The sequence below is a fragment of the Mirounga angustirostris genome, unplaced genomic scaffold (genome assembly GCF_029215605.1).
Source record: "Mirounga angustirostris isolate CCGP_5_RB_7025 unplaced genomic scaffold, mMirAng1.0.hap1 SCAF_9, whole genome shotgun sequence".
Lineage (NCBI taxonomy): Eukaryota > Metazoa > Chordata > Mammalia > Carnivora > Phocidae > Mirounga > Mirounga angustirostris.
This window is the reverse complement of record NW_026991717.1, coordinates 140,615,007-140,865,602: the sequence shown is the minus strand read 5'-3', so window position 1 is coordinate 140,865,602 and position 250,596 is coordinate 140,615,007. Positions and strand designations below refer to the sequence as shown.

The window sequence follows — 250,596 nt, the reverse complement described above, 5'->3', positions numbered from 1 at the left end:
CGTGGGCGGTGTAGGGTGGTTGGGGACTACAGCTGTCTTGTTCGCTGCCGTGGCCGAACAGCACAGAGCCTGAGACACTCCATGAATATTGAATGAATGAATGGTGTTAGTGATGAGAGCTAACTTTTTTTTTTTTTTTGGGAGCAGTTAGCGTGTGACCGACATTGCTCTAAGCATTTAACCTGTATTATTGCGTTGAACGAATGAATGACTACAATGTGTTGAGTGCTAAAATATAGTCGTGGGGCGCCTGGGTGGCTCAGTCGGTTAAGCGACTGCCTTCAGCTCAGGTCATGATCCCGGGGTCCTGGGATCGAGCCCCGCATCGGGCTCCCTGCTCGGCCGGAAGCCTGCTTCTCCCTCTCCCACTCCCCCTGCTTGTGTTCCCTCTCTCGCTGTCTCTCTCTCTCTCTCTCAATTAAATAAATAAAATAAAATAAAATAACAGTCGTGACATATGTGTTATTTGATATACACGTGAAGAGTGAGAACGTTTTTCAGAGGGGCAGGACATGAGGGGCGTGCCACATTGCTAGTTTGGAAAGAGGGGAGGTTGGGAAGGGGACAATCCCAACAGAGGAACTAGCCTTTACAAAGACAGAGGGGCCTGAAGGTTACGGCTGGAGCTCTGACTGCAGAGGCCGTGTCAGGTAAAGCCAGGAGATGACACCCAACTGAACAGTGGGATAAAGCCAAGTTGTTGTGGGTGCAGGCTGCTAATGACGAAGTAATTCCCCCTGGGATGCTATGATGACCTAGTGGGAGACCTAGGTGAGAGCATCTATCTAGAACAGTGATGCTCTGCTAGTGGTGGGGGCTGGCACTGTCATTCCACGGGCCTCAGCATCTGGGGCTGCACAAGGCAGGTGCTGAGATGCCTGCCGACTAAAGCTCCTCGCAGCTCCCATCCACCTGGATCTCTTCCCTTACCCTGAGATGACATAAAGGTGGGAGTCCAGGCTGTCCACATTCTTGGTTTAGAGGTGACAGTTTCTTTTAAGGAGCATTAATTGGCCTTTGAAAATTCAAACTCATAACTTGCTTCTTAAATTGGGTGGAGGAATGGAAGCCAAAGGCGTTATTTTTATATCAAAGTGCACAGTCACAGAGCTGAGTCCTGATTGGTAGGATGGTGATGGGATGATTTGATTCTCCCAAATCATCTTTGGAAAACTGGGAAACATACAATATGCTTATCCTTGCTCGATTACCCAGTGCCAAGACCCAGGGGCTGCTGGAACACGGAAACTAATCAGATGATTCTTGTTTTTAAGGAGCTCATGGAAGAGGGGACAGATTAATACCCCATCCTCCTGCCCTCCATCAGTTCACCCTTGTGTGATATGCCCAAACAGATCTAAATAACCTTCCAGGAAAAAAAAAAAAAAGCAACTGCAATGAGTTTGTGTTGTGATCACAATGGTAATGAATAATAACACCACCAGTAGCTAACACTGAATGCTCACTCAGAGCTAAGCACTCTGCTGAGCACCCCCCACCTCCATCATGTCCTTTGGTGTAGGAACAGGAATGAAGAGGGAAATCTTTTAGGTGCGGGTTAGTGAACTCTGAATTGACCACATACCATCTGAGGCCCAGAAACCCAGCAGTGACCTGGCAGATGGAGAGGCTGCTTGCAGTCTGCACCATGAGTCAGCACCATTCAGGAGACCCCAGGAGGTGCAGCCACTTGGGCATCCAAGAGACTCTGCAACCTGGCCCTGAGCCACGGCAGCAGAGTGGCAGGCTTTGGTTTTGCAGCTCTGTATGATAGGCTCAAAATTAGAAGTGTTATTTCTAAGAGGATGGAAATCAGAAAAATCTGAACGATCTACAAGGATTCATACATTGACTCAAAGTGCTTGCATTTCTGTCTTATAAAGATGTTTGCTTGTTCAACACGTAAGAATGGTCAATGTTGATTGCTCACTGTACCCAGGTGCTAAGCACTCTAAATTTCTTATTCCCTGGCTGGCCAGACTTCCCCGGGGGCTGCAAGGGGAGATCTCTTGTGAGATGCCCCTCTGGCCTCCTGGCGCAGGACTCTGCCCGCCCCCGCCATTGTCCTCCAAGCTGCCCCTGGGGGGTACAGGGTGGGGGGGTGGGGGGGGTCTTCCCCCAAACCAGGCCTCTCCCACCGCTTGCTCCGTTAGGCATCTCAGCTTTCCCCTGTCCACAGTAGAAGGGGCTTCAACTGGCAGGGGGCAGCACGGGATGGCGGGGGGAGGTGCGTGTTGGAAAGAGAACTCGTTCCAAGTTGATGGGGATGATAGTAGCTGCTAGGCGGCTTGTATTTTTATCAGATATCGGTGAACTGTCTACAGAGGAGATCACGTCCATGCCCCACCCCTCTCTCTCTCTCTCTTTTTAAAAGATTTTATTTATTTATTTTTTAGAGAGCGAGCGAGAGAGAAACAGCATGAGAGGGGAGAGGGTCAGAGGGAGAAGCAGACCCCCGGCTGAGCAGGGAGCCCGATGCAGGACTCGATCCTGGGACTCCAGGATCATGACCTGAGCCGAAGGCAGTCGCTTAACCGACTGAGCCACCCAGGCGCCCCCCGCCCCTCTCTTTAAGGTACTGCACTGGGTGGCTCTTCAAGTCCGTGCTGGGCGCTCAGTACCATCCCCACCCTGCCTCTCAGTCTCCCGACCCTGGGGTGGCACCGAGCCCCTGGACAGAAGCCTGGCTGGCCCTGCACCTTCAGGCTTTGCGCCTGGGATCGCCCCTCCTCTCCCTCCATATACCATACTGGACTCGCTCGCTCATTCATTCATTCATTCATTCATTCATTCATTCATTTCATTCATTCATTCATTCATTCATTCATTCATTCATTCATTCATTCAAAGGGCTCCTTCCTTGAGGAGCGCAGCGCGGCCCGGCACAACGCTGGTGCTTGGTTAACTTAGGCTGTGCGACGAACGTCAGGGAACCGTGTGCTGGCGGTCGCAGCCGCCGCCGCCGGTCCACAGGGCACGTTCTGGATTTTGACCTTCCAGAGGCTTCAAGCCCGGCGGGCCCCGCCGTTCGGCTGCCAGCGCGGACTGCACCTGCCCTTCGCTCACGGGGGAGGGGGTGCTTTCCGACGAGCTCGTCTCGGGACCCACCCCCTCTCCGTCCCGGCTCGGTCCAGGGGGCCTCAGGGTGAGGCTGGAGCCTGGTCGGGTTCCCGGAGGCTGCGAGTCGCGCTGGGCGTGGGCGGGGGGGCGCGTAGGGGCAGCGCCCCGACTGAGCAGAACGGTCTCTTGGCGCCCCCTAGTGACACGGAGGAGGACACGCGCGGGCCCCGGGCCCTCGCGCGCCGGGAGGCCCCTCCCCAGCCCGTGGCGCGCCCGGCCCGGGGGCGCCACCAAGCTCACGTTCCCAAGGTCACCCAGATCCCTTGCCCACGGCCCCAGAGCGAGTAATGGGAGTGACCAGAGGGGAATGCCAGCCTGTGGCCCGGCCCGCATCCCCGCACCCACTGGGGAGGTTAGAGAAATTTGTGTCTGAGGACAGACAATTACGGGTCACTCCTGCCCCGGGCCCTCGGAGACCCCTGACGCTGCCCTGGGTGCTCCTCTCTGGAGGTACCCGCCCCTTCTCTCACCGAAGAACAACCTGTGTCCCCCACCAAGGCCACGGCTCCCTGCGTGCACCGGGCCCCATCCTTTCTCATGGACATCACCTCTGAATTCTCCCCTGGCTGCCAAATGTTTTCCTCTCCCTCCTGGATCCTTCCCTGCGGTGCCCAACCTGCTCGAATGCATCCCTTCTTTAAAAGGAAAGAAAACCCTGCCATATTGCCTGCCTGCTCCTCTCCATCTCTTTGCAGCCTTTTTCAGCAAAATGTCTTGAAAATGAGTGTGGGTCGGGACAGCCACTCACCCTATCTTGAACATAATGATCAGGCACTCCCCCACATCCCTGGGCAAGTGCTCATGTCCAGGTCACCGTGGCCTCCACATGGCCAAATCCAGTGATCAGTCCTCAGTTCTCATCTTGCTGGATTGCTGGGTGGCTTGACAGGGCAGGGCCCTATCCCCTTTCAATGTTTCCCTCACCTGGCCCTCCTCAAGCCGCCCCCCGCTCCACCTCCTTTGCTGGACCCCCCTCCTCTTTCCTACCCCTAAAGTTTGGCCCAATGCACAGTCTTCAGACCGCTTTTGTGTTCTAACCACACTGCCCAGGTGACCTCCCCTGGCCCCATGATATTCAACACACATCTATATACACTGTTATCTCCCAACCTTAGGGGCTACATTCTGCTGCTGTTGGGTGGAGTGTTTCAGGAAATGCCAATTAGGCCAAGTTGGTTAAAAGTGTTGTTCAGGTCTTCTATATCCTTACTGATTTTCTATCGACTTGTTCTACGCATTCTTTTTTTTTTTTTTTAAGATTTTATTTATTCATTTGACAGAGAGAGAAAGAGTACAAGCAGGAGGAATGGCAGGCAGAGGGAAAGGGAAGCAGAGGGAGAGGGGGAGGGAGAGGGAGAAGCAGGCTCCCTGCTGAGCCAGGACCCTGAGATCATGACTTGAGCTGAAGGCAGACACTTAACCTTAACCGACTGAGCCACCCAGGCACCCCTGTTCTATGCATTCTTGACAGAGGTGTTGAAATGTTGGATTACAATTGTGCATTTGTCTTGCTCCTTATGCTTCTGTCCATTTTTGCTTCATGAATTTGAAGCTCTGTGATGACATGCATAAACATACGGCATTATTGTGTCCTTTTCATGAATTGACCCCTTTATCATGTTGAAATGTCCCTCTATTCCTAGTGGTGTTATTTGCCCTATAATTTACTTTGATTTTGGCATAGCCACTCTGGCGTTCCTTGGATCAGTGTTGGACCAGTCTATCATTTCCCACCCTTTATTTTTAACTTATTGGGGCCTTTGTATTTAAAGTGGATTTCTTATAGGCAGCACATAGTTGGTTTTTGCTTTTTAAAAATCCTATCTGACAATCTACTGGCTCTCACCTGGGCTGCCTGAGAGCTGTCTGCCAGCCCAAGGGGAACAGTCTCTATAAACATAGGACAGAGTGATCAGTTCTCTGTGGCTTCACATCCCTCTTAGATGGAGAATGGTCCTTGGCTTGCCCACTTGGACCCTGAGTGATCTGGTCCTTGGCTTGCCTCCAAACCCATTACCTACCTCTGTCCACCTTGGCATGCTGACCTATTGTCCCTAGTGACAGCAAGATGCCTCAGCCTGAGGGTCTTTCCCTTGTTCTAGAATGCTCTCCCTCCAGAGTCCTCAAGGGTTCACTCCTTCTCTTCATCAGCCCTCTGCTCAAGTGTGACCCTCTAGAGGGGACCTCGACCACCTTCCCCACCATTCTCCCCTTTATCACTTTATTGTCTTCAGAGCATGTTTCTCTGCACAATACACAATCTGTGCTTCTCACTCGTGGTCTGTGCCCCCAACTAGAATGTGACCCCATGAGATCAAGGACTTTCTCTTGGTAATGGCAAATCTTAGTGTGTCTGTGCTTGGAACTGCATCTTGCTTGGTATGGGTGTGGAATAAATCTTTGGGGTGTGAGTAAATAAACAGAGCCCTTTTGTTTTCTCCAGGTGAATTACAAGGTGATTCTAAAAGAATAGAACTAAAAAAAAAAAAAAAAAAAGTTATTACTCAGCAAGTAAGTTACAAACGCATCAAAGCCTAATTGTAAAGAAACAGTCACAGCTTATTTCTGTAATATTATAAACATGCACTAACTGCCCAGTGTGTCACACCCACATGTCAATCCCTGGTTTAATTCAGGCCTTTGCAGTTTATCTCCGTTCATGATCAAAATGGCAGCCATAATGCATTCCTTCATTTCCTCAAGACTTTGAGAAGAGGGGACACAAATACAAAGTTTTCAGTGAATCCTCATGAAGAGTCCTTGCTGGGATATCTGGGGATTTGGGAGGTCTGTCCTCCAAAAGGCATGTTCAAGACCTACCCCCTGGTACCTGTGAATGGGACCTTCCTTGGACATTGGGTCTTTGGAGATGTCATCAAGTTGAGATTAGGTCATTCATTCTGGATGAGAGTGGACCCTAAATCCAATGACTGGTGTCTTCACAAAAGACGGAAATGTGGACTCAGACACATAGACCCACACAGGGAGAGCGCCAGGTGAGGATGGAGGCGGAGACTGGGTGCACCTTTTAGCAAGGATGCAAAAGGTTGCCAGCAGCCACCAGGAGCTGGGAGAGAGGCACGGGACAGTAAAAATAATTCTGCAAGTTGAAATTATGCAAAACAATATATTTTTTAAAGATCATATTTATTTATTATTTTAGATAGAATGCGCTTGAGTTGGGAGGGGCAGAGGGGAAAGGGTAAAGGGGGAGGAGAGGGAGAAAGAATCTGAAGCAGGGGACCAACACGGGACTCAATCCCACAACTTCAAGATCATGACCTGAGCTGAAACCAAGAGTGGGGCGCTCAACCAACTGAGCCACCCAGGCGCCCCCATGCAAAGCAATCTTGATAGTTGCAGGACATTGTGAATACACTAGAAACCACGGAATCATACATTTTAAAATGGTTAAAGTGGTGAATTTTATGTTATGTGAATTTTATCTCAATAAAAATAGTTTTTAAATGGACACGTGGAGAGAAAAAAAAACCCGTCAGACAACTGTGATTGTCCTATGATCTCCCAAATGTTAAAAACTTTCTTATTGGTTATAAATACATAGGCAAATAAAAATAGTAAAACTAGGGCACCTGGGTGGCTCAGTTGGTTAAGCGGCTGCCTTCAGCTCAGGTCATGATCCCAGGGTCCTGGGATTGAGGCCCGCGTTGGGCTCCCCGCTCAGTGGGGAGTCTGCTTCTCCCTCTCCCTCTGCCCCTTCCCTGGCTCATGCTCTCTCTCAAATAAATAAATAAAATCTTTTTAAAAAATAGTAAAATGAATATTTATGTAGAACACTCTATCTTAAAATATCAGAAACATTGAGAGTGATAGTGCTTATTTCTTTGTTCGAAAGCAGCACAGATGCTAAAATTGGAACGACCCAGAGGAGATGAGCGTGAGTCTGCACAACGTGGATGCACAAGTTTGTGGAGCAGTCCCTGTTTGTTCGACAGTGTGAATGTACACGATGCCACAGAACCAGCCACTTGGAAGTGGTTAAGGTGGTAGATTTCAGCCTCGGGACATGGTCCTTCCAGATTCGGCCTCGCCAGGCTCCTCCAGCTGCTGGCGTCCCTGCCCCTCTGCAGCGCTTTCCTCTGGGACCCCACTGCTGGTGCATCCATGCGTGACCTCCAGGGTTAACACTTCCTGCTCCTCGCCGCTCTCATCTTTGCTGGCCAAGTCCCGGCTTCACAGATGCACTTTTGCAAAATGGCAAGTGTATTCATCACGGAAGGCGGCGCAGCTACCGACTGCCGGCTGCGCGGGAACTGAGTAACGTGCGCGGTGACTGGTGACCCACGGACTTTGAAAGAAGCGCCAGATGGTCACTGATGATGACACACGACTGTGATGTAGGTAGTGATTTGCAGGCTGGAGAGCTCACCACAGTCTGTACCTGGTGCAATTACTCAGTTAATACACAGGGTGACAGGTACTGGAACTGTGCGGCTGGGGGACTGCTGTTATTTTACTATACCGTGGTAACAAAAATATGTGCATATTGAAACCGTGCAGAGCAGGGACTGCCTATATTGAAATCTGCTTCCCCACCCCATCTTGCCTTTCCTTCTCTGCATTCAAGGAGCAGCTGGTCGCGGGGCCCGTTTCTCCAGGACTGAAGCGGAAGTTGCCTATGGGTCTTTTGGACTTTGTTTTTTCCCAAAAGCCCAAGCCCTTAGGAGAACAAAGGGGAAGGGAGGAGGGATGGCTGAAGTAATGGCTCCCTTGTGGGCAAGGTGTCCTGGAGAAGCAGGGTCGACAAAGCATCTTGGACCGCAGGGAGACTCCCCTGGTCTGGGGCGAGGAGAGGCAGGTGAGGGGGTTCTGGGCCTGCTGCCTCCAGTCCCCAGAGAGCAAAGCAAGAGAGGTATGGCACCCAGGTGACAGGACCCCAGGCAGGCTGGGCAAAGGGGCCCACAGGGGGGCTGGAGGGCTGGGACCAGGGGGGCTGCCATGATCAGTGTGGACAGATAACCCAGGGCAGCAGGCTCCCCCACAGGGCCCTATCCCTGCAGTAGTCCTGACTTAGGAAGGGGGCAGAACTCCAAAACTGGTGCCCATGGAATCGGGGAATGAGGTCTTGGGTCAGAAATGAGGCTGTTACAGAAAATGGAGTCAGTGGGCTTGCCCGCACCCCCGAGTCCGTGGCCGGAGACTCAGGCCTGGGAAGACTGGGCGGTGGCACCACTGTGAGGAGTGGCCTGTCCGAACGGCTACGTTCACAGCACTAGTGAGGCAGGTTATTACCACTGCAGTTTGAGGATGTGGAGGTAGCAAGTTCAGAGCAGAAGTAATTGCTTCAGGTCTCATTGGTAACAAGAGGCGGAACGGGGATTCAAACTCAGATACTGCCCGTGCCTAGAGACTTTTACCCACCAGGAGGGCGTGGGCTGGGTCCTGTTCTATCATTTTTTCAGTCCCCTGTGCACCATGGTGCAAACCGTGATCTCAGAGGGTGCTCAGAGATCCCTGAGAAACAGGGGATGCTGTCAGGCTGCTGGGACGGAGTACAAGCCAGAGGCGGTCTGACCCCTAGTGGCTAGTCGGTGTAATTGCAGGTCCCAGCCCGTGATGCTCCCCAAAGGCGAGGGTTCCAGGTCCTGGTCCTCTCCAACCCCACACCCCCACCTGCCCAGGGTTCTGCATCTACCTGCTGCCCTAGCCAACTTTCCCTCCCTGCCAGGCAGGGCAGTGCTGGGCCAGAAACTGAATAGGCTCTGGTAGATATTTATTCAATTTCATTTAATTCCATAAGATCTGGGGCATCTGGGTAGCTCAGTAGATTGAGTGTCTGCCTTCGGCTTCGGTCATGATCCCACAGTCCTGGGATTGAGCCCTGCATTAGGCTCTCTGCTCTCTCTCCCTCTCTCTCTCTCAAATAAATAAAATCTTTTTAAAAAGTTCCATAAGATCTTTCATTCCAGGACTGCGGGATGGGCAGAGGCTGAATTTCCTTCCTTCTTGCTGAGGGAAGCCTATTGCTGGCCTAAAGCAACCACGCGTCCATCCAAAAACCTGCTCAGGTTACGCATACAAGTGTTTACTTGGAAGAAAAAGAACCCTATAATGTAAACATTTTACAGAGACAACCCAAAATTTCCAGCAGAATGCCCTGGGTTGGGTGAGGTGCAAAGCACAGGACACAGCATCCTGTTAGGTTAAGACTTTGTTTGCCTTCAGTGCAATGGTCACTTTCACCATGGGGGTAGGGGAACACGTCTACATTTTTATTGACAAGACAAAGCCCTTCTTCAGCCTCAAAGGGATAGGACATAAAATAAAATGGTTTATCAGAAAATGTTATAATTTTCTTTATCACGATCTCCTGGCACTGCCAGCCACTTTAAAGTTTTGTTTTTGTTTTTTTTAAAGATTTTATTTATTTGACACACAGAGAGAGAGACAGCTCACAAGCAGGGGGAGCAAGAGAGGGAGAAGCAGGCTCCCCGCTGAGCAGGGAGCCCGACGTGGGGCTCGATCCCAGGACCCCGGTATCATGACCCAAGCTGAAGGCAGATGCTTAACCGAGTTACCCACCCTTTTTAAGTTTGATATCAGTTGGTGTTTCTCTATATTGAACACTCTAGTGTTTATTTTTTAAGATTTAATTTTTAAGTAAACTCTACACTCAATGTGAGGCTTGGACTCATGAAACTGAGATCAAGAGTCGCATGCTTTACTGACTGAGCCAGTCAGGCGCCCCTCGTATTTATTTTCTAAGTTGAGCGAGTAGAGGACCCCGCAGGTAACATCGAACCTCCCGCACTTCCATTCCTCACCTACAGTGAAGACAAGAAAAAGCCAGACCCCGTGCTTAGAAGCATGCTGTCCAGCCTGGTACAGATAGCTGTGCACAGCCTGGGGCTGTCAGTGGTTTTTTGTTTTGTTTTTGTTTGCTTTTTAAAGTAGGCCCCATGCCCAACGTGGGGCTTGAACTCACGACCGTAGGATCAAGAGTCACATGCTCTAGCGACTGAGCCACCAGGTGTCCCTGTCAATGGGTCTTGTATTAAAAATGGGCGGCTGGGGTCAAATAAGTTCAGGAATCACTGGGTCAGACAAAGCTTAACCAGTTTCTTCATGACAGGACTTTTCAGAGCCTCTATAAAGTCCTTCGAATCTTTGGAGGAAGGGGAAGGTGCAACATTTCCCAAGTTACTTGGCTTTGGGGCTCTTTTAGGGGGGAACATCAAAGCTCAGCTCCTGGGGGGCTAGAGATCTATGGTGATACTTGGAGAACACTATCCTAGAACACAGAGCCACGTGTTTAATAAACATGGCCATTACTGCATGGGGGTTTGTTGTTTTTGTTTTTTTCTTAAGAAGGCAACTAGCCCCTCCTCTTGTTCATCCTCATTTTGACCAGAAGGAGTTTTCTGCATCCATACGGCAGCCTCAGCTCCTGGCTTGTCAAAAGACACATCTCTGTGATGAAGACGGTTTTGGAGGAGCTCGGGCTGCTTTGCTGGCCCTGCACTGAGGGGTGAGCAAGGCCTGGCTCTGATAGGATCCTGGCACTGTCACCACCGGCTGTGTGACCTTGGGTGAGTCCCTTAACCTCTCTGTGCTAAGTTCCCCTTCTTTAAAGGAGGCTAATGAGCATACCTGCCCCTGGGGCTGTGTGAGGAGTAAATGAGATCAAGTGGTAAAGCTACCAGCACAGTGAGTGATCAATCACAGGCAGCCCTACTAATGGTATTAGTAGTAGTAATAGTAATGGTGACGGTGCTGATCCCAGGTCTGTGGAGGAAACTTACTAGGAGAACGTAAGAGCTCCAAGGGGCAGTTCCATTTTGTTTTGAAATAGACGGGTTTCCTTTGTTGAAGAGCAAAGAGCAGAAGTCTTGTTTAGTATACGTGCTGCCAAAGGGAGCACCAGAAATCTTGTTTAAATTGCATCTTAAGGGGCGCCTGGGTGGCTCAGTTGGTTAAGCATCTGCCTTTGGCTCCAGTCATGGTCCCAGGCTCTTGGGATCGAGTCCCGCATCGGGCCCTCTGCTCAGCGGGGAGCCTGCTTCTTCCTCTCCCTCTGCCTGCAGCTCTGCCTACTTGTGCTCTGTCAAATAAATAAATAAAAAATCTTTAAAAAATTGCATCTTAATTTCTTTGCTTTAAAAAAAAAACGCGTGGTGAAAAATACATAAAACTCACCATTTTAGCCATGTTGAAGTGTGCAATTAGGGGCATTAAGGACATTTGTAAATCTGCAGCCACCATCACCACCCATGTCAGGATGTCTTCATCATCCCAAAGAGAAATTCGCTACCCATTAAACCGTAACTCCCCGCCACCCCCAACCCGAGGGGCGGTTCTGACAAGGGACACTCTGGAGGGTGAGGCTCCCCCCTCAGTGTCCTGCCTCATGCAAGGACCCTGCGCCCCACTCAGCTGTCACCTGTCAAGCAGAACGCCAAAATGCAGCCCCAAGCAGCAGCCCCATCCCCAGCGTTTACTCAGACTTAAAGCCAAGGAAAAGGTAAGCAGTTATGTGCTGCCTTAACCTCCTCTCTCAATATGGTGCCTTCCGAAAAAAGTGAGGTGGACAACTACACGTGATGGGATCCTGGCCCAGGAAAAACAAGGAAAAAGTAAGAAAATCTGAACTATGGACTCTAGTCAATAATAATGCATCAAGGGGCGTCTGGGTGGCTCAGTCAGTTGATTCTGACTCTTGATTTCAGCTCAGGTCGTGTTCTCAGGGTTGTGAGATCGAGCCCTGTGTCGGGCTCTGTGCTCAGTGGGGAGTCTGCTTGGGGTTCTCTAAATAAATAAATCTTTAAAAAAATGTATCGGGGCACCTGGGTGGCTCAGTTGTTGAGCCTCTGCCTTCAGCTCAGGTCATGTTCCCAGGGTCCTGGGATCGAGCCCCACATCAGGCTCCCTGTTCATCGAGAGGCCTGCTTCTCCCTCTCCCACTTCCCCTGCTTGTGTTCCTGCTCTCGCTATCTCTGTCAAATAAATAAATAAAATCCTAAAAAAAAATGTATCAAGGGGCACCTGGGTGGTCAGTTGGTTAAGTGCTGCCTTCAGCTCAGGTTGTGATCCCAGGGTCCTGGGATTGAGCCCCACGTTGGGCTCTTTGCTTGGCAGGGAGCCTGCTTCTCCCTCTCTCACTGTCCCTGCCCTGCTTGTGCTCTCTCTCCCTCTAATGAATAAATAAAAAAATCTTTAAAAAAATTTAAAACTTAAAAAAATAAAATAAAGAATGTATCAATATTGTTTCCCCAGTTGTAGCAAATGTACCAGACTAATGTGTTACTAGTAAGGCAAACTGTGTGTGTGTGTGTGTGTGTGTGTATCTGTGTGAGAGGGGGCCTATGAGCACTCCATACTCTCAATTTTTCTGTAAATCTAACATTGTTTCAAAAAAAAAAAAAAAAAAAAGTCTATTAAAACAGAAAGTGACGGAGTGCCTGGATGGCTCAGTCGTTAAGCGTCTGCCTTCGGCTCAGGTCATGATCTGAAGCCTGCTTCTCCCTCTCCCACTCCCCCTGCTTGTGTTCCCTCTCTCTGTCTCTCTGTCAAATAAATAAAATCTTAAAAAACAAAAACAAAGATAGTGAGGCAAGGGATGTTGTGATGACCGCCCTGCCAGTGAGCCCCGCTTCTTGAGGACCAGATGTCCTGATGGGGCTGGCGGGCGACTTTGGGACTGGGGGAAAGGCGGTGAGGTGGCCGTGCTCAGTCAGTCCAGCTGCAAGCCCCTCCCTGTGCTGTGAAAATCGCCATCTCCAGGCCTGTGGCTCCAGCACCCTAATCATGCTCCCAGACCACAAGCCTTTTGAGACCTGGAGTGCCAGATTTTCCAGATACCGGGGTTGATGATGGAAATACAGTCCCATTTCAGGGCTGGGGACATGAGTGACAGGTGGGGCCCCCAGGACAAGGCCCGAGTCCCTTCTGGAGGTGCAGCATAGGCCTCCTGCAACCTCTGGCCTGAACCGTCACCAGGGAGCCTCTGAGAGCACAGGTCTGGGCACTGTTAGGGCACACCACAGATTTCACCCCCACTGGCCACCCTACGTGGCAGCCTCAGAGCTCAGAGACCTGGGCCATAAACCATACAGAGGAAGATGGGACCACTCGGCCAGGCTTTTCCCATGAAGACTCCACAGCCTAGAGTGGGGATCAGGCATGGGAGAATCAAGGGGAAGAGGGCTGCTGCCCTGTCCTGGGCAGACAGAGATGCCCGTGTGGTTGGGAACCGAGCGCATACTGCCTTCTGACCTCTGGGTGGGGTGCGGCGGGCGCGCTAGTATCCAGCTTGGTAAGAACAGCCAAGCAGCTCCTGTGGCGGGTGGGGGCTGTCTTAAAACCCCACAATAGCCTTATCTCACTAGGTTACAATTCCAAGTCCTTTTTGTTTTTAAAAAAAAAATTTTTTTTTAAAGATTTTTTTTTTTTTTATTCATGAGAGACAGAGCGAGGGAGAAAGGCAGAGGGAGAAACAGGCTCCCAAGGAGCAGGGAGCCCGATGCGGGACTCGATCCCAGGACCCTGAGATCACGACCTGAGCCGAAGGCAGACGCTTAACCATCTGAGCCACCCAGGCGCCCTCCAAGTCCTTTTTGTGGCCATCTGTTATCTCTTTGACTATCACCTATCCTCAAACCCACACTCACTCACTCCACTGAGGATCCCACCCACCTCAGGTCCCTTGCACGTGCTGTGCCCTCTGCCAGGATGCTCTTCCCTGACTTTTTTCAAAGTTCCCTTCTCAGTAGGGCCTTCCCTGCCCCTTATATAAATCTGTTCTCACCTCCTAGACGCTTCCTCGGTTTTGTTTTTTTCCCCAGTAGATCTCATCACTTCTAATACAGTATGAATGTTATCTTGTTTATTGGTCTCTTTCCGGCACTAAAAGGTAAGTTCTGGAAGGGCAAGGATTTCTACCCCCCCCCCCTTTTTAAAAGATTTTATTTATTTATTTGACAGAGACAGACACAGTGAGAGAGGGAACACAAGCAGGGGGTGTGGGGGAGGGAGAAGCAGGCTTCCCGCGGAGCAGGGAGCCCGATGCGGGGCTCGATCACAGAACCCTGGGATCATGACCTGAACCGAAGGCAGACGCTTAATGGCTCAGCCACCCAGGGCCCTCTACCTCTTTTGCTTCATGCTAGATCCCTAGCACCTAGAGAAGTGCCTGGGAGCAGCAGGTGTTTTGATAGGTACTTGCTGAATTGCATGAATTAAGCTGCAGGTGATTCTCCTGGGGTCTTGCATATTTCCCCCCCTCCTTCGAGTTCGGGCTTCTAGGCTCCTCACTCCCACTGCTTCTCCTCTTTTCCCGGCTCTGCCAGAGACCCTCCTGTCCCTCGTATAATGGGCTCAAGACACCAGACAGTTCTGCCCCAATCAGGAAGGGAGACTGGGAAGCAGCGGGCTCCATCCTCCGGGGTCACCAGTACCTTGAGCAAAAAGCAGTGGGGAAAGGGAGTGTCACAGGGTTTGGGTGACTCCGAATGGCACGGAGGGGGGTGCTCCTCTTGGCTCACCCACCCGCGCTTCTCAGGGTGCAAAAGCTACCTGGTTGACGGTCTACAGGCTGGTTAGGCCGATGCCTGGGTTCAACCCTGGCTCCTCCACTTCCAGGCTGCGACGCCTCAGTAAAGTCTCTCCCCGTCTATGGGCCTCAAGAGCACTGCTGACCACTCACTGCTGCTGTAAAGACGTAGTAACGTTAAGGGGCGCCTGGGTGGCTCAGTCGGTTAAGCGTCTGCCTTCGGCTCAGGTCATGGTCCCAGGGTCCTGGGATCGAGCCTCGCATCAGGATCCCTGCTCCGCGGGAAGCCTGCTTCTCTCTCTCCCACTTCCGCTGCTTGTGTTCTCTCTCTTGCTGTCTCTCTGTCAAATAAATAAATAAAATCTTAAAAAAAAAACACAAAAAAATTAAATAAGATTAGAGAAGACCTAAAAATGTAATTATTGAGCTAGCTTTAGTTACTTTATATCAGACTCTCTACCCTAAAAACAGACTACTCCTTTGTAACTGGGCTTCTGAATATTCACAAAGATCGACTATATGTTAAATCTTTTTTTTTAAAAACCAATATATTCCAGGGCGCCTGGGTGGCTAAGTCCGTTAAGCGACTGCCTTCGGCTCAGGTCATGATCCCAGGGTCCTGGGATCGAGCCCCGCATCGGGCTCCCTGCTCCGCGGGAAGCCTGCTTCTCCCCCTCCCTCTCCCCCTGCTTGTGATCCTGCTCTCACTGTGTCTCTGTCTGTCAAATAAATACACAAAATCTTAAAAAAAAGTAAAATTAAGGGCGCCTGGGTGGCTCAGTCGGTTAAGCGTCCGCCTTCGGCTCGGGTCATGATCCCAGCGTCCCGGGATCGAGCCCGCCTCGGGCTCCAGGAATGTGACCTGGTTTAACCAGTCTGGAACTACCTGGCCGGCGTGAGCGAAGTAATCTGCCGCACAGGTCCCGGTCTTTCCCCGGAGGAAGGTGCCCTTGCCTGAAACAGTCCACTCCTCGCTAGAACTGCCTTCTTTGGCCCGCTTCAGTCGACAGAAGCCTTCCATTTCCTACCGCCCCCTCAGCGCTCCTCCTACTCGCTGGCTGGGATGCTGCCCGGGTCAGAATTGTTGAATAGAGCCCGTCCCATCTCCAGACTCACCCGGATGTGTCTTCACGGTACGGGAAGCAAAGCCAAGCGGTCCGCCACACAGCCCTAGGCTGAAGCGGGCCACAGACAGCGGCTCTGCTCCGCTGCACACCCTGGCGCGCGGGCAGCCCTCCGGGACCGGCGGCTCCAGGTTCGGGCCACCGCCCTGGCTCACTTGGCGGCGCACGTCCACGCTGCCCCACGCAGGCCCAGTAGGCGGGCTCTTCAGTTAGCGAGTGACCGACCGGCCGATCTAGGCCCGGTGCAGCGGCCGGCTCCGGCGCGAAGCCCCCTAGCTCCGCCGTCCCCGATTCCGGCGCCAGCTCGACGTCCCCGGCCCGCTCCCGCCACAGACAAACCAAGAACGCCCCCCACGCCGTCATGTGTCCGAGAGGCGGGGCGATCACGTGCCCCACCGGCCTGTCACGTGACCTTAGGGACCAACCCCTGCGGCCGGAACGGGGAGGCCCCGGGATAGGCCCATCCCAGCCAGGGGGCGGGACTTCGCGCGGAGGCGGGGAAGCCTTGCCCGCCGCTCCCCGCCCACAGGTCCCCCGCGTGAATCTCGCTCGCCCGCCCGCGAGACCTGGCGTCCGGCGGCGGCCTGCGACGCCCACGGTTCCGCGGGCCGGAGCGGGGCTGTAGCGTTTCCGGGTGGCCCACGCGTGCCGCTTGCGGCCCTTTTCCGAGCAGGCCTTGACATTAGACCACTTACCGCCCTGGACCCTTGCTCGCCTCCGCGCTTTGTCCCGCGTCTGGAGAATGGGACGGATGTCTTAACGTGGAGCCGGGGGCCAGGGGCCGCGCACCGTCCTCCCGTCCCTGCCTCCGACTCCTCGTCTCGGCGGCCCCCTGTGACGCCCTGCTCCTCCCCACGTTCGTCGTGGCCTGGCTTGTGCTCCGAGCGCTCGTGGCTTTTATCGTTCCAGCTGGACTAGGGACGCTTAAGCCAGGGTCCTTGGCCGGGGCTCCTGGGCGCCGTGACCCGCTTCCCGGTTACACGCGGGGTAGGCTGTGTTGGTGCCCCTTTGATTGGGGGTGGGGTGCCTTTCATCAGACCCCGATGCTGAGAACCCTCGGAGGAAGGCTCCCCGCAGCACCAGCTGCGTCTGCCACCGACGCTGGAAGGTGCTTATGAGATGGGGGAGCATAGCCCACCCTTAGTTCTCCCAATAAGCCTCTGCAAGCGCCCCAGGCTGGTCCCACCGGAATGCTTGCTATCACCCGCACACAATTTTGACGGCCCTCCTCGCCGCTCGGGTCGCGTTCTTTCCTCTGCCGGAACGTCTGTCCTCTCATTTTTCGCCGAGCCGGTGAACCGGCTGGGGCAGGCGTGGGGCACAGCACCAGCCGCGGGAGCCACGGTGGGGAATGAGGCGGGCCCACGGTTACTGTGGAGCTCACGGTCTGTTCGGGGAGGCGGTGAAGCTGGAGATGAGGGAGATGCTGTGAGTGCCTGACTGGGCACCAGAAAGATCTGAGACCGAGGGATAAATAGCTGATAATCGAGTCAGGGCGAGAGCAGGGACTAGGGTCAGAAGGCTCATCGTGGGTAAGACTCGGCTTGTCGTTGGAGGAGAGTTGAGAGGGTAGCGAAACCAGCGTCCTGATCCTTGGAGCCTTGTTAGGCAGAGTGCAGACTGATCAGGTTGATGGGGTTTTAGAATACAGGTGCGGTTCGGTGGGGTTGGAGTCCGGAGCCAACGACCAAGAAAGAATTCCTTTTTTTTTTTTTTTTAAAGATTTTTATTTATTTATTCATGAGAGACAGAGAGAGGCAGAGGGAGAAGCAGGCTCCCAAGGAGCAGAGAGCCCGATGCGGGACTCGATCCCAGGACCCTGGGATCATGACCCGAGCCGAAGGCAGATGCTTAACCATCTGAGCCACCCAGGCGCCCAAGAAAGAATTCTTGAGATGACTTTGGTGCAAAATGGTGGTTTATTAAAGCACGGGGGCAGGGCCCGTGGGCAGAAAGCTGCTGCCGTGGGGTCTTGAGGAGTGGCTGATTATATACTTGGGGGTTGGGGGAGGCATGGAACACGGAGGCTTCAAAAGGATTTTTGTAAAAGAAGACTCACAGGCTACCGGAGGCCTTGCCATTGTCAAGTTAAGGTTGCCTTTCCTTCTAGGAAGGTATTAACAGTAAGATAGTTGGAGCTTCCTGGAGGAACATTACACTCTGCTTGCTTCAAGTATCTGTCAATGGGCTGTAGATTATAAGGACATTTAATTGTATCTACATTCCCTTCTGGAAGCTAGACAATTGAAAAAAATGCTTTGTTCTTGTAAATTGCTAAGGCTTTTGTAAACTGAGGGAGACTCCTGTCTTGCAGGATTGTGATCTCTGTAAATTAACTATTTGTTTTTTTTTTTTTTTTCCTTTAGGGCAGCCAGGAGAGCCTGAGCAATGTCACAATGTCACAGAGATGGGGGTGGGTTGTGGGGTATCAGCTTCTGCCTGTACTCAGCTAGCCTTCTGCCCCCCTCATCAAGGTGAGTGTTTTTGGAAGATCCCTCCGACTGCAGCCAGAGCCGGATGGCTGTTCCTGTGAGGCATGTGGGGGCAGGAGGGAGTTGGGCAGGCAGGAAAGGAAACAGCAAAAGCTGGAGTAGAAATCTGAACCCTTTGGGGAAACTTTCTGGGCCTCAGTTTGTCCATTTGTAAGGTGTGGGAGTTGTACTCCATCTTTAAGTTGTACTCCACCTCTGACTCAAAGTCACCACTCCAGGTAGGTGAGAATTTATACGTGATTGTAGCGGGGAGAGAGAAAGATAACGTGAAGGAAGGGAGACGGGAGAGAGTGAGGCAGAGAGAGCAAAGGGGACATGGAAGAGCAGGGTTTCAAGGGCAGAGCAGGACCCAGAGGCCTGCCCAGGTCAGAGAGCCATCCCTAGATTCAGACCCTCAATTGTACTGCTGTGTGACCTTGGGCAGTTCACCCAGCTCCCTAGGCCTCAGGTTCTGCCTAATTCAGGGATACCAGTACTATTAATGCTAGGTGACACTGTCTTTGGGTCTTAGGGGATCCCACAGGATGCTGTAACTCTGAAAAAAATATGCATTGACTTCTATACATATAAAATAATTTCTGGAAAGATACACAAGTTGGTGACATGGTTTGTTTCATGGGAGTTGAACTGGGTGGCTGGCTGGTGTTGTGGGGCGAGGGCGCAGAGCTTTGGAAGCGAACTTTCTTTAACTGTTGTTCTTTTTTGAACAATATGGCAAGTCAGAGAGAGATGTCAGACCTTCATGTCTCTGCACTGGTCATGACTGGGTACACACCAGACTTGAAGGCAGAGGGAGCATTAGGAAGGGCATGCTCTGCATTCCAGGACACCTAAGTTCTCACTGCCACCAACACACACTGGGTTTTAGTTGCTTCATCCGTAAATCTGGGGACCAGTGAGGGCTTTATAGAGGGCAAAGCAAGATCTTAGGATCCCACTGGCCTGCATTTGGATCCTGACTCTACCTTTGACTAGTGAGTTTGGGTGAATCACGTCATCTCTCAGAACCTAATGTTCTCATCTGAAAAATGGGGATTGATTAACAACACCAGCCTGTGTGCAGAGGGACAGCCCAGCATGTTTGTCAGTGCTCCCGAAGTGCTGTTTCCATGTTTCCCCTCTCCCAGCTTTGAAGAGCCCATGACTGGCAGGCTGGAGGAATGTAACCAACTAGTTAGTGTTTGTTGTTCTCATCCCACAGAGTTTAATTTCATTAAAAGTTCTTTAGAATATGTGATGCTGGGAGTGCATGTCAAGGAGCACAGAGCTTCAGTTTACAGAACAATCAGACAGGGGATTATGTAAAAATAGCTGAGCAGGTGGAGGCTCAAAGCAGGCATTCCATATGCTGGGGGGTGGGGTGGCGGTGAGATCGCTGGTGGCCGGCCTCCTGTCCCCCGGTGGTGAGAAGGGTGATTACAAGTCAGCATCACAGCCTAATGGTAATCTGGACCTGGCTGTTTGTGGATGCTGCACTGAGGCATTAGACACGATTTTTTAAAAAAGTAATGTATGTTTGTAAAATCAGTGCAAATATTCCAGAAGACTCCAGAAAGACAGAAGTCCTTGGAATACTCATCTGGTTTCTTTACATACTAACATTATATAGTCTACGATATTTGGTATATATTACATTTTAAGATATTATATATGTGTATATATGTGTATGCACATAATCTGATTCTGTGCACAATGTTTTGGAACTTCCTTGTTTCATCCAAACATATAGCTTGGATAATTGTTATGTGAGAACATTTCATGTTCAAATTATTCTCGATTTGAACACCGAGAGCCCCTACAAATTGTCTCCTGTGCACATTTAACATTCTTCTTTAACAAATTCCTTCTTTGAGCACATCCTAGTTCTAGCAGGGCGTTTGCAGGATAGTTGAATCATGTGTGGAATTACGATCTTGTTTTTGTTCTTGTTTGGAGATTAAGTATGGATTAAGCAGAAGCATGTGGGTGCCGTGTGGACATGGAGTAGACTTGTGATGGTTAATTTTCTATGTTAACTTGGCTGGGCCATGGTGCCCAGATATATGGTCAAAACTTATTCTGGATGTTTCAGTAAGGGTATTTTTAGACGAGATTAACATTTAAATTGGTGGACTTTGAGTAAAGCAGATTGTCCTCCACGATGTGGGTGGGCCTCATCCAATCAGTTGAAGGCCTAAACAGACCAAAAGTCTGACCTCCCCCAGAAAAGAGGGAATTCTGCCAGGAGATGGCCTTCAGACTTAAATTGCAGCACTGGCTCTTGCCTGGATCTCTAGCATGCCAACTTACCCTGCAGATTTTGGATTTGCCAGCCTCCATAATCACATGAGCCAATTCCTTAAAATCTGTCCGTCCATCCATCCATCCATCCCTCCCTCCCTCCATCCATCCATCCATCCTGTTGGCTCTGTATCTCTGGAAAACCTTGATTAATACAGCACAGTTCTTTTATTAAGGGGAGGTTGTTCAAAAACTTTTTTTCAGTAACTGCTGGTTTAGACTTTCTATCTTGTCTGGGATCAGTTTGGGTTATATTTTCCTCAAAAATTATCCATTTCGAATGGGTTTCAAATTTATTTACAACTATTGTGCAAAGTAGTCTCATGATTTTTAAAATTGTCCTCTGTATTAATGTTTTTTTTTGGTCATTATTTATTTTGTATATTTAGGGGTTGACCCATGCCATTAAAAATAAACTGGCTAGTGATTCGTTTATTTGTTGATTTCTTTTTTTAAAAGTAATTTATCAGTTTTACTTTTTTCTGGTTTCAAACTTATTTCACTAAATTTCTACCTTTTTTTTCTTTAATTCCTACTTTTTGTTTTTTAAAAATTCTTTCAAAATTAATTTCTTTTTTTAACAGATTTTATTTATTTGAGATAGAGAGAGGGAACACAAGAAGGGGGAGGGGCAGAGGGAAAAGCAGACTCCCCGCTGAGCAGGGAGCCTGATGTGGGGCTTGATCCCAGGACACCGGGATCATGACCTGAGCTGAAGGCAGATGCTTAACTGACTGAGCCACCCAGGGCCCTTCAAAATTAATTTCTTTTTCTGAATGAATTATTGCTTTTGGAATGATCAGAATATTTTGGTTGTTGTACACTCTACTTTCTTTTCAGACCAACCTTTGGTGTGCCATTAGGTCACTGGACACAATGTTAGTTTTTATTATTTTAATTTTTTTTTACTTATTCAACAGAGAGAGACACAGCGAGAGAAGGAACACAAGCAGGGGGAGTGGAGAGGGAGAAGCAGGCTTAAGGCAGGTTCATTGGGACATAGTTTAAATATGGCAAGATCTGCACCTTTACAGTATACTGTTCTGTGAGTTGTGACAAACATAGACAGCTGCGTAGTCACCACTACAATTCAGATATTGAGCTTCCCCATCACCCCAAAAAAGCTGCCTTGTGCCCTCCTGTGGCGGCTCCTACTCCGCCCCAGCTCCTAGCAGCCACTCAACAGATTTCTAGAGCTCCCCTGGCCCTAAAGATCATACGAAAAGGAATCAAGGGGCGCCTGGGTGGCTCAGTCGGTTAAGCGTCTGCCTTCGGCTCAGGTCATGATCTCAGGGTCCTGGGATCGAGCCCTGCATCGGGCTCCCTGCTCTGCGGGAAGCCTGCTTCTCTCTCTCCCACTCCCCCTGCTTATGTTCCCTCTATCGCTGTGTCTCTCTCTGTCAAATAAATAAAATCTTTTAAAAAAAGAAAAAGAAAAGGAATCAAACATCATGTAGCCTTTTGTATCTAAATTTTTTCACTTAGAATAAAGTTTTTGAGAATCATCCACACTGAATGTATCAGTGGTTCATTCAATTTTTTTAATTGCTGAGGAGTATTCCATTGTATGGATATAACCAACTTATTTATCCATTCACAGTTGACGGGTACTTTGTGTTTCAGTTTTGGCAATTAAAACTAAATGTGCGGGGCGCCTGGGTGGCTCAGTTGGTTGAGCGTCCGACTCTTGGTCTCAGCTCAGGTCTTGATCTCAGGGTTGTGAGTTCAAGCCCCACTTTGGGCTCCATGCTGGGCATGGAGCCTACTTAAAAGAAAAAAAGCAAAGCTGCTAATAAACATTCTAAGACTTAAAGAAATACGTTTTCAACTCTATTGGTAAACGCTTTTTTGGTGGCATTTAGGAAGGCTTAGAAGTGGAATAACTGGGTCATATGGTGAGTGGAAGGTGTATTTTTTTTTAAGATTTTATTTATCTGAGAGAGAGAATGAGAGACAGAGAGCATGAGAGGGAGGAGGGTCAGAGGGAGAAGCAGACTCCCCGCTGAGCAGGGAGCCCGACGCGGGACTCGATGCCGGGACTCCAGGATCATGACCTGAGCCGAAGGCAGTCGCTTAACCAACTGAGCCACCCAGGCGCCCCGGAAGGTGTCTGTTTAATTCTGAAAGAACTAGCAGATTGATTTTCAAAGTGGCCACACCATTCTGCATTCCCACCAGCAATGAAGGAGAGCTCCTGTTGCGCCACCCTCTTAACATTTGATGTTGTCAGGTTTTTAATTATAGTCATTCACGTTGCTGTGTAGCAGTAGGTTATAATGATTTTAATTTACATTTCCCTAATAACTAATGATGTTGGACACCCTTTTAGTTTCTGCTTTTAAAAATATTACCTTGTTGGGGCGCCTGGGTGGCTCAGTTGGTTAAGCGACTGCCTTCGGCTCAGGTCATGATCCTGGAGTCCCGGGATCGAGTCCTGTATCGGGCTCCCTGCTCAGCGGGGAGTCTGCTTCTCCCTCTGACCCTCCTCCCTCTCATGCTCTCTGTCTCTCATTCTCTTGCTCTCAAATAAATAAATAAAATATTAAAAAAAAATATTACCTTGTTCTTTTGCAGGTTTAAAAAAATTTTTTTTAAAGATTTTATTTGAGAGAGACAGTGAGGAGAGCACAAGCAGGGGTAGCGGCAGAGGGAGAGGGAGAAGCAGGCTCCCTGTTGAGTAGGGAGCCCAATGCAAGGCTCGATCCCAGTACCCTGGGATCATGACCTGAGCTGAAGGCAGACGCTTTAACCAACTGAACCACCCAGGTGCCCCGCTTTAAATTTTTAAAAAAGATTTATTTATCTTAGGGGCACCTGGGTGGTTCAGTCATTAAGTGTCTGCCTTTGGCTCAGGTTGTGATCCCAGGGTCCTAGGATCAAGCCCCACATTGGGCTCCCTGCTCAGCGGGAAGCCTGCTTCTCCCTCTCCCACTCCCCCTGCTTGTGTTCCCTCTCTCGCTGTCTCTGTCTCTGTCAAATAAATAAATAAAATCTTTTAAAAAAAGATTTATTTATTTTAGAGAGAGAGAGAGAGAGAGCACAGGGGGAGGGGCAGAGGGAGAGGGAGAGAAGCAGACTTCCCGATGAATGCAGAGCCCGCCATCGGGCTTGATCTCATGACCCTGAGGTCATGATCTGAGCTGATATCAAGAGTCAAACCCTTGACCGACTGAGCCACCCAGGTTCCCCTTTTTGCAGCTTTTTATGTTGGACATTTAAGTTATTTAAAAATTTTTATATGGTTTTGAATGCTATGAATATACTCCTGAGTACAATGTTGGCTGCATCCCATAGATTCTGATATGCCATGGCTTTGTTACTATTATTTTTAGAAATGCTGCATCTTGGGGTGCCTGGGTGGCTCAGTCATTGGGCATCTGCCTTCGGCTCAGGTCATGATTCTGGGGTCCTGGGATCAAGCCCCATGTCGGGCTCTCTGCTCGGCGGGAAGCCTGCTTCTCCCTCTCCCACTCCCCCTGCTTGTGTTCCCTCTCTCGCTGTGTCTCTCTCTGTCAAATAAATAAATAAAATCTTAAAAAAAAAAAAGAAATGCTGCATCAAATTTTTATTTCCCTCTTGATCTTAGAGTTATTTAGTCACTTAAAAATTTCTGGGTCTAAAGACTTTTGAGGAAATTTTGTTCTTAATTTCCAGTTTTGTCACATGGTAATCAGAGTGTTGTATTATTCTGTTTGGAATTTCAGATTTTTGTGGCTTGGTATGTGATCAGTTTTCATAAATGTTGCAGGTGAACTTGAGAAGGAGTGTTCTCTGGTTTAAGGACTAAAGTTTAGGGGCACCTAAACTTTAAAAAAAAATATCTGATAGAGAGAGCGCACAAGCAGGGAGAGGGGCAGAGGGAGAGGGAGAAGCAGGCTCCCTGCCGAGCAGGGAGCCTGACGTGGGGCTCAATCCCAGCACCCTGGGATCGTGATCTGAGCTGGAGGCAGATGCCCCTCAATAAATAAAATCTTTTTAAAAAGTTAATAAAGACTAGAGTTTAATGTCCATCTGCACTATCCACCTTGTTATTTTATTTAGATCTACTTTGCTTCTTTTTTTGCCTCACTTGGTCTTGGGAATGCTCAGTGCATGTCCAGACACCCCAGTCCAAGCAGCAGTGGGGACTTTACACCCATAGGGGGTTCTGTGCCTCTGAGCGACTCCTCGTTCTCCTGCCTGAGACCCCCACCCCCAGCCCACATTCCACTTGAGGGACTTAAGTGTCACGTGCCACCTCTAATCTTATTGACCCCCCCTGCGCAGAATTCTTTCATACCTTCTCACTGCCTATAGGCTGAAGTCCAAATTCCTTAAAAGAAATGGTGAGCTTCAGTGACCCAGCCCTGCAGAAAGCTACAGCCTTATTTCATGGCCACTCTCCCTGGCCATTCTGGTGACAGCCTAGCTCTAGCAAAGCTTCATGCCTCCCCCATCCACGGATCTTTGTATGCGTCCCTTTGCTTGAACATCCCTCACTTTCACGGGGGGGAACCTATGGGAAGGCCCTGTAGCCCTGTCCACTCCCTGTCGTGATACTCACGGCTGAGTCTGATTTGTTGGGCTGCCCTGGTTACGCAGAAGCAAGGATGTCTGTGTTGCTCATCGGCACCATCATGTTGAGCATTCAAATGTTGCAAGGAGCAAGTATCCTTTCCCCCACGGCTCTTCCTGCTGCAGGCACACGGTCAGTCCCTGGTGTGTGTCCCAGCCCCGTGCCCCCTCACCCACTTAACCCAGTGAGTAAAGGACCTTGTTATGTGGGGATGGAGCTGAGCACTGGGGACACAATGAAAAAGCCCCCGAGGTCCCGGTCTATTGGCAGAGGCACTTAACTAAGGAACAAATAGAATTACAGATTGTATCAGGGCTCTGAAGGAAATGGGGGAGTTCCCAATTTTGACAGGGTGGTCAGAGAGGGCGTCTCTCAAGAGAAAACACTGATGTTTACACATGCAGGATGGAAAGAAGTCAGCCATGATTCTCTGGGGGTGGAGTGGGCAATGATGGCCTGTGCAAAGGCCCTGAGGTGGGAAAGAGGTGGGAAAGGCCAGTGATGGAACACGTGAGACGTGGGCCAGAGGCGGCTCAGATCAGAGAGATCCTGGAGCCCGTGGGAAGGAGTTCAGGCTTCATTTGAGTGCCATGTGAAGCCACGCAAGGGTTTTAAACAAGAGGGTGACATGATTGCTGTTTTGAGGTGCTCCAGAAAGAGGGCTCTCACGCCGGCAAGGGAAGGGTGGGAGCCAAGCTGGGGCGGGGCAGGTAGAGAGATGTGTCCTGGCGGAGGGAAGACTCCAGGCTGGGTTTCTGGCGTGGCCGCAGGTGTGGGGCTGTGCCACCACCAGATGAAGACAGCTGCAGGGCGGGGCTGGCGGGGGGGCCGGTCCTGCCGGCTCTGACTCTGGGTGCCATGGCACCCTGACGCCCCAGTGTCCACAGGCCCAGACATCTGTTAACTGGAATTCTTCCGTCCTCATTTAGGTCCAATCTTCACGCTGGGAGGCTGGATTTGATTTTGATTTTTTTTGTACTCAAGTTTTATAAGGTCAACTGGTGGAAGATATGGGCACTTTTTTTTTTTTAAAGATAGGAAATGTGTGGCTATAGATGACAGAGCATTTCTGGTCCATCCTGCACAACAGACTGAAGATGATTCCAAAGGCTTTTTCCAAGTGTTCTGAGAAATGCAGGTTTTGATAATGGGAAAATTTTTCTATTCAGGAAGTATCTGAATTTTTACTTAGTAAAATAAAAATGTTCCCGTAAGAGGCTCGCTATCTACCTCAAATAAGTCTCTTGAATATGCAATTCCTGGAGACATTAAAAAAAATCCACAACCTAGAAAGAATGCAGTGGCAGGCAGCATAAAGGACTGCCCATAAATACACAGCTCCGAGGTCCTATTAAACACGTCCAACCCGGGGCGCCTGGGCGGCTCAGTCAGTTGAGCATCCAACTCTTGATTTCGGCTCAGGTCATGATCTCAGGGTCGTGAGATCGAGCCCCCCATCCAGCTCCGTGCTCAGCAGGGAGTCTGCTTGAGATTCTCTCTCCCTCTGCCTCTGCCCCTCCCCCTGTTCGTGCTCTCACTCTCTCAAATAAATAAAATCTTAAAAAAACCCCTCAAAGCCCCCATGTCCAACCTGCTGGGTTGTAGCACTCACTAGTTAGGGGCTTTCTTTCTCTGAGGCTACTTCATTTTCTGTAAAACAAGGCCTTCGAAGTAGACCAGGGTTTCTAGAAGTCTGGATTTCATAGGTCAGGAGGCAGATCACTACTGTCATATTCTTAACACTTTCTCGGGGGAGGGGGACACAGTATTGCCAACTGTTTTCAAGCACGGAATTACAAAAAAACCTCCTATATACGTTCACCACTTCATGAGGATATAGTTTAGTGCCCAAAGGAAAGGAAAAGCACGTCCGATGAAGGATAATACTCGATGCCACCCATTTTCTGAAGGGCCGGCCTCCGTTGGCCGTTTCTGAGACCTCGGTGAGAACGTGGAAGCTCTTTGTCGTGCTCAGCACCGACGTGCACACTGGTGCTGGGGACCCGAGCCTGGTCCACAGAGATCTGAAACCGGTCCCAGGGTCACTTAGCTGGAGACCGGGTCTCACCTCGGTGCCATGTCGGCCCCAGGAGCTGCGAGATGCGGATTCTGTCCAGGCTCTGCTCTAGGCTGCCTGAGCCTCTCCTGGGGCCCCTCACCGGTGACGTGCTTGCTGGGACCTGAAGTCGTGCTGATCTCCAGGCTGGAGAAGACGCTAGGAGAGAGGATGTGACTGTTAACTGAGTGCATTTTAGTCCGGGCAGGGGGCCCATGGTGTTCATTATGGTGTGAATGAATGAATGAATGAATGAATGCAGACCTTGCCTGGGCGCTGACATTGCTAGGTACTCGGTGCCAGAGGAGCAACAAACGTGCCTGAAACCGAGGTATGTTTCCCGTATTTATTTAACTTTGATGTTGGATACGAGTCACCTCTGAGCCACTTCAAGGTGCGGAGTGGTTTTCCCCCAGAGCTGCTGAGAGCGGCCCTTATAATGTCAGGGTCTGTTCTTTTTCTACCGGGGGGTGGGTAGCCCTGTCTCCCCACGGGTTAACTGGCCCGTCCTCTGGCTGTCCGCCCGTGGCTGCGCCATGGGGAGAGCGGAGTCCGAGGCCCGGGGGGGACCGCCGGCTCCTGGCTGTGCCCTGTCCCCACTTCTAGCTGCCTGCGTGCGAGGACCACCGTGCGGCGAAGGGCTCCTGGTAGGCCGCCCCGAAGCCCTGGGAAGGTCCTGCCGGACGAGGATCTTTGTCTCCCTGGGGCCCTGTCGGGATCTGGGGTGTGGTTGTGGGCTGCAAGGTGGCAGCCGAGCGTTCGGAGCCCCATGCAAGTGTGACTGGCCCCCCCGAAGCCCCGGACAGCCGGGCCCAGGCACGCGAGCTGCTAGCAGGAGTGGCCTCGGGGAGAGGACGCGCGGCCTCCGAGCCTAGCCTCTCCTGCCGGCCCTGCCCGACGCGGCTTTTCCTCTTGCTGACTTGAACCTGCGTCCTTGGCAGTCATAAGGGGTGACCAAGAGTACAGCAGTTTTGCTTCCTTCTGGGTCCTTCCAGAGAGTTACTGCACCCGTGGTGGTCGTGGGGATGATGCCCCGTGGGAAAGCAGCCCTTCGGCCGTCACTCTCTGCGCCACCAGGCCCCCCGCAGCCTCTGCCTTTCGTGCTGGTTGACCCGGGCCCTGCTCACTCACGTGTCACTCCAGGTGACAGGCTTTTTATTCTGGTCTTTTTGAAACTCGGGAGGACACAGTTCTGGAGGAAGCAACCTCTGGCTCTCCTAGCAAAACCTTTCACCACAGACTCATCTGGATTTTGACAACATCGAACAAAAGAAAACAATTCATCGAACGGTAGGACTTTAATTAGAGACATTATTTACTCTTCAGCTCAAGCGCAGCTGGTCAGTGTGGCCTTGGGGGTCAGCCTGGATTTTGTGGGCTCAGCGGCGCCTAACATCCTGGCTTGCGAGAGGCCCCAGCCTCAGGATCCGTTCTCGCTCAGGAGGTGACCGTGCCCTGGTCTCCAAGCCCCGGGCAGCACGCTCACTCTGGGCTAACTTCGTGATCCAGGAGCCCGCTTCCAATAAGGTCTAAACACGCTCTCCTTAAGCGTGTGGGAAACAGGCTCCTCGATGCTCCGCTCCCCTGCCTTGTGTTTAGCGGCACGTGGGGCTCGGAGGAAAGGGACAGTCCCTGGCCACGAGGTGCCCTGAAATCTACACGATGCAGTTTGGAGACGGTAACGAAGGCGCTGCTGGGCTGACCGCACCGGAGTGAGGCGGACAGGGAACCTTAGGCCGGGCCCTCCGTGTTACGCTGTAGGGCGGTCCACCCAGCGCCCCCGGGAACCCGAACCCCGACTCTGCACGGTGCCGGCGTGAGCAGGCCGGGGGGGGGGGTGTGCGCGTGCGGCAGAGAGACCGGCAGAGACCGAGCGCCTCTATTAGACGCTGCACAGAAGCGGTTTCCTGAACGTGCCCGATGCCGGGGGTTGCTTGAAGCTCCGTGGGCTTCCCGCGGCTGAGAGGCCCACTCCCCCACCGCTCGCTGCTCCTCCCCCAGCACATCGGAGTGGTCACCCAAGTGTCTCCCACCGGCTGTTCTTACTGCAGGAACCTCGGAGGCTTTCTTTGGGGTCACTAAGCGAGGAGGTGGAGGTTAACTAAACTTACGGTGCTCATGTCACAAGACCGTGCGTGAGTCATTACGCGGTGCCCCTGGACCTGACACAGAGCTGCGTGCCAGCCGCATCTCAATAAAACTGGAAAAAAAAAAAAGATGGGTCAGAAAACTCCTGCGATTGACTAGTCATCAGTTATGCATCATCCTATAAAATGAACCACAGAGCTGAGTTCAGGTCCAGCTTAAATTTACTGAGCTGTTTCTAAATGCCCCACAGGAGTAAACCAGGCCACATTTCCCCTGAACCGGGTATGATCAGAAGAAAGATGAATTGGGGGGGGGGCCCGGGTGTCTCAGGTGGTTAAGTGTCTGCCTTTGGCTCAGGTCATGACCTTGGGGTCCTGAGATCGAGCCCCAGGTCAGGTCCCCTGCTCAGCCGGGAGTCTGCTTGTCTTTCTTTTTCCCTCTGCCCCTCCCCCCTGCTCGTGAGCTCGCTCTCAAATAAAAATCTTAAAAAAAAAAAAACAAAGATGAATTTGGAGATTCCTCCACTACCGCAGAGTGGTGTGGAATTTACGTAATGCTTTTGTGAAGAGCAGAGACACGAGCTTGCAGGCCAGAGTGGGGAAAGGCTCAGCCCTGGGCCGTCTGGGGGCACCGTTCTGCCTCTACTCCTCCCATTTCCTTCCCTAAAAAAGTTAATCTTAGTGGATTTCAAATTTTTGGATCGTGGAATCTACTTCCCTCACACCCCCGAAATGAAATCTTACGTAAAACCCCGTATATTAAACAAAGAGGAGCTGAGGTTCTGATACATTTACGGGTTCACACAGTAACAGGATGAAGTTACGGGGGGCAGAAGCTAAGGAGCTGGTGGTCTCCAGGGGGCTGGAAGTTGGCAGAATGTGCCTGAGTTTGAGTAAACTCTTACAAACCTTATGGAAGAACGGTGGCTTCTGAAGCGCGTGTGAAGGCTGCGGGACTGGATGGTGGCCGGGTTCCTCCAGCTCTAGAAGTGAGGTGCACGGTCAGAAGCGCTCCCGTGTGTGCAGCCAGCCCCCACCCCTGCGCCCCCGGCCCCACAGGACCCAGGTGTTCCTCCGGTGCGACGTCGTGGTGAGGGGAGGGACTCCGGGGCCACACTGCGTGGGCTGAAAGCTGGCTCCACTCAGTACTTACGTGACCTTGGGCAAGTGACTCGACCTCTGCGTGCCCCCGTCCTCCCCCGTCAATGGGGGTAACAGCGGCAGACGCTTCGGCGGGTCGGGAGCCCCCCGCAGCCCCCGGCCTGAGGCGCTGGTTCTCACGGAAGGAGACACACGGCGGGCTCCACCTGCCAGGCTGACTAGGAGCAGCGCGAGGCTGGGCCCTGGGCTCGTGGCGAGCGTCCATCCCGAGTTCTCTCGGGGGTTCCCGAGCCACGGATGCGAGCGGACACGGTGGCTTCCCCGATTCCAAGACGGGAGGCAAGGGACGGCTGGCCCGAGGACCCGGCCAGTTCCTAGCTGCCCCACATTTAGGGTGTCCTCTGACCAGCGCACCTGCCCCTGCGTGAAGCTCTCCAAACTTCCCCACGGAGTCCCCACGGGCGCGGCCCCCCCCCCAAGCCCCAGCTCCGGAGCGACGTCTCCTGCACTCTTGTCCAGGAGGGCGTCACGAGACCACCGGACAGAGGGGAACGGAGGTGCACAGGTGACCCCCGCCTGCTGGAATGTCGATCCAGCGCGGCCAAGGAGATGGGTGGTTTGTGGCAATGACTGGAGGAGGACATACCTTGATTCTCGGCCTACTCTGTTGACTTTTCGCTCACGGCATCAGTGAGGCTGAGGTTCCCCATGAAGAAGGGGGGAGGGGTCAGCTGAGACCCCGGATTCAGATGCCCACTGATTCTACTCTGTTGGCAAGACATTCATTTCTTTTCAAGAATCATTTCAAGCATCACGATTCGGGCTCAAATAATTCCATTTCTATAATTGTGCTCTGACTCACATTTACCTCCTCAAAGACGAGAGGGGGTGGAGAAAGGCACCTCTACTTTTCTCCCTGAGGGAGGTGAACCACGAGCTCACGGAACGAGCTGGGGAAGCTGGGCGGGGGCCTCCGCTCCCCATCTCCCGGCCGCATCCCTGGCGTGGCTGCCCTCGCCCGAAGGGAAGCCTGCTAACCACCAGGCCCGGCTGGCCCGACACCATGGCTAAATTTAGTTTCATGATGAGCAGTAAAATTCACATGTTCTTTATTTAGTCCATATAATACACCGTTTTTAGAGTTTTTCTTTTAAAATTGGATAAAAGAGCATATTAAATGGCACGTGTATGAAGTTTTCTCTTCATAAACAATGTCAGAACAAAAAGTTTTGAGAATTACAAAATGTTAAAAAATATGTAGGTACTTAACATTTCACTAAAGCGTAAAGTTACAGATATCTTCTAAAGAAAAATAATTGTGCCACTTACCTATTTTTGCTGTTTCTATGAACTTTTTTTATTCTGTACATAGGACATTTTGTACAAAATATGAAGTCTACATTTTTATTACTTATTACCATAAAACAAAGATACAATGTATGTACAATATTAAAAGGAAGCCATACTAAAGCCACACTAAAAAGACACTCGGAATAGTGACATTTCAGATGTACAGATACATTTCAGAAAGAGTGAAGATGGGAACGCAGAACTTTATGAAGAAAAACAGTCACCGGTTTATTTTCAATGTAGTACTTTTGAAATCAGTTTGGTACAGAATAAACAGTGTATCTATATAATAATATATAAGTTGAACAATTAGCACAGGGAATCTGAGTACTAACTAGGAAAACTTTAATAGGCCAAAATATTAAATAATAGTCTTGTCAAAGAAAATTAGTCTCTCTCAAAACTTTTTTTCCACCCCCCTTTTTGGTGAATGTTTGTCTTCAATAAAGAGCGGAAATAAAACTTAGACAAGAAGGTGTTCTTACAGGTTGAGCTTTATACAATCACCCAAATCATGGATATTTTGCTTTTTACCTAGGGCAGAAGAGAGTCTTCCCAGAACCCTCTCTCACACACATACTGAACATCCAAAATCAAGGATATTTGAGAATCTATCAGCTAAAGACGGAAGTTCAAACAATGGTATATCAAAATACATAAGACGCTGCTTTATACAATAAAAAGCACCCTTTTTCCCTCAAAAGGAGAAGGCATCTAAACTTTTTTTTTAAATTATAAATTTCATAATGGTAAAATGGATAGATAACTTGTCAAGTTTCTCAGGAAGTGTTTCTTCTCGCAAAGTGGCCTTTCCCACTTTCAGCTGGGGCAAGCTTTTCAGTTAGTACTTGGCTCCTAACCCAGAACCCCCCCTCCCCCCATGATCTTCCTCCAGGGACACAAGGAAATCAACATCGTGGGTGGGCTAAGTGACACCGGGGGCAGCAGGTACCACAGCCACGCGGGGAACCGGGTCTGCTTCCCACAGTGTTTCCGTGGACACCCAAGACCTCGATTAAAATACAGATCCTGAAAGAAGCCACCTTTTATCTTTTTAGGCATCAAGACGTTTAACAAGAACTTAATATAATCTTATGCCAGAGACAAAAGAAACTGGAGTCACTTGTTTAGAAGAGCAGGACGCATCTCAGACGGCTCTCAAGCGGGGTAAAGAAGTCAAAACACGGGCCACCCTGAGAGAAATACGGAGCAGACCAAGCACTGAGTGTAAAGGTTTTTCTCCTCGTGCTATTCCATTCCTAACAAAAAGCTCGACACATGCAAGGAAGTCCGTGAAATCTAATAGCAGCATTTGAAGACCGAGGGGAACTTAGACGCTGTATTTTCCTCATGAGGTGTTTGTAATGTGTGCTCTGTTCACCTGGACACGGTTCACGGTAAGCCCTCGCGCCGCCGCCGCCCGCTGAGGTCTGGGGACCGCGTCCCGGCAGCGAGGGGACGTCAGGGTGGCGCCCCGCACGCACCGTGGCATTTTTGTTACTTTATGCCCAGAGGCAGCTGCAGCTCGCGTCCGGCCAACATGTGGCCTGACTCAAGATGATCTCGTTCTAACCTTCTATAAAATGTAGAAAATGGATTCTCAGAGATGATAACTTTATCACTTCAAGAGCCTTGTGAAAGGGCAACAATGTTTAGAGAAAATAAAAGTCTGCAAACAAACAGAAAATGGGACACATCATTTGAAAATTCCAATTGCGGTCAAGGTAGACAGAGAAAGCTCTCTTTAAAATAAGTTTCTCCTACGAGCCTAACTCCCGGGGTCCCTGGTGCTGGACCCCAGGCTCGGAAATATGGCTTTAGCTATACACAAAAGAAGTGACAGCATCGATGTCACTAATCAAAGGAAAGAGACACCATCAGAAAACACAGCGGCTGAGGATTGTCATGTCACTTTTCCCAGTAAGTTACGTTAGAACGAGGACAGCAAAGAACCATCTCAATGAGATAAAAAGAAAGGAAAGAGAGAAAGAGAGGAGGAGAGAAAGAGAGAGAGAGAGAGAGAGAGAGAGGGAAGCTACTGGCGTAACAATCACGGAGAAACAATGGAAAAGGTTTGTAAAGTCTTCAAAAATATGTAATAAACTTTTTTTAAAAGTGTTCCTTTGATTTGAAGAACATTGATATTATCATAGAACCACTTATTTTTAAATGATCACGAATTCCGGTTGGGTAGAACATGAAGGTGATGACCAGGGTGCTCTCCTTAGCTCTGATTTTGGGAAGTAGTCTCACGGGGGCTGTGCCGGGGCTGAGCCCACTGGCTGGGGACGCGGCCAGTGGCCCTCGGCGCTGCCCACCCATCTGAGAGGCCACCATTGTTTGAACTCCTAATCTCGCACTGAGGCAGACGTGCATTATTGCCTACGGGACGGGGTCGAAGAAAGCTCTGACTCTGAGTGTAACTGATTTGTATGGCACAAAAAGGATGTATTTTCTACAGAATCCAGGAAAGAACAGCATCCCCAGCCCGACGCGGTCCTCCGGGGGGTGGGGGGGGCGGCTAGCGCCCATCCTGGGAGACCAGCTCATCAGCTCGGCAGTGAGCCTCCAAGGCGTTCTTGGTGTGGAGGTCCTGAGGCAGCTCGGACTTGCGGCGCACGACAGGCCGGTCCTTCTTCAGATCTTTCTGTGCCTGGAATTAAAAAGGCAGCGGCGTTGGCTACAAACGAAGCCACCGGAGGAGTGAGCTCACGTCTGCATGCTAAGTCCAAGGGCAGCCGTGAGCGGGGTGCCCAGCATCCACATTCTAAGGCTGCCCGAGGAAGTCGGCGGCGCGCGCACAGGCAAGTGCCCCCAAACGGTCTCGGCCGTTGGCAATGATCTAACAGCTAGTGTGAAGGGCTATGTGCGCCACACTGCAGTCTGGGCTCCTGGAGAGGGTAGTTCTGTACCGAGTACTCGGTACCCCTATTTTTGCGACGTCGCCCGTTTTAGGAAATGTCATCAAGAGCAGAACCCCATTGTGTAAGATGTTACCAAAGGCATCTTTATGGCTATGGCCATTGCAGAAGCCTTTCAGAAAGTGGAAATTTCCTCTGGAGGGATATAAAAAGAATGAATGAAAACCACATTAAAACTGGATTTCAAGTCAAAGAAAGGTCTAAAACTTCTACTGAATTTGAAAAAAAGGTCTTTAAGGTAAGAGACATTAAATGGGTCACTTTGGGGGAACAAACCCGCTAGAACTTAGAAAATCTGTACTTAATTATTTACGTAAAATTTCCTAATATTAAGAATAAGAAACAAAAGGGGCGCCTGGGTGGCTCAGTTGGTTAAGCGACTGCCTTCGGCTCAGGTCATGATCCTGGAGTCCCGGGATCGAGTCCCGCATCGGGCTCCCTGCTCGGCAGGGAGTCTGCTTCTCCCTCTGACCCTCCCCCCTCTCATGCTCTCTCTCTCTGTCTCATTCTCTCTCTCAAATAAATAAATAAAATCTTTAAAAAAAAAAAAAAGAATAAGAAACAAAAAACTCCCTTTTCCACACCATTCTCTTCCTGAAGTTTAGGACCAGTGTGGTTTTACTTAAAAATTTTTCAAAAAATGAACCTTAGTTTTGCATGACGATTTAGAGAATTGTGTCTGAAAGAAAGCGGGGTGCGGGGGTGCTCATATGGGGAGTTTACACCAAAGGCACCCATTTCCATAAATAACAGTTAAATGAGTCACTCAGTTTTGAGGTAGGGTCACTGCATTAATGCCAGGATTTCTGAAACAGAACGAGCCACCGAGATCATCTAAACACAACATATACACCAGGAGACTGCCAACTCGTTCTAAACTTCAGCCAGAACCAAACCTTTCTGCTTGGCGTCTCCATTAAAAAGAGGACAGACTTTAAAGAGAACATAATGACTTTCGTGGTGGTGAACAAATGTCTTGTCAGAGAAAATTCGTTTTAAGTCAATCATCTGACAACAAAAAGGACAAAACCCCAGCCACCTCTCATAGTTTCTGGATATCTAACCTCAGCATAAAGTATACATTTCCTGGCTTTTAAAAATGATTCCAGAACCCGCAGAAGTCAGACATGAAAAGTTCACATTTTTGCAGAGCTAATATTTCTTAGGGTTCTTGGCAAATTTATCTGTGGAAACGGCAGTAACATCAAGGTCTAGAAAGAAAGAGCCTTGTGTGACATTTTAGGAATATTTCTAGAAATGTGATGTGAATCTTAAACATTCATTTATGGGAAAGGCGGGAGTTTGGCTTTTCCCCCCTGAAAATTAGTGTAAGGCGGCTTTGGGAGAACCACCCCCGTCAGGGGGTCTGTGAAGGGCACGGTGCCGAGGCGTGTTTGCTTTCGGCCCACAAGGAACTCAAGGGGGAAAATTCTACCCTGAAAACAAAGCAAAGCGAAGCCAAACAAAACCAAGACTTTCACAGACTCGGAATATTTCATCCTTGCTGAAACAGGCATTCCAAAGAGAAGAAGCATTTTAGCAGAAAAAGGCCACAGTTGAAACCGTGGACCTGGAACCAGGGAGAGAACACACTTGACCCCGGGAGCATCTGGAAGGACAGAGAGTGTGCTGGACACGTCTGGACCCTCCTGTGTAGGCATCTTAGATTGGTGTGTAAAGCAGGGCTTAAGTTTCACGAACCACAAGAGGAGAAAGATCAGAAACAGAGCAGGTGGGGAAAGATGGGAGGGCGTGCAGACAGTCACCCCGAACGGAAAGCCTGGGTGGAGGGGGCGTGCGGGCAACGGTGGACGCGCGAGCAGGGGGAGCATGAGGCACGGCCTCTGTCTGCCGCGTGTCGGCAGATCTAAGAGGCTTAAGTTTACACAGTAAGTGGGAGCAGAACACGAGGGCTTGGGCGAACATAATCGTGCACGTTTTCACCAAGCAGTTGAGGACACAGCTAACCAAAGTGTCTAGAGGGACCAGATTTGTCTTCACCATCACCAGCTGGAATGGCAGGGAGGAAAGGGAAAATACTTCATGCACACGGCATTAATTTGTCAAGTCTTGTCCTAAGCATATGAGCCTTAAACACACTCTACGTATGGAGTAAGGAGTACCTTCACTTCACACCTCTCCGTCTCTCTACACCTTCCTTATCTGCATGGCTGACACTGCTTTTCTCCCGACCGACTGTTAAAAATGAGAATTGTAAACATTTTAAACGTCTCTGGTATAAATGTCTTTCACATGAAATTTACTTTTCTTTGGATGTTCTATGTAGGGTTAGACACGTTTCTCCCCCCCTCAAAAAATATGCAAATTATGGTTCTGACAGGTCAATACATAATTTCTCCACAGAATTCCAACTGCATCCCACTTCCTTCCCTCCTCCGGTGCACAACGTTGCCATTTACCGCTCACATGCGTCCCGTCCTGGCCAACGTTCAAGTCATTTTAAAGAAATGTGGAATTATTTCAGAAAAATAAAATTAGCCAAAGATAAAATTAAAAGGGCACCGAAAACATTCAGACTTTAATTTTTAGCTGTAACTTCTTATGTAATTTGGTCTCCAAATTGTGCACATGAAGTTCTCCTGCATCTAGGTATTTTTCTCTTTGCTTTAACAACAGTGTTTTTGAGAATTTCAGGAATATAGGACTCCAACATTTTTCAAATTCAGGAGAGTCTATTATATCAAATATTATACCAAAACGACTGCACTATAAATATCTTCACCTAGTTGGGTTGAAATGGGGGGGGGTGGTGTACAAGTGATCCACAGAAATCTGTAACAAGTCCTAAAATTGGGTAGTATTAGTCTTCTAGTTTTATTCTTTTTCGAAGTTGTTTGGCTATTCTGGGTCCTTTGTACTGCCATGTGAATTTTAGAATCCATATGTCATTAAAAAAAAAAGTATGCTGGGATTCTGAGATTGCATTAACTTGGGGAGAATTGGTATTTTAACGCCAAGTCTTCAACCCAGGAGCGTGATCATAGAGATCTAAGAGGTAAGAGCGGGGGAATAATTATGCAGAAAACTTAAGCTACTCTTTTTGCAAGAGTCATGCAAACAAACAGGCTACAGGAGTTCTGCAGGAAATGCCCCGTCTGCCTCCTGTTACTCAGAACCAAGTGAGTGGATGAGTAGAGACTGACTGCTTCACGTTATAGTGAAGGACATATGCCCCGCGCTAAGGCAGGGGATAGATAAACCAAGGGGGCGTTTTCTAGGGACCGGCTATCACATAAATACTCGGGCCGACTTTCAGAGGCAATTTTCCACTCAAGATGAGAATGCTATTTTGGTTTGCCTTCTTGATCAGATACTTGAGTCCTCGTAGAGTCACCCTAAGTCATAAATAGGACCATAATTTATGTGTTCATTACATTTTGGACATAGGTTATTCTTTTCCTAGCATTCATTATGACCTGCACTGGACCCAAGGATGGACCCAAACCCCCCCAAAACCTCCAAACCCCAAATATTTAACCCGTACGAACTGGCTTGTAAACCATCAGTTTCCTATCCATCGCTGAAGGGTCTACGTGACTTAAAAACTGATGTGGTCACAGGTTCCTGGGCAGGCTTTCTGGTATGAGGGGAGCTGATTTGATATCCTGTGTCTGCAAGGCCTGGGCGAGCTCTCATGTCTTTAGTGCGCTTGAGGCCGTAAAGTCAAAATGGCAGTTTAAAAAAAACCCTCAAATTCCTGTCTCAGTTAAAAAAAATGAAGTAGGGAAATTAACACCCCCCCCCCAACCAGGACAGGGAAAAATAGAAGGATTTTTGGGTGTTTTATTAAATCTGTCCACTGCTAACAATTATGGAATCCAAGTGAACTAAGTAAAAATAAGTTACTGACATTCACTAGGAGCGTATGGAGTCTCTTCACTGTATTTTTGGTATTTTCAAATTTTGATCTGACGCTAAGGCTGGGAGCTGGCCGGGCAAGAAGGGGCACGAACGTGGCCAATGCAGCCGCCCTCTTCGGGCAGCTCTGTGAAAAAGGAGTCTGGACCAGTGCCGTCCAATTGAAAAATAACGTGTTCCAAGCATGGGACTCCAAATGCCCTAGTAGCCACATTAAGAGTAGAAAGCACTGGGCGCCTGGGTGGCTCAGTTGGTTGAGCGACTGCCTTCGGCTCAGGTCATGATCCTGGAGTCCCGGGATCGAGTCCCGCATCGGGCTCCCTGCTCGGCGGGGAGTCTGCTTCTCCCTCTGACCCTCCCCCCTCTCATGTGCGTGCTCTCTCTCTCATTCTGTCTGTCTCAAATAAATAAATAAAATCTTAAAAAAAAAAAAAAAGGAGTAGAAAGCACTAAGTGAAATTAATTTTAACAGCATTTTTAAATTTAACCCAATATATCCAAAATGCTATCATTTCAGCATACAATCAATAGTAAAAAGTTACGAATGAGATGGTTTTGCATTCGCTTCTTCCTGCCGAGCCTGGGGATTCCCGTGCTTTAGACAAGGTCAGCACAGCAGAGCTCAGCGAAGGTGGCCGCACTGAGTGCTCAGCAGCCCCGTGGGGCTTGTGGCCGCAAGTCGGGCCAGTGCAGTCTGGGTGGTGGAGGCCCCGAGCCTGTCTGATCAGGTGGGGAATGAAATTCACTTGAATTAAAACCTCTGCTTAAGCGAGTTCCAAATGACATGAGCATCGGTAAACCGCCTGCACCCAGCGCACAGCAGGGTCTAGCCCCTGACCTTTCGCACTTCAGCATCTCAGCGCTGGGTGTCGTTAGGAGTTCTCAAGCAGGCCGCAGGGGCTTAAGGTGTCAAGTCAGAAAGGCCCCTGCCCGCCCCCCCCCCCCCCCCAATCCGGTCAAGACTGCGCCAGTTTCCGTGGACCGGAGAGAGGCAGGCACGCTCGGAGAAACACGGCCCGCGAAAGGCTCCTCAACGCACAGGCAGGACATCTCCCTCTTTAAAGCCTAATTGTATATATTCCCAATTTAGTAATGACAGTCTGTCTCTGAATCAGCGGGGATCTGAATATGTATCTCCACCACCGTGGGCACAAACACCTGAGCACAGGTGTTAACCTGACAAAGGCCCCAGCCTTCGGGGGTCCCCAGCTCCGGACCCTTCCTGCAAGCCAGTGTGGTTCTGCTCTCGGGGAGGAAGACTGGGCCCCAGGGACTGCCATGGGCGGCGGACAGGGGACTCTCCGCGCCAGAGCACGAGTGGGAGACGCCACTTTCCACTCTGTGAAGCATTTGGGTTTTTTGTTCAGGTTAATAACATTCAGGGGACAGTCAGGAGCTAAGATTGTTACTGTTAATATAAATGAAGAAAACACTTAAATCTCAGATTTAAAATGATTTCTAGTAGTTTGCTCACTGAGATGCATGGACAAAGTACCTCCCACGAGCTTAGCCAAACTTAGTTTTTAGCTTGAGCTTGCACAGAAGGCACTGATGGAGATCACATCTAAAATTCTATGCATTTCTTAGGCAAATCTACCAGGGGCGCGGCCCGGCTTAGCTCTGTGCACTTTTACCTGGCGAGCCTCTTCGTTCACAGCCTTTCTCAGCATCTGCACATCTTCGAGTAAAGGCCCATCTGTGTCCATTGCAACTGGAATGGTCATGGTGCTCGCTTGCCTATACACTGCATACTGCAATGCAAAGTGCGGAATCACTCTCTGCTGGCGCTCAGGTTCTGGGCTGCCAGGGGCACATCTTCCCACCGGCGCCCTCCCCAGGGCCCTCTCCTGAATGAAGCCCGTTGGGTGGCAATTAAACCAGCCTATACCTGCAGCGCCTCAGAAACCAGAATACTTCCACTCTTCTAGGCCCTTCTAGGCCCAGTGGCACCAGGTGGGAGTGTGACGTAGGCTCCAGCATCCCCTCCAAGGCCTCCCTGGTCCCTGGGGCCCGAGGGACGGTGGGCGGCACCCCGCCTGGCAGCCTTGGCACCTGAGTCCACGTGCTCACCTGGACTGCTTCACGCTCACAGCCTCCCCTCGCCTCCCAGGCTGCGCACACCTGCCGACCTCACTCCTTCGCCCCTCGCTCTAATTCGCTGAAACACCGTTATCAATCCCACCCCTTTGTCCACACCCTCGGCGTCTCGGCCCTCTAGCAAACTCTGCGACCTGGTTCAGTCCAACAGCTCGGCTGCAAGCTGCAAGCCCGTGGCCGTGGAGCCTCGGCCCGGCCCGCTCCCTCCTTCACGCCGCTGGGCGCCCAGGTGCCCCAGGGCCCTCTGCCCGCCACACACTCTGAGAGCCCCTTCCAGGACACCAGACGAATCGCTGCCGGAAAGAACTTTCCGGAATGCAAGTCTGACTGGGCCACTTTGCCCTTTAGGACACTAACACCTGCACCCATTCTGGGGGATGAAAATCCACACTCGTTGCTCTCCAGCTGCGTCCCAAGTGCGGACCACACCCAGCCCCTCCTCCATGGCTAACAGTCCACCTGTGCTCAACAACTCGGTTTCCTTCCTCTGCTCTCTCTGCCTCGAGGACCTTCCCCGGGTTCAGACCGGGTAGCTGAGACTTCCCCTCCAAGGGGCTCAGCCCTCTTGCGGGGGACACCTCGACTGCGGCCATCCCGCAGTGTGGCTTTCTGAATCCCGGGTGTGCTACAATCTCACCATCTGAAACGAATTCTCTTTGCCTCCGTCTGGCTCCGCTCATGGATCCCTAAGCTCCTCGGAGCTGTATCCTGTTCTCATCTTTGTATCTCGGGAAAGTTCCACGATTCGGGACACTGGTGCCCATCTGCCAAGTGAAGTGGCTGCCTGCTCCGCCCCGCGCCCCCAGGGCTCTCAGAAGCACAAGTAACCACACGACTCATCAGGCCTGTGCCGAGCGTAGCGTGGGGCTCACAGTGCTCACTGGGGCTCAGGGCAAAGGGAAGAATGGACAAGGATGCTACACAACGGTCCAGCGAAGTGCGTACCACACAGCAGGCGCCGGCAGGAGCAGCTTCTCACTAGGAATAAAAGCCTCTGTCGAGGCTGGAGTCCACAGCAGGGTAAAGGAGCACACATGTCGCCCAGAGAAGCCCACCTCCAAAGGAAAGCGGCCAGCTGGGCCCCGTGCCTCCCCTGAGCCCAGGGTTCAGAGAGGGGCCTGTCTCCATTTCACACAATTCCGACCAAGGTCAGGGAGAAGTAAGCAGCAAAATGTCCCCTGGCCTCTTTGGTGGACTAGGAAAACACATTTATGTTAGAAATCCTCACTATTCCACGACTTAAACAAATTAAACCCTGCGTGACCTTCAAAACTCCAACGGAGCCACCACAACTGTTAGGACAAACACGACTGAAAATTCTGGAGGCGCCGCCGACTCCCCAAGCCCAGCGCAATGGACGGCGCACGTCTGGGCTGAGCAGGGGCCTCGGGGAGACTTCCAGATACAGGCCAGGGGGCAGGTCTGAGACGGAGAGCCACGCTCCAAAGACCCCACTGTTTTCATGACAGAGACAGAAACAGGCTGTACTGTCCACACAGTTATTTACTTTCTGGCGTCGTCGTTATAAATGGCAAGCAGTGACTGGAACTTAGAAAAGATGCCCTCTCTCTCAGGTGAAAACCAAGTCCCGAGGCCTTGCTTTTCAGCCCTGAGACATTATTAGCCCATGAAGTATTTTCCTTTGGGAGACACTGCGCCGGGGACTGCGCATGCAGACGGGACTCAGGGGGGTTGACTCACACACGGTTTGCAGGGAGACGGTCAGCCCAGCGCCCAGTGAGCGCAGGCAGAGCCCGGGTGCGTTTGCTGTCGCCCGCCTGGGGCACCGCAGAGAGCAGCCCAGAGGAGTAAAAACGTCGTGTAGGAAAACTCAGGAGCAGCTCAGAAAAAGGGAAATGAGAACAGTGTCTATTTCGGAAGGGACACCTGTTACTGCAAAGCAGGGAAACCAGGCCACGCTTGTTACACAACCAACCAGCTCCTTCCCGTTTGTGACAGGAAAGCTTTGTGCGGGTTTTCACGAGACTGTTTCTATATTCTTGGCAAAACGGATACAAGCAGGCTCTCTGAGTTGTGTGTATTTCCCGTGACTTTGCGTGCGCGTGGGGCAGGGTCTTTGCCGGCCCTTTGCCCTCGGCCGTCAGGCGGGGCCCCTCTGCCCCCACCTGCCCCAGATTTCTGCTGTTCCTGTGTCTTAAAAACAAATGGCAGTATTTCCACCTCACATTCTGTTCCTTACAGCAGGTCCCGGGAGCTGTCTACCTCACGGGGTCACGGTCACCTTATAACGGCGTTTCTGTGAAGAGCACAGAACAGACGCTGTAAGGAGGACGCTGCCGGGTCGTTCCACGCAGGGACCGAGACCTCACTTAAGAGAGTCATTCCATTTACTGAAGGTTTACGTTTCCTGAATGTGGTTTTATCCAGGGGAATACAATCAATATGTTACACAGATCAAACATATACGTCTAAACCTTGTGTTTAGCGTCACTTTTTAGGAAATGTCAGACTGAAAAACCGGCACAATGAACTTAGTGAACGATTTATGCACACCTCTCACCCAAGAAAACAGACTGCTTGTAATCCAGTTCACCTGAACGAACCCCCTTTAGGATTTTAAGGGTAGCTGTGTGGTTCTCATAAAGTACCGTGTTGTCTTTCCTGGGAGGCTGAGGACAGCTGGGACGGTGCCTGTGGTGAAGATGCGCCCCACGGATTCTCAGGCCCCGAACCAGGAGGAGCACCTGCCAGGACAGCACTCCAGTCCGTCGGGACCAGCGGACAGAACACCAAAGACCACCCAGCTCAGAACCCCCGGATGCCGGTCGCCCCGGGAGCCGGCCCCACGGTGGGCGCTGTGCAGGACGCCGCTTCACCTGCAGGTGGCTCCGGGAGACACGGCACGTGCGCCCGCGTGCCAGAGCGCACTGGAGCCTTCTAGCTAGGACGGGAGGAAGGGTCAGTGGCCCACATGACAGAAGTCAGGCAATTTTTAACAATTAAAGGCTCAGCCTACAGGACCCTGGCTTTAGGAAAAAGGATACCCAACTTCGTACTTGATCTATTTCAAATCTCACTGTTTTTCTTTTCGAATGATTTTGATAATTAAAAAGAAAGGGACGTATCGTTTGAGCGACAGCATCTGTGACATTTGCGGGGAGAAAGCAAACTGCAATCTTGGCCCCCAAATAGAGGCTGTGCCCTGGTTTTCTTTTTACCACAGTCTATTGGTAAGATTTAGATCTTATTGAAAAAGTGGAGGGAAAAAAAAAAGGTCAATTCTGTGGTAAAAACTTTGTGGGGCAAAAATCAGTTGTACAAAAGTCGAGATGTACTTTTATTGCAGACATTTCCATATACAAGGTTAGTGAGAGTGCCCCCCGCCCATCCCGTGAGGAAGCCACATTTCTAGCTCATAAAAACATTCAAGTAACACCCTAGACGTTTTCATGTTACTCTTTTTAGTACCTGGGGGTTTGCTTTGGCTAGATTTTCTATTTTAACCCACGCTTCTTCTCGTTCTTTCATTTTTAGCTTCTCTCTGAAAAATAGTAAAATGTCATTGGTATTAGAGACATGGATCACACGCAAGGGAAGGCGAGAGGTAAAACTGACATGACCAGCAACAGTCACCTACTCTCCTCTGTCACTTCTGGTCTTACTCTGCAAGCTTCAGAGTGGTGAGCACAACGGGATGTGACACGGAAAACGAAATAAGAAAAACAAGCCAGACTTAAAGGAAAAGATTTAACAAATATGCTACAATAAGAACATGCTGAAGACTGTAGGTTCCTAGGAGCACTTATACGAATATCTCAGGTCTGCATCCTTCCTGCTTTAGCTGCTTCTTCGCAGAACCTGGATAGCTCTGAAGACAAGCTTATGGAGCCGTGAAAAGTGAGACCATCCCATGGCATGCGGGAACTGAAGTTAAGGGCCGACATCCCAACAAGGATGGCTTTAAAAAGGAAGTCTTCAGACCTGGTTCTCATCAGATCCCACTGCCAGTGAGTCAGGCGACCTTCTGTAAATCCCTTCACCGGGACCCAACTTTTTTTTTAAATCCGGAGAATGTGTTGCATGATCCTTAAGATCCTTTTCAGAAAGCTAAGATATTCGCCATGTGAAAAGCGGAAGGCACGGGTGAACCCTGTGCTCAGCTCTGAGGGAGCCCGGGCCAGAGACTGGGAGCCCGGGAGGCTCCACGCGCACGTGACCCTGGGCCCCTTCCCCGCCCTGCGGACCACACCTCGTACACAGTGTGTCTCCCTCACATGGATGTCCCTGTCTTTCCTTTCCACACCACCCGTGAGGGCAGGGATTTTTGTTATATTCACTGCTGTGCTGTCAGAACCTGCAACAAGGCCTGACGTATGGGTCAATGCGTACATGCTGTTTAAAGTATGCGCAGGACGGCTGGTTACGTATATCCCACGATTCAAGTTACACTCAAAGTTTCTCTCTCTCAGCCAGCTTCAAGTGACAAGCAAACAAGAAAATCTGCCCAGAGCCCGGACTTGACGCCGACATCCTCCTCCGAGCCTGAGAGCAGGGCCCTGATTTTGTGAAGGACACTGGCTAAGCTCCTGGGAAGGCCCGCATTAAATGGGCTAAAGCTATGTTGAGATGAAGATGCTTGCCCCTTCAAGCAAACCTCATGGGACAGAATTCAAATTCCTGCCTTATAAACCTGAGAAGTTCCTATACCTTCAACCTCTCGCTGTTCCTTGGGAAGTTAAATTCTTGACTGCACGCCGTTTTGCAGAAGTGATTAAACTAGCAGCATAATGGAAAGAACAGCGATGTTCTCTGAAAACAAGTTAATGTCACAAACATTGTCATTTGTTTTCCGAGTACGACAGAACTGATTTTGCTTTAAAGTGAAGAATGTTTTAGGACACACCCACGCAAGAGGTTTATTCAGGACTGAGGATGACAAAATCCTTGGAAGAGTAGCTTTTGAGAAGGGCAACTTACTTCAGTTTCTCTGCTTTAAACTGCTGGGTGCAGTCATCAAACAGTTTCTGGTTCATCTCCATGAAGAGCTTCAGCGCGTTGTAGATCAAGCCGTGTATTGTCCTGTAAGTAGACCTTGGTGTTCAAGTTCTGAACCCTCCATCTTTCTGTCCACCCCCCTGCCCTCCTCAGCCACAGCCCCTGCCCCCTAGCCCTCCAGTTACTTGGCGGCCCTACGTCTCACGCCCCTGGGCTTTCCAACCAAAGCCCGGTACTCTGGATGCATCTGCGTCCACACAGCCTGCGGAGTGCACCCGACTGGCCCTCGCTGAGCACCCCGGCCCTGAGGCCCCTTGCTTTCTGTCCCGGCTGACAGCAGCCAAAAGCCACCTTCCGTGGAAATGGAATAAAAAGCATCGACCCTTGAAGAAATAGAATTCAGACAAACAGCAATGTGTAGGGGACAATAATGGAAACAATTTTACTTCCTATAAACGTCAGTTTCCTTTTCATCTTCTTATTTAAGGGCAGGAAAGTTTTTAATAATGCCAAAACGGAGCCTTGGAAGGCAGAAAATAAAATCACCACGGAATGGCTTAATGAAACTCCGCTTCCCGGCTCTGACATCCACGAGAGGGGGGAGGCACAGCTGCTCCATGGCCCAGTGGAGCCTGAAGAGGACGTCAGTCCCACCTGCCTTCAGGCGACAGCCCACACGGGACCCCCGGCGAGACGGGTGGCAGGATCGCGCCGCGGAGCCCGGGCAGCCGCAGAAAAACTCCGCTCTCGCCCCAAAACTGCTCTCATGGCTGCCAGGACTACTGCTGTTTTTGCTGATGTAGATTCACAGCGACTTCTTAACTCACTTCATGACAGAACCCAACTCGTATTGGGAAACACTGGAGTAACACCTCTCTCTGCAACGGGGATCGGTCACGGCTGTTCTTGCCTCGTACTAAATGACACACGGGACGGTGGCTGAGCTCCGAGGCCTTTGTTACCACCTGCTACGCATAATAAAAAATGAATGTGGCCAAGAAAAGGCTGTTGACAGCCGATACACTGATGAGGTCCACTGGGCGGTGCCAGGAGCGCCCCAGTGACCCCCCCCCAGCCGCGCGCCGATGGCGAACGCTCGCCAGATGCCTGTCAGGGGCCAGGGACTTCCTGTACCTTGACTGCACCTGCATTCACCTTCTCAACAAGGTGAAGGTCGCTGCAAAGTGCTTGTGTATGTTAATGTTAACTGTCTTGGTCGAGGGTGCAGGGCCCCCGAGAACGGGGTGGGCACCATGCTCCTGCAGGGACTGAGCTCCGCGAGCTTTGCAGCGACCTTCAGCCCGTCTGGAGGGGATCTGAGATGAGGCCTGGAAGACGCTGCTGCTGATGCGGCCAGGCACAGTGGGCGCCAACCAAGGCGCCTCCACACTGGCCTGAAACGGGGGTGAGGGGCAGATGAAAGGCCACAGACACAACCCACACTTCATCCTAATTGTAAGCCCACAAAGAAATCAACGTTCCTTTTTAAACTGATATTTTGGACTTGGATTTCAATCCTAACTGAAGTTTCACTGAGATACAGGAAATTTCAAATGCCCCAGTGGACAGCCAGATCTTTCTTTCCTTTTTTTTTTAAATTTTTAAAAAATTTTATTTATTTGACAGAGAGAGCACAAGCAGGGGGAGCAGCAGAGGGAGAGGGAGAAGCGGGCTTTCTGCTGAGCAGGGAGCCCCATGCGGGGCTCGATCCCAGGACCCCGGGACCATGACCTGAGCCGAAGGCAGACACTTAACCTACTGAGCCCCCCGGGCACCCCCTTTCTTACTTGTTCCAGTGGGTCTTGGAGTTGCGGTACAAGGAAGGAAACATGATGGGTAGGATCTTTGCTGCATTGTCACTGATCAGGCTCATGATGTACTCATTGTTCCAGTAATACAGCGCTCGCTCCGCCACCTGGAAGAGAGAGGGCACAGTGTTGTGACCGAGACAACAAATACTCACGCAGCAGGACCCTCCCCACGACTGCCTGTGGAGGTGAATTATACTGGGTCAGCCAATCATCTCCACAGATCCAGCACACTCGAAACCGTCATCCTGAAGAACCCTCGACAAAAGGGCAGATGGTTTCTTGCCCATCAAGAATACACTCATTTCTCCACTCATTCAAGAAATATTTAGGCTGCGCCCTGGGCTCCATGCAGAGGACACAGGCCAAACGTGCTCCTTCCGCCCACCCCCTCTGTCGTGGGTCCAGGAGGTGCCGAGGTGTCAGAGTGGACGAGGCGAGGCAGAACTCCTGCCCTCGTGGAGCTTACGTTCTAGCGGGGGAGACCAATGATAGGAGAATTAATTCCCCAGAAGTGAAAGGCCACGTGGCAGACAGCAGCACAGAAGGGGGCCAGGAGAGGGGTCACCTTGCTCGGGGTGAGCTCACGGTACACGCCAGCACGTCCAAGGGAGGCAGATGGGCTGAACCAGGGTCCTGGGGACGACCCCCAAACGAGGCTGAATGAGAAGCCCAGGAGAGGAGAGCGGCATGTGACTGAGGCCCCCCTCACACAGGATTTGGGTGGGGGGGACAAAAGTCGGAATGTGTATGTATCAGAAACAAGTGCTTGTGGACGGGGAGTTTCAGGGCTGAACAGTTTGTCTACAAGTGTCCGTCCCTCAGTTGCGGAAAGCGAGGTTTTATGCATCTGGGGCACACCGAACAAAAAGACAAAGAAGGCTTTACAGGGGAGCCGTTTTAATCACTCTTAGTGAGAAACAGGTGTTCAGTGATGCGCTCGAGATACTCAACTGTTTTATAGAATTAGCGTCTTAGCATCTTATTCTGAAGTACGACTAAACTGCCCATCTCCCTTCAAACCACACGACAAGCAGAGCGTGACAGTGACACACTGAAGCCGGTCACCTCCGACGTGGATGCCAAACGGGGCCATTCTCTCTCCGCCCTCGTACCTGGAAGTGTGGGCTGGACACACATTTGGCCAGCTGCCGGAAGAGCGGCTCCATGATCTTCACAAATTCCGATGGTTCAATCACATCTAAGATCTCTTCTAATTCATTTAAGAACATGACTTCTTTTGGACTGTGAGTCTTTGGCCAGTATTTGAGAAGCGCCATCACCACCTGCCAGAGAAAAAACACAAAGCGTGATGCCCGTCTGTGGTTCGTTGACGTGTCCCCCAAGCAAAGCAACGGAATCAGGGGGTGCTTCCTTCCTTGTAGAAGGAAGAGCCACACCGTATATCAGCACTGGGGCTTTTTAGAATCACAGAAACTGATCTAATTTTATATACTTAAGAATCACCACTTTAACGTGACCCACTCCCTCTGATTAACCACCACTGCAGTCAGTCCCTTTAGAAAAAAAAGAATATAAAAAATAAGCAGTTAGGAGGGTTGAGAGAGAAAAAGAACAATGGAGAAACATGGGGCGTATGAATTCGCATGTTCGTTTCCGTGCAGGAGTGGTCCGCTCTGAGGCTGCCAGTCACACATGTGCACAATCCGTTTCTATCTCAAACTAACCGTTCATATATATTTCTACACAAACGTGCATACTGTGTGCGTACACATGGTGTTTTCGATTGTGCTAAAATAAATCAGAAGAGGGAGACGTGAAATAAGCTGATATGGTTGTTAGCTCACGCCGAGCGGGGCTGCAGAGGGACCTGGGGTCGGGCCCTGCTGCCCTCTGTGCACATGACCTGTGACCCTGGGCTGGTAACTGCCTCGGAGGCTGTGAGGACCTTGCCTCTGAGGGGTGCTGGCCCGTGGGACCCTGCCAGAGAGCATCTGGGCTGCCCGCCCCCGCAAGGCATGTTCGGCCAGTCGGCAGCGCCTTCCTCATTCCTGGGGACTGGACGTTACCTTCCTTGCCCAAGTCAGACAGGTGGAAAGAGTTTCTGTGGGACAACCTTTCTTTATCTCACCCCTATAGTTTCCAAATTTCCTACCACAACCACACCAGTAAAGATAGTCCCCGCAGAGTATCAGATTCAGCTCGGTGAGGGTTAGTAACATTTCTAGAGTTTAGCTGTCTTCATTCTAAAAGAGTACCAGGGCCCACAACATCTGCACGCAAGCCCACGTGCACGCTTGCACACGCAGGGCCGAGGCCCATCACGGCCATTTCGGGAACCACTGTCCCAGCCCCTAGCCATCACGGCAAATGCCAGCTCTTCTGGGCTGGCGGGGGGCCTCCACCGGCCAGCCCTCCACAGCCCTGCAGACGGCGCCCGACTGCCCGGCAGCCCAGGTGACACCCTGACCGTGGTTAAAAACACCGTGGGCCTTTGAACAACATCCATTCCGAACAAACAACTCTGCTCAATGCTTTCAGCCTTCAGGCTCCGGGATGATCTTTCATGATATTATGCTTTATAAAACTCCAACATTTATAAAAAAGACCGTGCTCCTAGCTTTGGAGTCTGACGTAAAACTTTACAACACGATTGTCTCTAAAAGGATTTCCTTAAAAAAATCTAGCATTTAATGATTTTTGTCCTACTTTTCGATCAAAACCACTGAACAGACATTTAGTGAGCACCTACTACTCCCCAGGGTGGGGACCACTGTTAAGAATACAGCAGATGCCAATCACTTCACAAACCCACTCTTCCTTGCCATTTTGTCAGCGGTACTTTATTAGGAAAAATACATCAGCATGTGAGATACAAAACACACCTGGTTTAGCTATTCAATGTCTCTGCAAGAGGTTTTTTTTCTGGAATCGGAGCCCCAGGCTGGACCAAGTTATCACACTATCTGGAGCGAGCTATGGTCAATACCGTGGGTTCAGAGTGCGGCAGCTTTTTGCAAATGAGGGGGCTGCCCGGTAAAGCTGATCTAGGCAGAAGTGTCTGTGCTGCTGGCATGGGTCACATGCTGAGCTCCCCTTCGGAGACTCGATGGGCTGTCGCTCTCTGGACAGGGCTGGGGGGCACAGGCAAGCCCCTCCCCACACACCAGGGAAAAAGAGGGTTCCCTCCGGGCCCAGTAGTAAAAGTCGATTATCCTAAAGAAACAGGTGGGCGACAACACCATTTTACTTCCCATCCGCAATCTGGTGAGCTCCTATTCTTCGTACAATAGTGTACGTGTTCAAGAAAGTTTCTGAGCACTGTACACGGTTTACAAGTAAAAATATTAATTGCAGACCTTGAACAGGAGTGACGCCGGTCTTTTAAACGGATCGTACTGTAAACACTCCCGACCTTGGCCACGCTGACTTCAGGAGAGCCTTGGGCCCAGGACCCTGAGACCCTTGCGGCTGCCGTGTCCTCCTTAGTACTGCCGAGTGGACGCACACCTTCCCAAGCCTTTACCCCATTCACCTTGTTGTCGACAGCTTTCAATGCTGAAATAGTATGGGAATTTCTTTTTTTTTTTTAAAGATTTTATTTATTTATTTGAGAGAGAGAGAGAATGAGAGACAGAGAGCACGAGAGGGAAGAGGGCAGAGAGGGAAGCAGACCCCCAGCCGAGCAGGGAGCCCGATGTGGGACTCGATCCCGGGACTCCAGGATCATGACCTGAGCCGAAGGCGGTCGCTTAACCAACTGAGCCACCCAGGCGCCCTAGTATGGGAATTTCAAAGAAAGGAGTTCACCGAGGTGAGGGTCTGCACGTTTTTGAAGTGCAGAAAACAAAATCTGCTCTCTGTGGTCCAGAGAGCACTAGTATGTTGTCTGTGCTGCGGGAGATTAGGGAACGAAGCGGATCTGGGTGGCAATCCTGGGGCCTGGGTGTGTGGGGGCCTGAAGCTTCTCTGTGCCAACTCTGAGCTTCTGATCTACGATGGAGGGACCCAGCGGAAGCCAGTGGCCGCCCCTCCCCTTCCGTCATACGACCGCAGCCAAGGGCTCCCGCAAACCACTGTCAGCTTTCACGCCAGTCTCAGGGGAAGGAGAGAACAGAGGTGCGCTGGGGCAGGATTAGGACTCGGGCTGTGACAGACCTGGCCGGGGACCGGGGCACTACGGCGGGGGCCTGGCCCACGGTGAACGCAGGGCAATGATTCGTGGATTCTTTAGCCCCTGGAGAGTGTGAGAAATACAGAGAAAAGTCATAAAAGAAAAGTGCATGCTTTTTCTCTCCTTCCATGTTTCTCTTTCCCTTCTTATTTTTGAGGTAGAAAAAGCAAGGTGGGTGTCAGAACTTGTTCCCATACTATGTCTTTAGTAACGGTCGCCACCCGTTAGTGGGGAGCCGCCCCTCAACAGAGATGGAGGGACTGAGGACGTGGCATCACTGGAGAAAAGGCTTGACCACTGGGGCCGCCTCACGTGTCCTTCCTCCCAGAGACACGTCTTCGGTTTAGTCAGGGGGATAAAAAGAACCCTACCCTGATCGGAGTCAACACTCAGGGTTTGATACTGAAGTCTGGTAAGTTTGGTGCCTTTCCTTGGGGGCTTCCAGAATCTCAGACGGAGCTGAGGCAGAGGCATGCAGGGGCCGTGGGGACGCGGTCAAGGGCTTTTCCTGAGTTGGTGGGTGACTCTGGGTGTCCACGCATGGGCCAGAAGCTCTGAAGAAGACAGAGATCAGGAGCCGGTGTAGCCAAGAAACAGAACACTAAGGATTTCCCACGTATTTCCACTGTAACACTCATGACCTCACGGGACCGCTGTGGAGGAGGCCACGGGGACAGAGAAGATGCTGGAACGACGACACTTGCCTTTTCTATTCCAACAGTAACTGCGAAAAGTATACTCAAACACTGCAACTGGCACTCAGTACTTCTTACTTTGTTACCGAACAGTAAAAAACAACCCACTTGATGAAAAATGGGCAGTGGATCTGAAGATGTTTGTCCACAGACAGGTGCCCAACAGGTATATGAAGAGATGCCCAACATCTTCAGCCGTGAGGGAAATGCAAACCAAAAAGCCACCGAGAGACGCCACCGCACACTCACTAGATGGCCAGGATAAAAAAAGGGACAACACCAAGTGTCGGCGAGGATGCAGAGAGAGCGGAGGAGAGTGGGGAAGTTCCTCACAAAGCTAAACACAGGATCACCAGTTGACCCAGCATTTTCACCCCAAGCTGAACAACCAATGGGACCGAGAGCGGGGACTTGCGCAGAGCCCTGCACACCCACGTTCACAGCGACCCCAGCATCCACTGACAGAGGAGCGGACGAACAAAACACAAGGGGGTCTATCCAGCCACACCCAGGGATGGAGTTCTGACACGGCCACGGCATGTCGGAACCCTGACGACAACCGGCATGATTCCACCCACGTGAGGTGCTCGGATGAGGCCAACTCGTGGAGACAGAAAGCAGGTGATGGGTCACTGGGAACCGGTGGGGGGGCGGGAGGGGAAGCGGGAGCCGGTGTTTCGGGGGGCAGAGCTTCTGCCTGGGGCGGTAACAAAGTTCTGGGAACAGTGGCAACCAGCTGCACTGGGATGTAATTAACGCCACTCGCTTGTACAGTGAAAACGGCAAATTCTATGCTGCATGTACTTTAGCACAATTAAAAAAAATCACTGACGTAATACACCAAAAAGCCACTGAATTGTACATTTTAAATGGGTGAAGTGTATGGTACGTGAATTATATCTCAATAAAGCTATTAAAAAAAGTGCATTCAAATGCTTAAACCGCCCCTGACAGGCTCAACTTGGGTAATCCAGGCTATGACAGCCCTTCATTTTTAGTCAAGATAACTGGCCAAGAAATCTGGAAATCTACACGCTCAAGGGCAGCCACGTGGCGCTGGGGATGCGCTGATCACGGAGCAGCTACCCTCGAACCTGGAAGGAACGTCGCAGCTCACAGAACCTCTCCGGCGCAAGCATTTCGAGAGCTCACTACAACCGGTAGGATGGAAGGCAGCTGCGCGTCCTTAAACCAAGATGGGGAAGTGCCCAACGGCGCGCAATCCAGCGGCCTCGCCCACGCCAGCGCCTCATGTTCAGAGGACTGAGGTCCAGCTCAGACTAGAGACGGCAATCTGAGCGCATGGAATCATCCTCACCGCAGTAAAGGAACTCATAATAAAGTCACCACGCTCTGAAAACACACAACACGGCAGGGAAATCAGCGTGTTCAGCAGTGGACCGAGCAGCTACCTGGCCAGCAGAGCCATGGCGACACTGACATTTGGGGACGCCCCCACACCACATCATGGGCGTGCCGGCACCCGGACCAAGGCCCCGGCCAGAGAGCATACTTACTGGCTCGGTGAGGGTGCTGTCCTTTTCTAAAAACTGGACCACACAGTACGCCAGCTGCAAAGTACAGGAGGGGGGTATTAGTGTCTCGCTTCAACGCAGCAACGCTGCCCCCACCCCCTCGGTGTGGACCCCCGGGGCGGGCAGGGGCTCCCCTGCAGGGGCCCGCCAGCTCTGGGGGTGGGGTGGGGCGGGGACTCTCAGGGACAGGGTGCGGCAGAAAGCCAAAAAAAAATTACGAAACAGTCTTTTGGACTAACATCGACAAGTCAGCCCGGGTTTGACGGGGTTTTTCTCACGCTGTTTTCGGAGACTGTAATCCACAAGGAATCTAACAGCTCGAAAAAACCAAATTAAAATCTGGTTCCATCTTAAAACACTGAACTATTAATCTCTCCTGTAGAACGATTCACAGGATAACAATCTGGCTGGAGGTAAAGCAACAGCAGGAGGAAGAAAAAAGAAAAAAACCACCTCGAAGTAAAATACTTCCCAGGAAGCCAAAGTGCTTAGAATCACGTAAATACACTTCCTGGAATTGATCCCGCACCACCACTCCTGATAGGAGGACCTGCAGGACGGTGCCTTCCCCTGAGAGTTGCCCTTGACGCCTGCCATCCACCCCCTTCTCTGTGCTTAGAATGAATTCTGAAATTCTCCATTCCTGAGATGTTCCTGATTTTCTTAAAAGGGAATCTCTTGACCCGTGTGTCCTCTCAGTTATCACCAGAACCAACAATGGCAATGCGGCGTAACAAGAGCGCACTCCCAGGTAACGGGCTGGGCTTGTGTGTCTTGGGCTCAGCGACGTTCACGCGGAGACCCCATGTCAGTGTGCATTCCCACCCACGCGTCACTGCTGGGCACCCCTTACCTGTGGATGGTAGACGCTCAGAGATTTCACTTTGTGCAAAGGTAGCAACACCTTCAATAAGAAAATCTTGTGCTCTTCTTTCAGTGGTAAGGCAAATCCATTAATTATACTGTGAAAACAGAATTTATTCAAAGTTCGAGTATTTACAACTTCCAGATTAAAAAAAATACCTTGCCGGTTTTTTCTCATTTTCAGCATAAAAAAAACTGGTAAGCAAAATGTATGTTGCACAAAAGAGGGTATTAGCAGAAATTAAAAAACTAAATACCTTCCAAGAAGCATAGTCATTTTTATCTTTGTTACATATGAGAGAGTTCTAAAATGCTGGGTTTGCAGGGCAATACCCAGAACAACACAAGTCCCTGGGGCAAAGCCTCCTTCTTTAGACAGGCCGCAGAGGTCGGGCAGCTCCGGTGGGGCCCCCAGTCTAGGTTTGCCCACCCCGGGTCTGCCCACCCCTGGCACCTTCCATTGCCCTTCACCCATTTTTAGGAATTCGCACTTCTCTGGAGCAAGCTGGGTTCGTTATTCTAATGCTGGTGGGAGGGAGTCCAGGTGTGCAGAACGGGAGCTGGCTGACAATCAGCCAGGAGGCAGCTCCCTTCTACTCCTGCCTCCAAACTGAAGCTCTGTGTCTAACATCAAGTAGTTCATCCACTGGTTTTCAGTTGGGTGAGGGGGCTTCCTTATTCACTATTTGTTTGGTTTTATTTTTGGAAGCACAGACACGTGTTGGAAGTACGGGGCAGTGATAGTGATTTCCAGACTGTTCTGCACCATCCAGGGGTCCTGGGCACGTGTGTGCCGCAGGCAGGGCCCGTCTGAAGTGGGCATTAGGGACGGCCTGCTCATTCGCATCGGGGCAGACCTTCAAGGTCAAACACCTCTTCTGGAAGGGTAACATTATCGATCCCAGCAGTGGGGAGCACAGAGTCCTCTCTGTGACATGCCGGGCTGTGTGGACACTTCACGCGGTCCTCACAACACGTAGGAGGCGAGTGGAGTTCCCACACCTTACTAAGAAAACAGTGGTCAGGACTAGTTAAGGAAGGTCATACAACTAGTAAGGGCCCCTCGACTGCTCACCACACTCTACTGAGCGAGAGAAATCGGCTGACTGCGCCGAAACAGGTCAAAGTAGACTTTTCCACAAGGACTAGTGGTTTTTTCAGATTGTATCTAAAACAGCAAGGACGATTTTCTCATCGACCCGATGACACCAGTGTTCCCGGAGAGCGGCTTCCTGTGTTCCCAAAGCTTTGGGGGTGGACAGAGCTTCCCTCCCTGCAGGGCCCCTTGGAACCTTTAGCTGCCAATGCAGCTGAATCCCCAAGGAAGGTGCTGGGGGAGAGCACTTCCAAGCTTATTCAGCTGGGGAACCCCGAGGAACTCCGTTTGGGAAACGGTGGGTTGGAGGTCTGATATAAAATCTACAGGTCACTGATTTAAAAAAAAAAAAATGATAGCAGGCAAGAACTCCACTTGGCTTAAGATGGTAAACTTTTTGAAATGTTAATTACTTTCAAGGACACATATGAAAAATTTATAAAATCAAAGCAATCTGAAATACTAGCATTTACTCAATACCCCCAGTGTACCATAAATGATTCATTCTTCCAGGTGTCACACATAAACCTTCTTAAGGTAACGGTCTTCGATTAGCTGGGGGAAACGGCATCTGTGCGCCGAGCCAGGCACGCAGGCGGGTTTCTCATCAGTGGCTTCTAGCCCCAGACCTCACCCACCCCTTCCATCAAGGGAGAGCTCAGTTCCTTTGGGAATGGTTTCATCGCCTCGCTCTGGGGAGGGCTGCTGGACTCAGTGAGCTGGATCATTCTGGAATCAATTCCACTGGCTGCCAGGAACAGAGACGACTCACCTCCCCAGGATTTCCAATAATTCTGCTATGCCGTTGTGATGCTCTGTTTCATAAATAAACCTAGAAGAAGCAACGTACCATTTAGACACTGAAGTTAACAGCTGAAAGGACTAAAATCCTCTGAATAAGGAAACAGATGCGCTTTGGGGGGGGTGGGGGTGGCGTGCAAAGACCCGGAGGGCAGAGCGCACGGGCCTGCTCAAATATCCCAACATTTTATCTTGGATGTTTTCAAACACAGAGAAAGGCTGTAGGGTCTGCACTGTGAGCCCCCCTACTTCAACCGCCCAGATGCAACGATGAGTAATCTGCCGTCTGTCTTACCACACATACATCCCGCGACCCATCCCTCAGGCCTCATTTTTTGCTCCACGTCAACCTAACTCGATGCCCTACTCAGTTTTAAAGCCTCCGACGTTGGCTGGGTCTGTGCCAGGGCAGAAGTCCTTTCCTGCCCACTCGGGCCGTCTTGCCTGCTTCCTCACAGACACCCTCCACGGCCCCCACGCGGAATTCAAGCACCACCTCCCGGAACCCCAACGTGAGCAGCTGATTTGTGTCCTCTGAGAAGCCTTTGCGCTGTGCCCGCCTGGTGGGCTCTTGGGGGGGCCCCTGCAGCATCCGGCCACACCTGAGGTCGGCCTGAGGTCAGGGCAAGGACTTTCTGTCACTGTGTCCCCAGTGCTAGGACTGGGCCTGGCATCTGTCCCATGCTTGGAACACGTGTTGACAGGCTGGGGACGCTGAGAGAGAACAGGGACACCAAGCAGGGTAACGTCTCCCCACCCCCCGAGGACTTCCTCAGAAGCCAGGAGCCCACTCCTGCCCACACCTCGCTTGCCTGGAGTCTGCCTCAGCCAAGGCACGGGCGCCTGCCTGACGTGAGTGGGGTCTGAAAAAGGTTTCTGCCTCTCCATCAACAAGGAACAGTTCAGAGACAGCTCTAAGCCAAAAACAAGAGTTTGTGATGATTAAAAAAAATCTGACTCTGAAATTCCGTTGTCCTTGTTTGCAACAAACGGACATGGGACCTCAAGGTAAAGAACAGGTCAAATACCCACAGGACGTGAAATACTCCTGAAGGGTGGGCCTTAAGGTTGCTACACTGTCGAATGGGCAGAATTCTCGGATGGTCTGGTGCTTGAACCAGGCCGTGAAGGAGGGTCTGACAGACGTTTGGGGCATGGAGCGAGAAGGCAGGGCTAGAGCGAAGGTCTGTGAAATGGAGCGGGGAGTGGGCCGCGGGCAGGAGGTGGGCAAGGCAGACACGCAGGGGAACCCCGAGCGCCCCACACGGGTCGGCTGCAGCCACTGAGCAGAGAACCACAGTGCCACGGAAATGAGTGTGGCCACAGCACGAAGGGGAGGTGGGGAGGTACCCAGACGGCATGGGGCACCTGGGTGGTGAGAAGTGGGCGGTATGGTCACCCTGCAGGGGACGTAGCCCTCGACTCCCTGCCGCCCTCTGCACTGCACCCGCCCGGAGACTGGGAGCCGGCCCCCAGGAGTCCTGTCCTCCGTGGCGCGTCTGCACTCAGAAGCGCTTGAATTTACGGAACTCAACCTGAGGGCTCTCTCGTGCATCCCTTGTTTTCTCAGTTTCAATGTACAAAGTTAGAGCTTTGTATAAAGTGCAGCCACACCCCCTGAGTCACCGCTCCCCTTGACTACCTGGAGAGCTGGGGAGGCAGGAGGGCTGCACGAGGTGCCCGGAGACCTCAGGGCTCGGCTCTGCCCTCCGCCTCGCTCGGGACCCAGACGCTCCAGCCGTCGCATTTGAACAAGGACAGCCTTCAGCTGTAAGCCATTTTGTTTTCCTAAATCAGCATCACTATATTCTTCTTGAAAAATTCTTCATTTCCTTTTTTCTTTTTGTCAGGGCTAGTTTTTTTTTTTTTTTTAATTTAAATTCAAGTTAGTTAACATACAGTGTCGCATCGGTGTCAGGGGTAGAATCCAGTGATTCATCAGCTGCATGTAACACCCAGCGCTCATTACATCACGTGCCCTCCTTAATGCCCATCCCCCAGTTACTCCATCCCCCATCCCACCTCCCCTCCAGCAATCCTCGGTAAGAGTCTCTTATGGTTTGTCTCTCTCTCTTTTCACCTTATTTTATTTTTCCTTTGTTCATCCGTTTTGTTTCTTAAATTCCACTCAATTCCATGAGTGAAATCATATGGTATTTGTCTTTCTCGGACTTATTTTGCTTAGCATAATACCCTCCAGTTCCATCTATGTCATTGAAAACAGCAAGATTTCATTTTTTGATGGCTGAGTAGTATTCCATTGTAAACACACACACACACACACACACACACACACACCCCACATCTTCTTTATCCATTCATCTGCTGATGGACATCTGGGCTCTTTCCATAGTTTGGTTATTGTGGACATTGTTGCTATATAAACACTGGGGTGGGGCGCCTGGGTGGCTCAGATGGTTAAGCGTCTGCCTTCGGCTCAGGTCATGATCTCAGGGTCCTGGGATCGAGTCCCGCATCGGGCTTCCTGCTCCTTGGGAGCCTGCTTCTCCCTCTGCCTCTCTCTCTCTGTCTCTCATGAATAAATAAATAAAATCTTAAAAAAAAAAAAAATAAAATAAACACTGGGGTGCACGTGCCTCTTTGGAACAGCATGATAAATGCTTTGTTTCCAATTATTTTGACCTGATCTGAAGTAGATATAAAAAAGAGAAAGCAGGTATAGTTCTCCTTCTTACTTTCCCCGAGACAGGCAGGAGAGGAAGGTGCAGAAAGGGAAGGAAACCATAAAGACGCATGTGGAGTAGGCTAGTGTTTCTCACTCTTCCAGCAAAAAAGGAATCAGGACTCTCTAAAAACGGAGCCAGAACCTGCTTATTGGAGGCAGTCTCCAAAACGGAAACCATCAATACCTCTCCTCCCTGTAGGCTGTGCCCTGAGCCTCACAGATGAGGCGGAGTCTGTCTCCCTCCCCGTGGATCTGTCGTCCTGTGAGTCACTTTTCTCAGCACAGAAGGTAGAGGAGAGTCTGCTCCAGTTACGGGCCAGGCTCGCCGAGGCCCGGCGGCTCCCACTTCTTTCCTCCTGGAGATTGGCTGAGGTCCTGCCCTGAGCCCCCTGCACAGGCTGGCACCTGCAGATCGCGGGCAGCGGCAGAACTGCCCGCGGAGTCCAGTTCCGATTACAGATGTGTGAGAAATAATCGACTGGGGGTGAGTCCAGCCGCTAGGCTGTGGGGCCGTCTGTTACGCAGACAGAACCGGAGCCCTGGGCTGCCCCGCCCACGTCCAGGTTCCAGGTCGCTGTGGCTGGGCCGTCCACAGCGCAGATCCCTGTGTCGCTCACATCTCGAACACGCTCATTAGAAGGAGAAACTACACGAACAGGGACTTGATGTTAACATTTTCAGTGAGACGAACCAAACAGGTTGCAGAGATCTTTTCTTACAAGATGGGGTCGTGCCGCGAACTTCTCTCAAGGTCTTTCTCCTTACTTCCTTTCTGCATGAAATCAGTGGTGTGGAAGGCGGAGACCAAACCAACGACGGACTCCACGTAACATGCTTGCTTTTGATCGCATCAATCAAAAATGACAGTTACAGAAAAGATCGCTAAAACGCAACAGGGACACACTCCAGCACTGAGCACTCACTGAGAACAAACTAAATCATGTGCAGTAACTTTCTAAAAATTTAAATATTTTAGTTATTATACTGAGGTTCTGCATGATTTGTGATTCTGCTATCTGACCAAAACCTACATTTTAACGAGAAAAAAAAAACACCACCTCATTTTAGGTAGAGCTTTAATTTTAGGCCTAAAAAATCAGAATTTAAATCGTACCTGTTCTTTGCTGTTTAAATAACGTATAAAATGTTTTGACAGAAAAGTGCCTCAGCCACATAATGATCCTGTTCAGAAGGAAGCATGAGGCCAAGAAGCATGAACTAGGAACATGACATCTAGGAAACCTGACATCCTTCTCTGATCACAGTCAGCAGGACGGGTTCCAGAAGCCCCAGAGGCTGCTGGTCTCCATGGTGGGATCTCCATCTGTCTCTGCCCCCTCTCCCTTGCTGGGTCTGTTAAGAAGGGACCCACCTAGCCTCTGTGGTGCTCCTGGCGACGGCCTGCATGTCACCCTCACTCTGGGACTACAGCTGGACGGTGTGAAACCCGCCTTTATCTCACAGGGGGACCTGCGCACGCGGCTGTCACCACTAGGATCTGTCACCACCTTGAGCCGGCCTGAAGTCAGGGGCCTTCCAGGCAAGCTGACTGGGAAGCCCAAATTCTTAGAATAAACTGCTCACAGGAAGCTTTCCAGGGACGACTAAGACGCATTAACTCTTTCATGCATCAACGTTCATTCGGTGCCACCGCAGGGCAGGCGCGAAGCTGATGCTGGACGTGTGTGATAAAGCCCCCAGCACAAGGCCGGCCCCGCAGGTAGACCTGTCTGCCAAGCCAGGGGGGCTTTCTGGCGGGGGGATGCGTCTGGAAGCCTGCGAGGTTGCGGAGAAGGGCAGGTGGAAAGAATGTTCCAGGAGGCGCTAGTGCAGAAGGAGCCTGGAGGTAAGCAGAGACACGAATGACGAAGGCCGGCCTAGACGGGCACACGGCCACACCCAGGACTTAGGCTCATCCACCCAAGCATGGCCAGTCACCTGTGTGACTCAGGCGGCGGCAGAACCGTGGGGATGGCAGCGGGCGGGTCGCGAGGTGTTCAGACTCTAAGAGTCAATGAGAGGCGGTGGCCAGGACCGGGAGGGAGTGGAGGAGGGCGGGGTTAAGGTGAATACTGCACTTGGAATGTCATAGAACATTCTTTCATGAGCCATGGGGCTGTGCCCTCCTCCATGTAAACCCAGACAGAGCAACTTCTGCACCCAGCTCCTCAGACCGACCAGTCTCCGTGGTCCCGCAGGCCTAGGGATGGCCATGCCCACCTGCACCTGCTGCTTCCGGCAGGCCGTCCTCTGCCCCGGGGTGGACAGGGGTTCCAGAGCTCCAGTATAGTTCTCTAGCTTGTGAGAGCTGCTAAGGATCCCTGCTTTACTCCTCACTCCTGCCTGCTCTCTGAGATGCATCGGGGAGAATGAAGGAACGCGCAGGTGGTAGGACTGACAGCTGGCTTTGGATAGGTTCTGGGCGGAGCGACACCCAGGGTACCGGACAGTTGGGTGAAAATGCAAACCGAGGAAGGCCGTGTGGTGAGATGCTGGGGGTGGGTGAGGGAGGGGAGCAGGAAGAGAGGGAGGGACGGGGGAAGGAAGAAGGCGGCCACTGCGGCCCAGCAGGCCCACTCCCCAGTCACCTGCCAAAGGGAACGATGGCGGGGGGGCGGGGGAGCACTGAGTGTGAACACGAACATCATCATGCAAAAAGAGACACATCACCCACACACTGACTTACCTATAAAATATATTATTTATCTGTTTTCTGATGTAAGCTCTTAAGCCTAAGAATTTTCCATAGATTCTGTGAAGGGTAGTTTTAAGAAAATCTCTCTCTCGAGGATCTTCACTGTCAAAGAGCTCTAAAAGCTTCAGGAAGAAAAAGACACTTAGTGAACCAGTATTCCCGCTCTGTAGATTACGGCTTTTGTAGCTTCAGCTAATTTGTACCTTACCTGCAATACAAACTTCTGATCAATATATTTCTTCGCTATATTAGGTTGGAAATCTGGAGACTCTAAAAATCTTAAGAAAAATTCATAAACAAGCTAGGAGGAAAAAAACAACAACGAGTCAAATAACATGGTATTTTATTAGATGGCGATTAAAGATACACAAGTTGAATCTCTGTCCAAAAATATTAAGCCTTTAAAAAAAAAAAAAGCCACGTATCTACGAATTAATGCCAAATACCATGGCTTCATTTAATTATAACTGATGCTGGCAATTGTTTTATTTGGCTCAGAACCACAGACAATACCCTTAAATGGCATTTAAACAAAACGATACCCATGGTGGGTGTCAGTACGCTTAGCTGACGCTGCTGGGAGACCCCAGCAGGGCGGGACCTGCAGCCTGCCATGAGCACGTGTCCTGGCAGAGCCGGGGGACAGGAAGCTGAGACGGCTCGGTGAGCGGGTCACGGATGCAGTCACCCGGGGCTGGGACGCTCCTCCCTTTCACGAGTGGGTTGCAGGCTGTCATGGTTACACAGCAATCCCACATGCCTTGGGGTGATGTCCTGCCCCCGAGACAGCCCCCTTTTGTGATCTGTTCCCCATATCGCTCGTTCCCAGCTTCCACCTCTCCATATCCCCTCCTGCAGACAACCCAGGCCCCGGTGAGGTGCGTGGCTTGCTCACACTCTGCTCACACAGGGCTCAGTGTCTTCTCAGGCGTCCAGCTTGATCTATGATCAACTTTTTGCCTTACAAATGTGTGAGTCAGGAGGTGAGCTTTGGGGTGTGTTAAATCTACGTCCTGGAAACAGGGGGAGCATCTATCTGCAAAGGGCCTCGATCTAAGGGCTATCACCGAAGAGGTTACTTCCATTACAAACATACTGGCAATTCTGTATCTTTTGTAGTTTGTGTCAAGGGTCCAAACAGACAAAAAAAACCCCATTCAATGTTCTCACTTCTGCTAAAACACCTTCCTTGTATTCACAGGTTTGCAAGGTCAGAGGTCCATTTGCAATCAGCCGGAGTGAGGCCCTATGGGCCAACACACTTGCTTTAGAGACAAACCCCGTGAACACACACACTTAACTTGCGCCCGTTTCTGGGGCACTCCCAGAGTTCAGTACCTGTAGATGAGGCCAGGCTGCTTCTAACGTGGGCTCGTCTTCCTCGGGGTCAAATTCTGCTCCCGTAGGATTGGAGGAAGGTGGTAATGTTCGAAACATGTTAACTGCAAACTAAAATCCACATATTCTCGAGTTATAACCAGGACATTCAAGGTATTTACAGAAAACATTTAAAAAAGCATTTACAGAAAACATTAAAAAGATAGTTACAGAAAACATTTTAATTCTAATGATAGCTGCTTCCAGTGGTTATGGGGCTCGTCCTTATTCTTTTTCAGAAGCAGTGCGGATCCCCAATGAGATCTTGGGTCAGAAGTGCAGAAGGAAACCTGGCCCGTGGACAGACGGCCACCGAGACTCCTGCTCGATTCTGAGCTGCCAGACTCACGGACAACCAGCATTAACCAGTGCTGGTGGGCAACAGTGAGCCCACGGTCTCCACCATGCACAGTAAGTACCAAGCAAGGAGGCGGGTGTAGTGCTGGGAAGAAAAGGATGAGATTATGCAGGCAACAGCAGAGACCGAAGACCTGACCTCCTGCCCCAGAGGAGCCTGCGATCGGCACCGAGAGAACCATCAGAGGGCAGCTGGCTGTGTGCCCGGGGCTGGACGAGTCTTGGTCTGTCTGGACTCAGGAAGAAATGACTTAGGAAGAGATTTCTCTGGAGTGTGAATGACAAATTTGCTACCTGTTTTTCTTTATATTGTCCTTCACCATGGACTTCCACCCCAGGCTCTGTTTATTTCCAACTTCATAAAAGTCAAGTGTTTTATAGATGTTTCTACATAAAATCTAGAGTTCTCTGGAGCACAAGTATACTTTAATGCCCATATGGTGCAAGCACAACATACACTGATAAATTTGTGATATAAATGTTGTTTTCTATATCAACTTACAACTTACTCTTCTTTTATAAATATGATTAGTTACCTTACAGAAGCTGTGAGCCTGCCACATGTGGGTTACAGGACTGGGCTCCGGTGACGGGCGCTCACATGGCCAGAGCAAGGCCTCTGCCCCTCCACCCCCCACAGCACACAATCCAAACACCTGCCGCACAAGGTAAGACTCAGCTCCATGACAACGGGCAGGAGGTATCTGTGGGCAGTCAAGGGCAAACCTGATGCTCAGGTGTCCAGTCTCATAGAGACAGAGCTAAAAGTCAAGGTCATCTACTGTGTTTCTTCTCGTCTTTACTGTTACTGACACTGAACTCTGAGCCCTACCATTGTGTTCCGTGAAGGAACATGCCCCCACTTCAAGCCGTCAGCTATAAAAGCCCTGAGCCTCAAACATTTGTTGTCTGAGAGGAGGAGCGGGTGCAAGGAATCACAGCAATGGCGCTGAGATAATACAGGAATGGAAGGAACAAAAAAATGGTTGGGAATCCAGAAACAAAAAAATCCTTTAGTAAAAATAAGATAATACTCCTAAAACCTAAGTCTATAGTAAAAAAGGTTTGGAACCTGTGAACAGGGTCCTGGAGGAGGCCTCCCAAGTAACAGGTGACTAAGGGACAGAGGCTGTGACAGGTGCTGCCAGGTGCACGGGGCACGTCCTGTCACCGGCCCCCAGGGGAGGGACTCTCCTGGCGCCCCGATCCCCAAGCCCACAGAAGAGAGCAAGCAGACAGCAAGATCTCTCACACCAAGAAAAGGCCACACTCAGGTGCCCTCCCCCCTCCCCGGGGCTTGCCGGCGGGCAACAGACCGGCCCTGTCACTGCGAACCTTCACCCCTTCCTTCCCAGGCTGGGAAAGTGCGGAGAGCGGGGTCAGATGGAGTCTGAGGCTGAGCCCCAAACCGCTGGGGGCTCTGAGACAGTCACCCAGGGACTGCAGGTGCCCTGAAGAGAGTGAGGCAGAGGAGAGCTGCAGGCCCAGCGTGGGAGGGCAGAGCCCACATGGCGTCCTTCGGTGGCAGAGGCTTCTGTGGACACATGCTGGGCCTGCCTCTTGGAGACTCGTGTGAGCAGCCCGTGACATCTGGGTCCCACGCAGGAAGGGAGCAAGCACGGGGGTGGCGGCTGCCCCCCCTGCTCTGCTCAGGGCCAGGACCCCCCCCCCCCCCGGTCCCTCACTGGCCAGGCGTTACACCGGTGGGGCAGCTGTCCCCGGAGAGACTAACCAGGGGCAGGAAAGCAAGACTGGGCCGATCGTGGCTCGTCTGAGAGCACTCCGGTTTCAGACACTGATGGGAGCCGCACTCTTAGAGGCATCTGTAGGCGGTTGACATTGGCCGTCAGCTGACTCTACGCACAGGAGACGACCCCTGAGGACGCGGGTGGGTCTCAGCCACTCAGTGGCAAAGTCGGAAGAGCAGAACTGGTTTTTCCTGAGGAAGAAAAAAATCCCCCTGTGGGGGCGGCCTTAGCTCCTGCCCCACGGAGTTCCTGAAAATCGATCTCGGGCTCTGTCTCTGTTTCTCTCTCTCTCTTACTGGTTGTTTCTCTGGTAGAACTCTGACACACCTGCTTAGTTACGATTCTTAGTAAACTGGTTAGAGTCTACCAGTAGTGAAGCTGAAGTTTCAAGTTGAAGCCCAGTGTGGGGTGTCTGGTCACCCACGGCCCGAATCCCAGATGCGGAGCTGGGAGTCTGCAGGGGTGGTAGACCACCTTGCTTTTACGGCTTCGGCATCCTTGAAGGACGACCAGCCCAGATCCAGGAAGTTTTACTATTGGCCAACTCTAATCGATAGGAAGTTCTTTCTTTCACAAAAAAAAAAAACCAAAACTCACACTGTAACTTCTACCCACCTTTCCTACCACATCACGTTGCATTCATTCGATGCTCAGCTCTAGAAAAGGCTAAGTGTATAAAACTAACATTTGGAAGAAAAGAGCAGAACGCAAACGGTTTGCCACCTCGAATTATTCTTGGGTTTCAATAATCCTGAGCACAAAAGCTTCACGGTCAAGCGAGCTGAGCACTGTGGTGCCGACATCCGGGTGTTAGGAGGGAGGACTGAGCTGTCTAGACACGTGGAGTTTAGTCTGAGCACCACAGAAGGCTGGTCTTCGTCATCCTCATGACACAGAAATGGAAGGGAATCTCGTTTGTACTGTAGGTCGGATGTGGACCAGATGGATTCATTTTAACCTCTCAGCTCAACTGAGTGAGAGTGCACCCAGAGGTGTGGACCCAGCCAGGATCAGGCCACACAGAGAGGGTGGCAGGGCCTGGTGGGGACAGCCTCCCGGCCCTCTTCCACCCAGAAGCAGGAACTGTGCCCTGAAAAATGTGCCCACGCTTTGGTTTTCTCACGTGTAGGAAGAGGGTGAATCTTCTCTCTGCACTGGGCCCGCGTGAAGTGGGACGGGGCGTACATGTGTGGTTCCCGCGCACGCGGGTGTGCACGTAGGTCATGCGCACGGCGGCTGGGTGGGGTGTGGACGGACTCTGTAATATTAGGAAGCACCTGCTTTCACAGCTTTCTCGACACTCCTACTTTCAGTACTTAAAATCAGCCCTGCAGATGCTCTTCTCCAGAGTGCTAAATTTACTGAATTAGATGCAAACCACGCTGGCTTGAGAGGCAACCTTGTGGGAAATTCCTGCGATTCAGCAACATCATGAAGCCTTTCTGTATCTGTGATATTCACGACCAGCGGGTGAAGTAATAAAACATTCGTGCCAAGTCATAACTGCAGTATGGCAGAACATACAGAGGTTTAAGATAATGAAGACATGCTCCAAAGAACACCGATAATCTAATTTCAGAGACAACGGGTCAAGGAAGGTTGATTATTCAGTTCTTCCTTCTAAACACAAAGGTTATTCCACTACTTTATGTATTCTGTTTTATGCACGCAAACAGGTTTTATAGAGGTGGGTCTGCTAAAGGCCAGATCTCAGTTCCTCCAGATGCTCATCCTCCCACAAACAGAAACACTAGGTTCTGAGAGTCATGAAATACGTTCTGGGGGCGGGTGGGCTGGGGGGAAGTGGGGAGGGAGCCCATCAACACCATTGCTATTTTTTAATAGAAAATTGTGTTTGTAAATGTTACAGCATATCTGGAAAAAACAACAGAGGCAGCAGAACAGACCATCGCAGCTGGGCTAGGATACAAAACCCAAAAATACAAAACTAACAACAGCAGCACCCTCTCCATCAACAGCACCGTAATTAGGGAACAGAATTAGTGTGAGGAGCCCAAGAACACAGTTCCAGAAGGGACCGAGGGCCTGGGAACTCGATGCCCAGTTACAAGGCCCCAGTGGAGAGAGCACAAAAACCCTAATAAAGGGCATGTTATAGAGTATCTGAATGAACAGAGGAAACTTCGGGCCCCAGGGTGGGGTGACAGCTTATTACAAAGGTAACTTTGCCACAAAGCAATCTGCACACTGAATGCAATCTTAAACATAATTCTAACCGGATTTTTGATGAACTCAATGAATGTAATATAAAATTTAGGGGAATAATAAAAATCCTAGTGGCAATCTTAGGAGAAAATCTGGGCCTTTCCTCATTTATGACGTTGGTTCAAGCCTGCTTTCATGGTAGAGTCCAGGGGTCGTCCTGGGGAATGCACGCACACAGAAGGACAGCCAGCTTAAACGAAACAACACCAATACTCACATTGAAAGTAAGTGGTTTGCAAACCCTCATCAATCAAAAAGCAGAGACCTTCTGAAGGGATAGAAAAGTAACACTCCATGCTGTCTGCAACAAGCCCCCATTAAATATAAGGATACAGATTGGTCAAAAGTAAAAGGAAGGAAAAAGACATACCAGGCTCACACTAGTCAAGAGAGAGCTGGAAGTGTCCATATGAACATCAGACAAAGTAGTTTTTGGAGCAAAGACTACCAGGGATAAAGAGGGCCACTCTATAATGATAAAGGAGTCAACTAATAAACGCTACTATTTATGCACTGAATAACATGACGTAAAACTTGACAGAACCACAAGAAAAATGAGACAATAAGCAATTAGAAAAGAGAAAATGAACAGCCCTAACTACAACAGCACCAAAAGCTGATTTATGAGCCTGAAAAAATACATGTAGGATCCGAATGCTGAAAGCCACAATACATACCTGTTAATGTATGTTCAAGACATACTACGTTCATGGACTAAAAGGTTCAACACAGTTAAGGTATCAGCTCTCCCCAAGTCTACACAGTAATGCAATTCCAATCCGAAGGATATTTTGTAGATAACAGACCGATTCTAAAATTTACATGGAAAGGTACAGTAACTGGAGAGTCAAACAACTTTGAGAAAGAAAAACAAGATCAAAGCATTCACACTACTTGACCTCAGAATTTGCTATCAAGTGATGGGAACGAAGACCATATGGTATTGGTGAGCAGATCCCTAACTGATGGAACAGAATGGAGTCTAGAAACAGACTCACAAATATGGTCAAATAACTTTTGACAAAGGTGCAAAAGCACTTCAAAGAATGATCAGTCTTTTCAACAAATGGAATACTTGGACATCCATGTGCCAGAAAATGAACTTCAGCCAAAATGAATCACAAACCTAAATGTGAAATGTAAAACTATAAAACCATAAAACTCTTAGGAGAAAAATCTTTGTGAGCTCGGGTTAGGCAAAGACTTCTCAATATGACACCAAAAAAAGCATGGTCCATAAAAACAAATCATTAAGTTAGACTTCACCTGCACTAAAACTCTGTAAAAGACACTCTCAAAATAAAAAGACAAGCCGCAGACTGAGAGAAAACATTTGCAAATCACATAACCGGCTTTACATGTTCAATATCTAGAACATGTAAAGAAGTCTCAAGCTCAATAATAAGAAAACAAAACACCCAATGAAAACATGGGCAAATGATTTTGAATAGACACGTCACCACGTAAGACCTACAAACGACAAGCAAAGGAAAAAGTGCTCAGCATCATTAGTCATTAGGGAAATGCAAATTAAAGCCAAAATGAGAGAGGCACCTGGCTGGCTCAGTCAGTGGAGCATGAGACTCTTGATCCCAGGGTTGTGGTTTTGAGCCCCATGCTGGGTATAGAGAGTAGTTAAAAATAAAATCTTTTTTTTTTTTTTTTTAAGATTTATTTATTTGAGAGAGAGAGAGAGAGAGAGAGAGAGAGAGAGAGAAGGGGGAGGGGCAGAGGGAGAGGGAAAGAGAGTCTTAACCAGACTCAGTGCTGAGCACAGAGTCTAAAGCCAGGCTTGATCTCAGGACCTGAACCGAAACCAAGAGTTGGGCGCTCAACCAACTGCGCCACCCAGGCGCCCCCAAAATAAAATCTTTGAAAGAAAAAAGGCCAAACCGAGATAAAAGGGCTGACAACCGGGCGCCTGGGTGGCTCAGTCGTTAAGCGTCTGCCTTCGGCTCAGGTCATGATCCCGGGGTCCTGGGATCGAGTCCCGCATCGGGCTCCCTGCTCAGCAGGGAGTCTGCTTCTCCCTCTGACCCTCCCCCCGTCTCATGTGCTCTCTCTCTCTCTCAAATAAATAAATAAAATCTTTAAAAAAAAAAAGAAAAAAGAAAAAAAGCCAAACCGAAATAAAAGGGCTGACAACCGGGTGCCTGGGGGGCTCAGTCGTTAAGTGTCTGCCTTCGGCTCAGGTCATGATCCCAGCGTCCTGGGATCGAGTCCCGCATCGGGCTCCCTGCTCTGCGGGGAGCCTGCTTCTCCCTTTGCCTCTCTCTGTCTGTCTCTAATGAATAAATAAATAAAATCTTTAAAAGAAAAAAAGCCAAACCGAGATAAAAGGGCTGGCAACCCCAAATGCTGGCAAGGGGGCATCCTACCTTACTGGTGGGGGGTGCAAAAATGGCACAGTTGCTTCGGAAAGTGGTTTAGAAAGTTAAACATATGACGTGACCCAGGAGTCCTGCCTGTTCTCCCAAGGTAAATGAAAACCTATGTCCAAAACCTGCACATGAAGATTTACAGCAGTTTTACTGGCCCAGATGGGAACCCACCCAAATACCCCTCCAGTGGGGAACGGGGGCGCTGGGATAGGTCATGTCGTCAGGCACTAGTGGGTGGTTCATAGGGACAGACTGCTGGGGCGGATCTCAAACCCACCATGAAGAACAAAGGAAGCTGGACTCCAAGGGCTACAAACCGTGGGAGCCCATCGACATGACTCTCTGGAAAAGACCACACGGCAGAGCTGTGGACAGGTCAGTGGTGGCCGGGGACAACGGGGTAGGAGAAGAAGCCTTGACTAAGGGGGTAGCAAAAGTAGTTTTTTTGGAGCATAATTTTGATTGTGGTGGTGATTCCATGATTCTATGTATTTATCAAACCTCAGAGAAATGTCCACTAAAAAGAGTGAACTCTGCTGTATGTAAATTAAGATTTAATTTTAAAACATGCTATGAAAGGATACTTCTTGGCCATAAGTTCCCAAACCTCGGTTCACAATGCCCTTAGCGTCTCGGTGATTTCTCCACTGTGCCCCTAGATCAAAAGACAACCTTCCACTTCGGAGCTTAAAAAACCCTGGCTTTGCTGAGGTGTAACTGACACGCCATTACTGTGTTCAGTGTCGGTGTTTAAAGTGTACAATCTGATATGTGTATGATACGCATACATCTGTGAAATCATCACACAAAGCAAGATAATGAACATATTCGTCACCCCCCCCAAAGCTCTTAGAAGCCTTTTGAAAAAATAATACATATAAATCATTTGGCTGCAAGTGGGGATGGGCATAGGCAGAATTGGGGAGGGGTGGAGGAAGGAGAAAAATTAACTTTTACTTCCTATGCTTTTATATTTATTTCACTTATTAGAAAACGACATGCCTTTCTTCTATAATTTAAAAGCATCAAACAAAACAAAGGGAAATTCTCCCAAGATAATAAGAACAAAACTCCAAGAAATGGCTTACTGATGATATTTAAAGTAAAAAAATCATTCTCTGGGTTTCAAAAAGCACCGTATGTTTTCATCTTCCTCCAGCTCTTTGCTGATGTGCATCTCTAACCCATGTGTCGGTGACTTTGGCTAAACAAACACAACGAAGCCCAAGAAGGGAATGCATGATTTAAATCCTCACTTGAGAGAAATCTGTACACTATTTGAAGCTTTACTGGTTAATATACTATCTCCTTTATTCACTACATGCTTTCCTCTCCCATTTCCAAAATATCTTCACCCTTACAGCAAGCAGTGCTTTCCAGAACACACTGTAAATACCAGATGTAAAAATAGACGAAGGAGAGCATCCAACGTCAACCCTGAAGTGAGCACAAGACAATTACCCTGGGGCTGTGGGCAGGACACCTCTCCCAAGGACCCAAGAGACACTGCTTTGCCCTTAATAGAAAATGCTGACTTGAACCCTAAGCATAAAAGTACAAACTTCTAAGGCACTATCTGGTCATTTACAAGCAGTACAGATGAAAATGATGGGATGCACTCGTGTTCCCTGGAAACCCAGCATGCGTCCTGATAAGAACAGCATTACTGTTCACTACATATACAAGGCTTGGTAGTGGTGGTGTTTGAAGAAAACATATTTATTGATTTTTGATGATGACAACGTGGTATGTCATCACTAAAAGTTGTAAAAATTACAAAAATATGGTAAAATGGAAAAATCTGCGTCACCACAGCATCCAAAAGCGGCTGCTATTAACAGCTTGCACTCTACTCCTCTGGAATATACGTAGTCTCCTGGGTGAGTAAGGGTGATGGTGTCAGGGAAGATAGTGTGTCTCATTCACGGTCCTCACCCGGAACCGCAGATGTGGGCCATTCTAGAGCAGTCCATTTGATGCAAAGTGCCTGGAGCCTCCCAGCTCATCCTGCCTCCAATCTAACCTTCTCTGATCTGCAGGTGGCATTACCACTAAGCCTAATTTTAATGTTTTCATCTTTGCAGAAAGCTCCACGCTGAATGAGCATCTACTGAGCTTACAAAAAGCACCAGCCAAACTCAGAAGAAGAAATGGGAAAGCAACACCAGTCTTTCTCTTCTGGGATTTACAGCCTAGGGGAGGTCAGAGTTGTCACTGGGGCTCAGTGAGCAGTGCAGGAAGGCTATTCGGAAGTTATTCTGAAACTTCTGGTATGCTGAAGAATGACCTGGGGAACGCGTGGGAACAGGGCTGAGAAGTGGCATTTCAGGCACCCAGTGGTGCTCATGTTGCAGCCCCTGAGCAGTGCCCTTCTGGAAGAGTGGTTCTCAAACTCTTTGGTCTCGGGACCCCTTTAAACTCCTAAAAATTACTGAGGACCCCAAAGAGCTTTCGTTTAGGAGTCATTTCTGTTGATGTCGACTGTATTAGAAACTAAACCAGAACCACCCCCCAGGAATCTATTAAAAAATAACAAGCCCACTGTCTCAATACAAATACACATTTATATTGACATAAATATATACTATATATTACATATAAATATAAAATGGTTTTTCATAACACTTAATGTTAGTTATTTCATAAAATCTCCTATCTCATAGAATACAGGTAACTCTCCTGAACAACACATGGGTTAGAGGTCTCAACCCACTGCACGTAACTTTTTTTTTTTTTAAAGATTTTATTTATTTATTTGACAGAGAGAGACACAGCGAGAGAGGGGACACAGCAGGGGAGAGCGAGGGAACACAAGCAGGGGGAGCGGGAGAGGGAGAAGCAAGCTTCCCCGCGGAGCAGGGAGCCGGATGTGGAACTCGATCCCAGGATCCTGGGATCATGACCTGAGCCAAAGGCAGATGCTTAACGACTAAGCCACCCAGGCACCCCTAATTTTTAAAATTTTTTAAAAAGACTATTTGAGAGAGAGAGCACACAAGTAGAGGGAGGAGCAGAGGGAGGGGGAGAAGCAGGCTCCCCGCTGAGCAGGGAGGCCGACGCGGGGCTCGGTCCCAGGAATCAAGACCTGAACCCAAGGCAGCCGCTCAACCGACTGAGCCACACAGGTGCCCCAGATTTTATATATGTATATGCATGTGCCAGGCTCTGTTTTGGGTACTGGAAACACAGCAGTGCATAAAACAAAATCCCTGTCCCCATGAGCTATGTGTCCAAGTGGTTTTACTATTTACAGAATGAAAATACAGTCATTAATATATTCCTATAATTATATATATATATATATATACTACTATAACATAACCACTGGGTGGTTCATTCTGTTGAGCATCTGCCTTCGGCTCAGGTCATGATCCCGGGGTCCTGGGCTTGAGCCCCGCGTCGGGCTCCCTGCTCAGTGGGGAGCCTGCTTCTCCCCCTCCCTCTGCCTGCCGCTCTGCCTACTTGTGCTCCCTATCTCTCTGTCAAATAAATAAATAATCTTAAAAAAAAAAAAAATCCATGTATAGCTGGACCTTCCCAGTTCAAACCTGTGTCGTTCAGAGGTCAACTGCATTTCCCAAAACGAACAACAATTTAGGGAGAAGAGTGGCGTTTTTTCCATTTTTGCTAATCTCTTTACTGTCTGGCTTAATAGAAAATAACTGGATTCTCATGTCTGCTTCTACATTCTGAATGTTGGTTTGGCTGAAGTACAGGAAGAACATGTCTCTTACAGTTTGCAGTTGGGAGAAGGGAGGAGTAATCAACGGCCCTTTCGGATAACCGTGGGCTTTTGTGGTACTGCAAACGGTGGTCCTCCTTATCAAGGAGGGGTCTCTGCATCAAGATCCAATGCTGTGTCTTGCACTTTGAATGGGTCTCTGGCCCACGAATGATTATGGAACATCATTTATTGCACATGTGGAAAACACTGGTTCCCTGGATTAGGCAGACCTTCCAGTGGGGACTCATTTCGCCTGCTGGTTCCTATCACCACTGACCTCAGCAGGAGAGCCCGCGGCCCTGGAAGCTCATGGGCATGAACTTTCCAAAATTCAAATTTCTGCCCCAAAACTCAAACTTTGTCACTGACAACAAACACCGTCAGCTGTTTCCCTTTAAGTGGGCTTCTCATTTTATTTTTCGAGAAGATGCTCACTAACGTTCGTTTGAATAACCAGGCTGGCTGAGGGTGACGACACGGCAACATGGTGTCTGTGGAAACAGTGGTTTTGCTATCGGTGTGTTGACTCCAAGAAAAATGCCAAGGCCTGAAAAGCAGATTAACTAGAGAATCTAATTGAAACAAACAAACAGATGGCTGATTATATTTAAAATATGACTGAAATGAAGAGATAATGGAGTTGATGTGATTCAGGCCTGCGACTCTCCATGCCTGGGGCTCCCCCGTGGCTAGCAATCCTTTTCGTCCTCGTCTCTTAGAAGTTGTTTTTTAATCTGAAAATAAATGGGCTGGCTGCTCTGTAACGTTCTCTTACACTCTAGGACTAAAGGCTATGCACACGTGAACAAGATGCTCACCATCATCGGTCCCCGGGGAAATGCAAACCAAAGGTAGAGCGAGATCCCGCTTCACCCCCCGCCCCCCAGGGTGGCTGCATCCAGAAGACAGACAACAGCAAGTGTTGCCAAGGTGGACAAACTGGACCCTCACGCCCTGCTGGTGGGGACGCCTAAGGGTGTAGCCTCTATGGAAAACAGTCTGGCCGTTCTTCAAAACATTAGACACACACGGTTAATATGGGACGTGGCAGCCCCACTCCGAGGTAAATACTCAAGAGAAAGGACTACATACGTGCCCATGGCAGCTTGGACACGAATGCTCACAGCGGCATTACTCCTAACTGCCACGTAGCTGAAGTGACCCAGATGCCCATCGACGATGAATGGATAAATAAACACGTGGTTCGTATCCATATAAGGAAATATTATGTAGCAATAAAATGAACCAGTAACACAGGCTACGATATGGATGAACCTTGAAAGCATTATGCTAAGTGAAAGAAGATCACACGTCCTATCATTCCAGTTATGCGACATGTCCGGGTTAGGAACATCTATGGAGACCGGAAGGCAGTGAGTGAGTGATTGCCAGGAGCTGGGGTGACAGGTTAGAGAGCAATGGCAGTGACCATTAACGGGTATGGGGCTTCTTTTTAGGGGGATGAAAGTGTTCTAAAAAAAAAAAAATAAGATGTGATGACAACTGCACAATACTGTGAATATACTAAATACCATGGAATTATATATTTTAAAGGGTGAACTGCATGGTATATGAATTATCTCTTTAAACATTTGTTAAGAAAAACCATACAGCAGTCCAGTCTAACACGCAACATATTTAAAAGAAGTAGCATAACAACATATAGGGGGCTTCAGATTCTTCAAAGTAAGTGGAAATGAATGTCTTTAAAAATTGGGGCACCTGGGTGGCTCAGTCGTTAAGCGTCTGCCTTCGGCTCAGGTCATGATCCCAGGGTCCTGGGATCGAGCCCCGCGTCGGGCTCCCTGCTTGGCGGGAAGCCTGCTTCTCCCTCTCCCGCTCCCCCTGCCTGTGTTCCCTCTCTGGCTGTCCTTCTCTCTGTCAAATAAATAAAACCTTAAAAAACAAAACAAAACCCTGACACCACACACACACACACACACACACACACACGCCAGGCAATGCTCACGGAAGCTAGCTAAGTGCTGCCTCAGAAGTCAGCAAAGCACGGGGCATCTGGATGGAACCACAAAGGGGTCCCCATTTCTTCCACCTGCCACACTGGGTCCAGGCACTGCTTGGGGTGGAGGCCTTCTCTGGGCCGCTCAAGTTCTGCACCCACTCTCTACCTCTAACAGGGCCAGAAACCACTGCCAACTATCATCCCCACCATACTTTCTTCTTTATGCCTGTCCCCATGAAAAGGAAAGCTTTGGGAGGGCAGGAATACTGTCCACTACTCTATTTCCTCCCCTAAAAAAGTTCCTGGCCTGCAGTGGATGCTCAGTAAGGGTCTGTAAGTGTTTTAGAGGGCCCACTGTCTAATACTCCAGAGACCAACTTGAATTTTTGGGGATGGAGACAAAGCGAAGATAGCAGGAAGAGAACTCAGTAAGGACACGACTGTAACAGGGAGAAAAGTTAATGACTATTTAATCTAAAAAAAAGTTCCAGGGCTTTAAGTATCCTGGGTAGTTCTGGTAACATGCACCTGCTATGTGAATTCAAGCGACTGTGATCTGAGCAGGAGGGTGGGGCCCCAGTTCAGGGATGGCATCTGACCCAAACCAGGCCAACCTTAGCCTCATGCTCTGCAGACTCTTCCCTCTTCCCTCCTTAAAAATGGAAAAACCTTCCAATCATGTGATTTAATATATAACAAATTGATGTGCTTATAAATTAAAATATATTAATAAATTGATTTAAAGATAAAATAAATTTAATATGCAATAAAGAAGCATTTAAAATGAGTGGGGAAGGGGCTTCTGGGTGGCTCAGTCAGTTAAGTGGCTGCCTTTGGCTCAGGCCATGATCCCAGGGTCCTGGGATCGAGCCCCGTGTCAGGCTCCCTGCTCGGCAGGGGAGCCTGCTTCTCCCTCACCTCTCTCTCCCTCTGCCCCCCACTCCTCGTGCTCTCTCTCTCTCTCAAATAAGTAAATAAAATCTTTTAAAAAAATTAACGGGGATAAGGGAATACATGATGTAGAGACAAGTGATTTTTTAATCACCTTACAAGAAAATAAAGTTATATCCCTCCTCTGTACCATAAAAAAAACAAAGTTCCAGGAGGATTATAAAATGTATTGTGAACAACAAAATTATGAAGGTGTTAGGAGAAATATTAGATTGTTCTTTGAGAGTCTGGCATTTGGGAAACCTTCCAAAGTAAATGAGATTTGAAATTGAGTGAAAAAAAGAGACTTTCTCATTTTTCTTAGTCTGAACAGGAGAAGAGGACACTCATCACGCGGAGTCTGGGGAGGGGACCCACGTGGCCCTTGCAGCCTCGGGCTGGCCACACGCTGGTAAATTCTCAACTCTGAGTTAACAAGTTAAAATAATCAAGTTGATCTCAACTTCTGACAGAACAGATTGTGAAAACTACAAAAAGGATCATTACTTTCAAATTCTTTTCCCAAAGCAACATATGAAAGTGAGAAATAAACATATTTTAGGTCATGAGATTAGTCAATTCTGAAATATATAGCTTTGGGGGAAAAATCAGTAACTTAAGAAGTTCAACGAAAATCAGGATATAAAATTTTACTTTAAGCAACAAGGACTCCCTTATAACCAGGGAGTACTAATTTCAAAGGTGGATAAAACACCAAAAATTCCAAAAAAACTCAAGAGAAAACGAGTTCAGGGTGAAACAAGTATGAGTTCGAAATGGGATCCTGCAGAGGGCCTGGAAACAGGCTGCAAAGTAGGAGACGGCAGAGGACTGAGATTTGGGGGCTGAACGAAACCAACAATGAACTGACCGCAGGATGATAGAGGCCATCAGCCAATCAGGGCGGCCCGTCCCGACACCAGCTTGGTCCCACCACTATTTTAACTCTGCCCCATCATTAGAATTTTCCTGCAATGTATGGACATGTTTACTTTTAAATTATAATCGGCACTATTATAAATATAAATACAAGTGAGAACTCTAACATATCTGGCCATAGGGTACTCGTGGGAGTTAAATGAGTTCACACACACAGAACACTGTGACTGGACCCAGAAGGTACCAATTTCCCTCACTGTTACTGCTCTAACACTGGACACATTACAAAGATTTTCATTCTTCAAGCACACACTTTGCAACAGGAGGGTTTTCTGAGGGAAGCGTTGGGTTAGGCTCCATCGGCTCAGCTTACGCTAAGGATATCAGAGCCCTGTTTATAAGTCAGGGCTGGGACACACCGGTCAAACCGTAATCACTTACCATATGGACTACTTCTGGGTAAATAGGCTCTGTGATCACATTCCGATTATGGGTGATATATTCTACCATTTCACTTAAAGCAGCTCGTTTTACTTCCTTCCACTTTAGGTCACTTAGTGGATCGGAAACAAAGTCAAAGAGGACACAACACTGACGTAACTTCTGGATGAAAAGCTTCTCTTGATCAGCAGGAGGAACATCTGAAAAGCAGAAAGCAAAGGATATTGATCGCAAAGATGCTTAACCCAAAATGACTGTGAAGCACTTTTAAGCCTTCTACTATTTTTATTTTGAATTAATAGAGATTCAAGATGAGAGACAGGGTAGGGATGAAGAGAGGTCAAACATTCCCCAAACAGAAAAACAACTAGCAGCTAGTCACTGCTCAGCTCATATGCTTCTTAGGATAAAATTTCTATACTATTTGCTCTCTGAAACCACATCGAGAGTCCGGTTCAAAATAAACCCTCTAGATGCGTTCGTTCACTCAACAAATATCATCCGAGTGCCAGTTATCACACGCTAGCGCTGTGCTGGGCTGAGCGCTCATGGAATGAGCCAAACTGCAGGCCCCAGTCTGGGGCGCGGGGCAGACCCTCCCACCAGCGACACCTGCGGACGTAGGTATGGGCAAGGTGAGGAGAGTGACAGGGAAGGGCACATGGGTGTCCCCTGGCTGGCTGGCAAACACACAGGGTCACCACCCTGGCGCTCCACAAAACACGCTTCATTCCTCATTCTGGGCCACGGTCAACACATACCACATAGGACACCTGGTGATCTTCATGAGGACAGCAGTATAAAAACAGTGCAAACAGTAAGTACCAACACTCACTTTTCTTAGTGAGTGCTTGTTTGGGCCAGGGACCATACTAAAAGCTTTATCCATATTTACACGTTTTTGGTTTTTTTTTGTTTTTTTCCCCACATAATCTTTACCATGATACAAGAGAGATAAGAAACAAGTCTGGAGGGTCATCTTGGGGCTGGACAGTGAAGGAGCTCTGCACAATCTTCCAGTACTCTGGGAAGTCTGGAAAACTACCTGCCAGCGTGACTCTGACAGCTTCCCTGGGGTGAAAAGGAGCTCGGTGGTGACACAAAGGAGTGGGATTTATCGATATACATATATATAATGAAATGTGTCCAACATTTGCAAAATGCCTCAGAAGATCTGCACAACTCAGTGAACCAGTATTTTCAAAGTGATCAATAAATCGTGTTACAGTATCATTCAAGGGCAAGCGAACCACTCAGAGTGAAAGTCAGTCTACTGGATTTTTAACGGAATAAAATGTATGGATAGCTCATTACATGATTTGAGACTCTACACTGCAGATTACTTCAAGAAGCTGCCCGTTTAAGTTTTGGTGTAATATCGAGAAAATGTCCATAGCCATCTGAAAAGGCTATTAAGATACTCCTCCTTTCCCCAAACATGTGTCTTTGTACCCTTCAACCGAAACATATGGCAAGAGAGTGAATGCAGAAGCAGACAGGAGAATCCAGACCTGAGAGAGATTTGCACAAGTATAAAACAATGCCGCTCTCTCACTCAATTTGTCTTTGTTTCATAAAATATGGCTCTTTTCATAAAAACCGTTCTCTCTCTTAACATGTAATTGGCTTATTAATTTTAGCATATGTGCTGCCAAAGCGAGCACATAGGTTTATTAGTTTTAAATGGATGAATAAATATACACTTTATTTTTCTGCTTTAATTTGGAATACGGTCAATATTGGTAGCTAAGCCCACATACACAAAAGCTCCTCAGGATCCTACATAATTTTTAGGAGTGTGAAGCGGTCCTGAGCCCAAAGCTGAGACCCACTGCCCCCCACCCACCCGCACCCCAGTGCGTGCCCCTGGGCCTTGGGCTTTCCTGCCTTCAGCCGCTCATGTTGTCACCCCCTACACACCAAGGGTCCCCTCCCTGCTCCGCCTTCCCTTTCCTGCCCCTAACTGCCCACTTCCTGTTCAGAGTCCTTCTACAAGGCCTTTCCTTACTTCCTGGCTGGCTGAAGTGCCGTGCGTGCTCTGAGCCAGCCGCTGAGCACCTGCTATCGTTTTCAACAGTCAGCTATCCTGCTTCCCCACACATGCTCCTTGAAGGCGCAGGCCAGGTGACTATGTTCCCTAGTTCTCCGTACCCCCTAATGCAAACAGCAGGCACACAGGCATTGCCATCTGAACAGACGCATTTGGTGGGAAACTGCGGTTCCCACAGAAGCAGCAGAGGGCAGGACAAGGGGATTAGGATATACTGCCTAAGGGATTCTCAGGAGACTACGGGAACCCAAACCTGACTCATAACCATTCTGAGTGCTCAATGACTGCTGAATCATTTTAAACGAGTGACCATCACGACAGTGTTTGGGTCCAACCTTTTCCAATGAAAAGGTTTCCTTTTCCGAATTACCTCTTCGCTTGACTTCCATCCTCTCCATGCTACCCTTTGTTCACCCTCCCGTTTGCTAGAATCATCTTAATGCGTTCAGTTTGTCGCCATGGCTTGTATGTTGGGACCCTATCTGGCATTCTCGTGTTCTTGACACTAGAAAGCGAAGAAGCCTGTGTTTACCCCAAGAGACACCTGATGAGGACCCAGACAGATGCCCAGAGCTCCAACGGCGTGCCCAAGGCCACCACGCCATTAAGTGGCAGAGCACAGATATGACGCTGTGATATACTCTAAAGCAAGGGCATGCTAGGGTCACTTGGGGTGCTGCCAAGTCTTGCATACATCAAAAGCATCCGAAAGCATCATTCACTCCTTTAACACGGTATAAAGACTGACAGAATAAAGACAGACTTGTCACCAAAAACACTAAAATCTATTCCGACTAAGAAGAGCAGAGGGCGCCTCGGTGGCTCAGTCAGTGAAGTGTCTGCCTTCAGCTCAGGTCATGAGCTCAAGTCCTGGGATCGAGCCCCGCATCGGGCTCCCTGCTCAGCGGGGACCCTGCTTCTCCCTCTCCCTCTGCCTTTCCCCCTTCTTGTGCTCTCTTTCTCTCTCTCTCAAATAAATAAATAAAATCTTTAAAAAAGAAGAGCAGACTAAACTAGTTTTAAAGCTTTCTATCTAAAATTCTTCTAAAAGGCAATAAAATTTCAACTTTCTGGAAATCATGTCAATCCTCCAGGCTACCAAGCAGCTAAGGTGTCACCATACTATTTTCATTTATAGTTTACAAAGAAGCCTGTGATTATAATCTCATGAACTCTACTTTTTAGAACCTCATCTGGCTATTTTTACAACTTCACGGTTTAAGTTTAAAAACCTTTTAACTTAGCACTGCTAATTTCCAAAGAAGAAAGAGGTATGAGTGGCATGAGCTGGACCTGTACTTGATGCTACTCCTCTGACTATCCCTGTAACGTGAACCGGATGTTACAAAACCAACCAGGCCTGGCAGTGCTGTACATTACGCCTGGGTATTCAAGACCGCCCGACTCTTAAGTAATGAGCCACCACCCTGCATTTGACCCAAACCTTACAATTACTTTCATGAAGCAGAACAAAAACCAAAAATGGGCTCTGCATTTTGCCCACGAGTGACAGTGGCTTCCTGTCCTTTCAAATTGCAGACAGACCGATAACACGGACAGACTTGCTTCAGAACGTGTTGATGAAGTCCTGATCCCAACAGGGACTAACAGCTAAGAAGCACCAAGAGGCAAAACTCAGTCTCAGCCTGTGGGTGTTGCCAGGAACCCCAGTGACAGGCTCTTTAACTGGGGGGGGGGTGGTGGTGGTGGTAAGAAGTACACCTGCCCGAGACAAGCCCAACACCGTGTTGAACCTGCTAAGATCAAAAGGGAAATAAAAGATGATCACAGTTTTGGCTAGAGAACACTCTTCATTATTATTTCTTAAGTTAAGAGCTATTACATTCTGCACATATAATATCACAAACACCTTGGGTCTGTATAAATCTTTCAGGTCCCCCCCCTTCCCTGTCCTCATGACTCTGTTATTGTGAACTTGGGACACTTCCCAATTGTTTCAAGGTAAAGCCTGAAGGATACCCATGAGCAAAATGTAGGGACACACTCATGCCAAACCGGGAGGGAGAGAGGAGCGGGGAGGACGCTAGCCCACGGAAAACAGCACAAACAAGGCGGAGAGAAGATTGTGTCATTCTTTTAAAAACGTACTCGCTAAGAGGAAGCCAGTCATTTGTAACTGACAGCCGCTCCATGAAGGTTACCATCAGCGCAGGGTGAGAGCACCCTCATGCTCTTAGCCTCATGCATGCTCCTGGTACCCACCATGAGGGAGGGCAGCATGTCTACATCCATGGCACCAGAGTAGCTACGGGGAATGGGCTCATCACGGCAGAACTTCTAGGTACCTAAACTTCCTTCTTCGTAATCTACAGGGGGACACACACTGGTGGTGCGTGCTTGAGCCTTCTCTGCCGCCAGCACGTGGGGTCGAGCCTGGAGACCACGGCAGGCTTTCCCAAGGGAGCCCTAAGTGGCTAAACACATCACAGCTAGCTTCATCAGTGTGTGCCTCAGTCACAGGAGGGGCAGGGTCCCGGCACGACATACTTTAACCACCGAATCGTAGGCTATGATCTGGTAAGGCTGAATTACTAAATTGTAGCTACACGGGAGGAGGAATCATGTGAACTGTTTGTGGGTAGAAAAAGGATTCAAATAAAAAAGCCAACCGAGCCCACTTCCACCTGACAAATCTTGGTGGTGAAAAGAAACACTGCAAGATACACTAGAGAACCAGCTTTCAGCACGAGAGCCGCACAAAGACAGCAGAGCCGGCACTGGTGGGACCCAGGTGATGGCTTTTCCCAAATAACCCTGACCCCAGTGAAACAGAGGACGGAACCGCCCAAGCCGTCAGCCTAGAGGATGCCACCTCAAAAGATGCTCCCCCCACAGGCACACACTCATGCGTTGCGAGCCACTTCGTGGTCACTCACAGAACATTGGCTAAGCAGCCGATGCGGCTTGATTTCCAAGGACAGCGACCACCGTGTAACCACAGGACCTCTGTGAGCTCTCGTGCCGTGCTCTCAAAGGCCTGGCGTACGGGTCCCATGGGGGTCTGTGAACATCCGCACGTCGTGAGCCCACAGACAGGAGACAGCTCATATAAAACGGAGACAAACAAGCATCTCTCCAAAAGGAAAGCACCAAACCACCAGCTATGGCGTCATCTTGTCTTTCCAATACATCTATTCTTAGTCCCAGGTGTGTGGGAATAAAGTTGGATTCAACGACTAACAAGATGGAGTAAATCTGGGATTCTTTATTAATATGTGCTGAGTTCCACTTAGCTCTAGTTCTTACATGAGGAAGCAAGGCAGACGGCAAGTTTCTCCCGCTAGAAAACAAAAGTCTAGCAATACTATTTTGTTTTTGAAGGAGGAAATTTATGTGCCATTTCTGAAATGACCCTTCTTACCCACTGCTGCCTGCGTCCCCCTGTCCTAGATCAAGTGTCTGCAGGCACGGACTGTTCCACTGTTGTGCGGACGCCCCTCCCCAGCACCAACACCAGCCTCAGCTCCTAGAGCCTCAAGACTCCGTATCTGTTAGACTAAGTTCTTTCACCTTGTTCTGTTCATGCCCTGACTACTCATGGCCCTTTAAATTCCGTTTATCAGTTTGGGAAGAATGGAAGTCTCTGCAATATTGAGTCTTCCAATCCATGGACACCGAATGTTTCTCCTTAAACTCAAGTTTTCCTTAAATGTCTTCTTTTTTTTTTTTTTAAGATTTTATTTATTTGAGAGAGAGAGAGAGAGGGAGGGAGAAAAGGGAGGAGCAGAGGGAGAAGCAGGCTCCCCGCTGACCAGGGAGCCCGATGTGGGGCTCGATCCCAGGACCCCTGGGATCACGACCTGAGCTGAAACCAAGAGTCAGACGCTTTACCAACTGAGCCGCCCAGGCACCACCTTAAATGTCTTTCAATAAAGTTTTATAATTTTCTCTTAAAATGTGTTACATGTTTTTTAGTGGTATTTGTTATGTTCTGATGCCACTGTAAACGGTATCTTTAAAAAGGTTTAATTTTCTAACTGCTGCTGTGATGCACACAAACTGATTCTGGGGATTACTTCTGCATCTAGCTACCCTGCTCAACTCCCATGAATTCTAACACGGCTATCTGTAAATCTTTTCTGTGAATACCCAACCTTTCATCTGCTGAGACTGACGGCGTTCTTTTTCTTGCCTGAGCAATGTGCCAGGATGTGGTGGGAGCAGCCCCCTTTGCCTCTCCCAGCTCACAGGGAAGCTCCCGCCAGCTCCCACTGGGCCTGACGGATGCGCTAGGACCCTGGATAACATTCACCCGATGCAGAGACGGACCTATAGATCCAGTGCTGCCCCATCCATATTCCATCAGAGACTTTTACGGAACCGGGTATGTGGATTCTAAAATGCACAGGAAATGTAAGGGTTCAACACTAACCAAGACCTTCTTGGAGAAGAACAATGGGGTGGGTGGGTGGGGGGCAACTTGCTGTTCCAGAAATAATTAAGTAGACTTACTTAAAACTTTATTAACGAAAACAGCCAAGCCACAGAGAACAGAGGCCAGAAACCGGCATGTGCATATATGGATTCTCGATTTATGAAAAAACTGTATTCCAGAATAGCGAAGAAAAGTGTGTTTTAAAATATAAGACACTGGGACAACTAGGTACCCAGGGGTGGAAAGGAAGGGAGGGAGGGAGGAAGAAAGAAGAAATTGGATCCCATTACATATAAAAATAAAAAATAAGCTCCTGGTGGGTTATGACTTAAATTTGAAAGACAAAACTCTAATCCTTTAAGAAAATAATACAGAAGAGTATCTTTTGTCAAGAAAGAAGTGGAGAAGGACTTTTTTGAGTATAGTTGACACACAATGTGACATTAGTTTCAGGCGTACAACAATGATTCAACAACTCGATAGTCTACATTATGCTGTACTCAACACAAGTGTGGCCGCCATCTGTCTACCATACGACACTGTTCAATGCTATTCACCATATTCCCTATGCTCAATCTTTGATTCCCATGGCATATTCATTCCATAGCTGGGAGCCTTTTTTAAAAAAGATTTTATTTATTTTATTTTAGAGAGAGAGAGAGAGCGTGCACGTGCGCAAGGGTGAGCAGGCAGAGGGGCAGAGGGAGAGGGTGAGAGAATCCCAAGCAGACTCTGTGCTGAGCGAGGAGCCCGACGTGGGGCTCAATCCCACGACCCTGAGATCATGACCTGAGCTGAAACCTAAGTGACTGTGCCGCCCAGGTGCCCTCATCCCCTTCACCCATTTTGTCCATCTTCCCACCCTTCTCCCCTCTGGAAACCATCAGTTTGCTCTATTTACAAGTCCCAGTCTGCTTTTTGTTATGTTTTTGAGATTCCACATATGAGTGAAATCATATGGTATTTGTCTTTCTCTGACTGACTCATTTCACTTAGCATTATACTCTCTAGTGCCATCTATGTTGTTGCAGATGGCAAGATCACATCCTTTTTTATGTCTGAGTAACATTCTACTGCATTTGTATGTACCACCTCTTCTTTATCCATTCATCTATCAATGGATACTTAGGTTGCTTCCACGTCTTGGTTATTGTAAATAATGCTGCAATAAACACAGGAATGCATATATCTTTTTGAATTACTATTTTCATTTTTTGGGGGCAAATACTCACTGGTGGGATACTGGATCTGACAGTATTTCTATTTTTTTTTTTTTTAGGAACCTCCATACTGTTTTTCACAGTGGCTATACCAATTTACATTCCCACCAACAGCGCACAAGGGTTCCTTTTTCTCCACATTTGCCAACACTTGTTATTTCTTGTCTTTTTGATTTTAGCCATTCTGACAGGTGTAAGGTGATATTTCATTGTGGTTTTGATTTGCATTTCCCTGATGATGACTGATGTTGAGCATCTTTTCCTGTGTCTGCTGGCCATCTGTATGTCTTTGAAAAAATGTCTATTCAGGTCTTCTGCCCATTTTGTAATCCAATTATTTGTGGCTTTTTTGATGTTGAGTTGTATAAGCTCTTTATATATTTTGCATATGAACCCCTTATAGAACATATAATTTGCAAATACCTTCTTCCATTCAGTAGGTTGTTTTGTTTTGTTGATTGTCTCCTTTGCTGTGCAAAAATTTTTTATTTTGATGAAGTCCCAATAGTTTATTTTTGCTTTTGTTTCCCTTGCTTTAGGAGACATATCTAGAAAAAAGCTGCTATGGCCCATAACAAAGTTACTGCCTGTTCTCTTCTAGCAGTTTCATGGTTTCAGGTCTCACATTTAGGTCTTTAATCCATCTGAGTTTTATTTTTGTGTTTTTGCACGTAGCTGTCCAACTTTTCCAGCACCATTTATTGAAGAGACTGTCTTTTCCCCACTGTATATTCCTGCCTCATCATAGATTGACCATATACGCATGGGTTTATTTATGGGCTCTCCATTCTGCTCTACTGATCTACGTGTCTGTATTGTCTATACTGTTTTGATTACTACACCTCTGGACTGTAACTTGAAATCTGGAATTGTGATACCTCCAGCTTTGTTCTTCTTTCTCAAGACTGCTTTACCTATTCAGGGTCTTTGTGGTGCCAAATTTTAGTATTATTTGTACTAGTTCTGTGAAAAATGCTGTTGGTATTTTGATAGATACTGCACTGAATCTGTAGACTGTTTTGGGTAGTATGGACATTTTAACAATATTAATACTTCCAATCCATGAGCATGGTATATCTTTCCATTTATTGGTCATTTTCCATTTCTTTCACCCACGTTTTAGAGTTTTCAGAATACAGGTCTTCCTTGGTTAAGTTTACTCCTAGGTATTTTATTTTATTTTTTAAGATTTTATTTATTTATTTGACAGAGACACAGCAAGAGAGGGAACACAAGCAGGGGGAGTGGGAGAGGGAGAAGCAGACTCCCCCCGAGCAGGGAGCCCGATGCGGGGCTCGATCCCAGGACCCTGGGATCACGACCTGAGCCGAAGGCAGACGCTTAATGACTGAGCCACCCAGGCACCCCTAGGTATTTTATTCTTTTTGGTGCATTGTTGAATGAAATTTTTCTTAATTTCTGTTACTTAACTATTGGTGTATAGAAATGCAACCAATTTCTGGGTGTTAGTTCTGTATCCTGAATTCACTGATCACCTCTGATAGTTTTTTTGGTGAAGTCTTCATTATGTATAGTATTGTGTCATCTGCAAATGACATCTCATTTATTCTAGAGGCATCTTGTCTGACTGCTGTAGCTAGGACTTCCAGTACTATGTCAAATAGAAGTGGCAAGAGCGGATAGCCATGTCTTCTAGAGGAAAAGCTCTCAGTTTTTCACCATTGAGTATGATGTTACCTGTGGGTTTTTTACATATGGCTTTTATTATGTTGAGGTATGTTCCCTCTAAATCCACTTTGTTGAGAGTTCTTATCATGAACAGATGCTGAATTTTGTCAAAGGCCTTTTCTGCATCTACTGAGATAATCATATGATTTTTATCCTTCTTTTTTTTAATGTGGTTTATCACACTGATTTGGAAATGTTGAGCCATGACCGCATCCCTGGAATAAATCCCACTTGATCACGGTAATGATCATTTTAGTGTGTTCTTGTATGCGCTTTGCTAATATTTTGCTAAATATTTTTGCATCTATGTTCATCAGGAACATTGGCCTGTAGTTTTCTTATTTTGTGGTGTCCTTGTCTGGTTTTGGTATCAGGGTACTGCTGGCCTGGTAGAATGTATTTGGAAGCTTTCCTTCCTCTTCAGTGTTTTGGAATAATTTGAGGAGAACAGACATTAACCCTTTAAACATTTGGAAGAATTCACTTGTGAACTCATGTGGTCCTGGACTTTTATTTTTTGGTAGGGTTTTTTTTTGTTTTGTTTTTTTGGGTTTTTTTGATTAGTGATTCACTTTCATTACTAGTAATTGGTCTGTTCAGATTTTCTATTTCTTCTATATTCAGCTTTGGAAGATTGCATGTTTTTAGGAATTTATTTCTTCCAGGCTGGCTAATTTGTTGGCATACAATTTTTTGTAGTAGTCTCTTATCTTTTGTTATTCTGTGGTGTCAGTTGTTACTTCTTTTTCATTTCTGATTTTATTTATTTGGTTCTGAGAAGAACTTCTTAACACATAAAAATAATAATCATTAAAAGATTGATAAATTTGTAAGTATTCATCCTTTCTGAATTTAAATTAAAGAAAAGATTGATAAATTGAATATATAAGATCAAATATTTTTCTTCATCATGACGCCACCAAGAATGAAAAGGCAGGCCACAGAGGAGGGAGCTATTTGAATACATAAAGCCAACAGACTCCTGCGCTGTGAGCCAGGAACTGCATTCCTGGGCATAATCTATGAATCTCACGCACGTGCAGCACAATATAGGTAAGAGAATGCTCACATCAGCACTAACAGCCTAAACTGGAAACAACCTGAATGTGCATCAGCAGTGGATATTCTAGAACATCCCGAAACTATAGAGATGAATGAGCCCTACACAATATGAATGAATCTTACAAAAACACTGTTGAGTGAAGAAGCTGAGATAAAAAGGATTTATTCAGTATGATTTTGTGTTTATAAAGTACAGAAATAGGCATCCCTCAACCTATTCAGGACCCACAGGGGGCTATGGGGCGCCTGGCCTGGGTGGTGGTTATGTGAGTATTTGCTTTATAATTATTCATTACACTTTGTTTCATGTGCTCTGTATATGAGCTGTAGTTCAAACTAAAAAGGCTGCAGAGTAAGTGCAGATAGCAAAGCCACAAAAACACAACACCCCTCAAAGGCACATAAGAACACGGAGAAATGAGTCCCTTTCCTCCATACCCAACCTGCCTCCATCTCCCCTCCCAAAGGCAGCCACTGTCCCCAGGGTGGGAGTCCCACAGAGCCATCCCACATGAGTCCTCCTGGTGTGCACATACACCTAAGTCTCTTCCACAATGGCTTTAGATGAACCAACACTATGATGAACCAACAACCTCTAAATTAACCTTGATCTACTTGGGCTAGAATACATAACATAGACGCACACAAAATCCCAACATATTCTCTATTGTACATAGTATTTATGGTCGAGAATTTCAGCTTGGATATCTTTTTTTTTTAAATTGAAAAACTTTTCTAATCAAAATGCAGTTCTAAGTGACCTCTATTTTTTCCTATTTATATAAAGTTCCTTCCTTTCCTTCTCTCTTGAAGATCAGCAATTATGATCCCAAATGTGTAACAGAAAAATGGTAGTATGACTTGTTTATCAGATCTAAAACATCTGAGATGAAGCCACCAGGAGGTAGAAAGTAAGGTCTCAGAGGAGGCCCCAACCTTCACTATGTAGCCTGGACCATAAGGAATTAATTTTAAAGATTCATCCAACACATACCTGCCAGGCACCGTACCAGGCTTTGACAGCACAAAAGTAAATTAAAACATGATACTGATCTACAAGAAAAACGACTATAACATGTAAGAAGCCCCATGACGGAGATGTGTGAGGTGCTGGGGGACCTGGGGCAATGGATGACAGGGAACCAGGTTCAGGAAAGGTCCTCCTAGGGACTACCTGAGTTTGGTCTTAGGAGCAGAGCAGGAGCCAAGTCAGTTCTGCTGTGGAAGGACTGAGGCCACACTCAGTGGAGAAGAGTGTATCTCTGGGTGCCCACTTCTCACATCAGAGGGACTTGAAGTTATAGGACAAATTAAACAGGAAAATCAATCTTCCTCAAAAAGACAGAATCTTGAATGAGCACAACACTGCTTACATTTTACAAACCCCGAATTAATCACACTGGGTCCTTAATCCTAAGTTTTCACAGAGGAGGGACTCTGTCTTGTTCACCTCGTTCTCCTCAGGATCTACAACTGGACCAGCACATACGTCACGTCAAATATTTGTGGAATGAACAAAGCAGGGAAACACACTCAGGTAATGTAACTGAGAGGTACCATAATTCACGACCTATTTATGTATCAGAATAGAAGGCAAAGTCTCCATAAACTCTTCAGATAACAACCAGGTCTTCAAAGACCCTGCCTGTGCAGGCATCTGAGCCCTCTGGACGTGCAGAGGTACTCTGCTGCAAGCACACAGATTGAATCACAGAGGGCTGTCACAGAGGAGCAACGCCGCCTGATCTGGGAATGAGAACACTCTCTTCAGAAGTGACAGCGGGACTGGAATGAAGGTGCCAGAAGCAGGAAGCCCTACGTCATGAGAGAAGGGCTGAGTACAGTCTAGACCCCATCTGTCTCTCAGGAGGCAACCATTCCTCAGGGTGCTGGCTTGGCAGGGACCATTTCTGGTAGCGGTTTATCTCTTACTCCAGAAAATCCAAACTTTCACAACTTGAAAGCATGACAAACACAACTGGATGAGATGTCCACTTCCATGGAGACTTGACTTCAAACGCTGACCCTTTGTACCTGCCTAATTTCAAGACTGAGTCAATCCTCTCAATCTGTACCTAACTTGATTATTTTCAAAAGTATAATAAATCTTTCCCCATGTCAAAATGGGTCTGTCTATCCATTCTTTTTTTTTTTTTTTTAAAGATTTTATTTATTTGATAGAGAGAGAGAGAGAGAGAGCACAAGCAGGGGGAGTGGGAGAGGGACAAGCAGGCTTCCCGCGGAGCAGGGAGCCCGACGCGGGGCTTGATCCCAGGACCCCAAGATCACGACCCGAGCCGAAGGCAGACGCTTAACGACGGAGCCACTCGGGCGCCCCACCGTCTATCCATTCTAATGTATACATTTTTCATATCAATGTCCCTGGATCACGTCGTGTCTCTCAGTTGATGGTCTCCCTTTCTTTCTTGGTAATCCTTAAAACATGCTGGACCTACAGTCAATCAGTCGTGTCTTAGATTGAATGAGATATGGCGGCTTGGCTTCACCACACGCACTGTGCCCGTGGCCAGGCTTCTCAGTGGGTGCCACTTCATTCAAATACAGCCCAGGTGCACCTGCCCAGGTTCTGTCACACCACCTACCATGGGAAGTAGACAGGACTTTGAAGAGCCAGGTCTCTACGCTGAGAGCACTCATGTGCTTGAGAATGCAGGGTGCTCTCTGCCTGCACCTGTCCTGTGTTTGGTGGGGTTCCAAGAGAATCCCCTGAGAGGCACTGAGCATTCTTTCCCGTTGTGAGTATACCGAGACCATCCTTTCCCAGTCCCTCCGGGTGAAATTCCAGGGCTCAGACAGAATGAAAGCACTGCCTGCCAAGCTAATTTGGATATAGATTTGGTAATGGAAGACTGGCCAGCAGCTTCTACAGTTACACTTTTGCTTTAAACATGTTTTATTAGAGACAATCTGTGGCTCAAAATCCATCATGAATGTTCCCTTTCAAATCCCAGTTCTGCAGCTCTTTCAGCTTTGTTACACACAGTCACCAAGTTTATATTCCTCCTTCCCAGAGGAATAGACCTGCGGACCCCAGAGCCACGTCTGGGCTGGACGTCTGCTCAGGATGGCAGATCTTGGCTCAATCCCACAGCCCAGCGTCTCCCCACAAACCTGACGTGCTCCTCCTCAGACATTTGAGATCCTCTCTCTCCCTTTTGGTTTTTCTACATTTGCCGACAGAGAAAAGGGTTCCCCCCCCACTGGCCCCCAGCCTGTCATCCCTTCTCATGAAATTACAGCACAACTTAATGAGGGAGATATTTTCATTTCAAAAAGCAGTGGCTGGAGCCAGGCTGTAATCCATTCATGCTTTCAGCCTCCCCGGGAACTGGCAGCCTCCACCAAGTGAGTGGGTGGGGAAGGCACTGGGGCGAGGACAGCCCAAAGCAGTGGGTCGGGCTGAGATAAGACAGAGGCCAGGGGAGACTGGTTTCCTCAGGAAAGCTCCTCATTAAGGCAAGTGAATTTTTCAGTGAAGGAAGTCACACGAGAGAAATAAACTGAATTCTTGTCTAGACTTCACCATAATAAGAACGTGGTGAAGTCATGACATTATTCTCAGCCTCGGGTTCCTGAAGCTATAAAACCCCGTCGACACGCACGTGTCATCAGGAACGGGTCCCCACCTCCTGGTAATACATACGGGGAATTCAAGAGATATCAGCTGAATCTGAAGCCTTATTTTTGGTTTTGTTTTTATAGGGAAGGATGAAGACAATGTCAAACTCCTAGGGATAAAGGTATAAATCCAAAACTGTGATTTGTGGACAGAAGGCCGTATCTACTGCTTAAGAGTTCAGTTCTAAAGTACCTTGTGGGGAATGAAGTTAGACAGTTACCATTAATACAAACGAGTAAAGGTTCAACACCTCTGGTTATATCATTTCATCTTCCACTAAGACCAGCATTTCTGATGAAATCTTGAATAACATTATTGCATCTGGCGACCAATAGCTCAAGCAACACAGTAGCTCATTTATCGAAAGCGTGAGGGCGGGCGGCCTTTCAGGAAAAGTCACTGCTTGCATGACATTGACACAGAAGATCCCAGAACTTGTCATACGCTTGCTGGCAGAACAGGGGTGAGCTGTGGGAAGGATATACTGAGGACATGTACATATTTTTTTCAGCTTTGATTTTATATCCTCTACTTCTTTTCTCTGTATCTCAAATAGACGAGAGAGGCTCTTTCTGGACACGAGCACTCTTACGATGATTCCTGGGCTCTTTGTACATGATGTCTGGCCCAGAGCTGCAGCGGGAACAGTCAACGAAGGACACACTCAGTGAGTCTGGTGGGTGCGTGTGCTGGGACCCACCGAGAACGAGCCCTGGGGATCACAGAGCCCTGGGAAACCGGGAAGCCGTGACCCTGTGTGTGTGTGCGTGTGTGTGCACGCCTGCCCTCCGGGGAGGTGACCCAGATAAAAAGAGGTGCCGACCCCTCCAGTGCCCCTCCCTGGAGCTGCCGACCTCTCTTGGCAACGCCCAGCGCCCCACCCCTCCAGGATGAGTACATACTTAATTAGTGTTAGTATTTTCCTGCTCTGGGTTCCGGTCTTCATCTCACCGGGCCATCAACTAACACCTGCCAAGAGGCCAACAGTGTCAGGGCCACCAGCCAGCAAAGGCGGATGACAGCTCTTCTGTTCCCAAGGGCCAGCGGCACCCTGACGGCAGGGCAGTGGCTGACGCCCTCCTGGGGACCAGACAGGCCTTCCCTGGGGGCTTTCTGACTGGCTCCGGCAGAGACCTCGGCCTCATCGCTGTAATCAGGCGGCTGTTCGGGGAGGAACACAGAAGCAAAGAGAGGGCGCAGCCTCCCCCACCTCTGCCGTACCCCCAGGAACGGGCGCCCCATGAATGGGCTACATAAGCTAACAACGCTGATGGGATCAAACCCCAGGTGTTCTTAACGCAGGATTTGCACACTTCTGTGCAGGGGGAGCCAGGGGCCGGGCTGGATGGGATATCCGGTGTGGGGGGCCAGAGAGCACTCTGAGGCGTAAACAGAAACCTTCTACACTGCTTACACCTGTCACGTTACTGTCTCAAGTAATACACAAATTCTAAAGAGATGGATTTTCATTCAGAGCTTGGAGACAAGACAGAAAAACTGGAAGGCTGCTGGGGTGGGAAGGCAGGTCTGTGCACCTGGGCCCGCCAGGCGTGACGGGCCCCAGATCCGTGACCCTGGAGGGTGACCTGGAGGACGCGCAGCGCCACATGCCCGCCCACGCCCGCACGTTCTCAGATGTGGGCCCCCTGATGGCGAGGTGGCAGCGGTAATTAGCGGTGACCCACGGCTCCACAACACAGCCCTCCCCCTCTTGCCCGGCACAAGGGATGCCGCGGCTGGGCCAGAGAGTCTAGGTGGGTCCTTGGACGAAGCACACACAGCTGAGGCCAAAAGCCAGGCTCGCAGCTCTCCCATTTCTCCAGGAGATGCTCCTGCAGGGGCCCCCCAACCACACAGGCCCACCGTGAAGCAAGGCAACCCACCTGGAGTGCTTCACGCCCTCGCTGTTCTCCTCCTTTTGTTTCTTTTTTTAGTCATCTCTACACCCGACGTGGGGCTTGAGCTCACGGCCCTGAGATCAAGAGTTGCACGTTTTCCTGAGCCGGCCAGGTGCCCCCACTCTCCCTTTTCAGGGGAGACCCGTGTGCGCTGAGACCCTGGCTGTGGGCTGCACGCACAGCCTGCTGCTTTATCAAAGGGCCCGACTACATCACGTTCCCCAAGTCACACACAGTCTAAATACACTGAATGCATTATCCAAAGAGTCAACCAAAAGGCTCATTTCTCCCTTGGAGAAGAACATGCCACCTAAATATTTGATGTGTTTATTACTAGTTCAAACAGGAAACACTCCAGTGTTCGGTATGTGTTGAAGGCATTCAGTGGATCCTTTTCTACATATTTGATCCCACGCTGCATGGGAAGCTGAGATGATGCTTCAGATCATGTGTACATGCTTCCATCCACGGGGGGAAACCTGCTGGGGAAAATCTGCTTGGCTGTTCCCAGGCCTGGGAAGAAGAACCTCTGCAGCCAACCAGCGGTCCCTGAAGGATGCCGGGGTGATGCCCCGAGTTGGCCCCAGAGGGTCCCTGATTGGCAGGCACTTCCCGCCCGTCTCCCAGGGACCTTGACTCTCAACCACTCTGTTTGCAGCTCCAAGATTTCATTCCAAAGGGACCACCACGTGGGGGTCGCCACCCTTGGAAATGCTTGTCTGGACACCCAGAGTATGGGTGGGACCTGGATGGGATGCGACCCCCAGGCGAGCTGGGGCCTCGGACAGACTTGGTGATCTGGGCAGGAGCCATCTGGGGAAATGTCCTCACCTAGTCGACGTTTCCGTACAAAGTCCTGCCGAAGACGTGTTCTTTATGGTGCTGTTTTACGGTTAGATCAGAACAACTTCTGCTCCTGGCACTCTGAGGTCGTCACCAGGTACAGCTGCCCCTTGCTTCTCACTTTGAGTCCTTCGCTTGGCAGAAAGCAAGCGGGAATGCCCGGGTTGGAGTTCCAGCTCCACCTGTTACCACCTCAGTGACTTTAGGGCAGAATGCACCACCTCTTCGGGCCTCAGTTTCCTCAACTGTACCCAAATGCTGTGGACGAACCCATGTCATGTGCTCAGAGCAATGCCTGAACAGCATGGCCCCAATCAGCGTTACTGGTTTTTGTTTTTGCTAATCAGATGCAGTTAGCTACTATCACTCAACCTACTTTATGCTCTTCTCCTTAAAAAATGTCTGTTACGGAAGCATCGTTTCTCATCCTCTGCAGGCACTTCCAAGCAGGCCACTAACGCACTGCACTCAGCAGCTACATCTGCACCCAAAAAAAGGCGGAATCTGACGGTGCCTGGCTGCGCGTAATTCAATTACGCGGGTGTCCTGGCAAAAACCGAGCCCAGCGACAGTGCTCTGCTGTCCTGGTTCTTAGAACAGTGCAGCTCGAGAGCAGCCACTTAAATGTTGTCTGCAAGAGGCTGAGCGAACCTCAAATCCAATTACTACCCTTGTGCCCGCCAGGTCATGGAGGAGCGAAGCTCGGGCGAGCGTGGGGAACATCTTCGTACTATCAGTTGGTGGCGTAATTAGATTTGAATGGAAAAAATATCCTTGGAGTTGGACAGATTTATGAAGGATTATGGTGGAACTAGATTTCTGGGCGGTGGGTGCTGAAAGCTCACATGGGTAAGAAGATAAAAAAGTGGAAGGTAGCAACAAGATGAGGTGGGTGGGAGGCACGGCTGTGAGACAACTGTAACACCTGCTTGATATTTCTGGGCCTCAGTCTCCACATCTGAACAAGAAGGTCCTTTCTGGTTCCCCGAGACTCTCAAAGCCCAGAGTGCCAGCAGCAGTTCCTAGAGACGGGAAGAGGGGAAATACGACAGGGTCTCTAGACACAAACGGGGTCTACACAGAACAGCCTGATTTTTTTAATCCCAGAAGAGTAACTTATAAGTGAGTACCATGGGGAGGAACATATAAAAAGCCAAGGGCTTGACCCTACGCGTGACATTGCTTTCTCTGCACACAGTTGACCGCTGGTCTTTAAATGAAATCTGGACTTAGTATTCAGTTGCTAACATCTGATGTAATACATATTTTTAAAAGATTTTGTTTTCAGAAAAATGATGCTCACCATAAAATTAAAAAAACAAAACAAAACAAACCAAACAACCCTCCAAACATAAGAAAGGAAAATTCAGAGCTCAGCACTGTTGGCATCTTGATGCACGTCTCCCTAGGGGGTCTCCCCGTGTGCGCAGATGGGCTGCATCGTATGCACGTGCTATCGAGAACCACGCTTCATACACTCTTCGGTTTTTTACTGCGCTCAACCCTATGTCAAGAACGTCCTGTAGATCAACAAATAGACCAAGAACATTTTTTAATTGTTTGGAATTTCACTCATAGGTGCTATAATCTCATAAAGGGAGCCAGTCTTCTCATGGTTTTCTTTTAAAAAAAAATTACAAATAATGCTTTGATTTATGATTACTGATGGAAGACGAACACCCTGATCTAGTTTTGCTCCCTTCTAAGACCTCACTAAAAAGATGGTGAATTTTGTGACGGACTTACACCCTCAAGGCAACGGGGCTGCTGGGCTGGAGGAGGGGAGCTGGCCGGACACCCGGGAGGAGAGGGACGGCAGGACAGCGGTGTGGCCGTGCGATGGCGGAGAAGCAAGCTGACACACTCTGGCAAAGCCCCAGGGGCCTCGGTAAGGACGGCCACAAGCACCATGAAGCAGGGGTGCAAATGGGTCCCGAACAGGAGTGCCGTGGAAAGGTACCTCGCTGTCCTCCACAGACCCCTTTGCCCACGGCCAGGTCCCACCTCTGGACAGTCAAATGCTGGCTCCTGTCCCCTCAGGGACTTTGCTTCTGGGAACGGCAGAGTAGGTAAGAGCCGACCTCCCGCTGGAGCAGCGAGAAAAGCTTGAGGAAAAAAAATACACAAAGAATCCGTTTAAAGGGCGACCGTGAGCAGGAAAAATAGAAGGACTAAGAAGAAAAGATGACAGAAACCCAAAGGGATGGCCCTGCATCTGGTGTCTGTCTGCCCTCCGTGAAGGCGGGACCAGCCTCTGGGGGGAAAGGGGCAGAAAGGAGCCCCGGGCCCTGAACATAAATACACGTGTGTGAGACCTGACAGAGCAGAACTGGGGAAAGCAGGCAACGCCGTGAAACCTGATAAAGGAAATTAATTAATTAATTCAAGTAGGCTCCGCACCCAGCACGGAGCCCAACGCGGGGCTTGAACTCACAACCCTGAGATCAAGATCTGAGCTGAGATCAAGGGTCAGACAGACGCTCAGCCGACGGAGCCACCCAGGAGCCCTAATAAAGGAAATTCTTTACACCGTCCTTCAACTTGCTAGACATTTGGGTTTATTTCAAAAAGTTTCAATGACAAGCCACTGAGAATGGAAGTTGAGTCTCACTGGATGCTGCCCTCGAGTGCACAGCGACGGGCCTGCGTCCTCCCTGGGAGCCGGTCCTGCTGCGGACTCTGGTGTCTCTCCTTCAGCAGGCTAGCCCCAGCTCTCCCGTGCCCTCCCTCCCTGAATGCCGCTCCTGGTGGCCTCCTGCTCTCCAGTGTCTTGGATTGCTCACTTCTGCTCTCGTCTTTAGGGAAGACAGCTCTTCTTTCATTCATTTTGGTCCTTTCCCTGCTCTCCAGTGTTTCCACAATCTCCCCTCATCCCAGGGAATGAGCACGTTTGCACGCGGACTCGGCACCCACCGGAGGGAGGCGAGGGGCTGCCACACACGAGCACTCAGACCCACACACTCAAGCCTGGCTCGCCTTCTGCCAGTTCTGGACACGTTTGCTCGCCCGACGGCACATCAGGGACCACAACAGTTCCCTCTTGAGGGTGAGCACTACGGCTGAGCTAACAGAGGTAAGGTGCCGAGAACAGTCCTTGCAGCATGGTCACCGTGATCACTGGGCCTTTTTTAAAAAAATTTTTATTGTTATGTTAATCACCATACATTACATCATTAGTTTTTGATGTAGTGTTCCATGATTCATTGTTTGTGCATAACACCCAGTGCTCCATGCAGAACGTGCCCTCCTCAATACCCACCACCAGGCTAACCCATCCTCCCACCCCCCTCCCCTCCAGAACCCTCAGTTTGTTTTTCAGAGTCCTTCGTCTCTCATGGTTCATCTTCCCCTCTGATTTCCTCCCCTTCATTCTTCCCTTCCTGCTATCTTCTTCTTCTTTTTTTTTTTTTTAACATATATTGTATTATTTGTTTCAGAGGTACAGATCTGTGATTCAACAGTTTTGCACAATTCACAGCACTCACCATAGCACATACCCTCCCCAATGTCCATCACCAGCCACCCCATCCCTCCCACCCCCCACCACTCCAGCAACCCTCAGTTTGTTTCCTGAGATTAAGAATTTCTCCTATCAGTGAGGTCATATGATACATGTCTTTCGCTGATTGACTTATTTCGCTCAGCATAACACCCTCCAGTTCCATCCATGTCGCTGCAAATGGCAAGATTTCATTCCTTTTGATGGCTGCATAATGTTCGGTTGTATATACATACCACTTCTTCTTTATCCATTCATCTGTCGATGGACATCTTGGCTCTTTCCACAGTTTGGCTATTGTGGACATTGCTGCTATAAACACTGGGGTGCATGCACCCCTTCGGATCACTACATTTGTATCTTTGGGGTAAATACCCAGTAGTGCAATTGCTGGATCGTATGGTAGCTCTATTTTCACCTTTTTGAGGAACCTCCGTACTGTTTTCCAGAGTGGCTGCATCAGCTTGCATTCCCACCAACAGTGTAGGAGGCTTCCTCTTTCTCCCCATCCCTGCCAACATCTGTCATTTCCTGACTTGTTAATTTTAGCCATTCTGACTGGTGTGAGGTGGTATCTCATTGAGGTTTTGATTTGGATTTCCCTGATGCTGAGTGATGTTGAGCACTTTTTCATGTGTCTGTTGGCCATTTGGATGTCTTTTTTGGAAAAATGTCTGTTCATGTCTTCTGCCCATTTCTTGATTGGATCATTTGTTCTTTGGGTGTTGAGTTTAATAAGTTCTTTAGAGATTTTGGATACCAGCCCTTTATCTGATATGTCATTTGCAAATATCTTCTCCCATTCTGCCGGTTGTCTTTTGGTTTTGTTGACTGTTTCTTTTGCTGTGCAAAAGCTTTTTATCTTGATGAAGTCCCAATAGTTCATTTTTGCCCTTGCTTCCCTTGCCTTTGGCGATGTTTCTAGGAAGAAGTTGCTGCGGCTGAGGTTGAAGAGGTTGCTGCCTGTGTTCTCCTTTAGGATTTTGATGGACTCCTGTCTCACATTGAGGTCTTTCAACCATTTGGAGTCTATTTCTGTGTGTGGTGTAAGGAAATGGTCCAGTTTCATTCTTCTGCATGTGGCTGTCCAATTTTCCCAACACCATTTGTTGAAGAGACTGTCTTTTTTTCCATTGGACATTCTTTCCTGCTTTGTTGAAGATTAGTTGACCATAGAGTTGAGGGTCCATTTCTGGGCTCTCTATTCTGTTCCATTGATCTATGTGTCTGTTTTTGTGCCAGTACCATATTGTCTTGATGATGACAGCTTTGTAATAGAGTTGGAAGTCCGGAATTATGATGCTGCCAGCTTGGCTTTTCTTTTTCAACATTCCTCTGGCTATTCGTGGTCTTTTCTGGTTCCATACAAATTTTAGGATTATTTGTTCCATTTCTTTGAAAAAAGTTGATGGTATTTTGATAGCGATTGCATTAAATGTGCAGATCACTCTAGGTAGCATTGACATCTTCACAGTATTTGTTCTTCCAATCCATGAGCATGGAACGTTTTTCCATTTCTTTGTGTCTTCCTCAATTTCTTTCATGAGTATTTTATAGTTTTCTGAGTACAGATCCTTTGCCTCTTTGGTTAGATTTATTCCTAGGTATCTTAGGGTTTTGGGTGCAATTGTAAATGGGATCGACTCCTTAATTTCTCTTTCTTCTGTCTTGTTGGTGTATAGGAATGCCACTGATTTCTGTGCATTGATTTTATATCCTGCCACTTTACTGAATTCCTGTATGAGTTCTAGCAGCTTTGGGGTGGAGGCTTTTGGGTTTTCCACATAAAGTATCATATCATCTGCAAACAGTGAGAGTTTGACTTCTTCTTTGCTGATTTGGATGCCTTTTATTTCTTTTTGTTGTCTGATTGCTATGGCTAGGACTTCTAATACTATGTTGAATAGCAGGATCACTGGGCCTTTTGTTCATTGGACGACACCATTCAAAGTCTGAGTGCGGGCTGCGCTCCAGACACGGAGCATAAGGCTTTCAATGAGACAGGTAAGCTCCTTGCCCTCACGGAGCTGCCCCTTGAGCGGGGGAGACAGCAAGGAAATCCCCAACTCCAAAAGCCAACAAACAAGACAATCTTAGGAAAGAAGAGCCCCCAGGCATGGGTTTGATGGGGCCGGGGAGGCCTGTCGCTGGAGGGAACTGCGGGCTGAGACGTGAATGCTAAGGAGGAACCAGCTGTGCCGAGACCCACGGGGCGGCGCCAGCTGGGACCCCGCCAGGAGCAACGCCCCCTCTGCCCTGAGGGCCTCCCTGGGATGACTGGTTTCTACCTCTGTATTTATTCCTCTTTTTATTGCATTATGATGACAGTCAATGGTTTCTACTGATTTCAACTTTTTGGAAACCGCAGAGCTTTTCTCTGTGAACTACGATATGTTAAACTCACAACTTTGTGTCCACCGTCTCCTGAAGCCTCTCCTGGCCCCTCGCTGCTGCATGTAGTCACCGCCTGACCCTTAACGGGCCGCGGGGTCTGGGCGTGTCTCCCACCACCCCTCGCCTTGTCCATTCTGCCTTCTAGTCCCTGCAGCTCTTGTGGTTACGCCATCGAGGCCACATATGTCTATGGTGACTCTGCCATCCGTGGGCCCTGTATTCCTGCGTGGTGTGGTGAAGCGATTCTGTCTCAGTGATGCTTTTTCGCCTTGAATTGAGATTTACCCGCTATTAACGACATGCTCTCTGCTTTTCTTTTGTGTCTGCCTAACATATCCCTTACCCTCTGCTTCTTTTTAATACCCAATTTTATTTTATTCATCTCATTTCAGGATTTAAAGCCAAAGTTAGAAGAGCCACATTTGTTTAATTTGTTATATACAGTAACATATATATATATATAATGCATATAGAGAATACATAACCGTATAATATACGTGGTATATATAATAACACATATATAATATAATATATAAAGGTAAATATAACTTTTAAAATTATGGCAATACAAAAAAATTATGGAAATAATCTCTAAATTTTGCTAACCTAGAAAAATGTATGCCATACCTCAGCCAGATGTTTAGCACTGAGATATATTTAAATAAATTTATTCAGTTTAAATAGCATTTTGGGGAAAAAAAACTGTCTTCAGGTACTTGAGACGTAAATTTCCAAAATAACAAAATGACTCATTTGCAGTAACGGAACACTGTCACAAACACTAGCTACGAGGGTGTGTGTGATCCGAGGTCTAGAGGGGAGAAGGGAGGCGGGGGCAGGGAAGTCCTTGCCTGCAGGCCTGGGCTCTCTGCGGCGGCCTTACAGCAGGGGACCCCCTGCCCTCAGCTCTCCGTCCCGTTCAGCTGACCCCCGTCCAGCTTGGTGGTCTCACAGGCACAGAGCATTTTAGTTGCTTTTTACTGGAAGTCTCAGCTTCTTATTTTTGCTCCGGGATTGAAGAATTTCCTTCAAACAATTCTGAAAATCTGATTTCCCCACAGTATTTTATCTTACTTTCCACCCTGTTTTCACTTCTGGTCGTTTTGAGGAACTCTGCTCGCTCGCCGCTCCTGAGTACGGCCTTGTGCTGGGTTTCCTTCTGTGGCACCACGCAAACACCACGCAAACACCACGCAGGACGATCCGCACAGGGTTAGAGGCACGGGGCTGGCGTCTGAGCCAAGGGCTGTGCTTTCAGAGCCTCTTGACGGCGTCCGGGAAACCACCAGCACCCGAGTGCGGGGGCCGCTCTGGCCTCCACATCGGCATTGGTCAGCTGGCTGGCAGCCCCCCCAAACCTCCCGGGGTGGTCGCCCGCATGCTGCTTACTCCGTACCCGGGCAAGCGTGGTCTCATGGCCCCTGTTCCAGATAAGGATTGTGTCTGTGCCTCAGGAGACTTCAGAAACCTTCACAAAAACATCCTAAGGACTTACAGTTCCTTGATGAAAAAGAAAAAAAAAAAAGATCCATGAATTAAAATCACTGGGGCCGAGCATACATAACTTTGACGTGGGCCAAGTGCCCCATTAGACCGCAGCAGAGATGAGAAGGTTGGGCATACAAAGGAGCCCTTTACACAAACTTAAATGTCGGGGATTTTGCCTTCACGCCAAGTCTGACTTGGTAACATTACTGCCCACCAAAATCCGAATCATCAATTTTTCCTTCTCTCGAATACTCAGCAGACTGCAAGATGTGCCCCAAGCTGGGAGTCTGTGTGCAGTTCAGACGGTTCAGTTCCTTGGTGTAATTCACCTACAAGCGCTCGGCCCGTGCCCAGACCTCAGGCTCTGCCCCCGAGCCTCCTCGGCCACGGAACACCACGGAACACGGTCGTCTGCTGCATCCTCCACACAGTCCTCCTTGGAAGGCCTGGGCCCGGGGGCTGTGCTCTCTGCACTATAAGGTACGGTTTCTGAGGCCACCAGCCAGGCTGGAGTCAAAAGACAGGGGCTGCATTTTTCCTTACTGTGCATGTGCTTTGAATGCACGCCTAAAAGTAAAATGCTTCTCCAGGAACCTGGCAAGGAGGAAAAGCGCAACAGAAGATCCTGCCAGACCAACCCGTTCTCTGAGGCTTTCTCTGTCATGTGCTCGCAGGCGAGCTGAAGTGAAGAAAGTCAATCTCCAAGATTTCAGGACTTTTTCTCAGAGCTTTTTGGCAGCTGTCTTGGGAGAGGAAAGGCTACTCGTCGTCAATTAGGGCTAATTTCTGGTTTTCCCAGCGTGATACAGATTGACTCTTCTAACCCCATCCAGATGCCTGACAGGAACACAGGGGCATCTTAACGCATACATTCCTTGCACCAACGCCCCCAAGCACCCTGACAGCCCTCGAGCATTAAGCACACATTATGGGACCTCACGCTTTTACGAGACTCGCACACCAGGACTGGCGACGGGCCTCTGAGGTTTCACCTACAAGACACCAAGTCTGGGAAGAACGTTCTCTCCTGGAACAGCCGCCTGAGCCGGATAGGAAAACACGGGCTCAGACTCAGGGGTGGACTGTGGGGTGTCAGCGGCCATACTCCGAGGCCTAAGCCAGCGGCCACTTACTGTTGTGATCTTTCACCTCTTTTGGGGAAGACTGTTTCTCGTCTCGACTGTAAAGACCACTTCGTCCCGAAACGAGCCTCTGCATCGCTGTCACTGCTTCTGCCCTCACCAGGGCCTCGCGGCTGGAGCGCGCACACCAGGCCCGGGCCAGGCAGGAGCTTTCGCTCCCCAGACAGGCTCTGGGGCCAGGTGCCACGCAGCCCACTGCTCCGACTCTCATGGGGACCCTTTCCGGGCGCTATAACCGCCCTGACCGGACCACATTTGGGCAAGCAGAGGAAGAGGCCATGTTCAAACTTGGGATGCCACGAAGACGGGAAGTCAAAACCAAAGCCCTTCCAGCCATATTAGAGTGAAATTTAAAACAAAACCATGTTTACAGTACTTTGATGTTTTAGACAGCGTATTTACAAACATTACGCTGCCTGATTCTTAGAACAATCCCATGAGAAAATTCCGTCTTGGAACGATTAATGGACTTGACAATTAGTTGAGAGAGACGGAACTCAAACTCAGGTCCTTGTCCTTCCTCGCACTACTGTGTGCTCTCCAGAAGGAACCGAATGGAACACAAGGGAGGGCTCTTTGGGGCCAGATGATCGGAGTCAGGAATGGATGCAAAATTAAGAATGGTGGGCTACCTAGGACGTAGTTCCTGAAGAATGTTCAAACCATGTAATTAAATTAATCTCTTAGGTAACTTTGTCATCCTTACACAGTCTAGAAATCTCCCAGCTGACCTGCTGTGACCCCATCTTCTTCAAACACCCGCTCCCTTGTCGGAACAAGCTGGCTACGACTCTGTACCACCAGAGGGCTGAGAGCTGTTCTAGAGCAGGAGCTCACCTCCTTGCTCATGCTGAGGAACACCCCAACTCTGGCCAGTATTAGTGGGGCCTGCTAGCCCCCCATCAGCCACAGAGGCTACTCAGGCTGCAGGTTTTTCTGACACTAGGGCCTCACTCCCAGGCAGCTTGGGTCACGAATAAATATCCTGACCCCATGATGATGCTTTGGCCAAGTCAAAGCTCTTCTCCTGAACACTGAAGCGACCATCACTCAGTTTTCACCAACTGGAATCTGGGTTTGCAAACATGGGGAAGAGCGGGCAGATCTAATCACCATCCTCCGGACATGTCTCATGTCACTGCTCCAGACTCGGTGCCAAGTACTCTCACCCCTCCTGTCACTGAATGCCCACAAGGCTTCGTGAGAGAGATTTATTATTCCCATTCTGCAAGTGAAGAAATAGTTACTCAGCAGGTTACGTAACTTGCTGGAGCTGTACCACTGAGCAAAAGTTGAGACACGCAGAGCAATTACCCGTGAGTGAGGGCACCAGGGGCTGCGACAGCAGAGACTGGGAGGCAGGGGAAGACCAGAGGGAGACCCGAGTCAGGATGGAGGCCACCCTTCAGCTCCACGGTTCAGCTCCTCCGTGGTCACTTGCTTGGAACCAAACAGAAGAGACTGGGGGGCTCTGTGGAACAGTCTTGTTGGAACGAACTCGGAGGGGGCCCATCTCAGGGTTTCCCCAGCTCTGCGCACTCACGGACACCTTCCTGACTTCGCTACATCTGTGCAGAGTCGTGCTATTACTTGGTGCTTCTCTTTGAACAGACGTAATTTTGACTAAGCTCTGTCCTGAGCAATAATAACCCAAGAAATCACGGATTTGACATGCTAATTATATATCTTTATACCTGTTAACATATAATTATTAAAATGAGGTCCAACGCCACATCACTTGAAATCATCTCTTGTGCCACCAGCAGGAAGGACCTACCACCCTTGGAGGGATCGGGGCTGCCCCACAGCATAAAGGAAAGAACAAAACCAGAACTCCCCCATTTCGTCTTTATTTATGGATTTCCAAGTTCACTCTTACTGCTTGACAACGTGCAGGCTTTGAGGGCTCCTACCTACTATCCTGAGTGGGGGACAACAAGGTCATTCTACCTGTTGTTGCTGCACAGGGACCAGTCGGATGCCTCCCGGCCGCTGCGGACCCCCTGCCGGTCTCTGGTTCTATGACCAGAAACTACTTAGCACCCCCGTGTGAGGGCCTCTCCATCCACCCCAGCTACCAAGTAGTTCTTTTTTTTTTTAATTTTATTTTTAAAGATTTATTTAAAGACAGAGAGAGAAAGCATGTGCCCGGGTGTGCATGACTGCATGCGTGGGGGCGGAGGGAACGTGGGGAGAGGAAGAGGGAGAGGGAGAGAGAGAATCCCGAAGCAGACTCTGCGCTGAGTGTGGAGCCCAACCCAGGGTTCAAACCCACGACCCTGCGATCATGACCTGAGCCAAAATCAAGAGTCAGATGCTCAACCGACTGAGCCCCCAGGAGCCCCCCAAGTAGTTACTTCTTTTGAGGTTTGCCTTCAAAGTCCCATCATAATACTGCTGCGAAAATAAGACTGCCTTTGGACAGATTAAAGTCAACTTGAACCAGTGTAAACAGCTGATGTACTGCAATCTGGAGGCGCGTCCTGTCGTACAAGTGGACAGGAAGAGAAGCATCTTCTTGGGTCTGCCTGCAACGGTTTCAGCATCACAAACCAGGAGGAAGCTTAAAAAGAGGCTAAGCTAATGGGTCATATACAATTTTTCTGACACCGTGTTCAAGAACTCCACCCAGAAGGGGAACTGGCCCTCTGCAGTGGCTTCTAGTTCCTTTCTTTCCTTTAATAGATTGTTGCATATTTTCTAATATTTTAGGCCATATCATATTCTTTTTTGGAAGTAGCCAAAGTATAAATAACACCCTAAAAATATGCAAGCATATCTTATACATTAAGAGATCACAGATACCAACAAGAACAACCCTATTTCATTTGTGGTAAAATGAACAAACACCACACCTCTCTTGCCCAGAGCTGAGTTGAGGTGCGTGCACGGCACTGTTATTTGCACACGGACTGCTGGCCTTTACACACTTCACTGGTGTGCAGCAGGTGTGGACATGGAAGTGCTCAGAAGCGTGTGCAGGATGAACACATCAACAGCAAAATGGCCATGCACCCAACTGCCGCCCCCAAGACCAGCACCCCTGCCAGCTCTCACCCCCGTGCGGTCTGCTCTGCCAGGTCCCCCCCCGCCCCCCCCGCATCACAGTGGCTCTTGCCCTGCCCCTCGCCCCACGGCACCTGTGGCTTGAGCCACTTCCGTGTGACTTTCCATCCCAGAGATTTATGCTCTCTTCCCCACCTTCCTTCACCGCAAACTCCCTGAGGGCAGGCTTCTGTATCTTTGTGCCCCTGCTTTATGGACTTGAATTTTCCACCTACACCTGTAAACACAAGCATCTGATACGGTCACTAATACTCCGACCCAACTTGGTAGAAACCGTGTTTCTTTTCAATAGAATAACACGATGATGTCCTATTTCGGCTACATACCTTTGCTAGGTATTGGCTAGGACGCACACTCAGCGCACAGACAAAGCCCGCTGCCCGTGTCCCTCTCGGACGCATCCCCGCGGGAGCCCCAGCGTGGGCAGATTTTCTGCTGCTCTGGGTTAATGCTGATCTGGGCCAGCCCTCGGCTGTCGTTGGCCGCCACGCGGGACCAAATCAGGTCAGAACTTTCAAAGCCACAATTGAGGCTCTGTTTACAGTTCTGGGGTAGATCATCCCTTGTTAGTGTCATCCCTGGTCTCACATTGAGAGAGCAGTGCGGGGCTCGTCCCACGCGGTTCTGCCAGTGATAACGGGGGGTTTCGTGGAAATAAAATGGGATGGGGTGGCAAAATGTCAACGGATGGGTTTGGAAACCCCCTCTCCCATGGACTGGCGCGTACTGAGTCCTGAAGAAGGGGTTGGAGGACAACCGGACACGTTTAGGGATTACACCTTGGTTTTCCTCTGGGCCAGAAAGCCAGTAACAAGACCTTCTGCATCGACGGCAGGCGGAAGGCAGATGCTTTCCTGACACACACGGCACTCACGGCTTCTGACGCCCCGACAGAAGCACATGGGTCCCGGCAGGAGTGCCCAGCGAGCCGTTGCGCTGGCCAGGGGGCTAAACCCCAACAGCTGCCGAGAACTTTCCCCTTCTGTCACCATGGGCACGGAGCCAGCACTGGGTTTCTAGGAGCACCGTGTCAACACCGCAAACAAGGAAATGACAAGGACAACAAGCATCCCGTAGAGAAATGCAATTGGAAAGCACCTCCAAGGATGCCGGGGGGGGGGAGGTGGGGGGAGGTCGGGAGGTGGGGGGAGGTGGGGGGAGAGGGGGGAGGAACCGCCAGGCAGAGCTGTGGTCCCTTCCTCCCCCTGCAGGACCCAAGTGCCCTGCCCAGCCCTCGGCCACCAGGGGCGATGCGCAGAAACCCATCGAAACGTCGACGAAGCACAAACATTCACAAAGTTTAGTGGCAAAATCATCTTCCTTGAAAAGCTCCAACTTTATGGAATATTAAAAGAGATCATCTGTTCTGTTACAAGTAAAGCACAGTCTGTATTTTAACAGAGGTGAAAACTTTCTTTCAGGAAACTAAGAAACCTGGATAGCAGTGAGCAGGTTGCCCCAGATCCCCAAAGGCAGGCAGGGCTCTTGGCCCAGCATTTCCTGGCTGTGGGTTTCCTTCTGGAAGCGGCAAGAAGAGAAAGTCTTAAAAAGAAATACTGTACTCAGAATTCATAAGAATTCTTGCTCCCTTAAAAATAATGTAGGGCCTTTCCTTTTCTGGTCCTTTCTTTTTAGGGGTGGGAGGAGGGGAGGCCAGATCTCATGCTCCCCCTCACAGGGTTTATAGGACAGAGAACGGACTCCCTCCAGCGTGATGGCCGGCGTCGCAGTCAACACGAATAACACGGCCACTAAAAAGAGCAACACGAGGAAAAAAAAAAAAAAGAGCAACACGAGAAACTTTATTTGGATTTCTCCTGAAGGTGATTTCAAATTTTAACTTCCCGGTGTGAAAGGTTGTAAAAAGGTGGGGAAGACATATTGCTTCTGAGGTGAGAATAAAGGGCATCTCTGAGTCTCAGGGCAGTGTCAGAACACACCTTTCTGCTGTCGCGAAGCAGGAAGTCTGTCTCCCTTGTCAGCTTCTGATGACGACGCCTGGGAGCACAAGAACACGGCATATCACGTGTGTGCGGGCGTGTCCCACGCACACCTGGACTCTGTAACCTGATAAGACACACCCCCACCCACCCTCTGGCCTTCCACATAATGACACCATTGAGCGGAGTTTTTAAATGGAGGTGCAATCACATGACATCCAATTAGCCATTTTAACGTGTACAACTGCACTCCGAGGCATATGGGGCTCACACAGTGCAGCCCCCAACTAAGTGTGTGGTTTCCACACTCTCATCCCTTTCCCGTAATCACACCTCACTCCCCTCCCCCAGTCCCCGGCAACCTCCAACCGGCTTTCCGTGTCTACGGGTGTGTCTAGTCCGGACATTTCATATTAAAGAAATAAAACAATGAGCATTTAGTTACATAAACTGCCTAATATTAGGTGGTAATTCCAAACGTAAATAAGGTAAAAACCTGAGATTTGTGGCTTAAAATGATGTTCTGGAGTTAGGATGTCACAAACCAGTAAAATTTCACAAAGAATCTTGAAGATGGACATTGGCTTACCTCCCTGACAAATAAGAACATTAAAAAAAAATTCAACCAGAAAAGATCTTTTAATAGCACAAAGGACAATCTGAGAATGAAGGAGAGTCCGGCAAATTGAATAAATTTAGCTTTACAAAAACCCATGATTTTTGCCCTTGGCACAGACCTTTGGAAATGACTGATCCTAGACCACCATCCTTGGTCCATTTGAATGCAGGTAAACTAAGTATGCATGCTCCCTGGCCAAAGGGAGCTCCCCCACAAAGACAGCCTAGGGCACGAAGTGGATTTCCTCCTCTAGGAATGAAATCTTTTTGATGGTTAGGAATGACAAGATCTAAATCTAAGCTCAAGAATCAAAGAGGACCGCAGTATTGCAAGAGACACCAACATGCTGTAAGGCAGGGAATGCCACTTCACCCAGTGTGGATGGATGCCAGCCTGTGGTCTGGAGAGCTTACACAGCACGCAGCCGAAGCAACAACCCTGACAAATAAATAAGGGACCTCTGACAGGCAGGTTCTCCCCAGCTTGGCCTTTTAAACCGGGGTATGCATTCTGCGGGCGGGGTGCATAAAGCCACAGGATGAACATGACACTTCCTGGAGCATCGGTTTGACAACGCAGCTAAACCATGCTAAACGCTTTTACTCTAACTATAATAATTATGAAACAGGATACAAGATTCAAATAGCTTTTTAGGACAACACCTGAGACTTCAGAAACCTCAACACCTTGGGGGTTCTCGGTGGATCGAGTCATGAGTCAGGCCAAGGCCCCAAACTCGGACAATAGTGGGCTCGCCTCACTCAGAGTCAGAGGGGCTGCCGGGGAGAGTCTGAACGGTACTATCCTGATCTAACCGACTCTAGCCCACATAGGGCTGCAGGGAGGCCAGAAGGGCGAAGAAACTGGTTCTAAAATTTACATGGAAACACAGAGGACCCTGACTACAAAACAATTCTGAAAAAGAACAAAACTGGAGGACTCCCATTTCCTGATTTTAAAAAGTTTTGACAAAGCTACAGCGGTCAAAGCTACAGACATATAGGCCAACGGAACAGAACAGAGTCCAGAAATAAACCCACACATTATGGTCCACTGACTTTTAACAAGCGTGCCAAGCCCATTCAGTGGGGGAAAGGACAGTCTTTTCAACAAACGGTGCTGGGAAAAATTGGATGTCCGCTTGCAAAAGGATGAGGTTGGACCCTTACCTAAGACCATATACAAAAAATAACTCACAATGGATCGAAGACCAACTAAGATCACAAAACTCTTAGAAGAAAACACAGGAGCAAATCTTTGGATTACGCAGTGGTTTCTTAGATCTTAGCACCAAAACCACAAGCAGCAAGAGACAAATCAGATAAACTGGACTTCACCCAAATTAGAAACTCCTGAGCGAGAAATGAGATCATCAAGAAAGTGAAAAGATGCCCTACAGATGGGGAGAAAATAGTTGCAAAGCGCATCTGTGATAAGGGACTGCTGTTCATCTGTGATAAGGGGCCATGAAGACTCTGCAGTGAGTTGTGACTGTCACCCTGGCCTGCGTCCTTCAGGCCCTTCCACACGCCACCGATGTCTGTCAGCTCTTCACTCCTCACTGGTTCCCCCTGGATTCTTGCAGAGGCACCCCCCCGCCCCCCGCCCCCACCGGGAAAACCAAAGCCACTGGGCCCTACCTTCCCCAACCTCCCCTCCCACCCTAGAAACTTCTGAAAGCCCTGTGTGCTGAAGAGGACACTGCACATCTGGTTCTCAGCAGATCTGGTTTTGACAGCTTTGCCATTTCACACATAAGAAGGGAACAGGGCTGACCGCATGCTGACAAGGTCTGAAATACAGCAAAACTGGTTCACTCACCTAATGAGACGTGATAATGAACGGTCAGTCCAACCAGTAAGACAGGATGTGAGTGAGGCCCTGGCGGGGAAGTCTAGGGGTGACTGACCTGCCCCATCCACCCGCACCCTCGTGCTCTGCCGTCCTCACCAATGAGGGGGTATGCTCAAACAGGCTGGGCCAGGGCGGAGAGTGTGCATGCAGGGAGAAGGACCAACAGAGTTCAATTCTGGTCAAGTCTCAACACAAATCCATGATCTTTTTTTTTTTTTTTTTTTTTAAAAGATTTTATTTATTTATTTGACAGAGAGAGACATAGCGAGAGAGGGAACACAAGCAGAGGGAATGGGTGATGTAGAAACAGGCTTCCCGCAGAGCAGGGAGCCCGAGGCGGGGCTGGACCCCAGGACCCTGGGATCATGACCTGAGCTGAAGGCAGACGCTTAACGACTGAGCCACCCAGGCGCCCCAACAAATCCATGATCTTGGCTTTCCGTAAAAGCACAGCAGTAATTTCCAAAGCACAGAAAAACAGCAGCCTCAGTTTCCAACTGTGAAGATCAGTAATCAGTGTCCGGCCCCCACTTTTAATGCTACGCCTTTTCTTAACTTTTTGAATAGGTAATAGGTAATACCTTTGCATGGTTCAAATACACACACACACACACACACACACACTCATGGTGAAAACCCTGATTTCCTCACCGAAGTATCGCTTTTAGTTTGCCTGCCCTTTGAGCTTCGCTGCGGAACCACAGGAACGTACCCAGAGCCCTCCCTCCGTCGTGGGCTGACAAGAGCGGTGGGCCACACCACTGCGCTCTGTCCTGCCTTTCCCCTCCGTCGCTCTGAAGCCCACCACTAACCAGTCCATAGAGAGATGGTACGTGAGAGAAGCCACTTTCTCAGATTTCTCTCACTACGTCGCCACACCCCATCCCAACACACTCTCTAGTGCGCGAACTAATCCCCCGGCCCCAGCAGCGTCCGGGGACCACCACGGGGCTTACTGAGTGTCGCTTCTCCGGGGAGGCCCTGCCCTGCCCACAGGGCCGGCTCACCCTCCTGGGTGCCGGGCTGAAGCAGGTGCAGACACGCACCTTCAGCACCCAGCACACCGCCAACCACCTGGGGAGAGATTTCTAAATATTTGCCAAAGGAGCAAAACAAGGCTTTAGGTGGCCATGAGGCAGAAGGTCAAAACGAAATTTTGTTCTTTCTGTGTTAGGTACAGTCCATCAAGGTTTCCTCCCTTTTGAAACGAACTCATTTAAACATTTTTCGTCTTACCTTTAACCTCGTTCGGCACAACTAAGGATGTTAGGGCTGCATGCTACCAATGCTTAAGTCAACAAGAGCACACACACAGACTACTTGAAAGCCAGGAATGAGGAAGGAAACATTTGCAGAGCTTTATGAAAATGAGGAACTCGAGTTCACAGACTGTTTTTCTACTACAATGTAAACATCCCCTCAATTGTATACATCATCAATAAATAGTTGTCTTTACTATGGTTTCCCCCTTGGACAAATGCCTATACTAAGTTTTCAGCTAAGCTGCAGACAAAAGATGCCTCTCCCCATCCAGACCTCCATGCTATATACTACTACCAGGAGAACGATGTAGCTAATTTCGTACTAAATTTTAAGAATTACTCATGAGGAATCTTCACGAGTAGTGAGTTTCTGTTCAGCACTGCAAGTACCCCTGTCAGCTTTGTTGAAAATGAAACAAAACACGTGAGTCTCTGAGGATGCACCAGGTCCTTAAGTCAAGTGGAAACCAGTCAGTCCGAGGTCCTCCAATAGGAGCTCCGGGCTCGGCTGAGGGGCGAGTGGGCGAGGGGACATGAGCACCACTGGAGTCTCCCCGGGGTAAATTTCATGCGTGCCCACAAACTCCCGAGGTACGGCCTTACTTTCAGGACCCAGAGTCTGCGTCTCTTTTCTAGATGACGCCAGAATATCAACCAAGCTGGTTTCCGCAGCCCTGCACGCTCCACCACGATACAAACCCGAGAGCAGAAAGTACCGTGTAGATGGTTCTCGGCGGCAGAGGAACCTGCAAGAGCAGCCCCGGTGCGCATTCGGAGGGGTGTGAGAGCCCAGAATGGTGAGTCAGAAGACCCGAGTGCTCATCTGGTCTGTCACCAGCTCCTTGTGGGGACCTCAGGCAAGTCGGGCAGCCTTTCTACTCGGGATTCCACAGCTCTAAAGGTGGGACTAATGATACCTCTCTGCCACCGCATAGGAAAGAGGAAGGTTAATGAACACATGCAGGGAGCTTTGAAGATTAAAGCTTCCTGGGCGCTAATGACCGACAATAACAGTCTGTGTGTCCTCTTCTGATATCCACTCCGCTGCAGCCCGCCGTCCGGACCTGCTCCTAGCAAACCCGTCTCCCCCAACCATTTGTTCTCACGGCTCCACCGTTTTGGAAGACCCTGGAACGACGGTAATGCTCGGTGCCCCGGATGACAGGCAAGAAAGCACGCACAGATGGCGGCTGCTGGACCTGCTCTGGGGCCGCCGTGCCTCGGCTCGGCATGCTCCTAACTGGCATGAATCGTAACACGGGCAGCATGTCTCGCTGTCTCTGGGTGCCAGGGTGAAGGCTGGCCACTGGCTGAGAAGTCCCCGTTTTCTGCCAAAGAACGTTTGCCTGAACATGCTTCTTAAACTTCCCTTTGTCGTTACTGTTTTTCATACTCAGAAGTGAAGTCTGGTGTGGAAAATTATCTGGGGGGCTCCAGGTCCCGCTTCTGTTTCACTCAAAAGGAGGCTCTCCTTTTGTTAAAATAGAGAAAAGGCTCACACAGGCAAACGATCAAGCCCACGTACTAAAGAACAAGACTGTCAACTGCACTGGTTTTTACAGGTTGATATTTGGCTTTAAATAAACACGAGTGCGTGCACACATGCATTCAAACACACGCACCCATCAAAAGGTATTTTTCCAACCTATGTAGGCAGGACAACCTACGTTCAGTTCACTGAATGCAGAGAATTACAACTCACATCAAAATTAAATGCAAAAAAATTTTCAAGACGAGTTATTTTGATAGATGTTTACATGTAACTGATGCACAACATTTAGAAGTAGAAAGTGCAGGGTCTGAACTACTGGAGCTACTGATACTGTATTGTTTGAATTAGAAAAGTCCACCCAAAGGAAGTGAGGCCTTAGGAGGTCAGTTTGCGAAGGCCTCATCTGGGAAACAAAGGACACACAGGAGAAAGGAGTGCTTTAGGGGAGGAAGCAGGGGGCTGGGACAAGGAGGTAGGAATTTCAGGGCACCCTAAATGTGACCTGGTTTCAAGTACAAATTTCGGTTAACCTTTAAGATTAATACCTTTTCAATGCAATGTCATTTGTGACTGACTCTACTGCAAAGAGGAAAAGTGTCTGGAATTATTAGAGTTTTAAAAAACCCTTAGTCGCTGGACAGCCACGTAAGTTTTCTAAGGCAAAGCATTTCTCCTAAGAATAAAGTAAAAGGAGGCACTTGCTCATTCTCATGACATGCTTTTGTCCTCAGGGATACGAGACCAACACGAATCTAAGCACCTTTCTTTCAATTCCTTTGAAAATAGGTAATTTAATCAAATGCATATCTTATCTATCTATCTATCATCTGTCTTTAAGCAATCTCTACATCCAACATGGGGCTCGAACTCAGGACCCCGAGATCAAGAGTCACACGCTCCCCCTGACAGCTGGCCAGGCGCCCCTCTACTGCATCTTTAAACTAAGGCATTTGCAGACTCAGGAGGGTATGGAGACTTGGTCAAGGACCCCAGCAAATGACCATCAGGCCCGGACCGTGGATCTGAGAGCTCTGGGTTCTGGTAGGAAGGGGCAGGTCACTAAACTAACAAGACCTCCATGTTTCCAACCTCTACTGAAAGATTTTTAGAGCGAGCACAGGAGGGTCAGCGATGCTTTCTGAAGTAAAATGTCTCCCTGGGACCAGGTCTCAAGCGTGGAGAAGCAAAAAGCCACATTTCTGGCAGCCTTGCATGGCAGGAGTGGCCTAAGTTCTAGGCGGACAGTTCGAGGTTCCTTCCGGCCTTGCACTCACTGGTCAGGTGTGCTCGGGGGATGGTTTCTGACGCCCGTAAACGAGCACAGAGCTTCTCTCCTGCCAGCCTGTGGGTGTTAAGGGCCTCTGACAGCCCCTGGGACAGTCCCAGGCATGTGGGAGGTGCTCCACAGGTGCTCCTCCCAGGGGCCCACCTGGTCCAAGAGTTTAAGCCCAATTAGCAGGAAGACGTGGAAGACCACACTTAGTTTATGTCACACCCATGTACACGGTTCGATACAGGACAGTATAACGTAACGATGTCACCTTGGGGCATCACAGCGCCGCAGACAGAGATCAGATACTCAAAACCTGTAAAAAGTGTACATTTCTAAAACCGCTCTCATGTCAATCTTTTTCTTAAGTAAACAAAAAATACTTTATACTTTCTGTGAATACGAACATATATTATGTATGTGAACAGGCACGCACATCTGGGATGATACACAGTGAACCCAAACAATTAACTTTGAGATCGTAGGAAAGCTAGGAGGCTGATCTGGGGGAGTCAGGCCAGAGAGAATTTTAGATTTGTAAGTAAAACAAATTTTCAAAGTGGCTGTATTCACATATGGATTTTTTTTTTTTTAAGATTTTAAAAAAGACACCAGGAAGCGGACTAAGGTAGAAAGGGAGGCTCTGTGTCCCGGGTGACTTTACCCCCCCATGGTGCAGGCTCGGGGCACAGGCAGCATCCTGTCACTGTGGCCTGAGAGACCTGCTCCCACTACCAGCTGACTGACTTTAATTTGGATTTTTTTTTTTTTTTTTTTGAGGTGACGGGAAAGAGAAAAAAATACAGAGGCTTGGTAAAAATAGGGCCAGGGTCACATCCAGCCCAAGGTAGAGAGATTTCCCAGGCCAGTGGCTTCTAATTTTTTTGGTGTCAGGACCTACGTACACTCTAAAAAATTCAAAAAAAATTTTCAAAAAATTGTGGATATCGTTCCTTGATTCTACGCTAACATTCAACAAGTGGTAGTTTCTCAAAAATCAGTTGCAACACAGAAGCTGAAACTATACTGATGGATAGTTTACGCCCAGACCCCATGGTGTGTCCTACACGCTGAACGTCTCTTCTGCCTACACGTGTTGGTAGCATCATTTCCTGCTCATTTGGAACGTGCTGGTGTGTGGGGTTATGCAGACCTTCCACAGAACACATCGGGAAGCCCCATTTGTTAACATTACCAGGATCGTCAGCGTGAGGAGCAGCCAAGCTCACGTTGGCAGATACAAGTCTTCCGAAATTCAAATTTTTTGCCTGCAAGCTTGAATTTTATCGTGGGCAACAAGGAGTGTCACTCCTGTTTCCTTTGAATTGGCTGACTCACGTCATTACTTTTCAAGACAGTGTGTCTGCCTTTTGTTCTTTCAAATAAGAATGTCGGTCCTGGAAAAAGGGGCTAGTTCAGCTTGTAACTCGCACAACCATTTCGGCTTTGGAGACAAGCCCCCACGCTCCAGCATGCCAGAGGGCTCCGCGTTCCGTCACAAAGAACATCGAAAGGTGGGTGGCCAGGGTTGAAATGGAATAAAACGAACCGCCTCCAGCTTCCCCAAGGACATTGCCGGGTCAGGCTGGTGGGCACGTGGTGGAACGCAGCATCACCTGCTCTGGGGAAGGAGGGTGTCACCCACCACTGCCTTTGCACCTTTGGGGCAGATGGCCCCACCGTGACAGAGGTACGAGGCCTTGGCACTCTTGTGAAGACAGTTTTGGCCTTGCACATCCCTTGAAAGCATCTCTGGGACCCCAGGGGCCCCAGGACCACACTTGTGAACTCTGTCCTGTGCAGAGACTGAGGACACCTTCACAGCCTCAGAGTTCTGAAACTACGGTCATCAAATGGGTCTACCACATGAAGGTGAAAAAAACCAATTCCTAGTTGTGTATGTACCCAAACTGTCTGCAAACGCAAACCCACATGCATGTGCACACCCTCCCCATCTCCTCCTCCTCGAGGCCTACCAAGAATAAGGGACCCGAGATGAGGGAGATTGGGCTTGTTCCCTCCAGTGAAACATTACTATTCTCATAACTTTGTAAGTCAGAAGACTGAAATCAGAACGCATCGCTCGTGAATGACACAACCAGCAGACAAAAATCCTAAAGGAGTACAGAAGTGCATGTGCATCAGTGACAAAGGACAGATCAGCCGGTGTTCAACGGGGCAAGTGCTATGGTCAACACCACAGCATGAACACTTAAAACAGTAAGCGTGAGTCCCACATCGGGCTCTGTGCTCAGCAGGGAGTCTGCTTCTCCCTCTCCCTCTGCTGCTCCCCTGCTTGCGCGCCTTCTCTCTCTCAGATAAATAAAATCTTTAGGAAAAAAAATAAACACAACTAAAGGGGAACGACAACGGAAGTCATCCTGTTTGGGACTAATCACAGATCATGTACCTCTGACTCTGAAAACAGCATTCTTCCTGAACGTTAGCGAAAGACCTTCTTCAAAAGCGTTAACAGAGGGAGGGGAGGAACGTAAGCAAACGCTCATCTCCTGTTTCACGGAGCCGACCGAGCAGACCAGACCCGAGAGCGCTGCAGGACTGAGCACAGGGACTAGCGAGGCCACCAAGGTGGTGCTTGCCATCGCCTTACTGGGTACTTTTATACACCGTCTCTAAGCAGGACACAGTCCACATGCCACGATTACCGATGACGCTCGTTTCTTCAGGCGGTGAAATGGCAAGCCAAGCGCGAGAGGAGAGGAGGCTTGGTGAGTGGGGGAGGGAGACAGAAACAGATATGCTTCAAGATGAACCAACCGGGGTAACACAGCGGAAGGGAAAAAAAAAGTGTGGTTAAGATGCTGGGCTCCGAAGTCCACGTAGCAAAGGGGTGACAAGTTGTGGGGAGCCTCGCAAGGCTTCAGGCACCATTTTAAGCCCTTCAGATGCACTCGTTCCTTTTACCCTCCTAAAACCGGTCAGCTTGCCCAGGATGGCTCCGCCGGCCAGTGCAGGGTTGGGGACGCAGAGCCCGGAGCACCTCTGCCTCTCCCGCTCAGAGGGAACCCTGGTTTAACCTGCGGGTGTGCCTGAAAGGCTGCTATGCTTTAGAAGACCAATAACAACGCCAACAAACGTCCAAAAAGGTGTACACCCCCAAAATACTGATGGTGACACGATGCTGCTGTCCGGGCGGCATGTGCTTAGCAGCTGTGCCCACTGGCCCCTCAACGCTGCCCGCCCAGGACGGCCGAACCCTCACCTCATTATTTCAGCAACAGCCACTGATTTGGCAAGTGGAATAAAGGCAGAAAGAGGAAAAGCCAAAACTTGAGCATAAAGACCACCGCTCACTGTTTAGGAAACAATTTCTGAATAATTAAATTTCCTCTGTACATTTTTTTCTAAAGCAGAACATTTTCAGGATACTTCTAACATTACGAAACAGTGGAAACCTATGTAGAAGCTGAATGAACACTTGGATACCCACTTCCCTAGATTCAACAGTTGTTCATATTTTAGTGTTTTGCTTTACGGTAATTTTTCTCTGTGTTATTTCAAGAAAGCTGAAGCGCTCTTCATACTGCACTGCTAAATCCTCCATCTCCAGTCCCTAAGAAGAAGGACCGTGTCTACGACACCCCCACCCCTTTGCTGCACCCAGAATACTAACAGTTGATTCCACAGCACCCCGTATCATTCTGCACTCAACTTTCTCCAATTGCCCCCAAAATGTCTTCTACATTGGGTTTTTGTTTTGTTTTTTAGAACAAAGGTCTGATATAGATTCACTTACTGTATTTGTTATGTCTCTTTATTTTTTAACAGACGGGCTTTTGACTTATGAACAATTCAAGGGCCAAATGCAAAACCAGAGTCACCTGCTCTAATTCTCTGTCCTCACGGACTCCAGTCAGTGTCCTTCCAAGATGAAAAGAAGACTTTCCTTTCAGTACGTTAGTGAGAGAAACTAATCACCCCCTGTTCTGGAGCTCTCCACATCTCCACATGCTTGGTGGTCCTATTTCCATCTGCTAGGGAAGAGGTTTAGTCTGAAGCCAGGCCCAGCACAGAGTGGTTACCCGTGTCCACCTTTTTAACCAGTTCCCTTGGACAGCTTCTCATGAGCCTGACAAGTACTGTCTGACTGATCAAGTAGTTAGCTAGAAAATACACCAAATCAACAGTATCTGAATGGTCCTTCAGAGAAACAGCCTTTTCTGTTCAATCCACCAACAGTGACTGAGTGCTTACACTCTAGGGATGATGCTAGAGGTCATGGGAAATATCCAGCTGACCATGACCTTCCTCAGGATGCTTACAATTCGTGGAGGAGGCCAGAAAAGAAAGCCCATAATCAACACCTGGCAGATGAGGTGGTGAAACAGGACAGTGGGGAAGGGGAAGGTCGTGCTGAGAACGGACGGGCGCAGTGCAGCAAGCTCTCCGGTTGTCAACCTTGTGTCTTTATTTTTCTCTCATTCTTCATATTTTAGTGAAAAAATTCTGGGAGTTTAGCTTTTGCTGCCAGGCAGGAGTCGTGATCGGAAAACCCTTGGAAGACATTATACCCAAGTTCAAGGGAAGACTGATGAACAAAAAGAGTGCGGACTTGACGCAAACACCCCCCACCTCAAGGGAGATCCGTTACTTTGGTTACCTTTCACACACCCTCAGGAATACAAAAGAAACGACGTTGCATACAGGATCACTCCAGGTAAGCTTTAAAGGTGTATTTCTAAAAAGTTGCTTCAGAGAGAAGGACAGGTGCACAACATCCAGATGTTTGTGAAGTAGAACTCCTGAGCTGATCTGAGGCACTAGGCAGAGAGACGTTCACGGGTCTGAGCTTTCGAGAGGTCTTTTATTTTTGGTCACCACTGAAACGCTGGGGGAATGTGGATACCACTGGGCACCGCCCTCACTGTGATCACATCGCGCAGGAGAGCGGGCCCTCTAGCCAGCCACCTGCATCGTGCACAGGGGTCAGGAGCTTTGCTGGCTGAGCCACTGGATCCGCTCTGACCTCCACACTGCCTCTGGCCCCTTTTACTCGTGAGAAAACAAACTTCTGCAGTTAGACCTCAACATCGCAGGAAAAATGGGTTCCCACCAAAGGAATAGTTTGCTCTTGAGCTCCCCAAGGGGCCACAGCTAGATCGCAGTCCTTCAAAGACAGACTCATCAACCGAGTGAGTTTATGAACAACTAGACCAAGATGCAGTTGACTCTCTGGAGGCCGGAATTACACAGCTGGAAAGGGGTCAAGAGCTCTCTCCTCTCTGGCCATTCACATCTTTTTGGCCTTAAACCTGATTCTGGAAGTGACACGTTGTACTACACCAACAGGCCATTCAAAAACTCACGGAATGGTCTAGAACGGGGGTTGGCAAACTGGGTCCCATGGGCCAGATCTGGCTTGTCACCTGCTTTTGTAAATAAAGCTTTACCGGAACACAGGCGTGCCTATTCATTTACTTACTGCCTATGTCTGCTTTCCTGGCCAAAACTATTTATTTACAGGCACACCTCATTTTACTGCGCCTCACAGACACTGTGTTTTTTTTACAAATTGAAGGTCTGCGGCAACCTTGCGTTAGGCAGGTCTGTGGGCGCCATTTTTCCCACAGCATTTTGCTCACTTTGCGTCTCTGTGTCCCAGTGTGATCATTCTCGCAGTGTACCAAACTTTCTCATTATTATTGTATCTGTTACGATGACCTGTGACCAGTGATGACAGCCTGCTGAGAGTTCAGGCAATGGTCAGCATTTTTCAGCAATGAAGTATTTTTAAATCAAGGTATGTGCACTGTTCCTGTCACTTAATGGACTAGAGCAGAGTGCAAACGTGACTTCTGCAGGCGCTGGGAAGCCAAAAACTTCATCAGACTTGATTTGCGGTGACATGAGGTTTCCTGCGGGATCTGGAACAGAACCTGCGACATCTCCGAGGTAGGCTGGCCCTTTTCTGAAAAAGCGTGGACCCCAGTCTAAACCTGCGCTGTCACAACAAAAGCCACAGACACAAGTGTCTACTTAAATTTGAGTAACTCTCATGAAATAAAATCCCAAATCCAGTTTCTGAGGGGCACTGGCCACATTTTACGTGCTCCCTGGTCAGAGGTGTCTGGGGCCACCGCCGTGGTCAGCACGGAGAACGTCGTCACCAACAGAGGCAGTTCTCTTGGACAGCGCTGGGAGACCAGGATTTAAGTCATCGAGCTAAATTTACAGCCGTCAAGTTCAGGTGACACGCTCTCCTTCTACAGACAGAAAAGTTTATGTAGATTTCAACAGTGTGTCCCTCTCACGCTTGAACTTTTATAGGATATGCCAATTCACCACATTAAATTGCAAACTCTAGATTATTTAATAGAAGAGAACTGTCCAACCCACTGGGACTACTAATCAGTTCAGTGATCGGATTGATTTATTTGTTTACTCATGCCACCCACCCCGCAGGGGGCTGTAAACTCCCAAAGCTGGGCCATGGGGCTCGCTTCCTGTGGTGAGTTAGGGACCTGCTTGGCACAGCATGGTAGGGGAACTGACAGACAGATGTAAAATAAAGAAAGAAATGGAACCCCGGGCTCAAACTGTCACACACAAGAGGCCAATAAAACAGATAAATGTTGATAAGGCACTGGGAAAAACCGCGAGTATAATCCTGTGGCAAAAGGTTCTACAAACTGCCCAAATTTCTATTTTAAGTTTTTTTTTTTAAAAAAAAAAAAAAAAAAAAAAAGATGCCAAACAAGACAACACAAATGCCTGGGTTTGGATTCTGGCCCAACCATGTGCAGGCTGTGTGTGTGACCTTGGAAGGTCATTTTCCCTTCTGTGTGGAAGACCCCCTCCTCCCTAAATGGGAACCGTGGTGCACCCTGAGAGGGAGGCAGCCCTCAGCGTCGCCCCCTCCTGGCTGCCGCCTCTCCCCAGCATCATCACATCAGTCCCTGCTCTCCCAGCACCTGCGTACCCCCTGCACAGGGGGCAGGGCCCCTGTGGGTCTCTCCACAAAACCACTGGCTCTGGGGTGGGGCTGCGCCTCTCAGTCACGGTCACTGACCCACAGCACCGGACATCACAGGAGAGCAGCTGACTGGGTGTTCAGCTGGTCGAGAATCTAAAAACCAATGTAAGTAAAACCAATCTTGCTGAACTGCACACTAACATGCTTGCTCCAAAACTGCTTATGAGTAAACACAGTGTTCTTCAAGTTTTGAAATTAGAAATTATTCCCATTTGAATTAAGAGTTAGTTTCAGGTCCCTTCAGGTCACCCCCTCTTAAAAACTCAAATCTCTTTCAGGTTAATACACCCCACTACTTTTTCCCTCCACAGTCAGACAGCAACCAACCAGTGACTCAACCAAAGGTAAAAAACCCAACCTGGCTATAATAAAGTCTTGGAGTGAAATTAAAAAAAAATCAGTGTGGTATCATAGGACACAAAACCAAGTAATTCCATTTCAGAATAAACCCTTAGCTCAAAAAATGACGGGGGCCTTAAGTGTTTACTAAAATCAGAAAAACTCACGAACCAAAATAACCTACGTTATTTGTAAGGTATCTTAAAACTATAAAAATATATTTTATATGTAATAAAATTATCTGATTGCTAACTAGTCAGTATTTAAGAACTAACTTAAACCTAAACACAGTTACATTTTGCTTTTACCCGTTTGGTTCCTGCCATTAAAATAACTACATGCTGTCAACACTGGCTCCTTTCTGGGCACACACCCTAAAACAATGAATGCGTAGCCCAACCTAAAGGTTGGTCACTGTGGGTATTAATTTTCACCAGCTTTATTAAAGAGGGTTTGGAGAGAAAAGCAACACCCATTTTATTCCAACAGATTGAGTATTCGTGTGGTTTATCTTCCCTGGATACACCCTAGGATCTGAAAAATCTTGTCCGGCATTTTAGTCATAAGGACTATTAGTCACCTAGGAATATTGCCCCCACCCTTCCTTAACACGGGTCCTCAGAGGAGATTCTGACAGTGACAACTGTTTTGTCAGGGCGTAGCTGTGACATTTTATACATTTTAAAGTGATCTGATAAAGCTTAACGTCCATTTTCTGTGTCTCTCAATTATGAACAAAAAAATTTTATATAACACGTGCTTGAAAATGCCAACTAAGAACAAGTATACTACTACCCGGATACTTATATTTTAATGTAATAATTATTAATTACTATGGTAATTGTGCTTTTCAGCTCAATTCTGAACCCAAATTTTGTATAAACTACCAAGAAGCAAGCGAGACCCACGTACATCACACTGGAAACTTGTTGCTGTTTTAAATTTTAAAGTCAAACGTCAATACGGAGCCTATTTAAATGCCAAATATTTCCTACTACTCCATGAACACACTAACATCTCAGACATTATGACCCACAATAGATTTCTGTATCTCAAAGCTTGAGCATATGTCTCTCTGAGGCTCCACGGCAGGAATGAAAACAACCCCTTTAAAGGAAGTTCTCTTCCGAGCATTTCTGCATTATTTCCTGACGGTTCATCTTCATGACGGAGATGTGCCCCCGATGAAACGTTTGCAGCGTCGAGCGACCCAGATGTAACAGAAACTCTGCGGACAGACAACTTGGCCCGGCGCTGCCGCCCGCCTCTCCTTCCCACCTCCACCCAATACCTTCCCCGGGCAGTGACTTCACATCCTTTGACATCAGCACGGCTCGGAAAGGGGGATGGGAGAGCGAGCAGAAAGCAGAAAAACCAGCTTTGAACTATGCGTGCAAGGCCTCTCTCAAGACTCCGATTCCGCGAGTCTTCGTAAAATGCCAGACCGGGGTGGCACAGCCCACCTCCGCGGGCTAAGTGGGCAGCGCGGCGCGACGGTCTGCCAGCAGGGACTTCCTGCTCCTCTTATCTGAAGCACAATAGCCATTTATTAACTAACCACCGAAGGTTCCGATTCGGCGACACACAATAACTCACCTCGAATATGGAGAAGGGCCACGGGCTGGAAAGGCCCGTTGGAGTTCGCCGCGTCCACCACCATCCTGCTGCCCGCTTTATTACATGTCCACATCTAGACTCCAGCGGGAAAGGCAATGTACTCCTTAAGGCAAGAAACCAGCCTCCATTTTAGTTTAAAAAAAAAGACAAACTGAAGCTCTCTGCAGCTGGAGGGAACTGGCTGCCCCGTGATGTCAGCAGGCATGGGGCTCGCTGATTGGCCCGAAGCTGCAACTTAAAATGACACTAAAAAAACTGCAAATGGAGAGAGCGCCCTGCTCGGCTGTCAGTGTGCACGGCCGGCCGGCTCCCGGCTCCCGGCTCCCGCAGGCTTCGCTCCCCGCTAGCTTCCAGCCCGAGAGCCCCTCTCCGAGGGTGCGGGGGCCGGGGCCGGCCCCCCACCCTCCGCCGGACTGGGAGCGGCCTCGAGTGCCAGCCACGGAAGGCAAGTGCGTGCGAGCCGCAGGAACTCCACTGCCGGCGCCCCGGGGCCGGGCCCCCAAAGTCAGAGGCGCCTCATTCCCGCCTGGCCGCCGGCAGCTCCGGGTTCCAGGCGCTCCGACATCCGAACCGGAGTTAGCACGTGGGCAACCCGGGTTTCGCGGTGTTTAGGCAAATGGCTATTCAAACATTATGCAATCCCAAGCCGCTAGTGTGGACTCGGGCTCAGCCCCTCCTATTGCCGAGTTATGAGCTGGATCCTCAAACGCTGGTTTGTTTTTTTTTTTCCCTCGGGATCTAGTGTTTTTATTGGGAAATTCAGTTAAAAAACTGCACGGGAAATGAAAGCTTCCTTAAACTGAATAGCTAGAAAGCGCTACAGATTAAAGGCAGTTAAAGCGATAAAATGAAATGCAGTGTTCGTTTTTTATCTTAGAGATGGCAACACGTTAGATACTTTGAAGTTTATAGAAATTTAAGTTTAAAATCTCTAAGCTACAAAAGGATATTTCCCTTGTTATGAGGCTAATTTTAAAAGCTCTTATTTAGATCTTTGTTTCTTATCTTAAAAAAGAGTTAATGTAAAAAGCTGTGCCAAGGAGACAGACCTTTCTGGAGTTTGAGGAGGGGATCAAAGAGATGATCCCCTAACAAAAAGAAGTATCACTGCTACCTCCAACTAAAAACAAACTGCAGGGAAAGTCACCGACGGGTACAACGGAAAACAGATGCCTCACTTCTTGACACACACACAACCAAGTTTGTTCAAACCACATCTCTTTTCATGCGTTCTCCTACAACTCCCCTGTGTGAACCGGAACGCCAAAGCCCTCTGCTCTCTAGACCTCTTCAATAGTAAGAAACAGCTGAGATGCAAGAGGGGTTAGCAGTTGCACCTGTGGGCTGGCACGCCCTGTAATTCGAGGAATGAGTGAGCCGCTACAATTGTCCAGGGGTGTTCAGCAAGGCCCCGTCACTAGCAAGAAGGCAGTTTTTACAATATGCATCAATATCGACCACAAAAATAAATTAAGTAAAGGCAAACCAAATCCCACCCGGGCCTCCCTCTTTCCCAGAGCTGAAGGATGCTGCTGGATTCCAGGGCTGGCCATGCAGTTATTTACAACAAGCGATGGGGACCCGTCCTTAGCCACCTGCGCATACTTGGCCTTGCACCTGCCTGGCTCCTCCTCTGGCTGAACAAAAACTGCCCGTGCTTCCAGTCAGGTAATGTGAATTTAAATTCTGGCTGCTGACCCGCTGGGTTGTCAGATCGCAGGAAGGACGGCTCTCCTAGGATCACCACCACCTTCTCACCCAGGGAGTGATGTCAGATGAACTCAGACGTGTGTGCAATGAGGAACGAGGTGCGCAGGGGCCTTAGTAGGGGGTCCGGAGCAGATGCTTCCCACAGATCCGTACTTTAAAGAGACAGAGACCTGGCCTCAAATGATTTGATGTTTCATAGGATATGAGAAGGGGAAACGTGCCTGTCCCAAGACTGTGCTGATGAGCGAAAATCAAGAGATGAGGGGGAAAGACTTCTAGGATCTTTACATAAAATATACAGATGAGAAGTCAACGAACAAGTGAAGAGGTTTCTTGATGTATTTTTCCTAATGATCTCAGATCAAAGGATCTCAACTTTATTAGTGATTTCCCCCCCATGCTCTTCTGAAGACTTGTACATATAAAGTAGTTCTTTAAAGAACCTAAGGACTATGATCTGGAAATCACTGATGAAACACACCCTAAACATAAATAAGCAAAGAAACAAATGAGTAATATGGAGAGAGGAAAAAAACACTTGAACAAATACACAGAAGGCGGGCTCCTGGACTGGAAGGGTAAATACTATAAATATACTGTTCTTTTCCCCCCCAAACTGATTTACAGGTGTAAAGCAATTCCAGTCAAAATTTGGTTGGGTCTCTTTATTTTCCTGACACATTTTTTTCCCCTTGACAAAACAGTTCTAAAGTTCCTCTGGAAAAATAAAAAGCAAGAGAATGAGATTACTTGTGAGGAAGGCTAGTCCTACCCACCGGAAAGCTTGTGAATTCATGCCGGTGTAATGAGAGCCTAAGAGGCAGGTCGGGTCCATGGGATGAAGCTACAGCCCCCAGAGCGGGAAGCACATGCATCCAAGTGTATTATTACGACAAAGAATGACTCTCGCATCAGTGGAAAGGGGAAGATTAGTTAGATAACTGGTTGGTGATGTGGGGATAAGCCAATTTAAGTCTTCACACCAAAACAAAACCTGAGATGAGTTAAGTAAAAAACCAAACCAAAATCACCCCCTTACCCCCCACGTCCCTACAGCTTTCAGAAGGGAAGTCGAGTATCAAGAGAATAGGGCATTTAAAAACAACGGACAAACCCTTATTGGATATTGCTCACATTAAAAAATTTACAAATTTCTGGATGTTCCCTCCAAAAAACCAGAGGAAACATAGAGGCTGTAAATACAAGGAGTTAAATATACACCAGAGTTGATTATAAAAAACGGGGCCTAGATGTTGAAATGATTCAGTTCACAAAAGACCTGCAAGTGATCAACACTTGCATAAAAAAGTATTTCTCTGCCCATCAAACCAGCAATCATTTCAACAAATGACAGTTACTCGGCACTGGTAAAGGCATGCCGTGACCCTGCCAACAAATCTGTAAGTTGTTTGGATCCTTCCGGAATTAAAATCATCTGGCAATATGGATCAGGATTCTCTAAGTAATTTTACGCCTGGGAATCTATTCTAGAAATGTTTCTATTCTAGAAACATAGTAGTAGAGTGAGCATCACATTTTAATATGTTAAAAATTGTGCTAAAATACACATTACATAAAATTCACTGTCTTAACCACTTTGAAGTACACAGCTCAGTGGTATTAAGTCCATTTACATTATTGTGCAGCTGCTGCCACCATCCAGCCACAGAACTCTCTTCACCCTGCAAAACCGACACTCTGTCCCCATTAAACAAGAACTCCCTCTCCCCCCGCCCCCCCATCCTCCGACACCCCCGACCCCCGTTCTGCTTCTGTCTCTGTGGACCTGACCACCCCACGGGCCCCATCCAAGTGGAATCAGGCAGGCTTTGTCCTGGGACTGGCTTACTTCCCTCGGTGTAACGTCCTCGAGGTCCGCCCCGTCAGAGCAGGTGGCAAGAGCTCCTTCCTTTGTAAGACTGAAGGATATTCCGTGGTGCGAACAGACCCCGTGCCGTCCCATTCATCCACAGATGGCCGTTCGGGCTGCCTCTGCCTCCGGGCTACTGTGAATAAAGCCGCGATAACATGGGTGTGCCGTGTCTATTTTAAGTCCCTCCTTCCAACTCCTTGGGATGTACCCCCAGAAGCGGAATCGCTGGGACATACGGCATTCCTATGTTTAACTCTCAGAGGAGCTGCCGTGCTTTTTCCCACAGCAGAAGCAGCATTTCATATTCCCACCAACAGCGCACAGGGCTCCAATTTCTCCACATCCTCGCCAACACTGGTTGTTGTTTTTGTTTTTTTAAAGATTTTATTTATTTGACAGAGAGAGACAGCGAGAAAGGGAACACAAGCAGGCGGAGTGGGAGAGGGAGAAGCAGGCTTCCCGCAGAGCAGGGAACCCGATGCGGGGCTCGATCCCAGGACCCCGGGATCATGACCTGAGCCGAAGGCAGACTCTTTTTTTTTTTTTTTAAAGATTTTATTTATTTATTTGACAGAGAGAGAGACAGCGAGAGAGGGAACACAAGCAGGCGGAGTGGGAGAGGGAGAAGCAGACTTCCCACTGAGCAGGGAGCCCGATGCGGGGCTCCATCTCACGACCCTGAGAGCATGACCTGAGCCGAAACCAAGAGCCCCATGCTCAACCAACTGAGCCACCCAGGCGCCCTGAGTTACTCTCTGGGTGTGGTGTGACGTAGGGGTCCAACTTCACTCTTCTGCGTGTGGACATCCAATTCTTCTAGGGCCATTTGTTCAACAGGCTGTCCTTCCCCCATCGAGTGGGTGGCACCCTTGCTGAAAACCATGTGATGGGTTTATTTCCGGGCTCTCCAGTCTACTCTGTACTGGTGTATATGTCCATCTTTATGCTGGCACCACACAGGTTTGATTACTGCGGCTTTGCAGGAAGTTTTAAAATCAGGAAACTTAAGCCCTCCGAGTGTGGTGTCCTTTTCCAAGACTGCTTTGGCCATCTGGGGTCCCTGAAGATTCCATGTGAATCTTAGGAAGGATTTTTTCGTTTCTGGAAAAAAACTGTCAGGATTTTGATAAGGACTGCCCTGAATGTGCGGATCTCTTTGGGCAGCACTGACATTCTGGAGGTCCTGTCTTCCCGTCCGTGAACACAGATGTCGGTCCCGTGACTGCCGCTGTCTTCAGTGTCTTGGAGCAGGGTTTCGGATTTCAGTGTGTAAGTCTTCTACCTCCTTGGTTAATTCCTAGTAAGTTCTTTTCTAGTGCATCACATTTTTATTTATGATGCTAAAATACTAGAAACCACCTAAACGTCAAAGGGATTATCCCACACAATGAAATATTACACACCCATCGAAAATCTTTACAAGTATATAAGATGAAAATAACTGGAAAGGGCAGTGTCTAAGTTTTCAGAAATAGTATGATCATAAAAAGAAATACTCCCCAAATATCAACTGTTGAGCGTTATGGCAACGGGTGGTTTTTCTTCCTGAAACGTCTGTATGTTTTTCAGTACTGCTAAAATAAGCATGTAACACTTTGATAAAAATGACACGTAACAGTTTTTAAAAAGACACAGATGAAGTTAACGGGCAGGAACCCTCAACGAAGGCAGCCTCTTGGTGCAAGTGATGAGCCGAGAATCGGCTGTGATGGGAAGTATGACCCCCAAGGTTTGTTCGTTGTGATGCGTCCATGAGCTCATGTAGGTAAAAACACAGCAACAAAAACTGGCCTAAATGAGGCAAGACAAACTGCACCAAGAAACTAGAGGATGTGGACTCCCTGCCTCAAAGAATCAGCCATGGACTAGCTAGTTTTTACCACCGTATCTGCCACCTTTGCTGTGAATCTGACCCTCACTTAAGCTACGAGGGTTCCACTGGTCCCCGGAACATCGTCTTCACCGACGGAACAAACCCTCAGTGGTGCTCCCGGAAGAGGCTCCTACCGCAGCCACACCCTGTCGCTGGGCTGCCCGTTCCTGCCGCCTCGAATTACCCTGGGGCTGGTTCTTCTCACCTGGAGGAGGGGTGTATGTGATCTTCCACCTCCTCGGTTGTGAGGAGGAGCAACGTCATGGATGGAGGCTACTACCCTGCTGGGCTGAAGTGGGGGCTTGGGAGGGAGTGGCTCGAGCCGTTCCAGGTGTCATGCTGAGAACTGTGGACGCCACCGCACTCCAAGAACATGGCCTCTAGCAATAGTGCTTCAAAAAGACCCCCAGGCTGCAGTGGGAGCCCTGCTTAGATGGCCCACCCCCACTCCAGAAGCCTCCCTACTCCCTCTTTGGGCCACAGGCTCTCTCCCCAGGCCAGCGCCCCAGACGGTGCCTGGCACATGGCAGGTGCACCATCCAGTATACTGAATGATGGACGGATCAAGCAGTAACACCTATCCTGGTTCTCCAAAACCCCCTTAATACTCTTTAAACCTCTTCTTCCCTGTGGCGCATAACTAAGAGGGACAGGCCACCTAGTTGCCTGGACAGTAACACGCCCCATCCCCTGGCACACAACCCCTGTCTGGCGTCCCGCGGCGCCCTCCATTACCACCTGGGACGGGCCGACCTGCCTTCCAGGACGGCCTCATAATTGGGCTCCTGCTCTCCCGGGACAACCCCGCCCCTTTCCCTCCCTTCATGCCACTGCGGCCGCACCAGTCCAGCTCACAAAGGGCCTGAGCTGATGCCGAGGGAGGAAGGGCACCCTTCTGGGCTCAGGGGGTCTGCCTCCAGAACAGAAGGCGGGCGAACAGGCGCCTCCCCCCCATTCTCAGTGCGCTCTCCCATCAAAGATGCAAATGCAAGCATGTCCGTGCTGTACCAAAGCGAAGGCTTAAAAAGGAATTACTCTTTATTCTCTGGTCCCTCTGCCACTTTGTTTTGGTTTTTATTTAAAAGCAAACTGCCTGTAAATACATCCCACTGATTTTATTTCTGATTTAGCATTTCTGAATAAAACTTTCCAGTTTTCGTTTCTAAATTTAGCTCAAGGTTTTATTTTCCTTCTCCCAGGCAATTTTGTCTGCAAATTAAATATGCTCATATTTTAGTGAAGAAGTTTTATAGTTCCCTTCATGAAAAGAAAGTTGTTTTGTGAACCTAGAGAACCATGGTATTGTCACAGCAAAGCACGGCCGTTGTGCTGGCCGGCACTATTTTTTTTTTTTGAACTGGAAACTATAGGAGCATGGATGATCTACGTTTTGTTGGGTAAAAGAGCTAACCTAAAACGTTTGGCTTCCCTTAAGAGTTTAAAATAGACTTTTTCCTGGGGCAGATCAAAGATACCTAGCATTCAGCTGTGTTCAAAGGTTGCCAGGGAACGTCTGCTTGCCAAAAGCAAGGACAAAGGGACGGGCGCTTGTTGCCCGTCGATCTGAGCGGGTCCGGCGAGTAGAAAGCGTGGTTGGGCTGGTCCCCAGGGAAGGCCAGCGGGGGTAAGTGGAGTAGACCAGGAAAACTTAGCCCAAGGGCTTGCTGTCGTTCTCCCCACAGCTGGGCTGGAAAGCAGAGCAAGTGCTCACAGCACCCCCTGGTTGCGGGGAGGCAGGGCGCCCACACAAGGTGTATCTCGTACACGTGACATATCCAGGTGCTCTCACGTCAGCTACTGAGAACAAACCTCCTGCTAACACAGAAGAACCTGAGGTGGACGGAGCGGTGAGCCTGGACTGGCTCCTCACGAGAGGGGACGCCAGGGCAGTTCTCTGGAAACTGAAGGAGTGTGGAAGGAGCAGGCAGAGGGCCCGAAGTGTGTCTCCTGCATCCTTGGCAGATGCTGGACTGGGCACCAAAACAGACAAGCAAACAGCTCTGCCCTCGGTGACGCTTCCCGCAAGAGTAACGCATGCGGTGCATTGGGCACCCCGAGTGTCCATCAACGGATGAATGGACACACACACTGTGGTCTAGCCACACACTGGAATATTATTCAGCCTTAAAAAGGAAGAAATCCTGTCACCGGCTACAACACAGATGATCCTTGAGGACACGATGCTAAGAGAGAGAAGCCAGAGCCAGCAGGACACATTCCGGATGATTCCGCTTCCTGGAGGAGGTGAAATCCCAGAGACAGAAAGGTGAATGGCAGTTGCAGGGCAGGGGGAGGGCGAGGGAAGGCACTGTGCACCAGGGGCAGGGTTTAGTTGGGGACGATGAACAGACAGTGGTGATGGGCACACAGTGCTGTGAACGTACTTAATGGACACTGATACGGAGTGTGAATGATAAATACTTTGCAATGTATATTCTACCACAATTAGAAAAAAAGATGAGGCAGCGCTCAGAGGAAAGCTGGGCATCTAGGGCCGCGAGGGGCTGGACAGAGGATGGGACCGCTGGGTGTGCGCGGGCACGAGCGGGACGTGAGGTGCGGTGAGAAATCAAGGGGAGGTGTTGGGAGGGCCGGAGCCAAACATTAAATGTGAGGCTACAGCTAGCTGGTAGCCGACTCCCAGGTTCCGCCCCGAGGCGGCTGGCAGAGGCCTGAGACCGACTGTCCCTTGTAGTAAAAGCCACGTCTGTGGCCCCAGGAGAGCAGACAGGACAGTGTCCCAGAAGGGCCGGGCTGACACGGCACTGGCTCTCGGTCATGCACCCCGGGGGCCCTGGTGGCACCTCTGTTGCCCAGCTGCTGACAGAACGGAGCCAAGAGGAGCCTGAGTTGGAAAAGCGTGGTGGATCGGGGTCTGCTAGCTCCTGGAGCGCAGGGGCCACCTCTGGTCATTGTCCCTGTCCTGGCCACCTCCCCATGCTCCGGACAACCCAGACGGTCAGTAAGTACTTGCTGTGAACTGGCACCGGCCTCACCAAGCCTGGGGCCATTTCCTCTGTTACCCTGGGCAGCCAGGAGCAGATGCAGAAATCCAAGCCCGAGGCAGAAGACAGGACTGAGGAGAGCAGTTTCTTGGCCCGCCAGAATTAGGGCAGGCGTTCTGGCAACTTCTCATGCTGCACTCTTCTAATCCTGCAACTAATGGCCAAGAGGCAGAGCTCCTCTAAATACATGCACAGTTCATTTTTAGGCAGTAAAAATGACCCACTTGTATGGCCAAACTTTCAATGGTATCAGAAAATGAATTGCTTTGAAAAAGGCTGAAGTATTTTATTTTTACAAAACCAGGGCCACATAAATTCTCCCAACAATAATGTAACAACTTCTTTCATAAAAGCCCAAGTGCTTAGCAACTTCAACTTTCTGTCCCAAGGTCTCCAGCTAATTGCTGTTAAGTCCTAGTTGCTCCTTTATGACCTGACTTCTCCCAGGCTCTTCTTTCCCACAGGAACAACCCCAAGAGACAAACTGCATGCTGCACGTCACCCAAAACATCTCCCTTCACTTAGCATTGAACACTTCTACCTTCCAGACCAAAAATGGTAAATGAAGGGACTAATTCAGGGAAATCTTTGAGTGAAAAGGGCCCGAAGACTACATTCAGCCTCACTGTTAAATGAATAAAAATAGGAAATGCTACTTTCCACTTAACAGATGACTCAGATTTTAAATGGCCCCAGTATGGAAAAGGTGCAATGGGCCAGGCTTCTCATCCGCTCGGGGCAGAGCGTGTCTACTGCCACCTCCCCGGACAGCGTCTGGGTGGTCTCTATAAAGGGATTTTGAAAACACGCAGGCTTTAGTCCAGTACTTCCTTTCTCTGAGACCAGCTTAAGAAAAGGTTCAAAGATGTGAACAACGACAAAAGATTCACATTACAGCATGATCTATAATGGCTGAAAACCGAGGATCACCACAGAATGGAATAATACGGTTGTTTAAAAAATCCAGGTCAGGAACAAGATACACATGCCCACCTGCACCACCACCTGTGACATCTTACTGGAATTTTCAGTCAATTCAGGGGGAAGACCTAGTAGGATTTTCAGAACAAAGACGTGAGGTTATCTTTATGTGCAGATCTAATTAGATACCTGGGACATCCAAAAGAATCAACTGAAAACTACTGGGAACAATAAGATAATTCAGTAAGAAAGCAGGATGTGAAGGCAAGACACAGAAATCAATAGCCTTCATATAAATAATTAACTAGAAGACACAATAGCAACAATAATAGAGTAGCTAGGCATAAAACTTAAGAATTGTGCAAAACCCACATCATGGATACTTTAAAAACACCCCAAAGGAAATGAAAGTGGCCTTCGCATAGCATACTCTTACGCCAGAGGATGCAAATATTCTAAAGATGCCAATTCTTCCTGGACATTTAAAAAATGTGATGGGATCCTGATAAAAACACAACCACTTTTTCTGCAATGAAACGAGCCAATTCAAAGTTCCTACTGTTTGTAATAATATCAGTATTATTGTTGTGAATTATTTTAATAGGATGTAGCAATAATGATGTCAATGATGTTTGAAACCAAGATTTTCAGTATAAAAGAGATATAAAACTGAAGATTCAAGAAACACGTGAAAACACCATGTTAAGGTTGAACTGAAAACGTCAATATGAATGCATAACTAATACGAATATATACTCATGTTCCACCTTCCTCCATTGACAGCACCTAAAAGCAACATCAGTCCAATAGCAACAAGTACCCCTAGTGACCAGATTTTGGTCTCTAAAATCAACCCCCACTAAAAGGAATCAGGGTGTTTTGAAAGTGGCCAGTCCAAGTCTGGGGTGAAGAAGGTACAAAATGAGGCTGGGGGAGCATCTTGCTGTGTCAGAAATCAAGGACTCAAAAACAAATGTGTCCATGTCAAAAAATACACAGGAGTTGGCCCAAAGAATATCCAGTGGTTAAAATTATGTATCTGTACATCAGAAAGAATAAAGATTTTAGTAGGCTGAAGCACACTGAAATCAAATCAGAATACCTAAGTCCATAATGATATTCAAAAAAAAAGAAAACCAGAAAAAAAAAATCTTTAGTTTTCACCATTTGAGGGAAAGTGTAACTAAAAGGCAGAGCATTAAGCCTATCCTGACTTCCAGTAGGAGCTACAGGTCAAGACAACCAAACATCTCCAGTTGGTAAGAAACAGCTCTGCTGTCGGAAGAACGCCAGACTAAATGTTAACTCTCTAGTGAGGCTGCTGACTCAAGCAAGGGTTGTCGCGTGGTGTGCACGAGACAGCACAGCGCTGGGGGGAACAGACCAGCAGGATGCCACAACGTACCTTGCAGATCGCCACCGGTACTTTTGGACAGCACGCCTGCAGAGGAAGTGTCGCGGTCCGATGGAGAGGTCAACCCATCATCACCCTAACACACTGCAGAGTCTGGCATTGCTTATGACAGTACCCAGACCGAATGAATGTCCTGCACTAACTAATATCTCCTGGGTCATACAGCATCACGTCTGATGTATCCCATCCAAAAAATAGTTTCTATTTACCGGAACTACAGGGAATAAGCGGGATATTTTATAGGACAACCGGCCTAATTTAACAAGTCATAATAAACTTGTGCTGTGATTTACAACACCCCCAGACTGCTAGTGACCCAGGTATCTGGCAGAAGCAGCAAAAATCAATCCCCATAGGAGAAGATACTTCTGTTTTAGGTTTTAACTTCTTTTAGTATATGTGCTGCTGAAGCGAGCACAGTTTTAACTTCTTTTAAATAGTTGAGTACAATGACCAGCATACACTAGAAAATAGTCAGGTACTCAAGGAAAGAAGACTTCACGAACAGACTCTGACAAGGATGATAACATCGTCTGACACAGACTGCAAAGCAGCTGTGTTTACTGCACCCACAGAGATGGCAGATGTGATCTGTCAGAGGACAGGAAAATATGAAAAAGTCACCTTGCAGATTAAAAATGTAACTTCTGTAAATGAAAAAGGATCCCTGAGATTAAAAGCTCAACAAAGGGAGTTCAGCACATACGAGACAGACCTGAAGATTCTCAGCAAGATAACAGAAGTCAAGCATGGTGTTTAGAGATTCTGATAGCAATTCAGCAAGGTAATTTTATGTCTATTAGCTATAATAACACAAAAAGGCTGCATTTCATATTTCATTTGTACAGTTATTTATTTTCACTATGTTTTATGAAGGTATTCCTTCCATGAACGGTTGAAAATTAAGGAAATAAAACTGGTCCTCTATTAGACATAATGTGAGACCCTTTCATCAAGAAAATTGCATGGGAAGTCACAAAAAGTTTGAAAAATACAGGTGAGGCTTAAGACAGTAAATGAAAAAGTCCAATACATGTTTGTTCAAAGCCAAAGAAAAAAGAGAGACGAATGTAGAAGACATAATGGCTGGGAACCTTCCAGTCCTGAGGAAGTATAATAATCTAAGGATGCACAACGAATCCCAAAAAAGCCCAATAATAAAGAAACCCATGTTTGGACACCCAGCAGTGGAACAGCTGAAAATCAATGTTACAGACAAAAATCAGAAAAGTGGCCAGAATCACAATCCCTTCAGAGATTGACTTTGGTTTCTCAATCCTAATGGAAGTCAAAGGCGATGAAATGCTTATCTCCACCGTTCAGAAGGAAGATAATTCCACCTGCAATTCAATCCTCAGGGAACATCTTTCAAGAATGAGGGCGGAATGAAGATATTTTCTAGATAAATAAACAAAGAATTTGCCACCACCAGACTCTCATTAAAGAAAATTCTACATGACGTATTCAAACAGAAGGAAAGTGATCCCAAGAGGAAAGTCGGGAGATGCAGGCAGGGATGAAGAATAAAGTGATAAATAAGTGGATAAACCCAAATCACCGACAGAATACAACAATAATACTGGTGTGGAGGAGTTTTAAGGGCTGGAAGAAAAATTCAAAGATCCAACAGTGGAGGGTCTCAGAAGATAGCAATAGTAGCCCCGCTTTTTTTTTTTTTTTTTTTTATTACTGGACTTTAAGGCTTACAGAAAAATTGAATGTGAAGTACAGAGTTTCCATGTTACCGGCCACCTGTTTCCCATTATTAACATTTTGCATTCATGTGGGTGCATTTGTTACAACCGACAGCCAATCCTGACACATCATTATTAACTAAATATCATAGTTTCCAAGAGGGTTTGTTCTTCCTGTTGTATACGCTACAGGTTTTGACAAATGCAAAATTCCATGTATTCACTATCCTGGTATTGTAGAGAATAGGCTCACTGTCTTGAAAATCTCCTGTGCTCCCTCTATTCATCCCTCCCCAAGATGAGTTAGCATGTGTATTATCTACGAGGCTGAAGCCAAACCAAAGATAAGCCAGATTTACGCTCTGTGAGCTGCGGGGACAGCCTGGGTTCCGAGGAAGTGAGGGGCAGGAAGTGTACCTGTGAATCCCTAAATTGCTCCTTCTCTCCAACCCTCCCCTTCCTCTGTCCTTCCCTTCATCCCTCCCCCTGCCTGGAAGGTCTGCACTGAGCCCTTGCTATCTGCCCTGCAGCGTGGAAGGCACTGGAACACACCTGTAAAGATGATGCACCTCCTGCTCCGGGTTCATACATCTTGCAGAAGACCCACTGTTACAGACTGGAGATACGAAGGACGTCTGATGTTTCATTTATTACGCCAGTCTTACATTTTAGTAATATACAGGTTTTCAGAGGCTCATGTTTGACTTTGGGGTCCTTACCCTACATTCCTTGATTTTATGTACCTCAACCTCAACATCTCCTAGGGGAGTACTTTTAGGGATTGAATACCCTCAGATGGAAAGAGGCGACCATGCCATTTTGGGGGAAATTCAAAGTGAAGGGCACCCTTCCCTGACTAATCTCAAATAGGAAACCCCTGGGCAGTGTAAGCACCAAATGAGTCATAAGGAGAAAGTCCACAAAGGACTATGGTTATAGTTCTCACTTATCCAATACCAGGAAAGCGAAGAGGCTCTACTGTAGTTTGAAAACCTGGCTCCTTTCTGAATCTCTAGAGCTCAGGTGACAAAGGCAAGAGGAGAATTACTTGAAGGAAACAACCAGCTAGCCTGGATAGGATGCACACGAAGAGACTGAAAGTCTCTCTTCTGGCTTTTCTACTGTGTTATACCTACAACACATTTGCGATTACGTTTTTATCTCAAACAGCTCTGGAATTCGAAATATCAGTTGAGTAAATCAGTTAGTGGCATTTAACAACAACAACAAAAAAAACCAAAAAAAAAAAAAAGCAAAAACAAACCCAGAACGAAACAAACCTCAATAAAGAGACCCGAACAGAAACATAAACACAGCAGAGGCAGAACAAGCCGGCAAACTAGCCAACGTGACTCCTTCTCCCTAAACGGGCACACTCTTTTAAAAGACAAGTAATGGAAATTACCTTTTAAAGACGGTAGTTTTTGAAGTTCTCTGTTATTGCTGGCGTTAAACCTGGAAGAATTTTGCCGCTTCTCTTTCTTCACTATGGGCTGAGGGATTGGCACTTTTATTTTGCTAGACACTGTTGACGGGGTGGCAGCTAGGCTGTTTTTCCTGCTGGAAATCTGTTTCCAAAATAAAAACAGAAAGAAACACATGCGCACCTCAGACGGTTGTATTCTGCAGCACAGTTAGCATCTGGAAACTATATACGAGTCTTGCGCAGGGACAGTCCCCTCCACTCCGCTGTAAACACCATCCCTTAAAGTGGCTGGAGTCTGAGCGACATCCCACCTCCAGTAATGCTGGATTTCCAGGGATTCACAGATATACCTCATTTCTCACATCTTCCTTCCAACTTTTTACTTCTAAACATTTCTCACATAGGCTGATGTACATACAGGCTGATGACAATGACCCTTCAAAGACATTCATGTCCGAATCCCTGGAACCTGTGAATATGCTTCCTTACTTGGCCAAAGGGACTTTGGAATGGTGACGACTGTCAGGGTGGGCCCCGTGTAATCACACAGGTCTCGACAAGAAAAGACGAGGCAACACAGAAGAAGATGACAAAGCGGAGGTGAGGTCCTCAGAGAGACTGCAAGAAGCCAGGCTGCTGGCTCGGAAGACAGAGGAAGGGGCCACGAGCCAAGAAGCACAGGAGGCCTCTAGAAGCTGGAAGAGGCCCGGAAACGAATTCTCCTCCAGGGCTTCCAGAAAGAACTAGCCATGCGGACATCCTGATTTCGGCCCCATTTCAGACTTCTGACCTCGGGGACTGTAAGATAGTAAGTTTGTGGTCATTTGCACAACAGCTGCAGGGATCTCACGAGCAGACAGCTCATGGCTTCTTTGCCTACACACCACTCAGCCCTCGGTGATCAGCGGGAGTGACAGAAAAGTGCTCGCCCCTCGAGCCTCAGGAAATGCTCTTCTTTCTAGGCCACCCCCACGCCGCGTCCATCTCCAGGCTCCAGGTTTAGTGCTCAACTCCGCACTGCACTGCATCACCTGGGTTGTCCGAGGACACGTGGCTGACTCTTGAGGGGAGAAGGAGCTGTGCAAACACACAAGCAGAGGTGGGTGGGCATTGAGGGCACACGCAGCAGACACCTGGGCAGGCCCATAGGGGCGAGGGTGCCCAGGGAGCTCAGGTGGGCATGACCTCCAGCGAGTGTCAACCAAGCATCCGCGAGATTCTTTGTGCAAACGTTCACTCCTCCCACACCTCCAGTCCGCCCAAAGGAATGGAGTTCGTATGCGCACATGTGTGCTTTTGAAAAGCCTACCGAGCTCATCCTAGAAACACAAGCCCACCAAGCCTCTTCCAATCACACTGAGCTAGGAGAGAAGACACGCCAACATAAGCCCCCAACCATTTGCTCTCCTCCTCGAGTGGAATTTTTACTAAGAAATCAGAGCAGCTTTATTGTGAAATAAGGTGCTTAGGAATACTTAGGAAGAGTTTTCCAAGATGCAGGATGCCTGCATGCAGACGGGACCCTGAACCGGGAGCGAGGGCCTGGGCTCCCCTCTCTCCCCCAGTCAGCAGCTTCTTCCTCGAAAGGGCTTTTATGGATGTTGTCCTTCACACCTGTCATTCTTTCCACCTGATCGTGAAAGCTGGGTTTTCTTCCTTAAAAACGTTGCCCATACCTCTCCTGTTCCCCAGAACCCTAGTTTTCACTCCCCAGGCACAAACGTCGCCTCCTAGGCCAAGTACTTGTTTTAAAATGTTAATTTATATGCACGTATCTAGTAAAGTTGACGCGTCCTTTCCACCTTTCCACCAGCCCCACACACACTGACCCTGAGGACAACAGGGCACTGGCCGGCTCCTGCAACAAAGCTTGGAACACCAGCCCTGGGTGATGTGGCTAACTCAGAAAACAGAATTAACTCCATGCATATCCACAGCCCATGCAGCACACACGCTGAGATGAGGCTTCGAATGCCTGACAGAGCAAAAAGTTATCCCTAAGACCTGCTGATTTGGAGGCACCGGCCCTTCTGCGTGGGCCCTGCTGGCCTCCCTCCCCTGGAGCACTGTCCTCGGGGCAGGCAGAGTGAGCTTCTAGAAAGAAGACCTGGGCTCCCTGCTCGGCAGGGTCTGCTTCTCCCTCTGCCCTCTTCCCTCTCGTGCTCTCTGTCTCTCATTCTCTCTCTCTCAAATAAATAAATAAAATCTTAAAAAAAAAAAAAAAAAGAAAGAAGACCTGGTCCCATCATCCAGGCTAAGTCACTGTAGTCACTTCCCAGGGCTCTGAGCCCATTGGCTTAACAGTGGTCTACAGAGCACCATGCTCGGGTCACCAGCTCCTGATGTGGCCGGCCCCGTGCCTTGGCCCACTGCCCCGTTGCCAACCCCGAGTGCGGCTCCCCGAGGCCTCCGTACAGCACGCTCAGCTCCGTGGGCTGGTGCCCGCCCAGCCGGGCTCTGCTACGAGCTGGCCATCTTGTCTTTCCCCCGATGGGATGTCAGCTCCGGGAGGGCTTGGATGCCACTCTGGCCTGTTTTGCGAGAGCGGGGAACTGCCCCTCACCGGCCAGGTCAGGGAGGCCCCTCTGAGGGCATATGTGGGTGTGCTGGGGGGACAGCATTCAGGCAGGGCCACCGAGAGTGGTGGCTCAGTGCGACCAACCCTCGCCGCAGACAGGCGGGCAGGCACCGGGGAGCCTGGGGGCCGCAGGTGCCTGCAGAGCCCACCAGCCCAGGTCAGAGTCTGACCTTCACCTGACAGGCCCCTGGAAGCCATGCAGGGGGCTCTGAGCAGGGTGAGGGTGCGAATCCATCTTCCTGTTCGAAAGGCGCCTCGGGCTGCAGTGTGGACTGCGGACGGGAGGGGAGGCGGCAGACTCGGCTAGTGGTCCAGACCGCACACAGTGGTGGCTGCACCGGACCCAGTGGCCAGCAGGTGCACGGGTGACGTGGAGTGCCGGCCTGGGCACGGGGAACCTGCAGATGGGTAGCTGGTGGCACCAGTCACAGTGACGGGAAGGCAAAAGCGGCCGAGAAGCCAGGTCGTGAGCACCCTGGGTCCAAGCAAAAGACAGTGACGCCCCTCCTCGCTCCCTTCTGCGGACAAGGGCTGGAGTGCTGTCCTCGGTGTCCCGGCCACCGCCTGGCCGCCCTCAGCTGCCTTCTCCGCCCGCCCAGAGGCTGGCAGCGCGGCTGTGTGGCTGGCCCTCAGACACCTTGTGCAAGCCGGACGTGAACTTGGAAGTTACCCGTCTACATGGTCACTGAAGTCACCGAATGAGTGAGACCGCCCAGTGGAGGAGCGCAGAGTGCAAGGGGCGGAGGAGGCGGGGGGCTGAGAGAAGGACGAGGCTGAGGGAAGAAAGCCTTGCAAGAAGGAAGAGGTCAACCCCATCAAGTGGCACTCAAAGCTGAAGTCTGTGGACTTGGTCTTGGCATCTTGGGGCTGGTGGGGGCTGCTGAGGGCAGGGGGGCAGCGGGGAGAGGCCGCTGGGCTGAGGCCAAGGAGGGGAGGCTTTGGGAAGGTGGCCGGGAGGAAGAGCATCAGGGCAAGCGGCAGCCGCCACGGCAGGGACCTCGGACTGTCTGGAAGGCGAGGGGCTTGACTGCGCTGCGAGCTGATGGGGGAGGCCACCGAGGGGAGGCCCGGCTGAGGGACAACTGAGCGAGGAGCGGGATCTGGGTCCCCACGTGCAGTGACAATAGAACAGAGGATGGACAGGACAGGACGGCTGTCAGTCTGATGGCCTCCCCTGTGTGCGCAGACGAGGTCACCTGCAAGAAGCACTCTGAAGGGAGGCGAGGCCCGAGGAGGTGAGGATGGCGTGAAGAGCAGAGCAAGGCAGGGGCCTGAAGAAACAGAGACGCTCTGAACACATCTTTCTCCTCAGGGCCAAGGACGAGCAACCAACTGGACCTGTAGCGGTCAGCGCCCAGAGGGGACACTGCCCACACAGAACTCCCACTGCGTCCCCTGACAGTCCCTGGGACCGCCCAACCCACTCGCGCCAGCCACTGGCCTGAGCCCGAAGCAGGGCAGGCGCCTGGAGCAGCTCTTACACCGGGACGCCGCAAGGCCCTTCCCTGGAGTGCAGGGCGACCTCCTGGGATCGTGCAGGGAGCCGTGGAGCCAGACTTGGGACCTTGCTCGGTCCCCGGACTTCAGACACCACCTCCCTTGTGTCCCACATCCAAACAGTTCTACGACATCTTCTAAAATTCTCCCCTTCTGCAATTGTATGATGAACTACCCCCCCTATGTGCCAAAGACCACGAGACACAGAGCTTGAGGAGCCGTACCTGCACGCCTTGTAAGAGCTTTTAAAAGAACATTCACCTGGAAAGTACGGTACTGGCGTAAAGACAGCCACAGGGATCAATGGAACAGAATTACGAGCCAAGACCACTCAACGGGAGAAGACTCTCTTCAACAGGTGGTTCCAGGACAACCCTGCGGTTGGTGACAGTCAGCCTTGAGTGTTTATGAGGGCGAGAAAGGGGGTCTGCAAAGAAACCAAGCTGTCCAGGAAACACCAAGGCCGCCATGCCGGAGCTGGCCCCTCAGAGCAAAGCTGTCCGCACTCCGGCCTTTCAGGGCTGGAAGCCACCAGAGCTAGCTCTCAGCTCAGGCCCAGAAAGCGAGCAGCCAGCCGACGAGCCCACCCGCGTCCAGCGCCCATGGCCCGCTCTGCTGGGGCCTCAGCTCCGGGTATGCGGAACCTGGGGTCCCCTGGTTTCATTTCTTGCCCCTCTACTCCCTACACAGCAGCGGCCAAGATCTTTTTAAATACTTGTCAGATCATCCCCCCTCCCTGCTCAAACCACCTCAGTGGCTTCCCATCACCCTAAGAGTAAAAACCCCAAATCCTGCCAAGGGCTGCTGACAAGACCCTACTGGACCTTTCTTGCCTGTGCCCGTCTCTGACCCGGGCCACCCTTATTTGTCATCAGCCAGACTGGCTTTCCTTCCAGCGGACACACCAGCTCACGGCCACCTTCGGGCCTCTGCCCCGGCTACTTCCTCTGGCTGGAATGCCCTCCTCCCCCAGATCTTGGCACCACGGGCTCCTGCTTCACATCTGCATGTCACCTTTATGACCCTCTCCTTGGCGAGACGACCCGGACCACCGGAAGCAGCCTCTAGAAGCGTGTGGGCAGCTTTGACACCACAGTGACCGGAGGGCGCCCCTGATGCGGGCAGCCCCAGGGCTGCTGCTCTGCAGGGTGAGAAACCAGATGCCACCAGGGCCCCCTACACCCACCAGCGCCCCCGGCGCTTGCTGAAAGCAAACAGACCCTGCCGCGTGTCCCGCGCCGCCCCCCAGCACCCACGAGGGTCTCAGAGTGCGCCTGCGGGGTGACTGTGAATGAGTCACCTGGAGGGACGAGCATGGCCTACGGAGAGGAAAATGACTTGGGGAGAGAGGAAGGTCACCCCCGTGATGGACAGGGCCTGGCCTCGGCCATGCAATACTTCTTCCCGTAAGCTCTGGACCACGGAGCCAGCTCTGCTCCCAGAGTGTGTGTTAGGTGAAATGAGAGAGTAGCGATTTTTGTACTATTTTAGTTTTTAACCCTGTGTGTTTCGACTGCCAAAACAAATAAAGGTAAAACGTCGAAAAAGGAAGATGGGAGGGATGTTGTGTCCCTGGGTGTCCCCAGGCCCAGTCCCTCGGGAGACCGCGTGGCCTCATCCGCGTATCAGCTGCAGCTCTTTACGACTCGGGCAGTCCCGGGCCTGTGGTGAGCGGGGCCGTCTCCTCCTCGCCCCTCAATTCCCTTCTCTTCCACTGCCCCCTTCCCCTCATTGCATCCACTTCCTTCTAAAATTGGCATTTCGTATTAAGAGTGATAGCTGACAGACTTAAAATCAGTTACACTCGAATTGGAGTCATTTTGGAAGATCCTGCCAGGGTCTTAGGCCACTCTGTCCATCTGAGCTTCCTGTGAAGGACGTGTTCTCTAGCTGCTGTCCAGTGGCTACCAGCCACGTTCAGCTCCCACGCACTCGAAACGTGGCTCGTATGACTGAGGAGCTGAATTTCTAGATTTAATTTGATTTTCATCCATTTCACGAGCCACATGTGGCTAACGGCTAGCCTCCTCCAGGCATTCTGGTGTTCCCACTGGGCAAGAACAGCACGCGCTCAGAGCTACCACCCCTTTAGAGCCATGCTAAATTTCATCTTAATCAAATATTTAAAATGAAGGAAATCCAGGGTCCTCAAACTAATTACCGCCCCCCCCCCCCCATTGGATTCTGGCCTTGTCCTCTCACTCCCCCAGGTGGAGAAAACAAAGATGACAGCATGGCTTGGATTTGGATCTGGATCTGGACAGCAGGGCTTTCCTGCAGTCGTCCTTCCCAAACCTCACCAGAAGCAGGGCCCCGGGGAAGTCTTCGCTGAACATGACACACCGACGGGAAGGTGCAAGATCATTACCTACAACGTTGTGTCAAACCAGACACCGTCGAGCCCTGACCTTGGTGGGCACCCGATGTTTTAAGGAAACGCTGGGGACTTTTTATAGTTGAAATCTTTCACATGAATTTTCCCTGTGACTTGGGGAAATATCACTGTGATTCATGTTGGTGGCAGGCTGACTCACGCGGCAGATGCAGGTGGAAAGCTCCCCACCCTGACATGCAGGGCTAGAGGCCTGCACTCACTCCGCAACTGCTCTAACAGGGGAACTCTGTGCTTCTTCCATGAACGGGAACACTTGATAAATTATTTCATGTAATTCACTGAACTCTTTCTAGAATTATGTATCATGTAACGGAGCTTTTCCTGAAGAGGGACAGGAGTGGTGACTACTCCCATCTGCAACACACACCCTAGCTCCAACACGCTTTCTGGGGCTCTGTAATTTAATGGTGATCCTGTGTCTGCTTAGGTGCTTTAAAGCATCTATTTCCACTGGTTGGGGTCTCTACAAGAAACATGCTCCACCTTGTCCCATGTCTTCAGCAGCTGCAGGGTGTGATGGATGGCGGGCCAAGTTACTCCCAAGTCTACCGAATGCCCATGAGCAACAGGTGGGACACTTCATGAATAACAGAAATGGTCAACACTCGGGCGCCTGGGTGGCTCAGTTGGTTAAGCGACTGCCTTCGGCTCAGGTCATGATCCTGGAGTCCCAGGATCGAGTCCCGCGTCGGGCTCCCTGCTCGGCGGGGAGTCTGCTTCTCCCTCTGACCCTACCCCCTCTCATGTGCTCTCTCTCATTCTCTCTCAAATAAATAAATAAAAAATCATAAAAAAAAAAAAGAGTTATACAACAGATTTTTTGCTGTGGGGGAGGGATTGACACCCCTAATCCCCGTGCTGTCCAAGGGTCAACTGTATATGTATGTTCTACTGAGAAAAATTCCCAAAATAAACGCAAAACAAAAATTAAAAAGCACAGGGCGCCTGGGTGGCTCAGTTGGTTAAGCGACTGCCTTCGGCTCAGGTCATGATCCTGGAGTCCCGGGATCGAGTCCTGCATCGGGCTCCCTGCTCAGCAGGGAGTCTGCTTCTCCCTCTGACCTTCCTCCTTCTCATGCTCTCTGTCTCTCATTCTCTCTCTCTCAAATAAATAAATAAAATCTTTAAAAAAAAATTAAAAAGCACAAAATATCATATTGGAAACCTTATTTTTAAAGGGGAATCCTATTTTGAACTGCTTTAATTAAAATAAGATTCTATGGTGGTACATCTTACCACTGACCTCCGGTGCAAAGCAAAACCAAAACCAAAACCCCTCTTCTTAAAACTTTCACAGGACATTAGAAAAAGACCCAAGTACCATAATCTTCTGTTTTAGTCCACTGCTATTTATTTAGAACAGATTATACTGAAAGAAAACTCTGCATCAAAATTTCCTTAGAGGATCAAAAGATAAAGAAATAAGAGAGATTTTCCCCCCCTTCTAATTTACCGTATCAGAAAACCCAGCGAGCTAATTGATTTGACGCTGTCCTTCCTGAGCACTTTTAAAATCCACCAACAAACACTTCTGGCCTCCAGGTCCTCACGTACATGGCAAGGGCAAAGAAAAATCAAGTTAAATTGCTGTCCTCGAGTACTTAATCTAGTTAGGGAGGCGAATCGAGGTAAATAAAAGTCGTCCAAAGAGTATAAATGATAAGTAACTGCTGGAGCCAATAACTGCTATTCAAATTTAAAAGATGGAAAAAAATAGGGGCCAAGATAGTGAGAAAAGCTTCCCTTAAATTTCAGAATGAACCTGCATTGGAGCTAAGACGACGAAGGGACTAAGATGGGACAGTGAAGAGCATGGGGAGGGTATTCCTCAAAGCAAGGTCTGGGGACCCCTAGGGGGTCCTGTAGACACTTTCTGGGGTCCGTGCTTTTATGAGAACACAAAGCCACGATTTGCCTTTGTAACCATCATTAGGTCAATTTTTCACAGGCTACAAGGCATAGGATAGCAACAGACTGAATGCAGGAGCAGACTCCAGGAGCCAGCTAGCTTCTATTAAGCCAGACATTAAAGAAATTTGCAAAAACATGGTGCAATGCCATATTTCTCAGTGAATTTTTGTGACTAGTTATTTCTCATAAAAACATGCTACTTACGTTAACATGTATTGGGTAGTGGTACTATTAAATGAATTAATATTTTAAAAAATTTCAGTTTTAATTTCTAGTAAGAAAAGTTATCAGCTACAACTGACCTAAATAAAAGCTCTTTGGGATCCTAATTTTTAAGAGCATAAAGGGGTGCTGATGCTCCTTTGGTCTGAACACTGCTAAAGGAGAATGGGTGGTAGGCATGATTTGCAAGCAGACGTACATACTTTGTGGAGGAGTCTTTCTAGAGCAGTGGTCTCACCGGAGGCCATTTTGCCCTGCAGGAGACGTTTGGCAATGTCTGCAGACATTTTTGGTTGTCAGTACTGGAGGGGGTGTGGAGCCACTGGCATCTAGTGGGGAGGGCCAGGTGCACAGACCACAGGGCAGCACCGTGGGGAAGCATCTGGTCCACCCGTCAACAGCGTTGAAGGTGGGGTGCCGGCTCAGGGCAGCGGGTCTCGCTTGGGAGGCACTCAGGGTCTGCTAAGCGCCCAGCTAGTCACACGGTCACATGGAAGAGGAGCGAGCGCTGGGAAGGGACGGGAAGCTCACAGAACCTGCTCCTAACTCACATGCCCTCCAACTCACAGCTGATTATCCCCTCTGCAGAGCCTCCGTCCTTCCTGAACACCAGGGCGCTAAGCAAAGACGATGCAGAGTGGCTGGGAAAGTGGGGCCAAGACATGGTGATCAAAAGCAGGGAACTCACCCCTATGTAATAGTCACTTAGGGATTTCAAAAAAAAAATTTAAAGTACGGGTCCTCTGGGTCCTGAGTTTCACTGGAGTCCAGTTTAGGGTTGTGTGCAAAAAAAGTGGGAGTGGCAGGGGAGGCCCCCAGTGGTAGCTCGAGTTCAGAATTCAGCCTGCAAGACAGTGGCTTTGGTGTTTTGGGGGAGGGGAGTTGGGGACTCTCATCTCAGGAGGTGATAATCACAGCCGCCTCCCCAGGAAACACACCTACCAACAAACCACTTCCAGTGTCCTCCAACACTCAGGTTAAAATTCCTGCTACACAGCCGAGTGACAAGAATGTCAAATTTTCTCAAAATATACTTTTCACAAAAATGTTATTTCTGTTACCATGTAACGGGTTATTTTTAAATGAACTAATATTTTTGAAATTTCAGGTTTAATTTCTCAAACATGACTCCACCAGCTACACCTGTGGGACCTCAGCAAGCCTGGCTCCCTGTCTCTGCAACACCAAGGTGGGCTGGAGGGGATGTAAAGGGACAGATTATAGAGAGAAAAATGTTATGACTAAGGGCAGAAGGTGTCTAAAATAAGCTAACAAGTTGGAGAGAACCATTCAGCTTTCTTTTCAGCAACAGATATTATGTCAGAGTTGCCGTAGAGATTTCAAACAAAACTAAGCTGAAGCAGGATATGTAACATACGTGACCAGAGAACAGCGCTCAAAACAACCTTTAATGTGCTTAAAACAAATCACTTTACAGAGAGCATTAACACTTTTAAAAACATAACTTTGGACACAATATACAAATTAAAACAGCTACTATAAAAAAACACCATGGCATGGTCTCATCTTCCAAAACGGACTTTAGCAATCTCTGAGCGATTGATGAAGATTCTAAATATTATGGCCTAGTTATGTCTGCACAGCTTTGAAGGTGACACTGAGGACAGTTGCTCAGAGCAGAGTTCCCTCTGTCAGTCTCCCGAGTACCCAGGAGCCCACCTGCAGCCTCGCTCCTTAAAAGTGTGCCACGAAATAAACCCGTAAGTACTGGGCAGAAACTTTTGTTTCCAGGACACACGTGGATAAGTCAAATGTAAACATCCTATTTGAAAGAGAATAAAACAAACAAAAAAATACCAATACACATCATTCAAGGAGCAGAAATTTCTAGAAAAATGTGCACAGCAGCAGTTATGACCTTTAATGGTATTTGGTTACATTGGAAGATATATTCTGCCGTACATCTCGCAGGGAAAACTTCTTTCAAGAGAGGTCATGCCTAATCTATCACACAGCGTTCAAAATGGTCAAATCTGAAACTCCCCATGTTTTTAGAGGTGAGGAAACAGGGCCATGGAAGTTAGGTGACGTCACTTAGGGCACTCAGGAGTCAGCATTTTTACTATCTACTCCCCAGGTTAAAATACTTTCCTTTCTACTGCTCTATCCTTTACTGCAGGACTTCATCTTCTTTACCAAAAACCCCATGCCATCAAATATTCCTTTGTTTTAACCAAAAACTGTTCTGCAGTATAAGCCACTGTTCCTTTGTTTTCCATGAGGCTGGTTTATAGCCAGCCAGGATTTTAGTATAAGGACCTTTTCCAGTCTTGAAGTGGTGTGTAAAGTCAACCAACCATGGGCCAAGTTCTTTTTACGTGTTCTCTGTTGAGATGATTTCCCAAGCCTGGCCACTCTGCCCCGGATGGACACCTGTTCTGCATGCCCCTCAGGCTGGGAAGTCCCAGATGGGGGTAACTGCCCCAACACAGGCGAGTTCACAGGCTGACCCCAGCAAGAGCCGGCTGTGAAGGTGACAGGACATTGAACGGGTCTGAAAGGCAGCACGGGCATAGCAGTCCTATTTGAACGGTTCAGGTTACAAGTATTCAAGTTCAGAGGAACGTTGACAGGAGAGGAAAAGAGTGCACAATGAGGGTTTCATGCACCTGGGTGGGTCAACCGTATTTGGTTAACTGGGTGGAACCAGAGGTGAAGAAGCAAGATGAAGACTGAGGAGGGAACCGACAATGAACAAAGTGAGGCTCAACCCAAAGTTCAGATGAACTCAAGTGCCTCAGTCTGTACTCCTGCAAAATAATTTACACAGTGATCTGCCAACTGTCATGCTTAATATGCCATGTTGCCTCTGGTATCCTTATGAGGAAGTAGTGAAGGGCCCACCATTTCAGTATTTTTCGGTGGTAATTTCAAGCTCTGTAGCTCCAGCTCTTAGACAGTAGCACTAGAAAAAATACAAAAAGACAAGTGGGGCATCACACTCAGGCACTGCAGGCCACACCTCAAGAGTCTCAAGCAACTGACAGTCTAGGAACCCAAACCACCTTAAAAACACATACTTTACGTACTAGCGGTTTGTTATGTCTAAGTTAACTGATAGACATTGCAGGTTCAAACTTAACATTATCCATCCTCATAGTCAGGTTCTTTCTGCTAAAACGGGAATAAATGAACCATACACACGGATATTCTTTGTCACACTAATGGTAAGAGGAGACAGGTGTGTGAGCAAGAAAGGTTTGGGGGAGCACTGGAAGCCTTAGCAGTTTTAATGAAACATCAGTAAACAAAAGGAAAGAAAACGCATACACCCTTGCAGAGTGACTAAATTTCATTTAAATCAATTTAGTCAAGAAAGTGACACAGAAGGAAGCAAGTCAAAAGCAAGAATACCACAGTAAAACGTGATTATCCGCTATAAAGACAAGGCAGAGGAAGACTGGTACCAATAATCCCCAACTACTGATATTTAAGGAACCTTTTGGATATCTGCTTTTTGCTTTGGGGAGGGCAACATATCTGCTGGAACAAACCACCTGCTGAAGAGGAGGGAGGCTTAGAATGCACCAAATGATAAGGAAAAGATATCCCCCCCCAGGGCTTAAAAAAAAAAAAAAAAGGCTACTGCCTATAATCACCAGTTAACTGTGTTTCCCCAGACAACACTGAACTCATTCTAATTTGACTTACAGGAAGGGGTCTGACACTTGGAAATTAATGTCATCTGTGATAAGACTGGGGACCTGGATGATCCAGCTCTGGAGAACGTGACACTGCAATCAAGTTGCTTCTCGACGACCAATGATCCAAAAGGGCCTACTATTAGCTCAGCCTGGGTCCAGACAGCTCCTGAATCCCTAGCCTGCGGGGCTCTAGTTCAACTACTCACAAGGAAGAAAAGGCAAAGGCAAAGTGCTGGCAACTGCAAACATTCTCAAAGCACAACTGTGCCAAGGAACGCCATCAACCCCACCAGGTAGACCCCGTCCTCACGGAGCCTTCCGGCTGTTCTTCAAGAGCCCAAAGTTGAGAAGCAAAAGTCGTCAGAACTGGCCAACGCAGAGAAAAAAACAAGTGAACGATGATAGAAGATTGTATAAAAATACCCAAACTAGCTAAACTGAGAGGTACCAACACCCCTGGGGAAAGAGGCTGTGGGAATCAGACATCAGCAAAGGAGCTAGTGTGAGACCCAAGCAGCAAAGACAGCACCAGGCAAGCAGAGGTGATAGAAGGAGGAGCCACTGAGAGGGAGGGACCTGACCTGGCCGCTGGCTTGCCAAGGAAGGAAGGATCTGAAAGCTAGAAGGAGCATGAACAACTGTGGTGAAACCCGTCTCTGCAGGAGGGCGGCTAGATTTGAGATTTGGGGGGTGGGGGGGTTACAAACTTAAAATTACCAGCTGCACAGACACAACTTCCATAACCACATCTGTATTTTCCCAGACTGAAATAATAAAAACCTAAAGAACTAAAATTTCAGGTTGTGAAGGAGACTCGGAGAAAATATCATGCAGGGAAACATTCTAGAAGAGCCTGGTTTTCACCACGCTGTTTTTCTGCCCTTAGTTAAAAGGTGTTCATGAAAAAAAAAAAAACGGAAAGGGAATATATGAGAGCAGTTACCTCTGATTCTATTATGTCTTGTCCTTCTTTTGAACTTTTTCCACTTTTCCCTGCTTTTGGTGATTCCTGGGAAACATCAAGCAAATCAATTAGGCTTCTCAATTTTTAGACTGCTAAACATCAGATAAACCAAAATGCAGTTTTAAGACGGATTTACACAATTTAACCAGAACTTCTGATAATTTTAATCAGTATCACCAAGAAATTCTGCCTCACGTTATTTAGAGATACAACACTGCGAGGCGACACCCCTACCCCCCAATTCAGGTACTCCTTGTTTTCTTGATGTGTATTTGGCGTTGAAAACTTCAAGCAGAAACAGATAAACCCACATTCACGGTACTCTGGGCGTTTTGATGGATCCACATCGCATCCCTTTCTGGCCTCCCACCGTAAACCCCGCGAGCCGGGATTTCTGGGGTGATTCTGAGATGCTACGAGCTCCACCTGGAGCAGAAACGTACCGCTCCCCCCGCCCCCCCCAAATGCAACGCAGCACTCACAGCCATCACCGCCGCCACCCAGGATGATAACAGTATTTCGGAGCCCCAGAGCGTCCCCCAGGAGAGCTGACAATTCTTCACCAGCGTGAAGCGGGGTCCATTCGCTCCCCTTCCCCCGGCCGGGGTCCCTCCAGGCGCCTGCAGCCCCCCACCCCTCAAGCCCGTGCCCAGGCTTCTGCGAGGCTGGGTCAACTACCTCCGCGCCCGCACCTGCCCCCTCACGCCCACCGCGCGCGCGGCCCTGGGGCGGGCGCCCACGCCGCCCCCACCGCGGCCGCGCCCCCGCACGCCGGCCCCGGCCGTCCGGACCCCAGCCCGGCTGGGCCCCGGCGCCCCGCCCGGCGCTCCCGCGCCCTCGGGACCCCGGAGCCCGCCGCACCCCGCTCCCGAGCAGTTCCCCGCCCGCCCTCCGCGCGGCCCCTGCCCGTCGGCGGCCCGGGCCCGGACTCACTTTCTCCTTCTTGTTTTTATTCGGCATGGCTGGTGCGGACCGCCCCCGCCTGCCCCCCGCAGCAGCAGCAGCGCCCCCGCCCCGGCCGTCGCGACCCCGGCCGCCGCCGCCGCCGCCGCCGCCCGGGACTGAGTCGCTCGCTCGCTCGCACTTCCCCTTTTCCAGGCTCCCACAGGCTGCGGCGGCGGCGGCGGCGGCTGCGGCGGCGGCGGCGGCGTCTCTCCGCCCCTCCCCTCCCGCCCCTCCCCCAGGCCCCCGGCCCGCCCCGGCCCGCCCCCGCCCGGCCCCGCCCCGCTGGCGCCCAGGCGCCCTGCCATTGGCCGAAGCGCCCTCACGTGCCCTAACGCTCTCCGCCGCGGCCCCGCCCCTGCGCGCGGCCCCGGGCCCCCCTCCCGCCCACGGAGAGCTCTGGCTCCCCGGGCCTCCTCAGCGGTCCCGGGGAGCGGCGGCGAGGGGCCGGCCGGGAGAGCCGAGCCCAGTCTCGGAAGGCGGCGCGGGGTTGCAATGACGCTGTTGGCCGGCACCCGCGGCGGAGGTGCGGGACGGAGAGAGCAGGGGGCAAGTCAGGCGTGGAAAAGGCACGTCCGAAACGGACAGCAACAACTTGTGCAGCTGGCCGGACGTGGGCTCAGCGCGACCCGCAGCCTCCCGGCCTCGCCCCCTCGCCGGCGGCGGCGCTCGCCAGGGCCAAAGGCGCCCGCGCGCCGGCGCAGAGGACCGGCTGAGGAGGCCCGGGGCCGCGCGAGCGGCGGTTTCGCTGGGCCCCCCCTGGCCCCGCCCCCGGCCGGAGGCCCCGCCCCCCGAGGCCCCGCCCCGCGGGTCGCGCCGCAGCTGCGCCAATGGGGTTTTATTTCATTCTTCAATTTGGCTCGATCGTAAGCCACGTGGGGAAACCTCTGCATTGTGACCAGGGGGTCACGTGATTTCTTTCGCCTCCCTAACAGCTGGGGGGAAATGAGTTTTCCGAGGGAAGAAAGGTAACTTTTTGATCCGCTACTTCCGCAGTCTGTCTGCTGGCGGAAGCCATGGGAGACCATTAAGGACGGGCGTGCAGACTGCAGAAACGCGTTAGGTGGTAGCCTGGAGGAGTGGACGGGTTTCACGTGCGACAAGCGTGGGTGCCTCAGCCGCGATGACGGAGGGGCTGGGTCTTAAGCGGGCACTTGGAAATCCTTGCCCTCTCTTGGGCACCCGGTTTTCGCTCCTGAAAGTTGTGAGGCCAAGCATTTTCGGTTATTCTGTTCTGCTCTGCGACGGGGAAGCTGAAGGAAGAAGAACAAAAAGATCTAAAGTGAGGATTGTCGTGGGAGGTCCTGAAAGTTCTGCCTGCAGGTGTCTGAATGCACGCCTTCAGACGAGTGTCAGCAGGTAAACCGCACAGCCTCCAACAGCTGTTTGTGCAGAAGAAACGGTTTTAAGTGGGTTAATAGTTTATCCGAAACAAATAGTTAAGAGAAAGGGGGGGTAGAACAATGCCCTCCCCCCATTAATTACGTTTCTTTTTTTTTTTTAAAGATTTTTTTTTTTTTTTTATTCATGAGAGACAGAGCGAGAGAGAAAGGCAGAGGGAGAAGCAGGCTCCCAAGGAGCAGGGAGCCCGATGCGGGACTCGATCCCAAGACCCTGAGATCATGACCTGAGCCGAAGGCAGTCGCTTAACCGACTGAGCCACCCAGGCGCCCGGTTGTCAGCCCTTTTATCTCGGTTTGGCTTTTTTTCTTTTAAAGATTTTATCTATTTATTCATTAGAGACAGACAGAGAGAGGCAGAGGGAGAAGCAGGCTCCCAAGGAGCAGGGAGCCCGATGCGGGGCTCGATCCCAGGACCCTGGGATCATGACCTGAGCCGAAGGCAGTCGCTTAACCGACTGAGCCACCCAGGCGCCCGGTTGTCAGCCCTTTTATCTCGGTTTGGCTTTTTTTCTTTTAAAGATTTTATCTATTTATTCATTAGAGACAGACAGAGAGAGGCAGAGGGAGAAGCAGGCTCCCAAGGAGCAGGGAGCCCGATGCGGGGCTCGATCCCAGGACCCTGGGATCATGACCTGAGCCGAAGGCAGTCGCTTAACCGACTGAGCCACCCAGGCGCCCGGTTGTCAGCCCTTTTATCTCGGTTTGGCTTTTTTTCTTTTAAAGATTTTATCTATTTATTCATTAGAGACAGACAGAGAGAGGCAGAGGGAGAAGCAGGCTCCCAAGGAGCAGGGAGCCCGATGCGGGGCTCGATCCCAGGACCCTGGGATCATGACCTGAGCCGAAGGCAGTCGCTTAACCGACTGAGCCACCCAGGCGCCCGGTTGTCAGCCCTTTTATCTCGGTTTGGCTTTTTTTCTTTTAAAGATTTTATCTATTTATTCATTAGAGACAGACAGAGAGAGGCAGAGGGAGAAGCAGGCTCCCAAGGAGCAGGGAGCCCGATGCGGGGCTCGATCCCAGGACCCTGGGATCATGACCTGAGCCGAAGGCAGTCGCTTAACCGACTGAGCCACCCAGGCGCCCGGTTGTCAGCCCTTTTATCTCGGTTTGGCTTTTTTTCTTTTAAAGATTTTATCTATTTATTCATTAGAGACAGACAGAGAGAGGCAGAGGGAGAAGCAGGCTCCCAAGGAGCAGGGAGCCCGATGCGGGGCTCGATCCCAGGACCCTGGGATCATGACCTGAGCCGAAGGCAGTCGCTTAACCGACTGAGCCACCCAGGCGCCCGGTTGTCAGCCCTTTTATCTCGGTTTGGCTTTTTTTCTTTTAAAGATTTTATCTATTTATTCATTAGAGACAGACAGAGAGAGGCAGAGGGAGAAGCAGGCTCCCAAGGAGCAGGGAGCCCGATGCGGGGCTCGATCCCAGGACCCTGGGATCATGACCTGAGCCGAAGGCAGTCGCTTAACCGACTGAGCCACCCAGGCGCCCGGTTGTCAGCCCTTTTATCTCGGTTTGGCTTTTTTTCTTTTAAAGATTTTATCTATTTATTCATTAGAGACAGACAGAGAGAGGCAGAGGGAGAAGCAGGCTCCCAAGGAGCAGGGAGCCCGATGCGGGGCTCGATCCCAGGACCCTGGGATCATGACCTGAGCCGAAGGCAGTCGCTTAACCGACTGAGCCACCCAGGCGCCCGGTTGTCAGCCCTTTTATCTCGGTTTGGCTTTTTTTCTTTTAAAGATTTTATTTATTTATTCATTAGAGACAGACAGAGAGAGGCAGAGGGAGAAGCAGGCTTCCCGCAGAGCAGGGAGCCCGATGCGGGACTCAATCCCAGGACCCTGAGATCACGACCTGAGCCGAAGGCAGACGCTTAACCGACTGAGCCACCCAGGCGCCCGGTTGTCAGCCCTTTTATCTTGGTTTGGCTTTTTTTCTTTTAAAGATTTTATTTATTTATTCATTAGAGACAGACAGAGAGAGGCAGAGGGAGAAGCAGGCTCCCAAGGAGCAGGGAGCCCGATGCGGGACTCAATCCCAGGACCCTGAGATCATGACCTGAGCCGAAGGCAGACGCTTAACCATCTGAGCCACCCAGGCGCCCAATTACGTTCCATTTTTAAAATAAAATATATGCTATCAATTTAACAAACCCAGTGTGCATCCATATCAAAAAGGAGTCGTTCTGGAACTGTGTCTTTATGACCATGAAGCTCTAAAGGGATAGAGGGACTTTTCTAAGACAAGTCTATGCCGCTGATATCCCTGTTATCATAGCCCCTGATGCAGAGTTGTTGCAGATCATTCACTCAACGGACTTTTGTCTGATGCCCACTGTGTGCAAGGCACAGGGCAAGGGATTCCACTGTGGACAAGGCACTGCCTTTGTCCACTAACACTACACATCCTTGAGGTGGAAACAGAAGAAAGCCAGCAATCAGGAGGATATGACATTCAACAAGTCCATGGGGACTGGGGTGAGAGGGTCTGGCTCAGAAGCGCGCCAAGAGCCCTACACAGGAGTATTTTGTTATGGCTAGAGATGAGAGCGAAGGGTCAGAGGCTCCCGATTCAGACTCTGGCTGGCCTTGCCAAGGAATTAGACTTCTTTTTGAATGTGATTCGGGGTCCCTGAAGGATGTTAAACTGGGGAGTGACATACATGTGCACGTGGAAGACATCTGTGGCAGGAATGTTGGGGGTGGGGTAAAGGCAGGAGGTCAGGAGAGCAACAGGGATGGAGTTATGGCCCAGGTGTGTGCCGGGGAGGTGTCTCTATGGCAGCAACAGGAGGAAGGGTCACAAATACCCAGGAGGTAGACTTGCTCAGTCTAATTGCTTAGTCTAAAGGCTAATGCCAACGTGTGTAGCTCAGGGAACACAGTGACAGAAGAGGGACACAGCAGAGAGCAAATTTTCCAGGGAACACGATTTCAGTTTGGGGGCACCTTGAGTTTGAGCTTTGTCTGCAACATGCTGATAGTTGGCCAATGGAAATACAGATCTGACATTCAGGATAGAGTGTCAGTGTATTGTCAGGTTAGGTATTTATCAGGTCAATTTGAATTTGACAGAAAGTATAGGGGTGAGACACTAGGAAAACTGCCTAGTGACCTTGAAGTCATAGTAACCAGAGGCACTGGGGTCAGCACCATTGCCTGACACATGCTCCTCCCTGGCCGTTGAACTGGCTTTCGATTGCCCACGTTAGCGAGGGCCATCCCATAGCCAATACTGGCCAGCAGTGAGTTATGGAAGATTCACGGAGGACCCTAGGTATGGTGCAGTGTCCTGGCTGATAGAGGGAGCTCCTTCTTTTGAAAAAAGGGATTGAAAATAAGCTATCAGTGAGATATAGAGACAGAGATTGTGTTCATACTCGTGTGTGTGCATGTATGGGTGTGTGTGTGTGCGCGCGCCTGGGGTTATCTCTTCTGAGATAACCCTGTATTCTGTGTTCATAAAGTTACTGCCCGTATTGCAGAAAAACCTTTTTCCTTCAGATCCACCTTTCTGGGACACTCTTCTGAGATGGTGAAATGCTTCTCTGTATTGTGGATTGCTTCATTTATGCCCCTGGGGTCTCTCTGGAGGAGCAGAGAGGTCCCCAGAGGATCTAGGTTTCTGACTGCACTGCAGCCACCAGACACAGACCTGCAGAGACTTGCTACTTCATTCTGGGGAGCAGAAGAGGTGCATAAAAGCAGGGCAGAGAGAAGAAGACCCTTGGTCCAGAATCAGCCGAGCTGCCCCTTCCTGCATCTGCCATTAGAAGCTCTTTCCACTGGCTTATCTTCAAGGATGCCTATGACACAGTGGCCCTGCCCTCATGTTCTTCTCTGAGGCCCATTCCAACCTGGCCCTGTCTGCCAGGCTGCAGTTCTGGTCTCCTTGACCCAGAAAGCCCCTTCTCTTGGCTCGCTGGACACCAGCTCTTGCGGCTTATGTTTCTTCATGTCCTTCCTGCCCCGCCAGGCTGTCTGAGCATTAAAGTGAGCTCGCATACTTGGATTTTTGGCTGTTTCCTGGGGTACCGATCCCATCTTCGGCCTTCTGCGTTTCCCAGGGTCCACCGTTTGTTGGCAGCTTCTGCTGCTTCTGTGGTTTGGCCCAACTTCTCAGACTGTTGTTCTCTGTCCTCCTGCTGCCTCTCTTTGGCTGTTGTCTCCCCCCCAGAGCTTGGGGTGTGCTGGCAACCCCTCCCCCTACCATGTCCATGTCACCAGCCCCAGCAGGCCCCTGGCCCCGACTCCTTACTTGTGCTCGTGGGGGCTGCCCATAGTCAGGACTGGACAATAACTTCTTCAAGGCTACCGCTGACGCCTTCCCCACTGTAGAAGTTCAACTCACCTACCCTCCTCCTCTTTCCTCACCTCATTTCCACTGAAATGTTATTAACTAATTTCTTATCGAAGTTGGATCTATTTATTCCTGCACTACACGTTTGCCTGCAGATTTGGCGTGGAGGCGTAGAGAGTACATTTAAGTCAGCTTGCATTGAAATGAAATACCCGTGTAGAGTGCCGACCACAGCAGCAAGTTTACCTGCCACCAAGTGGACAATGGTTTGATGAGTGGTGCTATTCAGTTCCAAGGACCCAAGGACACTCTCAAAATCACCACCTGAAGGTCCACAGGCGCCCAGAGATCTCTGTTAAATGAAGAAAAACCTCTTGCTTGGCTCTTGAAGAGCTTTGACAAATGCCATGAGCCAGTCGATCCCACTAGCTAGGACTAAACCCCTCCCAGTCCTGCGGCACCATACCTGGAGTCCTCCTTCCCCTAAGAAACTAAAAGGTGAGCAATCTAGGAAGGTTCTGAAAACTTAAAGTTTCATAGGTTGTTCTAAAACAACCTATGAAAGTCCTAAAAAATGTTCTAAATAATATTTCAATATATTTCATATCCAAGTATTAAAGGAAAAGGGAAACAACCCAAAATATAATTTCATTTTCATGTAAATGGGGTGAAATACAGTCCCTTTCTTTTTCCCTCCCCAAGCCCCAAGTTCAATGGAAGCAAAAAGACAGGACGGAAATAACCCAAGATGGAGAGAGAAGAATACCCTAAGAGCATTAGAGACGCGGATTAGGAGGTTTTGGAGAGAGGAGGGCACATTCAGAGGCTGGCAGGCAGCGGGAAGCCTGCTGGAAGGCAAGTTGTTGCTAAGGCACAGTGTGCTCAAGTGTCCAGTTTGAGTTCTTGTCCTAAGTTTTGGGTTATTGGTTCGAACGGACAGGAAACAGATGGCTCAGTCAAGAAGGTCTAAGTGGAAATAAATTAATGAAAGGTCTCTGTAAAGAGGCATGCAGGGCTCAAGCAAATGGGAGACAGCAAAGCATGCTGGGGCTGACAGTCTGGGAGCTGTCCCCATTCCCACGCCTCACTCAAACCCTCTAAACCGATGGTTCTTAAACAGGGGTGATTTTGTTCCCCAGGGGACACCTGGCAATGTCTAGACATATTTTTGGTTGTCACAACTGGGTGGAGGGGTGCTACTAGCCTGTAGTGGTTAGAAGCCAGGGATGCTGCTAAACATCTTACAGCGCACAGGGAAGCCCTCACAACAAAGAATCCTCCCGCCCCAAATGTCAACAGTGCCAAGGTGGAGAAACTCTGGTCGAAACCCACGTAAAACGGATGTGATACAATCCACCCTTTCCCCTTTGTGGTTACTGTGAGTGCCTCAGAAGGTAATGGGTGTGAAAGCCAGAACTGTTTCATTTAAGAAGAAATTGTCCATCTGGATGGAACTCTACAGTTTGCTGAATGCAAAACACACACACACACACACACATACACACTGGATGGAACTCTACAGTTTGCTGAATGCAAAACACACACACACACACACACTGGATGGAACTCTACAGTTTGCTGAATGCAAAACACACACACACACACACACACTGGATGGAACTCTACAGTTTGCTGAATGCAAAACACACACACACACACACACACACTGGATGGAACTCTACAGTTTGCTGAATGCAAAACACACACACACACACACACACACACACCATCGTCCTGTCCGTCACAGAAAACCTGCAGAAAAAGAAAAGCTCAGCTGTGTCTTAGAAAGGTGAGAGGGGCACCTGGGTGGCTCAGTCAGTTAAGTGTCTGCCTTCGGCTCAGGTCATGATCCCAGGGTCCTGGGATAGAGACCCGCATCGGGCTCCCTGCTCAGCGGGGAGTCTGCTCCCTCTTCTTCTGCTCCTCCGCCTGCTTGTATGCATTCCCTCTCAAATAAATAAATAAAATTAAAAAAAAAAAAAGAAAGATGAGAGCAACGGTCTGCTGTCATGAGCAGAATTCCAGGTAATGACCCTATCCTGGGACAACAGCATGACCCGCCTTCGGTGTTAGAGCTGAACAGTGGTAAGACGACCTTTCTGAAAGTAATTCTGAAATGTGGTAAAGTACACATAATTTAAAATTTACCATGTTAACCATTAAAATGTACAGTTCAGGGCTGTTAAATATATTCACATAGTCACATCCAGTTTTTTTTTTTCATCTTGCAAAACTGAAACAATCCCTCATTCCCGGCTTTACCCAGCCCTGGAACCCACCCTTCTACTTTCCGACTCTATGGATGTGACAACTCTAAGTACCTCGTATAAGTGGAATCATACAGTATTTGTCCTTCTGCGTCTGGCTTATTTCACTTGGCATAATATCCTCAAGGTTCATCCACATTGTAGCATGTGATAGAATTTCTTCCTTTTTAAGGCTGAATAATATTCCATCGTGTGGATAGACCACATTTTTATTTATCCCTCATCCTTTGATGAACACTTGGGTTGCTTTCACATCTTCACTGTTGTAGATAATGTTGCTGTGAACATGGGTTTGCAAATATCTCTTTGAGATCCTGCTTTCAGTTCATTGGTATACAGCGAGAAGCAGAGTTGCTGGGTCATACGGTGATTCTATTTTTAATTTTTTACGTAACCATCATGCTGTTCACCATAGTGGCTGCACCATTTTACATTCTCATCAATAGCACACAAGGATTCCAATTTCTCTAAATCCTCATCAACACTTTTTTTTTTTGATAGTAGTCAACCTAAGTGGTAGGAGGTGATATCTCATTGTGGTTTTGATTTGCATTTCTCTAATTCTTAGTGATATGGAGCATCTTTTTATATGCTTCTTGGCTATTTTTATACCCTCCTTGGAGAAATATCTAGTCAAGTCCTTTGTCCATTTTTAAATTGGGTTGTTTGATTTTTTGTTGTTGAATTGTAGGAGTTCCTTACATATTCTGGATATGAACCCCAAAATGATTCACAAATATTTTCTCCCATTCTGTAGGTTGCCTTTCTACTCTGTTAATTGTGTTCTTTGATGCACGGAAGTTTTAAATTTTGCTGTCATCCATTTTTTTCTTTTGTTGCCTGTGTTTTTGGTGCTATGTCCAAGAAATCATTGACAATTCCAATGTCAGGAAGATTTTCTTCTATGTTTTTTTTTTTCCTGAGAGTTTTATAGCTTTAACTCATGTTTAGATCTTTGATACATTTTGAGTTAGTTCTCATATGTGGTGTAAGATAAGGGTCCAATTTCATTCTTTTGCATGTGGGTATCCAGTTTTCCCAAAACCATTTCTTGTAGAGACTGTCCTTTCCCCATGAATGGTCTTGGCACGCTTGTTGAAGACCGTTTGACTGTCTATGTGAGGGTTTATTTCAGGGCTTTTTATTCTATTCCACTGTCCTTTATGCCTGTCTTCATGCCAGCTTGCTGTTTTGATTCCTGCAGCTTTGCATAATGTTTTGGAACCAGAAGTGTGAGGTCTCCAACTTTGTTCTTCTTTTTTCAAGATCACTTCGGCTATTCAGGATCTCTTGAGTTTCCACATGAATTTTAAGATGAATTTTTCTATTTCTTCAAAAAATTCCATTGGGATTCTGGTAGGGATTGCATTAAATCTGTATATTGCTTTGGGTAGTTTTGATATCCTAAGAACATTAAGCTTCCCAATCTATGAACACAGGATGTCTTTCAATTTATTTGTGTTGCCTTTAATTTCTTTCAGCAATGTTTTGCAGTTTCTAGTGTATAAATCTTTTACCTCCTTGGTTAAGTTTACTCTGAAGTATTTTATTCTTCTTGATGCTATTGTAAATGGAATTGTTTTCTTAATTTCCTTTTATGGATTGTTTGATTTTAGTCCATGTAAACACAACTGATTTTTATATGTTGATTTTTGTATCCTGCAACTTTGCTGAATTCATTGATTAGTTTTTTTTTTTTAAGATTTTATTTATTTGACAGAGAGAGAGAGAGTGAGAGGGAATACAAGCAGGGAGAGGGAAAAGCAGGCTGCCCGCTGAGCAGGGAGCCCGATGTGGGGCTCGATCCCAGGACCCTGGGATCATGACCTGAGCCGAAGGCAGATGCTTAATGACTGAGCCACCCAGGTGCCCCTCACTGATTAGTTTTAATGGTTTAAAAAAATGGAATCGTTAGGGTTTTCTACATATAAGATTATGTTGTCTGCAGAGATAATTTTACTTTTTCCTTTCCAATTTGGATGCCCTTGTTTTCTTTTTCTTGCTTAGTTGTTCTGATTGGAACAAGTGCTTTGTTGAATAGAAGTGGCAAAAGCCATCATTCTTGTCTTCTTCCTGATCTTAGAGGGAAAACTTTCAGTTCACCATTGAGTATGAAGTGAAATATTGGCTTTTTATAAACAGCCAATAGTATAGTGAAGTAGTTTCCTTCTATTCTTAGTTTATTGAGTGTTTTTATCAAGGAGTATTAAATTTTGTCAAATGCTTTTTCTGTATCAATTGGATGATCATGTGCTTTTTATCTTCTATATTCTGTTAAGTGGTGTATTAAATCAATTGATTTTTATACATTGAACCAGCTTTGCATTCCAGAAATAAATTCCAATGGGTCATGGTGTATAGTCTCTTTAATGTACTGCTGAAATCTTTTTGCTAGTATTTTGTTGAAAATTGTTGCATTGATATTCATCAGGGATATTGGTCTATAATTTTATTTATTATAGTGAATTTGTCAGGCTTTTGTATCATGCTAGTTTCATAGGATGAGTTGGGAAGTGTTCTTTCCTCTTCAGTTTTTTGGAAGAGTTCGAGGACTGGTGTTAATTCTTTAAATGTTTGTAGGGTTTGCCAGTGAAGACATCTGGTCCTGGGGCTTTCCTTTGTTGAGAGGTTTTTGGTTATTGACTCAAGGAGACTGTCTTTTTAGAATGAATGTTTTAACTTTTGCAGCAAATTTCCCCTCCAGAGGACTAGTCCTTCACTCTCAAAGATTATGTACCTTTTATAACCATGCACTTTCTTCAGAAGATTGTTAGAACATGTTTTTGGAAGAGTAAACTCTGAAGTCATTACTTTATTGCTATATATGTTTTCCTCTTAAACAGGAAAAAACAAGCAAGCCTCAAAAATATTCTCAACTTAACTTGGCATACAATGACTTTTGGCTTTTCTAGATATCAGATTTACTCAGAAGATAAGGAAGAGTTGCCACCATTTCAGGTGTGTAATAAGATGTAGAATGTGCAGCAGGCTTATAGAACCATGAGTTCTGACTCACAGTAGACGGATCTAGGACTAACGACAGAGGGGTCTTTCATATGGTAAGTTCCTAGGTAGGAAGGTCTACAGGCTCTGGCAGCTGTGAATTCATGGGAATGAAAGAGAATTGGTACAGAGGATCCCGAGTCTTGCCACTTGCTGTTTGCACATCTTGTGCAAGTTTGCAGGGCTGAGTTTCTGGGGTCTCTTAGAGATGTGATAATCTGCGTACAAAGCCAGGTCAGAAAAAAACAGTCAGACCCAGGATTCCGCTAACTCTAGGAGCCCAAGAAGCTCCTAGAGTCCTCAAGGGGGTTCCTCAGTGAACCTGTGGTGTGCCAAAACAGCACTAGCTTTGAAATCAGAGCCATCTGCTTCATTCATTCATTCACTCATTCATTCATTCATTCATTCATTCATTCATTCATTCATTCTTTACTGAGCCCTACTAGCTATGTCTTGTTCACTTAACCACTGTGGGGCTCAGCTTCCTCATCAACTCAGTGGGGATTACAAATGCCTCCTTGAAGGGTTGGGGGGGCGGGGGAAACAGGTGATGGGGATTAAGGAGAGCACTTGTCGTGATGAGCACTGGGTTGTGTATGGAAGTGCTGAATCACTATATTGTACACCTGAAACTAATATAACACTATGTCAACTAACTGGAATTAAAATAAAATTTATTTATTTATTTTTTGAAGATTTTATTTATTTGTTAGAGAGAGAGCACATGAGAGGGGGGAGGGGCAGAGGGAGAAGCAGACCCCCCGCTGAACAGGCAGCCTGATGCGGGACTCGATGCTAGGACTCTAGGATCATGACCTGAGCTGAAGGCAGTCACTTAACCAACTGAGCCACCCAGGCACCCCTAAAATAAAAATTTTTTTAAATGCCCCCTTGAAGATCTTTGTAAAGAGATGAGAAAAAACTTATATAAAGTTCCCAGCACGAGGTCTGGTCAGAACTGGCTTCATGGGTCTGTGACCTGTGTGGTCACCCCGGGCCACGTGCAGAAGGCCCCATGTTTGTTTGATGCTCAGACATTATCATCTGGAAATTATTAATATTTTTGGACCCACAAATGGGCCCCACATGCCCATTTTGCCCTGGGCTGCCCGAGTCATGTCCTAGTCCTGTGCCGGGTATGAATTAGAAGCCAGGGTGGTGGCAGGGGCGCTGTTGTTCCTGTCCTCTCTGTACCACCTGGTACCTACACATCCTTTCCCTCTCTCCACTCTGGGCCTTCTAGGAGGCACAGGGGAGGGCATTTCCAGGCTGCCGTGGCCTACAGGGGCACTGTGAGTCACAGCGTGTGCGCACCCAGGCGTGGGATGCCAGTGGGGCCCCGAAGCCCCGCACCCTCCCCGACACGGTAAGGACCCTCTCTGGGCATTGATTGGCCTCCCACTCTCTGAGCAGGGCTGCCCCTCGGCCTGGAGCTCCTGGGGTCTCACGAAGGTTTTAGGAAAGAAGAGTTTCTGATTGTGAATTTCCTTTGGCCATGGGCATGAGTCTGTGGGAACACATCTGAACCATTCTAGGACAGGGGTTTACACCAAAGTGGGCCTCCTGCTCTCATGCAAGTGGAAATCACTGCAGCCACCCCTCCAGGCTGTTGTCAGGCTTCTGTGACATGTGAACATGTCTGACATGTGGTTGGTAGTTGCTTAAAGAACACTGATGATGTCAGTACGATCAGCTGCCAGTTAGCCAACTGTGTGTGCGCGTGTGTGGGTGCCCACCAGTGACTTGCACTGGAAACAAGACACAAATACTAAAAGCTAGCTGTATTTTATTCTGCCTATTCTATAACCATCTCATCAACTTTTTTTCTCTTAAATATATATTTGGAAATTCCTTCCAATTTACAAAAAGCTACAAAGATAAAATCAGTGTAGAGAACACTCATATACCCTTTACTCAGATTCACCTATTTTTAATGCTTTTCCCCATTTGCTTTGTCTGTCTGTCTACCATCGTCTTTTTTTCTGATCCATTTGAGAATAAACCACTTGTATTATGGCCCTTTCTCCCCAAATACTTGCCTTCGTATTTCCTAAGAATAGGGACATTCTCTTTCATAAGTGCAATGCATGAATTTATGTTGATATTTTAGTTTTGTCAGTTGACTGAGGTAGACTTCCCAGCACACTGTTTTCCTCTCGTGTAGAATCCAACCCAGGGTCAGGTGTTGCCTTGAATACCCAAGTCTCTTTAGCCTCCTTTAATCTGGAATTTTTTTACAGCCTTTCTTTGTCTTTATTGATATTGACATTTTTATTTATTTTTTATTTTCTAAAAACTTTAATTTTTTTTAAGCAGGCTCCATGCCCAGCGTGGAGCCCAACACGGGGCTTGAACTCACTACCCAGAGATTAAGACCTGAGCTGAGATCAAGAGTCAGACACTTAACTGACCGGACCACCCAGGTGCCCCTTGATATTGACATCTTTAAAAAGTACAGCTCCTCCTTCCATTTTAAAATTGAATATTCCTAATTTTTGTTGTCTGATGTTTCCTTTGATTTGTTTGAGGTTGTTGTGTCTTTCTCGAGGTAACACTTCTGGAGACAGTAATGCCCTCAGCTTTTGATGATGACTCCGGATGCTGGTCTGAGTCAACATTTTGAAGCAAGAGCAAGTTTTTTTTGGGTGACCCTAATGTCCCTTTGTGCCTTCCTTTCCTGCCTACATGGCCCTAATGCAAACCTGATCTCTGAGAAGAGTGTGCAACTCATTCACGCTGAGATAGAAATATGACCGTGTAGACAGTCTTTCCACGCATTAGCTCTCTCGATCTTAAATAAAAACTGGGGGCACTGGGATGGCTCAGTCAGTTATCGTCCCACTCCATCTCGGCTCAGGTCTTGATCTCAGGGTCGTGAGCAGCCCGGGCCGCTACAACAGTAACACAGGGAGATGGTGTTAATGGCTCCCGGTCTTCCCATCTCTCGGGGTCCACACATTTCACCATGTGCTTTTTCAGGGCGCTCCCACTGTGGGCAGAGCGTGCGTCCCTTTGGGTCCAGCACGGATTGGCATCGGCCGGTAGGATGGGGCAGAAGCGAAGGTGTTTCCGTTCCCAGGCCTCAGCTTCAACAGGCCTCGCATGCTTCTCTTTGCTCCAGGTGTGTCTGCCAGGGTCATGGGAAGAGTGTGCCCAGGCCAGCCGCTGATCCTTGGAGGAGGGTGCTTTTGGGAGCAGCGCCATCCCTGCCAATTCAGTGTACGTTAGCCAGCCCTAGGCAGCCATGGATGCGAGAGTGATCTCCACCAAACCCAGCCTGGATCAGCTGACCATTCCGTAACCCACAGATCTGTGAGAGGAAAGAGTGTTTAAGTCACTGCTTTTTTTGGTGTTTTTGTTATACAGCACTTTGGCAATAGTTATATGGTACAAGATGGAGCCAAACCATCAAAATAAAGGCAATAACTTAAAAGTCCGCCTTCTCTCTTATTATTTGCTCGTCATTTGCTGCGCTACCTTGCGTATCTGGGGTTGGATCATAGCGGTGAAGAAGACAGACAAGCCCTTTCCCTCACAGAACTTACGTTCTAATGGGGAAGACAGACAATGAATTTGTAAGCAAACACACGAGTGAGATCATTTCAGACTCGGACATGCTACCAGAAAAGCAGAAACAAAACAAGACGGGTAGTGGGTTAGTGCATGCTGCCCAATACAGCCGCCCCTCTCCATGTGGACAGTTAGGTTTAAATTCATCAAAATGAAACAAAATTTAGAAGTCATGAGAGCCATATTCCTAGTGGTCAGTAGCCAGTGTCTCTAGTTGGACAGTGTTAGATACGGAACATTCCCATCATCACAGAAAATTCTGTGGACAGTGTGAGGTTAGACTCGATAGGCTGTCTGCTGGGGGATGGTGGCTACTTTACCTACAATGATCAGGGGAGGCTTCTCTGAGAAGGTAGAGCTTGAACCGAGATCAGAGGAGGGAGTCAGCCATGTCAGATACCAGGAAAGAGCACTGCAGCCTAAGGACCAACCATTGCAAAGGCCCCGAGGCATAAACTGACATCGGCAATGCAGTCTGACTTAGACGATGAAAGGGGTCGCTCTGGCTGAAGAACAGGGCTGATGTGTACAGAGGTGGGTGGAAGAAGCTGGAATGCTAGTTGGTAGCTTTCACAGCGATCGTGGCTGGACATAAAGTTGACTTGGGCTATTTTTTTCCATCACAAATTGCTGCTGGTACTGACTGGCTAATTTCACGTCCTCATTATTTTCAGGCTCCTGCTCCTGGGGCGACACTGATCAGCACGGTAATACTGTAAGCATTTTACAGACTGCCTCTTGAATTGGCTTTGACGTGATGAGGAAGGCCTGGGTACAGCTGCGTGCCTCTTCTTTTTTCAAAATCTAACTCAGGCCAAAAGAAAAGTACTAACAGCACAGATTTTGGCAAGCACAGGTAAACGAGAGAAAGAAGAGTTCACAATTTTCATAGCCCCATCTTCTAAAGACCGCTGTCCATGTTTTGTGCGTACGTTTCCAGTTTTTTTCTGGTGCGTATATGTGTATTTTTTCCCCTGGCACAAACGCGATCACGCTAAACCTGCAGTTTCACAGCTGAACGTCCCTAACATTGTTCTGTGACGAGCCGTGGCACCTGTGACTCGCTCCTGTGGCTCTCTCCGTGGACCCTCCCCTCTCCTGCCCCACTACCATGATCAGAGCTACCTTCTTCATCCCTTCTTCATTCCCTTCCTCGTCCAAGTCCTTATTCTCTCTCTCTGTTGAACTCCGGAGAGGGCTGTTCCCTGAGACTGCATGTGCTGCTCACACCACCCACCACCATGTTGCCAAGGCAAAGACCCCCCAGTGCCATGTGGGGTCTTGCCCAGGGTCGTCCTGCAGCTCTGCCATCTTCTGACTCTGCCAGGGTCTCCTGTTTGCATCTTCGGACTGGTGGACCTGGATGCCCAGACTAGATGTTGGTGGCCACTGAGAGCCTTGTCTCTCCAGATCTTTCCACCACTGGCCGCCTTGGCTGGAACGTCTGCCCTTGTTCTGGCCCGTGGGGCCTGGCCCCAGTTTCCTCGGTCAGCGTCCTAGTTTGGTCATCTGCTCCCCGTAAGAGAGAGTTGGAGTATCAGGAGTCTTTGGCCCCTGGATGTCCATCGATTTCTCATCTGATCAATTCTGCCCGCCCTTGTCAGTGACCTGCCCCTGACACAGGCTGGATCGGGTCACATCCCTCTTCAGAGTCTCCGATGGCACCTGCAAGACAGATGTAACCCTGCGGCCTGCCAGCACGCCCTGTGAGCTCTGCCCCTGCCCGTGCTCCATCCACACACCCGCCCCCAGCTCCCCCAGCACGCCCCCACCCCTACCCCCGTGGTCTGCTCCGGCCTCCCCCTGCCCTGGGCTTCCCCGGCCTCCTGACCTGTTGAAATCCTCCTTGGTCTTCAAACTCAGCTCAAAGTCCACCCCATCCCCGCCGCCTCTCCCCTTCTCCCCTGGGAGTCACTCCCTGCTCTGCGGTTTCCACCCTCTCCGGCACTCTTGTGGGCCCCTTACCTGTCCGCCCCTCATCTCTTGCCTGGGATCTCTCGCCTCTCGTCTCGTCTGCTGGGGCCGCCACGTCAGCCCAGTGCGCGGAGCCAGGCTAGGTCCGCACGCCACCTCTCTTACTGCCTACCCCCACCCCACGGGCTGGACCTCTAGGTCACAGTGGCCACATCTGTAATATGGGTGTAATTACTTGTGCCTCCTTTAGACAGTGCTGCAGAAGGAAAAATAAGATGTGACTCTTTATGAATCTCTCTCCCTCATGAATCTGTAACTCTGTTAGGGGCAGGAATCACAGCACATTCGTCTTGGTCTCCCCACTGCCCGACCCTACCGTGCTTGGTATGCAGAAGTCATTCAATAAGTGATCGTGGAACTGGGCTGTCATGTGCTCCTTGCGTGAAGGGCCCTTCCCGTATTCCCATGGGGCCTGGCATATTTTAGCCACTCAGTAAATGTGTTTTGGATTGAGCATGGTGGCGCATTCCCCAGGAACTTGAAAACATGTCCTCACTTATTTCTCATGTGTCGGCGCGCTGTGGCCAGCTGCTGACTCACGCTGGTTTCCTTGCACCCTGGAGGAGCAAAGAAAAGTGGCATGAAGGGAAAGAGGGGCCATATGCCCAGCAGATCTTCCCTGAGACACTCGGCATCTAGAATTATTCACTGTTTGCAGGGGAAAGACGGCATTCTAATTTATGTGCTTGGCATTCTCGTTCTTGTCGTGCCCAAAACCCTTCTGCCCTGCATCACTCGATGTCCACATGCTGCAGGGGCTGCTTTTGCCCTGAATGTGTTGCCCTTTTTTTCCCTCCTTCCTTCCTTTCTTTGTCTTTCTTTCTTTCTTTCTTTCTTTCTCTTTCTTTCTTTCTTTCCTCTCTTCCCTCCTTCCTTCCTTTTCTCTTTCTTTCTTTCTTTCTTTCTTTCTTTCTTTCTTTCTTTCTTTCTTTCTCTCTCTCTCTCTCTCTCTCTCTTCCTTCCTTCCTTCCTTTCTTTCTTTTTCTTTCTTCCTTTCTTTCTTTCTTATTGAAGAATAAAGCAGAGCTCTCAAAAGGCCATTTTAAAATGACTTCCAGGGGTATTAGAATTATTGAGATTCTGCACGAAGCATCGCATGAAATGCCTTTTATCTACAGTCAGCTACACCAAGAAAACATAACCTCACTTCGAAACACTCTCCAAAGCCATGATCTGCACCCATGCAAGGTGGGGTGAGGCCATGAGAGCAAACGGAGATGCTGTCACTTGGGGCCCAATATCCTACGCCCCCCAAAACAAGGCTGGCCTGTCATAGCACAAAAATAAGCGAGGCTATTTTGGACCTAAACTATGATTCGTTTTTCTGGATGTTGCCGAAGACTATAAAATACTCAGCACACCCACATACAGACTTGTTTTTTTTTTTTTTTTTTTAAGATTTTATTTATTTATTCATGAGAGACAGAGAGAGAGAGGCAGAGGGAGAAGCAGGCTCCCAAGGAGCAGGGAGCCTGATGTGGGACTTGATCCCAGGACCCTGGGATCATGACCTGAGCCGAAGGCAGATGCTTAACCATCTGAGCCACCCAGGCGCCCGAGACTTTTATGCTGAATAACCTGCAGCTATTACAAATCCATACACTTTTATGGGCATTTATTCAGTACTTACTCTGTGCTTAATGATGAACTAGGAGCTGTGAGGACTGAGAGGGCTCCACCTCACAGGGGGTTGGGAGAGGGACTCACATCAAGGGAGCAAATAAAGGGCCTCAGGAAGTCGGTCCTGCAGACCCAGGCACCCAGGCTCAGGCCCTGGCACACAGTAGGCGGTCCATGTTTGCTCCTGGCATGAACGGATTGACAGCGCTCACTGCACAGCATCTCTGCATGGTTCTCTCCTTCTGGGACGTTAACAGGGCAGGTGCATTAGCGTGCTGGGGCTGCCGTAGCAAAGTACCGCAGAACGGGGTCCTTAAAAAACAGGGATGTGTTGGCTCACAGTTCTGGAGCCAAGGGGTCTGAAATCAAGGTGTTGGCAGGCTTGCCTCCTTCTGAGGGCCTCGACGGGAGGTTCTGTCCCAGTCCTCCTCCCTGGGATTGCAGATGGCCATCTTCTCTCTGTGTCTTCCCACTGTCCATGGGTGTCTGTGTCCCAGCCTCTCCTTAGGAGGACACCAGTCCTGTTGGATTAGGACCCACCCTAATCACCTCATTTTAACTTGATCGTCTCTGTAAAGACCCGATCTCCACATAAAGTCACATTCTGAGGTCCTCGGTGTCAGGACTCAAGCATGTCTTTTTTGGGGGGGCGGGAGGAGAGACACAATTTGATCCATAGCAGCAGGCGAGGTGGCCTGGTGGCCATGGGGTCAGAGAGAGTTAACAGCTTGTCCGGGTCACACGACTAGGATGAACCCCCACCAGGGACCCCACACTTTCCCACTGCCCATGAGGCCCCTCCCTGCCAATGAGGCCAAGGGACAGTCCATGCTGTGGAAATGCAGAGCAGAGAGAACACTGTGCCCCGACGGAGCATGAGCCCTGGTGGAGGGGAGGCCCCAGCAGTGGGGTGACAGGACATCCCCAGCATTGCTTGCGGGTGGGCTCATGTTGCAATTGAGATTGCAGGAAAGGTTTCTTTCAGGTACAAAATCCTTCGCAGTCAGGTTCTAAATTCTGAGTTGGGGGAGAAGACCCAGGCAGTTCACATAAGGTGGGGGAAAGGTGGGGAGGGATTGATGAGGAGTCCAAAGGTGAAAGGGAGGGGTATAGTTTATGAGAAGATAGGTCACGCCCTGAACCTCAAGCAGGGCGGGAGTTCAAAGTCCCAAATCGGTCTGAGAGAGGTTTTCTGGAGCTGATAAAGAGGAGGCAGAAGGACTTTCCCTGTGTGATGAGCCCTGGGAAGGGAGGAATCAGGAGCCTTCCCTCTAGGAAAGGCATTGTAAGCTAAGAGAGAGCTGTGCCCAGGGTTGTCCAGAGAAGCATCCAGAGCAGGAGACGCCTCTTGCCCTCCACTGCCCAGGAGCCCCGGGTGGGAACCCCAGGAGCCCCACCTCCCTGTCTCCACCCACCAGCAGGCAGGCACTGCAAACAGAAGATGACAGATTTCATGTTCTCTGCAAAGTGCTTGTGACCGATTAGGAAAGCCACCAGTGTGTAGAGGCAGGCAGGGTTCTGAGCACCATTTGGTGAAACCCTAGTGTGGCTGGCTCAGCTCCCGCTGCTCGCCCTCCCCAGGATCACAGCATCTGCCTCCCAGCTGGTGTCCCAGTGAGGCCACCGCAACGTTAGGGACCTAGGGTTTCAGGGGCCCCCGAGCCCTGAAAAGTCGGGGACCAGGAAATAACTATAGGCTATGTGGATATTATGTCAATTTCATGAATGGATTTTATTGAGTCTTAACATTAAGCTATGTTGAAAATGGTTGCTGGGTTAGATTGTCCTACTTTGTAAGGATTCCCCTGGATACATTACCACCCTGAAACCCGGGGGGCATTTGGGGGCCATGCTCAGGGCCCTGTGCTTTTGAGGGCTCCACGCTGGCCCGGCAGCTCTGGGAGGGCCAGGGGCACAAGGCCACCGGGAGCCCACACCCCATGCCCTTCTAGACCACACTTTGGATATCTGGATCCTGCAATTCCTTGTCCTCAAACCTTACGTCACTTTCCAGGGTCCTCCTAAAGGCCATCGCACTGCGAGGTACACAAGTCTAGGCCAGAGGGTCAGGGGAACGCTGTTTAAGGGGCAGCCAGAACCACCCATCAAAAACCCAAATCTTTTTTTTTTTTTTTTAAGATCTTATTTATTTGAGAGAAAGGGTGAGTGCGTGCAAGAGAGACAGAGAGCTAGAGAGAGCATGAGCAAGGCCAGAGGGAGAAGCAGGCTCTCCACTGAGCAGGGAACCCGACATGGGTCTCAGGGTCCCAGGACCCTAAGATCATGACCTGGGCCAAAGGCAGACGCTTAATGACTGACCCACCCAGGCCCAGCCCCCCCAAAACCCAAATCTGATCATGTCACTTCCCGACTGAAACCAGGTAGCTTCAGGATGAAGTCAGCCCCCGGGCTGGGCTTCCGAGGCCCTCGGCCACCTGGCTTCTGCCGGCTTTTTAGCCTCATCTCTTACCCCCACCCCACCCCGTGCCCCACTCCAGAATGAAACCAGGGACGGTTTTCCCTGGAGTTCTACAAGTTCCTGCCTTCCCAACCAGGAGCACCCCCAGCTGAGACCCCAGCCGACAGGCAGCACCAACAGGATCAGCTGCGTGAGTGAGGGAGGCTTCTGGCAGCTCTAACCCAGCCCCAGACCTCAACCGCCCCGAGAGGCCCCAAGGGAGCGAGAACCACCTAGCTGAGCCCAGTCGCCCCCACTGCACTGGGGAGCTGATAACACAATACTTATTGTAAGGTGCTTATTGTTGTCTTCAGTTGCTAAGTTTTGGGGTGATTCATTCGGCAGCAATAAGTAACTGGAATCGATGGAAATGGGGCTAATAGAATGCAAGCCAACCAAGTGAACGCAGCTGGTTCTGTCCTGTTGTTCATCACACATGTTGTTGCATGTTAGATGCATGAGTGCATCTGGCCCCCGTCACTATCAGCGGCGCTCTGTGATGGTGGGTGGGGTGCCATGGAGATAGAGCGCATTGCGGAGCCAAGGCCCCAGAGACAATGCGGATGTAGTGTTCATTGGTTATGCAGATATAATTAGGCATGTTTACCTGGGAGGAACAATCTGTGAAATAATAGATGTGCTGCCTTCTATTCCTCTCCCTCCGCAAACTGATCCCAGCACCCATCAGGAGACTGCAGTGTCTAAATATTGAAATGCTTTGCCTCCCAGAGCTGCTGAGACGAACTGGCGAAGGTAGCCCCGTGACATGATTTTCTCTCCAGAGCCCCAAGTTTTAGAGAGAAATGCAAATGGCATTGGTCGCTGTGGTCAAGGGGAATGCCACGCACACCGGTGATGACACTGGGCACCAGCACCCAGGCCCTCTGGTGAACCCCTGGGACCACCCTCCAAGGTGGTCATTACCATCCCCATGCTGTACACCTGGGCACCTCCTAGGGGTGGACCCAGATTTGTGGGTCCTAAAGCTTTTCAGTTAGGGAGGATCTTGGAAGGGAGAGAATGCCTATTACAAAGTGAGGTCCAGGGCCTTGGGAAGGTCGGCGTAGGGCAGAGACTCCACGGTAAGCTTATTTAGCTTCCCAGGAAAGGTACCTTTGAGCCTGTAAATGATAACGCTGGAATTTGAGCCCGAGACCGTCAGATGCAAAGTCCAAGGTCTTTCCGCGACACAAAGGTCTTCCTGTACAATGGGCAACAGCAGGCTTTTGGGTCCAAACGGTGGATGCATCACTTTCCGAGGAGGTGGGTCTGCGGGATGGGCAGTGGGACGTGTCCTGTGCTCTCCCTACTTCCGCTGCAGGGGGGCGGCTGCTGTCAGCACCGCAGCATCTCCGGGGCACCTGCCCCGTGGTGAGACCCCCATTGGCAGTCTGCGGCCACTAGGGAACGGCCCCATCCTCCTGCCTTCTTGTCTCTCCCAGGCTGCCCCTCCTCTGCTTTCACAGGTGGGCAAAGGGTATGTTCCAGCCTAGAGCTCCCTCCTGCCACCTCTCAAAAGCATTTAAACGAGGAAGGCGGGGAGAATGATGTTCTGCTAGCGATAGATAGCCGTCTCTTCCATCTGAAAGGTAAAAACAGGCTCCGTCGGGCCAGGCCGAGGCTGTCCGGTCCCTGCTGGGCACTGAGGGGCCCGGAGGCCCATCTGCCTCCCATGCCCTCCGCACCCCTGGCCCGTGACTCATGTCTTAAATGCTTCCACTGAAGCAATTCTTCCTTTTATTGTTGAACATTGACCTCCTCTGGCTCTTCCTCTGGGCCTCCATGTGTGGGAGAATTCAGGGAAAAGTAGCTTATTTCCACTTGTACTTAGGGGCACAGCTGTGATCGCTGTTTGGTCACCCAGGTCCCAAGTGAGGGATTTACAAACAATCTCTTGGTGGGGGGAGGAGTTTGTTCAAACACAAATTCCTGCGTCCACTGCAGAGCTTTTATTCAACAGCACCCGCCCCCCCACCCCACCTCCCCAGCTCTGATGCCAATGGGCACCCAAGTTTGACGAGCCCTGGTCCCAGTTGCTAAGAGCTTCAAAAACCAGGTGGCGGTTCTTTAGGAGTTATGCCAAAATCACTGTCTCTGGGAGGAGGGGCAAAGCCACTGAGAGTTCTAGAAGAAAAATGTATAAAGCGTAAGGAGAAAAGAGTTTGGCCCTAACCACGGGCAGCTTCAGGCTTAGGGCCTCTTAGAAACAAGTAACTCTGGCTTTTAATTTATTTTTATCTTATTTTTATTTTTTTACTCATTTATTTTGAGAGAGAGAGAGCAAGCGAGCACAAGCACAAGCGAGCAAGTGGGGCACGGAGAGCAGAGGCAGAGGGAGAAGCCGACTCCCCACTGAGCAGGGAGCCCGACATGGGGCTCAATCCCAGGACCCCAAGATCATGACCTGAGCTGGAGACTGACACTCAACTGACTTAGCCACCCAGGAACCCCTCTTTTTAAAAAAATTCTTCTCCTCCTCCTCTTTCTTCTTCTTCTTCTTCTTCTTCTTCTTCTTCTTCTTCTTCTTCTTCTTCTTCTTCTTCTTCTTCTCCTCCTCCTCCTCCTCCTCCTCCTCCCCCTCCTCCTCCCCCTCCTCCTCCCCCTCCTCCTCCCCCTCCTCCTCCCCCTCCTCCTCCCCCTCCTCCTCCCCCTCCTCCTCCTTCTTCTTCTTCTTCTTCTTCTTCTTCTTCTTCTTCTTCTTCTTCTTCTTCTTCTTCTTCTTCTTCTTCTTCTTCTTCTTCTTCTTCTTCTTCTTCTTCTTCTTCTTCAACTCTGGCTTTTTAAACCAAATTGCAGCTGGGCCCCAGGTGCCCCCTGGCCCATCCCAGCCTCTTGGAACTTGTGGAAGGCAGGCATCCCGGGGTGGGGGGCTGTTAGTATCAGCCTGCCCAGTGATTCAACATTCAAGAGCAGATAGCTGCGGAGGCAGGTTTTGGACAGGAGAAAGCGTTCTCATGTGGGACTCTTCATTTTATGTTTACAAATAGCTTTATTGAGTTTTAATCCACTGATGCACAAGAAACTGCACATATTTAAAGTGCACAATTTACTGAGTTGTTTTTTTTTTTAAGTAATTCCCACACCCAGGTGGGGCTGGAACTCATGACCCTGAGATCAAAAGTCTCAGCCTCTACAGACTGAGCCAGCCATGCACCCCGGGTTCACTAAGTTTTGACATCGACACATGCCTAGGAAGCCTTCACCATTATCAAGATAAACAAATGTGGCTCTGCAGAGTTTCCTCATGTTTGGGATCCTCCTTGTCCTTCTCCTGGTCCCTCTACCCCAGGCAACCATTGATCTGCTTTTGTTCTATATATTATGTAGAATTTCCTAGCATTTTACATACATGGAATGTGTACTCATTTTATGTCCTCTTCCTCTCCCTCAGCATCATGATTTTGAGACTCATTTCCGAGGTAGATGCATCAATAACGTAACCCTGTATCCTGGGATGAGCCCCACCTGGCCATGAGATGCTGTCTTCTTCCACAGGGGGCTGGACTCTATCTGCTACAATTGTGTTTGTGTTTCAGTGTCCATGTGTGGGAGGAATATTGGTCTCTCTTCTTTTTTTTCTTTCTTTTTTTGGGGGGGTAATACCTTTCGTTTTCGTATTGAGGTCATACTGGTTTCATATAATTTGGGAAATACTCACTCTTTTTCAGTTTTCTGGAGGAGTTTTTGTAGAATGAGTATCATCTCCTCCTGTGTAGAATTCACTGGTTTTCTCTGAGGGAAGGTCTTTCACTGTCGATGCTATTTCTTTAATTGATAAAGATGATGAATGGAGAATAGGTAGATAAACAGATGACAGAGGAAGCTATTCAGGCTATCAATTTCTTTTTTTAGAGAACTCGGATGGTTTGTGTCAATCAGGCATTTGTGCATTTCATCTGAATTGTCTAATTTGCAGGTATAAGGTCGTTCATAATATTGCCTTACTATCTTTTTAATATTGCAGAGTCTTTGGTGATATCACCTGTCTTGTTCCTGAGTTTGGTAATTTGTGTCTTTTTTTTTTTCTCCTGATCAGGTTTATTCATTTCCCTGATCTTCTCCAAAAATCCGCTTTTGGTTTTAATGATTTTAATCTATTGTTCTTTTCTGTTTTCTATTTCGATGATTTCCACTTTAATCATGATTATTTCCTTTCTTCTGGGTTAAACTTGCTCTTCTTTTTTTGGTTTCTTAAAGTGGATGCTTAGGTCATCAATTTGAGATTGTTCTTTTTTTTTTCTAGTATAGGCGTTTAATGTTATAAATTTCCCCCCAGGTACTGTTTTAATGGTGTATTTGTCAGCTCACTGTCATAACAAGATACCACAGACCAGGTGGCTTAAAAACAGAATTAATTTTCTCACAGTTCTGGAGGCTAGACAACTGAGATCAAGGTGGCTTTAGGGTTGGTTTCTGAGGAGAGCTCTGTTCCTGGTTTTCCGGCAACCTGTGACCTGCTGGGTCCTCACAAGGCCTTTCCTCCACATGTGTGGAGAGAGAGAGACCTGTGGTATTTCTCCCGCTTCTCAGAAGGACACCACCCTGTCAGGTTAGGGCTCCACACTTATGACCTTGTTTAACCTTGATCACCTCCATAAAGGCCCCATCTCCAAATACAGTCACTTTGGGGGTCAAGCCTTCAACATATGAGTTTTGGAGGAACACAGTTCAGTGCATAACAAATGGCAACCCCCACCCCCAAATTCCCATACAGAATGTATTCATTTTCCTTCAATTCAGAAAACTTTGTACTTTCCTCTTTGACTTCTTCTTTGATCCATAGTTATTTAGAAGGGTATTTAGTTTCCAAATAACAGGAGATTTTCCAGATTATCTTTCTGTTATTGACTTGTCATTTAATTCCACTGTAGCCAGAGAGCATGCTCTGAATCATATGAATCCTTTAAAACTTATTGATACTTGTTTTCTGGCCAAGAATATGATTTATCCTGATAAATGTTCCATGTGCACTTGCAAAGAATGTGTACTTTTCTGGTCGTAGGGTGAAATGTTCAATAAATGCCAGTTAGGCCAAGTTGGTTGATAATGTTGCTCAAGTCTTTTTTTTTTTTTTTTTCTTTGCAGACTCCCCGCTCAGCAGGGAGCCCTATGTGGGGCTCGATCCCAGAACCCTGGGATCATGACCTGAGTTGAAGGCAGATGCTTAATAGACTGAGCCACGAGGTGCCCCAATGTTGCTCAAGTCTGATGTATTCTTGTTGATTTTCTGTCCACTTATTCTATCAAATATTGAAAAAGAGTCATTGAAATCTCCAACCATAATTGTGGATTTGTCTATTTCTCCTTGCTATTCTAACAGTTTTTGCTTCTTGTATTTTCAAGCTCTGTTTTAAGTTCAAAAGTGCTTAGGATTCTTACGTTCTTTTAATGAACTAGCACCTTCATCATTACAAAATGATTTACTTCATCACTGGAGATAGTTTTTTCTCTGAAATTTACCTTGATGTTAATATAGCCACTTGAGCTTTCTTTTGACCAGTGTTGGCATAGAATGTGTATTTCCTTCCTTTTACCTTTAGCCTATGAATTTCTTTGTATTTAAACTGCATTTCTTGTAGGCAGCAAATAGTTGGGTGTTGCTTTTTAATCCAATCCGACCATCTCTGCCTTGTGTTTAGACTGTTTACGTATAGTGTGATTATCGATATGGTTAGGTTTAAGTCTATAATCTTGCTATGTTTTTCTTTTTTTTAATTTAAATTCAATTAGCCAACACATAGTACATCATTAGTCTCAGATGTAGTGTTCAACACTACCAGTTGGGTATAACACCCAGTGCTCTTGCTGTGTTTTTCTATTTGTCTACCTGTTCTTTGGGTATATTTCCTCCTCTTTTTCTGCCTTCTATTGTATTAACTGAGTAATTCTTATGTTTCTTATGTTTCCATTTTAACACCTTTGTTGAATTTTTATTTATTTATTTACTTATTTTTCAAGATTTTATTTCTCTGAGAGAGTATGAGTGGGGGGAAGGGCAGAGGGACAAGCAGACTCCTTGCTGAGTGCAAGATCATGACTTGTGCTGATGTCAGACACTTCACAAATTGAGCTCCTAGGCGCCCCCCCTTTGTTGAAGTTTTAGCCATAAGCCTTTGTTATTTTAGTGGTTGCTTTAGGTTTTACAGTATACATATATAACTTATCACAGTTTACCTCCATGTGATGTTATGTCATGTATATTCACATATGGAATAGGAGCCTTATAATAATAATAATAGCTCTCTTTGTGGCCTTTATGTTGCTGTCATACTTTTATTCATACATATGTTATAAATCCCACAACACATCATTTTTATTTTGTTTAGATAATAAATTACAATTTAAAGAATTGTAAATAATAAGAAAAAATCTTAGGTATTAATTCATGTAGTTAACCTTTCCAGTGCTCTTCATTCCTTTGTATAGATCCATAGTTTTACCTGAAATCATTTTCCTTCTATATAAATAGCATCCTTTAACATGTCCTATAGTGCAAATCTGTTAGTAAATTCTTTAAGCTTGTGTGTGTCTGAAATTATCTTTATTTTGCTTTCATTAAAAAATTATTTTTGCTCAGCATAGACTTCTAGGTTGGCAGATTTTTTCTTTCAGTCATTTAAAGATGTACTATTGCTTTCTTGCATGCATTTGTTCTGGTGAGAAATCTGCTGCCATTCTATCTTTGTTCCTCTGTACATGATGTGTTTATTTTCCTCTGGTTGCTTTTAAGATTTTCTCTTTATTACTGGTTTGGAGCAATTTGATTATGATGTGCCTTGATGGAGTTTTTATCCTGTTCTTGGACTTTGGATTTGTTGAGATTCCTGGATCTTTGGGTTTATAGTTATCATCAAATTGGCAGATTTGGGGCCATTATTTCTTTAAATTTTTCTGAAGCCTTCTCTCATTTGGGGATTCTAATTATATGTATGTTAAACCACTTGTTGCCCCACACCTTCTGATGTTCTTTTCATTAATTTTTTTTCTTTGTGTTTTATTTTGGATAGTTTCTATTGCTGTCTTTGAATTAATTAATCTTTTTTCTTTAATGTCAATTTGCCATTAATTTCATCCAGTGTTCTTTTCATTTCACACATTTTAGTTTTTATCTCTAAAAAGTTGATTTGAGTTTTTTTATGTCTGTGTCTCTATGTAACATTAGAACATATGGAATATGGTTTTAGCAACTATTTTAATATCTTTGTGTACTAATTCTCTCAACTATCTCAGTTCTGAGTTGATTTTGATTGAGTAGTCTTCTTCTTCCTCTCCTCCTCCTCCTTCTTCTTCAGAGGGAGAGAGGGGGGTGGTGTGCAGAGGGAAAGGGAGAGAGAGAATATCCAGGAGTTTCCATGCAGAGCCTGACATGGGACTCAATCTAACAACTCTGAGAACAGAGCCTGAGCTGAAATCAAGAGTTGGATGCTTGGGCGCCTGGGTGGCTCAGTTGGTTAAGCGACTGCCTTCGGCTCAGGTCATGATCCTGGAGTCCCGGGATCGAGTCCCGCATCGGGCTCCCTGCTTGGCAGGGAGTCTGCTTCTCCCTCTGACCCTCCTCCCTTTCATGCTCTCTGTCTCTCATTCTCTCTGTCTCAAATAAATAAATAAAATCTTTAAAAAAAAAAAAAGAGTTGGATGCTTAATTGATTGAGTCACCCAGGCACCCCAAATATTCTCCTTCTTATGTGTTCTAGCTTTTTTGCATGTTTGGAAATTTTTGATTGGATGCCAGATATTATCCTTTTTATTTGTTGAGTGTTAGATATTTTGTATTGTTATAAGTGTTCTTGAACTTTGTTTTGGAATCCAGTTAAGTTACTTAGACACAGTTTGATCTTCTCTGGGCTTGCTTTATGATATGTTAGGTGGGCACATAATAGCTTCTATTCCAGGACTAATTATTTCTCACTACCAAGGCAAGGCCTTCTTGAATATTTTCCCTGATGCCTTGTGAATTATGAGTTTTCCATTCTGGTTAGTTGGAACAGATACTATTGCCAGCCTTATGTGAATACCAGGCACTGTCACCCCTAATCCTTTCTAATGGTTCTCCCCCCGCCCCCCATTTTGGATTGTTTTCTCAGGGGCATGTGCTAATCAGTTCTCTGCTGAATGCTTGAGGGGGACTCTGCAGATCTCTGGGTTCTGTCTCTGTGCAGCTCTCTCTTTTCTGATATTTCACCCTAAGAGTTCTAGCTATCTTGTTCTCCCTAGACTCTCCACTCTGTCTCCTCAACTCAAGAAGTCTGCCAAATTCTAGCGGGTACCCCTTTCCTTGCTGTGGCTTGGAAGTCCTCTCAGGGAAGTAAGATTAGGTAATTGTGGGGTTCATGTCTTTTATTCCCACATCCTCAAAGATTATTGTGTTTTGTTTGTCTCAATGAGTTGAGAACTTTTATTTCACATGTTCGGTCCAGTTTATTTTGGTTGTTTCAGGACAGAGGGTAAATCTAGTCTCTATTACTTCATCTTGTTTGTGAGTTACAGTTTCTATCTTCTTTTAAAATTGAAAATACTCTTCTAATTATAAAATTAGTTCACACTCATTGTAAACAAGTCAGAAAATAACAAAAATATAAAGAAGAACATAAAATCCACTCATCCATAACCACTGTTAACATTTTGGTCTATATTTTGTCATCTCTTTTTTTCCTGTGCATATGTGTGCATGTAGCAGGGTCACAAAATCACTCAAATACATCAGATGTGCAAGGAAAACAGAGCTTCTTTATTTTCCTACTTAATACGATCTTTCTTGAGAGGTACCATCTGCTGGGTAATAAGGAGGGGAGAAAAAGAGAGTCCAGTGTAGTAACCTTAGTCTAATACAATAATCCAAACAGTTCTTTGAGAAATTCCTGGTTCTTAGACTGAAATGCATGGCCAATTAGATTTTTTACAGCCCCCTGTCCTCCATTCCTCTGCTGGAGATCGTGGGGGTGTGTGGGGTGGGATGTAGGATTTCTGAGTCCTCTTGGTAGCCGGAAAGAAGGGGTCCTCTGGTCCACACATGTTTTCCAGGTTCTTTCTGACATTGGCTGCAAAATAGTTGGCCTGGTTGCTCCATAGAATGGTGGCTGCTGAGGGGTGATGATAATGGGAGACCAGATCATGTAGGGATCATATAGAGCTTGTGGGCCATTGTAAGGACTTTAGCTTTTGTCCCAAGTGAACTAGAGGAGCCACTGAAGAGTTTCATTGCACTGGTAAGAGGCAGAAGCCTGACTGAAATGGGTTCAAGAGAAAATGGGAAGAGAGGAATTGGAGAGAGCAAGAATTGATGCTTTCAAGGACCCTTCCTGAAAAGAGGAAGGAAATGGAATGAGAAATCAAGAGGTTTTTTTTTTTTTTTAATGGGAAATAATGGGAATTACCCAATAGAGAGGGAAAATGAGGGGTGATGGAAAGTTGCTGAAGAGGGGGGAGCTAGTTCATAAATAGGGGTTCGTTGTTTAGGGCACAGCCAGGGTATGATGGGGCGTGGTGGCTGGGTAGATGTGGTGGGGAGCCTGTCATTGTTCTCCTTGGCTCACTTCCCTTTCTCAGTGAAATAGGAAATAAGTCATCAGTTGAGTGTGATGTCTTGAAACGGGGAAGGAAATGTTGGGATTTTGAGGAGAAAGGAGTGTAAATGTAGTAGGATGGCCAGTCTGCATTAAGGAAGTACTTGAGTTCAGGACAGCAGATTTAAAATGAAACCAGTCAACATGTTTGCAAGTTTTCTTGCAGCCTTGTTCAACCTAACAGGTGCTGGCATGGAGTTATAATTAACCAGGTTAGAGGTTTTCCCAGGTGCATGCAGTATAGTGAGAGAGAGATGAGGAAGCTAAAGATACGTAAGAGATAGGGCTATGATGACAGACCATGGAATTTCAGCTGGGAAGAAGGGGAGTGAAGACAGAAGGTAGAGTAACAGTGGCAGTAACAAGTGGAAGGCTAACTGATGACCTGTAGATCTCAGCCAACTCGGAAGTTGTTGGCATAAGGGCACTAGTGGCCTGAGTTGGAGAAATGAGAGGTGGCGGTCCAGAGGTGGCATGCTGGAAACTGAGGTTACGGAGGGAGAAACAGTTTGGGAAAATGACAAGGTCCAGGGCAGTGTGGTCTGACAGAGATACTACAGGAGGAGCAAAGGTGAGCCACACAGGCAGCTACGAGTTCTCTAGTAGCCACATTCAAAAAATAAAAAGAAATATTTAAATAATTTGAAAACACATTTTATTTGACTCCATACATCCCAGAAATAATCATTCCAACATGCAATTAAATTTTGAGAATTATTAGTGAAGAAGACATACGGGAAAAGCTTCTTGACATTAGTTTGGGCAATGGTTCTTTTAGCCCTAAAAGCACAAACAACAAAAGCAAAAATAGATAAATGGGATTGCATCAAACTAAAAAGCTTCTGCACAGCAAAGAAAGCCATCAACAGAGTGCAGAGACAACCTACAGCATGGGAGGAAATATTTGCAAGCCATACATCTGATAGGGGTTCATATCCAAAATGTATAAGGAATTTAAATAGCTCAGTATATAAACATATATATATAAACCCAACGAAAAATGGGCAAAGGACCTGAATAGATATTTCTCAAAAGAGAAAGACATGCAAATGGATAGCAGGCATATAAGAAAATGCTCAACATCACTCATCATCAGGGAAATGCAGATTAAAACCATAATGAGATCCCACCTCACCTAGTTAGAATTACCAAAAAGGCAAAAAGATCACCAGGTTTGGCAAGGATGTGGAGAAAAGGCAGCCCTTGTACCTTGCTGGCGAGGGTGTGAACTGGTGCAACCACTGTGGGAACAGTACAGAGGTTCCACAAAAAATTGAACATAGAACCACCATACGATCCAGCGATCCCACTTTGGGTATATATCTAAAGTTAATGAATCTCAAAGAGAGATCTGCACTTCCATGTTCACAATAGCCAACGTACTGAATCAACTAGTGTCCATCAAAGGATTAATGGATAAAGAAAATGGGATATATATACACAATGGAATATTATTCAGCCATGGAAAAGAAGGAGGTTCTCTAATTTGTGACAACATGAATGAACCTGGAGGACATTATGCTATGTGAAATAAGCCAGGCAAAAAACGAATACTGCATGCTCTCGCCTGTATGCTGAATCTGGAAAAGTTGAAGTCCTAGGAGCAGAGAGTAGAATGGTAGTTACCAGGGACTTGGGGGGTGGAGGAAATATGGATGTTTGTCAAAGGGTACAAAGTTTCGGTTATGCAGGAGGAATACGTCCTGGAGCTCTGATGTACAGCTTGACTATAGTTAAGAATCCTATATTGCGTACTTGAAATTTGTTAAGAGTCAATCTTTTTTTTTAGAGTGGGGAAGGGGCAGAGGGAGAGAGAGAATCTTAAGCAGGCTCCACTCTGTGCGTGGACAGATCTGGGGCTTGATCTCACGACCCTGAGATCATGACCACAATCAAGAGTCGGACGCTTAACTGACTGAGCCCCCCCAAGAGGCCCCTTAAAGAGTAGATCTTAAATGTTCTCATTCATCACACACACATACACACACGAAGCTATGTGAGGTGATGGATATGTTAATTAGCTTGATTGTAGTAATCCCTTCACAATGTACGCATGTATTAAAACATCACATTGTACACTGTGAATATATACAATTCTTCTCCATTATACCTCAATAAGGCTGGAAAAAAGTTTAAAAATCTTAAGAGTAACTGAGACTCAAAAAATGATTAATGAGATATTTAAAAAGTTTTTCTATGCTAAGTCTTTGAAATCTGTATTTTACACTGACAGCACATCTCATTTTGGACCAATTTCAAGTGGCTTCTGGCCACTGTACTAAACAGCGCACGGCTAGAGAATGATCATGGGGAGGGCGGCTGAGGAGGTGAGGAGGACAAGACCATTGGAGGAGTGGAGGTCAAAGAATGGAGAGGTCATCTCTCTGGATAGTCAAATCACCAAGATTTAGGACAGGAGTGGTTTAGGGTGAGTGACAATGAGCCAGGAGTGGAAATCTTTTAGGAACAAGCAAGAGGAACTAGGGATTAGCAGACAGTGGCAACCAGGAGCTGTACGGTTTGGGCAAGGTGGGAGGGATGGTAATCTGGAAGTAAAACTGAGGAGCAAGGCAGGGCGCCATAGAGGGCTAGGCTCCAGCCAGAGCAAGACTGTGGAGAGAACTTGCAGGAGAGAGATGCGCTTGCTCAGAGATGCGCTTGCTCGTGGTGCATCTTAAGTTCTAGAGGGCACAGTGAAGATCTTTGGGGAGTGGAGGAGGGATGGAGGATGGGGCTGGGCAGAGCCTTATGGGGGTTAGCGTCCCAAGGAATGGCCCAGCAGTCTGGGTGTCTTTGATTGATGAGAACAGGGCTATAGAGTTAACGACACTCTTTTGGCCTGACCTGTAGCATTTGCCCATTTCCATGGTATAAATACTCCCATGATGGCTCATTTTAAGCTACAGAGTGTTTAACAAACAGCTTGCAGAATGCCTGAAAATGGAACAATCGGCTCTTGGAACAGTACACGCTGTTCCCAGTGGCAAAGCACTGGGGACAGGGCATCACGGGAGAGGCCCTGGTGGTCTCCAGAGAAGACATGGTGGGAAATGGGAGCAGGGGGCAGAGGTGGGGGAGGGAGGCGTGGGGGTCATACAAGGATGAGAAGTCTGGCCCCCTTTTGACTCTGTCATGGAGTGCAGAGAAATGGGTTGCAAATTTAAAGGACTTGTAATGTGCATTTTTCTGTATTTTGTGATGAGTCACCCAGATTCCTCTTCCAGGAAAGAAAGACCTGTCACCCCAGCTGCTGGGAGTGCCTTCAGCTGTCAGCCCCTGCAAGGATTTGCTCAGCTGCAAAGAGCCACCTTGCCCAAAGTCATGACCGTTCCCGGGGCAGCCTCCTCTAGTGACATATCAATGTGGGGGTATAAAGATCAGCCAACTCCACCCAACTGAGGACAACGCTAACGGGATCATTCCAGCTTAGGCACTCCCTGTGGGGGTGATCACTGTGTCTGTGTCAAAGTTTGCCTTCTGCCACTGACCTGCCCTCCCCTCCCCTCCCTTCCACAGGTATTGATTCAAAGGCCGGTCTCTGGGGTTCCTGGGTGGCTCAGCCAGTTAAGCGGTTGCCTTCAACTCAGGTCATGATCCCAGGCTCCTGGGATCGAGTCCTGCATCAGGCTCCTTGCTCAGCAGGGAGCCTGCTTCTCCCTCTGCTGGCCTCTCTGCCTACTTGTGATCTCTCTCTGTGTCAAATAAATAAATAAAATCTTAAAAAACAAAACAAAACAAAGGCCAGTTCCTAATAAATACCCCATTGCTCACTAACTCCATTGCAGACTCTGCTTCTGGAAGAACCCAACTTGCAATGCTCTCTGCCAGGGAGACAAATTCTTTAGAATCTCAGCCGGTTTGATAGAGTAGAAAGTTGTGTTGTTTAAATTTGCCTCTCTTTATTAACTGGGGGGGGGGGGGGGGCTGACTTTTTCTTTTCTCTCTTTTTTTTTTTTTACAGGCATTGACTGAATTACTTCCTGTGTGGATTGTCTTCTTATGTTACTTCCTTTGCCTGTTTTTCTATTGAGGTGTTTGTCTTTTTCTTATTGGTAAGAGAGCATATATGTATTACCGTCATAAAGATATTAATCTTTGCTTTTTATATATGGTTCAAGAAATGTTCTCAAGTTTTCCAGTCTGTGGTATGTGTTTCTTTTGTGGTTGAGAGCGCACATGGGGTCACACTGCCCTATCACTTGCTGACTTTGGGCACATTCCTTCACCTGCAAGAGCCTTTGTTTTTCATCTGTAATTAGAGGAAGTGTTAACACTTTGTAGGCTTCTTATGGGGATTGGATGATTTAATAAAGTGCTTGGGGTACAGTGAATACAGGATAATTATCTGCCTTTTAAAAATTAGTGTCTGTATTATTTTTTTTTTTATTGGCCGTACAGAGATTACATTTTAGGTACTCAAAGCCAGCTTTCGTGGGTTTTGCCTTTGGAGTGGTGTTCAGGAGAAACTTCTTTATTTTAAGATTATGTAAATATTTACCACCATTTTCATTTAGTACTTTCATAAAATATATATATTTGAATCCTACATCTATCTAGAATCCAGAATTTATTTTGATGTGAGGTTTAGATGTTTCTTGAATGCCCAACATTACTTTAAGGAACTGTATCAGTCTGCGTTCTCCAGTGGAGTTGAATCAAAAGGATATTTATGTATATAAAGGGAGATTTATTATGAAGAATTGGTTCACACAAATTTGGAGGCTGAGAAATCCCACGTCTTCTGTCTGCAAGATGGAGACCCAGGGGAGCTGATGGTGCAGTTCTGAAGGCCTGAGAACCAGGGACCCAGTGATGTGAATCCCAGTCCAAGCGCAGGAGAAGATGAGGTGAGATGTCCCAGCTCAAAGAGGCAGGAGAAAAGGGAGAAATTCCTCTTTCTTCCACCTTTCATTCTATTCAGGCCCTCAGTGGATTGGATGGTGGGCAGCCACATAACGGAGAGAAATTTCCTATACTGAGTCCACCGATTCAAATACTAATCTCACCCAGAAACACTCTCTCAGACACACTCAGAGATAATGTTTAATCTGGGCACCCCATGGCCGTCAAGGTGACACATAAAATTAACCTTCACCAGTTTCTACCCTTTGTCAAATTGGCATCCATCGGAGTCTCCTAAACCATACTTATCTCCGAACAAACATGAACAAGGTGATAATTCTGTCGACACAATACAGCTAGCCTGTGTACAATAGAGAATATGCCAACTCCTTCCCCAGACGAGGAGGTAATGTCCTTGAGTGATGTTTGCTCTTCCCCTTGATTTTTTAACTAGTTAATTTATTTTTATTAACATATAATGTGTTATTTGTTTCAGGGTATAGGTCTGTGATTCATCAGTCTTACACAGTTCACAGCGCTCACCATAGTACCTACCCTCCCCAACGTCCTTCACCCAGTTACCCTCTCCCCCCCACCCCCCTCCACTCCAGCAACCTCAGTTTGTTTCCTGAGATTAAGAGTCTCTTATGGTTTGTCTCCCTCTCTGGTTTCATCTTGTTTCATTTTTTCCTCCCTTCCCCTATGAATTTCTGTAACATAAATACCATGATGTAAAATTAACAATACTTAAAAATATGATATAAAGTCAATACATCTTATGTTACATGATAAGGGAATAAGAGAGGAAAGAAAACACACACACACGCTCATAGCAAAATAAGGAGGAAATACTCATGACCATTACACTCCCTGTCTCTGTAACTGGTCATGTGGTCATGGCGGGTACTTACAGCACCTTACTTCTACTACCCGTTCTTACTCCCTTTGCCTTAGGCAAGCATCTTGGCTGGTCATGTTTCTTTATATGGTGGGGTGACCCAAACCTTCTATCCCTGAAGGGTCTGGGCCACTAGCAGTCTTGCCTGGACTGGGTTGTTGCAGTTTTCCTTGAACACGTGGTAAGACTGAGAGACGCCCTTAGGGATCTTCTGTATTCCAGACCTACTCTTCCCTACCTCCATTGCGGAGGTAGCCTAATTTCCCCTTGAGGTCAGGATCAATCACCCCAGCCAACACCGTAACTCCTTTCTTTGCCTGTTCTTTCAGAGGACCAAATAGCCCAAAGTGCCTGAGTAGCTGACCTAACTTCGGTTCAATGGAGTCATTGTGTGTCCTGGTGGAAATGTTCTTCCCTTCGGAAGTAAGACCTCTGGGCCAGCAGAACATAAAGTTGAGGCGACAGGAAGCAAACATTTTGCTCATGGGTCACTAGAGATAATAGTGAGTGGTGCCACTCCCATTTGCACACCTGGATTCCTGGACCTTTGAATCCTGGCAATCGGAGAAATAGCACCATATGTTGGGTGCTGTCCCGAGCACATTCAACCTTCTGGAGAACCTTGCTCCAGCCCTGCAAGGTACTGCCACCTAGCTGCACTGTAACTAAGGCTTCAAAGGGCTATTTGACCCCACCCTCAAGCCAACTGCCTCAGGACAGTGGGGAACATGGGAAGACCAGTGGATTCCATGAACACGGGCCCATTGCTGCACTTCTTTTGCTATGAAGCGGGTTCCTTGACCAGAGGCAATGATGCGTGGAGTACCAGGACAGTGGTACTGTCCACAGATGGTAGTTTTGGCAGAAAGAATGTGTGCGAAGAAGGAAAATCCATACCCAGGGTAAACATCTTTTCCAGTAAGAATAAAACTGCCTCTTCCACAGTGAAAATGGTCCAGTGTAATCAACCTGCCACCAGGTAGCAGCTGGCTGATCATCCCGGGAAATGGTGCCATATCAGGGGCTCAGCGTTGGTCTCTGTTGCGGGCAGGTTGGGCACTCTGCTAGACTGTGGCCCGATCAGCTTTGGTGTGGGAAAGTCCGTGCTGCTAAGCCCATGAATAACCTCCATCCCTGTCCCTGTGGCCACTTTGGTCACAAGTCCATTGGGTGACGACAGAGGTGGCCTGAGAAAGCAGTCACCACTTCATGATTAAAATCTGTCTATTGATTATTAAAATTCTCCTTTGCTGAGGCCATCCTTCAGTGAGCCTCCATAGGAAACTCGAATATCCAAGTCCCTGACCATCCAGCTAGACCATTGGCCACAGCCCATGAACTGGTATATAATCGTATGTCTGGACATTTCTATGTCCAAGCAAAGTGAACGATCAGGTGTACTTCTCCAAGTTCTGCCCCCTGGAGGATTTCCCTTCCCCCCGCTCCCTGAGGGATGTCCCAGAGGGAGGCTGTAGTTCTGCAGCTGATCACTTCCCGGTGGTGCCTGCATACCTTGCAGAAACACCTGTAAACCACCCCCGAGGCTTCTCTTCCCCTGAGAACTGATTGTCCAGAACTCCAAGTAAGGTCAGGGGTACAGGTTGGGAGACAGGAGGCAGTGTGGCAGGGTGGGGAACATGGGTAATTGGCCATTCCCTCATGTAACTTACTGTGGCTTCAGGCTCTGCTCTGACCCACTCACAGGCATATTATTTCCATCTGAGGATGGAGTGCTGCAGTGCGTGCCCAGCTTCGTGGCTCGATGGGTCAGATAACACCCAGCTCACGGAGGACGACTCAGGGCATGCGGTAACTTGGGGACCCATGGGCCAGCGTCTCAACTAAGATCCGATAGCAGGCCAAGAACTGTTGCTCCGAAGGAGAATCGTTATCTGTGGAGGATGGCAGAGCCTTGCTCCAGAATCCTAAGGGTCTGTGCTTCGATTTTTCTATAGGGGCCCGCCAAGGGCTCCGAAGAGCCTCCCTACCTGTCACTGATGCAGCAGGCACTGTTGGATTTGCTGGATCACGTGGCCTAAACGGGCCTCTTGCAGAGCCTTCTCTTGTTCTGGGTACCCCTCAAAACTAGCAGCTTTTTGGGGGACTCTGTGAATGGACCAGAGTAACACACCCCCATGAGGACTCTGTGGTCTCCAAAATTCAAAGCAGCCCACTGGGCATTGCACCGCTTTCTTGGTTGTAGGAGAGGTCAGATGCAACAACTTACCCTTCACTTAGAAAGGATATCACAACATGCTCTACACCCCTGGGCCCCTAGAAATTTCACCGGGGTAGAAGGCCCCTGAATTTTAGTTGGATTGCCCACTCTCTGACATGCAAATATCTTACCGATGACTCTAGAGCAGTTGCTGCTGTTTTGCTCAATAGGTCCATTCAGTAAATGTCATCAATATAATGGAATAGTGTGATATCCTGTGGAAGCGAAAAGTGTTCAGGATCCCTGTGAACTAATTTTATGACATAGGGCAAGGGAGTCGACATACCCCTGAGGGAGGGGCAGTCAAGGTGCATTGCTGGTTTTGCTAGCTGAGAGCAGCAGAATTCTGCTGGATCTTGTGCACAGGGATGGAGAAAAATGCATTTGCCAGACCACTAGCTGCATACCAGGTGCCCGTGGACGTGTTAATTTGCTCGAGCAATGAAACCACACCTGGTACAGTGGCCACAACGGGAGTCGTGAACTGGTTAAGTGAATGGTAATTCACAGTCATTCTCGAGATCCATCTGTCTTGGGGCGCCTGGGTGGCTCAGTCGGTTAAGCGTCCGACTCTTGATTTCGGCTCAGGTCGTGATCTCAGGGTCCTGGGATCAAGCCCCGCATTGGCTCCACACTTAGTGGGGAGTCTGCTTGAAATTCTCTCTCTCCCTCTTCTGCTGCCCGTTTCCCTCCTGCCCCAAATAAGTAAATAAGTCTTAAAAAAAAAAGATCCATCTGTCTTCACAACAGGCCAAATAGGTGAACTGAATGAGGATGTGGTGGGGGTCACCACCCTGCATCTTTCACGGCTTTGTTGGTGGTACTAGTCTCTGCATCCCTCCGGAGTGTGATATTGCTTTTGGTGTACTATTTTTCCAGGTAGCAGCAGTTCTGGTGGCTTCTACTCGGCCTCTCCCACCATGCTAGCCCTCATGGACAGATCAGGGGTCGATGTGGGGGTTCTGCCTGTTGCCGAGTGTTATCAGTTCCAATGGTGCCTTCTGGAAATGGGAAAAGAAACACGAGGTGGGCCTGGGGCCCCTCTGGACCCACTGTGGGACACATTTGAGAGAGATTTTCTGCTTATACAGACCAAGTAAGAATCTAGTAGGCTCCCTATGTCACTTCGAGGAACATCCTGATCTTGTAGCGAACAGCACAGGCCGGCGAGAGTCAGACTGTTCTCATTGCTTTGATGCTGTGTCCGTTCCGGTAAACACACCCACCTTGTCTCTGGCAGTGGACCGCTGCCACGTGGTCCCCACCAACCCGGGTTCCGATCACTCACTCCCACTGCAGTTACGTTTCCTTAGTCGGTGACCAAAGTTCCCACTGGGAGGTCTGGCCCACAGAGAAGGACAACCACAGAGCTCTCTAAGGATGCAGGGGCACCCCTAACAAATGGGTTCCTCCTAGTATTAGTGAAAAGGCACGACTTCTGGGCCCTCCCAGTGTGGGTGAGTAGGTCTTCAATGATAAATCCATTCCAACTGTCCAATCTCCCTAGGCCTTTGAACCCTTTCAGTTCATTAGAGCAAAGCACAGTCTAGTTAACCCACCCTGGGCCACCTTTGGCCCATGTGTCAGCCAACGAACCCACCAAACCCTGGGAGCCCTTTCCAACATCCCTGGCAGCAACATTAAATGTAGAAGCTCTGCTTAGTGAGCACATGTCAAAACATTTGGCTTGACCAACTTTTTGCTCCTTTCACCGTATTCCACACCCTTAGGGTCCACTCCCACACGTGTTCCCTGGATTTCCGTCTGTACAAATTAGAAAACTCAGGCAGTTCTCTTGGAATGTAATACACCTCCTTGTGAATCACACTTTAGATCTCACCTGAGAGAACTGCTGGGACCAGAGCTTAGTTGAAGGTCAAGAAGCCAAGACCGGGTGGGGGGTGGGTCCTGAGGAGAATCAGCATCGTCCTGCCTGACACCTGCCTCAGGGGGATGATTACAGTGTTCTCAGACAATGCAGGGTTAATCCCCTCAGATAGAGGTGGAAAGTCTGATATGTCGTTTGGTAGAGAGGCGATACCGCTGACAGGTGGGGAGATCTTTTCCACTGGTAAAGAAAAATCTGAATGTAGGGGCTCAACGTGCCCAGCTTCACCAGTGCCCATCCACCCCGGGGAGAGCAATCTGCTATACCGAGTCCACCGATTCAAGTGCTAATCTCATCCCCAAACACCCTCACGGACGCACCCAGAAATAATGTCTCATGTGGCCAGTCAGGTTGGCATGAAAGTAACCATCCCAGGACCTGGTTCCAATTTTATTTATTTTACATAAACCTTTTATTTGAGGACATGTTTACAGCTACAGAATTATTATGAAAATAGTACAGAGAGTTCCTATACACTACATGGCATCCCTGACTATTAATAATATGGTACAATTGTCACAATTACTGAACCTCTATTGCTACATTATTAACCAAATTCCATGCTTGATTCAGATTCCCTTAGTTGTTTCCTATTGTCCTTTTCCTGTTCCAAGAGTCACATTACATTTAGTCTTCATGTCTCCTCAGGCTCTTCTTGGCTGCAACAGTTTCTTAGACTGTCCTTGTTTTTATGACCTTGACATTTTGGAGAACGACTGGTTGAATGTTTTGTAAGATGTCCCTCAGCTGGGTTTTGTCTGATGTCTTTCTTGTGATTATGCTGGGGTTATGGGATTTGGAGAGGAGAGCACAGACATCAAGTTTTATTACCATCACATCATTTTGAGGGACGTCCTATCAACAGGATGCATGACTGTCGATGCTGACCTTGAGCACTTGGCCGAGATAATGCGTGTCAGATTTCTCCTGACAGAAGCTACATCACCTCCCCGCACCCACACTGTCATCTTTGGAAGGAAGTCACTTGCAGGCCACACTTGACTGGGGACTTGTGCTCCCTCTCCTGGAGCACAAGTCTGCATAAATTATGTGGAATTTTTCTGCATGGGAGATTTGTCTCTTTTCCCACATTTATTTACTCAATCATCTCTATCGATATGAACTCGTGGATCTTTATTTTTTTTTACTTTGGGTTATAAACCAATATGAGGTTAGCTATTTTGTTGCTCAGACTGACCCGCTTTTGGCGTTGGGAGCTCTTTCTGTCATTCCAGGGTCTCTTGGTCAATATTGTTGGAATCTTTTTTTGGGGGGGGCTCCGAATTTCACGGTCAGTCCCTGTGTTCTGGGGGGACCACCCTGCCCCTCCGCCGGGCTGTTGCCGTGGCCTCTAAGTCCCTCAGCACCTTGGGCCTGACCTTGGGCACTTCCCCTCCACAAAGCTGCTGATGAGGAGACTTACCCCAGGACAAAACCACCATGAGGAGAGAGGAGCCAAGAGGGGCAGATGCAGAAGAGAAAGAGACAGAAAGAGCCAGAAGAAACCCTGGGTCCCGTGGTACCCAGATCTCAGACTGCTCGGTCATTGACCTAAGACATGTTCTTTTTGTTTAAGGTGATTTAATCTGAGTTTCTGTTACTTGCAACAAATGATTTGCTAGACAAGGCTCTGTTACGGTTTACGTTTTAATCTGCTCAGGCTGCCCAAATACCACAGACTGGCTGACTTCAACGACAGAGTTTGATTTTCTCATCGTCTGGAGGCCGGACGTCTGAGACTAAGGTGCGGTCAGGGAGGGTTTCCGGAAAGAAGGCTCTTCCTGGCTTGTAGACACTGTCCTCTTGCTGTGTCTTCACCTTCCCCTTGGTGCGTATGTGGAGAAAGAGATCTCTGGTGTCTCTTCCTTTTTCTTTAAAAGGACACCAGCCCTCCCTGCTCCGCGGGAAGCCTGCTTCTCCCTCTCTCACTCCCCCTGCTTGTGTTCCCTCTTTCGCTCTCTGTCAAATAAATAAATAAAATCTTTAAAAAAAAAAAAAAAAGGACACCAGCCCTATAGGATTAGGGCCTCACCCTTCTGACCTCATTTATCCTTAATTACCTACCTAAAGGCCCTAACTCCAAATATAGTCACCTTGGGGGTTTGGGATTCAACATACCAATTTGGGGGGGACACCAGTTAATCCCTAACAGGCTGAGCTGTGTTTCCCCCAGATTCATGTGCTAAATCCTAACCCCTAGCATCTCAGGATGTGATCTTATTGGAAATAAGTTCTTTACAGATATAATTAAGTTAAGATGAGGTCATGAAGGTGGGCCCTACTCCAACAGGACTAGTGTCTTTATAAGAAGGGGGCATCTGAACACAGAACTCACTCAGGAAGAATGCCACCTGCGGATTGCAGGCAAGCTGCCATAAACCAAGCACCAGAATCTGGGAGAAGGTGCAGAGCGTGGCCCCGCTCACACCTGGATTTAGGAGCTCCCACCTCCAGACCTGCGAGGCAACACATCTTTATCTGAAGCCACTGTGCTAGGCTGCTGGTGCTGGCCTCACAAAATACTCTTGACCCAGTGGCTTAAACAGCATTTATTTTCCCGCAGTTGCGGAGGCTCATGGTCCGAGATCGAGGTGCCGGCTCAGTTGGTTCCCCCCAGGGACTCTCTCCTTGGCTTGCAGACTGGCTGTGTCTCTTCGTGCGTCCGATCTCCTCTTGCCGAAAGGACACCAGTCCCATTGGACTAGGGCCCAGCCACATGACCTCATTCAAACTTGCTCACCTCTTTATAGGCCCTATCTCCAAAAACAGTCACCATCTGAGGTCCTGGGGGCCCAGGGGGGCACCGTTCACCCATAATGGCTGTCCATTTGGGGTGTTTGTCATGGCAGTGCTGGGAAACTAATCTAGTCTCTCACTTACTTCTCTCTAAATGGCTGCTTGTCTCAGCTCCGCACAGCCCCAGCAACGTTGCCCTGGTCTTGCCTTCTACTCAGAGCCTGTCCCCCCGTTGCCACAGGTCCCTTCCTTCCATCCCAGCTTCTCTCTGCACCCCGGCACGCAGCAGCATCTCCCAGGCTCGCCCATCCAGGGGCGCCTGTGTGGTCCCACTCCTGCTGTGTCACCCCCTGGGCCCTGTACGCCTCTGTCGTGAAAGGGGTATCACTGAGTGCCTGCAGAGCCCGTGGTGAGCACAGGGACCCATCTCTGCCACGGCAAAGCCCATGGTCTGAAAGGGGAGTCAGACACGTGAAGGGCAGACGGCGAACAGTGTGGTGGGCTGTGTGCCAGTGGGCACCGCATGGGGCTGACCCCCAGCCACTCTCCCTCTGCATCCGAGACCTGCAGCCATCCAGGGGGCCTCTTCCTAATTGGCACAGTGACTCCTCGTAGGACAGCTGAGGAGGAGTCAGGGGCGGGCATTCTGGAAGCTAAGGGAGGCTCCCCAGGAATGGCCCCTGGGTGAAAGATGGGGAGGACCAAAATCTTACAGTAAATTTGCATGGAAAGGACAAATCATAGCCAGCGGAGGTGTGGGTCCCCGGTGGCAGGGTTGACCCTGGAAAGAACTTGATTGTCTTCCTGCCAGGGGAGGCCCTCTGCCCACACTCTCTCCCTGGACCCTGTCCCCAGCTAGTCTTGTTTTGCTGAGGTACCCCCAGGCACCCAGGTCCCCTGACCCCTGCACAAGGGGCAGCTGCATTTCCCAAAACCACTCTTGGCTTACTGCGACCTGGGGCCATGCATCTGTCAAGCTGAGTCACCAGCCTCCTTTGGGATGAATGAACCTTGGGGCTGAGAGGCCATGACCTCCAGCCCCTGTGAGGCTGGCACTGGCCAGGCTGTGGGTAGACAGGGCCCTGCTCCAGAACGTAAGGAAGGCAGTGACTTCCTCGGGAAAACCTCTCTGGAACGTTAAACCATTTGACTCTCCCGTGAGAAGAGTTGGGGGCTGTTGGCGACCACAAACTCCCCAGAACTGGATGCTTCTTTCTGCTCCAGCCTTTACTGGTATTCCCAGCCCTTCCCCTTGCTTTCCCAGAGAGCTCTGGAAGACCCCAAGAGAGAAGGAGGGGAGAGCCCCTATCCTGTCTAAGCAAGAGCCCCCTGAAGCTTCGTTTGCAGCCCTGCTGCCCCCAGGCTGCCTGGCCCTTCCCACCATAATCTCACACTGACTTAATTCCTCAGACAACCCCAAACAAGATCAAGATTCTCCTCGCTGCGTGTGTGTGTGTGTGTGTGTGTGTGTGTGTGTGTGTGGTCTATGGGAAAGTGTCACAGCTCATACAAAACTCACATCAAAAGGCCTTAGAACTATTCCAACAGGAATAGAATGAGACCTGTACCCCTGAAACGAATAATACATTATACGTTAATACAAAAATTAAAAAAAAAACATAGTTGATGTTCCATATGTAAGCTATAATGTTCAAATTTAAACAGCTCGGTGGTATAATGGGATTGTTGCCCATGTGAAAAATAGTGCCTCACTGTTCTATCAACAAGAAATAAAGTTTATGATAAATTTAAAAGAAGAAATAGAATGAGAGCCACATATGTAACTTAAAATGTTCTAGTGGCCACACTGAAAAAGTAAAAAGAAACAGGTGACATTAATTTTAATATATCTTTGACTTAACCCAATACCTCCCAAACATCATTTTAACATGCAAGGATATGAAATGTACTAAGAGATGTTTTGCATTCATTGTTTTCCCAAAGTCTTTACATTCCACGGTGCACGTTGCATTTATGATGCCGCTCGGCCCAGAGGGGCTCAGCAGCAGCGGGAGGACCCCGTAGCTCCGGGCCGCCCTGGAGGGGAAGGGGCTTACTCACCTCACCCAGGAGGCAGTGGGCGGCTAACCTGAAACCACAACCCACCTTCTCAGCCCCAAAAGTGGCGCCGGGGCATCCCCAGCCCCTTCTCACCGGCTTGTTCAGAGGCAGGAAGGAAATGTGGTGGCGTGTGAGACTCCCGGTGGGGCCACCTGGCTGAGCCGACCTGCGCCCTCGGCCCCTCCCCGCGGCCCGCACCTCTGGGGGCCAGGGCAGGAGGGGTCGTCCCGACACAAGGGAAGCTTCTGCTCCCCTGTGAGAGCCCCTGGCTGCCACAGCTCCCTGAACAGAGGAATGTCTCCCACCTGTGACCCCCGACACCTTGCTCGGATTGGCTTTCATTCTCCTGGGTTCCTTCATCCACCTGCACCTCCCCCCTCCCTTCCTCCTTTCCTTTCTCTCCTCTGGAAACATTAAGTGAGGGCCCGATGACAAGGGGATGCAGTAATGCACTCAAAAGGGCTCAGAAGAGCCCGGAATGGGAAGGAGGCAATGAGAAGAGAAATGTGGTTTCATGTTTCCGAGGACAGTAAGCGGCCGTGGGGTGAAGCCTGGCGGCGGTGGTGGTGCTGGGGGGTTCTCAAGGGCAAGGCCAGGGGAGCCTCATGGGTAGGAACCTTGCAGTCAAAGACTCTTCCCCTACTCCCACTCCTGCTGCATCCCAGGCAGGCTGTCCCCAGGTGACCAGACTGGGCTCTAAGGCAGGCAGGGACCAGGCCATTTCCTCTTCTGAGGGGTGGAGGGAGGGGACAGGGACGGACTGCAGCCCCAGGGAACATGGTTTTTGGGATTCCAGGCCCATCAGTCAGGAGAAGGGACGCTGGAGAGGTAAGAGCCTCTGGATCCCCCTTTGAGGCTGCTAATGAAGATGCCAACGAGAGCTAGTGGAGTATTTCCTAGGGGCCCGGAGTCTGCTTTTCCTCCCTTTGTCCACAGAAATCCAGAGCACTGGGCCGGCGGGCTTCCATCCAGCTTCCTCAGAGGTGTGAGAGCCTGGCTTCCTTTGAGTTGCTGGCATCTTTTTGGTTGGGTACATACACATTTTACCCGTTTTATTTTATACCCAATGTGGGGACTCAAGGACAGGTCCTGATGATAGAAATCCAATGACTGGATGAGCTTTTAAGAGGCAAGCAGAGCTGACCCACTGGGGTTCCTATCCCAGGCCCACCCCTGGTGCCCCAAAGGGGGCGATATCTGCAGGCAGGCAGGGGGAAGTGGCTCCAGGCTCTTGGTGCTAAAAATAATACAATACAGGGGCGCCTGGGTAGCTCAGTCATTAAGCATCTGCCTTCTGCTCAGGTCATGATCCCAGGGTCCTGGGATCAAGCCCCGCATCGGGCTCCCTGCTCTGCCGGAAGCCTGCTTCTCCCTCTCCCACTCCTCTGCTCATGTTCCTGCTCTCGCTCTCTCTCTCTCTCTGTTAAATAAATAAATAAAATCTTTAAAAAAAATAAAAATAAAAATAATACAATACAATAGAAACAACAGAAAATAAAATAAAACAACAAATAATTGGATGCAACCAAGCATGAGTTTCCCAGGCCGACAGCCTGGGCCTGGGGAGGAGCACTCGGGAAAACCACGTAAAGAACGAGCCTGACATTGGAGATGCCAAGTCTGCTACTCCAGGGCCCTGTGCCGCTGGGTTCATGCGTTGCCCTCTCTGAACCTTCGTCTCCTCCTCTGTGCAGTGATGGTACCTCCTCGCGGCGTGGGTTTAAGGACTGAGTGGGCTCCAGCGTTCTCGCAGGCAGAGCACCCTTGATATTCCCAGAGAGCGGGCTCAGGACCTGGGCGCTGCCCCCCCCCGCCCCCCACAGCCTTTCAGCCCCAGCAGCTCCGTGTGTGCGGGGACCCCCCTGCGCCGTTGGTCGGGGAAGAGGTCTTCTGGATGCCTGCCCATCCTGAGCCTACACCCCCCCGCCATGCCTCCGGTGGGGGGACCAGTGCTGGTTGGATTGGTGGCCGGGAGACTGAGGTGGTGCCACCCTCGGCGGCGGGAGTGGCCAGCGGTGGGGTCTCTGCAGGAAAGTCCACGTCTCCCCTCCCGGAGCCCGGTGCTGCTGCTGGGCGGGCGGGAAGGGCGACAGGTGCCGGGAGCTGGCCTGGCCCCTCGCACCTGGCCGCCCCGCCCGGGCTGCTGTCCCTCGCAGGGCTACAGGCAGGTCCCCGGGGGGCCGGGCCGTTCCACGCTCCGCACTGGGCAGGTCATCCTTTCCCTTCTGTCACCCCGCTGCGGCAGCCTCGCTGCTCACCAAGAGCAGCGGGGACAAGCGGGGACAGTGGGTCGTGGCGGCTGGTGTTGGCCAGTTGGCCCATGTCGGACTGTGGGGTCAGGGAGGCCTCATTTCAGTTAAGGCGGAGCTCAGGTGTGGGCTGCCCATTGGTGAGCGCGACTTTCTGTCCCAGAGGCTTGTCCTTCTATCCCCACACCCGAGTGTCACCGGGACTGCAGTCTATGGCACCCACGAACATAGAGGATGGGCCTCCTCCACGTAAGCCCCCCATTCTGTTCGGTGCACGTCTCCAGCCCCGGACGGAGCTGTTTTGAGGGGGTCCTCTGCTCCCACCAATGCCCCCCACACCTCTCAGCTCCTCATCCTTAGTCCTCGGTCCCTGACTTGATGCATACTCGCCCCTTGCAGGTCTCATCCATACGGCAAAGGGCACCCACGTTTACCTCTTCCCTCCGCCTCCAGCTGTTTATTCCTCGTGGCTGATGATGTCCCCAACTTCGCACCCAGACCCAGCCCTGTCTTCTGCCCCTGCGAGCCCCCCTTTTCTCCTGCAGCCTCGCCTCTCTGACAACGAAGGGCAATGGATAGCATCTCCACCCTTCCAGTGCTCAGCCCCAAACCCCAGCCCCTTCCTCTCCCCCCTCCCGCCCCTCGTGGAAGCCACCAGGAAATCCCCTGGATCCTCTTTCAAAATATACCCGAATCTGACCACTTCTCACCACCTTCTTGGCTGCCATGTGGTCCTGCCGCTGTGGTCTCTGGTCTGGATTCTGGCGGCATTGGCCCCTCTGTACTCATTTCTTGACGGTTGGAGACGTTCTGTTACATTGCAGGTCACATCATGTGCCTTTGTACTCAAAACCGTTCAAAGGCTCCCCTCTTCACTCAAAGTAAAAGCCAAAATCCTTTAAACCCCCTGAAAATCTGTCACCCTGGGCTCCCACCATGCTGGCTGTCAGCCCCTCGCCTCCCTCTGAGGGCTCCCCAGGCAGGGCTCCCATTGCTGTTCCTGCCAGTGCGGCTTCCTGCAGATCTGTGCTCCAATGTCAGCTTTCCCACCAGCTCTGCGTGCGGGGCCCTGTGAACCCTCCTGAGTCCTGTTTTTGTAGCACTAACCTAGCACATCGGATAGTGTCCAGGTTAATTACGGTGGCTGTCTATTGTCTGTGCTTCCATGCAGGTGGGGTTCCTAATCTACCTTGTCTGCAGAGGCAGCTCCAGCACCGAGAGCTGTGCCTGTCACATAGTAGGCCCTTAATAAATATGTGTTGACTGAACAGTCACTCATCCTGGGTAAATTTCAGGGATGCGGGCTGAGGGTGCAGCCCCAGTGGGGTGCTGAGTAACTCATGACCAGGTAAAGGGAAAAGACAGGACTGACCCTTCGTTCGCTTGTCGGGCTGAGGCAGAGGGACATGTCAGGGAACGCTAGCAAGCCCAAAACAGGAGAGGAGAATTTAAAAGGCCTAAAGCTGGAACCATCCGCTCCAGATCGGGAGTGCCAAGAGAGGCCAGGGGAAGGCCAAGCAAAAGTAGGGAGGGCTTCAGAAGGTGGTTCACACACAAAGTGTCATCCGGTCACAGGGGGAGGACACCAGCCTCTTAGGGGGCACCTGGTCTAAGTGAAAAGTGGGAATTGGCCCTACAGGCAAAACAGAGATGGGGAACAGAGGGGCACGACTGTTCCCTCCAACCTGTTTGTTCACGTGGCAGGCACAGGAGCAGAAGGAGATGTCCTGAGCAGTGGGAGAAGCAGTGGAAGAAGCCCAGGTCCGTAGGAAGAAGAGGGGGCAGAAGGAGGCTTCAGGGGCTCCTGGGAATTTCAAGGAAAATTCAGGAGCCAAGGATCAGCTGGGATGGGGGGAGTAGTCAACACATAGAGGGTCACTTTCCAATAAGGATGAGTTTGGGATGCTAGAGAACTCTGCCCTGGGGCAGCCTCATCTATGAAGGAATATTCTAGAAGAGGAGGGGGCAGCAACTCCAGGCCCAGGGAAGAACAGAGGCATAGCAGGCCATTGACTCAGGGACTGTGAGGTCTAAAACTTTCCTTATTGTGGGTATATATGTATGTGGCATGCTGTGTGGGGATGGGGGTATGTCAAAGGGCAAATAAAGTTTTTAAACACCCAGGACTCTAAGAGGAGAAAGGCTTCTTTAGTTGCACGAGCCATAGAAAATCTGGCTGAGCCTTGCTTAAGTGAAAAGTGAATCTATTCGTTCACAAAAGCTGGAAAAGTCTAGATCCAGCTTCAGGTGCAGCTTGATTGGAGCTCCAGGGAGGTCAGCAGGGATCTCAGCTGGGCTTCTTTAGGTCACTTGAGAGTGGCCCTGTAGTTTCAGACTCTTATAAACTGAAGCCCAGGGTCCTGTGCCCCTTCCTGACCAGATAGAATGTTCCAGATTGTCGTCCCTGGGTCATCACCTCCTTTTAGTCCAGTGGCTTCACCACAGGCATGGTCGAGAGAGAGCGGGGTTCCTTAAGGGAAAGTGGGGTCCAGTTGCTGTGAGGACAGACACTGGGGCATAAAAGCAGCAGACATCCCCACCTCAGAGGACTTGAGGTGAAATCGGGCATGAGGTACCAACTACCATGGCAAAATCCCCAAGTTTAAAAGAAGGAGGGATGTTTTGGATCCTGTTTTCTGAGAGAAGCAGCCATACGAAAGTAGTTCACAGCTTGCTTCCTGGTGGGAGATTTTTTCCTGAGTTTTAAGCTTACAAGGTGTGAACTAAGAACAACTGGTGACTTGGTGCGGATGAGCTCAGGGGTTCCCTTCTCCTGGCTTCCTGTTTCCACACAGGTGGCTTCCTGTTTCTGTCCAGGTGACTCCTGGTCCTTCCATTGCTCTGTGCAGGGAAGAGGGGAGACCCTGGCCTCCCTTGGACCAAATCTCGGGTGTGGGGGCCTGTCCTTATTGTCTTGGCCACTTTGGGGAACTGAGGTTGGATTAATTCCTCCTACGGAATTGCTCCTGAAACCACCTGGTTAGTGAAAGATGACTCAGCCCCAGCCCCTGCTGGGCTTCACCCCACATGCGGATGCTGACAGATGAATCTCTGCGCCAGATTGTGAGGAAGGCTTTCATTCCATTGGAACTTTAATTTTGGTGGAGCAATTTTTGAATTTTAACTTCTTTATGATAAAGACTAGTGGGGAGGGGCTTCCCAGGGGTTTGTATTGCATTGCTTTGGAATTGGGACAATTTGGGCTGGGCTGTCCCCTAACTCCCCCATGAGCTTGCCTGGCCCCAACATTGAGCTTCGTACAAATGGGAGCTAGAAAAACAGGAGGGAAGATTGCTTTTGCTGTTGTTGTTGTTGTTTTGTTTTTTTTTTGCTTTTGGTGTGGTTTGGAGTTAAGATAATGGATGTCCTATTTTGATCCATTTCAGAGGCTTTTTGGGAATATCAGAATCAGAATTCTCCTTGGTTCCAGACAAATACCAAGGAATGTGAGTAAATATGGGTTGGGGAATGTGGATAAGAAGGTGGGAATGGATTCTTTTAGGAGAGGATTGACCACACCTCTAGTTGACTCCATGCTTTTCACCTCTAGTTGACTCCATGCTTATTTGTGTTCCAGTAAACACAAAGAGCAGCCAGAATCCCTTAAAAGTGGGTAAATGGTTCTGGTTTCTGGTCCAGCAGATAAGTAACTTGATGTTGCCCCTTGTCCTAATAAATAAATAGTTGAACCAACTGCAAAAGCAGCAAAATTTAGATCTATAAGAGAAGGGAGGTCACAGGACAAACTGCTACCCCCAAAGCTGAAGAGACTGACAGGTTAATACAGAGAATCATACCTTACTGGACAGGATCCCACAAGCAGAAACCTCTGTGGGAGCCAGTGTTGAGGTAGGAATACCTGAACTTTGGAATTGCTGGAGGCTCAGTGTGGATGACCTGAGTCAAAACTCCAAGGGGACCTGTCACAGAGGGCCCCCCCACTTCTGAGAGTTTTCACTTCTAGGTTCTTACAGGGAATATCAGAGAAAAATCCCCTCATGTTTCTGGCAGGAGGGGAAAAAGAACCATCTTGAAGTATACCAGAGCACTCTGTTCTTCTTAACAAGGGCTGCCCTCAGGAGGAACCAGTTATCCCAGAGCCTAACTTGCTGGGGTTTTTATCAGAGCCTAACTGACCTGGGGGCAGGGAAATATCCAGCTCCAGCCCACTCTAGCCAGCCTGTCCCACCCCAAGGAGAAGTGCTGAGAAGTCCAGAGGCACAGGCTCACTAAAAAACCAGGACACTCACGGGACTACAGAAGTCTTCTCTTCCGCCCACACCTCACCACCACATCACCAGAACCTACATAGAGTGGTTCCATTTACCCAGTATATTATGTCCTGTTAGCAAGAAAAAATTGCAAGACATACTAAAAGGAAAAAAACAAAAAACACTGTTTGAAGAGATAGAGCAAATACCAGAACCAGAGTCAGGTATGGCAGGGATGTTGGAATTATCAGACAAGGAATTTAAAACAATGATGAATATACTAAGGGCTCTCATGGATAAAGTAGACAGTGTGCAAATACAGGTGTGCAATGGAAGCAGAGATGGACATCCAAAGGAAGAACCAAAAAGAAATGTGAGAGCTCAAACACACTGTGAGAAAACTTAAGAATGCCTTTGATGGGCTTATTAGTAGACTGGACATGGCTGAGGAAAGAATCTCTGAGCTTGAGGATATCTCAAAAGAGACCTACAAAACTGAAAAGCAAACAGAACAAGGATCAAAAAACACAGAACAGAATATCCAAGGACTGTGGGACAACTACAAAGGTATGACATAGTGTAATGGGAAGTCCAGAAGGAGAAGAAAGAAGAAAACAGAATAAACATTTGAAACAATAATGACTGAGGATTTCCCCCAAATTAACCCCAAACATCAAACCACAGATCCAGGAAGCTCAGAGAGTACTAAGCAGGATAAATGCCCAGAAAACTACACTCAGGCATTTCATTTCCAAAAATACAGAAAATCAAAGGTAAAGAAAAGAATCCTGAAAGAAGCCAAAGGATAAAACACCTTACCTACAGAGGAACAAAGATGAGGATTACATCCTTAAAATGAATAAGACATGGGATGTAACGTACAGGATAGGGGATATAATCAATAATTTTGTAACAGCTTTGTATGGTGATAGATGGTAACTAGACTTATTGTGGTGATCATTTTGTAATGTATATAAATATTGAATCACTATGTTGTACCTGAAACTAATATAATATTGTATGTCAATTATTCTTTAATTAAAAAAAAATTACATCCAACTTCTCTTCAGAAATCATGCAAGCAAGAACAGAGTGGAGTGACATATTTAAAGTTTGAGAGGGGTGCCTGGGTGGCTCAGTTGGTTAAAGTTTGAGTGAAAAAGACTACCAATAAAATTGACCAGCCTTTACCCAGGCTAACCAAGAAAAAAAAGAGAAGACAAATTACTAATCTCAGAAATGAAAAAGGGGACATCACTACAGATCCCATTGACATTAAAATGATAACAAAGGGGGGGGTACCTGGATGGCTTAGTCAGTTAAGTGTCTGACTCTTGATTTTGGTTTAAGTCATGATCTCAGGGTCATGTGATTGAGCTCCCCTTTGGGCTCCACGCTCAGTGGGGAGTCTGCTTAAGATTCTATCTCTCTCCCTCTCCCTCTGCCCCTCCTCCCAAGCTCTTGCTCTCTCTCTCTTAAAAAACAAAAGGAAAACAAAGGAATGCTATAAACTCTGTGCTCACAACTTTGATAAGCTTGATAAAATGGACCTATTTCTCAAAAGACACAATCTGCCAAAACTCACACGCAAAGAAATAGGCAATCTGAATAAGCCTGTATCTATTAGAGTGATTGAATCAATAATTAATAGCCTTCCAAAACAGCATGGAGTCCAGATAGGTTCACTGGCGAATCCTACCAAACACTTAAGGAAAAAATTGTAGCAATTCTCCACATTATCTTTCAGAATACAGAAACAGAAAGAATACTTCCTAACTCATTCTATGAGACCAGCATTACCCTAATACCAAAACCAAACAAAAACATTACAAGAAAAGAAAACTACAGACCAATATTTCACAATAACATAGAGGTAAAAATCTTCAAAAAATATTAGCAAATCAAATCCAACAATGTATAAAAAGAATTATAGACCCTGACCAAGTGGGATTTATCATAGGTATGCCAGGCTGTTTCAACACCTGAAAATCAATTAATGTAATCCATTACACCAACAGGCTAAAGAAGAAAAATCACATGATCATTTCAATGTTTGCAGAAAAATTATTGGATAAAATCTGACATCCATTCTTTATAAAAACTCTCAGTAAACTAGGAATAGAGAGAGAACTTCCTCAACTTGATAAAGAGTGTCTACAAAAAACCTAGAGCCAACATCATACTTAATGGTGAGAAGCTAAAGCTTTCCCACTAAGATCAGAAACAAGACAAGGATGCCCCTTCTCACCACTCCTTTTCAATATAGTACTGGAAGTCTTGGATAATTAGTAGGACAAGAAAAGGAAATAAAAGGTATACAGATTGGGAAGGAAGAAATAAAACTATCTTTGTTCACTGATGACATGGTTGTCTATGAGGGAATATATGAAAAAATTGACAAAAACTGGAACTAATAAACAATTATAACAAGGTTGTAGGATATAAGATTAATAAACAAAAGTCAATTGCTTTCCTATATGCGAGCAGTGAATGAGGAACTTGAGAGTAAAAGCATAATGCTATTTACATTAGCTCCTCCTCCAAAATGAAATACTTAGGTTTATAACTAACAAAATATATGTGAGATCTATATGAGGAAAACTACAAAACTCTGATGAAAGAAACAAAAAAATAACTAAATAGAGAGATATCCATGTTCATAAATAGGAAGATTGAATAGTGTTAAGATGTCAGTTCTTCTTAATTTTATCTATAGATTCAATGCAGTCCCAATAAAAATCCCAGCAAATTATTTTGTGGATATTGAAAAACTGATTCTGGAGTTTCTATGGAGAGGCAAAAGACTCCAGATAGTCAACACAATACTGGAAGAGAACAGAGTTGAGGACTGACACTATCTGACTTCAAGGCTTTCTATAAAGCTACATTGATCGAGACAATGTGGTATTGGCAAAAGAATGGACAAATAGATCAATAGAACAGAATAGAGAGCCCAGAAATAGACCCTCATGAATATAGTCAACTGATCTTTGACAAAAAAACAAAGGCAATACGATGGAGCAAAGATAGTTTCTTCAACAAATGGTGCTGGAACAATTTGACACCCACATGGGTAAAAATAAATCTAGATACAGACCTTATACCCTTCACAAAAATTAACTGAAAATGGATCACGAACTTAAATGTTAAATACAAAAAAACCTAGAAGATAGCATAGGAGAAAATCTAGATGACCTTGGGCTTTATCACACTTTGGATATAACATCAAAGGCTTGATCCATGAAAGAAACAATTATGAGCTGGACTTCATTTAATTAAAAACTTCTGCTCTGTGAAAGTGAAAGACACTGTCACGAGAATGAGAAGACAAGCCACAATCTGGGAGAAACTATTTGCAATCGGCACATCTGATAAAGGATTATCCAAAATATACAAAGAACTTTTAAAACTCAATGATAAGAAAACAAACAATCCAATTTTTAAAAATGGGCCACATTTCTTAACAGACACCTAATCAAAGAAGATATATGGATGGTAAATAAATTTATGAGAATTTGCTCCACATCCTATGTCATCAGAGAGACGCAAATTACAAAAACAGTGAGATACTACACACACCTATTAGAGTGGCTGCAATGGAACGTTGACAACCCTGGATGCCAGTGAGGATGTGGAGCAATAGGGACTCTCATTCATCGCCAGGGGGAATGGGAAATGGTGCAGCCACTGGGGAAGTCACTTGGGTGGTTTCTTATAGAACTAAACGTCCTCACACCTTGTGACCCAGCAATCGTGCGCCTTCGTATCTACCCAAAGGAGTTGAAAACTTATGTCCACACAAAATCTGCACACAGATATTTACAGTAGTTTTATTTGTAATTGATCCAACTTGGAAGCAACCAAGATGTCCTTCAGTAGGTGAATGGATAAACTGTGGTCCATCTAGACAAGGGAATGTTACTCAGCACTAACAAGAAAATGAACTATCAAACCATGGGAAGACATGGAGGAGACTTAAATGCATATTGCTAAGTGAAAAAAGTCTGGAAAGGTTACCTCCTGTATTTTTCCAACTGTGTGACTTTCTGGAAAAGGCAAAACCATGAAGACAGTAAAAAGATCAGTAGCTTCCATGGGATGGTGGGGGGAGGGAGGGATGGATTGGCAGAGCACAGAGGATTTTTAAGGCAGTGAAACTACTCTGTATGATACTCTAATGAGGGATGCATGTCATTGTATATTTGTCCAAGCCCATGCAATGTACACAAACAAGAGGGAGCCCTAATGTAAACCGAGGACTCTGGGTGATGATGTCAGTGTAGATCCATTAATTGTAACAAATGTCCCACTCTAGTGGTCATGTTGATAATGGGGCAGGCTGTGCATGTGTGGGGACAGGGACTATATAGGACATTTCTTATCTTCCGCTCAGTGTTGCTGTGAATCTAAAACTGCTGTAAAAAATGGTCCAAAAATAAATCTGACAATAAGTCAGGAAGGTGCTACTCCTTCCCACATCTCTGCTCTCTCTCTAAGCGGGGGGGGGGGGGGGGGGGGGGTCACATCTGGCCCTGCGTGGCCATCAACCTCTACAAGGCAGGTAGACAAGGGAACCCAATGAATGCCCCTGAGTGTCCTTGCCGTTCCTTCAGTTCCACACAGTAGCCACCCCCAGATTGTAGGCCAGCTCGTGCTTGGCCAAAGCAGTGCCCTCCAGCTCAGCGTCCCCCAAAGGCCCTGCCGGACACTGGCCACCAGGGACCAACAACTCTCTGTGTCCTGTTTGCTCCTGTTCCCAAGGACATCTTCCTGAGAAGGCCCAGGATGGTTGAGGGAGCAGGACCCAGGCACTGTGGGGTCCCCCAGACACATACCACCAAGTGCCACCCAGTATGTCTCAAAACTGATAACATGGGCAACAAAAAAAATTAGTAAATAAAAATCTAAAAACTACACTCTTCTCATTTTATAGGAGGAAGCAGGCTGAGCGAGGAGTTCCACCGTGGTCAAGAAGTGGACATGGAACTCGGAGCCCCATGGCACATGCTGGGTGTGGGGTACCCTACCTGCAGGCAGGGCACCTGACAGGTGTCCTGGGTGGTGGTGGGGGGAGGACAGAACCTGCGCTTCCCACTTTGAGCTGCCCACCAGCACATCCGCCTCCATCTGGGCAGCGAAAGGAAGTGTTCACTGGCCTCTCAGTGGCTTTTCCCCCAGACATGGGAGCTGACACCCCGAGGAGGGGGGCCATGGCCCAGGGTAGGCTGGATCCTGGCGGGCACGTGTCTGAAAGTGGAGCCAGCTGTCAGAATGTCTTGGTGGCCGAGAGAGGACCCGGTTGGAGGTGGCTTAGTCTCCCAGCTGCGTGTCAGAGCACGCCCCCCTCCCACTGGCTGAACCCATCTTGCGTCCCCCCACTCGGCTCCCTCACCTCAAAGTCTTCTCCTGACCCCTGTGTTCTCAAGACCTCGTTAAAGTGCAAATCTCACCATATCGTACCCTACACACAGGTGGTGCTGTGCTTATGGGTAAATGATTCAGTCTGGAAAAAAAGCCCCGATGTGCAGCATTTGCCAGTCTCCCTGGTGTAAATCTGCCCACGGGGCTGGTTTCAGAGGACAGACCCCGAGGTCCCTGACGGTGGGGTGGGGAGGGCACCCAGCCGGATGCTGTTACTTAGTATTTCCACTCTAAGAAAAGCAGCTGGAAATGACCTCAAGGGCAGAAACCACAGTGAAGTGTAGTGAAAACAATAAGGCGGTGATACATTTTGAGTATTTATTACCTCTCTTTTTATATAATTTAATCGTAAGTTTGCATAATTGAGTTTTTAACAATGGTTGTGCTGACCAACTGGTCTGTGAAATCCTGGAAATAATAGCTCTGTGAGCCAGGGCGGCACACCACTCATGCAGGGCACCCCAAACTCTTCCCCATGGCTTCCTGGGGGGCCTTTGCTGCTGCAGACTCACCCTCGGCTCCCTGGACCCGGGCACAGGTCCCCAAACGACCTAGCTGTCCTTGCTTCTGCTGCCCTGAGTCTGAGACTGCGTCTCCCGCGTCCCCCCTCCCCAGCTCCTCAGGCTCCCCCCGCCCCCCAGCACTGGCCGGAGGAGGAAGGTGAGCCTGCCTCTGGAGCACTGAGCTTGTCCCCTAGCATTTTAGGGCGAGAATTTGCTAGAACATGAACTTGAACGCTCGAGAAATCACAGAGAGCAAATGGGGAGCAGTGCAGGGGGTGCAGAGTGCAGACTCTGGAGACAAGGTCTGGGTTGGATCCTGCTCCTGAGTCACTGCTGTGTGACCTCAGGCAGGTGTCTGAGGCTCTCTCAGCCTTAGATTCTTCATCTGTCAAATGGCCACAGCTAACACCTCGTAGGGTGTTTGTGAGGCCTGAGTTAATAAAGAAACACACTCGCACTAGTGTGTGACACGTGCGGAACAATCAGAGCAGAAGTCCTTCTGTCCCCTCTTAGACGACAGCGTGAACACTGGTCGGCGAGCTAAAAGCAAAGATGATCGTTACTCGCCACCTGGTGGTGAAGACGTGGCATTACACCCAAGATTGCGCACAGGTGGTTAATTTTTCACCTGCAGCCTTGGCGCCGCCCTGGGCCCTCCTTCCCCCATTTCAGCCCCTTGGCCCCTGCCAGAGGAAGCCTCCTCAGGAAAGAGGAGGTTTGGCTGGGGAGGTTTCTTCTCTCCCACCCTGTCCTGGACTTTTCGTTACTAGCTCCTGCCCTGATGCCTTGGGATCTTCATAGGGCCAATGAACAAAGCTGGTCCTGGCAGCAGCTGGGCTGGGACAGCAGGTGGCTAAGGGGCCTGCTGTAAGGGTCCTGTCCCCCCCACCCCGTGTGTGTGTGGGGGGGGTCAGTGGAGGCAAGCACAGCCCTCATGTCTCTGGGTGAACAGCCAACTGTTACTGTATTCCTGTGGGTTCCCTACACCCTATCCCTGTCCTGGGCAGCGGTCCCACTGTGAGCCAGGCTCTGCTCTGGGTCCCGGGGAGACAGCAGGGGCTTAGGTCCTGGAGCAGGAGATGGACAGTGCTTTGGGCATGGGCCTGCCGGAGCCCTGATCCAGTGGCATCCCTGGGTCTCTGCTGGGTGCAGGGCCTTCTGCCGAAGCCTTTGTGGGGGCCTCAGGTGGTGGGGGTGGTGCAGAGGTCCGACTCCCTCCCGCCAGCGTTCCCGCGCCCACCAGGCTGGCGATGAGGCCAGTGCCATCTTTGTCATGGTCCCCATGGCCGTGTGTGTAGTGACAGCTGATATTTCCCTGCTCCTGCTCTATGTGGCAGGTGAGTTTCCTTACAGGGGCCCTGGGAGGCCCTCGTGACTTACCCCCCATTCTACAGAGGAGGAGTCAGCCAGGAGGAGTCAGCCAGAGAGGTCAAGTGCACGGGCCAGGGGTCAGGCTCTGACCGTGGGGCCGGCAGATCCTTGCCCAGGGCCGTGGCTGCCTCCGCGCTGTGAAGCTCTGAAGGTTGCATGACACTGATTCATGTTTCTGGGGGACGTGGCTTGGGTATGAAGGGCAGTTTGTATCGGGACCGAACGGAGACTCTGTAAAGTCAAAGGTAACTGAGCACAGACAAACCCTGCCTTTCCTTTTTTTTTTTAAAGATTTTATTTATTTATTTGCGAGAGAGAATGAGAGACAGAGAGCACGAGAGGGAGGAGGGTCAGAGGGAGAAGCAGACTCCCCGCTGAGCAGGGAGCCCGACGCGGGACTCGATCCCGGGACTCCAGGATCATGACCTGAGCTGAAGGCAGTCGCTTAACCGACTGAGCCACCCAGGCGCCCCCTGCCTTTCCTTTCTAACCTGACGCTTCTGTACCCCGTGGCGGCCGAAGCAGGAGTATTTTATCTCTGATGTTTACAGTGTAGAAGGACTTGTGGTCAGTTTTGTTACTGTTGCAAAGCTCTTCACAGACCACATGGCCCTTACTGCTTGCAGGGGGAGGGGGTGGATTGTTCTAGAAACTGCTGCTCTTTCAGGCCAGAGGCTCCCTCTCGCGCCGTCGCTCACCTCTATCCACACGCCACGTTGCCCTCCTTGGCAGATCAGGGCAGTGACGCTGTCCCCAAACTGCCATCAGAGGGCCTTGGAGAGCAACAGCGAGGAAGCCCTTCGCCTGGTGCTGGCGTACAACCTCAAGGACGTGGGTAACGCGGCCAACCTCGTCTGGCTGCGCTCTGCTCTCTCGTGCTTTGCAGATGCTGTCCAGCCACGTTTGCTCACTTCATGTCTCTGTGTCACATTTTGGTAATTCCCCCAATATTTCAAATTTTTCTTATTGTTTTATCCGTTACAGTGATCTGCGACCAGTGATCTCTGATGGTCCTGTTGTAACTGCTTCCGGCCGCCGCGAACCATGCCCACAGAAGACCGTGAACTTAATCAATGTCCTGTGTGTCCTGACTGCCCTCCACCACCCCCCCCCCCCCAGGCCTTCCCTCCTCTCCCCCCCTCCTCGAGCCTCCCTGGTCCCTGAGACACAGCAATATTGGAGTTAGGCCAGCTAATAACCCTACAGTGGTCTCTAAGGGCTCGAGTGAAAGGAAGAGCCGCCTGGCTCTCACCTTCAATCAAAGCTAGAGGTGAGTCAGCGGAGAGAGGAAGGCGCGTGGAAGGCGGGAGAGGCCGAAACCTTGGCCTCTTGCGCCAGCCAGGGAGCCAAGCTGTGGATGCAAAGGCCTCGTTCTTGAAGGAAATGGGAAGTGCCACTCCAGTGAGCGCACGAACGGTGAGACAGCGGAGCAGCCCTCGCGCGGACCCGGAGAAAGTCGGCGTGGTCGGGATGGAAGGTCCAACCGGCCACCACCGCGTTCCCTGCAGCCCAAGCCTGGTCCGGAGCCAGGCCCCGGCTCTGCAGTCCCGGGGAGGCCGAGAGGGCGGGAGCCCGCGCAAGGGAAGTCCGGAGCCGGCGGCGGAGGAAAGAAGCCGGCTGCATAGGTGCCGTGCGGGGTGAAGCAGCCGTGCCGCGGGAGAAGCTGAGCGGGGGAGAAGCTGAGCGGGGGAGAAGCTGAGCGGCGGAGCAGCTGAGCGGGGGAGAAGCTGAGCGGCGGAGCAGCTGAGCGGGGGAGCAGCTGAGCGGCGGAGCAGCTGAGCGGGGGAGCAGCTGAGCGGCGGAGCAGCTGAGCGGGGGAGAAGCTGAGCGGGGGAGAAGCTGAGCGGCGGAGAAGCTGAGCGGCGGAGAAGCTGAGCGGGGCAGAAGCTGAACGGGGGAGAAGCTGAGCGGCGGAGAAGCTGAGCGGGGGAGAAGCTGAGCGGGGGAGAAGCTGAGCGGCGGAGAAGCTGAGCGGCGGAGAAGCTGAGCGGGGCAGAAGCTGAACGGGGGAGAAGCTGAGCGGCGGAGAAGCTGAGCGGGGGAGAAGCTGAGCGGCGGAGAAGCTGAGCGGGGGAGAAGCTGAGCGGGGGAGAAGCTGAGCGGGGCAGAAGCTGAGCGGGGCAGAAGCTGAACGGGGGAGAAGCTGAGCGGGGGAGAAGCTGAGCACGTTCTCCGAGGCCGCGCGAGGCTCGCGGGGGTAGGCGGCTGCACTCAGCAGCTGGCCTGCAGCGCGGCCGCACCGGCCTCCCACCCGAAGGAGGTGCCGTCTAGGGCGCCCGCAGCTCGAGAGGCGAGCTCAGGGCGTCTGCAAAGCTCCGGAGGCCAGGCCGAGCCTCCCGGTAGCGGCGGGCAGCTGGCGACTAAGCGGGAGCCAACGCTCATTTACCGGCCCGAGAACGCGGGGCCCTCAAAATCCCGCTAAATCTGCTCTGCCCCTGCTGCATAAACGGAAGGACGAAGCCTCGACGACAGCACGTCTGATGACAACATGGTCTCCTGAGTATTTTCAGCCCAGGGTTGAGACCTGCTGCTCAGAAGAAAAGGTTTCCTTGCGAACCTTACTGCTCGGGGGCGCTGCACCTGGCGCCCAAGAGCTCTGACCCACACGTGCGACGAGATTAGTGCAGTGCGCACACCTGCTACCTCACCAGCCGCCCACAGCCCAGGGGCCCAGGGTCAGTTCGAGTTTTAAGTCTTACCCTCAAGAAACGCACGTCGTAAGGCTGTGACTACCACACAGAGTGACTCCTCCGATGGGCCTGGGCAAAGTAAACGGAAACGTCCTGAAAGGGATTCACCCTTCTAGACGCCGTTAAGAACATTCGCACTCATGGGAAGAGCTCAGACCGTCCGCAGGGGTCTGGAGGAAGTGGAGTCCAGCCCCCGGGGGTGACGCTGAGGGGCTCAAGTCTTGAGTGGGGGACTCACCGCCCATGTGCTGGGCACAGCGAGAGGCCCGGGATCAGAAGCGGGGCCAGAAGACGGGCCTGAACTGCTGCAATCTCAGGATAAGACCCGAAAGGAGGAGGAGAGGCCTCTTCTGGGCGAGCAGAGAACGTGCCTTCTCGAGATGGAAACTGCTCCTGCTGGAGACGCCGTGGAGATGGCTGCCGGGACAGCGAAGGACCGGACTCTCCCAAGAACTGCCTCCATCTCGCAGCAGCAGGTTTGAGGACCGACTCCCACTTGGGAAGAAGTTCTCCTGTGGGTACAATGCTGGCGCACAGCATCGCCTGCCGCAGAGAAACCGTTCGTGAAAGGAGGAGCCCATCGGTGCGGCAAACATCCTTGTCTTGTGTTAAGAAATTGCCGCGGGCACCCCAGCCTCCAGCCCCCACCCCCTGCCCAGTCAGCGGCCGGCACCGTGGGGGCCAGACCCTCCTCCTGCAGACAGGCCGTGCCTGGCCGAGAGCTCGGACCACCGTGAGCGCGGTTAGCAATGCGCCTTTTTTCATTAAGCTCTGAACACTGACTTTTTAGACACGATGCTGTTGCACATGTAAGAGACGACAGGGTGGTGTAAACATAACTTTGGAATGCTCTGGGAACCCCCAAAAGTTCATGCGACTTGCTCTGTTGTGATGCTCACTTTACTGCAGTGGTCTGGAAACGAACCCGCAGTGTCTCTGAGGTATGTTCGTAATGTGAGGATGGGACCATCTTCCTGGGGTCAACTCCTCCCCTCGCCCCAAGCCACCCTCTGGTCATAAGGGTCCAAATCCCAGTGCCTAGGAACTGACCAAGGGCCCCAAATCCCATTGGCCTTCTATTCCCCAGGGACCAGTGACCACCTGGAAATCCTCCCCAGAGATGCCAGACCTCCCTCAGGCCCCTTGGTGGGCATGTTCTGCTCTGTCTTCTCCCCACTCAGCTTTGCAAATGGTATCCCAAATGTGTGGCCACTCCCAAGGAGAGCTGCCCTTAAAAGGGGCTGACAATGTAAAACAAAGGAGGGACACTCTAGGGGGAGAAATTGCAGAAGGCCCCACAGTCTCTTCCCTGACACAGGGAAGGTGTGATCTCATCAGCGCCCCAAGGGGTCCACACTGCCACTTCCCAGAGAGACCAGACAGGAGGTGGGGATGGGCTGTGGCCGAGGGCAGGGCTCCGGGCTGCAGATCACAGACTGAGAAGCTGGTGCCCCTGTCTCGGGGACAGTGGGAGCCACTGAGAGTTTCAGAGCAGAGGAGAGGGGGTCAGGGGGACGTTTCCTTGGGCAGCCTGGAGCAGAACAGCCAGCAGTGGGAAGAGGGCAGAGGCCAGGGACTCACCAGGAGGCAGGACTTTTGGGGCCTGAACCGGGCAGGGGCAGCCAAGGGGAGAAGGGTACAGGCAGGGCCAGGCACAGCTCTTGACCAGAGCGGGCCCCCAGCCCCCGTGTCCCCTCTCTGGGAGGCAGATCAGGGACGGGCCTCTAGCTATGTCAGCCTGACATGTTGGGGCCCCCGCAGCTCAGAGGGCAGTAGGTCAGAGAAAGGAGCTTCCTGAGATCACCCCCAGACCAGCTCCTCACCCCTGCCATACACACCTGGGCCAAGGGCAGAGCCCCCGGGCCAGATGAGGGTGGTGCCCAGCACCCCAGCAGAGGCCGAGGAGCTGCGTGGGGCGGGAGGGGGGCTTGGCTGTTCCCCTAGCAGCCTGCTCAGGCGATTAACACTGTCCTCTGTACAACGGTGGCAGGGCTTCTCAAGCCAGGCACACAGATGTCCCCAGGCATTGTAATAAAATGCGGGTTCTGCTTTGAGCTCCCGCTGTGGCGAAGTGTCTGGAATCCCCTGTTACCAGGCAGGTATCTGGGAACCAGGAGGTGTTTCCAGGAGGCTGGAGATGGGGCCCGGCCTCTGGGTGTGTCAGAACTCTCTGGGCTCCGGAGGCCAGGAAGCAGACGAAGGGGCCCCTGGTGGCCCAGGGGGGCCATGCCTGACAGCACGAGCCTCAGGCTGCCTCCCACACCCCTGTCCCTCCGCTCGGGGCCTCTCTCAACGCCGCTGCCCTCCAGGCATCTCCCGCGTCACCAACTTTTATTTAGCACCTGCTGTGTTTTCGTGCTGGGATTACAGGGCAACCGAGACTGACAAAGTCCTGCCCTGGAGTTTGTGGTGTTTTCATGGGGGCGTACAACCATTTCTGTTGTGACAGAAAACCAACTCAAACTGACTTAAACAATGCCTCCACTGGCTCAGTCACTGACTTTAGGGGTGGCTTGATCCAGCATCCGTGCATCGGGATCCTGGTTTCTTTCTCTCCTGCTGGCTCTCTTGGCAGGTGGCTTCTAGCACTCCTTCATGATGCAGAAGGACTGCCGGCAGCTCTCCCCTCATCCATTACGGGCTCCACCCTCGGGAGGAGCTGAGACTTTATTTTCCAGGCCATAGGAAGACTAGGTAGCAAGAGAGCAAGATCCACAACATTTTCAAGCATGGAGTCAACTCTGGTGGCTGATGCAGATGTGGATGGTGGGTTAGAATGGGGGAGGAAGAGCTGAGGATGAGAGGCTGTTTCCAGGAGAGAAGGCTGGAGTTGTGTGGGGAAAGAGGCGTAGGTGGATGGGATGACACTAGGTAGGGCTCCTGGGCCCCCCATTTCCTTGGTCACAGCCCTCACCACCTCCATGTGTGGGCTCCATCCTTCCCACTTTCTTGGTCCATGGCTCACCAACAGCTGGGTGGGAGGAGTTCTTTTTTTAAAATTAAAAAAAAAAAAATACAGTGAGAACACTTAACATGAGATCTATCTACCCTTGCAACAATTTTTTTCATTTTTTATTTTATTTTTTAAAACTAATTTTTAAAAATTTAAATTCAATTAATTAACATAATGTATTATTGATTTCAGGGGTACAGGTCTGTGATTCATCAGTCTTATATAATACCCAGTGCTCATCACATCACGTGCCCTCCTTAAAGCCCATCACCCAGTTACCCCATCCCTCTACCCTCCTCCCCTCCAGCAACCCTCAGTTTGTTTCCTGAGATTAAGAGTCTCTTATGGTTTTTTTCCCCTTCTCTGGTTTTGTCTTGTTTTATTTTTTCCTTTCTTCTCCTATGATCCTCTGTTTTGTTTCCTAAATTCCATGTATCAGCGAGATCATATGATAATTGTCTTTCTCCGATTGACTTATTTCACTTAGCTTAACACTCTCTAGTTCCACCCACATCATTGCAAATGGCAAGATTTCATTTTTTTGATGGCTGAGTAGTATTCCATTGTACATATCTATATATCTATATATCTATATATATATCTCACATCTTCTTTATCCATTCATTTGTCAATGGACATCTGGGCTCTTCTCATAGTTTGGCTATTGTGGACATTGCTGTTTTAAACACTGGGGTTTGCAGCAAAATTTTAAATACACAGACAGTATTGTTAGCTACAGAAACCATGTGTCCAGCAGATCTCCTGGACTTCTCCATCTTGTGTAACTGAAACTATACCTGCTGAGCAGCCCCTCCCTAGTTCTGTCCCCCTCCCCTGTCTAGTCCCTGACAACCACCATTCTAAACTGTTTCTATGAGTTTGACTATTTTAGTAGTGGAATCATGGAGTATTTGTCCTTCTGTGTCTGACTTATTTCACTTAGCATACTGTCCTCCAGTTTCATCCATGTTGTCTCAAATGACAGGATTTTCTTCTTTTCGAAGGCTGAATAATATTCCAAAGTAGGTATATAACACATTTCCTTTATCCATTCATTTGTCCATGAACATTGAGGTTTTACCATTTCTTGGCTATTGTGGACAATATTACAACAAACATGGGAATGCAAATATCTCTTTGAGATCCTGATTTCAATTCTTTTAGTTAGATGTCCAGAAATGGGATTGCTGGATCATATGGTAGTTCAATTTTTAATTTTTTGAGGACCCCCTATACCGTTTTCCATAGCAGCTAGCCCATTTTACATTCTCAACAGTGTACAAGGGTTTCAATTTCTCCACATCCTTGCCAATACTAACCTATTTTTTTAAAAAATAATATCCACCCTAAAGGGTATGAAGTGATATCTCCTATAATTTTGAATTGCATTTCCCTGATTAGTGATATAGAGCATCTTCATGTACCTGTTGGCCATTTGTATATTTTCTTTGGAAAAATATCTATTCAAATCCTTTGTCCACTTTTAATCAGGTTTTTTGATTTTTTGCTATTGAGTTGTAAGAGAGCCTCATATATTTTGAATATTAGCCCCTTATCAGAGACATAGTTTGCTAATATCTTCTCCCATTCCATGGGTTGCCTTTTCATTCTGTTGATAGTTCCCTTTTATGGCCAGAAGCTTTTTGGTTTCAGGTAGTCCCACTTGTTGATGTTTGCTTTTGTTGCCTATGTTTTTGGTGTCCTATTCAAGAAATCATCGCCAAGACTGATGTCATGAAGCTTTTCCCCATATTTTCTTCTCAGAGTTTTATGGTTTCCTGTCTTACATTTAAACCTTTAATCTATTTTGAGTTGATTTTTGGGTACAGTGCCAGATAAGTGTCCAATTTCACTCTTTTGCATGTGGATATCTGTTTTCCCGGCACTATTTGTTAGAGTCTTTCTTTTCTCCATTGTGTATTGTTGAAGATCAGTGGACTGTACGTATATGGGTTTACTTCTGGTCTCTCTGTTCTGATCCATTGGTCTGCATGTCTGTTTTATTTTTTTTTAAGATTTATTTATTTATTTATTTTAGAGAGAGAGTGCATGCACATGGTGGGGGGAGGGGCAGAGAGACAGAGAGACAGAGAGAGAGAATCTCAAGCAACTCCCCACTGAGCAGGGAGCCTGACACAGGATTCGATCTTACAACCCTGAGATAGTGACCTGAGCCAAAACCAAGTTAGAGGCTTAACTGACTGAGCCACCCAGGTGCCCCAGCATGTCTGTTTTTATGCCGGTACCATGCTGTTTTAATGACTGTGTATTTGTAGTATCTTTTGAAATCAGGACGTGTGAGGCCTTCAGCTTTGTTCTTGAAGATTACTTTTCCTAAATTACTGAATTTTAGGATTGTTTTTTTCAACTTCAGGAAAAATTGCCTTTGGGATTTTGATAAAGATTGTATCGAATCTGCTTTGGGTAATGTGAACATTCTAGCAATGGGAAGTCTTCCCATCCATGAACATTGTTTCTGTTTTCTTTAATTTCTTTCATCAGTGTCTTAAGGTTTTCAGTATGTAAGTCTCTTGCCTCCTTGACTGTTTTTTCCCCCTAAATATTTTATTCCTTTTGGTGCTATTTTAAATGGGAATGTTTCCTTAATTTCCTTTTTGGATGGTTCACTGTTAGTCTATGGAAACACACCTGATTTGTGTGTGTTAATTTTTGTATTCTGCAACTTTACTGAATTTATAAATTCAGTTCTCCCAATAGTTTGTGTGTGTGTGTGGGGGGGTGTCTTTAGTGTTTTCTGCATATAAGATCATGTCAACTGCAAACAGATCATTTTACTTTTTCCTTTCTGATATGGATGCCTTTTATTTCTTTTCCTTGCCTGATTGCTCTGGCTAGGACTGCCAGAACCATGTTGAATAGGAGTGGTAAGATCTTAGCACCTCTTCTTTTTTTTCCCCTCCATTCTTTTCCTTCCTTATGCTTTATTCTGGATATTCTCATCCAGCTCATAAAATTTGCTAGTAAGCCCACCAAACAAGTTTGTAATCTGAATTATTTTACTATTTTTTTGGTTAATGAAATTTTTATTTATTTATTTGGGTCCTAGCCAGGGTTCCTTGATGATATGAGTTGAATTGTGTCCCCTCAAATACTAAGTTGAAGTCCTACCCCCCAGTACCTCAGAGTGTGACCCTATTTGGAAATAAGGTCTTTACAGAGGTAATCAAGTTAAAATGAGGCCGTTAGGGTGAACCTTAATCCAGTATGACTGGTGCCCTTATAAAAGGGAAATTTGGACCCAGAGATGACAGGCACAGGGGATACTGCCATGTGGAGAGGGATGCAAAGGTTGGAGGGTTGCTGCCCAAAACCTGGAATGCCTGGGGCCACCAGGAGCTGGTATGAGCAAGGAAAAATTCTCCCGTTGAGCCTCTGGAGAGAGCACAGCCTGGCTGACTCCTTGATTTTGGACTTCTGGCTCCAGAACTGTGAGACAGGACATTTCTGTGGTTTTAAGTCACCCAGTTTGTGCTACTTTCTTATGGTAGCCACAGGACATTCATACACCTAGGAAGGAGAATTTGAGGCAAAGGCTCAGTGCTCCTATTGTATTAGAGAAGGAAATCAGGCAGTCAGGAGAGACGAGGGCATGGTGGGGACAGACCTGGAAATTAGTCAGCTGGTTATTCCATTTCATAGCAGCATCTTCCAAGGGGCTGAGTATCAGCACGTTCCATTCAGGAGGAGGAATGGGGAATAGTTTACTCACAAGCCAGTGCGCAAATCCCACTCATCAGTGGTTCACCCCATGGAGTATTAACTCGCCCACATTTGCATCACACAAATGTGAGTGCTGAGTGAGTCCTGGGGCTTTCATGCTGCAGTGGAAACTGGGAAGACCTGGGGTTGAAACTAAGTGGTGCCCAGGCTGGGCTTGATGTGTAATGCTGCTGAGTTGCACCTGCATGGAGTCAGGTGGGCCCGCCCAGAACCGGTTACCCACTGTGACAGCTGAAGCAAGACAAATAGCCCAACGGTCTGGGACAGGGGCAGCCAAGAGAGCCTGCGCTCATCTTAAGAGGCATATGATACAATTCTATTTCTTTCTTTTTACGGCTTTCAGATCTCTTCCAAAATTCTCAATTTTGTCCTTTATCTACTTAAACAATGAATATATATTTATTTTGAGATGTGCATGAAAGTTTATGATAATTTCAATATCTGGATGCCCATGGGCTTGTTACTATTTTCACTTGTATTTCTACACATTCTGTCTGTCCCCTTGTAGGCTCATTGTGGGACAGACCTTGTATTTGCCACATTATAGAAATATTTCAGGATGCGGGGGGGGGGGGGGGGGGGGAGAGTCTTTCTCCGTGTGATTGAGGTCTTCTTCTGCCAGGCACCAGGGGGCACCAAAACTCTATGGTTGCCTTAATCCAGCTTTAGCGCATAAAGATGATTCACGGGTGAATTTTACTTCCCTTCCCCCACCCCCAAAGGCTGGAATGATTCTGGTTCCCCCGTACACCAAGCTAGTGGTCTCCACCCAAAGCAAAGGGGGTCCCAACTCTTTCTCTTAGGCTGACAGCTAGTTTTTAACATAAGTAAAGGAACTCGGGGCATCGGAATGGTATCTTTAAAGTGCTACAAGGCAGATAGCTGTTGAACTAGGATTTTGTATGCAGAGAAAATATCCTTCGAGACTGAAGGTAAAATAAAGACATTTTCAGACAGAAAAACAGAGAGAGTTTGGCATAAGAAGAACCACACTAAAGAAAATACTAAGAGATATTCTTCAGGAAAAAGGATGATCTCAGGAAGAATAGAGAGGCAGGAAGGTATAAAAAACAACAAAACAGTAAATACGTAAGTGAATCTTAGTGGATGTTGATAGAACGTAACAGCAATAACATCGTGAAGCGTGGGTGATAGGATGAAGATGCATGGTGACATTGGTCTGTAATTTGTGAGGGGGTAGGTAGAGTTACAATGTTCTGAGATTTCTGCATTCTTCCTAAAGGTATCATTTAATGTTAGACATTGAGAAGTTCAGGAAGCAAGTTATAATCTCTAGAGTAGCTTCTGAAAGAAAAGACTGCATAACTTCCAAGCTCGTACAGTGGAATAATGGAATAATAAAAAACAATTCATTCAAAAGTAGATTGTCAAAGAGAACAAAGGGAATATAAATCAAGTGGGAGAGTGTAAAGCACTTATTAAACCCAAACATGCTGGTAATTACTAATATATTTGAACCCCAATATATTAATAATTGTAAATGAGTGGCTAGAGAGTTCTGCTTGTAACCAACATGGAATAACAGAGATCAATTTTGTCCACTTGAGTCAGCCAAAGAATGGACAAAATATGTGAAGCAATGACTTCCAAGACACAGAGCACTAGGCAACAGAAAGTAGTGACCCCCCCCAGGTGATGAGAAATAAATGGGTATTGCCCCAGCATGCTGCCTTGACAGTTTCTGAGGTGGAGCTGGGTCAACCCCTGGGGTTGAGGGGAGGGAGCTGAGACGGGACACTGGGTGTTTGTAGTACGGAGGGCCTGACTGGAGAGAGTTGCACAGGGACCGAACCCCAGAGGTCTGCTTAGACACCCTCCTTTCCTCCCTACCCCATCGTATCCAGCCTAGTAGTGATCAGTGCAAACCTGGGAAGCAATGGCCTGAGCTGGGGAAAGGACCACCTAAAGGTCAGAGGTACTAGTCCTCAGTGGTCACACCGGACTGTGAAGAGAGCCTGTTCCAACTCCCCATACCCATACTGGAAAACCTCAGAGACGTGTGGCGCATTAGGTAGAATACACAGAAGGGTTTTCCCTCAGTAGTGGGAAATAATTAGTCCCAGAGCAAGCACTGCTCTGGTCAACCTAACAAACCTTAACAGGAAGACCCCAAAAGATCATACTATTTCTGAGGACCTTAACAGCACCCCAGAACAAAGCTCAAGAATATTTAGAGGAATACAAAACTAGCCAACATGCAACTAGGTAAAATTCACAACACCTTTCATCCAAACAAAAGTTACCAGGCAGGCAAAGAAGCAGAAGAATAAAGCCCATAACGAAGAGAGCAGTCAGTCAATTGAAATCAACCCAGAACTGACATGGATGTTAGAATTAGCAGGCAAAGATATTAAAGCAGTTGCTATCACTGTATTTCATATGCTCAAAAGTCAAGTAGACACATGGACAGTATCAATGGCCCAAGTCAGACTTCTGTAGATGAAACAACCATTTATGAGATGAACAGTGTTGGCAGACTCCTGGACATTGTGGAAGAAAAGATTAGGAGACATGGAGACATGGCAATAAAAACAATCTCAAATGAAACATAGAGAGAAAAGAGAATTAAAAAATGAAAAGAGAATCAGTGAGCTATAGGTAGGTAGTTAGAGTCCTGGAAGGAGAGGAGAAAGAGGGGGGAACATAAAGAATATTTGAAGAAATAAGAGCTAAAATTATTTCCAAAGTCGATGAAAACTATAAACTCACATCCTCCAGAGCCCAGTGAATTCCAAACATAAGAAACCCAAGTAAAACTACCTTAAACACATCATAATCAAATTGCTCTAAAGTAGTGATAAAGAGAAAAACTTAAAAGCAGCCAGAGAAAAAAGACTTGTTATGTACTAAGGAACAACGCTAAAGATGACAGCAGATTTCTCATCAAAAACCATCAAAGCAAGGAGCCAGTGAGGCAACATCTTCAAAATGCTAAAAGAAAAAGCCCTACAATCTTATATCTAGTAAAATATCTTTCGACAATGAGGGTGAGATAAAGACTTTCTCAGAAATACAGAAGCTGAGAAAGTTGGTGAGCAGCATAACTGTATTACACAAAATGGTACAGGGAGCATGATGCAGAGGAAAAATGGCGCCCTGCAGAAATGCAGATTGACCAAAGGAAGGAAGAGCACTTGAGATGGTAGCTAACAGCAGCACCTATGTAAGGTTGAAACAATTATTTAAATCTTCTGGGAAGTAGCATAATAACAGCATATTGTTGGTTTTATGCCTTTGTAAAGGACAAATATAGGACAATAGTAGCACAAAGGTCATGAGCAGATAAATGGAAGGATATCAGTATAAGTTTCTTATACCTGAAATGGGAGATCATTAAATGTAGATTGTGATAAGGTAAAGATGTTTACTACAATCTATAGAACACCCACAAAAATAACAGAGAGACCTAATAAGCCAAAAGAGATAAAATGGAATCATGAAAAATAAGTAATCCAAAAGAAGGCACTTAAAGGGGATAAAGAGTACAGACACTAGATGGAACAAATAGAAAACCAATAGCAAGATAAGCTTAAACCTGATCAAAACTACAATCAAATGTCAATGATTTAAACACCCAACTGAAAGTCAGAGGTTGTCAGACTGGATAAAAATATAAGAGCCGACTATCTTCTGTCCATAAGAAATTCACTTTACATATACCAATGGATTAATAGATTAAAAGTGAAAGGAAGGAGAGCAGAATAAAAAGGAAGCTGGAGTCAGCACATTAATGTAAAACAAAGTGGACTTAAGAGTGAAGAATATTACGGAGGATGAAGAAGCTCATTTTATAATGAGAAATATTTCATCAAGAAGACAGGACAGTCCCAGACCTGTACACAACTAATAACAGATCTGAAACACTCAGTGCAAAATATGACAGAACTACAAGGAGATAGAGATGCAACACACTCAAAGATTTCATACCTCTTCTCAACTACCTGTGGAGTGATTAGGCAGAAAATCAGCATGGACGTGGAAAACTTGAACAATACTACCAACTACGTTGACCTAATGGACATTTACAGGATACTCCACCCAACAACAGCAGAATACACGATTTTTTTTTCACATGCACGCAATATTTATCAAGACTGACTCTACTGTGAGCCATCTGACCAGGCTCGATACATTTAAAAGGATTCAAGTTGTATCAAATATGCTCTTTGACAACAATGGAATTAAATTAGAAATCAGCAACAGAAGAATCTCTAGAAAATCCCCATATAATTGGAAACTAAATAACACACTTGTAAAAATAATCCATGGATCAAAGAAGAAATCAAAACAGAAATTAGAACTGGATGCAAATGAAAACACAACACATTCAATTTATGGGACTCTGTCAAAGCCCTACTTAGGGGGAAATTGATAGCAGTAAAGGTATAAATTAGAAAAGAAGAAAGGTCTCAGATCAACAGTCTCAGCTTCTACCTTAAACTAGAAAAATACGAGCATATTAAACACATTTACCTATATTGATAAAAACGTATTTATAATAGCTCTAAACTGGCAACCAAGACAAACACTGGGCAGGAAGACAATCAAAGTCGACCAAGGTGCTGGAGTTAGCAGACATGGACTTTATTTATATATTTTTAATCAAGTTTTTAATTTTAATTCCAGTATAGTTAACATACAGTGTAGTATTAGTTTCAGGTGTACAATTTAGTGATTCAGCACTTCCATACAACACCCAGTGCTCATCGCAATGAGTGTACTCTCTTCATCTCCCTCACCTACTTCTAACCTCCTCTCTGGTAACCATCAGTTTGTTCTCTAGAGGTAAGAGTTTGAATCTTGGTTTCTCTCTCTCTCTCTCTTCTTCCTTTGCTCATTTGTTTAACTTCCACATATGAGTGAAATCATATAGTATTTTTCTTTCTCTGACTGACTTATTTCACTTAGCATTATACTCCCTAGTTCCATCTATGCTGTTGCAAATGGCAAGATTTCATTCTTTTTTATGGCTGAGTAATATTCCATCGTATATACATATCACCTCTTCTTTATCCATTTATCAGTTGATGGACACTTGGGCTGCTTCCCTATCTTGGCTATTGTAAATAATGCTGCCATAAACATAGGGGTACATGTATCCCTTTGATTTAGTGTTTTTGTATTTTTTGGATAAATACCCAGTAATGTGATTACTGGATCATGGGGTACCTCTATTTTTAACTTTTTGAGGAAACTCCACAGACTGTTTTCCACAGTGGCCGCACCAGTTTGCATTCCCACCAACAGTGCACGAGGGTTCCCCTTTCTCCACATCCTCGTCAACACCTGTTGTTTCCTGTGTTGTTGATTTTAGCCATTCTGACAGGTGTGAGGTGGTATCTCATTGTGGTTTTGATTTGCATTTCCCTGATGACGAGTGATGTTGAGCATCTTTCCACGTGTCTGTTGGCTGTCTGTATGTCTTTGGAGAAATATCTGTTCATGTCTTCTGCCCATTTTTAATTGGATCCTTGTGTTTTGGGTGTTGTGTTGTACAAGTTCTTTATATTTTTTGGATACTAACCCTTTACTGGATATGTCAAATCTTCTCCCATTCCATAGATTGCCTTTTAGTTCTGTTGACTGTTTCCTTCACTGTGCAGAAGCCTTTTATTTTGATGTAGTCCCAATGACTTAATTTTGCTTTTATTTCCCTTGCCTCAGGAGACATATTGAGAAAAATGTTGCTATGTCCAATGTCAGAGAAATTACTGATCATGCTATCTTCTAGGATTTTTATGGTTTCAGGCCTCACATTTAATGCATTTTGAATTTATTTTTGTGTATGGTATGAGAAAGTGGTCCAGTTTCATTCTTCTGCATGTTGCTGTCCAGTTTTCCCAACACCATTTGTTGAAGAGACTGTCTTTTTCCCATTGGATATTCTTTCCTGCTTTGTTGAAGATTAATTGACCATATAATTGTGGGTTTCTTTCTGGACTCTCTATTCTGTTCCATTGATTTATGTGTCTGTTTTTGTGCCAGTACCATGCTGTTTTTATTATTACAACTTTGTAGTATAACTTGAGGTCTAGAATTATGATACCTCCAGTTTTGTTTTTCTTTTTCAAGATTGTTTTGGCTATTTGAGGTCTTTTGTGGTTCCATACAGATTTTAGGATTGTTTATTCCAGTTCTGTGAAAAATACTGTTGGTCTTTTGATAGGGATTGCATTAAGTCTGTAGATTGCTTTGGGTCGTATAGACATTTTGACAATATTTGTTCTTCCAATCCACGAGCACAGAATGTCTTTCCATTTCTTTATGTCATCTTCAATTTCTTTCCTCAATGTTTTATAGTTTTCAGAGGACAGGTCTTTCACCTCTTTGGTTAAGTTTATTCCTAGGTACTTTATTATTTTTGGTGCAATTGTAAATGGGATTGTTTTCTTAATTTATCTTTAGCAGACATGGACTTTAAAGTAACCATCATCAATGTGCTTAAGACAACAGGAAAAAGATCAAGAAAACCCACGAAAAGGTGGAGAACTTCAAAAAAGAACTGGAATCCATTAAAAAATAATCAAACAGGAATTCTAGAGCCGAAAAAGACAGTATCTGAAATAAAAGAACTCACTAGAAGCATTCAACAAAAGATTAGACAAAGCAGAAGACAGAATTATTGGTTAATGATGGCATCTTCTTCCCGCCTTTTGCTTTCGACCTTTCTGTGTCCTTCAGCTATTCTTCTGTATAGAGTGTGCACCTGCTAAATGGCACACAATGGGTCTTGATTTTTATCCAGTCTGACATTTTTGTTTTTTAATTGGAGTATTTATTCCATTACATTTAATAAAATTAACTTGTAGTTAGCTTTATGTCTATCATCCTAACATGTTTTCTATATGTTCCATCTGTTTCTTCTTCCTTAATTGACCTTTCCTACTTTAAGAATAATCAAGTATTAGTACATTTAATCTATTAGATCTTCAGTTAGACATTTTTATATCATTTTAGTGGTTTTTATGAACAAAGGATTTGAATATACATTCTTTTTTTTTAAAGATTTTATTTATTTATTCATGAGAGACAGAGAGAGAGAGAGAGGCAGAGGGAGAAGCAGGCTCCCAAGGAGCAGGGAGACCGATGCGGGACTCGATCCCAGGACCCTGGGATCATGACCTGAGCCGAAGGCAGACGCTCAACCATCTGAGCCACCCAGGCGCCCTTGAATATACATTCTTGACTTACTATAGTCTCCCTTAAGTTAGCACTTTGATCACCCCACCCAGAAAGTGCAAGAACGTTAGAAAAGTTTAGCTACACTTTTCCCCTTCTGTCCTGTACACTAATGCTTTCACATATTTTTACTTCTCTTTTATAATCCCGTGGCACATTGCTACTTGTTTTAAACAGCTAACCTACATTAATAAAAATAATATAATTATATATTTAGCCACTTATTTGCTCCTTCCCATATTCTTCATTCTTTCTCATGATTCTGTGCCCCCCTCTGGGGCTATTTTCATTTGGTCTGAAAAAACTTGCTTATTATTTCTTGTATTGCTGGTACGCTGTTAACAAAATCACTTAGCTTTTGTTTGTCTGAAAATTTCTTTTATTTCACCTTCATCTTTTTCTTTTTTTTCTTTTAAAGATTTTATTTATTTATTTGACAGAGAGAGATATAGCGAGAGAGGGAACATAAGCAGAGGGAGTGGGAGAGGGAGAAGAAGGTTTCCCGCTGAGCACGGAGCCCGATGTGGGGCTCAATCCCAGGACCCTGGGATCATGACCTGAGCTGAAGACAGAGACTTAATGACTGAGCCACCCAGGGGCCCCATTCTTTCTTCTTCTTTTTTTTTAAAGAACTTTTTATATTGAAATAATTATAGATTTATTGGAGGTTGCAAAGCTAGCATACAGAGGTTTCATGTACACTGGTACAATGTGTATGTATAGTTCTATGCCATTTTATCACACATGTAGATTAATGTAATCATTACTAAAATCCACATACAGAACCATTCCATCACCACAAAGAAACGAAGGTGCCCATATTTTACCACCTTGAGTGAAATATAGAAAACTTCCTTCTTTTCACTCCCTTGTCTCCCCCATTTATAATAGAATTGTCTTAAATTTTTCCTCTACATACATCAAAATCTCTCTCAGGCAGTGTTATACTTTTTGGTTTGGCTATCAAACATAATTTAGAAAACTCAAGAGAGAAGACTCTATTATATATACTCATTATTTGCTCTTTATGTTGTTCCTTTTTCCTTCTTGATGTTTCAAGATTCCTTCCTTTTTCATTTTCCTTCTGTTTCAAGAACTTCCTTTGGCCAATATTTTAAGGTAGATTTGCTGGTATAAAATTCTCTTAGCTTTCCTTCATCTTAGAATGTTTTATTTCTCATTTGTTCCTGAAGGAATTTTGCTTGATATAGAATTTGGAGTTGACAGTTCTTTACTTTCAGCACTTGAAAAATGTGTTGCTTTCTTTTAGCCTCCATGGTTTCTGATGAGAAATCCACTGTCACTCAACTTAGTTTCCCCCTATAGGTTTCATGTCATTTCTCACTGCTTCAAGATTTTTCCTGGTCTTTAGTTTCCTGAAGTTTGATTATGATGTATTGTGTTCTTTGAGTTTATCATGATGAGAGTTTGTTCAGCTTCTTGGATGGATAGGTTTATGTCTTTTTGCCAAATTTGAGAAGACTTCTGCCATATTTCTTTGAATGGTTTTCCAGCTCTGTACTCTTTCTCCTTTCTTTCTGGGACTCCAATGACATGAATGTTAGATTGTTTGTTTGTTTGTTTTTTTTATCTCCCACAGGTCCCTGAGGGTCTGTTCATTCTTTTGCATTCTATTTTCTCTCTGCTGAGATTTGTTGTTTTCTCTTATTCTACCTTCAGGTTCACTGATTCTTTCCTCTGTCTTCTCCACTTTTCTGTTGATTCCATACAATGAGTTTTTAATTTTGTTATTATACCCTTTAGTTCCCAAATTTCCATTTGGATCTTCTCTATATTTTCTCTTTCTTTGCTGAGACTTTCTATGCTTTTATTTGTTTCAAGTATATTTGTAATTGCTCATTATGATGAACTGCTTTAAAACCCTTGCTGGATAATTCCAACATTGGTATCATCCCCCTCTTAGCATCTACTGATTGTCTTCTCCTCCACTTGAGGTGTTTCTGGTTTTAGTATAATGCTGGATTTTCTATTATATCCTGGATATCTTGGGTATTATGTATGAGAATGGATATTGTCTCATATGTCCCACTGTTATATTCTCATTTTTCTTCAATTCTTCAGGCTTCATTATGGCAAATTCCTATTGACTTGTCTTCAAGTTCATTAATCCTTTTTTTTTTTTTTACTTTGTCATGTAATGAAATTTTAAATTCTTAATTGTCCATCTCATTCTTTTCTAGAGATTCCATTATCTGTTGAAATTCCCCATCTTTTAATTTGTTGGCCATCTTGTCCTCTAATCTGATTTTTAAATATTTATAATAGTTATTTAAAAGTTTTTGACTGCTAAATCCAGCATCACAGTCATCTATTGGTCTGTTTCCTCTGACAGTTTTCTTTTTCCTGATTTAGGGGTCACATTTTCCTGCTTCCTTGCATATCTTGCAAATACTGACCTTATGCTGTACATTTTGTTTTAAACAAATTATAAAGGCTGAAATAAATATTAATTTTCCCCCAGAGAAAATGTGCTCTTTTCCCTTCTAGGCAGGCAGAGTTAGGAGCTTGGTTAGGTCTGGATTACTGGTCTAGTTAGTTTGAATTCACCTCTGCTTCTAAATATCTTGAGGGTGTGACCTATTCTGTTTTCATGAGAGACTTCTTTCTCCATCAGGACATTGGTATGTAAACATCACAAGATTTTTTTTAATCTCTGTGATTCACTTTGGATTTTCTCTTTTGCTCTTAATACCACCTATTGAATTTTTAATTTTAATATTTTTCATTTTTAGAACTTCCATTAGAATCTTTAAAAGTATAAATTTCAGGCCCTCAGTGAATTTTCCTATCTTTTCTTCTCTTTTCTTGTACATATGAATCAGAGTTATTTTAAAATTCCTTCATTGCTAACTCAAATGTCTGAATCATCTATGATTCAAAAATTCACAAAAATAATTTCTGATTCAAAACCTATTGTTTCTTTGTATTTCTTTTGCCATTTTGTCTCTTCACCAAAATGAAGCCTTTGGTTTTCAGTCATTTGGTCCCCCCCCTTTTTTTTAAACATGCTTCAAAATTTTTGTTTAGATGCCAGACATTATAAAGGTGAAGAGACTCTGCAAAATGTTATTTTTCTCTGAAGAGGCTTTTTCTTCTGGCATGAAAGATACCACATCTCCTTGACTTTGTTGAGCATTGGTCTTAAGCTCTGTTAGGGTTGGCCTATTCTAATTTCTCTTCACTCTTAGCATAATCTGTACTCCCTTGATTTGATCCTTAGTCCTGGAGCATTGCCCTTGCTTCTAGGATGTGGATCTTTCGTAGTCTCATCTGAAAGCCTAGAGGGTCTTCCAAAGACCCTCAGTCTTGCAGGGTGTGAACTCCAACATCTGCTTCTACAGTTTTTTATGGCTGGTGTGTCCCTTTTTAGCTCCGTAGTCTACCAAATGTTTTTTGCATGGTGTCAGGGTCTCACCCTATGCAATCACAACTTGAGACAGTGACTTGAGAGAAATTTTGTGCAGAGAATTTTATGCTGGGGATGGTCTTCTCCATCTCAAAATTTTACCCCTCAAGTCCCAGCTGATTTGGCAGCTCTAAATTCAACCTCTGTCTCCCCATCCCACTAGGTCTTCTGCTTTCTGGCTGGACTTGGTATCCCCTCATTAGGAAATGGAAAATGCCCCTATGGAAAAAGTGAGGATGTTTGTGGAATTCCTATCACATATTTCTTCCTCTCATGGGGCATGTCAACTAATGTCTGCCTTGGCTGTTCTCCAGTACCTTCCCATGGTTGTTCCATTTTTTTTTATCCACCTTTTCCAGTTGTTTTCAATAAGAGGATTAGCTCTACAAGGCATTCTATTATGGCTGGAGCTGGAATCCTCCTCCTTTTTAAAATTTGTTTTTTATAGTTTTGTAATTTATTTTTAAAATTCAATGCTTTAAAAAAAATTCAATGCTTTATGCTCACTGATGATAAAATTCCCCCCAATTTGTCTGATGGGAGCTTCCTCAGGCCAATTCTTATAAAATTTTGACATGTCTCCATGAGTTTTGAATGTTTCCTTACTGTCTGGCACAAATAATTTTGACTTTGCTTGCCCCAGGCCTGTTACCAACTTCTAGGTCAACTCAGTGTAGAGAGCTAACAAGTAAATATTTAAAAATTAGTTCATATTGATTGTTCTAATTTCATTCCAACATCTTGGGGTTCTTCCAACCCTCCCCACTGCATTTTTGCATCCCCTTCCTGTACAAAGAACCCTGGTTTTTAATAACATCCATGTTTACTTTTCACTCAACCCTACCATACACAGAAAATTGTTTAAGAATTGCAGCCTCAAATCCACTACCACCAACAAACTTCTCATTAAAGTTCAGAATTTCTTTTAGTTCTTCCTATCCTCATGCAAACAAATTCATGTGTTAACAAAGTACTTGGATTAATTCTTTTTTCTTCTTTGTGGTTATGTTATCAAACTGATATGCATTTATAGTCATTTGTTTCTGTTTGTATTCAATTTGTGGGGTCCTTCCCCAAATCTTGCTGATTTACTTTTATGAATATGTAATATAGTAACATGGTCTAGAAGTCAAAATCGCTTTAAAAGTATATTTGGAGAAGTCTCATTTTCCCTCACTTTCCTGTACTATCAGCAGATCTTGGCATTTAAAAATATATTTAAGGTTTCTACTCTTAGAGCCACCCAATTTCATTGGTTTTTGTTTTATTCTTCCTCTTTCTTTTTGCAGACCCTCATGATTTTCTCTATTTCTTTTGTGAAATTAGGCTCTTTAAACTTCTTGTCTTTGCCGAAATCAGTTTCAGTAAATTGTACTTTTTTTTCCCAAAGGAAAAAGGTTTAATATAAAGATTCAAGATTCACATCATGATAAATGATCTAAAATTGAATACCTTCTTGTGATAAAAGTTCAACTTTTGCATTTTTTTTCCCTAGTTAACTTATCCTGCCATCTTTTTTCCTGTGTTTTTCTATTACTTTCACCCCACCTCTCCCTGTCTATGGTTACATTGACAGATTCTCTCCCTCTCCGCAGTAGTTTAGAAAGCCTACTCCTGCACAAGCTACTTAGCAATTTAGAATGACTATAAATTGTACTTTCTTAGCAAACTGTTTCATCTAAGGTTTTCACATTTAGTTTCATAGAGCTGTGTAAAGTAGTCCACAGTTGACTCTTGAACAACATGGGGGTTAGGAGTGCCAACCCCCTGCACTGTCAAAAATCCACATATCACTTAACTACCAAGAGCCTACTGTTGACCAGAAGCCTTCCTGAGAACATGAACAGTTGATTCATGCATATTTTGTATGTTATATGCATTCTGTACTGTATTTTTATAATAAAGTAAGCTAGAGAAAAGAAAATGTTCGTAAGAAAATAGTAAGAAAAAATACATGTACAGTACAGTATTTATAAAAAAAAAAATCCATGTATAAAATGGACCCACACAGTTCAAACCTATGTTGTTCAAGGGTCAGCTGTATTATGATTTTTAAAACCCCTCTCTTGCAATGTGGATTAGCTTCTCACCATTTATTTTGTATCTATGTGCTTCATCCCTTTTTTCTTGATAATGAAGGGCTTCTTTATTTTGTTATCAAAAGTCAGAATTTTTTTTTTTAGGTCAGAATTCTGATTGATTAATTAGGTCTATGGCTTTTCTCTTCTACCTCACTAATTTATTTCTTCTTTTTCTTTTTAAAAATTGAGTTGGAATTCACATAACAAACAACCATTTTCAAGTGAACAATGTGGTGGTATTTTGTGTTCCTGATGTGGTGCAACCACCCCTTTCTCCCGAGTTTCAACATTTTTCATCATCCCATAAAAACACCCTGTACTCATTAAGTAATTATTTCCCATTCTCCTCTCCCACAAACCCCTGGCAATCTACTTTCTGTCTCTATGGATTTGCCTATTTCAGATCTATCACATAAAGGAAGTCATATAATCTGTGATCTTTTGTGTCTGCCTTGTTTCACACTGCAGAATGTTTTTGACGTTATCCAAGTTGTGGCATGCATGAGTACTCTGTTCCTTTTTATGGCTGAATGCTATTCCATCATGTGGGTAGACCACACTTGTTTCTCCAGTCACCAGTGCATAGACATTTGGGTTGTTTTCATTTTGGGGCTGTTATGAATGATGCTGCTATGGACATTTGTGTATAAGTTTCCATGTGGACATGTGTTTTCATTTCTCTTGGGTAGATAACTAGGGCTGGAATTGCTCAGTCATAACGGTAACTCTGTGTTTATCTTTTTGGCAAACCTCCCAACTTTTCCCAGAATGACTGCTCCTTTTCTAGTCCCACTACCTTGTTAATTTCTGCTACTCCTTTATCTCCTTATTGTGCATTCTTTTGGTTTCCTATGCTGTTCACCTTCTGGTTCTTTTGAGTTGGGAGTTTAGTTCACTTGTTTTCATTGTTTTGTTTTTACTGATAAAAGTATTTGAAGTCATGATTTTTTTCCTCTGATGACTGTCTTAAAAGTATCCCAAAGATGCTAATATGTAGTGTTGTCATTATTCTGAAAGAAACCCTGCAATTTCAGTTTGCATTTGCTTTTTGCCTGAGAGTTATTTAAGAGAGAATTTAAATTTCCAGGGAGAAAATTTTGTTGTTTTTTTAATTTGTTTTTAATTTCCACTTTTAATGCATTTTAATCAACAAAGTTCATATCATCTCCATTTTGTGAAAAGCATTGTGACATTGTGTGTGTGTGTGTGTGTGTGTAAATTTCCACCTTGGTAAATGTTCCATCTATGTTTGAGAAGAAGGGATATTCTTTTATTTTAAAGATTTTATTTATTTATTTATTTAGAGAGATCACAAGTGGGGGGAAGGGCAGAGGGAGAGGGAGAAAGAGAGAATCTCAAGCAGACTCTCTACTGAGCCTGGAGTCCAATGCGGGGCTTGACCTCACCACCTTGAGATCATGACCAGAACCAAAATCAAGAATCGGACACTTAACCAACTGAGCCACCCAGGAGACCTAGGGATAGTCTTTTTTATTATGATGTAAACTTCACACAGAACCATAAAATCTTCCTTACTGATTATATTGTTTAGTTTTTTAAATAACTTCTCTGTTTGTTGTTGTTGTTTCTGTTGTTTACCAAGAGAGGTGTGATAAGAGGGAGCAGAGTGCATTTCTGTTGGTTTCTTCCTACATCTCCTGCAGTGTTCGCTTTGCCAAGGTGGTTGTGAGCTCCTTGTTGCATAGGAATTCCTGTGAAATCTCCTTTGGCCCTAATGACACAACATCTTTGTCACATTTATTGCTTTTTGGCCCAAATTTTACCTTGTCTGACATCAGAGTCAGACCTCGGCTTTTTTGTGGTTTCCATGGGCCCAATATACCTTTGCCTGGCCCGTGAATTTCAGTCTTCCTAAATCACTCTGTCGAGGGGCATGCCTTGCTCTGCAAGCTGATTTGAACATCTTTTTCTCTTAAGAGATGATGAAACCTGTTCATGTTCCCTATGACTGATGGGCTGGTGTCCACTCTGCCCCGTTGTGTTATGTTTACTATGTATCTGGCACTTTATTCTATTCCTTTCTCTATGTATTGTTTCCTTTCTTTCTTTTTTTTTTTTTTAAAGCATATCTTCTTTTATCCTTACTGTTTTCTTCTTGTTTTTTTTTGGAGGGGGGAGGTTGGTAAACATCTTTATTGAGCTCTATTTCACATATCATACAACTCATCCCTGTAAGATGTGCAGTTCAATGGTTTTTGGTACATTACATCATCAATTTTTTTTAACTTGTGGTAAACCTATAAAATATAAAATTTATCATTTTAACCATTTTAAAGTGTACAACTCAGTGGCATGAAGTACATTTATGAGGTGTGCAACCATCACCACCAGCCATGTGCAGAGTCTTGAGGCTTTTCCTCACCCCAGACAGAAACCCCGTGCTCAGTAAGCAACACCCCTCCCCCCTCCCCCCGCTGCCCCTCCCCCCTGGCCCCTGGTGGTCTCTAGTCTACTTCCGGTCCACGAATCTGACTACTCTCGGTACCACTTATGAGTGGAACCCTGCACTGTTTGTCTTTCTGGCTCTATCTTACTTCCCTAACATGATGTTCTCAAGCTGTATCCATAGAGCAGCGTGGCTTTGTTTTTGCGACTTTGTTGCAAGTTAGGGAAGTCTGTGCTTTTGTTGGGTTGGCCGGCTTTATTCTAATGTCTTTTATAATGTTTCATTAGTTTGCAACGCATCGAACTGGCATTTTCATAGGTCAGAAATGGTCAGACACTGGCAATTGCAGAGGGTGCAGACTAACATCTGGTTTGTCAGCGTTGGTGACATCCTGTGCCTCGCACCTACCACTTCTGTGGCAGCCGGTGGATTTATCCTATTCCCCCCACTCTCCCTCCCCTGCCCCTTAGAAGTTGCATTCTTTTATTTTGTCAGAACATATAAGAGTTAGGTGTTATTCCTCCAGACCCACAATTAAACACATCGAGTGCTCGCCACCAGCCTTCCAGATGATTCCTCCCGAAGGGCTGGTGCAGACGCTATTGTCTGCACATTGGAGACTGCTTTTCACAGCCTTGGTGGTTGAAGGACAGCTCGGCCCGATAATCCTGGCAATTCCAGTTAAGTTCATCCAGGTGCCCCACGGGCCAGGTTAAGTACACAGATTGTCAGAGCCAAGGAGACTTGCTAAGTGAGTCATTGTCGCTTTTCCACATGCATTTCTTCTTGTAGTTCCTAAACTCTTGACATCCTTCCATTCTTTGCACAGCGATGCTGGTGTGGAACCACCGACCCCGTATTCAGATGCCACTCTCTTTTCCGCCAGGTAAAATGTCGAAACACACGGTACTGTCATAGCTTGGATTGTATTAGAAGCCCCCTTTTGATGTGTCATTGAACGGGAAAGTCAGATCTGCGTGCAAACTTTTTGCACCAGAGGCTGTGAAGAATGCCATGCATTACTTGAATCGCAGGGCTTTCTAGAACAAACTCCTGATGTGCCACTGTGATATCTTCCAACATTATAGCACATCTAGACATGACACGGCGGGGCCTCCGCGATGAGGTCTGCATCTCAAAGTATTAATTTACCAGTTTGAACGTTTCATTCCCAGTAATTTGTTTGGGGACCACTTTAAAGAGCAAACAGCGTCTCCCCAGTTTCTCTCCTTTCAGGGATTCTAATTGGCGCTCTTAACTGAGGCCAATTAGTGATGCATTAATATACAGATTCATCAATCTGCAATGAAAACTTTTTTGGACTTAATAAGCCCCTGAATCAGAGTTGTCTTTGTCATCTGATGTATTGTCAATTCGTTTACTAATAATATTATTCGAAAATGTCACCTTTTCCGTTCCCTTTGCTTCATTAAACTCAGACACGGTGTTGACAATTTCCAATCAGGCTGTTAAAATGAGCGACTCTGCAATTATGTGAGTCATTTCGGCTGTAGCTCTTAATTGCTCGACCTCGTAACCAGCTCTTTGGGTTCCATCGGATACTGGGGCAATCGATCTCAGCAAAGAACTTTGTTTTTTAATTCCTGCTTGTGGATGCCGATAAAAGGTCAAGGCTTTTTTCTGCACAACATGCACGGTGCACGACGAGGTGCTGGCGAGGTCTGCTTGGCTCCCTTCCTCGCTGGATAATTCTCCCAGCCAAATAAGACATTTAGGCCGAGGGGTGGTAATTGTCAGGGCACATGATCCCAACGTGTGACAATTCTCATTATGTTGCCTAATTAATGACTTAGATTTTGGGCAGAATTGCTGCTTGTCTTGTGACAATGATAACTTTCCAGCTTTAATTAAAAAGTTGTCCATTATGGAGGGAATATAAATATCTGTAAAAGTACATCCATTTAGATATGAAATACTTAAGGAGATCTGAGGCCTTTGCAGCTTCTGAAAATCAATTTTTCAAGGTTTTTTTTTTAAAAGTCTGCATTATTGTGTTAAAAATATGAATACAAATTAAAATAAACTTAAGCAGGAGTCAACAAAATAGGATGTATTAAATGTTGATTTGTATTTAATTCAGGAATTAAATTTCTGAAAAATTCACAAAATATGACTATTACCTACACATATGTATAATGAAATACATTTTGAAAAGATAGATTTTTCCTGGTGCCATAAATGCCTTCAGTCCCCTCTAATGAATTGACTTACTTAAAGCATGTTAAATTATTGTTTTTAAATGTGTAAGCATTGTTTCTTAATTGCTAAAACCAAATAGTTATTCATTATGAAATTTTATTAAGAATCAGACTTTGGCAAATTGTAAATATCAGCTTTTAAAAATAAATTAAAAATGAAGGAGCAGTCAGAAAAATTAACAAAATCAATTATGCTTGATCTGGAAACACCTAGTACCAAGATTCATCACCATCATCAAGATAAAGAAAAAAATCATTGACCATTGATGATAGAATGAAAAATTATAAAAATAAAAGCGAGTGAAAAAGTAAATATTTTCATATGTTTAGAAAACAGAACTTCACTGATAAACAGTGGGGGAGTAAATTCATAATCTGACTCGCTGACTAGTGTGAAGACCAGGGTCGTGCCATTGGGTGTGGCCTCTAGGGGCTGGAGGAGGGGGCCACACGTACAATCTCAGGTGGCCGAATGATGACTGGTATAGGGAGCTCATGGAAGGCTGTCTAGTCTGGGGTCCTCCCAAAGAAAAGGAGTTGCTGAGAGAGGTGGCCAGGCCACTTGTGAAGACTCAGATGGCAGCCACCATCTCGGTTCCAGTTGGAAGATGACACCAAGGCCCAAGTAGAAGGAGAGTTGGGAATGTGGAGTAGAAAGATGGAAAGAAACTGGGTCTCTGAGCACAATGAAGAGCTGCTGAATCTGCCCACCCTGAAACCTGCTTGACTTTGGGATCTCTGTTATATGAAAGAATACTCGTTCTCATCCTTTTAGCTTGAGTTGGGTGTTTTTTGTTCCTGTAGCCAGAGACTCCTAAACTGAGGTGGTCCTCAATGAATGTTCAAGAGATAGCTGGGAAGTTGGGTGAGAAGAAGGTGGTGAAGGGGTTAAAATAAAAGCTATGTGTGGAGTGCCGGAGTCCCCCCACCCATCCCCAAAAAGGTGGCTGGTGTGGGTCCTGCTGGGTGAAGGAGCCCTGCCAGGCTGGCCTTTGAAAGTGCCTCAGTTTTCCCAGTAAGTGCTGGGAGAGAACCAAACAGTTCTGCAAAGTTTTATTACGATTCAGAAAAGAATGACAGTGTTTTCGTGTGGGGGTGGGGAGGGGAATGAGTGATCAGTCTTCTTTCAGACAGGTTTCATCTTCCGAACATTCGATCAGCCCATGAGTGATCATGGGTATTAAATGCTCACCTTTAAAGGTCAGTACACAGACAGGCGGGCTGTGTGGCCCGGACGCGTGCCTTGGGTGACCATGGCAGAATTCATTAACTTGTCACGGCTGTCTCAGAGCCTGTCAATGTCCTTCCATGGGACATACGTTATCCTCAACAACTTCCAAACTGGCTGGGCCAAAATGTGAAGCCACGCAAGCCCCGAGAAGGGGGAGTTTGGGGGAAGCCAATGCAAGTCCACCCACTTTATCCTAAACCTCACCGAGAATAGCAACATTTGGTGCAGGAAATGCTCACTGCTCTCTCTGAGCTGGTGGGGAGGGGCAGGTGAGGAGGGGCAGATGGGGAGTCCCATTTAAAGAAAAGGAGGCCTGGAAGGTGGGGGTGGGGGGGAAGGCCTTGGATGTCCCAGTGGCAGACAGGATGGTCCTGGGTCCATGCCCTTAACTGCAACGCCCCACCTGGCTCCCCTCCCCCCAGGAGACATCATGCTGGGCCCTGGGCAATCGGGAGGAAAGGTGCTGCATCCTTCCTTGTCCTTCCTCTTGGGTCTCGTCCTTCCTTGTCCTTCCTCTTGGGTCTGTATATGTGACACACACAACAGCAACAAAACCACATAAACGAGTCACCAGGAAAGGGGGGAGGGGCCCACATTTCTGGGCACAGGCCAGCTCTGGGTGGCTTAGAAGCGCCCATGCCGCCCTCAACAGAACAAGGCTGTGGGGAGGGCCCCTCATTCCCCCCCCTGCCCCAGGAGGCTGAGGAGGACTCCTCCTAGGAAGGCAGACCCCTGTAGGCAGGAGAGGAGCAGGCCACCCCTGCCCCACTCCCATGAGCATCCCCCTCTCACCTCCCACAGTTACAGCGGGGCCCTGTTCCCTCCCCAGAGCATCCAGGTATTTGCTGCACATCCAAAAACAGTGATTGAACAACCATGTTTTCTGACTCGATCAGAAATGCCAGTTCACTGTGGAAAATTTGGAAAGTGCTGGTGTGTATAAGTTAGAACAGAAAATTACTCATAATACCCCTGAGAGAAGTGCTGAAAACAATGTGGGCTGCTTCTTTCCAGCTTCCCTCTCTCTGGAAATGTCTGTTTCCCTTACATATCTCCAGTCCTTTACTCCACAAATGTTTGCTGAGCACCTACCACGTCCCAGGCACTGTCCCTCCCCCCAGTACCACCCGGGACGGTTAGAGTCCCTGGCTTCCTGGGCTTCCTGCCCCAGAGGGAGGGCGGAAAGAGGACCACGGGAGGCCACTGCGCAGGGGACAGGTAGCCGGGAGACTGCTCCCATGATGATGGTCGGGCAAGGGCAGTGGGAGCAGGTGACATTTTGGCGGCATCAGAAGGAGGCAGCAAGGATCCATGGGGGGCTTTGGGGGAGAAGCTGCCAGAGACAGCCTCAGAGCCAGGTAGGATGAGGACCACATGCTCATCTTAGAAGGAGGCAGCCGGGCGTCCCAACCTGCAGGGACCCCCTTGGACTGAGCTGCCCTGTGTGTCTGCATGGCTCAGAGGCCTGGGGAGAGGCCCTTGGAGTCCAGCTCACCCGCACGCCTGGAGCCTGTCCCTGCCAAGCCCTGGGTTCCTCTCCGCGTCTGAAGGGTCCCATTGCCTTCTCTGGGCTCTGCTCTCTCCCTGATGGGCTCTGGTGATGTCCCAGCTTTGGATCTTGGGCCTCCTGGCTTTGGTGAGCCACCATCCCAGACCCGGGGTTTTTCCTTTGTGCAGTGGTGATCGTACATGGCCTCTTGTGGGGTCCTGACTTTAGAGCAACTGCAGAGGATCCTGCCTCTAGGACCTCTCCCCTTGCACACTCCACCTCAAACTCAGCATTTGCCGAGCCCAGCACTCTGCAGCCCCCAAAACTGCTCTTCCCCCAGTGTCCCCTGTATCTGGGGACCATCCATGCAGTTCATCAAGCTGGAAGCCTGGGGTCACCCAACACCCTACTCCCCAGCTCCCCAAAGACATCACTCAAGGCTTTTGGACCCTACCACCTCCAGGGCGCTGGACTCTGTCCACTTGGCTCCATCTGCCTTTGTGGAGTCCCAGAAGCTTCCTCTCCCTGGTACACACCCCAGAGCACCTTCTCAAAAGTTGCCTCCCCCGGGGCACAGTGAGTTTTTAAGCCATGCCTTTTTGATCTCATCACCTTGCCTGAAACCCTTCAACGTCAATGTCCCCACTGCTCTTAAGAAAATGGTCAAAATCCTCAATAAGTTTCCCTTATAAGTACTCTTGAAGTGCCTGCACAGCAGTGCTCCTAACTGTAATGAATTAATCATTGCTCCTAACTGCAGTGAATTAATTGTGCATGAGTGTTGGTTTAATGTCTGTCTCTATTGGAGTTTAGCTGTCACTGCCGGATTCTTAGCACTGAGCACAATGACATGTTTATATGTAGAAAAACAAGTGAATATTAAAAACAGCTAACATTTGGGTACTTATTATCTTCTAGGCAGTGAGCTAAGCATTTTGCATATATTAGCTTTAACTTCAGCAACCCCACGAGGAAGGTTCTGTCCTCATTTTATAGATAAGAAATCGAAGCACAGAGCAGTTAAGTAACTTGCCCAAGGGTACACAGGAAGGCAGTCTGTCTCCCAGGCCATGCTCCAAAATAAGAAGATGCACTCATTCATTGTGGGAAACAGCAGAACATGCAGAGGATTGGAGAAGAGAAGCCACCCAGAAAAGACTAGTGTTCCATTTTGGTGTGGACCTTTTCCTATGCCTACATATCAATCCGATAGAGATTTAGACATCTCTTCTATGCTATTGAACGTGATTGGTGGTATACTGTCCACAGTGCTTTGTAACCTGCTTTTCTCACTGGACGGTTTAGCGAGAGCACCTTTTCTTGGTATCAGCTACGACAATATTTTTATTCCTATTCCAGGGTTTGGCTGAACTACCATTTGCTCAGCTCAGGCTCTTGTCAACATAGAGAACCACTTCACCCCACTATAACATTGTAGCAATCCTCACAGGAGTAGCTAAATCATCCTGCTTGCCTTTATTTATTTCTGGTGATCAAGTCTTTGAAGTGGAATTGCTGGGTCCAAGGGCACCCTAGGTTTTAAGGCTTGGGATCAGAGGTGCCAGAGCTGGAGGGACCCACACATCTTGCTGCCCGCAGCACCTTCTTGGGTAGAGTCAGGTCCACACTGGGCAGCCCCAGGCCCAGGGTCGGGTCCTTGGCATGCAGTTATGTGGAACAGACTTGGCAAATCCTCAAAGAACCATCTCTTTCCCACCTTCCCTCAAGGAAGGTGCTGCCCCTGCTGTCCACCTGCTTTCCCTCCCTGGCCCCCACGCCGATCCCCTCTGGGGCTCACGTCCGCTGAATCACAGCCTTCCAGCACGGTCAGGCCCAGGAGGGTTGCCCTAGGAAATAGAAATCCAGGGTGGAGCTCTGGCCTAGAAGCCGAATCTTTCTCCCTGCCCTGCTTCCCCCTTGCTCTAAATCTAGAATCCAGCCAGGATTATGCATGTTCTCTCAGAAACCAGAGGTGATCCTTTTTTTTTTTTTCTTTCTCTTGTCTCTTTTCAAGTCTGGAAAATTCCTGCAGATGTTGCGTTGGGACTCTTTAAGAAAACACTGGGTTCTTATTAAAGATGGGACTTTGCTTTTTTAAAAGAAAAGGTTTTATATGTTTTCAAATAACCTAGAGCAGCTGAATAAACCTAGCATGAAAATGGGTACCCGGGGGAGGGGGGTCCCCCCACTGGCAGGTTTGAGGGGACAGGGGCTTGGAGTGGCAGCTGGTGGTCCTCGGATCTGGGACTGGAGGAGAAGGGGACAGGCTTGGGAATAAAAATGAACTTTCTCCCCCGGACCTTGTATGTCAAAACTAGAAAAGGCCTGGCTGGGGCATTTGTTGGCTATAAAAACCAAACAATGTCCCTGTCACTGGCAAGAGCTGACCCCCCCCCCCCCCAGCCCCAGGGAAAGCCCTTCATCTGGGCCCAAGAGACCTCCTACTGCTAGACCCTCTCTCCAGATCCCTGAGCGGCCTGCAGGCAAAGAGGAGGGAGATCATAGTTTGTAGTTCGCAGCTTGTTGGTGACTATGAGGCAACTTTTATTGCTGTTCCCATCTCAGAAGCAAAAAGCAACAAAAAACAAAGCCCTGGGGCAGGGGTGGGGGGTAGGGAGGACTGTCACGCGGTTAATCCTCCCTGGCAGCCTCAATGTGCGGATGGGGAAACGGAGGCCAGACAGGGGAAGGCACATGCCCTGGAACACGGAGGTAACTGAGGCCGGAATGGAAGCCTGCCAAAACCCATCTCCCCCTGGGGCCTCCCCACCCTGAGACTCCATGTGCCACATCTGTTCTGGCTGGTGCCTGGTTTCCAGAACTTTCTCCTCCTCCTCCTCTGCTGCCAAGGGAGCTTGTGGAGGTGCAGGCCTCCCGGGAAAGAAGCTTGTCCACCTGGGGGTGCCTCACTCCCAAATGACCTGGAGAACGGGACTGTTCCCCTGGGGATGCCTTTCTGGGGAGCTAATCCCCCCCCAACACACAGGTAGCTATAATTCCGATTTCCATCAGCAGGGTGCGTGCGTCCCCACATCCTCCCCTCACCAACCAACATGTCTTTACTTTGTTGCCAACCTGATGGATGAAACATGCACCCTGGCTTTAAAAAAAAAAGTATTATGTTCCCACTGAAAGGCAACACATCTTCCTTAAACACATCTGGGAAACTACAGGAAGCAGAAATAAGTACGGCGCTCCCAGCGCTCTGATCGGGGGCCGGCCCTAAGCAGGTGCTCTGGGAATATCTGCTGAATAAGGGAAGAAAGGGAAAAAATTAGCACGGGTCCACCAACAAGCAACAGCTCTGTCAACATTTTGGTGTGTGTATTTTCTCTGAGTAGTTTTCCCTGCATCGTTTAGGTTTGTTTACATTCATTATGATCTCCTGGCAGACACAGTTTTCTATCCTGTTTCTTTCATTTCACATCATCTGACACATATGCTTCCCTCTTCTATGTAGCATTTTAAACATCTCTATGATATCCTGCGAGTGTGTGAACCACAGCTTATTTGAGTCTTCTGTTGTTGAACTTTTAGGCTGTTCTCAATTTTTCTCTTTGTAAGTGATGTGGCTGATACCTGTATGCAGACAACTGTGCCCTTATTTCAGCTTACTTCCGAAGGAGAGAGGCTCAGAAGAAAGACGAACTTGGTCAAAGGTTTTTTAAAATCTGATTTCATATTTCTTAAGAGTGACATACCTTATGAAACAGCTTTATATCTGTTGAGAAAACTGGTTAAGTTCTTTTTTTAATATTGTTTTTAAAAATGACTTGTTCTGAACAATATCCTGTGCCTTTCAGAAAACAGCGGCGGATATGAAAGGAGATTTGTTCCCTCTGAGCTCTTAGGAGGCGATCTGGCTCAGGAAACAGGCGCATCAGATCCGTGCGTGTATCTGATGGTTGCCATGGGAACAAGTCATTTAACACAAAGCTAGGTTACAGCATTGATCAATAAGGGAGGGGGCAAGAGTGAAACAAATGAGTTGGCATCTGAACAGCCCCCAGGGATAACGTCAATAACCCAGACCGTTCTGTCTGTCCCCCTCCCCGGGTGGGGACCTGGGTGGGTGGAGGCAGGAGTGAAGTCCCCTCCATCCTGGGTTGGGATGCATGGGGCAGGGGGGCAGAGAACAGTCATATCAGGCTAAGAAACCTGTTCCTCCAAACCAGATATTGGGGCATCAGGAGCCTGAGACAAGATCGAGGACCTCGGATCCCAGGGCCAGGGGGACAGAAGGACACATGGGAAGAGGCTGGGATGGACCCCAGGGCCTGGGCATAGCCAGCTCCACCTTCTCCATGCTCGCGCAATGAGTTGTCACAGCCAGCTGGGACAGCTTGCTGCTTTCCTCATCGCTTGAGTGGGGAGTCCGAGTCCAGAGAGGAGCCGTGACTCCCTCCAGGCACTCGGCAGCTCGGTGTCCCAGCCCAGCTCGCTGCAGGGGTGATGTGGGTCCAACAGCGAGCCCAACCCCACATGCCAAGGGACTGCCAGCCTGGTGGGGGAGAATGCAGTCTGCATGTGTTCATTCACTTCTTCATCCACAAATACTTCCTGAGCATGTCTGAGGGGCTGTGCTTGGGCAGACGTGGAGACCCAGGTGGACTGGACATGGGCTCTGGGGTCAGATCTCGGCCCTGACATTTGGCAGGCCCCTACCTGTAACGTGTTATAATGATGGGAAAGCCTTAGACCCAGGCCTGGGAAATACTGAATGCTCAATGGCAATGACAATGACAATAATCTGAAGGGGAGGCAGAGCGTGCTGGGTGTGAGGAAGAGGGTGAGGGTACCCCCCCAAATCTACTGAATCCTGAAAGTTGACATGGGGGGAAGGTCAACATGGGGAAGCCGTGTTTAAGGGCCAAAGGGTGGCTGGGGTTACTCGGGGAGCAAGGGTGGGAGCAAAGTGAGGGTGTCTGGGACCACCCCCGAGGGAGTGGGGGTGAGGGGGCATGTTCAAGGGGCTCCTGCCTGTCTCCAAAGACCTGGGGCAAATAACCCAGAAGTTGAATCATAGACACCCCGGGTTTCCCCAGCATGCCAGCTTGGCTGCGGAAGGGAGCTATCTCCCAGAGGCTGCTCACCATGGTTGGGGGCCTGGGAGCCCCCCCCTCTTCAAAGGACCTTCCCAAATGAGTGTAAGTTGACATCCTCTTACTAGAAGGCAATTTAGCAACTTGCATCCCAAACCTGTAACTGTCCCAACCTTTGGTTTTAGTAGCTTGGCTTGTGGGGATCTTTCCCAGGGAAATAATCCTAAACCCCGAGATGGCCACTACAGTGCTGTTCACTGCGGGGGCTGGAAATGACATGGGTGCCCCAAATCAGACACTGGTTAGGTAAATACCAACTCATTTCCTTGCTTTAACTCAGGTGGTTACCAAGGGTGTAGTCATTGCCCCATGGCCTGTGTTTGGGGTAGGGATGGTGCATTCCCTCCTTTGGGGAACCAGAAGGAACTGGTCTGTTCCTGGAGCTGTCAAGGGTTCAGGCTCCTGACTTGGCAAGACCGGGTTCTACCTCCTCCCACACTTCCTCCCTGTTGAGCTGGGCAAGTCACTGAAGCCTGTCTGTGCCTCAGCCTTCTGATCTGTGAGATGGGCATAAGGACCTGTGCCTAGTCCATTGGAAGTAACCCTGTGCAGTATCTGGCTTGGTGCCTGGCACAGAGTCAGCCCTCAGGAAATAATAACCTTACTCTCTTTATACCGTGCTCATGTGCTTCTAACACGGACTGGAGGCCACACAGCAGGAGGACAAGAGGACGGCCTTTGGGGGCCCCATGCGCCTGGGCTGGAATTCCAGGCCCACCAGATCCTGGCTGTGTGACCTCAGCCAGTCACGTTGCATCTCGGAGCTTCTCTGCGCCGGTGGGTCAAGGGGGGGAAGCCAGCGCCGTTCCCGGGGGACGCTGCGGGGCATTCGCTCTGGGAGCCCAGCGAGGAGCCAGCGGGAGCTGTGTTTGTCCCCGGGGCAGGGGGGCTTGCGGACCACACTGCCCCCCGCGCGCGGGTTAGGGTCCCGCCCGTGTCGCGTGCCGCCGGGCACCTGCACGGGGACCGGCGGCCACAGCGGCTCGCCCCGCAGGCCCCCCGCGCGGCCGGCAGGAGGCAGGCTGTCCCCGCGAGCCGGCCGTGTCCTAGCGTCACCTCGCCGCCAGCCCCGCCTGCTTAAAGGGCCAGGCGCGCAGGTCTGCGCACAGGGCCCTCTCCACGAACGCCGCCCGGTGATTTACATTTAATTTGTGAGCGCTTTAATGTTTAATTTAAAGACCTGAATGATTCACTGCCCTATTAATAAACAATAACATTTATTTTTCTCCTAATGAGTGTCCACAATACAAAGGCAATTGCATGTCTTATATATTTCTCATAAATTGAGACAGCAGCGCGTTAATTACAGAGGCTCACGCACCTACCACGTTCTGATCGGCGGGTCCCGAGCTCGCCTTCATCTCTGTCCCTGAACCAGCTGCTCCCTCCGTTTCTAGAGCCCACCCCACCCTGCGTGTAGGGAGGCGGGTGGGTCAAGTGACTCTGCTCCAGTTTGATTCCACTCCATCCCCTCTCCTTTCTGTCCCCTCTCCCCCTCCTCCTCTCCCCATTCCCCACTTCTTCCCCCCTGCTGTCTTCCTCTTTCCCCCTTCCTATCCCTCTCTCCTCCCTGTCCCTCCTCCCCCTCCTCTTCCCCTCTTCCCACCCCCTTTCCTCCCTGTCTCCCCTCCCCCTCTCCTCCTCTTTTCCCTTCCCACCCCCCTCTCTTCCCTGTCCCCCCTCCTTCCCCTTTTCCCACTCTCCTCCCTTTCCCCCTCCTGTCCCCCCACCCATCCGGGTCCCCCCTCGATGCCCCTTCTCCCTCTCTCCTCCACCTCTCCCCTGGGCAAACTTTCTTTAGCAGGGTGGGTGGGCTGGGAAATGGGCCTATGCCCCCAGGCCTGGGAGAGTCAGGAATGCCCTCCTTCCCTCATTCTTTCCTTCCAAGAATATCCACTGCGTGTTTGAGTGTGAGTATCTTCACTGCATACATGGGGAAACTGAGTCTTGGTGGAAGGAGCTCCGTGACCCTCAGCTGGCAAGGGGCAGAGCCAGGCTCCACACTGTCTGTTGGCTCCCAGTGCTGGTTCTTGCTTCTGCCCCAGTGCAGGTTGGAGCAGGCCCCGGACAGGCAGGCATGAGGGGGGCGGGGGTCTGGATAAATCCAGAGCCAGCCAACGCCCCTGGCTGGCTTCACCATGGCTCTGCTTCTTTCCCGATCAGCAAAGTTGTTCTTGCTTATTGTAGAAAATGTGCAAGGTTAAAAACAAAATAGCAAAGCAGGCAAGTGAGCAAGATGTCATAATCTCATCCCCTGAGGCATGCGGCGGGGCCTGGAGGTTTACACACCCGAGGTTGGAGAGGGAGAGGTCTCTAGTTCAGGGGCAGAGAGGCCCGGTCATTCTCTGCCCTGCTACCTGACCTTAGACCCCTGCTTCTGGGAGGGCAGAGCGGGGGCTTTCCTGCTTGGCCCCTGGGGAAAAAGTCAGAGATTGAGGGCCACTCGTCTTGTCTGCACCCTATATGGATAAACTGCCAGGAAGAAAACCCACCCCCCCGGCCCCCCTACCTAGAGACAACCAGTCATTTGGGTATATATCCATCTAGGACTTTTTCCATGCAAATGCTCAAAAGGAGACTCTTTCCCCCCAGGAGGCATGAGACCTTACTCCACATGTGGTCTCCTATCTCGATTCTTTTCACAAGTGTCCGTTTCAAGCATTTCCACATGTCATCGAGCCATTCTTCAAACACCTGGCTTTGCACAGCTGCATACTATTCCCCGGCAGAGACGTGCCTGGTGCTACGGAGGCTGAGCCGGTGATTGCTTGAACCTGTCCCCTTCGTGGACAACACCACGGTGGCCATCCTGTGCTTAGGTCTCTGTGGGAATCCTTGATTACCTCCTTAGGTTCCATTCCTAGAAGTGGGATGACTGGGTCAGAGAGCATGAGTGCCTGTCAGCAGGGCATGCCCATGCACACTCCCCGAGCAGACCTGGCAGGCCCCGGCTCACTGACGTGCCCTTGGCACCCTTGCCAAAGCTGACATCGTCTGACAAGCTCTTTGCAGCACTTACTGTTCTCCAGGTGCTACTGTGCTTGTCCTTGCACCGGCTCATCTTGGGAATCTGGAAATATAGGCGGGCTGGTGTGCCTTCACCTGTAGAGAGACTGAGGCCCACTGAGGTCAGGTGCATTTGACCCATAAGATTTTAGAGTCTCTTTTAGATCTGAGGGAACATCCAAGCCTCTTTGTCTTTCAGGTATTGGGGAAACGCTCAGTGAGATGTCACTGGGAGAGCACTGTTACTGGAGTCCATCTGTCCATCTACACACCTATCCATCCACCCATCTACTCATTCATTCAGGAGCTCATCTACCCACCCATCTACCCATCTATCCATCTATCCATCCATGCATCCATTCATCCATCCATCCATCATCCCTCCATCCATCCCTCCATCCATCCATCCCTCCATCCATCCATTCCTCCATCTATCCATCCATCCATCTATCCATCCATCCATCCCTCCATCCATCCATCCCTCCATCTATCCATCCCTCCATCTATCCATCCATCCATCCATCTATCCATCCATCTGTGCATCCATCCATCCATCTATCCATCTATGCATCCATCCATCCATCCATCCATCTATGCATCCATCCATCTATCTATCCATCCATCCATCCATCCATCATCCATCCATCCATCTATTCATCCATCCATCCACCCACCCATCCATCTATCCATCCATCTGTGCATCCATCCATCCATCCATCTATCCATCTATGCATCCATCTATCCATCCATCCATCTATGCATCCATCCATCCATCTATCCATCCATCCCCATCCATCCATCCATCCATCCATCCATCCATCCATCCATCCATCCATCCATCTATCCATCCATCTCTCTGCCCATCTGCTCATCCATTCAATAAATATTTACTGAAAACCAGCTCTGGGCAGGCCCAAGTGCAGGGAATTTTGCATGAATAGCTCTGGCTCTTGCAGGGAAGTCACATGATAGACATGACCACAGGTGTGATGACTGATCTGGTAGGTGAGGGTTAGGCTGTTACATGAGCATACGACAGAGAAGCCAGAGCAGGTTGTGGCAGGGGTCAGGGGAGCCTTTCTGAGGAGGATGAATCCTGACCCCCAACGGCACTCTCTGTGTGACCTTGGGTGAGTCCCTGTGTCTTCCACCTTGCTTCCTACTCTGAACCACAGAGGAGACAAGCCATAATTTACCTGTGGGCTGGGAGGCCCAGTTGGTCAGGACAACGAGGAGGGAGGGGCATGTCAGGGAATGAATGGGAGCTCCAGCCCGTGTACTGACATCTGCGTGGTGGTTATTCCCTGGGGTCTTCAAGAGTTAATAACTAACCAGGAGTCGGTACCAGGCACCATCTTGCTCAGTCACACAAAACCATGTGCAGTCTCTCTCTTATTATTATTATTATTATTATTATTATTATTACTATTACTACTAACAACGTCTGAGTTTTTATCACAGGCCAGGCATTATGCTAAGCACTTTCATGTATCAATTTATTCAATCCTGCATCAGCCCTGTCAGGTAGGTAGAAATCACTATGAGGCACAGATGAGATCACTGAGGCACAGAGTGGTTCTGTAGATTGCCCAGGTCATGTAGCCAGTAGGTGGGGGATCTGGGCAGCCTGACACCAGAAACCATGCCCTTGAACCTGCAGTGATGCCTGCTCTTCTTAATCACGTTGTTCTTATGCAGGAACTTACATTTTACAGATGAGGAAATGGGAACCCAGGGAACCCGACTTGCCCAGGGACCAATAATTCAGGCCTGTGGGACCTCCAGCCTGGCTCTTGTCCACGGCCCACCTGCCCAGTGTCACTGGAGGAGCACCTTGCCTCCTCCAGCATGAGATGATTTTTCTCCTTACTCCACAGGCCACTGGGGTCACCAAACACATCCGGAACCTCACAAGGGGAGGGGGGGTGCCCAAACAGATTCAGGGGCAGGGTTTGAGCTGGGTGGCTTTGCACAAGTCTCTCACCCTCTCTGAGCCTCTCATTCCTGATGACGATCCAGGAAAACCATGGATGTGAAAGAATGCTATGGATGGGAAAGTGCCAGGAATATCAACTGCAATCGTCATTCATTCATTCATTCATTCATTCATTCATTCATTCATTCATTCATTCAATGACTTTAAGTTCTGCCTTACTGTGTGCCAGACCCCTTCTAGGCACTGGGGTTCCAGCAATAAATAGGATCAGGACTCTGACAATCTAGAGAGAAAGGCAGGCAGGGAAGAAATAAGCAAATAACTACCTAATACAATGTGAAGACTAAGAGCTATGAAGAAACTCCAGGTGAGGGGTTGGTGAATAAGAAGGGAGGTCCCAGAAGAGCCGAAGAGGTGACATTTAAACAGAATAAATAGAGTGGACAAGACACATGTCTGTCTCAGGAGAGAACATTTTAGGCAAGGAACAGCAAGTGCAAAGGTCCTGAGGCAGACCTTGCCCAGTGAGTTTGAGGCAAACCAAGGTGATTGATGGAGGGGAAAGAAAGTGGTAGATTGTGAGGTCAAGGAGGCAGGGTGGTGTTGGGGGCAGCCCTACTGTGGCCATAAGGTGAGGACTGTGCACAGTGATGTGATTTAACTTAGGATTCGAGGATCCTCCCAGGAGCCTGGGGGCAGAAGCAGGTGGCTGGCTGAAAGGCAGTGATGGCTCAGACCAGGGTGGTTGTGGAGGTGAGGACTGGTTAGATTTGGGGTAAACTTCGGACATGGAGGAGACAACAGAACTACACAATGGGTTGAAG

General features: G+C 48.2%; 1 protein-coding gene and 3 long non-coding RNA genes across 13 annotated transcripts; 2 read left to right on the top strand and 2 right to left on the bottom strand.

The window, feature by feature from the left end:
* Nucleotides 1-6,893: 6,893 nt before the first annotated feature.
* On the bottom strand, nucleotides 6,894-16,159 carry LOC123861928 (uncharacterized). 3 transcript variants are annotated; one of them, XR_010405333.1, is made up of 3 exons: nucleotides 15,746-16,159; nucleotides 14,653-14,992; nucleotides 6,894-11,182 (listed from the first exon to the last, which is right to left on the bottom strand). It is a non-coding gene; the product is annotated as an uncharacterized LOC123861928 (long non-coding RNA). The 3 variants fall into 3 exon arrangements; XR_010405331.1 differs by lacking the exon at nucleotides 6,894-11,182 and adding an exon at nucleotides 12,597-14,534; XR_010405332.1 differs by lacking the exon at nucleotides 6,894-11,182 and adding an exon at nucleotides 12,597-14,534 and having other exon boundaries at nucleotides 14,653-14,970; nucleotides 15,746-16,158.
* A 160-nt stretch (nucleotides 16,160-16,319) lies between these two features.
* Nucleotides 16,320-19,736, top strand: LOC123861927 (uncharacterized). The gene is made up of 2 exons (XR_006795158.3): nucleotides 16,320-16,861; nucleotides 18,120-19,736. It is a non-coding gene; the product is annotated as an uncharacterized LOC123861927 (long non-coding RNA).
* An 11,980-nt stretch (nucleotides 19,737-31,716) lies between these two features.
* Nucleotides 31,717-151,869, bottom strand: PPP2R5C (protein phosphatase 2 regulatory subunit B'gamma). 8 transcript variants are annotated; one of them, XM_045901535.3, is made up of 17 exons: nucleotides 151,724-151,869; nucleotides 150,770-150,835; nucleotides 137,538-137,700; nucleotides 77,869-78,068; nucleotides 63,181-63,291; nucleotides 62,051-62,143; nucleotides 61,834-61,964; nucleotides 56,433-56,492; nucleotides 54,554-54,662; nucleotides 53,683-53,736; nucleotides 48,451-48,621; nucleotides 47,315-47,442; nucleotides 45,510-45,611; nucleotides 44,001-44,073; nucleotides 40,109-40,225; nucleotides 36,719-36,791; nucleotides 34,099-34,327 (listed from the first exon to the last, which is right to left on the bottom strand). In XM_045901535.3, exons 1-16 carry the CDS (start codon nucleotides 151,748-151,750, stop codon nucleotides 36,744-36,746), a joined length of 1,653 nt encoding a protein of 550 aa, XP_045757491.1. In that variant the 5' UTR covers nucleotides 151,751-151,869; the 3' UTR covers nucleotides 34,099-34,327; nucleotides 36,719-36,743. The 8 variants fall into 8 exon arrangements, with proteins under 8 accessions (XP_045757489.1, XP_064427658.1, XP_045757492.1 ...); XM_045901533.3 differs by lacking the exon at nucleotides 36,719-36,791 and having other exon boundaries at nucleotides 31,717-34,327; XM_064571588.1 differs by lacking the exons at nucleotides 36,719-36,791; nucleotides 151,724-151,869 and adding an exon at nucleotides 151,273-151,293 and having other exon boundaries at nucleotides 31,717-34,327.
* A 147-nt stretch (nucleotides 151,870-152,016) lies between these two features.
* Nucleotides 152,017-166,140, top strand: LOC135361647 (uncharacterized). The gene is made up of 2 exons (XR_010405330.1): nucleotides 152,017-153,091; nucleotides 165,829-166,140. It is a non-coding gene; the product is annotated as an uncharacterized LOC135361647 (long non-coding RNA).
* The last annotated feature ends 84,456 nt before the right edge of the window (nucleotides 166,141-250,596 follow it).

Bases quoted from the DNA above. Each gene is read 5' to 3' on its own strand.
- PPP2R5C (XM_045901533.3), bottom strand. From the start codon at position 151,750: ATGCCGAATAAAAACAAGAAGGAGAAA. The intron at 53,737-54,553 runs GTAAGGGGTGCC...TGTACTTTGCAG, and splicing joins TGAGCGTCTACCATCCACAG to CTGGCGTACTGTGTGGTCCA. The intron at 45,612-47,314 runs GTAAGAAAGGGG...GTCTACTTACAG, and splicing joins TCCAAGACCCACTGGAACAA to GACAATACACGGCTTGATCT.